The sequence below is a fragment of the Eutrigla gurnardus genome (genome assembly GCF_963514095.1).
Source record: "Eutrigla gurnardus genome assembly, chromosome: 4".
Classification (NCBI taxonomy): domain Eukaryota; kingdom Metazoa; phylum Chordata; class Actinopteri; order Perciformes; family Triglidae; genus Eutrigla; species Eutrigla gurnardus.
The window spans coordinates 10810314-11090384 of record NC_139918.1 but is presented as its reverse complement, the minus strand read 5'-3'; the positions used below and the strand labels follow the sequence as shown (position 1 = coordinate 11090384).

The window sequence follows — 280071 nt, the reverse complement described above, 5'->3', positions numbered from 1 at the left end:
TTTAGTGACAGAGAACAGAACTATATAATATATAATATAAACATATTCTGTTCTGCAGAAACAGCCACCACTGACTATGGACAAGTACCTCGTATAACCCCACATGAAAAAACCCAGCCTATCCCTTTCAGACCCCAACTGTCAGACAATATCAGGCTTTAATGAAAGCAACTGATTGGATGTCTTTGGATGATTCAACTTCATTTGGAAGTTTTATTAAGTCTAAATGCTGATAGATGACAGTATTCCGTCTTCAAAACGACGGCCCATCTTGCCTTCCAGCCAGAAGCATGCACACAAACACCCCGCCACAATAAATCTCACCTCTGGTGGCGCGGCGTACTTTAATCTACACATAAACAGTCTGTGAGGCACGTAATCTTCAAGATTAAAGGGCGCCCTCAGCCCTCCTGATTAACTCCCCGTCCTTTGACAGGCAGATGAAAGCCATAATGGCGTCCATCTGACAACATCGTACTCGCGGCGCCCTTGTTCAGCTCAAGTTTGAGGAGAGTGTGCAGATTGTTAACACGCCTCCGAACTGGTGACGGCACTCGCTGATGTCCCGTTGTCCTTGGAGACGAGAAGCATTAATAAACAAAGTCAAGTCGACGGAGATAAAAGTTTGATTTAAAAGGAAAGTCGTCAAAGACAGTGATGGAGAGGAGAGTGTGGAGGGAAAGGTTCCCGGTTCCATCCGCCTCGGAAAGACTCTGGGTGAAGCAGATTTAAAAGGTTGGAAAACGACGGAGATCCAGTGATCGATGACTCAATTGTAGCATCAGGAGATATTTAAAATGAATACACACCGTTTCAACAGCGGTTTGTGATATATGTGGACGTGACCTTTCTATCTCTTTCATGTCACTCAGCACAAAAACAATGTCAATGGAGAGTCAATGAGGGAGTCGTGGACACAGGGATTAAACACATTCATGGCCTGAGCTGTGACGAAATATTGAGAAAGACCACTGATGGGCGGGTTGGCAGGTGGATTTGTTCAACAACACAGGACTTTCAACCATGAGTTTGGTGCGTTTTTTAAAGGTTGAGTAAGTGATTCTACTCGGAAACATTTTCTGTTATAGTAATGAAATCCTCAACATACCGATAGTAATGAATTCATTAAATGCTCCGACATAAAAACATTTTTAAAAAGTCATCTGTGGCTGTGGAAGGAGTGTAAAAACCCTGTCCAATCAAAACAGTTGGGTTGAAGAAGATAATTGGACAGCCTGCCTGCCTGTCAATGCTTACTTCCTGATTGCACACACTGCTGATGGTCGAGCACTCGTTTAGTGTTCTGGGGGAGCGGCTTTGAACAGAGGTCTGAATGAAGGGGGCGGGACCTTTTTTGGTTGGGCGATGCGTTCAAAGTCGTTTTTTCAAATGACCTACTCTGCCTTTAAGTGACGAGTGATTTCCCCAAAACGTAAAGAAGTGGTTTTGTTGCCTAAACCTAACGTTCATTCTGTAGCATAATTTCGTCATGACAAACTTGGTTGTCAAGAAAAAAAACTTCCAATTATAACACCTTCATTTGAAGTCGTGCTGTGCTGTAAATTAATGTTTCCTTTCACTGATGTGAAATGAATATTAGCAGTTAGGAGATAAACACTCGAAGGCGCTACTTATCTAATTATATCTTCGATTATGTGGTTAACTGTTTGTGGAATATCAGAATACCCAGAACTCGAGGTGTTTATCACATGATTTGTCAAACCAACTGAACAAAACCTAAAGATATTTAGTTTACAGTAATATTTAAAAACGGCAAATTATCACACTTATGAAGCTGGAATACACATATTAAGCAGTTTTGCTTCCGTAACTAAATATTATTATTCTGTCAATCGACTAATTGATTACTCATTATTTCAGCTCAATACTGGGCATCATATGGTGTCGCAGCCGTTTCAAATGTTCTATTAATTAAGATGGTGTCTGACTTTTTTTATGTTATATGAAAATAGACATTTTGAAATGCAGGATAAGTTTGGAATAGTTCATTTAAACATGTTATATAATACTGTTTTAAGTCTGTTTTGCTTTTGCTGCCTGTAGGGGTCTGTGTGCGGGCTCAGGACACCGCCCAGGTAATATAAGGGCAGGTGTGTGTTCGTCAGGCAAAAAGCCAAATTTCAAGTGAAAGAGGCGGTGGTTGATAAAAGTCTTTCAACCACTTTATTAAGATCACTCGTAGCTTAAAATGGTTTATTCGTTTCCCAGTATTATTTCCTTAATTTAGAAGAAAGTTTCGTTCACTTTTAATGTGTGAAATAAACACGATCATTTTGTAAAGTTGCGGGTTTTTCAAAATCTATCGTAAGAGTCGAGCTGACCCCGCCTGCTCTAACTACGGCTCAAACAAAGAGCAGCCGAGACATGTGGCACCATACCACCAATACCACCAATGAGACACTATTTGATGATCTAGTCTATAAATATCAACTTAGTCAGACTAAAGTTCCCAGACTAAAACCACACAGGACACAACAAAGACAAACTTCAGATAAAAAATTATCCCACCATCCACATCTATCTCAAAAATGACCACTAGCTGTCAGAGACACAGAGGAGACATAAATATGAATGATCACGACTCTGGAGTTATAAAAGAAAGTTCACCACTCTCAGAGTGATGACCGACAAACACTAAACCATCTCGTAATGATCCGTAGCTGCGTATGAAACGTTTAGACATGATTATCTGTTAAACTCCCGGCCTGTTGTTAATGCTCTCTGGAAATGGCCAAAGTGTTTGAGAGCTTTGAAAAGCATGGCTCGGAATAGCTGATAGCTCATTGACTTGCATTATCACGTCCTGCTTTTGAACCTTGAAGGGCGCGTATGCACAAAAAAAACAAAAAAAAAAACAGATGATGACCCATAAATTTAGAGCCTCCCTGTCGCTCCGCTTCGGTCCCAGCCAGAAGGATTTCTAAATTTATACTGCTTAAAAATCTGTTTTTCTTCCCTCTCTGTGGCCTGGAGTTCTGGCTGGGTTCACTAGACTGTCAGCAGCACAGAAAAAAACAGCCGCTTTTGTTTCTTGTAGTCATCAACAGAAGGTTGACTTAGTGTGTATGCTCCTTCGCAGTAACGTCAAGCACGTCTTTATGATTCATAACGACCCCTTTAATCAGGAGTCCTGCTTGGTACGATGCGTTTCAAAACACTCCCTTCTTTTCTTTGGATATTGTTTTCAGAGCTTTTTAATTTGGCATCAATGGATGACATTAACTGACAAAATTAAAGTCGAGTTAATGCACATATTTCCTTCTACCTTTGTAACCCATGGTTTTACATTGAAGTCCCAGTCGGCAACATTTTTTTGATCATATTCACTGAAGCCGACACTACGCTCCGGTTTAAGAAAAAAAAGTGCATCTCTACGTGCACGTAGAGCCTGATTGTTTTGCAACAGCGCTCGGATCATCCTGTCCAATCAGCACGCAGGGCTGTGTTTGTGCACACACAGAGCCCCTCTTCCCTCGGGTCGTACCACTATCACAGGGGGGAGGCGGAGGGAAGTAGGAACAAGCTTCCAATTCCTCGGTTAAAAACCGAAACGAGGAGGTCCAAAACAACCAAGGAAAAGAAGGAAAAAAAGAAAGCTGGCGACGGTGCCCGTGATAAAACCAGAGTCAACATCGTACCCGCGTTTCAAAGTCAGCGTGATCGAAGGGATTTCAAAGGGCACAAAGTTGAGGGGAAGGAGCTCAGTGGTCGTGGGGGAGGAGCGTGAGAGTTGTAAACATTCAAAATCTGACAGAGTGCCCTCGATCCGCCGGACTTGCCGACTGGGACTTTAACATCGGCAGGGAAAACAAAAAAGAAGAAACAACAGTGAAACAAACGCAACCTTTCAATCCAGGTTAAAAAAGTTTGTATTTCCTTGTGTTCGTCTCTTTATGTCTAGATGTTTTTTTTCATCATTACCACCCTTTGTTTTAGTTGTATGTTGATGCTCCTTTGTGATGTACCTCCTACTTATTGTTGGTTCATATAAAGCAGATTAAACTGCCTCTGTACCAGACGGATTCATCTTGCCTTTTGTAATTGCTTTTCCCACCCACAGATCCGACTGCACAGCTGCTCTTCCAAGGAGGGGAACGCTCGCTCTTTTCTCTCTGCTTTTATGATGATATACACAACAAATACCTACATCCAAATTGGGGAAACATGCAACACCAAAGCTGATTCTTTCCTCCATACAAAAACGGTTTCCTTACATTCTGTGCCGGTTGACACTTTGAGCCTCAGTCGGAGGTTGTTCACGGACATGTCCCGTTATTCATACAGTAGGGATCTCAGATGCATCGGAGGGCATCAGATAGTACAGTCTTGAGCACATTCACCTTCCCCAAGGGGGGCGCCGCCTTGTACACATTCAACCACTGACCAGAAGACAATCTGCGCCTTGTGATGAATGTGTTACGTTCAAATTGAATTATGATCCAACTGTAGATAGTGGGTTTGTTGTGGAGGCGGTGAAAGCTCAGTTTTTCTCATTTAAATATTCATGGTGGGTAGACAAAGGGTGGAAATGGAAACCGAGTCGGATGAAATCCCAGGGTTCACGTTTCGGAGACGGAGGAGGATGCGGGCGGCCATGGCGGTGGTGGAGGAGGGGGAGGAGGAGGAGGGAGTCCTGAGTAACTCGAGCTCTCTGGAAACACTCAGGTGGGAAGGTAAGACATGCTGACGCACATCCGAAATCTCGCCACGACAAAACAGACTGTTCCTTCTCATCACTGTGTTCATTGACAGACTCATATTTTCATAATGATCATGTGAAATCATGAGAAAGGAAAGTACGCTCACATTTGAGTTGAGGATTGCAAGTTTGAACTGAAGAAAAGGAGGTCAGGGACACTAAAACTTTTAGTGTGTAACTGACAAAGACCATAACTCAGTCAAAACCCACTGGATTTCCTGAGTGATTTTATTCTTTTAACAAAGGATAAGTGGTTTTTCAGGGGTTTTAGCTTTTGGGTAGCCTTGGAAATTCTTCCTGATCCATTGTGATTGATGTAGAAAAAAAATATGTAATGACTCTTTTTTAATCTTTTTAACACTGAATACTGCACTGCAACCCAACACCCTGATGGTAAAACTTAAAAAGTACTGCTCTTAAGTTTAATGTTTAATTAGTGGGAAAGTATGTGTGCATTGGCAAGCGTCAATAACAAATATTAATATATTAATAATATAATATTTATATAATTATGAATTCATTACTATGATAATCATTTTGAATTATGTATACAATGATTAATGATGAGTAGTTATTATAATATACTATTTTGTTTCATTTTATTTTTATTTTTATTATTTCTATTAATAATATTAAGAATAATTCCTTAGACAAAACATTTAATTCCATTAAAAAAAAAAAACTAATAACTTTAGATTAGTCATATTGCAGCAGTGCAACGTTCAGTAAGGTAAATGCTAGTTTCACCAGTCCGGTCCGATGTTTAGCTAAATATCAAACCGGTTTGAAAATGTTTAAACCGGCCCAAGCCTAGGAAAGTCTGCCCACATATATACACATGGGTTTGATGTCATTGTTCACTAAAGAACAATCTTTTTCTCGATCCAGCCTCTTATTTTTGCTCTCAAAATGCACTTGATGGATGCAGTTAATACATACAGGTATACCATACAGTAGAGTTCTCAACGGGCCTGAAAATTACAGCCCGACCCGACCCGGCCCGCGGGTTTTTAAACCCGAACCCGACGCAGCCCGACACACCAGCATGAATTGTCGGCCCGAACCCGACCCCCCGCGCGCCTGCATTGTTTTCCTCATACACTTGTTATCACGATCAGACAGACAGCAGACGTGAATTCAAATGAAACTTAAGGTACGTGTCCACAGGGGCGATTTTAAACGCGAGTGGACGCGCCACTTCCCGGTATTGCACGCTTGGCAGGCTGCCACGAGAGGATGATTGACAGGCGCTCTCCTTTAAACAACACATTTTTGCGAGCGTTCGCGAGGCGGCGAGTCGAGCCCGGCGCCTCTGATTAGCATAAAGTAGATTCGACTTCAACTTTAGGCAAATGAGGAGCGGCCAACTCGCGCGCCGTCTCTCGACATTCGCCGCGACGCTACCAGAATGCATTGCACAGCTTTTCACATAGACAATGAATGGGACGCGGGGAAACACCGCTGCCTGTGGACACGCACCTTGACTCTGCCCCATGAAGCAGGCAGCCAGATTGACCAAACGTGAACAGCGATGATTCACAGCAAACAATATATAATTTACAACCTACAATTTTTTTTATTTTTTATTTTTTAATGAAATGTGTTTTATAAAAAAAGGAAGCCCGAGGCCCGACCCGACCCGGCTCATTTGCGTATTTTTTTCGGCCCGGACCCGGCCCGAAACTTCGGGTCCCGTCGGGTTTGTCGGGCTGGGCCGACCCGTTGAGAACTCTACCATACAGGTATAATTTCATAATAGGATGTCAGTTTTCTCTAATATTGTATTTTAAAAGGCTTTCACAGACAACTGTTAAGTGACGCATACACACTTTGACCTCAGTTTCAATAGACGTTGACACGCAAATCCCCAACCGAGTCCCAACCATTTCTCCAATTTTTTTAAAGAGAGCCCTTAGTGGCACAATAAAGGCCCTTAAATCCATCATCATCTCAACATGAACGACCACCGTGACCTCCAAACCCAACAGAGCAGCACCAGGACAAGGCACAACCCAGTGGTGCATTTCCAAAATCATCTATAGGAACTGCAAAATGAAGAGCCAGCAGGGACCAGAAGTTTTTAGCGACTTGCTGCACTGGAGACTACTGGGGGTCCGACTGAGGAGCAGTGAGGTCTAGCTCATAGTGAGGACCCTGAGAGTGCATCCAGTGACTTCTGGGCCTTTAGAAACGCATTAAAACAGAAGCTGCACTCCGTTTCATCAGCCTGCCACCGAGGGGTAGCCAATGCCGGAGAATGACTCCAGTGGCTCAGCCGGGAGATCCATCAAAAGCAGCGGGGAGGGGGGATGATTGCAGCACCGGCCCATCCATCTCTGAGCGAATTACAGCCACCGCCAGGGAGAAATCAAACGCAGGAGGATGGAGGGAGAGGGGGAGAGCAGGAAAGAAGAAAGGGAGGAGAGGAGGCATGGGAGTAGCGAGGGGGACAGGGTGGGGGGGGGGGGGAGGAGAATGGAATTAAAAGGTTAAAAAAGGGATTGAGGATGTCAAGAGGAGAAGATGAGAGGGGGGATGGGAAAAAAGGAGAAGGGCATTAAAGGAGAGATGGGGACAGATGAAGCCATGGAGGGAGAGAAGAAAATGGTGGAGGAAAGTAAGAAAAAAGAGAGAGAGCAGAAAATGAGAGGAAGGGAAGCAGGGAAGGATGGATGAATGGAGGGGAGGAAGAAGAGGGAGAGAGAGGAGGCCGGTTAGGCTACAACATGACAAATGAGCCCAATATTCAGTCTGTGCTCCACGTCCAGACGATGGATCTCTGAAGATGAGGAAATGGATCATCAATCCCATGTCCTGAACAAACCCCGAGTCTACGCACCACCACTGGAAAAACAACTTTCCCATTAAGGGACACACACGGATTTGTGTACGTAGAGTGAGACGCTTTCCAGAGGAGACACCTCAACACAGGAAGAGGAATCTTCTCCATCATCAAGATGAGATTCCATCTCAGGGGGCGGAGCTTAGAGGCTGGTGAAACTCAAGGTGGTGGGCGTCCAGGGGGGAGGGAGACACAATTACCTGTCTAAGCCTTTTATCGACGGGGGAGACGGAAGGAGAGGATTTAGCTGAAGATCCCTCCTCATAAATCCTCGGGAGCCTTCAGCAGTTTAAGGTTTCCATCTGGGCTCAGTCGTTCACTCTTGGCAAAATGAAGATACAGAAGATGCAGTGCTGCATCTGACACACAGGGAGCCAATTTACAGTCAACACTGGTTAATTAACCCGTGATCACGGACTTTAACCACATTGCCAAATGTCAATCTAACCTTAATCAATTTTTTTTGCCAGGCATACAGACTGTTTTCTACAAACGTGTGAAAGAATGGGTCGCTCTCAGGAGCTCAGTGAATTCCAGCGTGGTACTGTGATAGGATGTGTATATATATATATATATAGATATATATAACCTGGTACTGTGATAGGATGCCACCTGTTCAACAAGTCCAGTCGTGAAATGTCCTCACTCGTAAATATTCCACAGTCAACTGTCAGTGGGATTAGAACAAAGTGGAAGTGATTGGGAACGACAGCAACTCAACCAAGAAGTGGTCGACCACGTAAAATGACGGAGCGGGGTCAGCGGATGCTGAGGCTTTCTGCAGAGTCAATAACTACAGACCTCCAAACTTCATGTGGTCTTCAGATTAGCTCAAGAACAGTGTATAGAGCTTCATGGAATTAGTTTCCATGGCCATCAGCTGCATCCAAGCCATACATCAGCAAGTGCAATGCAAAGCGTGGGATGCAGTGGTGTAAAGCACGCCGCCACTGGACTCTAGAGCAGTGGAGACGTTCTCTGGAGTGACCGATCACACTTCTCCATCGGGCAATCTGATGGATGAGTCTGGGTTTGGTGGTTGCCAGGACAACGGTACTTGTCTGACTGCATTGTGCCACGTGTAAAGTTTGGTGGAGGGGGATCATGGTGTGGGTTGTTTTCAAGGAGCTGGGCTTGGCCCCTTAGTTCCAGTGAAAGGAACTCGAAGGGAGGTTTGTGTGGATGAACTTGACTGGCCTGCACAGAGTCCTGACCTCAACCCGATAGAACACCTTTGGGATGAATTAGAGTGGAGACTGAGAGCCAGGCCTTCCCTCCAACATCAGTGTGACCTCACAAATACACTTCTGGAAGAATGGTCAAAAAGTCCCATAAACACACTCTTAAACCTTGTGGAAAGCCTTCCAGAAGAGTTGGAGCTGTTATAGCTGCAAAGGGTGGACCGATGTCATATTAAACCCTATGGATTAAGAATGGGACGTCACTTAAGTTCATATGCGAGTCAAGGCAGGTGAGCGAATACTTTTGGCAATATATATATATACAAAGCAAATACATAACAGAAATAATTAATTAATTAATTTTTGTTTGTAAGAACATTTTAAAAATGCACCACTGACAGCAGTTTGTGAAATTAATTGAAACCTACTGATTCATGTACATGGACACTCATTTAAAAAAAAAACATTTCGTATTGCTCAGCACAACTATAAAACCAATTAATTTCAAGCTCCTCATTGAAAGTCTCTCTCAATATTTAACACTACATCATACTTGGATGGTTGCATGATCAGGTGGATGTGTGTGATTTGCGTGGAGCCTCATCAACTTCGACATGGGGGAAAGAAACTGACAATTTATTTCCCCCAATTTTCCAAGTACAGGAATCTCACCAACCACTGTGAGACTGAAAAGTAAAAGTTTCTTCTGTAAAATCTGAAGCTACAAATAATGCGTCACTCCAGGCCGTGTGTACGACGTGAAGATGATCCCAAACTGCACAAGGACTGATTAAAAGCTGTTACATCCTCCAGCTGTAAAGCCCTCACTAAGGGAAGCTGGTTGCAATGTAAATGTGCTCCACAAGGGGGCTCCACCCGCTGTGACGGCCTGATGCTACACCCTGCTGTACCACAGAGGGTTGTCAGCGTGTTGTGGAGACCCGGTGACGGCGACAGGATGAGGAAGTTTTCCCAGCTCAGAGGGAGAGATAATTGGAGTGCCACAGCCGAACACGAGGAGCAGCGGAGCTCCACAGATCCAGTCATTAAGTCTGACGGGACCCTGATAACCCAGACTAAATAACCGATTATCAGCCGTTTGATTGTCGCCCTCTCTGCTAATTAAATCTCTGTTGTACAAGCCACGCGTCACTTTCCAGCGCTGCTGCGTCATGTGACGGAGCAGGAAACATACCGTTTCAGATCTTCACTCTGGAAACTCCTCCAAGCAACAACAGTGAATGGTAGCAGCGGAAAGTTTGAAGAGGAAACATTTAAATCCAACGTTAATGCTTTCATGACTTTATATCGTATTATTTAGGATGGTTTACTGCATTTTTCAGGCTTTACATTTCTTTTTTTTTTTTTTACAGTTTCATATCAGGGTTATCAGTGTTTGGATTTTAATATACTACTCTATACATAATATAATATATGTCTTCTTTAGTTGTTTTTCTTTGCACGTCTTGCGAAATATTTGACATATTGATCTTAAACATAAATATTGTTGATCTGAACTGGCTATAACTGATTAAATACAAGGGCCTTCTACTCTGAGGGGTCGGGGCTCTCTTGGGGCTAGTAAAATGCCATGTCACGCTAGTAAATCTAGCCACTCATTCTATAACTCAGAATTTAAAAAAAAAATGTTTCCACTGATAATGGTTGCGGAGGGCACTTACTCAGCACCAATCAGCTCTTCGGGAGGATGGATTAGATAACAGGGGCCAATCTCAAACTACATGGTGTTCAGTTTGCAGCTGGTTTGAGAGCAAGACAGCTAAAACATGACAATCAACTATAACACAATTTGTGCAGGCAGAATTCAGACCCTGCACCGTATACACAGCACCCGCCGATGAACCTATCCATCGACTATCCATCCTGGAGTCCTGCTGGCTAAGTCTGATATATTTGCTGCAATATAATATTTGATGTAAGGCTTTCCACACCCCACCATGTCACCGGGGGCACATGCCCTGTATCGACATTGGAATTAGCCAGATAGCTCTTGGAGACGCCAACCTCACACAGTGCGACATTCAATTTCACTTGTCCTTTACTGCAGTGCAGCCGTCATATGCGTGTGTGTGTGTGTGTGTGTGTGTGTGTGTGCGAAGCCTGAGTCGTCTGCTGGCTGTGATGAGAGGTGCCAGTCTGGTTCTGAAGTGTTGGCGGTGGAAGCCGAGGGCGGATTTTCAGGAACATCTCCGTTACTTAACTCATCTTTCAAAAAGACAACAGGCGGCCTGCAGCTACGACAGGCTTCACCGCCGCGTATCTGAAGGCCTTTTACACTGAATGTCAAGCACCTGATGGAGCCGCCATCACTCACTCGTTTTCATTTTCACGTTTCACAGGTTGCAGGTTCTCCACAATACTGGGATTCATTTCCTCTATGTTTTCATGTTAATTCACAGTCGATTTACCGTCGGTTGGGACATGTTATTTCGTTTGAAATGAGTGTGAATTCACCCAGAAAGCATAAGTCCTGGAGGAACTAATCTGTCTTGTACATCAAAGCCGTAATCTAACCCCCTCCTTATTAAACTAGCTTTGATTCTGCCACACAGCCGAGACTTAGATATCCATAAATACCAGGATGTATGAGAGCAAGTGCCATTGTTAAATGTTACGGTTAATCAGCGTGCCATTTCAACATTAAAAAGGTTAAAATTCAGTTCCATCATGAAACCACATTCAAAATTTAAATCTCCAACAGATCAGTCATTTTGACTCCATCCATATAGACAAAGTGCATAGCAACCATTTTAAAAATAACCTCCCGTAATCAGCTTATTGTAATTATATGAGAGCACCATCATTGACCCTGCCAAACATCCACCATGAGCGACGAACCTTTTGCAAAGAAGGCAAAGAGGACTAGCCAATCAGAGGAAGAGTAGGGACGGTTCACTACCGTAAAGAACTGGCCATGCGTGGCTGTGAATGAGGTCATCCGGCATACCGATGAGAAGTGCTTCAACAGCTCTTAAAAAAAAGGTGCTAGTGTGCAGGAAGTGTCCCCTTTTCACCGCAGCCATTTTGACATTCGTAGTAGGATTAAAGCAGGTAGAAGTTATGGCCCTGTTCCATTTAGGTGGGTTCGGGGCATTGAGTATGCTGGTTCAGTGAAATGGCTGTGACAGTAAATGGAACGGTGCCATAATTAATGCCATCAATCAAACTTGTCCTTACACTGAAATTACAAATCAACACTGCTGCTCTGGAAAGGGCCTAAAAATGGCCTATTAGACCATCATGGGAAATACAGCAGTGATAGTGGTATGGCTTAACTTATTAACATACTTCATCTGGCTTCATATTTATGGCACTTGGGTGTTTTTCCAACAGGGTCTCATTGCAGTTTGGGGAATACATCGGACAGTCATTCAGCACAACTTTCAAACTAATGTGTTTTATTTGAAGTACTGTTCATTACGCAACAAAGCAAAAGGTTAGGTTGTGGAAAAAGGTCATGGCTGGGCTTTAAAAAAAGTACGTACAGTTACAAGACGCATCACTGGGTGTTAAATAGTCACGTGGATGCCTTTAATTCATGTGTCCACCACGAAAAAGGATCCCAATGGACATTCAATTCACATTGATCAGTCATGTCTATGAGCATGAAACCAGTAGCTTGTGTGACTATGTCATGAGCTGCCATGCTGTGACGGCCGGTTGGGTACACACACCAAGTCTTTCTGTGTACAACAACTCTTTTTACCCCTTTCTATTCATCCCAAGACAAGCAGTGTGACCCATTCATCCCCTCATCCTTCCCCACCCAGTTTCTATTCCACCTACGTCGACCTATGCATGAATGAAAGTCATATGTTTTGACACCACCTGGGTTTCAAAACGACACCATTTATTTGCATCTCTGAGAGGGATGACCTTGAAAAAAAGCATCAAAAGACGTCTTCCATTTTTCGATCTCTCAAGCCTTCAATTTCATGTCGGCTCACGATGGGAATTCAGGCTGAGCAGCAGAGGTGCCGCACCACGCTGCCATCATCAAAAGCCCCAGAGAAAGACGCACGTCTCAGCCCCGTCAGAAGAATCACCGTGAAGCAGGTTTTCTGGCTCCTCCGTCTGGACGCTTTCACTCGGCGAAGGTTCATTCCTAAACCTGAGAGCGAAATATGACCATTAACAAATGCTGCTGTTGTTTTTTGTTACAAGCAGCGGCGGGATTTGGTCAGACTTTATGGTAACAGCAGGGAAACTGGAGACGGTGCAGAGTACGGGAAGCACAGCAAAAATTCAATCATAATGCTTTTAGTAGCTGATTCCTCACTCCGATCACATTGCTAAATAACTGAAAGGGGCTATTTTTACTTTTCTTGTATGCTTAGTTCTATTGTGGATTCTGGGAAGTGTGATAACATATACTTTGTTTTGGGATTTATGCCATTTACAATGCACATGACCTCTGAAATGGCTTTTAAACCATCGGGACAAAGTGAAAGTGAAGACTTATTTTAGGGAAACTGGGACGGACAGCTTCATTTGTAAAATATTATCCAAGGAAGCTAAAAATGGACTTCTGCAATGAGAGCTGCCCATTACCACGACAGATGTCTATGATTCAGCCACTGGATGAATCACACCTCAAGTTCCTTTTCTGAAAAGCACTTCAGCAGTTAAATAAAGCTTTGCTCTGCCAGGACAACCAGTTTGGAAATCTCAGAGTGGAGCAATCTTCTACCGCTTCCTCTTATGTCAGATGCCGACGCGCGAAGAGATCCAATGTTCGCTGGCATGTGGTGCTGTTTAAACGCGGCACCACTTGAGTTTATTTGTGCCGAGGAAACACTTCTGCTCAGCACAGCGACGCGACCACGAGAGAGAGCTGCACCCACCCTGACAACCAAACCACAGCTCAGTCTGAGGGAAGAACTTACCAACAAAAGGACAAAGGACAAAAGGTCCAGCTTTTTATGCCTGCAAATCCGTTAAATGAATAGACTTGTATATGATATTATTTATTTAATACTACGTCCATAACTGGTTGTAGCACAGTCACACATGGATGTGGGCAGCTGTGGCTCAGAGGTAGAGCGAGTCGTCCTCCAATCAGAAGATTGGCGGTTCGAATCCCGTCTCCTCCAGCCTGCATGACGAAGTGTCCTTGACGCCGATGCTGCGCGTTCGGCGTATGAATGAGTTCGATCCTGATGTGCAGGCGGCTCCTCTGCCATCAGTGTATGAATGTGTGTGTGAACGGGTAAAAGTGACTGAATGTAGTGTGAAGCGCCTTGAGTAGCTAGTTAGCTAGAAAAGCGCTACATAAATGCAGGTCCATGTGTTCCATTTGTGTGTCTAAAAAATGTAATTTCAATTCATTGTTTTAGAGATGCAAAAAACTTGACAATCTGTGTCTCTGAACATGAAAGCAATAGATTGTAGCCATGCACTGATACCCAGGTATTGGGCCCGATACCATGCTCATGTACTTGTACTATACTACTAAAAATACTCTGTTACAACTGCACTCAATACCACTAAGGCAACATGACGTTAACCTCTCATTATTGAGCCTAATAAGCCTCCCAGCCAGTCACTAGGAAGTCTCTAGGGTTTTGCTCGTCAGCCAGCTGATAATTAAAGTGAAGGAGGATGTTAGCAACTACTCTGGCTGCTCCGGCTCAGGAACACTTAAGGTGGACTGACATTTAAGGTGGACCAGCAATATTCTCCTTCAAACTGCTCCTTTCTTTTTTGACTTTTAATGTATTTCAACTGTGTAAATGACAGCACAGATAAACGGTTCATTATTAATATCCCAACTGCAAACTCCGCTGTTTGGATCAGGAAAACATCAACAATTCAAATGGAATATAATGAATACCATTATTACTATAAAAAAAAAGATGCAGATCTAATTTGAATTTGCTGCACGTACATTAATGTACACAAGCGAGCAGCTTCATCATGTTATTGATAAAATTAATACTGGCTTGGAATTTGGCATCAATATGAAATCCCACAATGTATCTGTGTCAAAGACTGAATGTGATGTTAGAGACACATCAGCAGCTACGGTAACGAGACACACGTGACCCAGGACGAACACGTCTTTCCGAAAGGCCCAGAGGGCAGCGCCGGACATACGACATAACGGTGTATACATCATGACGTCCGTCACATGACTGCAGCTGCAGGGAAGTGATGGTGAGCGTCCAGCAGTGGGCCGAGGCAGTGGACCGTGGAATTACCATATACCATTTATGGAGCTCTGCCATGCAGCTAGTGAGCGCCATGCAATGCCTTCAGGTCTGAGCATCGTGGAGCAGAGAGATGGGCGCTATCGGCCCCGGAGCTCAGACGTCTGCAGTCAACCCCGTCTTCTCCAACATGACACTCCCATGCAACCAAACTGCACTCTCAATTACGTTTCCAGGGAAACCTGCATAGTTAGATACATAAAAAACTTATTTTGTTCTGAATTATGTTTGCTCTTAAACAAAGCAAACAAGTCCACATATTGTAAGTGTGCACAAAATGAATGAAGTCAACTCAGTAAAAACGGTGCGATCGCGGCATATCCAGGGGTTTTCTCTCCGTGATTATGGCGGGATCTCTGTGAAAGTCATCCTTAACCAAAGCATGATGATTTTTACTAAACATAACTCATTTTTGCAGTTTTTGTTTTTTCGTTTGTTAAGAACGTGTTTCGAGCTGCAATCCTTTGATCCAGAAAAAAATGTGTTTCCCTGGAAACGCAATTGAGAGTGCAGTTGGTTGGATGGGAGAGTAATGTAATGTAGGAGACTGGGTTGCCCCCGTGGACTTGGATCTAACTTCTGATGAGTCTTGATAAGTTACCCTTGGAAGGTAATTCCCAATGCAGTGTTGTAAAGTTTGGGAGACCACGCCGCTGCAGGCTTTTCTGTGATATTAATCCGGACGTGTGTCTTGTGAAATGCATCTCAAGGTTAAGACGTTATTTGTCTCTGGGGGGGAACAGGAGGTTTTACTCACATCTCAGTGTTTGTAGTTGATCTAAAGACATTAAGGTCAATCAAAATATGAACATTTTAATCTTTGCCTTTGTGTGTTTTCTGCATCAGTAAAGATGTCAGAACGGTTTGCTAGCACCAGTGATTAACCGGAGGATCAGGAGCTGGCTGAACACATTTCTGTTTCCAGAAATGATTAATCGACAATTAAGGAAGTATTACTTGCCTTACTTACTTCCTCTTGAATAAAACAAAGTTCTCCACTTTGGGACAAGACTATTCAAATGTCTCAATCGGCCAATACTCACCGCAGATATATCAGTGTCGACTCATACTACAGCCGATATATCAAAGCATCCATTTTTAAGAAATGGTGTCATTCCATAGTTTGGCCACCAGAGTACACTACCACTTACGATAGCATACAACCTGGTGTAATACAACATAAAGGACCAGGGCGCTGTTGCTGTGTCAAAGTCCAGCTGGGAGTACAAAGTACAAAGCAAAGTACAAATTATACAAGAAAGGGAAGATTGAAATAAGAAACAAGAAAAAAGAAATTAACTGATAAAATCACGATATGCTTTCCAATAAATGTATGTCTGTAGAAGAGTCTTAAAAGTAGATAGTGACTACATATGTACATGATATTGGTATTGGTAATGGCCCCAGAAACACATATCGGTCAGGCTCTAATTGTAACAGCCATACGTCTTCCTTAAAATGGAAGCTCTACCACAGAGTTTCACTGTATTCAAACCTGCGGGCTTTGCTGTACATTTGCATGGACTGATAGTGTGACACTGGGCTCAGGTACACTCATCTGGGGTTTGCAAACATCAGCGTGAAGTCAGACTAAAGCTAATAGACTAAAGCTGTGGAGCTGCTGATGATGGTGATGATGACCATGTATGGAAACAAGAGGCGGTGGAAACTGTAGCTCTGCTCTGGATGACTGACCAGAGACAGACGCTCATTCTCTGCCTGCAAACTGTTCAGCAGGAATATGAACAAAAGACAGTCTGGGTTCATTCAAATGAACAATAACGCAAGAATCCTGTTTTTGTAAAAGAAGCACATTTACAGGCCATCAAAACAACCGTTAAACTAATTACATGTTGAATATGCAAAAAATAGGATTTATAGAAGGAAATTAGTTTGCCTTTTTTCTTAACTATTACATAACAAAAGGAAGTAAATCTGTACGCAGATTTTTTTTAAGCTTATTTTTTTGCCGTTTATGGGATTCAACAGCTGAAGAGCGATAGGAAAGAGGAAAAGGGGGAGCGAGAGAGGGGAGGATATGCAACACAGTTGCTGGCTGTCGTGTTGAAAACACCGCCCACCGTCAGGGAGCAAACGTTCTTATTTCACAGCGAAACGGTAACTAAAAGATGTTTCTTGATACAGACAGTAACCGACTCTAGATTCCTATTTGATCAGCGCTGCCTAGTTTGACAGTTTGATCAGAGTTCAACCGCTTCAGCAGCAGCTAGGTCAGAGACTCCTCCCGCTCTGATTGGTTGTTTTCCTTCAGGTACGGTGGAATCTTGCACATGCCATCAGCACCACTAAAAGATTGATGTGTCATGGTCTGCTGTCCAACACAGTCACATGGCACTTCTTCAAATTGTATTTATCGAGCACCAAAGCTCAGCCAAATTAAATGTCTTGGTTTTTTTCTGCCTGTCGGGACAGTATTACAAAACCAAAGTTTGGTTAAGGCAACAAAACATCCTAGTTTTGTAAAAACATAGTTGGAATTAAAATATTATGTACAGTATGGTTTGGGCAGTAAAACGTCTCGTGGTTCAAAATCCTGTGTTGTTGGACGCCGACCACTATAAGTATTCTTTCTCACTGTTTGATAGTAGGATTCAGCTCTGGAGGTTACAGGTGTGGATGTGTTTAATTTGTGTTTCCACCATGAAAAAGGATCCTGATCAACTTTCCAATGATAGTGTTTTAGTGCTGAGAGACATGGAAAAAATAACATTTCACATCCCTGAACAGAAAACAAATATATTTTGTGACTAGGGATGTAACGATACACTCAACTCACGATTCGATATGGTTCACGATTTTTTGTTCACGATACGATTTTCTCACGATTTTTGTTTTTTAATCAAAATGAGCTACTGACAAATTATGACCACATAAAATTATCTTTTATTTGTAGGAAAACAATCTTAGAGGTGCTTTCTTTACAGAAACTTACAGAAACTGTAACACAGTTCCTGTTATAAAAAGTGCAACTTAAATGGAACTGGTGTAATTCAACATCTTAAATAAGAAAAGAATATACAATCTTCTTGACCAAAAAAAGAGGTCCTTTCTTTAAAGAAACACTGTTAAACACTGTTTTTGTGTCTTATAAAAATAAAGTGCAACTGAAGTAGTTATTCACTTAAATAACAAAGAATAACTGGATTTTTAAAAACAAATCCCACATCAAAATAATAACATTGAAACATAAAATCTCTGCAAATAAACTAAGACTGGCTTGTGTAGCTTGAAACTTTCAGGTTTCTCTTGAGGAAAATCAACATGTCAACATTCTCAGGCCGAAGCTGAGATCTCTGTGAGGTTACAACATCCCCTGCGGTCGAAAAGACCCTTTCACTAGGGACAGAGGTGGCTGGTGTGGTGAGGTAAGCCTTTGCTAGAGGTGAAAGCAGTGGGTAAAACTTACTGTTCTCCTTCCACCATTTGAGTGGGCAGCTTGTGAGGGAAATGGACATTTCACTTCTGTACCTGACAATTTCTGCCTCAATCCCACACATGTGATTGGTCTGTGCTGCCCCTACACTTTCTGTGAAAGTCCCTTCTAGGAGATCTTCCAAAGCAGTCTTCTTGAGAGGTGGTTGTTGAAGGTCTGCATCCACCATGTCTGCCTGGTCAGCAGGCAGCTCTGCTGCATGTGTAGAGGCACCGGTGTCGGTTACACCCTCATTAGTTTCCTCCACAGGGGAATTGGTCTGTAAACAGCAAGACAAGAACTTAGTAATATATATATTATTCATATGGACAATTATTAAAAGATAATATATGTGTATATATATATGTTTAATAATATAAATGCAAATAATTGTGCAGGAGAGGAAACAATCCCAAAGGGCTTATATAAAATCCTAAAACAGATCAACCAATAGAAAAAGAAGAAGAAAAAAAAGGAAAAGAAGCAGAAAGGGGAAAGAGACAAGGAAATAACACAGGAAAAACAAGACAACAAGGACAAAGATCAGTATGAAAAGAAGTATGAAACACAGACCTGGCCTTAACGCAAAAGCAACACTACTATTAGTAATTGAAAGTAAAATAAGTACCTGGTTGTGCATCTGCACAGCTTTCTCCTTCACCCTCTGGAACACATCCTGGCGCTGATCTTCGGTAAGATGAGGTAGAGAGCGGAATCTGGGGTCTAACGCAGTGCACTCCAGCAGATGATTGTCCCCAGGCCCAGTGTATCTGTCTGATAAATTGTTGAAGATAGCTTTCTTCATCATTCTCACCGTGGTGGAGTCCTCCTCCACAGGCAACATGCTCTGCTCAATCGTGTGCTTTAAGGGCACAATTAGAGACACTGTTGGGTTTTGTTCGTCACTTAGCACGGTGGTGACTGTCTTCAAAGGTTTGAGAAGTTTCATGATGTCCTCGGCATCACGGATGTCCAAGTTGTCCAGTGTCTCGATTTCACGGGCGTTACGACGGACTTCTGGGCTAAGCAGAGCAGCAGCCACAGCCGGTTGCAGGTCGAGATATCGTTCCAACATGTCCAGGCTGCTATTCCAGCGTGTGGTAACGTCCACAATTAGCTTGTGCTTGTCCGCCGGGCCGAGCAGTAGTTTTTGCTTCGCAGCCAACACAGCAGTGGCTGTCGGGCTCCTGTGGAAAAAGTTCACAATCCGCCGGATCCGACCCAGCAAGCGCGCGACGCGCGGCACACTCAAACCAGCCTGAGTGGCTAAATTTAAAGTGTGGGCGAAACACTTGATGTGCGGTGCCAGCCCGGATTCCCTCACTGCCACATCCATGTTTCTCGCATTGTCGGTGACTACAGCGATACTTTGTTGTTGCCTTTCCAGCTGCCATTCCACCACCGCCTCCTTTAGCACGTCAGCTATGTTAGCCCCAGTATGTGACTCCAAAAGAGGCCGCGTCTGAAGCACAACTCCCACTCGGCATTGATCACATGAGCAGTTATAGTGATATAACTTTGCGTGGCTCTGGATGTCCACCCGTCGGTTGTGATAGACACAGTATCAGCCCTCCGGAGAATCTCAACCACATGCGCTCTTACCTCCTGGTAGAGTTTGGGCACCACCACCTTGCTGAAGTGCTGTCGTGGCGGGATGTGGTATCTCGGCTCCAGCGTGTTCATCAACAGCCGAAAGCCTTCATTTTCAACGACTGAAAATGGCCTCAAATCTTTTCCGATAAAATAACCAATTGCCCTGATAATTCCTTGCGCTCTTGCGTTGTTTTGGGGCAGAGGAGATGCAAAGCCTCCCGTCAGCGTGGTTTGCCCCTTCGACAATTTTCCCTTAGGAGCCGGCGTAACGTTACTTTGCTTCTCACTGTGGTGGCGGCTAATATGCTGCTGCATGTTGCTCGTGTTGCCGGTATATGTTAGCAGTCTCTTGCAATATCTACATGCTGTTTTGGTTTTGTCTGTCCGTTTCTCACCGGTTGTATTTGTGTATATGGGGAATCCAAAATGCCGCCACACAGGTGATTTAAAACCACTTGGTGCATCCTCTATTTCAAAGTCGCTGCCTACCGTCGCCATGTCTTCCCTCGTTCTGTGCCGCGTACCTACGTAGTGACGTAAGTTAGGTGACTTGACGTCGAACAAATGAATCACCAACCAGTGACTTTTTTTTAAGATAACGTAACCTATTTTTAAAAATAGCATTCGCGATTCATTTTTTCTGTCAACCGGTGCGAAACGTCACGCATTTGTACCGATTTTTAATCATGTCACGATGCATCGTTACATCCCTATTTGTGACTATTTCACAAACTGCCGTGGACATTTTAAGCAAATATGACAAGACATTTGTTTTTACTAAGCTTACCAACTGCAGCTTTAAGTGCTGTTTAATAATCTGTACATCTCTTTTAAATTAATCAATTGGTAAATTTGTCTTTTAGAAAGAGCAACTTGTATCTCTTCAATCTCTTCTTGTGTGCCGTCAACAGCACAAAAACCTTAAGTCATTCCATTTACAAGGATTTAAAGCTGAAAATCACATTTCAGAAGCTGTTCCCGCTGAATCCTTCCATTCCTCTAAAACGTTATCACCAAAATCATCTTGAATGTAAAAGAAAAAAAACATGCATTTGGAGGACTAAAAACCCCAGCTTATAAAGGAGATTTATATAAATGCGAAGACAACGGACAGCGAGTCAAAATCCCAAAAGCACCCACTGGCATTAAATACTGCAAACTGCACCAGGATCATGAATCATAACATCAGCAGTCGATATTTAATTGGAATAACCCTGATTGTTTATCATGGCTTTGATGGATCTTGGCACGCACAATCAATAGCAGATCAATACCTCATTAGGTTTAATCAGATGTGTTTGTGCTGGGGTTTAACTAATCTAAGCAGCACACGGGAGTGTATTTCTGTCTTTATTTTTTCATTTACTGGAGCATAAACACTCTCTCTTTGATCTTACAATACTAACTGAAGAGGAACACATTTCCTGACAGGACTTTTAAACGGTACATTGTCTGCTGTAAATGTCAGTGACAGACTCAGTAAAAATATCTAACGTTTTAGTGTCTGCAGTCATGTATCAGTGCAGCTTTAAACTTTCAAACGGCCTCTTAAAAGTAGTTGCGTGTCTTTTAAACCGGAGCAAATCCAATTAAGTGGGATTGCCTCTGAATGAATCTCCATCAGCGATCAAATCTTCTGGATCTGCCAGAGACTGAATTAAACTGATCACGTTAGGACTTTAGCCGAGGGCCAATCAATTAATCCTGCAGCAAAGAAAGAGACTCCAGGAACTCGTGTGGTATTCTGGGAAGCACGGCGGGCTCAGTTTACCCCGATTTCATTTGGAAATGTGAGAACGCCATGCTTCTGGCTTTAAATGCCTCCCTGTGAGGCTGAGCAGGTAACAGGAGCACGCGGTAGATAATCAAGCACGCCTCTCAAATTCATCAAGTTTCAATCCCAAATCTCAAAATCTTTAACAAGAGCTTTCATTTGTAGTTTCACTATACATCCCGTTTCATCTGTTAACCGATCGCTTTGTAGAGAGGCAAAGTGCCGTCCCTTCCGGTGGATCACCATGACACCTTATTTCGACACAATCATGTTTTGTCCCGTATGAATTGCGACATAAATTACACGTTTCTTTATTTAAAAGGCAATTTTATACAGTGTACAAACTGCCTACTTTGCGGTTTAAAAAAGTAATAAATCACGATATGTTTCACAATACTCAGCATATCGCAAAAAGTATTGTGATATCGTATAGTGGGACCGATGTTGAGTCCTCATCCCCGAGGTCTGAAACTAACAAATGGTCCTCACAAGGACTGAAACGCAAACGCACGCACACGCGCACACACACACACACACACACACACACACGCCAAAATATCAACATTGACTGCCACATATTGATTTTATTTTTTCGAACTATTTAAAATAGGTAAATGATATTTAATTGGAGAGCCCCTCCCCCCGCTTTCGCTCTGTCTCGCTCTCTCTCTGACCCGTCTGTGAATACCCCCCACCTCTCCGTGCACAGTCAATGCTCATGCACAGGAAGGATTGTTTTCACTGGAAATAAGTTTTCAGTTATTTGACACAAGGTGTTGGCAATGGAGCACTGTATATTTCTCAGTTATTTGAAAAAGTGTAGCAATTGAGCACTCACTGTATATGCTTTTCACTTATGACACAAAGTGAAGCAATGGAGGTGTATATACACTACTCATAAAAAGTTAGGGATATTCGGCATTCAGGTGAAAGTTCAGGATGAACCTAAAATGCACTATAACCTTTACAGGTGAACTTAATTTGACCTTCTCTAAACTTTTGAATGCACATGTCCAACTGTTTAACATTTCTGAACTTTTTGCATTTGCACTTGCTGTTCTTTAACACGGAGCTGAACGGCAAAATTCACAACAGGTGTTTGATCCTTGAATCGACCAATCGATGTCCTGGTTCAATTATAATCAGTATTTAAACAGTCCTCTTCATCATGCTGGTCACATGTTGACATCAGGAGACCAAGACGACACCTAACAAATGATCAACAGCACCTCGCCATTGGGAGGCTTCAAACAGGATGTTGTCAGAGGGAAGTGACCAATGAGCTTAGAGAGTTACAGAGTGTCATCAGCAGGTTGCTACGGAGACACAGAGGGGAAGAGTCCCAGAAAGGCAGAGATGTGGACGTCCTTCGGTCACATGACAAGTTATTGAGACATTGACATGTTTTGTTGTGGTATACGGTACCCTCCACTGCTGCTGGCTTTTGTTTCAATAAATATCACCATTGCATGCTTCTACTTAAATGCCCTTCTTTCATGATATAATATAGTGCGGGGGATGTAACGTTACTCACACTAACAACAGGTTTCTCTGTGTGTTCAATACCAGGATGTAACGTTACTCACACTAACAACAGGTCTCTCTGTGTGTTGGGTACCAGGATGTAACGTTACTATAACAACAGGTCTCTCTGTGCGTTGGGTACCAGGATGTAACGTTACTCACACTAACAACAGGTCTCTCTGTGTGTTCAATACCAGGATGTAACGTTACTCACACTAACAACAGGTCTCTCTGTGTGTTCAATACCAGGATGTAACGTTACTCACACTAACAACAGGTCTCTCTGTGTGTTGGGTACCAGGATGTAACGTTACTATAACAACAGGTCTCTCTGTGCGTTGGGTACCAGGATGTAACGTTACTCACACTAACAACAGGTCTCTCTGTGTGTTGGGTACCAGGATGTAACGTTACTATAACAACAGGTCTCTCTGTGCGTTGGGTACCAGGATGTAACGTTACTATAACAACAGGTCTCTCTGTGTGTTGGGTACCAGGATGTAACGTTACTATAACAACAGGTCTCTCTGTGTGTTGGTACCAGGATGTAATGTTACTATAAAAACAGGTCTCTCTGTGTGTTCGGTACCAGGATGTAACGTTACTATAACAACAGGTCTCTCTGTGTGTTGGGTACCAGGATGTAACGTTACTATAACAACAGGTCTCTCTGTGTGTTGGGTACCAGGATGTAACGTTACTATAACAACAGGTCTCTCTGTGTGTTGGGTACCAGGATGTAACATCACTCACACTAACAACAGGTCTCTGTGTGTGTTGGGTACCAGGATGTAACATTACTATAACAACAGGTCTCTCTGTGTGTTGGGTACCAGGATGTAACGTTACTATAACAACAGGTCTCTCTGTGTGTTGGGTACCAGGGTGTAACGTTACTATAACAACAGGTCTCTCTGTGTGTTGGGTACCAGGATGTAATGTTACTATAAAAACAGGTCTCTCTGTGTGTTGGGTACCAGGATGTAACGTTACTATAACAACAGGTCTCTCTGTGTGTTGGGTACCAGGATGTAACGTTACTATAACAACAGGTCTCTCTGTGTGTTGGTACCAGGATGTAATGTTACTATAAAAACAGGTCTCTCTGTGTGTTGGGTACCAGGATGTAACGTTACTGTAACAACAGGTCTCTCTGTGTGTTGGGTACCAGGATGTAACGTTACTGTAACAACAGGTCTCTCTGTGCGTTGGGTACCAGGATGTAACGCTACTATAACAACAGGTCTCTCTGTGTGTTCGGTACCAGGATGTAACGTTACTATAACAACAGGTCTCTCTGTGTGTTGGGTACCAGGATGTAACGTTACTATAACAACAGGTCTCTCTGTGTGTTGGGTACCAGGATGTAACGTTACTATAACAACAGGTCTCTCTGTGTGTTGGGTACCAGGATGTAATGTTACTATAACAACAGGTCTCTCTGTGTGTTGGGTACCAGGATGTAACGTTACTATAACAACAGGTCTCTCTGCGTGTTGGGTACCAGGATGTAACGTTACTATAACAACAGGTCTCTCTGCGTGTTGGGTACCAGGATGTAACGTTACTATAACAACAGGTCTCTCTGTGTGTTCGGTACCAGGATGTAACGTTACTATAACAACAGGTCTCTCTGTGTGTTAGGTACCAGGATGTAACGTTACTATAACAACAGGTCTCTCTGTGTGTTGGGTACCAGGATGTAACGTTACTATAACAACAGGTCTCTCTGCGTGTTGGGTACCAGGATGTAACGTTACTATAACAACAGGTCTCTTCTTTCTCTTCCTGGCTGATAAAGAGTTGCTATATAAAACTCATCAGATGAGATAATGTTACGATGCTTAGCCGAGGGTCGGTTGAGCTCTCTATCAGCTGCATTAAGTCTTTAAATGTCTTGCTTTGTCTGACCAAAGGACAAAACTCTAAAATATTAAATTCACAGTTTTTTAAATTGAAGAAAAGTGTGAACAGAGAACACCTTTGATTAATACATTATTTAATCAACTGAGTAATCTATTTCCATTTTCCAATGGTTAAAATGAGTATCATCTATTGAAAAAATATATTTTAATTTTCTTCCAAAATATACTAGCACTGAATTAAAAGGTATGGTGCATGAAAACTACTCTTACAAGTACAATTTATACAAAAACTCTGTATCGGTCACCTGAGATAGAAACCTACATATCAAAGCTCATTGTCAGCTTAATGTCTGGAAGTGGAAGTTAAATGTCAGCAAAATGTCTGAAAATGTTAATGTACAATACAGTCGAGAGAGAAAAAACTGTAGCAGACGGCGACTGAGGGATTTCTTCATAAGTCATATTTCGTTTTCTGGCAGAGAGGTTTCCCTCCGGTCAGACTGCATCAGAGAACCTTAAGTGAAAGCAGAGCTGATCTGATGTCTGTTGTTGTTTCACTTCCTGACCGACGTTTGCTATCTGCAGAGACTGACCGAATCACTTCAGTGCACACAACCCACAAATGGATACCCATCACTCAAAATATGTCTTATCCGATTAAGATCTGATCCACCTTCAGCATTATTTGTTTATTGACATACACCCCACATGCCATTGCTCAGATTTGAATGAAACCCTGGCAGTACGGTTCAATCGAATAGGCTTTTAGAACGTCTTCAGTTCTGACCCCCACAGTTTATAAATAAAAAGTAGGTTATTCTCAAGATGATCATGACTCATAGCTTCTTCCATCTGCACTGAACAAACTGGTGATTTTACCCATTGAGCTCGGCCCTAGTTCCACCGCTGATGACATTTCTAGAGTCATCAGGAATGAAACGTCGCACTACTTCACAATTACTCTGGCACAATTGGTCTGTGAAACAGCTCTAAAATCCAATCAATCAATGACGTTTAAGGTGATTAACTGATAGATGGACCCACAAAGAAATGATCTGAGCCATAATCCCTCAAACAAATCCAGTATCAATACACTTAAATGGCTCTTTCTCGGGAAGTACTCGAATAAAGACACAAAGGTAAGATATAAGCTGCTACCAAGGATCATTTTCCTGACGGCTATATTGAGTCCACAGCCCATATTTGCATTAAAAACGCATTCATCACTCAACAGAATCTCCGTTTCAAATCAACACGTCCTCCTCTGTGCTATTGTTGGCTACAAACACAGTTCAACCTTCAGGTACGTACAATGTCAAATAGCAAATAAGACTGCTGGGGGAAAATGGCAGCGGCCCCATTTTCCTAGTATTATTGTCATACGCACAAAGATGTTGACAATGAAAAAGTTGGATCTCAGGCTCCATCAAACAATAATAATACAAATATGTATTTTAAAAAAGGCATGTCAGTAAAAATGGGGTCTGAGTTTATAATATCATCCACAATGTCACCAAGCTGTATTCAGTGTATCTCGCAAGACGCGTTTATCACAGCTGGATGAACCGAAAAAAAATAATTATTCAGCTGTGATTTGATTGCAATAAACAGAAAAAAAGGAAGCTAAACACATAATGATGCCGTCATGCTTCGGTAGGTCTGTCTGAAGACGACAAGCAAACAACTTTAAAATGCTTGTTTTCTGAATGGAGACACACATAACAATGTAGCGGCTCCATCAACACTCCAAATAAGATCTACATAGCAGCAACCTTTTTGTTGAGACCTAACACGGTCTCTGGTTTCACCACATAGTCTGGTCTGGTCTCTGGACTAATGGGCTACCATCGTAGAGCTCTGGGGGACCACAGAAGGATACAATATTTGTATAAATTAAGGTCAGGACATCAGTGAAGCTCATTTCCTTGCGCCACTAACTGAATGAGATTTGCAACTGCATTTGGAAGCGTACAAGAATGTTTTTGTTGGCCTTCCTCAAGTCTGACCGGGTCACAATCGCCAACGTGCCAGCTGATATTCATTCTTAATAGTTTGATGTGTGGTCTCTTTAAAAGGCTGATCAGAAGAGCAGCTGAGATGACGTACGAGTCTAAATTGAAACCATTCCAATATCAGCTGATCTACTCTCACTGCAGTGAGCTCCGTGACTGGTGTGTGCAAAACAGCTGGACAAACATGCATACACTTCCCCCATCTCTCACTCACACACACACACACACACACACACACACACACACACACTCTGCTACAGCATCAGTATGTGCGGACATAAACATGTCCACTCAGCTCATCAGTCAGCATACAGCACTGTTTATTTAACAGTCATCTATTCTGGCATGTGTGTGTGTGTGTGTGTGTGTGTGTTCTTCTCTTCCTTCCATCCAAGTGTGTGTGTTATTCATGTATGTGTGTTCAGTTCTCCTGACTATGTGGGCCTCAATTTAAATGTTATACATAGTGAGGACATTTGTTGTTGGACATTACCTCCCCACCTTGGGTTCAGGTTGAGGTTACACAGGAAGCTGAGAAACATGCATGTCAATGAGGGTCTTCACAAGTATAAAAGTGTGTGTGTGTGTGTGTGTGTGTGTGTGTGTGTGTGTGTGTGTGTGTGTGTGTGTGTGTGTGTGTGTGTGTGTGTGTGTGTGTGTGTGTGTGTAGCAGGGTGGGGGTGGTTGATTTAATTGAGCATGAAAGACAACAGACGACCTCTGGTGCTTCAGCGTTGCCGCCAATCAAACATCTGGCAGCCTGAGGCTCAAGGACGACCGCTAACCACCCAAACAACAGTCCTTCATGCTCAGATTCACCTGTGGACGCAGTCTAAAGCCTGTGTGAACATCACACTATCACACTATGAATCCAATAACTGACAAATGACAAAAAAGACTTCAGGTTATAAAAATACTTTGTATAATGTTTCAGTGTTTGAATTCACCAAAATATTCACTAAGACTGAAATGGGGCTACAGCTACTTTAGATACTGCTCTTTAGATTTACACGACTACAACATTCCTCAGCCAGTAAGACCAACGACGTAGCTATAGAAATAGAAAAGCAGCAGAATGGACACGGAACGTTTTCTGTCGTCATTTGACCCGTACCAAAGAAAATGGCAACTGCTGGTAGTTGTTATGGTGACAACACACATCAGTGGGAATGCAAAGGGCCTAAGAGACGACACAGCTCCAGGGAGATGGATATATGGTTAATTAGCTAGGTAGCTAGTAGGGTTGTAAACAATAAACCGATGCACCGGATATTTGGTTCAACAAGCGAGAGGTACGGCTGCATCGGTAGCAGCCTCCTCAATCGATACGAATTATCAATGAATTCCTAGATGAATCGGTTACAGAGTCATGGATCGGGTATCGTGAGACTTTGAAGCGGTTGGCGGCATCATATCTATGGACGGCATTACACCAGCGTCTCTAAAACGACGCGAGAGCTGAAGCTGCTGGCGAAACGCCGTATGGCTAGCTTGTATGAGTTATAAACAAGGGACAACACGGAACATGGAGGAGGTGGAGAGGCGGGCGCAGCACAGGTAGGCGGCTGTGGCGCTGCCGTGTGACCGCAGGCACTCCACGACCGCACATGAGAGACGGATGGCTTTGAATGTCAATCAATTTTGTCTCAACTTGCGCCACAAGAGGCGGCCGCAGCACGGGTAGCGTTCACGACACTGTCCTGTGACCGCCATCCAACGATTCAGACAGACTTTTTTTTGGTCCATGTCTAAAAATAAATACATTGACATGTGATTTTGTTGTTCTGTTTTTTTTTTGCCAGTGCCATACAGCCACAATGCTTGGGGATATGTGGTATTTCACATATTTGAAAATAAACTATTGTACTGTGACTTTCATAGAATCGGCTTCTTTATTTTATAAAATATCTACAACAAATATTAACCGTAGAATCGAATCGTATCGTTCTTACACTGTATGGAATCGATTGGAATCGGTCTGTAATGAAAGGATATCGTTTTTGAATCGAATCGTAACCTGTGTATCTACATTTACATTTACATTTAGGTCATTTAGCAGACGCTTTTGTCCAAAGCGACTTACAATAAGTACATTTGTCAAAAGAAGGAAACAAGGAAACCACAACGAATCATTGCCGATAAAGTAAGAGCTAAAAGTAGAACAAGTGTTAGGTCCTCATCTGAGTAAACTAGTAGTTCAAGAGCAACAGTGCTACGATCAGAGTGCTATAGGTAAGGTTTTTTTGTTTTTTTGTTTTTTTTGGGGGCGGGGGGGAGGTCATGCTAGTCGAGGTGAAGTCTGAACAGGTGAGTCTTGAGCCTTTTTCGGAAAATGGCAAATGACTCAGCTGTCCTGACATATGTCGGGAGTTTGTTCTACCACTGAGGCGCCAGAACAGAGAAGAGTCTGGACTTTGCTGAGCGACATTTGTTTGATTTCAGCGATGGTGGTACCAGCCGGCCAGCTGAAGTAGAGGAGCGGAGTGCTCGCTTCGGGGCATGAGGTTTGACCAGTGTTTGAAGGAAGACGGGTGCTGTTCCATTGATGGCCCTGAAGGCCAGTGTCATCGTCTTAAATTGGATGCGTGCTGCAACAGGGAGCCAGTGGAGGTCACGGAGGAGGGGGGTCACATGGGAGAATTTGGGTAGATTGAAGATAAGACGTGCTGCAGCGTTCTGGATATGCTGCAATGGTTTAATCGCAGAGGCCGGGAGTCCGGCCAGGAGAGAGTTGCAGTAGTCAAGGCGGGAGATGACCAGTGCTTGGACCAAGAGTTGCGTTGCGTCCTTTGTGAGGAGGGTCCGAATCCTGCGGATGTTGTAGAGGGCAAATCTGCAGGATCGGGCCACAGCAGTGATGTTGGGGGTGCAGGATAGTTGGTCATCGAGGATTACACCCAGGTATCTAGATGCATATTGAACCGTTTATCACAAAGAGAAGTGCAACCCTAGTAGCTAGTTAGCTTGTCCTTCTGCAGTGGTGTGAGGTGGATGGACCGTTAGACTAGGGCTGAAACGATTACTCGAGTTATTCGAGTAACTAGATTCCAAAAAAATGCTTGAGACAAAAACTCTTCCTCGAAGTTTCGTTAATTTCCTATCTTGCACATTTTGTGTCCTGCTGAGCAGGGATCATTGTTCCACAACGACCAGAGTGCAACCATTTAACCAAAAATCAGTGAAATGCAGCTAAATATGTTCCTTGGTTGCACCGGTGCTCTATTCAGCGGGTCTGTTTATGTTTGTAGCGTAATATTTTTCCCCCACAGCATACAGAGATGAATCACCACGGTCTGAGCTAATCAGAGGCCAAGTAGGGGCGGGCCTTCGTCTCTGATTGGCTCTGACCCCAGTCTTCATTGAATGTTTGTGAGGAAAAGTTTTTTTTTCCGTACAGAAAGTTGCTGTGTCCGTAACACTTGTCTCCACTTGCACCATAAGATACCGGTCCTGTCTCACGTCTCCGTCCGAGCTGGTGTCGCGAACCGGGCGGTCCAGTCGGATGTAGTTTTAAGACCCGGTTGTTTGATCCGGTCTCTGGTTCACCGCGGGCGGGCCGCCATTCTGCAGTAGAACCAGAGCCAGGCTGGGAACGCTGCCTCTACTGTTGGAGCGTCGTCGTTCAGAATCATTAAAAGCACCATAAACACAACCGGTACAGGTGCTGGTGGGCCGAGCAGCCCCGCCTCCTCCCCGCAGCATCTCAGCATCAGGCAGCCACAAACCGGAGCAGTGAGGAGTCAGACATGATAATACCATTTAACACAGTTTATAATATCACCAAAGATGAGCAATTTTAAGTTTATTTTTAAACAATTTAGGTTATTTTGATTTCTTGTTTGTGTTGAGATTTAAATGAAGAAAAAAATCCTCATTTATCTTTAGCTTTTTTTCTTCTCTTTATTCCTGTTCCTATTCTATATTCTACTATTCCTGTCATTGACCAAATGTGTTCAGGAATTAACAGTGTACATGGGAACAAACACAAAAAGATTTGATAGCTGCGGCGCTACGTTAACCCATCAGCATGTTGTTGAGCCCATATTCTGTACCCAGCGTAGTATTTAAGCTAGCTAACTAGCCAGCTCTCTGTCAGTTAGCTAGCTAGTTCCACCATGCTTTAATGCTACACTGCTTGCAGAAAATAAACTGAGGTTGTCACTCATCTGGCGATAGCAGATGTGCCAAGAGTGTGTGGATGAAGCATAGTTGTTAAATTTCCCTCTGTGCTTCATAACGTTAGAACTCCACGGCTCGTTTTAGTCGTCCCTGCAAAACCTCAACTCAGTGAGCTCGCAACATTCCATTAGTCAGTTTAGATTATACAGAAGCTAGCCCGGTTGTGGGCAATGGTACGCCAAAAAGAAGTCCACCGCTCTGACAATCCTGCTACATTGATTCTATGAACGTAGCCAAGAGCTTACTGAGCTGAATGTTAATGTTTTTCTAACTGTTAGCTGATATTTGACACTCATCGTTTTCTTGAAAAATGTTCAGATGTTTCAAGGGATGCATACGATTAGGCATTCAGCATTTCTTTTATTTATACATCTTGATTTTTCTAAATCCAATTTATGAGAGCTTCCAGGACTTTATTGACTAATTCCTGGTAGGTGGAGTTTAACACCGCTCTAACGGACCCATACAAAATCTACCTGAACCTGATGTGCATAAACACATGCTCAAAATAAAGAGATTAATCTGTAGCCTGATCTGCATAGACTGATTATGTGGCACCGCAGGATCAGAGCTGGAAGACTTCACCGGGGTATCACACATGTTGGGCCGAGTCCCGCTGCACAGCAACAGGAAGCAAACTGTGAAAAACTCAATTACAAAAGTCAAACAAGGTCTCCCAGGAATAGTTGACATTATAACACCAATTGACAATTGATAAAAGCTATATCTGGTTGAACTCAAGATATCCTGAGTGTGAACAACATGAATTGCACGGCATTTCTAACTTTCAGGAGTCAGACCCACACACACACACGCTGCAGCTGCTGGAGTCAAACAGCTGCAATTCATGAAAACAACAAGAGCTACCAAACATCAGTGGCACATCGTTGCCCAGCCCTCAGTTGTCATGACATCACAAAATGTGTGCCGCCGCACCGATTGGTTTCGAGGTGCGTCAGTCGAGCGAAACTGGGCAGCTGATTGGACGGTCAGGGCGAATGGGCTCGACGGTGCAGACCGTGAGCAGATCAATGGCCGCCGCCACCGGCGTGCAAGCTTGTTCCCCGAGACATATACCTGGACTCTGTTAGTCTCTTACTCTGTCACTGCAACACACACACACACGCACACACACAAACACAGGCGAGTAGAATTAAAAAGCAGTCCCCTACCCGACTCGGTGTTCTCTGAATCCATCTTGTTGGGGTGGAAGCTGAGGACGGCCTGCCAGGTGGACCTTGCTGCCTCCCTCTCCCTCTCCCTCTCCCTCTCTCTCTCTCTCTGTCTCTGTGTTTCCACCCCCCCCCCCTCCCCCTCCCTCAAACACTGACTCTCATCTCTGACCTTGCAGTGTTTGTGTTTCCCCTCGCCACCGGCAGCAGCAGCAGCAGCAGCAGCAGCAGCAGCAGCAGCAGATCTGCTGAAGCTGCAACGATGCACCGTCGAGTCCAAAAGACTAAAACCTCCTCTGTACCGATTCCCCCGAGAGATGACGTTTAAAAAACCCTGCACACGCAAATACAGATAGACAAGTGTGTTTTCTGACATTGTGTGGGTTTATGCGCGTGTTGGGCTGAAAGTGTTTTAATCATCCTGATTGGACTGTAATTATGCAGATTGACTGAGTGTCACTGCTGTTGGAGGAATGCAGCACTTTTTAGATGTGCCTGGTGTCTATTTGCATGCGTGTGGTCCTCTGTGGTGGTGTAAGTGATTTTTTGATGTGTGCTTTTTTTTTCTGTGTTTGTGTGTATGTGCGTGTGTGTGTGTGTGTGTGCTTGAGTTTCAGTCCGTGTTCGTTTTAGACTTCGGGGATGAGGACTCAACATCGGTCCCACTATACGATATCACAATTTGCGATATGCTGAGTATTGTGAAACACATCGTGATTTATTACTTTTTTAAACTGCAAAGTAAGCAGTTTGTCAACATCTGTTTTATCTCATAAGCCTTCACTCATTCATCTCAGTTGAGTCGTTGTTATTGCAGCTTATTGGGTTTCTCAATCAAGCAGACAGACTGAACAATACTCTTTGTTTTGACCAACTTCCTGCCGATCCTGATGACTCCTGACGACCACACCAGGGGAACATCCTCTAGTGGACTATAAAAGCAATTGTCACCAAAAGGATAAGCTTGTATTTGCAATGTGAATAGTAAACTTTGGTTAAAAGTTTGATACTTGCCATCCGTGTATAGAAGTAATATTGCCACGCAAAATATAGCAATACTATGATGCATCGATTTTTTTTCCTCCAACCCTAATGAGGACATTTTTAAAAGTGAGAAAAGTATAATTTGCATAATATGTGAGGAAATTACCAATGTGTTATTGAACTGACGAAAAAGCATAAATGCTTAAAATGTATTAAAAATGTAATAAATAAAAATGTAATAATGTTGGGTGCCCCAAAATGATGTGCTGGCGCAGATCAATGAAAAAAGTTAATTGAAGCAGTGTAAGCAATGTGAAAAGTCTGGAGCCCTGCTAATGAACGCCATTAATAAAGAAAATTAAATCCTAAATCAATAAAAACATTTTGTGGAGATAATTTTGGAAATTGAGGATGATTTTGGAGAGTGGGGCCATTTTAAAAAGGAATTAAACTTAAAGGATGACATTGTTTACAAGCCAGGAAATGTGTTTGAAAGTGATTCTGTATATTGAGGATATATATCAAAAGTGAGCACGGCTGTGTAAAGGGAGGACATCTCTGGGACGAGACATCATTTGGAAAAGTCACATTACTCTGAAAAGTGAGGACATTAGAAAAATAGAGTACATTTATTTTGGAAAGCAACAATATTTAACCAGATATTCATACAAATTAAAATTTGTTCAGAGGGTTTGTAATATTTTAGATTGTGGTTACAGTTAGGGGCCAGGGAAAGCAATATGTCAAACAGGGTCCTCATCAGAGACTGTGTGTGTGTGTGTGTGTGTGTGTGTGTGTGTGTGTGTGTGTGTGTGTGTGTGTGTGTGTGTGTGTGTGTGTGTGTGTGTCTGGATGAACAAGAATCAATGATGCTCATCATTTCCCACAAAACACTTGTCTCTTCATTCTCATCTGAGAACCCATTAAGATAATCTGAGAAGGTTCAACTATGTTTTGGTTGAACTGCTGATAACACATCTCCGAGCTTTCTATTTGAAGGGAGGGTAAGAAAGGCAGGAGAGCGTTGCTTAAGAATGACTTCATCACCAGTTATACTGGTAGATCAGCCCACTAAAATCTATTAAATAAACAATCACATTTAATCTAAAAGACCTTTTGTTCCTTAAATCAAATCCCGAAACAATTCGGTCCAAGTAACGATGGCTGAAATGCTGATCTCGGGGCTTCAAAACCATAGTGGCAAACATCAAGATTGGAATTATCTTTGGTTTGCTGGTCTGGCCACTGAGTTGGGTTCACAAGATTGAATGGACTATGATTGCACTTACAGATTTATGAATATCTGCCCAATAACAACATAAAAAAGCAGTTATTCTCCTGCCATAAATGCATTTAGTCATTTGCTCACTGAGAAACAAACTAGGCATACTATTCTTTCAGAATCAGGTTGTCAATGGGGTGATTCTAGAGCCGACTCCACACCGGACCGAAAATCGGCGTCTTTGAGAGAGTCGGGGTCCGTGACATGAGTCTACTTGGTGTGGTCGCTCGAATCGGCCCACGTCGGCGTTCATTTCAGCCGACTCAAATGTATAATCCGCCATTCGAGTCGGTCATTCTTTTACCATTCTGATTGGTGGAGGCTAGCAGCTTGACTAGCGAATCAGTGAAGCCCGGAAGTGACGATGGTAAACATACCAGATAACCAGTGGAATCAAACAAGAATTCCACTTCCATAAGAATAAGTGCGAGAGCTGACAAGGCCAGTGTCTCCGTATCGACATCATCCTACATTTTAGATTTTTCCGTTCAGAGAGTAATCACAACTACAGTCTACAACCTCACTCTGCTGACAACAGTGACTGGTGAGGACAGCGTGCTCTGTGTTATGGTCTAGAGCGGACCGGCTACTTCCGGTTTTCGTGTTTTTTGGCCCACAATACAGATTAGCGCCGCCTGTTGTTTTGGAGACATTACATCTCGCGCAAGCGTGGAACATATGGCGTCGGCTGTAATTCCGTAGGTGTGAACCGCCCATGTCGTTGTTCGAGTCGGCCATATTAAGTAGCCCGACTTCATTTACCGACGCGAGTCGGGCAATTCTTCCAGTGTGGACTCGCCTTAGGAGTAGACGAGGCCTGGGGCTAAGCCCAGACCATCTGGGGCTCGTGTTGGGGCAAAAACATTTTTGGGTGGACTCACTGGTCCTATATTCAGAGCAATACACAACATACAGCACACTCCGGCGTTCAAATGTCGCCAATGTACAGCACATATCATCCAACCGTTCTGTGAGGTCGTTTGATATTGATGAGACTATTCAATCATATTCAAATTAAGGCATGAAAGCCTCCTGATTCATCAAACAGAATGTCATTGTGTGTTGTCATCAGCAGACATAACCACACAGCATGTACATAGTATTTGTTTAGGCTATCAAAATCTCTGCAAAAAATATTTTCAAGATGCAACCATTCACCTTGTAGAAGAAAAACAATTACATCAGAAGTCCGATGTTGTGGAGGATAAACCACTTGAAAGCTAAATACCCATAAGTGCTGACCTACATCCAACTATATTGCAATTTTTTTTAATCACTTTCAAATGTCCTATTCCCTTTGCTGTCGAAAAGGCCAGCTACAAAAGATAAGCAGGCTCCAATGCCCTATGGTTAATTTACTTGAAACCTTTCCCACATACAGCTGATTAAACATACACACAGCTACAAACTCAACATTTGTCATTTACAGATATACAATAAACCAGTGTTTACCCAAATATGTTATAGGCATGGCGACAAGCCATTCCTATGGTTCCCCCCAGACCAGGAAACACCAACATAAAATGTTTCACCTGCCCAAAATCTCCAAATATTAGGGATGGACCGATACCGGGTTCTCATGTACTCATGTACACCACTGCAGCAACGGGACGTTGACCTCTCACCGTTGAGCCTAATCAGACGCCCAGCTGCCACAATAACCTGATGAACAAACATGTTGAATCATAATTCATCAGCAGCTGCAGTATGAAGCTGAACAGACGTCTAGTGAGTCTCCATCACATCAGTTCATTTAGCAGGAAGTTGTCAGCTGTGTGTCTGCTGATAGAATCTGTCTGGTTTCACTGATGTACTGCAGTAGATGTTACATTAGCAAGGGTCCGGTCAAGAGAGTGTGTGTGACGGAGTACTGTTAGATGTAATGGTATTATTAAGTACTTATATCAGTAAGTACTGAAATTTAAGTATTTGTACTTCGGCTGAAAAAAGTATTGGTGCATCTCTACCAAATATTAGTTCAGGAATCAATAATCATGTTGAGGAGCATCTGTAATGTTTCCCTTATTTTTAAGCAATAAATATAAGCTTAATAAGTCATCCTCTCCTTCTGATCTCCTTTTGTTCCAAGTCTTATATATAGAGCAAACAAAAACTTGCCATATACATTGACTGCCTGCTGTGCCTCTGACCGAAGCCAACTGCAGCAATATGCCATCAAAGTGGGAATCAAATGGCAAAATCATATTTATATTATCCCAATTTTTTTTTTCACAATTAGTACATTCTTGGAGAGGTTTAAAAAAAAAAAAAAAAAAAAAAAAAAAAACTCTTTAGCAATTTTGCTTCATAAATGACTTAATTAAATTAGTTATCAAGTCGATTAATGACCATTGTCAAATGTTGCGAACGATTGATAATATAAAAATATCTGTGGGATTGAAAAGGTTTTTCTTTAACATTGTTTACTCGATAAATGATTAATAAACTATCAAATCTCAGTTGCTGACGGATTCATCACCATGGCTCTGTCACAGCCCCAACAAATACTGTGCCTGAAGAAATGTGCTGCTTTTGTCTCATCATTTTTGATTGATTACTTTGCTAATTAAACAATACATGGGGAAACAAATCTTCCTTCTGCAAGCAGGAAACCCTCAGGTCGAAGTGTTCAGACATTGTTAGCACAGATCGCACAAAGTGCATGGCAATATGCAGAGATTCAAACAGAATTAATATAATCCCTATATGTACAATTCAAAAATGCATGTGCTCTCCTCCAAGCTACCAGACTCTCGACAAACTCGACAGAAACAAAATAAAACTCATGAAAACCTTCTTGGTGAGTCCCGTCTTTCCGCTTCCAACAACTACTCACTCTGGTTCCATCAAAATAAAGCCTCAGTTCACAGAGTTAGATAAAATATGAATATAATATAAACTGCTCTACCCCACTGTCTCGCTCTGCCGTTGTCGGCCTCGGTGCTATTAATAGCTCGCCGAACACGTCTGTTGCTGAGCGACGAAGGTCGTAACAAACTTTTAAATTAGGCCTTATTGATCAAATATGAGTTAAGATTCCGCGACTTGATTGGCAATTTCTTGCCCAAACTTTAATCAGAAACTGATTTGGGCTGACTGAGGAGGTGAAATAACAAAAAAAAAAAGATAATTCTCATGTCCTCGGTAGGATTTGAAGGATCCTGGACATTGGAATGGCCCTTTAGTGGGACTGGAACGTGAGAAACCCCCATCGCCACAAACTGGCAGCACTGTGGAGTTTGTATTCAAATCAAACGATGTATTAACTATCTAGAAATATGAAGTACTGTTCCTGTTCAGGGATTTGTCCTCAGGTGAAGGTTAGCAGGTTCGACTGACACATCAGGAGACGAGTCTGAGAAGTATTGAATATGGATTTCTTTTTTTACGATTTGGACGTGGATTACCAAATAGACCAAATACCTTAAATAACAGAATGCTGTCTGTCACCATTTGTAGGAGCTGACGTGGCTCTAGGGATGGATGGATGGATAGGCAGTCTGGTCCACCATTTTGGTCCAGGCTAAAATAGTTTGTAGATAGATTGTCATGAAACACGTCCTCCTCAGGGTGAAGTCTGGTGATCCAGACATGACCACAAGTGAGAAACCTCAGTGTCTTTTTAGATTCCGACCTTGAGTTTACAACTCATTTACATTTTTTGAGCATTCATTGGATTTAGTGCAACAGAGCGAAGGTGGGACGACACAGCGAGCTGCAGAAAAGCTTGTTGTGGATACGCCGATATCCATTCCGATACCTTGAATTTGATACCAAGACCTGTTCCTCTGCAGTCCCCTAGGGTCCTGCCTTATATGGGCTTTCCTTTTAAATAGCTAAAGCTTATTCCTAATCTTATGTACTTATCCAAATGTTTATATTTTCATTTAGACAACTACGTTTCCAAAAAAGCTAATTTCTCTACTACATCCAAAATAGTTTATTGTTATTTAAAAATGATGTTTTCATCTCACTTCTGTCACTGTGAATAACAGAAGGTATTATTAGTTCAGAACGGAAATTAATTCGACACTCATTCTACCACCCCACCAAATTCTGTTCTCAAATTGAACACTTTCAAAATTGCTTTAAATATCTAACAATAACTTTTTTTAATATTCATCATCGATCCCTTTTCTAAATCCACATCAAGCCCTCTTCACATCGGCATACATTTGATCCACTGCACTGCACTTATTTATAGAAGATACGTCTCTTTTAAAGCTGGTTGCTAACAACAATGAGGGCTGCTCCTCGATGACCTCTCGAGTATAAATATAGGTTGAATGAATGAATGATCTGTTTGACCTGAATAGTCTCTGGTCTAGTTCATTCAATCTGTCGCTACTTTAGTGTGTAAACAGAACCGACATTATATTGACTTCACTTCTCTGTTAAGTGATTTTTCCTCGGGTGAATGTAATGTGTCTTGTTCTCTCAGCGTCTAAGGCGATGACATCGAATGGCACAGTTCTCTATAAACTGGTCAAAAACATGACTCAGAACCCAAAACCTTTATTCTTACAAAGGCAGAGTAGGTCAATCGGAAAAAAACAGTCCTTTTTATGTGAGAGAGCATTTAATGTATTCATTGCCATCAGTATGTTTTACGAGGACTTGAAGTAATATAACAGAACCTGTTCCTGAATAGAATCACCTACTCAATAGGGCTGGGTATCGGTACTCGATACCTTTCAGGTATCGACCGAAACAACCCGGTACCAAGTAGTATCGAAACTGCGCCTGTCAAACGATACCTGCAATCGGTTCTTTTTGTACCCAGATCAAGAAAAAATTACTGTTTCTATGGTTTTGCTCGCAGCCAATCACCGCAAGCGTTCTTCGATTAAATGCGCCGTGTGATTGGTCCACCACCACAACAACAATAATTGTATGGCGGTAAAGCGGGTTGAAGTCGTGCAGAGTTGGCTGGTCATCATTCCGAGATGCCGGCAGCAAAATGTTCAAAAGTATGGTTGTACTACACGCCTGTGACGGCGGGTACAAATAGATGCATAGAATGCGGCAAGATTATTTCGGGGAAAACTGGGAATACTAGTAATATGATGAAACAGCTTATCAAGCACGGAGCAAACTTAAGGATGGAGATCTGAACTGTGTTTAAGAAGCCAGCGTCTACAACACCAGCGTCGTCGTCGTTGTCATCTCAACAGGACATGGCGCAACCGTCGATAACTTCAGGTAATATATAAATGGTTACTAGGTTAACAGTACTCATCCTTCGTGTGTTAAAACAGGTATTGTAAAGTAAATCGTTTTTGGGCACGTTGTAGGCATGTGAGCTAACGCTAGCCTAGCTTGCTCGCTAATTTTACTTAATTAGCAAGTTAGCACCCTACTCAGTCACATCTGTCAATGTTTTGTTCAGTGGTTAGGTTACCGGTAGTTTTAGCTTCTGTAGCAGCTTAATTATTTAAAGAAAAATGTATCTAATTAAGTACTCAAGTGGTATCGGTATCGTTTCAAGGGCACTGGTATCGAAACATTTTAAACGATACCCAGCCCTACTACTCAACCTTTATTATTGCATTTTTTTATGCTGAATTATAAAAGCACCATTCTTCGATGAAAAGGTCTATAAATAAAGTTCATCCATTCGTCCGTTGACAGCAGCGTATAATCCATCGGAACAGCTTGTTGGGTGGTTACGTAGCTTTGGAAGCCCCCCAACCGTTCTCACAGATTTCAGTAATGTTTATGTCCTTTTAAAAAGCACTGAAAACATTCGTTTTGGAGAAACTATTCCTATAAAGTCTTTTTTAATTAGTCGACTTGCTTCGACATCAGTTTCCTCCACATCCATTCAGTACATTATGATTTGCACACAAACACTGTCACTAATCTGCAGTGATTTCTAGTATCCAAGTGAAAACTGCTGCGTATTGACTGAAGTAAACGTGCTATTTCCGGCTCAGCCATTCCTCATGCCGTTGTTGTTCCAGTACACCGCTGCTGCTCGACATCTCTGTACCGACACCTGTCGGATGTTGATAAAGACGCGAGAAAACATCAGACTACAAAACAGGCCAGAGGAAAATGGTAAAATCCTTAATAGAAATAAATAAAACGGTGCAGCAGAGCAGTAAGCCGAGCGTCGCACAACAAGCACGCAGAGATAAAAGCTTCCCTCTCTGCAAAGATGCGACTGGCGGAGGAGGTGCACCTCCTTTGAAGTTATATTTAGGCCAAATCCTCCTTTGCAGAACAAACCATCTTCCACTATGCATACCAATCACAGCCAACAACTGAGGGAGGAACCGTCCTAAGAGCACAGGAACCGACTGCACGCGTGCAATTAGCCGGTGGAGCGTCACAAACCAAAGGTCTGATCCACTTTGATTCCTTCTGCATCCCCAAGACTCCTGTTCCACCTGGGATCCAGATGCATGCTGGGTGACGCATCGGACACCACACAACTTTTAGCATCTGAACACAGTGGCCTCACTCGGGGGGTCCAGCACCATTGAGGCCATGTTTTTACATAGCAGGGTATTTAGAGAAACTAATATTTCCCCCCTCTGTTTTTGAAAGAGTTGTCATTTACATCAACCCGCATAAATACCGCGTCGAGCACCATTATAACTACATCAAACCTATGGGCGGTAGTGTAGGGAGAAGGATAAAGCCATGCAAGCCAATCAGAATCACCAACAACGAATAACACGAGCGACTTCAACATAGGGCGCTCACATGACATTAAGCATTATCTAGTGCATAATGTGAAGCTTGAGAACCTAAAACCCCATTTCTCCCAGTTGACACAACAACACATAACCAGCGTTATCAGAAATCCCCACTTTACCGGAGTTTTTAGAAATAATCGTTTTTCTGTGATAAAAACTGGGTTTTCATGTAAATGAGAGGCCAAACCGCGTGGAAATATCTGCGTTTTCCCTTCGTGTAAACGAGCCCTGAGACTCATTCACGACGAACTGCAAAGGGTATAAAGGCAGGAACACACCAGCCCAACCGTTTGACGTCTGAAGCGTTTGGAGAGGCTCGGACGAGGTCGGGAACACATGTTTGGTGTGTACAGCCGCGCGGACGTTGTCTGATCAGACTGAGCATACGAAGTCTGAGGAGGTGGGCTGTTGGACGTCTGAGCCATTGGATACTCTGATTAACGGTGTGCTAGCGAATCAGAGTATCCAATGGCGGTGTGTGGGCGGGGCGGAAGTGACGATGGTAAACAACAAACCACATAAACAGAGATGGCGCAGAGTACAGATTTTACTTTGTCGTTGCATCGCACTTTTGGTTATTTCTGCACATTTATCGAAGCAATGGCTACGTGGAGCGAAGAGACGGAAGAGGTCTTCTCGAGTCGAACAAATACTGAACCAAGACTGTGTGTGCATTGTTTTTATCTGCACTCAGTTCCGTCATTTCCTGTTTTCCTGTTTTGGAGTACTGGCACGAGACTAGCGCCACCCGCTGTTAAGGAGGCTTATTGCATCTCGCGCAAGCGCAGAACGTACACGCTGCTGTGTTGTCGGAAGCACGTCGAAGCGGTGTGTACAACGGAACTTTTCTGCCGAACGGGTCAGACGAGAGGCAACAGAGTGGGCGGAGAGTGGTCGGATAAGGCAGTTGGACGTCTGGGCGGTGTGTGGGGGCCTTTAAGGACGTCCAACTGTGTGAAAGAAATAAACCTTCAGTGATTGTTTTCTAACAGCAGGAGGAACGAGATGAAGCTCTGCGTCAAATGTGCACTTTCACTTCACTTCCACCTAGGGACAGGACGATGTAGGACAATGTGATTTTTTGTTAAAAATCACAATAAGTTGATCGTGGGGAAATAATATTACAGGGATAATCCGGAATATCACCATGTGTGACTTGAAAAAGGTGCTAGCTCGCTGTCATGGAAGAGAACATACGAGTAATAGAGCCTGGTTTTAACAATCCTGGAATCTCCATGCAGCAAAGAACAGACAGCAGATTCATTTAACATTTATTTATCCCTTATTTATGAAGTGAGACCTTTACGATATAAGATTACCTTATTTACGACATTGTCCCGTGCCTACTTCCACCCACAGTTCTTCCTCTTTTGGACTCATGGGCCAATATGAGCTGATGTGAACACTGTTGACCTTGGACACACCCCGCTTTCTATCCTTTAAAAAATGCTCTAGTTTTAGCTCCAATTGCTGGATGGAGTCGTTTAAAAACAACACTTTTTGATTACGAGTTCGTTGCACATACTTCTGCATTTTCCTCATTCCCTGTGAGGAAAACAAACACTTTAGTGGAGAAGGCTGCTAATGAGAATGCTTCACACTGCTTTTCTTGGGCTCGCTGATCGTATTATGCGTCTACTGCTGCAGTCTGCTGGAGCATTTTGCTGGAACTATAAAAGGCGTTCCATTGAGTGTCACTTTAACTGCCCGTTATAGTCCGATTGTCCCACTGGGAAGCAGACGTAGTTTTAGCATAGGAATGAAGACGACTCCGTCCACCGCCAGCTTCTCTCTCAGAGCAAAGCGAGGCGAACAATAATTGGGAAGGTACAAAATAGAAGTAATTCCCAGCAGGCATCCTTCCATGTCTTTATCTCAGATCTAAACGTGTGCTTATCTGACTGTTCGTTGGGTCTGAAAGAGCAGCAGCATGAGTGACGGCGTAGTTTGTCCTACATAATGACTTAATTGAGGTGGTTAACACTTTGAGGATAATGAGAGCCTCTAGACCACAACAGACCCAGGAGTGAGCTACGAAATGGAGCGCCACACACACACACACACACACACACACACACACACACACACACACACACACACACACACACACACACACACACACACACACACACACACACACACACACACACACACACACACACACACACACACACACACACACACACAGAGATTCTAATGCAAATTTGAAATTCACGTAGGCTTTTAAATGTATTAAAATAATGTATATGATAACGTATCGTGGCTGTTGTCACCGATGCTCGATCCAGCTATTTGTGTTCGGATCGGTATCTGCTCAACTCTAATATCGATGTGTTATAATAACGATTACAACTAGCAAGAAAGTGCAGTTATGGGTCAAACAAACACAGGACGTTCACCAAGGAGGCCGCTGTTCATGTGTGGAAGCAGGAAGAAAATCACCACAAACATGTACAGTGATAGGTGTGCGGTGGGCCCAGCACTCTTAAGGGGCGTTCAGACCGGACGCGATAGATGCGAATTGAGCGGCGACTCTACATTGAAAATCAATGTAAATGGCGCGATGACACGCGATTCAGGTGGAGGCGGCGCGAATGGAGCGTCTGGCGCGACGCAAATAAAGTTGAAAATATCGAACTTTTCAGGCGGCATCGCGCCGCGACAGCCAATCAGCGACGAGTTCAAGCCGACAGACAGATGAGCTGAGATGGACGGGCTGCATTCCCAAACAACCCGACTCGGGAAGACCGGACCCCGGCGCGACGGGGGCCGTTACCGGCCTCACACCGTCCACGGGCTGAGCCTCGATCAGAAGGACTCAGGCCCCTGAGCGACACCGGGCAAGCGGTCTTCCGTACGCCACATTTCCTACGTCCGCCCGCCCGTCGGACGGGGATTCGGCGCTGGGCTCTTCCCTCTTCGCTCGCCGCTACTGAGGGAATCCTGGTTAGTTTCTTTTCCTCCGCTTAGTAATATGCTTAAATTCAGCGGGTTGTCTCGTCTGATCTGAGGTCGAATGTGGCCCCGACTCTCCCTGGGGAGAGGTGCGAGGGACGTGGCTCCCGGAGGAGGCTCACGGACTCTGGCATCGGGTACCCCGAGGCGGAGGAGGAGGGTCCGCCGACGTGACCCGCCGGCTCCCCTCAAAAATGAGCGTCATGCGCGAATGACAAGAATGAAGCAAATGACAAGAATGAAGCGAATAGTCCAAAATGATCAAGCGGCGCGATACACGCGTCTCACGCGATTGTATTCACGTCTTTCGCGTCCGGTGTGAACGCCGCATTACATTCTTATATTTATTACTGTTTATAGTAATTTACATAATGTGTGAAATTACCAGTGTGTATGGGAACTATAAAGAAAAGACATAATAGATTTATTATTGTACCATTAACATTCTGGGTGCACCTAAATGATGTGCTGGTGCAACAAAATGAAAAAGTTAGTCTGGAGCCCTGCTCAAGTTCGGCATCTTGGATTTTGGCCGTCGCCATCTTCAAATGTTTACTCCCAGACATAGCCCTACTTGTAAGTGATTCAAGGATGTCTAGCTAATTTAACAATCTCCATCTCGGGCCTGACGTTCATTAACATTCCTCAGATGGAAAAAAAAAGAAAGAACAAATCAGAAGAGAATTTCAAGCTTTTCCAGTCTAGTTTCTTTGACTTAGACCAGCACTAAGACAAAGCACATCGTCTGCAGCGCATTTAGTCCACATGACTAACATATTCACAGACACTGGCCCATTCTGTCACATTGGCCCATCAGGAATCAATGTTGAAGGTGTCACATTAGCGCTAATGTAATCAGCAGTTTACCAATGGGAGTAATTACAGAGCAGACAAGAGGCCCGCGAGGCTGCGGAGCCTTTGAAGGTGCTGCATGCAGCCAAACACCAACATCCAGACACACCAGCAGTCTGGAACACACCAGCCCCGCCTCCTCCACCCCCTGCACCGCCAGCCACTGCTCCCAAACATAACAAGCCCGTCTGGAGGGGGAATTTTCTGGATTTCTCAGCAGCCGACGGGTTTTCAGGAGAGAATGGTTCTCCGGTAAACAGCAGCTGGTCACCTGCTAGAGCAGCAGCTGTGGGGGGGGGAAAGACGAGGGCACCCAAAGTCCAACTTTCCCAAAATAGAAACGCCGTCAGTCCCGAGTGCGCACACACACAAACAGAGGGTTTTGAAGCCTTGTATATCATTTATTGATGCTGCGCTCCACTAGGCGTGTGCAGGGTTAGAGAGGTGACAGTCAGGACAGAGGAATGACGAGGAGCGACGGAGGGGATCCCAGGACTTAAGACTGTGTTTGATCTTCGTAATGAGCCTTGTGTTGCAGTCAGAGGATCCGTCGTACCGCAGCCTAACAGCCAACTAAACCTTCACACCACGGATTCTTCTCTTCTACAATTCTCAACTTCCAAAAAAAAATTTCTACAAAAGAAGAGCTTTTGCTGCTGATGGACTGTGATCACAAACACCAAGTCAAAGTTGTGTTGTTGTGGAATTTGTTGAAAATAAATAAATAAAACATTCTAACAAAATACCAATTTCAGTGTTATTTTGTGGTCAATTTATTTTTGCGGCAAGTTTCTGAGAAAAAAAAAAAAAAAGGTAGCTAGTGGACATGACAATGTTCATGTAGAAAAAAAAACACATTTCTGGGTTTGATAATAGACCACAAATCGTCTGGAAAGTTTAACCTCATATTAAATAGATAAAGTTGGCAAGGAGCAGTTTGGGGGAAAACAAGACACATTCTGGATCATAAAGCATTGGATATTGGACAGTAAACAATGTGGGAAATCTGGACCACACTAACAATCTGGTTTTAAAGTCACATGATCTGGAGTTCATGGAGTCAAATGTAACAGTGCACAAATAATATATGAAGGTAGAAACAATTAGCCTACAGCCTTAAAATGTAATTTCAAGAAACAGTGTGTACGTATGTTGAAGAGTGTGTGCATGTGGTTCATTTGTGTAAAAGTCCAAATATTCATCAATTAAAGAAGAATTCTTGATATAAAGAGTGGAGCTTGTTTTTGTTGCGTGAACGTAGCATTACATGAAGTCGTCATCTTGAATATCCCATCACTTATTTCCTAAAGCACAAGGTGAATTTATTAAAATGTCATGTTTTGTCTGAACAGTCAATAATATTCGGTTTACTACCATAGAGGACAAAAAGCAACAAATGTTCATATCTGAGAACCTCAAATTAAGGAATTATGTTATTTTGAATACTGTCGATCGACAACAAACTAAAATAATCAAATTACTTTACATTTTAAGAAATATTGTTATTGCGTCCCATCCCTACATATGACCGTGTATTTCAACTCAAAGGATTCAAAGTGATTGACAAACAGCCTTTAAAAACTCAATGATAATAATATGAACGATAAATGGCGCGGGACACATTCACTCTCGGTCTCAGATTGACTGTATCGCACCCAGTGAGTGAACTTTGACCTGAGAAATCACAACAAAGCGGAAATGACTGACCTGCTGTTCAAGATATGTCATTTATATATCCACACACGTGTTCCTGATAATGTACATTTACATTTAGGTCATTTAGCAGACGCTTGTAATGTACCTGCAGTAGTAGAGGGGGAGGAGTGCTGCATGCTGGGTAACGATCAAGAGTGACACAGAAGTTGTATAATTCACAACTCGCTGCTGCTAGTTTGCTAGCCATGCTAGCTCCTACAGGTTTACAGCTCTGCTCTCCAACCTGGGCACATTCAGCCCGTCGAAGCAGCAGAGGAGGGACCTTCTACTTCTCATAGATAGTGGTAGCGATCAAAAGCAGGAAATGCATGTTTGTGCAACACTAGCAGTGTTTTCAGAGTACACATTCAAAATCTCACACACCCTTAAATGCAGCACGCAAGCAAGCTTGATAAGGTTTGACCTGCAACTCAGGGATGGAACCAACAATCATTTTCAGCACTGATTAATCCCTCAGTCGTTGTGTTGAGGAATAAAGACATTGTTCAGTCTATCAAATGTCAGAAAATGGTGAAAAATGTCACATCATGATTTCCCAAAGCCTTAAAGCAACTACCCATGGGATGATGTAAAAATCAGTGTCATGAACATCCTGGACAAAATAACTGCGATCGCTGCCAAAAAGTTTCCTTTTGAGATAAGATTAATTATCTCAGATTATAGAAGATTAAACTACCATGCAGTAAAGTCATCTTCATAATGAAAATGTGTAGATGTATAAATGTCATGTGTATGTTGGACTTTACTTCGATGAAGAAGAAAAAGCAACAAATTCTCATATCTGAGTAGCTCAATTTACAAGTCAATTCTGTTCATAGCGCTCAACATCACAAATCCCAAATTTGCTCCAAAGTACCGTTTTTACAGCAAAGGAACGAAAACTGTGCAAATTTCTCAAGAGGCTTGCCAACAGCAACCTGGCAACCGTTATTGACGATCCCTGTTCAAATAAAACACTTTGAAAGCAGCCAGTCTGTGTACACCCTACATTTACTTTTGATACTTTTAAGTACATTAAGCAGATACTACTTTTGCACTTTTACTTCAGTTTTACTTGTAATTGAGTATTTTTAGACTGGTATTTCTACATTTACTTCAGGAAAATAACAAAGTACGTTCTAACACTGGTTAAGGGCCAAATGATTAATTGATTAATAAGACAACACTTACACAACACATGCACACTGAAGTGTAGAGTTATTTCTTTATCATTTCAACACACACACACGCACACACACACACACACACACACACGCACAAACACACAGCTTACCAGCTGGCATCCTGGTGCTAATGTACCGCAGTTCCTCTGTATGCTGAGCCCCGATTGGTCCCGGGTTAGTTAGCCTCCATGTAGCTTCTCCTGCCGTGTCAGTTCACCTGGTATCGGAATGACGACTCGTTAACATGAAATCACCTGCTTATGAGTTCACGCGACACACGTTGAGTCTGAACGAGACGCGAAGCCTCGTTAACAGGCTCGCGCCGTCCGCCGAGACACTAACCAACAACAGTCATGTAAACACTGATTGTCCGGGAGGAATTAGCATCAGCAGCTAACGTCTCAGCAAAGTCCAAACACTGCGGCGGGTTCAGCGGAAACACACAGGCACACAGAGAGACAGGCGGACATTGACGTGAGACGTGGACGGAGATGAACCGGCGGCGCATACCTGTAGGTAAACAGCAGCAGGGCGGATTAACTCCTACACATTACTACAGTGCTTCCTGCTTTACGGTGACAGACAACACGGAAGTGTGTGCTGCTACCGCGGAGCAGCTCCCAAAACTCCCCCGCTCCTCCTCAGCATTCAGGGACCACGGAGGAGCGCGAGACGGCTAATTATAGCAGCCTGCGGCAAGGTGTGCGGTCCAGCACGAGGAGGCTCACTTTACTATCTGTAATTACCTTTTAATTGGAAATACCACACACACACTTTGTTTGGATTTCCCTGTCAAAGTATGTGATTGTATCACATGTTTAAAACAGAAATTAAATACAGACCAAATGAGCTTTTGATGATTTACAGAGGCCAGGAATAAATACAGATGGATGAAAAGAAAAAGTAAATCATAATATTAATAATAATGACAATAATAACTACTACTACTACACCATAACTACTATGGTGGGTAGCACTGTACCCTCTCGCTGTGAGGGTACAGTGCTACCCACCATTTCAAATATGAATAAACGGACAGAAACTACAGTCTAGAAATGTAGAAAGTATTGTAGAGTTGCTCCTTTCACTGTTTGGATTTTTCAGTTTTTATCTGCATGTAAAAGCATTTTAATGTTATTTGTCAATATGGAGCCAGTTTTAAATACTTTGCATAATTACTAGTTTAATACTGCTTCATATCATAAAAGCATATCACACTTTGTAACTTAATAATAATATATTAAAGAGTCAGTTTGTTTTTGTTTTATTTTTTTAACAGTACATGCATTAACAACAGTGGCCTGTTGTAGTTCAGTGGGTTGATCAAACCAACTGCATGTTTGGGCCTCTCATGCTGAATGTGTACACACTCACTCGTGGTGTATTTAATCCCGTTAGGGCCACTGGATTATATCACACACATGTGCTGATAGTTAATTTAATAAAGAAAACAAATAAGCCTGCGACATCCCCAATGACGGCACAAGAGAATATGTTGTCATTAAGCTCACCAATGAGACCCAGGACCTAAAGATATCTCTCCGAGCTGATGAGTGAATGTGTGTGAAAGTGTGCCGGTTGTGCTTTTTAAGCTGCTAAGGACCTTTGCTGCGCCGTCCAATGGACTTAGAGGTGATTAAAGGCTTTAGCCCCACAGATGGCATGCCAAGCGTCAGCTAAAGTCAAATGACTGACAGCAGCCAGCGGCGCCCTCCGCCTGACAAAAAGTACATAAAAATAAAGATCCTGTTTGTGTAATTACTCTCATGCAGCAATGCCCACATGTCATAACTGCACACAGGCTTTAAATGAGGCTTACTGACCAAACATCAACCGATTTAGCAGTCAGACAGCAGCATGTTATTCAACCAGGGAGGTGTTTCACCAACGGGATGCTGTAACAGGATGAAGGAGCCGGACGGATCGCTCAAGATTCAAACCAAAGGGAGCAAGAATGCTTTAAAATCTCTGACTGGTTGAGTTTCACGTTTATGTTTTTTTTAATAACATCATCAATGTAACACAGACACCCGATGCCCTCGACCAGTTCTTTAAAGTTGCTTAACTGCATTTCCCTGCAACTCAGGAAGTGGTAAACGTGGATTTAAAGTTGTTAGGTCTGGTAGCGGTTACACCCCATCGCCTAGCAACAGAGCTTACAGACACAGCCGCCTAAGCTTTGAGCAATGCCGGAGCTACCACGTACCCTCGCATATGTAACTGTGTGTCTGGCTAATAGACCACAGTGATCATCCATGTGAAAACAATAGAGCAAACATATACAAGAGGCTGGGAAAACTTTATTTCACTTGTTCCTAAATCATAAACACAAGAGGGGAAAAAATTTAGATCAGACTTGGAAAATGGATCAGGTTGGTTTTTTTTCTAAATTGCCTCTCAGAGCTTTCATAATCCTTCCACCATGTCCACCATTTAAAAAAATAAACCTGTGGACCTAAAGTGTCCATTACAGTAAGTTAACATTTGGCTTACCCTTTGAATCATTGTGACTTCAGGCTTGTCTGCCACCACTGAAGGGCTTAGAAATGCCAGATTTGAAAAGCCATGAATCTCTTTTTATTAGTAAGCAGCGATCTTTAATGATGTCTCAGCGGAATATTGACAAGTTTAATCAGCAAACAGGTGAAGTCAATGAGACGTTGATACAGTCACAGTTTTCTCATTAGCTGGAAGACGGCCGCTGATTGTCTGGCTGCTTTGAGATGTTGTGGTGCAGCAAGTCAGAACCAGTTTAGTTGTTGATGAGCGGATGAAGAGACATATTCCATCACAGTTCAGGACTGGAGCCAGCAGGGATTCATTATACTGAACGGGCTTTCCTTTGAATCTTTCCTTCCCTTAAACCAAAAATACGTTCATCCAAAGGGATGAAATTAATGTTTCGACAACTGTTAATTACGTCATCATTGTCCCTCTTTCACGAAGAGTATGTTAACAGACGACCTCCTGCAGGAGTTCTTCTGCCCCACGGCAACTCTGCTCCTGAACTGATTAAAACGCCTCCATTCAAATATTGCCTTTTCTTCCGTAAAGTGATGATGTCACCAAGTAGGCCATTTGCATAATGTCTGCCCAGCCGCTAGTTTGTTACCATGTTAAGAAGACAAACATAAATGTCCTTTGTATGGACTTCTACAAGAAGAGGAGCTGAGGAACAAGTGGCTAAAATCAAGTTTCCTCAGCAGTAAAACTCCTGTCTGGTTCTGGACATTTCCAACAAACACATCAATCACAGCAGAGTGGGCCATCTGACCAATCAGAGCATGCATCCTTGCATTTTCTGGAACTGCTTATGGAGAGGTCGCCAGTCTACCACAAGTCTCCCTTTAAGACAGACGATTCCACCGTAATGGCGGAAAGGCGAGTCAAAATATGCCCTGAACCGGAGCTTTTAGAAAGATCTTTGTTTGCGGCATAACGCCACAACGGCGTCTGTGTTTAGATAGCACCCCGGCGTTGCGGAACTAGTGAGATGTCCCACAGCGCGGCTGCAGTCTCATCTATGGACTCGGAAGCTGTGTGATGTATTCGGAAATCTGATTACCGGTAGCTTGATGCATCAAAACAACTAAGAAAGGTGAAGTTTTGCTCGTCTCGCATATTTACACGACCCTTCAACCGCAAGCGAATTTGCTGTGCATCATAAACATGTGTTTAGCTTGAGCTTTGAGCTTGTTAAATCTGCGGACGGCATGTCGCCCTGTTCACGTCTTTTCCGCCTCAGGTGCTCGGAGCGTTTAGATAGAACGCAGTATCGCCTCGCCTCTGATGCCGCTTCTTGCATACAGTGGCCCTGATACGCCGACGTACAGACGAGCAGAATATCTGCTACGAGCGCGGAGGCCGCCGTTATTGTTGTTGTTACGAGACGTCGCGGGGGAAGAAGTCATGCTCGAGGGTCGAGGAGCGGGGCGATGACGTCAGCGTATTCGTTTTCGCCGTCCACATGAAAACTATAGGCTTGTTCAGGATGGTCTTGGCTTGACTTGACTTATCACGCCGACAAGAGCTGCAGGTGTCTGAGGGGGCGGGCTCTAAAAGAGACCGTAGACAAACGCCGTCAAGTCGGACAATGTGACTATGGTGCTCAAGCAATAGAACACAGCAGCAAACCAAAGAGGATATGTTAAGTGTGTGTATGTATATATATATATACACACACACACACACACACACGCAAGGCAACATGTGGAAGGCATTCTTTTTTTCCAGTATATTTGTATTATCATTCTATGTTTGTATTAACCAGACCTCACATATAAATAGGCCTACTAACAACACAATGCACAGAACTTTAGATCAAGCCATGAGATCAATGCGACCAAAATAAAAAGTATCATTTCACCACAAGGTGGCTGCTGAGTGCGGACCCGAACACACGTCAGTGAACTTTTAACCAATAGAGAACCATTCCGCTGTAGCGGAGTTGTGGACAAGCCGGTTGCAGCCGCCGTAGACCGGCTGCTAAGTCGGACACAATTCTAGCCATCATGCATCGCTTTCAACCCACAATACATGACGTTAGGTAGCGCGCTGCAGGCGGCTACATCAAGTCGAATTCGCCTGATCACGAAACGGAGGGGTGCCGTTTTTTTCTTTTCCACCCTGAGAGCTGGTTTCAAAAAAGTTTTCGTGTGGACAGGCCCCGTACACACGAAAACGTTTTCAGTGCGTAAACGCAGAAGTCTTGTGCGTTTCGCCATGCCGTCCATACTAATCCGGCGTTTTCGCGGCGTGAAAACGCACTTTTTTGAAACCAGCTCTCAGGGTGGAAAAGAATATTCTGCTCGTCTGTACGTCGGCGTATCAGGGCCACTGTATGCAAAAATAAGGGAGCTGAGAGAGGGGGGCGATATTCCGTGGAAAAAACTACTTTATTACGATGCTAACAAACAACCGCAGGTAACTTCCCATGAATGTAGGCATTTATTTGTCTAATTAATCCATCCCAACGTGTGACAACGCCTGTCAAGGTCCTTAGGGTGACGGCTGTTGGTGCTTATTGGTTTTATTTATACGGGCCAAATTGTCATCTTATGGGTGTTTATTGATCAGGTGGTCCGGTGGATATTTAGCCGTAACTCTCACGTGTTGCCACAGCAACGGCAAACATCCGGTCACGCTCCGTCTCTTCTTCTGCATTTTTGTAGCAGAAACAGCGCCACATATAGGCCTGGAATATGTAATACAGCGCGCTGAGTCGTTTTCAGTGGATTCGTCTGGCAGATTTCCTTGAAACGACGCCAAGGCAAAACGGAGAAAAAAAGTTTGTTTTGCTTCGTGTGTACGGGGCCTTAGATTGACCAATCAGCATAACACGCACATCTTTGCAAAGTGGGAGGAAGGAACCCACAGAAGGAACATGCAAACTCCTCACAGGAGGCTTTTTGGGGGGGAGGGGCATGAGCTCCAAAAGTGCGTTTGAGACCAAAGAGTCGCAGATTGACACAACAAAACAACATAGTTAGGTTTAGTTAAAAACATGGTTTGGTTTATATGGCCAATGAAACTGAAATAAAACAGAAATGCAACTTCACACTAGACACTACAACACGTTGTCGCGCCAATGTGTCAAATAATTCAGCCATCGGTGCTCCTGTCAATATACGCTCGTTACATGCATAGCGTCTTTTCAAAATAAACTCCCGCCCTCACAGGAAGTTATGTTTAGGCATCAAAACCACTCCTCACACCAAACTGTAAACTTTACATTTAGTTTCCTGGACCCGAACAGCGGTCTCCTTGATAAAACTCCTGTGTTTGTTTGACCCATCCCCCTCCACTCCCTTCCTCCCTGTGTGGACTTTCTCTATCTTTATACCACATCTGTTGCTCCACCAAAAATATATATTTTACTGCCTTCAATATTGTGCAGTGTTTTACTTAAAATCCTAATATCACTCCACTCAATTTGATTAAAAAATTCGCTGAAAGATCATAAATCAGAAGCAGGTAAGGGGAAGTGAATACCTCCTTCTAACATTGTGACTCTATGAGCGGCTCTTCACTCAGTCAATTTTGACTGCAGCATTCTTTCAAACTGTTTAACAAAACACACACATATACTTGCCTTAAATGTTCACCTACATCCTTCACGTAGCAGGGGATAGATTTTATAGCAAACACACATAAGATGCAATCAATCTGTCTCTCACTTTGAACAGCTCTCCACACACACACACACATACGCACACACTTCTCGCTGCAGGTGAAAAGTGCTGCTGAAAACCCTGGGTTTGCACTTCAAAGGCGTGTGTGGGCGGAGGACAGATGCCTGAAAGGAGTGACTGCTGGAGTTTAACCTCCTCTGAAACATCCTCAGTGGTCCCACAAACAGTGGATCGACTCTGATGGATGTTTAACTGAGCCTGGAGGAGGCGGGGGGTTTGGATGGACAGGTTAATGGTCCCAGAGTTACCGTCGATATGTTTTATAAGCTTCATGTGCCGAGGTGGAAGTGAATTTAACAGCTGACAGCCACCAAACAATTCACTGGTGATGCAGTTTATGTGTGTAAAAGCTGCAACTGGGAAATATGAAGCGAATGTGAGAGTGCCAAAAACTGCACATACTCAAATGTGAGACAAATAATTTTTTGATCCCATTTTCATTGTGTGATGCATTACACATATGTTTGTCAATTTGAAAGATAATATGTCATAATAGTTCTGAAGTTACATACATGATTAGAAAGACACAAAAGTGGCCAAAATGATCAAAGCCTGTGTGTTGGGTACCAGGATGTAACGTTACTATAACAACAGGTCTCTCTGTGTGTTGGGTACCAGGATGTAATGTTACTATAACAACAGGTCTCTCTGTGTGTTGGGTACCAGGATGTAACGTTACTATAACAACAGGTCTCTCTGTGTGTTGGGTACCAGGATGTAACGTTACTATAACAACAGGTCTCTCTGTGTGTTGGGTACCAGGATGTAATGTTACTATAACAACAGGTCTCTCTGTGTGTTGGGTACCAGGATGTAACGTTACTATAACAACAGGTCTCTCTGTGTGTTGGGTACCAGGATGTAACGTTACTATAACGACAGGTCCCTCTGTGTGTTCGGTACCAGGATGTAACGTTACTATAACAACAGATCTCTCTGTGTGTTCGGTACCAGGATGTAACGTTACTATAACAACAGGTCTCTCTGTGTGTTGGGTACCAGGATGTAACGTTACTATAACGACAGGTCCCTCTGTGTGTTCGGTACCAGGATGTAACGTTACTATAACAACAGATCTCTCTGTGTGTTCGGTACCAGGATGTAATGTACTCACACTAACAACAGGGGCCTGTACTACGAAGCAGGATTTGGGCTTAGCGAGGTAACTTAAGAGTTTACTCTGGGTTTTCCGTCCTACTACGCTGGTTCACTTCTTACCAGGGTAGATCGCCATGGTAACTTATGCTGCAGAGCTAATCTGCCACAGAGCAGGGCCCTCATTTATAAAACTGTGCGTAGGATCCTTACTAAAAGTGTACGTACGCCAAAAAGCCAAAGTTTGCGTGCGCCCCAAAAAAAATCTGATTTATAAAACTGTGCGCACGCAAGCTGTACGCAATGTTCCCTTTATAAATCACAGGATCACCTACAAGTGTGCGTACCTGAATCCCGCCCTGTACACGCCCACATTTTACTATGTTAATGAGCCGGCATGCAATCGTTTCTGTGTGGTGAATCACGGCGACAGGTCAGGAAAATAGCGAAGAAACGTAACTTTTCAGAAACGGAGAAGAGACACTTGTTGGGGAGGTGAGGCCCGGACAATAATTTAATTTAGTGGCCACAGCAGCGGGATCACGAAGAAAAAGACGCAGTGCGAGTGTCAACGGCGTCAGTGGGACGGAGCGGACGGTGATCTGAAGGTAAATGACATCTTTCCGCTCCTAACATGGATTTAATGTATTGCTTGAGTATTTGAGACCAGATGGATAAGGGTAAACAGATATTAAACTTTTTTTGTATATAAAACAAAATGTTAAATAGTTTTTGTCCTTCCAGAGTCTGCAGCGTGTGGCGTAGAGGAGGGTGATGGTGAGGAGGGTGACGTGAGGAGGGTGACGGTGACGGGCCCTCGGCACAGCGTCCGGGTCCGGCGCAAAGCAGCAGTGCACCCTGGAGGCATGGCACATCAAGCGGTCGGGTGCTCACTGATGCCGTCCTGCAACTTCAGCGAGACACAATCACCGCCATCAACAACGTTGCAGATGAGCTACGGCAAACGCGCACTGCGATTAATAAAAGAATACGTTTAAAATTAACATTGATTGTTGTCTTCCTTATCTTACAAACGCATAACATCCTCACGGATTCTTGCGCCCTGTTGATACCCCTCCAGTCGGGCAGGGGGCCGTGGCTCGGGGTCATCATGCTGGGGACTCTACCACCTTTGCCGGGTGGAGTCTGCCTCCTGAATTTTGGTAAAGTTGCGCTCTCCACGCTCCACGACTGAGCGCGAACGAGCGTGCCACTCATTATAGCGCATTTCCTCTGCGCTCTGGTGGTTTAAAAACGAGGATAAGTGTAACAATTATACGATGGCTTAATGGCTGTATGTATGTGCGTTGATGATATATGCACATAAATAAGGAGAATATTTAGTTATTCCCACTGTGTTCTACAGTAATCTAATGGAAGGTATTTATTGTATACTGTATTACATGCATTTGGGCCGTCTCCTCCTCCTGCGGTGATTATTATTTTGATTTAAGATACAAGTCAGATTTTAAAAGAAGGTGTTAATATGAAAAAAACTATCACTCGTTAAAAGCGTCAAAAACATTGCTGGAGTTCATCATGATAACGCAGATCTAACGTATGATATGGAGTATAATTAAATGTGTGCGAGTCATCAAAAATATATAGTTCTTCTCACGTTTACTGCTGATTCCCTTCCAGTCTCCAGAATGTGCGTACCGGTACGCATGCCTCAGAGTTTGCTTACGGGTACGCACACTTTCCCGTCAAGTTTGGTTTTTATAGATCACAACATTTGCGTGGAAAGTGCCGTACGCAGGTTTCCAGCCCCGTTTTGTGCGTACGCAAGCTTTATAAATGAGGGCCCAGGTTATGTTCCTGATAAGAGATCAACGTGGAGAAAAACACCGCCTACTGACCAATCAGCTCTCTTGGTGCGCGGATAAAAAAAAAAAAAAAAGAAGCTTGGTGGATCGTGAGAGGGTCTCTTAGGAGAACTATAGAGCAGGCCCGGCCCTAACCAATCTGGAGCCCTAGGCAAGATTTTAGGTGGCGCCCCCCTTGCATCGGCAGTGTAGTGTATATACTCACAAGAAACTAATAATGCAAGTACACCCTTTCAAAGATCAAAACCATGTAACATGGAACAAAACACATGGTTGCCATGGCAACCATAGAAAACATGGAACAAAACACATGGTTGCCATGGCAACCGTAAAAAAAACACGGAACAAAACACATGGTTGCCATGGCAACCATAGAAAACATGGAACAAAACACATGGTTGCCATGGCAACCATAGAAAACATGGAACAAAACACATGGTTGCCAAATGTTGGCTAACCAGAAGGCAATACAAATGTAAACAAATGTAAACACCTGCTTAAAAGATCTAATACAAATGTCCCTGAGGAATGTAAGGTGGGAGTACTGTAATTACCTAACGTTACATTAATACTTTCCATAACAACTTAGCCCCCTCCACAATATTAATTCACGTTAAAACAGTCAACTAACGTTAGCTATTTATTGATTAGCAATTAGCGAATCATGTAACGTTATCCTAATGCTAAAAAGCCAGGTGTCTATCTGTAACAGATAAATAATTTCATGTAACGTTACCTCTGTCTTTTTCTCATTTCTCCTCCTCTTCTTTTCTTTTTTTTCTTCCCTGGGCACCGGACAGTTTTGGCCGTTTTGACATCTTGTGTTGATTTTTTGATGTGGTGACGTCCAAAAAGAATCATGATAGGCTACGGGAAGGGAGGGGGCGCACCGTGCATGGGAGGGGTGGAGGGGTGGAGGGGGGGGGGGGGGGTTGTAATGTTGTTACAAATATTATTTCTATTAAATAGGCTTTGCTTTGCATTTTAATTAACGTGGGATTATTTCTTGTACCAGTGGATGAGTTTGAGGGGAGGGGGTTTAGAGATGCTGTGTGACCCTCCAACAACGTTACTGGGACATTAACATTGTTGGGTTCCTTTGATCGTACAGGACATAGAGCATTGAGGACAAGTGGGATAATTCAATCACATTTTCTGAAATTAGAGGCCATAACAACAACCTTAAAAGTCAAATAATGGAGATATTACATGAAATTGGGCGATATTTTAGGAGCATAAAATTTGACGAGGGACGCATTTGAGGTAGCAATGCCACATTTATTATGGGGGTGTTCGGTTTTGGAATCATGTGTCAGATTTTAGGGACACTGTCATAAAGCTGTAAGATCAGTGGATTCCAAGAGACATTCCTGCAGTTATGTCTGGACTTGAGCTGGAAAACTAGTAGATTCACTTCATGAGATGAATCGTCATGCCGTCACTTAAAGGAACGTAGTTGCACCCAGTTAAAATAAACAGAAGAGGCAGTGGGTGTGAAGAGCACATTGTCTTGGAACCGTCATCCATGAACTTGTTATATGAGTCTGACTACAGTGTCGCATGGCAGGCAAAAAAATTGCACTCAGCAGATTGAATGCGATGCACTGTGTGCAGCCGTTAGCCAAGCATGCCCTCCCAAACAATAAATGTGAGCAAACTGTTGTGCCCGACTGTGTCTCACTAGCGGCCCCTGTTGGTTGGGGGTTGGTTCAGCGTGGCGAGTGATGAGTCAGCAGTCAGTCAATGGCACTTAAACAGGAAAGACATGTGTTTTGAGAAATTGTGGGTCCAACGACGAGAGGTCTTTGAGCATGCAGCCATTAATGAGCAGACATAAGTATATGTGCAGTTATGCACACACACACACACTAACACACACACATGACCAATGTCATTATGGGTAGAGATAATCATATTATTATTATTATTATTTTTATTATTATTATAATAATAATAATAATAATAATAATAATAATAACAATATAATAATAATAATAGTATGCATTTACATTAGGGCTGTGACTAATGATTATTGTCATTATTGATTCATATTTTTATGGATTGTAACCTATGAAATGTACAGAAAGATAGAAGAAGCTATAAACAGAGTACAGAATATTTGAATATTTGGCAAGGTTTTTTTTCCTATTTGCCTTTAAATGATTTTGAAATAACTAACCATTTCTAAAAATTTGAAGCGTATCCACAAAGGCAAAACAGAAGTGAAGTCAGTTATTCAGTCACCACTTTAGCTTGTTCATGGAAAATGTAAATTAACTTAGCGGTTGACGATATAGACATTTTGCAATTTGTTTTTAATCAGTGACTGGTAGTCATTTGAGGTACTGCATCTTAAAGTTGCATTAATCCGTTCTGGCCACTAGAGGGAAATAAAACTATCATAAACATCATCATATCCAGACCACTCTCATGCCCACTTGGACGTCAATAAGTAGTTCAACATTTGGACGCCATGACAGGTAACTTATTTGGACGTCTTAAACAGGTGCAGGAAATTGACACTATGAATGTATTTTTATTAAAAAATATCAACACTGTTATCATAACCCTGATTAAAGTTGTAGTCCGTAACATTTTCATCTATTGAATTGTCTTTTAACCTAGTTCAAGAACCGGGCTGGTGCCCGTGCTGGTTCAGAGTTCAACTTGCGAAACTTCTGAGAACCTGTTTGCATTTCCACAGGCTAGAGAGCCCAGAGAGCCACGTCACTATGTCACTGTACACGTCTGCATGCCTATGAGTGCAAATGGCAATCAGAAAGTAGCATGCTAACGTTATTGTTAGCAATATCATGCTAGCTGGCTAGCTAGCTGGTCAGCTTACATTACCCAAAGAAGCATAGCCACTAATTGCTGCTGTTACGAACGTAATCAGCTTGGGAATACAGTTATGCACAGAGGCGAGAAACTATATAAAAACGATGTCTAAAATGAGTTTAAAGGTCCCATATTATGAAAAACAGGTTTTCTCTGGTCTCTACACCTATAAACTGGTCCTCCTTGAGCCTGTCAACTCCCAGGATGAGGAAAACAAGTGACTCCGGCATGGTTTCTGCAGCCCCCCCACTGGTAAAACGGCACTCCTACGGCCTGTTCGGATTCAGCTCCCGTCTTTAAGTAACGAAGGGAGTCATTTGCATCGGCCGAAATCCTCTGATGATAGTTCGGTGTGTCCTGCGGTGAGATAGCAGCATTTCACTCAGAGCTAGACACGCAGATTGCTCTGTTGTTGGTTGTACAAATCAACATAAGTGCTTATACTGTCCCAGCTACAGAACAGAAGAGACAGTGGTTGCGTTTCATTTGTAATGACAATGTGCCGGCTACGGTCCGTGTTAGCTTGTATGTGTGTGCTAACCACTTCACATTGGACTACTTCAGTAACGAGGGTCAGTACAAAGCTGGCTTTGCCTCGACACTGACCCTAGTAAAAGGATCTTCCCAACCATACGGGACCCAGCAACTTCACCCGAGCCACATAGGCGAGCCATATCGACACATCCACCGTAAACATTGGCGTATGCTACCGCTAGCGTAAGCGGCATCGTCTCCGTGGCTCTCCAAGTAGGCGATGACAGACAGAGCTCATAAGCATTTAAAGGTGCAGACACAGAAACAGCCTGTTATCAGCAGAGCTCATTTGAGCAACTTTTAGACAGCTGAAATTCATGCATATTGAAAACAGTGTTGTTGGACCTCTGACAGCTGTGTGAAATTGATGAAAATCAGTATAATAGGGGACCTTTAAATTTGACATAGAAAAGACATCCACAACCACAACATTTGGACCACAATTAGCTCTTATACAGAGGTCCTGTGGACATCAATGTTGGACGTTCGGTAGACATCGGGAAAAATACATCATCTGAGCGTTCTGCACCTTCAGAGGACCGACATTGGACGTGCAACGATGACGTAGAAAAGACGTCGTTTGGATGTGATGAATGGTAAATCCAATATTCTCTCTCTTTTTTTCCGTCTCTACCAAGCTTCATTTAAATCTTGACCAAATCAAGATTCCTTTTCCATCAAAGCGTGTCCTTTTCAGCTACATCGGCCAACACTCAGCAAGAAGTTCCAGCTTGGAGATCAATTACAGAGAACAAAGCTGCCGTGTTCACATTTCTCTCAGATGTGAAGGGTGTTACAGCACCCTATTCTCCCTGCAGTGTGCCCCGATCTTCATCAGACGGCTAAGAATAGCCGTGTTTAGATGGAGGTGTGACGGGAGGTCGGGAGGAACATGTAAAGGCCCTGAGACACCAATCTGACAGCCGATCATGGAGTGCTTGGCCCACACCTGAACGACTACCGACTTGAGCGTACGTTCTGTGCTTGCGCAAGACGTAATGTCTCCATAACAGCAGGAGGCGCTAATCTGTGTTGTCGCCAAAAAACCCCCCCAAAAAACGGAAATGACGTCTCAAACAGAGCACGCATGTGTTGCCATCGTCTGCGCTTTATGTGGTTTGTTTGTCATCGTCACATCCGGTCATCTTGTTCACTGATTCGCTAGTCAAGGGCGAGCGCTCCACCAATCAGATTGGTTATTTTGAACGACTTGGTCGTGGCCGATTCGACATGTGGAATCTTTGACGACGGCCGATGGCACAGAACACACAGAACAGACTTGTGTCACCGACGTCAGCAGACTGTCCGACGGCCGATAACCGTCTTGGTGTGTCAGGGCCTTCGGTGTACCTGTTACTGTGAGATCAGACTTTCTGTAGGGACGAGAAGTTTCAGAAACGGTGAAATGGCTAACAAAGCTAAATAATAGATTCAGTGGAAGCGGCGTTTTCCGTATTGTTCACGATGAGGATGAAGGGAGGCTGACGAACGCCCGCTCAAACCTTGACTCGCTCAACAGGGAACACTGCAGGACACAGAGACACCGTCAAAACCATTGATCAAGTGCCGCTGCATTAAAAGAACAAAGAGGCCAGCCCTCCTGATTTTCCCAGGAGAATCATGTTTTTCAGTGTTTCTTAAATCAGCATTTAATCTTGATCTAAATGCTGTTACAGTAAACATGTCACCCTCACAAAACCCACATTCTTATTCTATAAATAATAAAACATATTAAACTAAGACGCTGTCTTCAGTCTGAACTCTGCGTATGAGTTGTGGTTAGACTATTAGACTTTGACAGGTCAGCGTGACGAGTCCCAGAGCAGAAATAAACCGACTCCAATCAATGTCTCCGTGAGTCGAGGAAAGTCTGAAAACAATGAGTCACCCTCCACAGAGGGGGGAGACGGAGGCGGCGAGGACGGGGGAGCGTGATGGAAGTTTGCCTCAGACAACCCGGTGGAGGCACGACGAATGTTTGATTACCTGCAGAGAGGCACAGGTATACACCCACACAGAGGAGGGTTTGGTGACCTCCGTCAGTGACATGCTGCAGTGTGTAGCAGCGTGCACCCCACAGGATCCAACTGGTTTCTGAAAAAGCTGACTTCAAAAGGACAGCCAGATAAATGAAGAATACCGAGAAATATTTCAAATCTGCTGCTGTCTGGATGAATAGATGGATGAACAGAGCTACAGTAACCATATTTCTCACCTTAGAGGGCAGAGTTGAGCTACTGTCCTGCTGCACAGATCCGTCTCTGCTGTGTTGGGATTACACTGAAAGTAGGACATGAAGGGCAGCTTTCAGTGGCAGAAACTGAGTGAAGCTGCTAATCTCCGAACTGACTAAACAAGTGGACATAGCCACTGCGACGTCACCCTTTGGTTTGAGGACCGTGGTTTTGGAGTCTCAACTTTGGCATCTTGCTCGCTGCCCTCTTGGTTTTTGGGAGCCAGAAATGACCATATTTGGATGAGAGTAGGGATGTAAACAACATGAACTGACGTTAAGTATTTGAAATGGTTAAAAGACATATTTAAAATTTGGAATAAGGCTGTCACGTCCACCTTAAAGGTCAGCCCACCTTATGTGAGCAAAAGTTGTTGCTAATTTAGGAGCTAGCAGCTTTCACTTTAATCAGCAGGTGACCGACAAGCAAGACATGATTTTAGCTTCGGTCTGAAAAAACTGAACACACTGCAATTTTACCTTCCAAGCTGTAACGTCACTGCTGACTTCATACTCACTAAAAAAAACAAAAAACAACTAAATATTATATTCAAACTTGAATAATGACACCGAATGAGCTCAGCAATCAAATGGATAATAATGGAATAAAAAGCGAAGCCGGATTATTTCTTTTCAAAAGTATGTGCAAAAGGCTGGATGAACCCAAAATAAACAACTAAATGTGACTTAATTGAAATAAACAGATAGAAATGGTTCAGAAATAACTAATAATAATGGTGATTTGCTCACTCGCTGTACATTTGGAAGCGGTGTAGCTTTTGGAACGAGCCACCAAACAAACATTCACTGAGTTTGCAGGCTAGTTAGCTAATTATCTGTAGCACATTAAACACGGGGGTGGAAATTATGAATTACATCTAATGTTACTGTAAGAAATAAGAAATCTAACTCGGGATCCTGGGAGTGCAGCTAATCGCTCACGGTGCTCTGACCCCGCTGCTGCAGAGTTTATTACTTCCTTTCATCTCCATCAAAACCCCTGCCATGTGAGAAGCAGACGGTTCTTAAGTTTGGCGAAGGACAGACAGACAGACAGACAGACAGACAGACTTTGACAAGTATATACTTGCTGTTGTCAAAATGGATCAGAATGTGTTGATTTATTGACGGACTGAAAGCTTCAGCACAAAAGTTGAGTGTAGTCCTTCGATTCGAGTCCAAGCTGAGTCCTTGTTCTGCAAACCTGCAGACGGTCCAACCATCCAGCTGCTCTGCACAAAGGCTGCTAATGCCACGGGCCTGTGTGTGTGTGTGTGTGTGTGTGTGTGTGTGTGTGACTTACAAGTGTGCATACGCAGCGCTCACAGGGGGAGCCCATTTCCAAATGTCAAGTGTGTGTGAAATAAATGTCAACTAGCTCAGGGATGAGAAATCAAAGGGCTCCTTAGCGCCGGCTGCAGCTGATACGACGCAAATCTAAAAAAAACCAGACTGACAAAGAACTCTGAAGAAAGAGGAGGAAGAACCATCTCATTGTTGTTTGTCTCCCCAGCTCCAACATGTCTTTAAAAGGAACAGCCCACACGAGGCGTGTGACGTGAACAGACAGTCCTGAGGAGACGCTCATACAGTCGGCACAATCAGCGGGATGATGGTTGGGGTAACGGCGTTTTACTCTTATTGCTCAGCAATTTTGCACTAGGGTTATTAATTATTTTATACACTTTATGTTTATTATTCTATTGTTTGCATATGATTATATTGATAGGCTTTTGTTTTTTCTTATTCTTCTGTTGTTTGATCAATCTCTGCCACAAGTTTGATTTTATCTCATCTTCCATCCAGAATAACCTTTCCCAAACCATAACCATACGCTTATGGGAGCCTAAACCTAACCTGTAATTTGATCATTGTTTAATGAATTATTATCATGTGCAAATACATTTTCTCCAGTAGATAAACTGAACAATTATACAATGTGGCCAGAAGTATGTGGAGCCTTTGAGATTCCACCACACACACACACACACACACACACACACACACACACACACACACACACACACACACACACACACACACACACACACACACACACACACACACACGAGGATATTAATGAATGCTCTGCTCCAACAGCCTCAACAGGGATCTACTCTCATCCAGACACATTAGTGAGGTCCAACACAGATGATGGGTGATCACTGCAGTTCATCCCTTATAAGGTGTTGGATGGGGGTTTGAGGTCAGGACTCTGCAAACCAAACTCGTTGGAAAGACTATTTCTAAATGGAACTGACTTTGTGTTCGGGGACATTGTGGTGAGTCTTCTGAGGAAAAGCATTACGATGCTTTGAGTGCCTTGTGGTTTTCTCTTGAAAGCTCAGGGAGTTTGATAAATTGCATTTGAAATGATTGCGGCATTAACAAGATCAGATGTTTTGTGAGTCGATAGAGGAGAGGGGCAGAAACACTGACATGAAAACTTGGTGAGAGCTTCAGTCCATGTCAAACACATTGGAACAGTGCTGTACTAATAGTCCAAATATGTAAAAATGTCCAGCAAATATGTAATAAAATGCTGGAAAATAATCAAAAAATATGTGATAAATGTCATAAAGACATCATCCTAAAAATGAATGAAAAATATCCCAAAAATATGTGAAAGCAATCTGAAAAAGATGTGAACATTTTTCAAATAAGATGTGAAAATGTCGGTAAGGTATGTGAAAAATATTTCTATTATCATTAAAAAAACATCCCAAAAAATTACCTATAAATATAATCAGAAGATGTGAAAAATATAAAAAGATGTGAAAAATGTATGAATAAATGTCCAACCCTAACGCTAAAAAATAATGAAAATTGCCCGAAATATCAAATAAAATAGAAGATAAATATGTGAAAGATATCATAGAAAAACATCTACTAATATCATTTTGTTGAAGAATCACTTAGTTGATTTAATGATAAGATCTTTAAAACTGACTTTCTACATAAAGAATCCCATAAAAGCACCTCACAAAAAAAGGGTTTCTTGGAAATACTTCAGTATTAAAAAAAGACCAAATTAAAGTAAGTTTAGTCAAATGAACAACTCAGCTGGTTTGTTAACTAATTGACTGGGTGCCCAGCCCTAGACAATGATGTGAAGTGATAATATCTATGGTGTCTGGGAGGACAGGTCACCTAGCTTCTCATGAGATGTATTGGAACATCTGGATACTTAACATCTGTTTCTGTGTGACTAACAGGACGATGCAGTGACTGAATCATCACAAATGGATTGCAACGCATAAGAAAAATAAGTGTTTCCCTCCTCTCTAACCTTCACATGGAAGAACGTCTATGTTTCTCTTCTTAGCATCAGTGATACGATCAGTTCGCTAGAAGAACGAAAGAGGAAAAGCCCATTAGCCCCAGCGGTACGGCTGCATGATTACATAATCACTTTGATATCGTAAACGCATTACAGCGAAGAAGATTCCCCTCAGGGAAAAACAAACCACATTTCACAGGACACGCGCCGCCTCTCGGGACTCCTCCTGGAGCGCCGTGAAGGTTTCTCTCCTCCCAGAGCTTCAATCAGCCTGTGACAGTATCAGCACAGGCCACCGACTTCCAGCCCGCCAGCTCCAACCCTCAACTGCTTCCTGTTTGCTTTCTTTTCTCACTGCTGAGGCACTCACGCCCGAGGCCACGGAAGCTCTGATCTCTGATTCAAGGAGAAAATGGATCTCCGGCTGGCAGTAAAAAAAAAAACGGGATCTTAAATTATGTCAGAGCAAAGGGATGGGGGTATTCAAGCATATGTTTTTTAATATATATTCATGTTTGCATTGATATGTGGAAGTTGGATATGAGTGCTGCCGCTTGCCGTTCCTCCAAGCAGCAGAGGACTCATTGTCATGAATCACTCAACTTGCATAGCCTGACTGCTTCCACAGCATAAAACCAGGTTTTCTAAAGGTTTTTTTACTCACTGGAGACATTGTTGACAATTGGCTTTGGCTGTTTGTGAATGTTCCAGAAATGAAACACGATGGAAATGCAATGTTTCAGTTCCGTAATCAAAATTAAAAAAAGGCACAAACAGTAAAACACACATTAGCCTCAGTTTGAAATGTATATATTTGTAGTTGGAGACGGTGGGCTGGCGTTTCCCCAATGATTGACTCAAGTCACTCGTCAACTCGGATCAGTTAAGCACAGAGATCTTCAACAGGGGGTCCAGGACCCCTAGGGGTCTGCAGTTACAGCAGGGGGTCCCCGAAATGATTTGATCCCAAACTTCTTTTTCTTCTTTTTTTTAATTTAAAATATGTCCAAAAATACACCTTAACATTAATACATCTAACAAATATACATTTTAATTTGAAATTGTGATGTAGAAATGCCAATATAGAACTACAATATGTTCTATAAATATATGAATCTGTCAACAATTATTATTTTAATGGCTTAGCAATGTATACATACATCATTACAAAGTACTGTTATAAATGGCACTGTAGGCTGCACTACACATTATTTTTGACCCAGTTTAATACAATTTGATATGATATGTAATAGGGGTCCCTCCAAGCCTTTGGGGTCCTTGACCTGAAAACGTTGAAGACCTCTGGTTTAGACGATAGCCTAGTGGGTTCCTAGATTGTATTTCAGCCAATGAATTCTGCCTCTGTTGCTCTCCACACTGACTGTTGTCAACCGAAGCCTGCTGCCAACAACACAGGACTTTACACCAGGAGACCCGTGTTCACCTCCAAATCTAAATCTTTCCATAGAGATTATCATCACGGTGCGTTTTTACTTGGGTTTCTTCAAGATATGTTCTCTAATCGTCTACACGTGTGCAAACACAGCCAGCTGTGATCGGCTCACACACACACACACACACACACACACACACACACACACACACACACACACACACACACACACACACACACACAGTAGTCCGTCACTAATCCCTTTGTAAACAACCAGCCTTCCCACTAACTGCTGTGACACCTGGGTCACCACGGTGGCCTGACGCATGCCCTTCTGCTTCATCACCCTCTCTTCCTGCTCCACTGACGAGGCACACATTCCTCCGTTCAAGGCGCCGCCGTCACGCACTCTTTTCTCTTTTTTTTCTGTCCTCTCTCGTTCTGCTGTGGCTGCACCTGCAGCACAGCTGGTTCTGTGGTGCCAGATCAACACCGAACACAGCCGCACTGATGTTTGCATCAGCCTTCACCCAACCGTCCTTCCTCGCTGGCACGCTGGCACACACACACACACACACACACACACACACACACAGCTTCACGCTGGTTGAGCCGCCACGCGCCATCTGCTCCCATCAGGAGCAGGTGATTGATGCACCGCTCGCATAAAAGCTACGGGGATGACTCATCGACTCCCCACCGCGACGGCTGCTGCAGTGAGAAAGCGTGCGTGATGTTTAAGAAGCACACAGCTTCCTCCTTCTCTGCCATGTCTCGCTGCTCCAACTTCTCTACCTGTTCAGAGCCTAGAAGTTGTTCCCTCCTCTCAACTCTCTGATCAGTGACCAATCACTTATTGATCGCGTGTGCAGCTGGTGGAGCCGACGATGTCAGAATACATCTCAGCTGTGAAACAAGACGAGGCAGGGGCTACTCAAAAGTATCCCACAATTCATCCTGCAAACTGATGGTCAAATACCAAGAATATACCATCATGCATTGCACTGGAAATGACAGATGAGAGCGGAGAGAGCAGCGCAACACTAACATCTGGTACTTTTATTTATTTATTGATTACATTGGGAACATTGACAACAGCAGCCTATGCTACTCCTTCTTACTTTTCACAATAAAAGCCCCAGACATATACTTGGCATCACTGCTTATCAGGGGAACTTAAATCCACTTGAAGAATTCAGATATGAAGCAAGTCAACAATTAGCTTAAATATGTATGTATTACATAAAATTATGTTATTTTTTAATGGAGTGGAGTTTGCATGTTGGGGTGGGTTCTCTCCGGGTTCTCCGGCTTCTTCCAACAGTCCAAAGACATGCAGGATGGGGATAGGTTCATCAATGACTCTAAATGTCCCATAGGTGTGAACGGTTGTCTTTCTCTCCAGGGTGTAACTCGCCCAACGTGCCTTCGCCCAGTGTCAGCTGTGTTACGTCCCCAAATTGCTCTAGGAGTCAAGTGGTCCAGTTGTGTATATTTATTGCCAGTCGTGGAAGCTTTGTTCATCTTCAGGGAAAACTGAGGCCAACAAAACAAACAAAAACCATCCCTACGTTTGAATGAAGAAGAAAGAAGAAGAAACAAAATGGCAGCTTCCTGGCTGAAGGTTAATACAGGTTAAACAGTTCACAGGGGAGCAGAGGGAACAGCCACTGCTGCTCTTCTCAACTTGTACACACAACAGGTTTCAGTCGGTAACAGGGCAGCAAGCAACAGCATTAGCAAGCAAGCAAGCAAAATTTATTTGTATAGCACTTTTCATAGAAGGGGTTCACAAAGTGCTTCACAACAGAGTCAAAGAGTAAAATAAGAATAGACAATTAAAATACAAAGGAGCATAGAAACATAATAGCATGGCAATATAAAACAAAGTTACGACAAAACCCAGAAAACCCACCCCTACGTAAAAGCCAGTCGAAACAGCAGGGATTTCAGATCCTTTTTAAAAGATTCGATGGAGTTTAAAGTGCGTAGGGACAGTGGTAGGGCGTTCCAAAGTCTGGGGGCAACAGCTTGGAAGGCTCTGTCCCCTCTGGATTTAAAATGAGTGAGCGGGATGGTAAGCAGGCATTTACCAGAGGATCTGAGGGAGCGTGAGGGGGTATAAGATTTTAGCAGCTCTAAAATGTAGGAGGGGGCTTGACCATGTAAAGCCCTGAAAGTAAGAACTAAGATTTTAAAATGAATTCTAAAATGGATTGGGAGCCAATGGAGTTCTGCTAAAATCGGCGTGATGTGCGCACTTTTTCTCGTGTGGGTTAAAAGTCTAGCTGCGGAGTTCTGAACAGCCTGGAGGCCATGAAGTGCTTTTTGTTTAAGACATGTGAAAAGGCTGTTGCAGTAATCTAGACGTGAGGAGATAAAGGCATGGATGATCATCTCAAGTTCTGCTTTGGACACCATGGATCTTATCTTAGAGATGTTCCTCAGTTGAAAGAAGCAGTTTCTAATCAGCTTGCTGGTGTGGTGCTCAAGAGACATGGCTGAGTCAAAGATGACCCCGAGGTTCCGGAGACTCGTCTGGACGGAGGAGCCTACTATACCCAAGTGAGCTTTGATAAAGGGGATGCGATTTTCGGGTGCAATAATCAGGGTCTCTGTCTTTTCTGAATTTAATTGCAAGTAATTTGAATTTAACCATTGTTTGATGGTGGACAAACAGCTGGTTAGTGAAGACAGTTTAAAAGACTCAGACTCATTAAAAGAACAATACAGTTGGATGTCATCAGCAAATAGATGATAAGAAACATGTTGGAACTGGCTAATTATCTGACCCAGGGGAAGAATGTATAAAAGGAATAGAATTGGCCCCAGCACCGAGCCTTGTGGAACCCCACAGGGCAGGGAGGCTGTTTCTGAGAAGATCTGGTTTGCACATACATTAAAACTTCTTTCAGAGAGATACGATTCAAACCATTTTAAGACGAGACCAGAGAACCCTAGGTCTTTGAGTCTGTTTGCCATAATTTCGTAATCAACAGTATCAAAGGCTGAGGAGAGGTCTAGTAGAACGAGGACTGAGTCTTTGCCAGAGTCGGCTGCCATCATAATATCACTAGAAACTCGAGTCAAGGCAGTTTCGGTAGAGTGATTTCTACGGAAACCCGACTGGAATTTATCCAGGACATTATTTGTCTCTAAGAACACTGTTAGTTCCTCTGCCACTATTTTCTCCAAAAGCTTGGACAAAAAAGGAAGCTTAGAGATTGGCCTGTAGTTTTTAGGTAGTGATGGATCCAGGGATGGTTTTTTAAGAACAGGTTCAACGACAGCATGTTTGAAGTACCTAGGAACCACACCAGTTGAAAGTGAAAGATTAATTAGGTTCACAACACAAGGACCAATCGAGTTGAGAACAGTTTTAAGCAGCTTAGTGGGGATAACATCAGAAGGAGACGAGGAGGGTTTCATTTTTTGCAACAGCATAGTGATGTCCTGGAGCGTCACCTGACCAAAAGAGGACCAGGTGCAGGACAATTGACCAGTAGAATTAGACAGTGCAACAGAGTCAGTTGAAGACAGTGGTGGGATATTGTCTCTAATGTCACTGATTTTGACCAAAAAGTATTTAAGAAAATCATTGCTGTCAGAATTTGAATACACAGGAATTTGCGGGACAGAGGGTGAGACAAGGGAGCTGATAGTCTCAAATAAGACCTTAAGGTTTTTCTTATTTGAGGATATGATTTGAGCGAAATACATTACAGGGCTCAGAGCAGCAATCAGAGCAGAGAGAGAGATTGATGACGCTCCCCGGCTTTATACCATCTTGCTGGCTGATTAGGGCTCCAGGTGTCCAGAGGCACCGCCCACTGTCTAGAGGCGGGCCGAGGATCTGGAGCTGAGGCCTGAGAGAAGCACACAGACATACAAGCATCAGAAAACACTCCTCTGGAAGCTGGATCGGCTCCAGCCCCCCAACAGGATAAGCGGTGATTGATAAAGGATGGATGGATTATGGATCGTCCAACAGCTGTTGTTAATCTGACACGTTTTAATTGTGCTACAGCAGTGCATTACATACTCTATATGTAGTCCTCTCCCCTACACAATCCTCTACATAGTCCTCTACATAGTCCTCTCATCGTCCCCTATATAGAACTCTTGGGTGAGTAGAAAGGAATGCATTAGTGAATGATTTCGGACACAACCAGTAAGTTATGCTGCACTTTTATAAGTTTGTTTGAGTTATTCATTCGCTGTGTTAATGGGTCCACTTAAGAAAATAAGTTCCACAAACTTTAAAACAGATCTCCTAGGGTGACAAGCCGTCCGCTGGTAGAAACAGATCTAGGACGTATCTCCATATACACGTATATTTATGCGGAAATGTGCAGTTCATCATCTCAACCTAAAAGAAAAAGTGCTTGGTTACGAGGCAAGATTAAAAATGCATGTTTAATGTTGTAGCCCAGTCTACAAACAACATTTTTAGACAAGAATAAATAACTGAACACGAACTGCAATAAATATATGTTGAAATATGAAGTTGTTAGTTAATTGAATGTGCTAAAACAGTTTATATGAAGTTTGTCAGGTTTAAACGGTGAACAGCTGATAGAGATATCTTTGTAACTTTAAAATAAAGTTAATTGCAGTTCAAGTGGTAGAGAGATCATCGGTGTTAAGCCAACAAACTTGGTGGATATGCTCAAAGCTGCCGTAGACTTAGGCTCATTTCCATTTTTAACGCATTCTCAAGGGCCGTTCACACTGAACGCGAAGCAATTCATCGATTCTTGTGACATCCCCAACTGCAGTTCACTTTTGCTGTTGAGCAGTTACAGCACTTCCAATTGGCCTGTTCTCAACGGGCACTCATTCCAAACAGCCAATGCACTAGTAGCAAAAAGAAAAGAGAATCAATATGTGGTGGTCAATATTGGTATAATAGATAAGAAATGTATTAGAAACACTGCTGAAATTTAACTCAATGTACTTCCAACGTAAATAATGTAACAATCAACAATGGGCACAGTTTGATCTGCAAAACAAGCTACTTCAACACTAGCTTCCTGATGTCGTCAATGGGTATAAACATGATGCAGTCCACAGGATCTATTGACCGAGCAGCCAATCACGTCCCTGTTTGTATTTGTAACGTCATCACTAATTGTACCTTTGTCAGTTAGATTGTGAGAGAATTGTGCCCCCTCCTGGGTGACATGGTGGTTAGCACTGTTAGCTCATAGCAAGAGGGGCCATGCAGATAGCGTTTGTGGAGTTAATTGATGACTAGGGTCAAAAAGTGATTTATTTGTCCTTTACCTCGAGGTAAAGGTCATTAGGTAATATATAAACATGAGATGGAGTATAAGGTGGTCGTGGTCTCAGAGAATCCGACTGCACTTTCACTAAGTTAGGTAATTATAATGCGACTGCAGATAATTAACGGTAATTAACGGTAATGATTGCCGTTGGTCTGGCGTGGCGGAACTACAATGTTCAGATGATGGACTACAATATATGCATCTTATACTTCTCCCCATGTTGTTGGTTATATAAAGAGCTCCTGCGGTGATGGTAGCTTCACTGTGTCGAAGGAGAGGTCCAGCAGCTCCTCCTTCCTGCTGCTGTCACACTTTACAACCATCACTGCTGCCAGTAAACAGACCAACACTGTCACTCTATAACACCAATACAACTGTTCAATATCAATATATCGTATATGCAATTCATTTAAACGGTTATTGTTTTTTTTTAACTTTAATTATTTATTCATGAGCCTATCGTGCTTCTTTAACGGGTGCTTTCTTTTTGAACTCATGATGTCACACTGTACATGTCCTGCAATGGGACGAATAAAAGATTATGTTGCCCTTCAACGTGGACGGCCTGGTCCCAAATATTACTTCCTTTCCAAAGCAGCTTCCACACTTCTACATTGATAACAATTGATGGCCGCCAAAAACTTGCTCTTGAACTTCCTCTTCTTTTTCTCACTCAGCAACAGCTCCAATAAGTTTATTTCCAAAGATACCTAATTCACTTAAAGGATGAGTAGGTGATTCTATGCAGAAACACTTTCTGTTATATTACTTGAAATCCTCGTCACATACCAATAGTAATGAATAAATTAAATGCTCTGACATAAAAATAAAATAAGAATGTCATATGTGGCTGAGGCAGGACTGTAAAAACAACTTCAAATCAAAAAAGTCGGGCCGGAGAAAATAATTGTACTGTCTGTCTGTCAATGCTTACTTCCTGATTGTGCACTCTGCCGATCTCGAGCAATCGTTTGGTGTTCTGGGGGAGCGGCTTTGAACAGAGGTCTGAACGAAGGGACTTTTTCGGTTCTGCGATGCATTCAAAGTCAACGTCTCTGTAGTTTTTCCAAATAACATACTCTGCCTTTAAAACAAACTTGATTTCAATGTCTGGCTATGCATGCACACCTTCATAACAGGTGAAAACATGAAAAACAATCGAGCACCGGTCCACACATCATGTTTTCCATGTACAGTATTGTTCCCACATCTCTCATAGAAGACACGACAGTTGTTTCTTAATAGAGATCCACAGGACCAAGGCTTGGAGCGTGTCAAGGATTATGCATATTTACAGTATCCAGGCCTTGAGTAAATTGTTGCCGGGAGACTCAGAATTTTAAGTAGCACTTCCAGACATTTTTTTCTCCAGTTTGAATGTCATCATTATCATCTAGAAACACAAACTAACCTAGAGGGAGAAACACTGCATATTATGAATCAAACACAGCAAACATGCAGATTTTTTTTTCTTTCGAGCTTCACACATCCCTCCGTCTTTCATTTCTTTCCCAGTCTGAATTTTCATATCAGAAAGCGGCTCCCCCCCGGTCGCCTCACATTGTGCCGTCGCCTCTGAACGCTGAGCTGTGATCAAATTCCTCATTGAGATGCAGATGAAGGGCCGACCTGCTTCAGACTCGGCCGCCGGGGTTGTTTGTTCTCCCTTCGGTCATTTCAAGGCATCATCCGGTGCAGACGCTAACGGGGTCTACTCCTCCTCCTCACAAGCAGCTGCACGGCCACTTTACCTCTCAGTGGCCTTATTGTGGAATGGGAACCTGTGTTAACCCACACTCAGAGGGAAGTGCACAATGGTACATCATCTCTGTGACAATGCAACTACTACATTTTGTCTGAAGAAAGGAAGGAAGCTGCTTTGTATCTTGTTGGTAAGTCAGAAACTAACAGCACAATGGGGCTACACCACTCACTCCGGGACTCTTCTATAATGCCTGCTTGTAGCATTTTCTGGACCTCTTCTCTAATGGCCTGTCTCCTGGCCTCGGGGACACGGTAGGGTCTTAGTTTTACCTTCCTGCCGGGGGTTGTGTGGATGGGGTGTTCGATGAGGGTGGTGTAGACCGCCTCGGTGGAAAAAACCCGGTGGTGCCTCTGCACCAGCTCCCGGAGGTCCTGGGTCTGTCGGGGCGTGAGCTGCTCTCCCATGGGCACTGCCTCCAGCACTGTCTTGTGCGGCTTCTGTGGGGGAGAGAGAAACAGACATGCCTCGCGGGCCACCCACTTTTTCAGGAGGTTGATGTGATATATCTTGGTGGGGTGTCGTCTACCTGGCTGTCGTACCCTGTAGTTTACTTCGCCCGTCCTCTCGATCACCTCATATGGCCCCTGCCACCGCGCCAGGAACTTGCACTCCACCGTGGGAATTAACACCAGGACTTTATCCCCCACCTGGAACTCGCGGGGTTGCGCCTCCCGGTTGTAGACCCGTGCCTGTGCCGTTTGGGCCTCGGCCATGTGCTCTCTCACGAGCGGCCACAGCGTGGTCATTCGCTTACGGAGGCCCTCCACATGTTCAATCATCGTTCGGTGGGGAGAGGGTTGCTGTTCCCACGCCTCCTTGGCCAGGTCCAGCAGGCCTCGGGGTCTCCGTCCATAGAGTAGTTCAAACGGGGAGAAACCGGTGGATGCCTGGGGAACTTCACGTATCGAAAACATCAGGAAAGGCAGTAGCTGATCCCAGTTTCTCCCGTCCAGTTCCATTACTTTCTTCAACATTTTCTTCAAGGTCTGATTAAACCTTTCCACTAAGCCGTCAGTCTGTGGGTGGTATACGGATGTGCGTAACTGTTTAATGCTTAGTAGTTTGCACATCTTGCGCATCAGTCCAGACATAAAGGGGGTACCTTGATCGGTCAGGATCTCCTCAGGGATGCCGACCCGGGTGAACATCAGCACCAGCTCCTTGGCGATGCCCTTCGTAGCCATGGTGCGGAGAGGAATGGCCTCTGGGTAGCGGGTGGCGTAGTCCAACACGACGAGGATGTATTGGTACCCATTACTGCTCTTTGGGAGGGGTCCGACCAGGTCCATCCCTATTCGGCTGAAGGGGGTGGTTATAATTGGGAGGGGAATTAAGGGGGCTCTTACATGTGGCCGGGGCGCCACCATCTGGCAGTCGGGACACTGTCGGCAGTGGTCCTCCACCTCCCTCTTCACCCCAATCCAGTAGAACCGGCCGACCACTCGTTCGAGGGTCTTTTCCGCCCCCAGGTGGGCGCCGAGGAGGTGGCTGTGGGCCATCTGTAGGACAGACGGGACAAAAGGGCGGGGCACTAGCAGCTGCTCGACCTGCTCCCCGTCCTTCATTATCACACGATACAAGAGTTTTCCTTTTATGGCGAAGAATGGGTGTGAGAGTGGCCTTACCCCTTGCACTGGGTGGCCATCCACCACGGCGACCTGGCTCAGCGCTTTGGCGAGGTTGCGGCAGCAACCCTCCTCCTTACCTCTGTCCCGCGGGCGCCACAATGTATATTCCTTTCTGGTAAATAAATTGACAACTACAGCTGTCATAATATTTTGAGAAAGCTTTACTAAACTTTCCATTAAATCTGCATTCATCAATGTTCAAACCTGCAATTGTTGTTTCTTCCTCCACTTGTTTTCAACAGGAACCAGAAAAACATCAGTGACATCAATTTTGTACAAGCTGCTACACATTCCAGCTGTCACCTGATAAATGAAAATCCAACATTCTCTCTCTTTTAGCTCTCTGTTTGGTCTCCACCATGTCCTGAGGGAAACATCTGTCTCTGGCTGCTAAACGCTCCACTATGTCCACCGGCTGGTCTCAAACCGAGCCTGTCTTGCTGAGCAGGTACCAGACTCATTGTTCCTAAACACATCAGATATACTGGAGCTGCATGCTCTGTTTCAATCAAGAATGAGCTGTTTTTATTTGCATCGAGGGGTTTAATTACAGGAGATGCCAAGTGAAACGGCCACAATGCCATGATTGACAGTGGACAGTTTTGAAATGTGTGGGCGATATTAAAATGCATAGTTGGTAGAAGTGGACTGAATAAAGCTTTGCCAGGAACAATAGACTGCTCACTGCGGCGTATAATTATCACAAGCGAATGAAAGCAGCAGAAGAATACTAAATCCACCGGGTGAAAAGAAAAGGAAGTTATCGGTGAGTTAAGCTTAAGGAATAAATGAGGAAAGAGCGGGGAGCGCCGTCAGCGAGTTCACCTTCTTTTGGAAGTGGAAATAACCACAGCGCCAGCTCTTTTCATGCATTTGTCCTTTATCTCTTTGTGTTAATGCTTTAAGATACATTTTTGCAAATAAGCGTCTGAGAGTGTGCATTTTTGAAAGCAATCTTATAGGAAAGACGGTGAACTGGTAATCTGAAAGGTGGTGGGTGGTGGGAAGAGAGGGAGGGAGAACTGGAACAGTCGTCTGAGGCTCCTGGTGGTTGGATGGAGGATGACAGGATCTGGAGTGACAGGTGAATTAGTGGCTGTGGCATGGGGAATTTCCAAAATATTTATTATTATTATGGAACTGAAGCAATGATAATAAAATAAAACAATTAGATCACAGTATGTATTTTAGCAAGTGTTGTTAATTGTCCTCCTTTCGAGGCTAAGCCCCGCCCTTTCCAGCGTGCCCCGGGGGACCGTATTTGAATAAGTATAACTGAAATAACTTTTTGTTTGCAATTCTGAAAAAAATGGCACAGTCAAGAAGCTGAGGATGAATAAAATATTCTATAATGTGTATTTAGTTTAGCATTCTGTGTTTATGAGCCTGCAGCGGTGCATGCTGATGAGTCGGCCAGCCTATGAAGCCCCCTTTTGAGCGGATCAGTGGTCCGAGCACACAGGCAGCAGTTATTCCATTGATTGCACTTTGTGACGTTCGTTTGTTGGAAAGGAAGACTGCTCTTAGGGCCTTTGAAATGGGAATATATGCCCTCTTTTGAAGATGGGAAGCTGTTTTGTGGCACATACACACCATTAGCCTGGCACAATGGAGCGTCCTCGAGGCTGAGCACTCGTCCTATACATGGGAAATGAGTCCGAGGAACAGCGCTGCGGAGGCTTGACTTATGTGTCGCGGTCTATTTGTTGAGCCGCGATGTCGTCCTCAAGTGATTTCACAACAGACAGACTCAGGGGGTTGATACAGATACTATACAGCAGCTGTTTAAAGGACCATTCCGCTGGTTTTTAATCATATAAACCATTTCTTGCAAAACAAGTATCTGTACATGTTATATTGCAGTACACTAAAGAAACATAATCTGCATTTTTACAAGTAGAAATCATATATTCTTTATTACACAGTCATACCTAAACTTAACTATATATAATATAATACCATAATGCATAAACCAAGCTTACACAAAAGATTGGGCATAGCCTCTTAAATCACTGAGACCTTGGGGAACAACTTTTGGTTCAGTTGGTTGGAAGAAAAATAACTTTGGGTTAGTTGGTGAAATTTGGGCATCTTTTATCAACATGTAGCAGGGATTTTAATTTATTGTGAAATTATAGCTGCCATTGTTTGGTCAAAAACACAGCTAGAAAAAAGTCACCAAACTTCTTGGTGTCCACCCGCTCACAATTTTCTACTCATATATTGAGAAATACCATCATACGACATGAGTTGTATTCAGTTGTCGTGAGGGAGAACGGAGGACACACTTCCATTGAATTTGATTTGTGTGTTTGGAGGTCTGCACTCTTTGTGGGCTGCCATACAAACATTATATCCTCGGTTATTTCATGCAGATATGTAGCTTCGTAAGTTTATGATGAGCCGGTAAAGATGAATAAAACCAATCAGGAAAATAACACTGAGGTAAATATGAGAGCTGAATATTGTAGCAGTTATTAAACTATTTCACTTTGTGAATATGTAGACAGTAAACTCAGTACACAATATCAATACACATAAGCTTTATTATATTTGCCATATACATATAGAGTAAATTTGCCCTTGGCATTTAACCACACCATCTTCATGTTAAATCACCTTCTCTTGAGCTCCAGCCAACTGATGCATCCACCTCGATCATTTAAAACGTGACCACCACATGGATCGCTCACGTATTTGTTTGACTGCATGTCTCCAACAAGGAGCTTAGCTCCTGAATCATCATTACTTTGACCTATGACCTCTGCACCGTTGGATGTTGATAATGCGGCTGATCTGTCTTCTGGAGCCTCAATAAAAACAGAAAGGGGAGCAGATAGCCTCCTCTGTGTCTCTTCACAAAGAGGAGAGGTAGACAATCACACTGTGATATTCCCTGCTCTCCTACCACACCCACACACACACACACACACACACACACACACACACACACACACACTCGCTCCCCCAGGTCAACCCTCCTGGATCATTATTATCACATCTGGCTCAGCACTGAGCAAATCCCTTTCATATTTTTTTCAAGTTAGAGTGAGAATGAATGAGAAAGACGATTAGTGAGCATAAGCCACCGTTTGTCTGTGTGTGTGTGGTATGCATGCCTGTACTCTGCTGTCTTTGTCATCGTGAAGTTGTGTGTGTGTGTGTGTGTGTGTGTGTGACTGAGATCATGTTAGCTGAACCATGGCAGCTCTCCAGCAGCAGCAGCTCGTCCTGCTCTATTGTAGACAGGAGACAAAAAGAAGAATGAATAACAGAAAACAAAATGAAAGCCAGCAGCTCTCTGTATGTGTGTGTGTGTGTGTGTGTGTGTGTGTGTGTGTGTGTGTGTGTGTGTGCAGCACAGAAAACAACACAGCTGCTCAGTGAAATCATCATTTTCACAGAACAAAGCTGCAGGACGTCATGTCAGAAAGCTTGTCCAGCAGCGCGGCAGCTTTTTGTTTTTTTGTCTGTTGCAGCTCCAACATTCATTCTCAGCTACATTAATAAAAGTTGCTGTATTAAAGATTAACACCTTATTAAACTTTGGGCCTTACATTTTTTATCGTTTTATTCGTTATAAGAACATAACCATATTAAAGTAAAATCTTCTCCCAGGAAAAGCAACATGAGCATAAAGACAATCCGACACAGAACCTGTGGTGTTGAACATCCTGGTTGAAAGTCTTGTGTTGTTGGACCCATCCACCCGCCCATAAGTAGTCTTTCTCAATATTTAACACACTGCATCAATGATCCTAATTAACTTTCCATTGGCATTGTTTTCGTACTGAAAGACATGGAAAAAGGACCGTGTCCCTGTACATAAAACCAATAAATTGTATTTCGTGACTATTTCATGAACTGTCAGAGACTGGGCTGCAGCAATACAGGACACACTCCGTCTTGTTCTCGCTTTGCTTCACTTCGGTTCTTCCACCGTCCATCTTTCGCTACCTGGGAAAATAGAGCAAGAAACAACTGCCTTAACAGACATTTAGGCAGAAATCTGGAGCTGACCAGGCTCTTGGAACTATTTGCATTTGGTGTTGGTAGTAGTATTAACAGTGATGAGCAGCATCACAGCGGGAAGGTGGAACCACAATATGGTGCTTCCATCATCAAGCCAGTTAGCAGTCGAAGGTCAGAACCTCAGATTTGAGCAGATTTTAATTCATTTGCATCAATAGTCAGCCCCCTAAATAATAATAGCAGTAAGAAAACAAGACCACGGAATGCATAGAGAAAGAGAGAGAGAGAGAGAGAGAGAGAGATTCAGTGTGTCATTATAGTTCCCCTAACAGTCCTAGTTAGACAAACCTGAGCCAGCCCTAACTATAAGTCAAAGAGAAAAGTTTTAAGTTTACTCTTGTACTCTTGAATGTGTGAACGGCTTCCAGAACCAGAACCGGAAGACGGTTCCACAGAAGAGGAGCTTGATGGCTGAAAGCTCTGGCCCCTGTTCTAATTTTGGAGACTTTAGGAACTACAAGTAACCCTTTATTCTGAGAGCGTAGTGCTCTAGGAGGACAGTAGGGTTAAATGAGCTCTTTAAGATATGATGGTGCCAGTCCATTAAGAGCCTTGTAAGTGAGGAGAAGGATTTTAAATTCTATTCTGGATTTTACTGGCAGCCAGTGCAGAGAAGCTAATACAGGAGAAATGTGATCTATTCTTCTAGTGAGTGAATGGACAAGTTTTTCTGCATCTTTTTGAGACAGCCTGTTATGCAGGTGAAAGTAGTCTGTAGTCTGTTTAATATGTTAGTTAAAGGACAGATCCTAATCAAAGATAACTCCAAGGCTAGTATTTGAGGCAATGGCAATCCCATCAATAGTAGCTATATCTTAAGACAATGATTTTGGGAGAGTTTGGGCCCAAGCACAAATACTTCTGTCTTATCTGAGTTTTAACATCAGGAAATTGCAGGTCATCCAGGTTTTTATATTGGCAATACATGCCTGGAGTTTAACTAACTGATAGTTTTTCTTTTTCAGGCTTGATCGATAGATACAATTGAGACCAGTCCTTTGTCAGAAGCAATAAGAAGGTCATTTGTAATTTTCACCAGAGCTGTCTCTGTACTATGATGTACTCTAAATCCTGACTGGAAGTCCTCAAGTAGACTGTTATTGTTGAGAAAGTCACACAGCTGATTGGTGACTACTTTCTCAAGGATCTTAGAGAGAAAAGGAAGATTTGATATTGGTCTGTATTTTGCAAAAACCCCTGGATCTAGAGTAGGCTTCTTAAGAAGAGGTTTAATTACAGCTACTTTAAAGGACTGTGGCACATAGCCTGTTAATAAAGAGACATTGATCATATCTAATACGGACATATTAACTAAGGGTAAAACATATTTGAGTGGCCTAGTTGGTATCGGGTCTGATGGTGTAGATGAAGAGATCTTTGACGTCAGTTGGTGAAGGTTGATTGGAGAAAAGCAGTCTAAATTTATGTCAGGTCTTAATGCTATTTCTAAGATTCCTGCTTTATATAGCCATGACAATATAATAAAAAATGATAAATTAAAGTGTCAATTGCCTTTTAAACTGGATACAAATTACTACTAAGGGAAGTTTGGGTTCCCCTCGCTGGAGCTGTTGACAATGATAAGCGGTTGACAATGATGATGATGATGATGATGATGATGAGAAATTTAGGTCAAGACACTTGTTTCCTTGTTCCAATGTGCTACGAAACGTGGCCACCGAGAAAAAACAACAAAGTTAATCCCTGGATCATTATGAGCATCCGACACTAAACAGGTCAGAGGTCACAGTGACGTGATTATCTGCTATCTCAGGCTCCCATCTCTTTCTAACTGAACTGAAATTAAATTGTGAGTTTATTTCTCTGCTGTTCTGCATGTTCCCTTGAGAACAAAGATAATCAGTCCCCAAAGGAGATGTATTCAGGGAAGTGGGTGTTTCAAGATGAGGTCACATTTTTTTTCAATGATCATAATGTCAGAAATGTTTTTCAGCCTTCTGTTTTTGTCCCATAAAATATGAGGAAGTTCTTCTCTGCCTGAGTTGACTCAACATGATTGGCATGAAAGTATTTCACTAACAGCACTTCATGTCTTCGAAGGATAATATTCATAAGTTTAAAATGTCTTTCTTTTAGAATTTTTGAACAATTTAACAATTTTTGCGGTGTTTTGATGCTCAAAAATGTATTCATAATTTTACATTATGTGGTACACAGTGAATGTGAGCGTGAATGGTTGTTTGTCTCTACATGTCAGCCCTGTGATAGACTGGCGACCTATCCAGGGTGTACCCTGCCTTCGCCCAATGACAGCTGGGATCGGCTCCAGCCCCCCCGCGACCCTGAATACAGGATAAGCGGTAGACAATGGATGGATGGATGGATGGATGTGGTACACAACTAAATCATTCATTTGGAAGATGTTTGCATAAAGAAGAAGGCTGCAACAAAAATGGGAGACCAGACAAGTTAAAAGTAATAAAATAGACACTCTCTTACGTATTAACCAAAAAGAACCAAACAAGCAGAAGAAGAGGGAAGTCCATGTTCTTGTTGTGAGTTTCATACCTGGAACCACACCAGGTTCAGGTGTGCCTCATCAGCTGCTACCAGAGTCCTGCAAGAGACAGACCCCTAGCTGATTGGAGGGTTCAATGCCGGGGGGTCAGGGTCTGGTGCATGCATGATATACCATCACAGTCTCACAGCAGTTCGTAAAACATTGGTTTCGTGCTGAGCGACATGAGGAAAAGTTTGTTTGTCCCTCCTGTTGTTTTTAAATGTGCTATATATAACGCTTATAAAACCAGATCCTCGTCTCACCAACTGTCCAATTCTAACCCTCAAAGCAGCTGACAAGTCCCTTTGGTTTAACTCATGTTGTTACTAAATGTGCTATGCACATAAAGTTGACTTATGTATTACAAAGTCATATTCACCGCTTCATTGACTGGATTAAAACCTCGCAATGGTGGACGGGACCGGTTGTTATTACAGTCTGAGTCACCGCAGCCCTCAGTGGGCAAAAGAGGACTGAGTTCATGGGACCGGTTGTTGTTTCGGTCTGATTGGCAGTGGTTCTCATCGGTAGAAGAGTTAGGAGTGGTGGGTCATGGGACCGGTTGTTGTTTTAGTCTGAGATGCAGCGGTTCTGTGTGCGTCAGACTCTCAGTATGTATATCTACCACAGATAGCCAGTAGAGGCGCTAGTGGACCAGGAGACTAATGTTAAACACCAATGAACAAGATGGGCTTCAGCCAAGCCTCGGTAATAGTGTAGAGGTATTTTCTGCTACTGGGACAGGCGACGAAACGAAAACTGACAAACAACCGATTCCAGAGAATCAACTCTTGACTCTGCGGTCAAACCGTCGTCTCTAAAAAGCAACCAGAATTTTTCGAAAAGGTTTTTAGAACCATAAAAGTATTTTTTTACAACTCTGTTGTCAACAGGCTTGTTGAAATTTCTTAATTATAAGTAAATGGGTTCTAATGCTTCATCACTCTACTTACATGAAGATGAAAGATATATAAAAATGACTTTATTGATCCCTGAGAGGAAATCAATGTTACAGCAGTCAGAAAAAAATATAATGAATGAAATACATAGAGAAAGTAAAATGAGAGTTTAAAAAATAGAAATGGTGACATTAAAAAAGCTATGCACAACATCATCACAATTATAAAAGTGAGATGTGTAAATATAAATTCACATGAATGTTAATATTTGACCTAGATGTAAATTGTGTTTATAAAAAGTGTACCGGCTAAAACTGTTGCCCCACGTGTTGCACCGGAATGTGGGAGAGTTGTATTTCCCAGTTGGACTCCAATGCAGAAAAAAAAGTTTTGTAGAACCCGTCCTTGCAGCTTTAAAGAAGAAAATATTTAACATTATCAGAATTTGTGTGTGTGTGTGTCCATAAGAAACCAAGGTTACAGCTCTCTCCTGCTTATAGATCAGCCAATGATCTGCTGTAACATCGATAAACAGCAAGACACATAAGGGCATTGGACTCAATTATTCATCACTATACTCTTTTGTCCACAGATAGCAGATCAATACCAGCTATAATCAGCTTTCAGATGAAGAAAGGTAGTACAGCACGTTACATCTAATGTTTCTGCTCCACATGTTCATGTGAGTGGAGAAGCAAGTAGAGGCTGGAATCTCAGAACACACCAGAAAACTCAATTGTTGGTTCAATGAAAAAATGTAGGGAAACATTATGAGAATTCTACCATTAACATTCATGCTGAGGGTTTAGCTTAATACCACGTTGGGTTTGCATTTGAATGCGCAAGTTATGATTTACAAGTAAGAATATGAAGCCCCTTTTGGACAATAAAATTAATGTAGTATTTGCACCCAGCATAGTTGAATATGCTACTTTATTTAGCAAGAGTTAGCAGAAAGGTGGATGAACGGATTAAATATGGGACCCGTGATTATAATGTTCAAATGCAGTTTGTTGGTTAGGTTAAGGCAACAAAACGACTTGGTCATGTTTTGGCAACAAAACAACTTGGTTAGGTTTATACACAGCCTATAGCCTGCAGAGTATCTAGGTTGGGTGCAAATAGCATTGTTGGCAACCGACACCTGGGTGCTCTGCCTTGCTATATACAGTAGAACCGGGTGTAAATAGCTATATTGACTTTTGCAAAAAGTACTGTTGGCTTTTGACACTTGAGTGCAAGCAGCATCTGCCTCCAATGAATGCCTTCAAATATAAATGTTATGTTTGTCATGGTGGTTATGTCAGCAGGTTAGCATGCATAAAGTATAGCTGGTAGCTGAGGCTGATAGGAATTTTGTGCATCTTTGAGAGATATGTTATTATCAACCAAAGCAAGTTTGACCTGTTGGTGGCGCTGAAATTTCCAGGGGATCACAAAGGTCACGATCACTCACTCAGCCTACTCACTATAGAGTTCACTATATCAGCAGCTTGCCATTTTGTGGTGCTGTATGTACGTTGCTTCAGAAATGTATCCTAAACTGATCAGCAACGTCACTCTTTGAAGTCAATGGGTATTTTTATGTGTTTTTGGTTACATGTGTGAAATAAGGTCTGTGGCTAAAACATGCTTAAGAGATTTGAGAGGTTTGTTCCACAATATAAAAGACATCAGTAGACACCCCTCTCGGGAATTTTGAATCTTTTACATGTCTCTTCAAGTCCAGTGACTGCCCGACTAGTCCGTCTTTAAAGCCGTGTGATCATGTGACAGTGAACTTTGTTTAAAGCTCTTCTGGCAATAGCATTAAGCCATTAAAACCCTTTTTTTTTTTACCTTAAGAGGTGCCTCATTTGTCTCATCTCGCTTGACAAAACATCAAAGTATCGAAAACATTTGTATTGGTTTGCCACTGAGCTTATATTTTGCTAGAATTCAAAATCCAATGGAAAAATTGCATTGGCATTTCATTATGGGAACGTGTGCAATGCTAATTTCTAAGTTAGGCCAAAACAACTGTCATCCCTGCATCACTCTATTCATCTTATTATTTCTTATTATCATCATAATCTTACATCTGTTTAAGAGCCGAAGTGAAATTACTCTGCTGAGCATCACCATCAAATTTGGCAATAGCTATAAAAAGCTAACCAGCTAACTAGCTGCTAGCAGCTAACTAGCTGTCTGACAGACAGACAGACAGGTTGGTGTAATTGCTCTCTAAATTAACTAATATCAGATACAATAAAGTTTACTGTATTTGTGTCACGTGAATTTGCAAAACATATAGGTTCAAATGAAAATAAGGGTTGCAGCGTGTCACAACACAAACTGCCACAAATTGCATGTATTTATTATTTCGGGAAAATACTATTGTTATCACCACATCGGCAATGACAGCACACCACTTTATTCTTCCATTCCATTTCATAATGGAAGCGTTGCAAACTAATGCAGCATAATAATAATAACAATAATATATAATTAGGCTACATTATATATTTATATATATATACACACACATATATACACACACACACACACACACACACACACACACACACACACACACACACACACACACACACACACACACACATAAAGGAGTATATATCTAAATATATACACATATACTGTATGTGTTCATATTGCGTAATGATAATGCCATTGATGTAGCGTGTTTAGGAGAACATTCCCCATCTTGGTCTTGATAAATAGATGTTTTTAATCTTACCAACATTTTGACATTTAACCCGTGATTCTGCCCAAAGCTTCCCAGACATCTTCGGCCCAGACAAGCATGTTAATAATTTTACTTGTCGGCCCAACATTTCCTCAGGCACAGGGAACTTAATCCTATATATACCATCCTGATAGCTCCGCAGCCTTCCCTCCCTCTCTGCACTATTTTCCACTAGATTGGGCAAAGTCTCCTCTCTATAAGCTGATGATCCGTTCGCTTAATAAAACTCCAGAGAATGATACTTGGGTCGTAGTTAAGCTTCTTAACCGAGATCCCTGTTTGCAAGCAAAATGTAGAATATGTCATTGCTGTTCATAGTTTTGAGGGGTAAAACTCCTCAGTGAGGTCTAAATTCCATGGATTGTTTTGTTCTGTACATATTCAGGATTTTAATGTTGATATAATCCGGTTCAAGCGACGAAGATGAGCTGACAACACACTGACCCAACTGTCTCTTCATGTTGTGTAATGTACAGTTTTTACTACTCGTATAGCTGAGGCAAGCACAAATGCCTTAAATAGTAACTTTGGTATCTTTCAATCCTTTTTTCTCATGTGTTTGTGTCTAAATGGCGAATGTGAATGGTTTAAAATTGGTCGAGCATTGAGGGAGAATGCTAAACGGGCTGTATTCCCTCTGGACTACCCCTCACCATCCATGTACGACCACTAAAAGTTTAGTTTCCCAAATCCATTCTGTTTGTTACTGTGTCTAATCACGTATCATTCAAGTGTTAGGTCCTCGTCTGAGTAAAGTAGTAGCTGTTCAGCAAGGATACCTTAAGAACAACAGTGCTATGATCAAAGTGCTAAAGGTAGGAACATAGAAGTGCTTTTTCAGTCATGCTATGTAGAGTCGAGGTGAAGTCTGAACAGGTGAGTCTTGAGCCTTTTTCGGAAGATGGCAAATGACTCTGCTGTCCTGATATTGGTCGGGAGTTCGTTCCACAACTGAGGACCAGAACAGAGAAGAGTCTAGACTTTGCTGAGCGACATTTGTTTGATTTCAGCGATGGTGGTACCAGCCGGCCAGCTGAAATCTGGTAGATAACACTAAGCCACACTTTCTGTGCTCCAAATCTGACAACATCCGCTCTCCTCGCGCCTACTGCCACTTACATTTACCCTGATGTCTACCCGTGACATGTCACATGACACAATAACGTCATTCTGCATGAGTTTCTGTTTATTGCAAGGAGATTTTGTATTTTTGATATTCGTTCTTCAACATGCCTGTTGCTTTCAGTCTGATGAGACCTTTTTGGTACTATTGAGGTTTCGGAGTAATGGGTAGTCCTTGGATCGGTGCAAGGCATCCCACCACAAGGCATTTATGCACAGAATACGAAAACTAATACAAAATACTAGAACTATTGAATATAATATGTAAGTGTTATGGTCAGAATAAAATCACTCCGTTCTCACGCTACTCAAATAAAAACCAAGTCTACAACTTACTGTGTTTGCCAATCACTGGATATCTGCCAACAGAGCTATGCAACTTATCCCAATTAAGCTGGAATATACTGTATGGTTATCATTAAGCAAAATTTACAAAAGTCTCATAATATGAGACACAGCAGCAGCAGGCTTCTCAAGTGATCAGGCCATTGAAGCATTTTGGATGGATGTTGATGCATTTAAAGATGCTGAGGAAACCAATGTTTTCAGGAATTAGCACTTGGTGCCTTTAGATCTTTCTCTCTCTCTCTGCTTTTTTCCAATGCTAGCGTCGAGACAGCATTTTGTGAAGTGACGCTGCTAAAGGATAATACAAGAAATTGCATGGGACTGCCACTCCTTTCTGGCCTTATGGATGTGCACTCTGGCCTGAGCAGGAAAGGAAGGACGTCCGCTCCCTTCAAACCTCGAGTTGTTGAAGAGATTTGATTCCACCATGGATTAGCCAGCGGACCTGGCTTGCAGTGAAGTACATTGTTCTTCAAGTTATGAACATTCTTCAACTTCAAGAGAAGATGTTTCTGCATGAAGGTAAGGGAATTCATGTGAAGCCTTTTTGCACTGTGACTGATTTAATTAATTGTAGCGGACTAATTCCAGGCAATTTACTGATTAATTTAAAAACTAAATTTTCGTGTGTGTGTGTGTGTGTGTGTGTGTGTGTGTGTGAGAGAGAGAGAGAGAGAGAGAGAGAGAGAGAGAGAGAGAGAGAGAGAGAGAGAGAGAGAGAGAGCCTGTCATCCTAAAGTGTCTTAACATTTCATGGCAGCATGTGATCACAGAAGTGCATTATGTGTATTTGGTCGTCCGACTGGCTGCACTCTCTGGGTGTTCAACAACCTTGCTATTGCTTTATCTGACATTTTATTTGGTTATTGGTTATTTGATGTTGTATTTTCTATCGCGTATGTGATGGTTTTACTGTTTACTGATTTGGGCTGCTTTTGATTGAAGTGGGTGGGTTTTAACTTGTGTCTGGGCTGGAAACTGTCAATCTGATCTGGCAACACTGCATGTGGGAGAACAATTGGGGGGGAAGGCAGGGAGAGATGGCAGGAGAGTTTAAAGCCTACATATGTATTATCCTTTATCAGTATGAGATCATTTACATCATACATAATATATAATTGACATTGTAATTTGCACCATGAGCCTTTTATTTAGCAATTAGCAGCTACCTAGCCCTCATAACGCACATGAGATAATGTTAGCAACTAGTGGTCTCCTCAGCACACAGTTATTGGATTTGTTAGGCTATTTTATCAGCTCACCTTGATTGATTGTCATCGGAGAGTGTTAAGAAATGACAGTAATAAGGATCTTCTGTTACGGCTAAACGGGGGTAGGACCCGGAAGCACAGACTGGCAGGCGTAGATGTATGAGCGGAACAAAGTTTATTTCAACAAAAGGTGTCCAACAATAAAACGAGTGGTGGCTGGCGAGGCAGCGGGGAAAATCCAGTAGAACAAAAACACTCAGGCACATAGGCAACAAACTCAGGAACGCAGGCGACGAGGCGGCAAGGAAAGTGAAACTGAAAAAACACGAGAGAGAAAAACACACGTTAAAGTACACGATGGAAGCAACGAGCAGCACACAGAATAAACAAATATTTATGAGGGTCAGCTCTACCGACGAGACGGAATTATCTGGCAGAGGAGTAGAGCGAAGACCCGAGGCTTTATGGAAGTGGTGATGAACTGAGTGACAGCAGGTGTGCCTCGTCAGCCCCACCTGCCCAGCTCTGTAAGGGAGACAGAAGAGGCGGAGAAAAAACAGACAGTGCAGAAACACAACCCTCACATCTTCGTTGTCATCCAAAATTTCGAAGACGCATCAGTGGGCTCCGACTGAACCTATGTTTTGAACTTTTTTTCACAGGCAACTGTGACGTATCAGGTACATGGTTTTCAGCGAACAATGCTCAGATAATACTGCCGTGATGACGTTGTAGGCAGATGTTACAGCTGCTAGACATCAACAGAAAATGAACGGGAGAAATGTTTGATGACATAATTAAAACAAATACCACATTATGGTTAACCAAGTACAAGCTGTTTGCCTCGTTTCCCCAATCAGCAAATATCTGAGATTACTGGCATGAATTTACTTTATATTGGCTGAGGCCAGTTGGTTTGGTGCAAAACACCACCGAGTGCTTTGAGGCATATTACACTAACACACGACATCTAATACATGGCTCCTACACTTGAATTAGGCTTAGAGCTAATCTGTTGAATATACTTTGACCATATTCAATTAAAAACAATATTTATGGCACTGTGCGTCTCTGCTTATATTGAAAATCATGATATGATCCAAGGTCAACTTTACAGCTAAGTGTTAAAGTGTCTAATTACATTGGTAGCGACGGTAGCACCATCTGTCAGAATGACAAAAATACTGGACTTCAAAATGAAAATGATTTCTGTGACTCATGCACATCTGGCCATGAAAACAAAGAACAAATATGAAATGGCTGAATAACAGCTAGATGATGAATGGTGCAGAAATGAATGTGGGGGCGGCATTCATCAGTTGTAAATGACATCTACCACGGTAACACGTTGTGCATGTTGATAGTCCTACGATATCACGCCTTGATGGGGAGTAATAGTGCTCCAGGTGTGCTAACGAGAAGCAAACTTGCATGTGGCTGTATTTCACACAAAGTCATTGCAAAGATGGCGATAGGCAGAAATTCACTTCATTCATGAAAATACCATTATTTTTTCAATGATCAGCTGAGGAAACACATTCAATTAGATCTTAATGTCAAAATCTGTTAAATATAAATTACGTGTCTAAAAATGACAAACTGTCCATTTCAAGCAGAATTTTTTCTTTCTGCGATCAAGATTACAAAGTTTTGTTAGGCAGTTTTTCACCTGTTGAGTTGCTCCTCAAGCAGCGCCTCCATGAGGGCAGTGAAGTCGGTTACATCTGCCAGCCTCAAGTTGGTAAATGGGATCACCATGTCCTGGTCTGAAAACATTTCAGACAAATTAATATAATTTAAGTGAGGAACATTTTCACAGGTTTACTCTACTCTACCTTGCCTGAGACCGTCTATGTCTATCTAAGTTCTTTCCAAAGCCACTAGACTCCAACGCAGACAAAAACTAAAATGTTTCTTCACAGAACACAGGAGTTGCTGGTCTAACAATTCCTCACTCAGCTTTTGTGTGTTATTGCAGCACAATCTCATGGAAGGGTTAGGGTTACGGAGGAGCGACGGGTGGATCTGACAAACACAAGCAGCAGAGCAGCACCCCGAGCGGAAACCTTGGATCTGGATCCATCTGGATTGTGGTGTGAAGCTGTTAACAAAGTTAGCTTCAAGATTTAAGGTGAACTTGACAACTAAGTCATCTTAGTAGCTAACTGCATTGGTAGCTATGGTAGCAAGGCTGTGGTATCAAAGCCATGGTAGCGACCTGTCAATCACAAGGTAGCCCTGCCCAAAAGCACACCCTGCTTGTGAATTTAAATGGACCATAATTGACTAAATTACTTTAATAAAGTAAATAACTTGTTGTAATGAAGAAGACTTGAAACTAGAGACTGAGAACATAAACTCATGTTTATTTCTACTGAGGAGGGTGACTTTCTCATAGACTTCTTTTTGCAACCAGAGAGAGAACCAGAGGTTGCCGCATGGTCATGACTCGTTGGCATAGGTGGTAAGTAAGAAAGTAGAAATACTTTGTTACTGTAATTGGTTTTACTTAATGTTCAGGTATCTGTACTTTACTTGAGTATCTTTTTTTGTGAACAACTGTTTTATTGGCCTTACTTGAGTATCTTATTCCCGCTCAGGTGCGGCATCAAAAGCTCCAATGGACGGATCTTTGGGAGATGGAAGGAAGCCAAATCAGCTTCATCATCAGAGCCACCTATGATGTTCTTCCCACACCCAGAAACCAATGTTTTGGTGAAGATCCTTCTTGTACGCTGTGTCAAACCCCTGCAACACTGAGGCACATCATCACCGGCTGCAAAACCAGTTTGTCCCAAGGCCGCTGTACTTGGAGACACAACCAGGTCCTACGACAACTGGAGATCACCCTGGAAGGAAGGAGAACTACCAACAACACCCTCCCTCCCCCAATGCCTAGGCACACAAACACCACCCATTTGTAACAGCAGGACAACTCCCAGCAAAGCCATCTGCAAGAGTGGAAGCAACCCTCCTAGACACTGCCGGGACTGGAGAATGCAGGTTGACTTAGACCAGAGACTCACTTTTCCGCCTGAGATCATTACAGCTAACCTCAGGCTGGACCTGGTCTTGTGGTCAACATCTCAGAAGTCGCTTTTCATACTGTACCATGGGAAGTTGCATTTGGTGAAGCATAAGAGCGTAAGCGACTGAAGTACTCCGACATAAACTGAGGCTGAATAACGTGGCTGGTGTGCCCAGGTGCTTCCGGTTGAGGTTGGGTGTAGAGGATTTGTTGCCACGTCCACAACCAATCTTCTTAAGGGAATGGGAATGTGAGGACAGGCCTTCCGACAAGCCGTCAAATCACTGTCAGATGCCGCCGAATGAAGCAGCAGCTGGCTATGGATCAAGAGAAAGGACCCCAACCGGGCTGCAAAATGACCATCAAGGGGTAAAAACAGAGGGGGGCACATCTGTGACACCAGGTGTCGCCATTGAGCCTTTTGGAGGTGTCCAGGGCCTTTCAACAAAAAACCAATGAAGGAGGGTGCCCACCTGAAAGCTGTGAAGTGTTTACCCCTTTACCCCTTTACCCCCACTTTTACACCAATTACTGATTATCTAAGGGATTGTACTATCTAGTCCTATAAACTCAACATGCCCAACAACTTTTAATCCATACATTTTAAAACAAATACTTTCTACTCTTTACATTTTCAAAACTAGCTAAAAAGCTAATTTAAACAGGCTTAACCAGGATAAAGGCTGGGATTTCCATTAATCAACCCCATCCTAAAAGATGAAAATATTTGGGTTTCGACTGAAGTAATTTTTGTAAAAATCATCCAAAACCTCAATAAATTAATTTAATGAAACAGTCACCGTCACAGTAAAATAAGTTATTTAAAGCGTTACCTTACAACAAAAACTAAGACAGTCGACCAGGGTTGACCATATCTAGATACAGTGTGAGTAATTAGATTTGCAACCAGCACCAAGTCTGCATTTGTTGATGAAGGTTTTCTTCAGTCTCCACAACTCAACATTACAGATGACAAAAGCATCGCGTAAGAAATAAAATGGAAAAAGAAATGTTTAGAGAGATCCACCCCAGTAGTTTAATTCTCAGATATGGTAAATTAGTTACATGTTATAAAAATAATAATTTTGCCGGGTTTTTGCTTTTTCTTAGTCAGCCACTATATTTAACTTCAAGCATCCAGTGAAACCAAACGTTCTGTACCGTTAACCCTTTTGTTGAATGGCAGTCCGATGTTTCGGTCTCCAGTTCATACTGAACTGAACTGCACCTGAATTCACCTGACAAAAGCGAATAAAGAGCTCCCTCCCCTCGGGTCACTTTATCTTTCTTACTTTTAATTGGGCCACTCGATTAAAGAGAGATGTCTTCCCAATGAAACACTGTGTCATTTTAATTTTCTCTCATTAGCTTTTAAATTACTAAGCAGTCCTCCGATGGGAGACCAGTCATTTTTTGAGATGGAAATGAATGAGCAGCTCGGGGCAAAGGGAGAAAAAAACAGACACAGCAGGGCTCTGCAGCTGCTGCATGCCTACTGATATCCACGCGGGATATGGAAGGACTCTGACCTTTGACCTCTCACATGGGAAACGTTGCGTTTGAGAGATGAGTCTTGACAAAGCTCTGTGGGCTTTTAGCACTTCATGAGCACAATTGGCAGTGAGGGTCTTGTTCAAGAACACTTGACACAAAATACTTGATATATATTTTAGAGATTATGTTCACTGGCACCATTCTCCAATCCATGAAGTGTAACAGCAATGTCACGTAATCATTAAAGGGCAACCTGGAAAATATGACCCAAGTCGTTCAGGTCCTTGTATAAATTCTAACTGCCACAATCAAATATTGTTCGAAACTAGAAAATGTATTTCCTGCGGAAACACGTGGAAATGCTTTAATGCTGAAGCAACACTGAAAACAAAGCTGAATATTTGAAGAAAATATTAAAAAAGCAGAATATTTGAAGAAAATATTTAAAAAGCTGAATATTTCAAGAGAATATTCAAAAAGCTGAATAAGTGCAAAAGTATGAAAAAGCTGAATATTTGAAGAGAATATTAAAAAAAGCTGAATATGCAAAACGTTTGAAAATCTGAATAGCTGAAGAGAATATTCAGAAAGCTGAATATGTGAAAAGTATGAAAAAGCTGAATATGTGCAAAATTATGAAAAAAGCTCAATATTTGAAAATAATATTAACAAAGCTTAATATCTGCAAATGTATGAAATAAGCTAAATAGCTGAACAAATATGAAAAACCTGAATATTTGAAAAGAATATGAAAGGGAAAAAAATGTTGAAGACACGTTGAAATGTCCTTAAAGAGCTGAACATTTTAATATTTGAATGTTCTTTTTGTTTGTAGTATTAGTAGGGTACTAATAGAAGTAGTAGGAGTAGTATCAGTAGTAGTAGTAGTAGTAGTAGCAGTAATACTAGTAGTATTAGTAAAAGTAGTATTAGTAGTAGCAGAAGTATTAGCAGTAGTACTAGTAATATTAGTACAATTATTAATAGTATTAGTAGTAGTAGAAGTAGAAGTACTACTAGTACTAGTAATATTAGTACAATTATTAGTAGTATTAGTAGTAGTAGAAGTAGAAGTACTAGTAGTAGTCCTAGTACTATTACAAGTAGTGGAGGTAGTATTAGTAGTAAACTAGAAGTAGTACTAGTACTAGTACAAGTACAAGTAGTGGACATGGTATCAGTAGTAGGCTAGTAGCAAAAGGAGTAGTAGTACGAGTAAAAGTTCAAGTAGTGGACGTAGTATCAGTAGTAGAAGTAGTAGTAGTAGTAGTAGTACTACTACAAGTAGTGGAGGTAGTATCAGTAGTAGGCTAGTAGTAGTAGTAGTAGTACTGCTTGAAAGCATTTCCACCAATAATAAAGATTAGGATAACATAGGTTGGAAATGCTTTAAAGCATTTCCACCAATCAGGTATTGCTCATGTGGCTCCCCTGTATATTCACACCTAAGTAGAATGCAAAGGGATGAATGACGTGTTGCCCCAGTGAAATGGGATATTTGAGCAGCGTACAGTTACATTATAAATGTGCTTAATATGAGAAAAGTGATGACAGAGCCAGCAGAGTTTACGGGGGGACTGGAGGGGCGGTGCTACACTTCTGCAATGTCACAGTCTCATGCCGAAAAGCGCCCTAAATATTAAAATATGCTTGCTTATTGACCATCATACACCATGTGCGTAATCGCCATGAGGACACGCCCTCCTCCGATATATATAAGAAATTCTGTAGATTCAGGTTCATTCTCAGGAAACTGCACCATTTTCAGGAACTTGTGTAGGATTGCACACCGGAGTGGGGTCAGAAGATTGCCAACCAGGTTACATGAGATATATGTGTATATGGGAACAGCAGTGGGAAGCTACAGAATTATTTAAAAACATGATAATCATAATGGTGGACCCGCCCTTTAAAGACAAGCTGAAATGAAAAACGTGATTTTAACCGCACGTACTTAAATCAGCTAGTACCAACGAGAGAGAGAAGGTGGTGAGCTAATCTTTTGAATCATCAAATTCCTCCCGACCTTATGTCCTGCCTGTGTTTCCTTGTTTCCTGTTTCACTGGGAAATAAGATTGTCTGTATGCCAGTCAATCTGAATGAACAAGGAGACAGGTGAATGATGATTCATGGTTGTGGTTGTACCCAAGAAAAAAGTGGACCGTGTATATACTGTATATACTGCATATACTGTATATATACAGTATATATTAAAAAAATGTGTGAAATGTTAACATAAAACAAATACAATTCTCGTAGACTTACTAAATAGTTGGAAATATTATATTATATCGACACAAGCTGAAGATTCCGTGCCATTCACACCCATTATAACATCTGAAACTTCACCAAACTCAAACTGCGATATCGGGAAAACCGTATGGACCATCGACATGAATGTTTCAACCAATAAAGTCCACATTCTTGTGAACGTTTTAAACATTTAATCACGTTTGGAAGTTAAAGTATGGCGGACTTTTGGGGTGCTGAAGTCGATGAAAAACCAAAAAAACAATGTACACATGTTTAAGGGCAGCGGTTACTATGGCAACCTGAAAGTTCTTTTCTTTTTTTTTCATTTTGGAATGTACAATGTGCTTTGATGTCTTGATGTCTTTGATGACTGGTGACATCACGTGACCCTGGACTGTATAAATACAAGCAGCGACCAGAACTCATCGTGGAGTTTTTGGAGTTTGGAGAGAGAGAGAGCTTTAGAGAGATAGTGATTGAGAGTGAATAGATAGTGATATTTTGAACTTTTTGCAACTTTGTGAGAGGAACGAAATTTCATCTACGTTCAAACAGATAGTGACAGAACTTTTACATCTGGAGCGGGCTGTCTCCACCAGTCTGCTCTTCTCGTCCATCTGTTCATCGGCGAAAGCCAGTTTACATTGTACCGTCTTGTAATCTATCATTCCTGAAGCCAAGATGCAGCAGGGAAACAGCAGGACTCGTGTCCAACTGACCCCTCAGGAGACCATCAACCAGCTGCGTGAGCAACTGCGTGAGCAGAAGCGAATCAACGCTGAAGAGTACGGCATTAGGATGGGGCTCACTGAGGAGCTCAAACGGCAAAAGACCCTGAAGGAAATGCACATCAATCGGGGCAAGGCCATCCGTGGCGAACTGGAGATGCTCAAGAAGGCAAGTGAGCCAGAGACTCTGAATAAAATGGAGATCGCCTCTGCAGTCCATTGCACCGTGAAGATAAAGAAGAAGAAAGATCTTCAGAGGGAGCATGAGGACCTCAAGGTGTCTCATTTAATCCTCCAGGAAAAGTTTGAACAGCAGGAGAAGGCTATCCAGAGCCTCAGGCAGGAGAACTTTGAAAAGGAGGAGGAATTGGAGTACTTGAAAGTACAGGCCTCAATCAACCTGGAGACAACCATTAATCTCCAGGCTGAGGTGAAGGTCGCCCAAGGCCTCAGAGATCAGCTAGTTCATCTGCAAGAAGAGCTTGATCAGAGTACTCTGCGCCATGACCTCGCGAAAGAGGCCCTGATAAAACAAGCCTCCGCCAACCAGCAGTTGGTAAATGACCTCCAGACCGCCACGGAGGACAACAAGGACCTCCAAGCTGATTTATCTGAAAAGACCCTGGACCAGGAGCTGGCGAAGGAGGCCCTGATAAAACAGGTCTCCACCAACCATCAGCTATCAAATGACCTCCAGACTGCTGAGGAGGACAACAAAGACCTCCGAGCTGAATTCGTTCAGCTAAAGGCAGATCTCCAGGAGAGGACCCTGGACCAGGAGCTGGCGAAGGAGGCCCTGATAAAACAGGTCTCAACCAACCAGCAGCTCTCAGATGACCTCCAGACTGCTGAGGAGGACAACAAGGACCTACGAGCTGAATTATCTCAGCTAAAGGCAGAACTCCAGCAGAGGACCCAGGAGCTGGCGAAGGAACCAGAAGACATCGAGGCTGTGAATGGTGCTGATCTTCAGGGAGCTGAGGAGCTGCACCAGACCTCACCCGACCAACTGGTGACTGAGCTCCAGGGCGAAAGCCTCGAGCAGAGTCTTCCTTGTGTGGAGCTGCCAGAGGAGGTGCAGCCCCCCAAGAAGAAGAAATCTCTTTTCAAGAGGTTCCGACACAGCATCGGTCTGCGCAAAAGGCGTTGAACTGGTGCTGTGTCCTAATTTGGCCCTAAATTTATAATTCGGAAAATAATATATGCTGTAAAAAAATACAGCTATATATTATTGTAAAAAAAAGGGCGGCACAGTGAATTGTACTGTGTCGTGTGGGTTTTCTCCGGGAGCGCCGGTTTCCCCCCACTAGAAAAAAAACAATTTGGCCCCAAATTAAATATCTCCTCATCCCCTCCCATATTACCCCCTCCCCTGTGGGTGCTCCGGTTTCCCACAACCAAAAAAAAAAACCTTTGCTGCTTGAGCAGCAGCGAATCAATGCTGAAGAGAACAGCATTAGGGTGAACCTCACTGAGGAGCTCAAACGTGGAGCAGGCGATGGAGGCCCTGAGAAAACAGGTCTCCACCAACCAGCAGCTCTCAGATGACCTCCAGACTGCCGAGGAGGACAACAAGGACCTCCGAGCTGAATTATCTCAGCTAAAGGCAGAACTCGAGCAGAGGACCCTGGACCAGGACCTTGCGAAGGAACCAGAAGACATCGAGGTTGTGAATGGTGGTGCTCTTCAGGGAGCTGAGGAGCTGCACCAGACCTCACCCGACCAACTGGTGACTGAGCTCCAGGTCGAAAGCCTCGAGCAGAGTCTTCCTTGGGTGGAGCTGCCAGAGGAGGTGCAGCCCCCCAAGAAGAAGAAATCTCTCTTCAAGAGGTTCCGACACAGCATCGGTCTGCGCAAAAGACGTTGAACTGGTGCTGTGTCCTAATTTGGCCCTAAATTTATAATTCAGAAAATAATATATGCTGTAAAAAAATACAGCTATATATAATTATAAAAAAAAGGGCGGCCAAATTAAATATCTCCTCAACCCCTCCCATATTATCCCCTCCCCTGTGGGTTTTACTCCGGGTGCTCCGGTTTCCCACAACCAAAAAAAAAAACCTTTCCGGGAACCATCACCTTAACGCGGTGGAGAGGTTTGCGTGTCCCTATGACCCTGAGGCCTGTGTTGTCTGGAGCTTTGTGCTCCTGGTGGGGTTTCCCATGGCAAATTGGTCTCAGGTGAGGGGCCAGACTAAGAATGGTTCAAAAGACTCCCATGAATAACCTAGGAAGAAGAGGAGTGACCCGGCCTGGAGGAAGCCCGGAGCTCCCGTCTGGAGCCAGTCCCAGAGGGAGGGCCCGTCAGCGAGTGCCTGGTGGCCGTCTTGCCACGGAGCGCGGCCGGGCGCAGCATAAGAAGAAGAAGAAGAAGAAGAAGCGACGTGGCAGTTATAAGAACATTCACTTTATATATAAAAATAAATGAAGTTAAAATATTCCCTTTGATAGAAAAGGAAAAAACACTTGAATGCTCTGTCTGAGTTAATAGTCCTTCGGTTCAGGGAGTATTTACCCCATAAATATATAAAATAAAATAAAAATAATCACCAATCAGGTGTTTTATAAAAGAGTCTTTCAATTGTCCTTTCAAAATAAAAATAAATGGCTGGCCAGCAAAAAAAAAATAGAGAGCTCTCTTTTTATTTATGTTGATGTATGAATGTCTAATATGTGTTTGCCTGAAGAATGGTCAAGGGGGTGACGACCGTCGCTAATGGAAACACTACAGTAATAAGAGTCTATATCGGAGAAGCAACGTGTTCGGCTGCAGCTTCACTACATCCCTCTGAGCCCGCGATTCCCACTAGGGGCGGAAACCAGGTGGCTGTCGTAAAAACTGCCGTAACGCGGTGCTTAAAGGGCAACGCACCCAAAAACAGACCTGAAGCGATTACATGCAGCAAGTAACTGTAGTTAGTTACCTCTGGGTTACACTAGCAGCGCCGGCATTCTTGTCCTCCAGAAAGTTTTGCCGATGCCCTTCCCGTGTGAAAGCTGTGTTACTACTACAAGTAGTGGAGGAAGTATCAGTAGTAGGCTAGTAGTAGAAGTATTAGAAGTAGTATCAGTAGTAGGCTAGTAGTAGAAGTAGTAGTAGTAGTAGTACTAGTACTACTACAAGTACTGGAGGTAGTATCAGTAGTAGGCTAGTAGTAGTAGTATTAGTAGTAGTACTATTACAAGTAGTGGACATAGTATCAGTAGTAGGCTAGTAGTAGTAGTATTAGTAGTAGTACTATTACAAGTAGTGGACATAGTATCAGTAGTAGGCTAGTAGTAGCAGTAGTAGTAGTACTAGTACAAGTACGAGCAGTGGACGTAGTATCAGTAGTAGGCTAGTAGTAGAAGTAGTAGTAGTAGTAGTAGTCAGACAGACAGAGAGTGAGACAGAGAGAGATAGACAGACTTGTGTATACATTTTAAAGTTTAAATGGAGTTTCTAGGTGAAAGTATACCTGAGCAGAAGATGTTTGACAAAAAAAACTACAAATCCCACTGACTGCTCCTGTCTGCCGCTCCTGTCCGCCAATCAGAGCACACCTGCTGTCACTTCTAAAGATCAAAGCCACAGAGATCAAAGCCATCTACGCGCCTGTGTAACTGTCTAGAGCCTGTCTCTATTCCTCCATTTCGGCTTTGCGGAGGGTCCGAACAAAAGCTTCTCACGCTCACACCGAAACTCGTATCGCCAAAATTTCCGCACCGTTAGCGCTACAAGACTTTGCTGAAGACACTGATCACTTTTATTTTTTCCTAGTCTCAGAAATGTGGACACTAGGGCGAGTTAGAAATGCTGCTCATTTCAGGTTTCTTTGAAAATCTGTTTCTCAATTAGTATTGTAAGTCAATGGGGAGAAAAACCGACGTGGCCGCGCTTAGAGGTTGCTAGTTCAAATTCTGTAAATCTCACAGAGTTTTTGATCACATTGTGAGAGACAGGACAAGTTTGTCTACAAAATTGGAAAATATCACCTCTGTAGAGTGAAAATTGTGGCCGGGAGGAGTTTGGAAAGAAAAAAAAGCTGAAGTGTGTTGGGCTGCTCTCACACTCTAAGCGATGATGTCACCCACTCTAGCACGCGCAATACACACCCATTATAAACTCTGATGAGGTCTGAAAAAACCATAAAACATAAACTGTGATTATAGAAAAACTGTAAAAGATATCAAAAAACTGAATAAGAATTGAATAGTTCAAAGTCTTGTAGGTTGTTTAAAGTTTAAATGGAGTCTGTAGGTGGAAGTATGTGAAACTAGTCGGAGTTCAAAGATGAGGATGTTAAAGAGGTTTTTAGGCTTATCTCCATAGGAATGCATTGAAAAAAAAATATGGAAAAGGCTGAATATATGAAAAAGTATGAAAGGCAGAAAAAAGGTTGAAAATCAGCACAAAAGAGCTGAAAAAGCTGAACATTTTGATAGTTGAATGGTTTTTGTAGCTGAAAGTATGCAGAAGCTAGAGACGGCCAAAAAACGTACGGAAGAATAATAATAAACAAAATGGCCGAACAGGATAACATAGGTTGGAAATGCTTTAAAGCATTTCCACCAATAATATACTTCTATGAAAGTATGAACATGTCCTTTGATTTAAAAAACATGTAGTAAATTCCCTCATAAACAGTTTCAAATGTTCAATGACTCATCCCAAGATTGTTACCATTAAGGTTTGTGAAGTGAAAACACAGTAAAGTGGTTAAAGTAATAAAACCAAAACACGGATGACTCCTGGACCATGGCCCCGCCCATAACCAACCCTGCTTTCTGGTCTGTTTGACTGTAAATGGACTATAATTTACTAAATGAACATCATGAAGAAGACTTGAAACTAGAGATTGAGACCATAAACTTATGTTTACAATCAGGGCTGTAAACTAGCGGTCGCCACTCGACAAATGCGACTAAAATATTCCCCTGGCGACTTAATTTTGGAGGGGTACATGCCACTGTTTGTCCCGATGGTCGTGCTCTTGCAATAAATTATGCATGATATAACAAAACATTGTAGTAGCTGTAAACTGATCAATTATGACGGTAGCAAACGTCAAGCTAAACCGGTGATTTGTTGTGTGTCACACTGAAGTAGCTCCCCCGTCACCGCTGTAGAAAATAGTTCCCCCGAAGCAACGTAGCGTGCGCGTCACCGCTCTTTAAAAGTTTGTCGCAGTGAGTGACGCCTGGTTCACACCGGCCGCGGAAGCGCCGCGAATAGACGCGTAGCGGAGCCCGCTTCCTTTCGGCACCCCTGTTAAGCGATAGTGTAGTTCACACCAGACGCGAAGCGCCACGAATTAGGCGCGGCCGTCCCGCGCCGTGAAGCGATCGTTCCGGCTTCTGCTCTTTTTTTTTGCGCGTGCCGCGAGCGAACGCGTCAATTCTGGCAGTAAATCACACAAAGAAACACGAGGCTATCCGTCAATTTTCAAAATAAAAGCAATTTTCAAAATAAAATAATGCGATTGACAAATGTGATCATATTTGTGTATCTAAATTTGCACTGGGAAACAGGAAGAGACAATACATTTAATAAATGTGAAGAGTAGATAAACAAATATGCGTATTTCAACGGTATATCTGCACTACCATTCTCTCTCTCTCTCTCTCTCTCTCTCTCTCTCTCTCTCTCTCTCTCTCTCTCTCTCAGAACGGATAAATACAATAAGTGTACAAACTTCTTGGTTACAGAAACATGGCGTATTAATTTTATGGGATTATTTACTCCATAATGAAAAAATAGCTCTGAATGAACAACAGCTGAGCAGAAGCGCTTGTCGACCATCACAGAGAAATACGCGTCTGGTGTGAACAGAGGGGTAGCGGGCCGTGGCGTTTCCGCGGCCGGTGTGAACCAGGCGTGAGACTCGAGCGCAGCAATGTGGCGGCATATTCCCTGTGTGACCGAACCAAAGAGGAAAAATACAGAGGAGATAGGTGGAAAGGAATGTGACAAAGAAGGCGAAACATCGACTAAAAAAGCGAAAGTGAGAAAGTTCAGTGAGAAATGGAAGACTGACAGGGAATGGCTTCAGTACGACGACTCGACGGGTGTCATGTTTTGCTCCGTCTGCCGGACACACGCCAAAGAAAAACTACGTCGTGCTCCTGATCTAAGATGGTCCAGGAGGTTTGAAGCCGACAGTCCTCTGTAGTTCCGTATCCTGCTGAAGTCTCCACACTTTTAAGCAGCGAAATTATTTAGTGGATTTGATTAAAATCTCTCTGGTGACTTTACAATGCTCAAATATTCAATTTCACTGGGGAATATGTCACAGTGCAGAAGCTAATGATACATTAGCCTCCATTTCACTGGGACTTTTTAATCTGTTATCAAACCTAGACGGTGGAAGAGAGCTCGGCTGTAAAGTGAGACTTCCCGTTCTACATTCAGTCACATTAACAAAACTAGAATACATTTAAACATTTACATTTAAACAACCTGTTCTGTCATTTTCCTTCTACCGTGAGCATGCAATGCCAAAATATTCCATGTGGTTCCAGCTTGTATGGCGACCTGGGCAACACCTCCTGAAGCATGATTTCACACAACCCAGGAAAAAAAAACAATATGTCTGTGAAATGATATATTCACAGCATTATGAATGCATAGTGTTTATTTGGTAGTGTGACTGATTTGACTAACTGCATTAGTGCTGTACAAAGGTAGAGGTGTGCTGTTTGATAGATTCCCCCACTCGGCCTACGGTCTTGTTTTAGGTTTCCCTAAAACATTAAGGGTGCTAAATGAAAAAGATCATATATTCCTATATTAACCTGGATTATCAATGAAGGAATTTACAACCATATCAATATAAGCAAATGTACATTTTTAAAAACACGTTGCTGCCAGTAGAAATGTCCCAGTGAATGAGCAGTGAAGTCCATTAACAACTGCGTCGACTGATCTGTACACAGAATACTTTCAAAATACAGAAATACAGTTCTTTTTTTTTTTATAAATCTGCTCATGTGTGTTTCAAGGGGAAACATTAATTAACATTAGATCAATAATTTCCTTCTGTCTTAACGTCAAGGAAATCTTCTTGTTTCCTACAACATATATTTGCTAACGATTAGTTGCATATGAATATCCTGTCATTGCTTATGGATTTGTGCTCCTGCTTTCCTCATGAAATCTTTATTTCTCTTTTTAATGTTTAAATTTCCCTGTTTTTTCGCTGCATTAGTGAGTTTGCTATAACCGTGTGTGTATTCATTGCTGCTGTTAACATTGTCTCTGGTCACATAAGCAGCTGGGAACTCATTTGCAGTTGTACAAATATTTGTCGATCTTTGTTTCTGCCCTGCGGCTGTGTTGACTTTTTATTCCGTCATATTGATACGATCCATATTAATGGATGTTTAAGTCCTTGGGCCCCAGTTTCGTAGACCAGGCGCAGTCAGCTCTCAGCGCACCTGCGCCACGCTGACGGGGTGTGTCCGCCTGGACTTTGCAAGTTTCGTGCACCGCGCAGGCTCGCACAGGCACACCTCCCGTCACTCCCACCCGCGCAAGTGGGAAAGAGGGAGGAGAAGAAGGCGTGAGTGGGAGACGAGGAGGAGACGAGGCGTGGACTGGGATTAATACAGCCGATTCAGATCTCCACCAATCAAATGAGCTCCTCTCCTCTCCTTTAATGCGTTAGGGGAGGTTCAGTGCAAGTTCCGTCACTTGACAACCCGATGACAGAAGCAGCGCCGCTGCTCCCACCACGCGCATCACGCGCTGTGCGCGCGTATCATAATAATAACAATGCCCATAATATAAAAAACAGGAGAGAGAGAGGGAGATGTTTTGGTCCGAGAGGCTGAGTTTCCGTTACGCGTGCCATCCGCCTTTGATCTGACGTCAGATGTGACGGGACAATTTATATAGATATAAATTCACGTGTTGATTCAATTAGTTGCATTAAATAGTGTTTGTTGTGATTATTTATTGCATTTAAATGTGCCTGGAACTGTGGAAACCTGCCTGTGAGGTCTCAGTGACGTGTACGCACTGCGCGTCGGTCAGCCAAACTTCCACTCCGCCAGCTGTGATTCGCCTTGAATGAATGGACTTTATTTACGCCTTGCGCCAAAAGTAGACCAGGTTGGAGCTGGCGAGCTTTCAGCGCAGTCTCGGCGAGGCTTTTTGCCACGAAACTTCCGCTACGCCAAGCTGAATCTGTGACGCCTCCCCCTGCTGCGCCGCCACACCCATCTTGGCGCAGGCGATCCACCAAACTGCCAAACTGACCGTGTGCAAGGCTGCGCGGGTCGAAACTTGCATTACGCCGGCTCCGCCACCCTGCGCCGCCCTGCGCTGCGCCACGAAATTAGGGCCCCTTGTTATAATAGACATCATTACTCATGATTAATTGCCATCAACAATCCAAACTGAATAACAGGTAGACAGGTATGACGATCCTGTTTCGAGGCCCAACTTGCCACCAGGACACATGTTCTTGCTTGTTTTCACATTAGCCAATCCTCTGTCCTCGTCACCTCGCTCTTTTTCATACAGATGTAATCAATCATTTTTCATGATATGTTCTGTTAATTTTTCAGATCAAATTAATAATTCAGGAGCACAATTGAGTAATCCAAGAGAACAATTTATTGATGTATTGTCATAAATTAGTATGACAGTGGTGTTGGGCTTCGTAAGCAAGCAAGCAGAAAAAGCATTGAATTGGTTTTCTTAAGCCTTAGTATAGGGCTTGACATATACATGACACAAAAATGTGAAACATTTGATGAAATTTGATGAAATGTTCAAATGGATTGTCCCAGGTGAAGACTATACCAGGATCCCGTTGACCCAGAGCAGCGCCAGTCTGAAGTCAACTGTTGTGTAGCCTTTAATCTACTGTTAGCGATTTATTGAGTTTCCATTCAAATGCCGACCTCAGCAAGTCAACAAAACTTTTCATAGATCTTAAATATAGCTTTCATTCTTTTCCCTTCATGGAAATTATGGTTTTTACTTTTCACCCAGAATTGGATAAAGTGCACTTTAGAAAGCGAAACAAAGACGTTACAGGACATTAATTTATCATCTCCTTCCTCCTGAAAAGCAGAGAAAGGAGAGCTCTGCAGAGACGAGGCCCTGGGCCCCTCAACTGGAACGCTGCAATGTGTGGGTGTTGATTTTCTTTTTTCTTTTTTAAGAAAGCGTCTCCCAAGACGCCTTCCACTGAGAGAGGCTGAGGATGAGTCAGCGTGTCCTCACAGCGCACAATTGAAGTCAAGCAATAGGACTCTCCACAGGAAAATGGGGAAAGCACGAACCTCTTATTCTATTTCAGTGAAGCGATTGTGAAACCCGGCACTCTCCTCACACTTTGTCAGCCCTTTGCTTGACACCCAACAGCCTTTATTTAGCTCTTAAAGTTCCCAACATGTAAAAACTGTTTTCCTGCATCAACCTACTTTTCCTTTCTTCGCGCCCTGCTGGTTGGATATGAGTTCAGCTGTTCAGGGCGTTGGCAGTCAATTAAACCGAAGGGGAGCAGGTACGTCAGATACTCTCATTAGATTCAGCTGGGAAGCTTTTACCTCTGTGACTTACAAACAACCTTACCTGTCAAATCACAAACTCAAATTTTACACAACTGCCAGCTGCTACACGGACATCTTGATGGAAACGAAAGCACGCATGTCAGTCTGTGTGTCAGACAAAAGGAAAATACTGAAGCCAATTAGTCTTCAGGCAGAAAATAAATGAATGAAATTTGTGATTTTAGCACTTAAGTCAGAGAGGACAGAGGATGCAAGACCTGATATCTTCAACCTATAGTTTCACTTAAGTCTTTGTGATTTCTTAAGAACTCTGTTCAATGGTATACCATTTGTTTCGTGGCAGAGCGCAGGATAAGTGATCCCCAAAATCCCACCGACACCACTAGAGGTTCTGTTCCATTCTGTTGTTCTGTTCCGTTGTTTTCTTACCTTGATGGTTACCTTGTGTTTATGTATTTGTGATATAAAAAATATTCATTAGGAATAACCCCTTGAGATGTGCCTTCTCCTTTTCAAGGGAGTCCCAAAAATATGAAATGGGGCTGATATGAAACATGTTTGTGCATCACAAACATCCTCATTCAACATGTCCCTTGTTTTGTGAAAATAATACCAACATTATTTCTTGTTGACTGGGTTGGAAATTCATTGTGCAAAGGGCATCATCATCATCATCATCATCATCATCATCATCATCCGCTGTAACCGCCTGGTGTACAGGGAACCTGTACCAGCCTACCAGAACACCTAACTATGAGTTTCTGTTTTTTTAAAGAAACAATTTGCAAAACGTCACCAAAGTGTATCAATGTGTAAATAATAAAATAGGACAGTTTCCTGGAGAACACATTGTAGCCTACATAATTGATTAAGTCCGAGCAGAAATGTAGAAACGTTGAGTTGTGGTAAGAGGCCATTCAGATCAGTCCATGGTTTATAAAGATTTTGTCTTCTCAGACTGCATGTATTGATTTCATGATGTTAACACTCTGGGTGAGATGGCTGTGTGATGTGAATATTTTGTGCAAAGAGCTCATTGCAGGTTATTGATTGCGCGATGTGGAAGGTTCATTTGTTGTGTCCTACTGATAGATGGACACACCTGCACACCACAAGGTCACGGGTTCAGTCGTCCACCATGTCCCTTTCTGTCACTGTATGCAACATGGCAACACACCGTAAAAATAAAACCTCCTTCCCCGTTGGCAGTGATTTAAAAGCTGTGATATGAACCCGATGCTTCCCCCATATTCCCGCCCCCGTTTCCAGCCGACTGTGCACTCTCTGCGAATCTGTCCACATACATTTTGCTCTGGTTGGAGTCAAACTGTGTCGGAGCCAGCGAGCAGGTGGCTGATTGTCAAACAGATGAAGGCGACAGGCTGTATGGCGATGAAGTGGGAAGAAGGGCTTCGGCAGAAAATAATTAGGGAATTGTAAAAAAAGAAAAAAAAAGCAAACACTGGTTTTTAAATTCGACCGGGGCATCAATCCTCCACAAATGCTCTCCACACTCCACCAACGGCAGCTTTTCTGTGGATAGAAATCAAAGCAAGAATGGTGGGCGTGAAAATAGTCGATTTAACTTAAGGCAGTGATTATAAATGGAATATTAATGTGGTTGTTTTGACCCTGGATCACTGTCTGCATCTGAAAGTGTCCAATTTTATTTCTTCTCTAACAAGATGCAGATTTGTGTAAACAGCGAAAGCCAACAGATTAATTTCCTCCCGGAGCAGATGGAGATATGAGAGCGACTGTGGGCACAGAGAGGGAAATGACTATTAGAGAATTATCTTTGGTGCATCGGAGGACATCTTAGAATCTGATGAGAGGATAATACCTGCACACAAACAGACAAGAGCCACGAAAACTTAAAGGTTGAGTAGGTGATTCTATTCAGAAACAAGTTCTGTTGTATTACTTGGAATCCTCATCACATACATATAACAATGAATAAATTAAATGCTCTGACATAAAATATTTTTAAAAATATCATCTGTTGCCGTGGCAGGACTGTAAAAATCCTTGCTGCCGATCTCGAGCACTCGTTTGGCGTTCTGAACAGAGGTCTGAACGAAGGGGGCGGGACTTTTCCGGTTGGGCGATGCGTTCAAAGTCTCTGTAATATTTCCAAATAACCTACTCTGCCTTTGAGTGCTGGAGTCACATGCAAAAAAAGCAAGTTTTTACTTTTTAATTGATAAATGTATTTCGTAATAAGAGCTCAAGAATAAAATGTGAACACAACAGACATCAACCTACATGACTGCTTCCAAAAGTTGGTTATTGACATATCCAGCAACATTATCATTCATAAGGAGTGTTCACAAGTGGTTAATGATACAAATTTAACCAAAATAAAAAAAATAAAAAAAAACGAGACAACAAAACGACTTGGTTAAAGTGATGGTTCGGAGTGAAATGCACCCTAGGTAATTTCCACCATGACATCCAGCCAAACACCCCCTCGGAAACATTTTTAGCGATGGTCAGCATTGGTCAAGATCAAGCTTTATTTTTTATTTTTTTTTTATTTAAGATAGGGCGATCAGCCGAATGGCTTAGTAATATCGCGATGGTACATAGTGAATATCTCGTAAATTTCCCCACTAATAATGCATGGAATGTTACCAAACTTCTGCAGTAGTACACATAGGGTCTGTACTCACAAAACGAGGCATTTTAAAGTTTGTAAGTACATCAGGAGTTTATTTAAAAGAATACTTGCATGATAGCTTCTACTGCTAAAGCTACCACTGTTGCATAGACTGCACTTCCGTGTTTACCCAGCTTCTTCTTCTTCTTCGTTGGTGTTTAATGGCAGTTTCGCTTAATTTTTTTTATAAATGCTTCTATTATCAGGTCAACAAGTGTTGACAAGTGTTGACATGATAATACAAGCATTTATAAAAACTCAGCGAAACTTTTTCATACTCTGGCGTGAAACTCGTGTCACGGAAACAGCTGGATAAACGCCGACTGCCATTAAACACCAACGAAGAAGAAGAAGAAGCTGGGTAAACACGGAAGTGCAGTCTACGCAACAGTGGTAGCTTTAGCAGTAGCAGCTAATATGTAAGTGTTCTTTTAAATAAACTCCTGATGTACTTACAAACTTTCAAAGGCCTCGTTTTGTGAGTACAGACCCTATGTGTACTACTGCAGAAGTTTGGTAACATTCCATGCATTATTAGTGGGGAAATTTACGAGATATACACTATGTACCATCGCGCTATTACTAAGCCATTCGGCTGATTGCCCTATCATGACCAATGCTGACCATTGCTAAAAATGCTTCCAAGGGGGTGTTTGGCTGGATGTCATGGTGGAAATTACCTAGGGTGCATTTCACTCCGAACCATCACTTTAAGTTTATGTAAAAGCAATTTACGACTAGAACATTGAAACAACACAAAGCAAAAAAGCAACAAAACTACTCGGTTATGTCTTGGCTTTAACGGTACTTGCATGTTTTTGACCCAGCCATCACTCAAAACTCCTCCCTAAATATTTGAAGCGTATTTTTAGATATGCCAACAGCGTGATGAAATACATTTCCCTCTGTTCTGTGTTTCCTGGGGGAAATATCTGTCTCTTTAACTGCAACAACAACAACAACAGGAAATACAATAGATCAAATCCACAATACATTCTACCAACCGCCTGCTACATTCACACAATGTGAATTTTAAGTGCAGAAGTTTATTCCTGATCAGAGATGTGGTTATAATTACAAAACAGCTAGTGGACCTTTGAGACTTGTGTGTGAATTTTAAAACAGATTCAATATTCTCTTTACTCCCCATGTGCATTTATATAGTGGTTTAACTGGTAGTTTCGTTTCAAATTAAATGTGCTGTTTTAATGGAGGAGTTTATCATTTAACCTTCAGCCTTGCTGACAGTAATTGTATTGTATTGTAAAATATGGCCAATACAGCATTTCTGCAGAAAGGAAATTAAGGGTTACTGTTTTTACTGCCAGACGTGCTGGAATAAAAATTATAGTTTTAACCCTTTAAGATCACATCCCCAATTTAACACCATATTCTGAAAAATTAAAAAAATACAATTCTTCATATTCATATTAAATTCTTAACTGAAAATCCAATATTTTTGGAGAGCAAAATATGACGTGTGCTTACATCAGCTAGTACAAACCAATAATATCATGATTTCCCTTCTGAAATCAATCAGATCCGTCCGTCAACTTTTCAACCATCAAATTGAATTCCTCCCAACGTTATGTCCCGCCTCCAATCCTCTTCACAGTACGAAAGATCTTGAAATGCTGTTGCAGCTGGACAAAAGAAATAAGACAGTCCTCCAGTGTGCATGTGTTTTATCTTCTTGTAAAACAGCTGTTGGGGCGCAAAAATGTCAGGAATCCACAGAAGTCTGCGCTCCAATGCTAACCCATTGGGGCAACTTTTATCTGCTTTCCTGGGCCTCAGAAAATAATTCCTATGCAACACAGGTTGGGTCCGTACGAGACATGACGGCGCTCGTTTAGCTCAAATAGTGTGGCAAAACGACATAAATATGTGTGTTTTTGCATGGAGTTACTCACCTCAAATCACCCTGTAGACATTAGCAGTAGATAGCCGAGCGCCTGTCGTCCCTCCCAGTCACCGCAGAAACAAAAACGTTTTCCTCGTAGTTTTGATTTTGTACCTCACTCTGGAGCTGTTTTCAAGCCAGTACAGTGACAAATCTTGGACAGTCGCGCGAGGGTCACTTTGATCTCACTCTGTTGTTGAGAGACTGCAGTCTGCACACGCGACACGCGACTCCCACTCGTGCTGTCAACACAACTAGCCTACTGAGACTGCGCAAGATTTGTTGTCGCTGTAGGAGGTTCAACTGTCACAAAGGCTAAGCAATCTTACTATGTAGGCTAGCGCTAGTTACACTGTCATATGGACATGACGGCACTGCTCGATGGAAATACGTTTGTCACCGTATTGGCTTGAAAACAGCTCCAGAGTGAGGACGTCAAGAGACGGGAACTTGCACGAGACTTTTGGCTCCCGGCTACTGTTTAGCTGTAAGCAGTCGTTGCTATGTTGTAACATAGTCATACATATGGACATAACGGCTTCATGGATTTATTACGGACCTGACGACTGCACAGCTCGGTCGTTTCTTTATGGATACAAAATCAAAACTACGAGGAAAACGTTTTTGTTTCTGCGGTGACTGGGAGGGACGACAGGCGCTCGGCTATCTACTGCTAATGTCTACAGGGTGATTTGAGGTGAGTAACTCCATGCAAAAACATACATATTTATGTCGTTTGGCTACACTATTTGAGCTAAACGAGCGCTGTCGTGTCTCGTATATGGACCCAACCTGTGTTGCATAGGTCTTGGAATTATTTTCTGAGGCCCAGGAAAGCAGATAAAACTTGCCCCTATGGGTTAGCATTGGAGCGAGTCTGGAAGGCTGCCAGGCAGGTACAGATCTCGGGCTAGGCAACGTCAATTTTTGTCAGTTTTTTTGCTTCAAATAAGTCGGGATGACCCTGGGGACAATGAAAACGGGGTTAAAAAATGACCGTATTTCTCCTTTAAAGATGGAGTAAAGACACGCATGCTATCGGAAAAGTGGCATCAAAATCATGTCTGCTCAGCAAAATGAGATTAATGTTGTGGCTGACAAACTAACCCGTTTCCCTGCAGTAAATCTGCCCGAGTGATACACGTTTGGCGTCATGCGCGCCCCGTAACGTCGGGGCAGCGGGTGTGTGCGGTGGCTGCCGACGCTCTGCCAGAGATTTACGGTGCAGATGTTTTGTTTTTTCGGCCTCTGTGTCACATCCCGGTCTCCCATCTGTCACGCTTACCGACAGCATTTATGGGGCAGCAGGTAGCAGAGCTGCAGCATGGGATGCCAGCCATTTTAATTATGTGGGCCAATAAATCTGCTCTCGAGGAAATGTCAGTGAGCAGAAGATGCGGAGGGGGAAAAACAGGACGGAGGACTGGACAGTCTTCAGATGCAGGGAGGAACAGATCCATTAGGTCTTGTGATGAGCAAATACAGCCAAACCTGTTTTCAATATCACAAAGCTGGTATGGTATGGTATGATCAAGTCCGACCCCTCCCACCCCGGATATAAACTCTAAAGACCAAAACCTCACGCCACAAAAACTCATCAACCCCGTGCCGGGACCCCCACTCAGAGATGGACAGAGTACTCGACCTCAGTACTTGAGTAAGAGTACAAATACTACTGGTCAAAATTTACTCCGTTACAAGTAAAAGTAGCTCAGTCGACATGGTACTCGAGTAAGAGTAAAAAAGTACTTCCTTTTAAAGGTACTTAAGTATCCAAAAGTACATGCTTTTAAATTTACTTTAAGTAAAAGTAAGAGTAAGAGTAAGAGTAGATTTCAAATAAAATGAATGGTTCTAGGCTTAACATAGTTAATAAATATTTGTGTAAAAAAGTCTTTGGTGGTTCATGTCTTCCTGCACCACCAGTAAATACCAACAACTGCTATGCGCTATACAGTCACACAAGATAAGTAAAATATAATACAATACATATACCTTTAACTAGTATAACTAGATTAACATAATGTATCTTATGGTGTAGTAATATTGCAAAGGAAACTGCAATGCTGCATCGAACATAATGCATTAAAAAAAAAAAGAAAGAAAAAAAAGTCCACCACTGCCCCCACTGACATGCACTGTAACCCCCCTTGTAAAGAAAGTCCCACAGTTGGAAAAAATAAGTGGATTCAGCAAAGTAAAACAAAAGACACCAGATAGCTCACTTGGTAGAGTTGGCGCTCAACGTACCGAGGCAAAGTCCTTAACTGCGGCCCCGGCTTCGAGTCCTATTAGTGGTCCTTTGCTGTGCGTCATACCCCTCTCTCGTCCCCTTTCATTCTCAGGTTGTCCTCTCAATAGATAAAGGCAACAAGGTCAACAAGTAATACTTAAAAAAGGGTCTATAAAGTCTGTTCAAGTTCTATTGTCATTTGTTATTTTGGGACAGGTATTTAAATTACAAATACATCAGCACAGGGATGCCATCTGCTGTCCACAGATTTTTTTCCAAAATGATTATATTTTGGGTACTTAGAATTACAATAGAAAAGTAATCAGATTTGCTGAACTCTGGCTCTGTAGAGGGTAGTGACAACACAGAAGTCTTGACACCAACGTCAGGTTGCCAGGCAGACTTACTAATGCTGAGATAAGCTAATAATATACGTATACTTCATTTAAGTATAACTTAGTTTACTGATGATTTGTCAGGAAAATGTGCTATTTTCGATTTACAGACGGTGTACTTGGTATCATTTCTTATACTTAATTTTCTTATACTACTTTGTCTACTTGGGATTAAAATGCCCGATTCACATTTTTTTTGAATGTGATGCATGTTCGGATACTTTAGGTATTGTTTTGTAAACGTCCGGTCAAGCTGAATGAGGAATAATTCAGTAACAGTTGTTATGTAACGTCAGGTAAACAAACCACGATCAGCTGTGAGCTCCTGGAGACGTAGCGACTTAACAGATAGGTGAGTAGTACTTTTTAAAGAGGAATCTTTTTTTTCTTGTGATTAGGGCTGTCAAACTATTAAACATTTTAATCAGATTAACTGCAGGGTAGCTGTGGATTAATCTAGATTAATCGCCATTTGAAAATATACCTGAAAAATTACCATTTTCTCTGTATATTAATGTGGGAACATAAAGTTAGACTGAAGGTGAATAAGGAGCAGAATGTGAAACCTCGACAAATAAGGATGCACCGATGCACTTTTTTTCAAGCTGAGCACAAGTACTTCATTTCAGTACTTGCAGATACCGTGTATCGATATGAGTACTTAATAATACCATTGCAGTTCTAACAATAACCTTGAAAACATTCAACTTTATGTTTTCCTGATACAAACAGAGCACAGTTTACTGTAGAGATATTCATAATTAATTGTTAAACCTGCTGCCAGTTACACAGTTCAAATAAATATTAAAGATAAAAAAAAAATAACTAAGGAGACTCAGAGGAGCAGCTTGTCACTTAAAGGAGAATAATGCTGGTCCACCTTAAAGGTCAGCCCACCTTAAGTGTTCCCGAGCCGGAGCAGCCAGAGTGAACTCCCTTCACTTTAACATGCACACACACTACACTGCTACATTCACGGCTGGAATGTTCTCTCTCTCTCTCTCTCTCTCTCTCTCTCTCTCTCTCTCTCTCTCTCTCTCTCTCTCTCTCTCTCTCTCTCTCTCAATGTAGCTAACTGCAAGAAGGACACTTTCAGGTGCATTAGTCATGGGGGTTGGTTGAATTTGCGTCAACATCGCCACTTTCTGGAGGGGTTGATGAAGGACATTGTTAATACATCCAAAACAGTGCACTGTTACTTATGTCATACTCATTACACAAATCATATGCACATAAAGTATACTCAGTATATTTCAATTAAGTTTTTTATCCTGGGACATAGTTTGGATTACAAATGAGGATTATAAATTAATTAATGTTACTTTGGTAAGCTGGTGAACCTTTCCCTGCAGGGTGGCCTGGCGAAAACGCGTGAACCTGCCTCCAGTGTTAGATTTACCGACCAACATCTATCGATAAGAAGACAGTTACAGTGTTCTGAGTTCTGGCAGCAGTGCTTAAACACTATCAGACAGCAGGGTTTTGGCAACTGACTCCCCGTCGGTTCGTTTTTTGAGCTAAATTCAGAGTGGTGAAGAGCACTGGAGCAAACTGAAGCTCTTCCTGCTCTTCATTACCCGTCAGTGCTGTAATTCTGCTAAAAGCCTCAAAATCCTGCCATCATTAGTAAAGCTAAAGGCTCTCCTCTGATTGTTTTTTGTAGCCAGAAGTGGAGGAGATTCATTTGATAACACAGTATAATCTCTGTTTTGGAGAAATATTCCACACATTTACATGGTAATATCACTAAAAAGTGGAGGAACCAGGCTGTGAGGAATTCATTCTCTTAAGCAATGATGTATCTAAGAGAGCCATGTTATATGACCTTGCCATGGTGAAAAAGGAGTCTTCCCTACCAGCATATATAACATGTAAGCCAAAAAAATAGATTAGTTGTTTATTAAATGATGTTATGTAAGGTGATGACTTGTATTTAGTAAGTCAATGTTTTTACCTGTGTAACATGTTACCTTATGTTTCTCAATTTATAAAACTATGATAATTTGATCTGATAATGAAACCTTCATATTGCCCAACAGCTCATATTTCACTTTTGTATAACTGCAAAGTTGCACTCTTTGACAACCTGATGACCATTTCCAATAAGCAACCCCAGGCAAGAATGATCTACATTGGATTCAGGCGATGAATGTCTTTATTTTTTGTGTAATTTTTCCTTGTTATTAAAAGTGAAGTGCCTCAAACCTGCATTCTCTCTACTTGCCATCAGGGGGCGAAAAAGAAGTCTGATTGCCTGGAAGTCTATGAGAAAATGACACTACTTTTCACTTGATTTATTATTTCATATGACGTATGTAAACGGGCTGCAAGGTGGTGTAGTGGGCAGCACTGTCGCCTCACAGGCTTTGCATGTTCTCCACATGCAAGCGTGGGTTCTCTCTGGGTTCTCCGGCTTCCTCCCACAGTCCAAAGACATGGGGATAGATTCATTGATGACTCTAAATTGCCCGTAGGTGTGAATGTGAGCGTGAATGGTTGTCTGTCTCTACATGTCAGCCCTGTGATAGACTGGCGTCCTGTCCAGGGTGTACCCTGCCTTCACCCAATGACAGCTGGGATCGGCTCCAGCCCCCCCGGATTACAGGATAAGTGGTAGACAATGGATGGACACGGCGTGTTATCCTGCTGGCAGCAGCCATCAGAAGATGGTCCACTGTGGACGTAAAGGGATTGATAACAATACTCAGGTCGTGCGCCAAGAAAATACCTCCCACCACCATCTGAACCATTGACACAAGGCTGGATCTTGACCAGGTCTACTTCCTGATTCCTGGATCTTGATTGTTTCATCCTGGATAGTGGCTCTGACGCTCACCACTCCTCAACCTCCCTCCTTCTGCTTTAGGCAACAAGATATTCAGACGACTTTGATTCCAGAACAACATACGGTATTTATGTTCCAGCAACGTTTTCATGTGTTTTTAAGTGAAGTCGTTCCTCTCTACCATCGTTCTCATTTTGACCTGAAAGCAAGAGTTCACCTCCTAAAAAATGAGCGCTGTTGTTAATAAAGTGTTACACAAACAGTTTCTCTCTCAACCCGCTCCTCTTCCTGGAAGGAGTCTCAGCTTGAGAACTCCTCCCTCCTCTCTCTGCTCTCAAACACAGCCAGCTCCACTCTGTCCACACATTTCCTTGTTCCCTCCCCTTCAGATCTACCGTGTGAGGACGGGTGGAACCAACATGGCGGTGAAGTGCAGCAGCTGACAGGCCACATTCACTGCAGAAACACATGTTGTTGAGATCAGACCTCAGATCCAGTTTCACTTCTCACAGAGTTAAACTTAGACAGTCGTCGTCGCTGAGAGGTGAAATGGCGCAGAAAGGAGTTCAGCTGGACCGGGAGACCTTCTCTTGTTGCATCTGTTTGGATCTACTGAAGGACCCGGTGACTCTTCCCTGTGGACACAGCTACTGCATGATGTGTATTGAAAGCTTCTGGGATGAGAAGGAGATCCACAGCTGCCCTCAGTGTAGGAAGACCTTCATACCGAGGCCTGTCCTGCTGAAAAACACCATGTTGGCAGTTTTGGTGGAGGAGCTGAAGAAGACTGGACTCCAAGCTGCTCCTGCTGGTCTCTGCTATGCTGGACCTGAAGATGTGGCCTGTGATTTCTGCACTGGGAGGAAACTGAAAGCCCTCAAGTCCTGTCTGGTGTGTCTGGCCTCTTACTGTGAGAAACACCTCCAGCCTCATTATGAATCACCAGCATTCAAGAAACATCAGCTGGTGGAGCCCTCCAACAAGCTCCAGGAGAACGTGTGCTCTCGTCATGATGAGGTGATGAAGATGTTCTGCCGCACTGATCAGCAGTCTATGTGTTATCTCTGCGCTGTGGATGAACACAAAGGCCACGACACAGTCTCAGCTGCAGCAGAAAGGACTGAGAGGCAGAGAGAGTTGGATGTGAGTCGACTAAACATCCAGCAGAGAATCCAGGATAGAGACAAAGATGTGAAGCTGCTCCAACAGGAGGTGGAGGCTATCAACCACTCTGCTGATAAAGCAGTGGAGGACAGTGAGGTGATGTTCACTGAGCTGATCCGTCTCATGGAGAAAAGACGCTCTGACGTGAAGCAGCAGGTCAGATCCCGGCAGGAAACTGAAGTGAGTCGAGTCACAGAGCTTCAGGAGAAGCTGGAGCAGGAGATCAGTGAGCTGAAGAGGAAAGACGCTGAGCTGGAGAAGCTCTCACACACAGAGGATCACAACCAGTTTCTACACGACTACCCGTCGCTGTCACCACTCAGTGAGTCCACACACTCATCCAGCATCAACACCCGTCCTCTGCACTACTTTGAGGACGTGACAGCGGCTGTGTCAGCGGTCAGAGATGACCTGCATGATGTTCTGACAAAGAAATGGATGAAGGTCTTAGCTGTAGGGACTGAAGTAGATGTTTCACTGCCGCAACCAGAGCCCAGGACCAGAGCTGAATTCTTAAAATATCCAATTGCATTACCTATGTTACCAACACCACTGTTATTTTATGAATCAGAATCAGAATCAGAATCAGAAATTTTCTGCAGCGAGGACACTTGTTAGACACAGCAGCCAAAGGACAGAATGTTAAAAAAAAAAACAATAATAATAATAACAATAGCAAAAATTAACAGAATAATTTAAAAAGGTAAGAAATAGAATAGACTTGTATATACATATAAACATGCAGTAGTGAATTTGTTTTTATTTACAATAAAGAGTGCAGAATGAGGTCTATTGGGAGCAGTGCTTATTGTAGAGTCTGACAGCAGCAGGAAGGAAGGACCTGCGATACCTCTCTTTCACACACTTGGGGTGTATCAGTCCATCACTGAAGGAGCTGACCAGTGCGGTGATAGTGACCTGCAGGGGGTGGGACTCCTTCACCAGCAGCAATGACAGCTTGTCCATCATCCTGCTCTCTCCCACCACCTGCACTGGATCAAGAGGGCATCCCAGGATGGAGCTGGCCTTCTTGATAAGTTTGTCAAGTCTCTTCCTGTCTCTTCCTGTCGTCTATGGTGTAGTCTGAGACAGGACTACACCATAGAAAATGCAGACTACACCATAGAAAATGGCTGATAGAAAGTTGTCAGGAGTGCCCGCTGCACTCCAAAGGACCTGAGCTTCCTCAGCAGATGGAGTCTGCTCTGATCTTTCTTGTATGTTGCTGCAGTGTGATGAGACCAGTCCAGTTTATTGTTCAGGTGAACTCCCAGGTACTTATAAGATGTCACCATCTCAATGTCCGTTCCTAGGATGTTCACCTGTGTGCAGGGTTGTTTGTGCCTGCGGAAATCCACCACCAGCTCTTTGGTCTTCCCGGCGTTGAGCTGGAGGTGGTTCCGCTGGCACCAGTCCACAAAGTCTTTAATTGAGGGAAACAGAAAAGCAACATTAATGAGTCAACCGCAGTCTTATTCTCGTCACCCAGACAGATTAATTAATAATTATCAGGTCCTGAGTAGAGAGAGTGGGACTGGACGTTGTTACTGGGAGGTGGAGAGGAGAGGAGATGGAGTTGAGGTATCAGTCGCATACAAGAGTATCAGCAGAGCAGGAGGAGGGAATCAATGTGTGTTTGGATTTAATGACAAATCCTGGTTGTTACACTTAATAACATGTAACAACACAATGATGATTATTACTTCTGGTACAACGGTGTCCAAACTCCCGTCTCAGGTCCTCCGTCCTCCAGAGTAGGAGTGTACCTGGATCACGGAGCAGGTATACTGTCCTTCTACAGCGTCTCTAAGACCATGACTCTCCTCCACAGAGTCCAGACCAGGTTCACTGAGACTCTCCATGCTGGACTTTGTCTTTATTTTGATTGAAACAGTGGTGAGTTCTGTAAACTCAACTAGACAGAAGTCATTTAAGAGCTGAATGACTTCACCTCCTTCATCTTCCCAGCCTCCTCCTCTCCTCCCCTCTTCTTCTCCTCCCCTCCTCTTCTCTTCCTCCCCCCTCCTCACCACTTCCTCTCCCATCTCCCCCTCCTCCTCCTTTAGCGCTGACTGAGGGTGTCATTAATGGTGTACAGTCTGTTTCCTCAATTCTTTCTTAGATGTTATTTGTTTATTTGAAAAAGATTTACTACATGTGCTCTGTGTCCACATGCTGTTAGCATAGATGCTATGTGGCTATTATTTTGTGTATTTGCTGATTCTATGCTCAAAACACAGTCCTGTTAGTCTTCTAACACCGGATGGTTGGGAGGGGTCCTGAAGATGACAGTCTGGTCAGAGAAGGGACAGATATTCCTGACGCCACAGAGCTGTTTGCAAAAGACAGACACAACACTCAAGTTGCTTTTTGTCAACGAGGAAACCGTTTTGGAGATGCCCAAAGATGTGCCACCAGTTCCATCCATATGAGGATGCATCAGCGACCCTATAGCCCATGGAGACCTGACATACAGGGATGTCAGCTGCTTGTGCACAGCAACAAAATCTGAGCTGCGACTGCTTCAATGCAAAACCTTTCAAAGTTCAGTCATCAAGAGCACACTACCACGGCTCCTGCAGCCTCCGCTTTTTATTTTTGGAAATTATCTTATTTTATTTTTGACTTAGACTTGTGTTCTTGACGGCAGTACTTGCTTTATTGTTTACTGTTTGTAAATATTGTGCGCACTGAAGACCAATATGGAATTTGACAATAAACCTTTTCTGATTCTGATTCTCTGCATGGTGTCAACAGGTTTTTCTGGCCAGCCCATGAAGACCTCCTTTGGTACCCGTTTCAGGATATTGTATAGTCCCATATTCTATAGTCCCAGCCCGAGGTCAGTCACAGGTCGTCACATGGGGGTTGAGAGAGACATCTGGGCCAAACTAGAACGTGCTTCTTAGAAAAGGTCAGGCAGTTTCCATGAAGTCAGTTGTAGTTTAGCTTTTTGTCCTTGTTGTCTTACATCCATGGTGAAGTCCTCTATCTCTACCACTCTCCATCTCTCTCTCTCGCTGCCTCCTTCACTGAAGCACATGTTAATTTTTGTTCTGTTATAATAACATGAGTTTTGGAAATAGGACTGAGAAAAATGATTTCCCTTAGAAGCCCTAGTATACATTTTGAACAGTTATTATGGAATTATTACAGCAGTTATTGTGTGTGTAGATAAATATATATATATATATTCCCAGTATTGCACGCTTGGTGGGCTGCCACTAGAGGATGATTGACAGGCGCTCTCCTTCAAACAATCACGCATACAGTTCATGGCTGCACCTGATTGGACGATCGCTTTCACAGCTGTCCTGTCTGCTCCGGAATTCACGCAGACCAACATGGCGGCTCGTTTGGAAACTTTCTCTTATTTTACGAAAATCGTTCACCGAAGGACCTAAATGTTGAACTTGAGGCTTTGAGGCTTCAAAACTGTAGTCCATATGTGTGACGGCATGAAGACTAGGTCCACTTCTATACAGTCTATGGATAGGACGCTCACAAAGTGTAACACAAAATTGAAGCTGAAATTATTGGTCACTCTGGGGGGCAGAAGATCAAGTCGAAAATACAACATTGATGTATCATTTTTTAAAGCAATTTGTAAGATAAAGTTGCATATCTAGACACCCAGCAGAGACAATACAACATGATCATCCCAATGGAGACATGTTTGTGTCCATCTGATGATCTGTTTGATGCTGAACAGGCAGTGAACAGTGATGAAAACAGCTGCCTGCTGCAGTTGGAAACACCGAACCACAGCAAACACACTAAAAGCCAAAACTATAAGCTAAATGAGGCTAAAATGCTCCACAAAGCTGTGGAATAGGTGAAAGCACATTCACATAGATCAGGTGTTGAAATGACTAAACAGCATGTTCACATTTGGTGTCCTCTGGGGTTTACTTGTCTGTGGTTAGTCATTGGAAACCTACATCATCAGCGAGGCAGAACACACTTTTATTGTTTTATCACTTGTGGATTAATTTTGAACACCAATACCATTTACATTTAGGGCATTTAGCAGATGCTACCAAAATATTAAAACAATAGCACATGCCCACAGCAAATAAATGTAATATGTAGGGACAAGATACATCTTTGTATGGAAACATGTACTTCAAAGTGCAAAACAAAGCTAATGTGAGGCTTCCACAGGCTGATTTAGACAAATCAAGTGGCTATCTTACAAAGTTACCATTCTTTTAGAATAAAATTCCTTCTTCCTGTTGCTTAGTGTGTAATCAGCCTGCGTAGTAGAAGTGACAGCAGCAGCTTCTGTCATTGTTCTAGGCAGGATGCACTCAGGCTGAGTGTTGAGTAGGTCACCTGCGTTTTGGCCATGCTGAGTGCAATTGCTGGCGGGACATGGCTGAAAATAGACGCGTAATAATATGCTTTGGGTTGTGGTTACACAAGTGAAATGGGAGCCGTCGCCTGTGTGGATAGCTGTATGGATCCGAATTGTAACAGATCCACATAAGCAGGTTTGAAGACCAAACCAAACAGGTACAGATAAAAGGGGGTCAGGCGATGGGAATGTTGGGAACACAGCGGCTACTGCAGCGCAGGAGCAAGTGGCAGCGTCTTCAGAGATAGATAGCGAGATGAACCCATAATAAACCATTTTGCTGTGATTTAATTGCAATAAACCGATTTATGCTGAAATAACTCCATAATGAAGGTGATTAGTAAAACGTCTGGAGTCATGCTTTGTTAGGTCTATCCGTATAATGACAAGCAAACAACATTTTAAAACGCTTGTTTTCTGAATGGAGTCTGGACTGCTCCATAAACACTTAAAATAATGTAATCTACATACAAATACAGCAGCTACCATGTTTTATTTACCATAGAAACTTTATGGTTTATACACATATATGAGGTTATGCCTTAGAACTCAGCAGTCTCAACAGTCACATGAGACAAAAGTTTTTCCTCTATTTCTGATTCAGCAACTTCAGGACAACAGGAGGGAATTATCTGTATCTAATTTTTATAGGGAATAGTCAAACCTGCCACCCCTTGTCCTTGCACTCTTGGCAATCTGGCCTCAGGGATGTTTGAACAAGTGGGGGAAACTGCAGCTTCCTTGCCAGGTTCACCCTCATATCCCACCCTTGCTGGTCTTTCTGGGGGGCGGGGGGTTCCTCTCCTGCCGTGACAAACTAGATGGATGTTTCTGGTGTTCCGTGGGGTTTGCCACCTCTTGAGTCTTCCTTGCCCCAAGATGTTGGTGAGAGCCAGGGGCGGACTGGCCATCTGGCATACCGGGCATGCTGGGGAGGAGGATCCTCTGGCTGTGTGGTGCGAGCACAACAACCTGCTGCTTAACACCAATAAAACAAAAGAGCTAATTTTGGACTTCAGGAGGAACGCTGACACACACCAATCCATCCACATCAACGGTGCAGTGGTGGAGCGTGTGACCAGCTTCAAATTCCTGGGGATCCACATATCACAAGACCTCTCCTGGACCACCAACTGCTCCAACTTGGTCAAGAAAGCTCACCAGCGCCTCTTTTTCCTGAGGACCCTGAAGAAAAACCACCTCTCTTCAGGTATCCTGGTGAGCTTCTACCGCTGTACCATCGAGAGCATCCTCACCAACTGTATCACAGTGGGATTGGTTCGGGAGCTGCTCTGTTGCGGACCGGAAGGCGTTGCAGAAGGTGTTGAAAACTGCCCAGCGCATCGCCTCGCTTCCTGCTAATGGGGACATTTACAGGAAGCGTTGCCTCAGGAGAGCAAGGAAAATCAGGACAGACCCCTGCCACCCAGCACACAGACTGTTTTCCCTCCTGCCCCGTGGGAGGCGCTACAGGAGTCTCCAGAACAGAAGCACCAAGTTCAGGATCAGATTTTAGCCATCCCTGGCTAAAGCCAGGAGCACTTTTTCCTGCCGTCACCTGCATTTCGCTTGGGTGAGTAAGGTGTTGCAACCTGAAAGAATGTGGGCCATTGTGCCTTTCATTCCACACAGCATAGCACAGTGGATCTTCCCTCAAGCCCTATCTGTACAGGTCTGCTGATGATGGTCAATAATAAATCAAACTAAATAAAGTGCATTCTTCACATCATCATTACGTTGTGCCCCCAGACTGATTGAATGTGCACATCAACACTCAGTCCGAACACGAAGTGCCGCCTTCAGGTTTTGTGTTTAGAAATCAAGCTCAATCAATGCAAATTGCTCAATACTGTTAAAATCCTGCAGCTGTGCCCCTCTCTGCTTTATTATAGTCAACTGTCTGACAGCATGATATTTGCATCACTCTTTCCTCAGCATTTTGTACACTTGCAAAGGAAATGTGCAGATTATGGAAGGGCTCCAACGTTGCTGCTTCAGACCATATAGACAAATGCATGAACTCATAATGATGCAGTCTCCTCTGAAGGCCATCTGTTTGCTTTCAATATATATATATATATATATACAGCACAAATCAACTTCCTCTCCCAAACTCCTCGAGATGTCCACATTTGAACTTTCTCAATTTGTTCAACGTGATTCAATTCAGCAGTCAGGGAGAGCAAGAGGCAGGATTTTACAGCCCTCCGACGGTGAACGCCTTTTTCATTTCGCTGATTTAGAGCCACTCGTATCCATGGGAGACGGCGGGCCGCGCCGCAGACACCACCGTCTCATTAAGAGTGCTGGTGGGTCTGATGAAAAGAGGAAATATTTTTAACCAGCAGACTTATTCAGCTGTTCCCTTCAGAGTTAACCTCTGCAGACACACTGCACCTGTGCACAATTACATATGATAAAAAAATCTGGCATTTACCATCTAAATATGACACATGACCAGTTTCTTTTTATCATTTACATCTGCAATGTTTAAAAACAGGAGATAATGACCAGCAAGAGATGAGGTTTATATCTTTAACTTCAACTCTCCAATTATGCATCAGGAATATACCAGGAATATATATATATATATATATATATATATATATATATATATATATATATATATTTTATGCTATTATGATTGCCTTTGGCATACAACAATACACAGTTCATGCTGCTAAATTTGAAAACAACCAGAAAATGTTACCTTGGTACATAAATTGAAGAATTTATAATTGTAAAACGTTGTCAACATATAGAATAATAAGTATAATAGGTATCATATAATTAATGATAATATGGTAGTTGGTCCAGGTTGGTGCTAAATAAAAATGATTTGAATCAGTTCAGATCTGCTGATTAAGTCAATTAATCATTAGTCAACAAAATATATAGTTGGTCGTCAACCAGCACCAGCACTAGCCAGGGTTTTTAAAATACTGTTTATACTAGTAAAAAAATGAAGTGAAGAGATTGTGAAAGTATGAATCTAATGAAATCATTGTCAAGACTTTCAAACTACAGGTATCATATCTCCAACATAGGTACCTAACAAGTCCAAAATAGATGTATTAACATAGCAAAATGTGCGACCTGTGCACTGTTTGTGTCTGTCAGAGAGAGAGGGAGGGAGAATTTAAGAGGTTGACATGCAAGAGAGAAAGGTCATGCTGCTGTATGGCAGGGAAGTATATCATTGGGGATATAAACTGTTACATTGCCATAGTAATTTCAAATGACAGTAAAATTGACCAATCGTATTGTCCCTCTAAAGGGATGGGCTTTGTTTTCGCCAACTTTATGACCAGTTCCACGGCCTTCTGTGGAGGCCCACGAATCAGAACTCAAGCTAGTGAGTGATGACATGTGAGAACCCAGGGGTGTTATATTTAATGCATTACATTACATTCATTCAGCAGATGTTGACTTGCTTTTTTTTCTATTTCTAACACACCTTAGCGGTCAAGATCCTGGCCTGCTTGTAGGGAGCACTGTCGGCTTCAATGTCCTACTCAATGACACGGAGGAGGGATCGAACCACCACATATTCAGTTTTTAACTCTACCACGTCATACTAAATTACAATATGCTATACCCAACCATATAAGTAAACACACCATAGAGAACTGCACCGTTATGCATCACTTGTTGGTTAAATTTCATCAGTTCAGACGCTGGAAAACAATCAGTCACTCTGGAGCTGCTGTGTTGGATAATTAATTCATCACATACATGCCAATCAGGAAGCTTGTTCCTCTCAACATTTTAACTTTGATAACAAGGTCACTGCTAACATGCATGACAGAGCGCTTTGTGCACTCAGAGTGTAGCTGAGTCAGTGTGTCGGGAGTGGCTGAATGAAAAGAATGCAATGTCTTCTTTCTAACTGAATATAGCCTGATTACGAAACGTTACAATCACACACTCAGCATGGAGTACAGGGCGCATATATCAGGGAGATGTTGGGGAACTAGCATGAGCAGATTCTGTTATTAATAGATAATTACTCATTACAATAGAATTATTGATATTAATAGGATTATTAATATAATTAATAACAAACGGGGCACCGCCCTGAAATCAGGGAAAAGATAACCGAGCCTGTACTCAGTCTCATATAAAGGGGTTTTTACTCAAATGCCAATAATTAATAACTATTAGCATATGAGTACAAGCAGTTGAAGGATTTGTAAATTCTTTGCAGATAAGATCGTTCATTCTTATACAACATTGTGTTAGAAGATGGCGGCTGTGGGTGTCAACCAGCAAGCCATGTGGAGTGGGGGTGTTCTTTGTGGGAGGCCTTGTGGCCCCGCCTGGAGAACAGGTTTTCTATATAACATTAACGTCATCACATTCAGTTTCTATCCGAAGCTAAGCCCAGATTGTTACCAGTCCTTGAAGAGTTGGTTGTTCCTCTGAAGAAAGATTGCTGTCTTCAGGTTCCTGTGAGGGAAAGTTGCTGTCCTTGAAGTTGTTGATTGAGGAATTTGTAGTGAGATGCGTCTCGACTAGGAATTCTTGTCTTTGTTGCAGAAGCAGGCTCCAACAGCCAGCTTGTTGGCTGTTTTGAGGGCGCTGCTTGGGGACTTGACCTGTGGTCAAAATCCCAGGAGAAAGAGGAGACCTCTGTTCAGGTCGAGGTCGCAGTAGGATGAGCGGACCTCTGTTCAGGTTAAGGTACCAGTAGAATGAGGGACGGGACCTGTGGTCAGGTTGACATATTGGTAAAAAGAGAGAGATTCCAACTTGGTCTGCTGGGTAAGAAGCCAACTTCCACTGCAGTTGACCAATCAGAATGTTCAGAAACAATTCAATCTGCATCCATGAATTGTTTCATAGACACAAAAATTATATAAAAAAAAATAGAAAAAATAGAACAGCTAGGGAGAAGGACAGCAAAGCTGGACAATTATCCACCTAGCCACCATTAACTGTATCAATCACTGTCCTCAGCCTCCGGTCTTCTCCTGGGTGGAGGCCCGATGGTGAATGTCACACGCTCTGGTAATGAGTTGTTATTGTGCAGCGATTATGTATCATTGATTGCCTAATCGATGGCTCATAGGAGGAGCTGAGGGGATCGTTGAGTCGGATGTTGAGTCGAGCATCGAAAAGCCCGCTGCCATGTAATGTCTCGATGGGCTGTGGGATGCTCCATTATCTTACTGAGAGGGTGAATGGGTGACATTATACATCAGCAATCATGGGGCTTGTTTGTGTCTTTGCTTCAAACCTGCATGAGTTGTATATCAAAATAATTTTACTACTAGTCCCAGTCCCAGAGAGAGAGAATCCCAGTCCCAACTTTGTCCTCTATCATTATCATTATAAACATTGATTACTAAGTAACATTACTTTTGACCAATGTGGGAAGAACGTGAGTGATAATCAGCTTCCAAACGTTAGCCTAAACGTAACATAGTGAAACCAGTAACATCAGCTAAGATAGCACTGCTTCGCTAACATTAGCTGACGTTCTGGTTTCACCATGTTGGACACTGCTTAGCTAATGCTAGCCTAGCATGGGGAAACCAGTGATGTCAGCTCGGTTAACAATGCTTAGCTAACCAGTAATGTCAGTCAAGTTAACACTGTTTTGCAAACATTATCCCAACATGGTGAAACCAATGACGTCAGCTAAATTCACAATACTTAGCTAATGCTATCTTAACATGGTGAAACCAGAAACGTCAGCTGAGTTAACACTGCTAAAAATAAATGTTAGCTAATGCTACTAGTGGGCTAAGACACTGTCTCAGGGCTTATATGGTCCCACAGAATAAATTAACTCCTTCTAGTAACTGTGGCGTTACTGTGAAATATAACCTTTGTAGTTCGAAGAAGGCCAACAAACACTGACCACGATGTCATGAACAAAGTCTTTGCTAAGTGTGTTAATGAATTGCGTAATGCATGACAGAACATGAAGGTGTCATCGTAAAAGTCTTCATTTTATTATAGACGTCCACCACTTATGTAAGTTACGATCATAGAAGCCTTCAACTGAATGTCAGCTCTTAATACGGTTAGCACACAACACGTCCCCACGGCTTGTAGGCAGTAATGGCGGTGCTGTTAGATGCTACACACAAAGCAGTCACCAGATTCATATAGTAGTTATGCTGTAATGGTGCAAAATGAAAGCTGATGTATGAGCCTATACTTCATAGATCTGTTTTTTTGGCAATTCGATTCTCCTCATTGGTTGTATGTTGTAAACAAAATGTTTAACTAAAATGTTTGCTAGCTTTGTTGCCAAAGGAGACCTGAAATTAAAGTTGAAACAATAATCAGATGCTTATTTTCTCGTCTATTTAAAATCCCATTTGTCATGTTTGAATGTCAGGTGTGGTTACGGGCCACACACTAAAACCCACAGTGATTGTTTTTATGTAATCAACACACCAAAGGCATTTTGTTGCACTTCATCACGGGTCAACCCTTCAGAATAATCAGTAATTAAATCACATTTGCATGCCAGCTACTGTACCCTGACTACTACTTCTGTCTGCACGTGGTGCATCCTCTGTCTGCCACAGGCGTCAAATGATGCAATGTCTAATGTGTCTTAAATTCACCATTGCATTGTTAATTTTAGCTTATTTTTCTTGCTCCTGTCTTTAATACTTGCTTTCAAACCCCCAAAAATGCTTCTTTGGCTCTAGCTTGACCTCAAAGTTTCAAGGAACCCTCCGCTACGTCACTCTGCCCTGAATGTATGCAAGCCAACGGTCAGCTGAAAACTACACCGTGTTGAGGAGGCAGATTGAGTGCAGCGGTCTGCTGCAGGAAAACATCACGTTCTGCCAACACGCTTGTTTCCTCTCCAATGTAATTCAAAAGGGAAAGGTCACGGCCATCTTATTTAACCTCCTGTCAGTGACTCACTGGATGGCTCAGTGTGCGTGCAGGGAGCTTGTACATCACACACACAAACACACACACACACACACACACACACACACACACACACACACACACAAACACATACACACACACACGCACTCAATAGGAGCAGTGAAAGAAGTGAACAGAAACAGAAAATAAACCCGATTTCACAGTATGTTTTTATTTACTTTTATATTATTTAATCATTAATAATATACTCAATATATATTAATCTAACTTTACCTCAATGTATTGATTAGTGGTGTACAGGGCCATTGTGCATGTGATTAATTACTAACTTTTAAAGTTTTGCTGCCAATCTTTGAGTAGTTTAATTAGTAAATAAAGGTGATCGGGAAATCAGTGTGAATTGTGTGTTTAGTGACAATGCTTCACGTGAACATCAAATCAAGTTCAAATCATACATTCAAATCAATGTTGCCAGATTGGGCCCGTTTCCATCACACATTTGTGGTTATTTCTGAAGCATTCAGTTCGGCATTTTGGCCGTTGCCCTCTTGGAATTTTCAACCCGTAAAGGAAGTGACCAAATTTGTACTGCAGGGAAGCGACGGGTGGATCTGACAAACATAAGCGGTTGAGCGGCACTTGACAGCTGAAGCATCAGTTCAGCTGACGGTTAATTGCAAATTCCTTTGACATTTGCATTAATCTTTTTCATTGTTTCCAAAAACAGGTAGACAATGTTACAATCAAATATGACATTAGGGGCTTTCCAAACAATCATTTCAGCAACAAACAAAACAAGACCTTAAGGAAGGCGAAGGTAAAGAGGAAAAAGAAGAACTTTGACAAAACGTGAATAAGAAGACATTCTCTGAAAAGAATTCCAGCAGAAACGGCATGAAGCAACTACAACAGGAGAGGCAGTCTTGAAGAGTTCATTTAAGGAGTGAAGGCCAGGTAGACATTTACATTGTATTGGTTCTATCTTTCATGCAGTGCCACTGCCTCTGATGTGGGACATGAATTTCTCTGCTGGATCCAGCTGATCGATGTTGTATCCCTGCAGGAGCTGACACTCGGCTTCACAACAGAGCATCAAGTTGAAAAATCTGTGGTGGGAAATATTAGCGCTCTGATAAACGGCTCAGTGCAGACGACTAAGCTCTGTGTCTCTCCACACAACCTTTTTTCATCAAGCACTAAATTTGTTAATTTCCTGACAAGACATATACTGGATGATGTCATTTGTCGGCATGAAAACATTTATAGGTGCATCAGCAAATGGCCAAACAAGTGACTTTGCTTTAAAATGTTTTTAAAAAATGTGCATATACTTAAAATTACCATAAACAAATGAGACCTTTACTGAAGAGATGTTGGCCCTTTCCACCCTCCTCTCCCCATATTTACTTGTAATAAAACAGGAATTTCTTAGAAGGAATCATTTTAATCAGCAAAATTCAAGTATAAATTTGAGAATACAAATATAGAACTGTGCAGTACAAATGAGAGATGTGTAAAAAGCACGGTTTGGCTTTAAATGACTATGAATTTTTTTTGTCATGTTTAGACACCAAAACTACTTGGTTCAATCAGGACACAAACACCATTTGATGAAAGTCCTGTTTTTACCCGTCCACCACCCACATCTCCTCCCTACGTGGACTCATTTGAAACAACTTGGGATACGTCAAAGCAAGCGTAATCAACAATAAAATACCCTAAATACATTATTACAATGCAGTTTCATTTTGTGTGGGAACATCATTTTTAGGAGACCAAACCACTAGAAGTTTTTTAGTATGTTCAACCCTGCTCTGCTGTATGTTACCCGAGGGTTTGGTCACATAGCGCTCCCAATGTAAACCATAGAGATAATTGCAGATGGCTGAGTGAGAGAGGAGATGAGACGACAACAAAGAAAGAAGAGAAGGCATTCGACACCCTGAAGGACAGAAACAAGGAGCGATGTTTTCCCTGTTCGCTCTGATCGATGATGACAAGTGCTCCTCTTCCATCTTTACCAGACAGATGAATGACTCAGCACTCTTCAGGGTTCCTACTCTCTTCCACAGATCATTTTCCAGCGATGATTTAGCTGGTTAACAGACAGGTATCACTCCATACAATGACATGTTCCTCTCAGTGGAAGTCGGATTTAAAAGACGTGCAATCGATGTCTGTTAGATAACTGTGACATCATCTCTGACATGCTTATGGCAAATGGATCATAGATGAATATAACAATAGAAACTGCCACAGTTACCAGTCATCAGTGACTGATATTTACATTTGCATGATAGTGTGCATGTGTTTCCACAACATAACAGCCTGTCGGTCCATAAACCACCACTTGTTCGTTCATATGATTCTTCTCTCATTTCCCATCTCTTTTCCATGACGGCAAAATTGGTCAATTGTTTTCCACTCCCTCTCTTGATCTGTCTGTCGTCCAGCATCTTTGCGTCAATGTTCTTGAGTAGTAAAAACTGATCTTCAACATCAGTGGCTCAGTCCATCTGGATCAGATTGAAGGCCCCTCGTAGGACCGCATACACGTTTGAACAGTTTTCAAGTGATAAAACAAATTTTGCATAGAGATATCCCACAATCCAAACATGTCAGTGTACAGTGAGATCACATGAAATAGAATTACTACAAAAGTCATTTTTTGCCAGTACTATACTTTTGTTGTTTAACAATACACAATACAAACTTATGTGAACTTGTTTGCGGTTTCCTGTAAACTGATTTACAAACCTGTCTTTCGTCATGATGCTATAGATTGCAACACATCTGCACAACAAAACTACTTCATTAGGTCAACTAAAACATGGTGGTTTGAGTTAAAACTAGTACATTTGAAATACTTGGTTAAGCTTCGGCAAAAACGACTTAGTAAGGTTCAGGAAAAGGCTGCTACTTGGTTACAATACCTACAGAGGTGGCATTAATATGGAGGTTGAGATGGGACACAAACAGCTGTTTCCGGGGTGAAAGTCCTGTATTTGTCACCACGACCTGTTATGGCACACTGGAATAAATACCAATTTTCTTTATTGTTAAAATAGTGTGTGAGAAGAACCTGCAGACAGACCACATGGACATAACTACTTAAAGAGAAGTTAACTACAACTCCCATGGTGCTTTTCTGTAAGAAAAGTTCAATAACAGGCCACGAAATTCAAACATTTCAGTGACAGAAATGTCTCTCTAATTTGTTCTTTTGGCTTTTTTCCCCAAAGCAGTAGTGGCTGAGGCTCATGGGTAGCGTAGTATTTGAACCCATCCACTAACTCCAGATGGCATTTGCTGTTACAAATGTCCACTCTGTTAAAAAGTAATATCTAGGAGGATGAGTCATCAAAGACACTGAAGAAACAAATTAACCTAAAATAAAACAGTTGAATTACGTTAATAACGTTAAATTGGACTGTGAGAAGTGCTCACTTCTCCACCATGTTGAATCTCTGTGATCTTTTTATCCAACCATACATTCCTGTCCATCCAGGAGCCGGGCTGAGTCATCTCTGCCCTCTGCCTTGTTAGCGTGTGAGTGTTTTCTTCATCCTGCAATGCTTTACAACCATGGAGAAGCAGCTGACCTCGCTGCCCATCCACACAACACAGTCATAGATTTCAGCAGTTATTCAGCAAAACCAAACGTGGAATTGAATAATCAATGCAGAAAAAACATGACTGCACAATTGAATGAACGCTGAGCAGCCTGGGATACATTTTCCAGTTTAATGTAATTGAACATGAATTGGTTTTCTTCTGGCTTCTTTTCTTGCTGTCTCTCATGAACTCTGTGAATGTCTGGATGCAAGTTATTTATTAATCAAATATGTTAAATTAATTCTAATACTGTTGTCTCATTGATACAACTGGAGCACTGATGACACGATATAACGACGACCATCATAATGCTTCAGACCTGCAAACTGCACCTACCAGCATTTTTAAACAGCGGTTAACATTGAGTTGAAACAACAACTACAACAAAACTGGGTTTATGAAATTATTTTGGTTTGAGTTCAAATACATGTTTATAAGTTACCTAAAGTTAAGCATGTTACATACATTTCATAAGTGAAAATTGACTTTTGATGTCACGCAAAAAAACGTCCTGCTTTGCTTCCGTTATAATTACATAATTCTACATTTCACACTCATGTGAATGAGCAGTACAGGTAATATTGTTTGTCCAGGAATAGAGGAGCTGGGTCAGTAGACTGTCTAGACACCCGGCTACAGAAATAGACAGTGACCTGATGTATCTCTGTCCAGAAAGCACACCGACCACAGCATCTGGGATTTGGCACACACCCGTCTTATCAACCCAGTCAGGAGAACAGTAGGTTCAACAGTGATGAGCAACATAGAGACTGACTTCCCTGAGTGTCTGCTAGTTTATACTCTTTAAAATTTGGTTTGCTTGGTAACTTTCGTTTGAAGCTTAATACCTTTCTGAGCACCTGGAACAGCGCTATATTAAACTTATGCATTATTATTATACCATCAATTAGGAGCAGGGCTTTTTCTAACCTTGACTGAGCTTTATTTGAGACAGGTTATTAAAAGAGACAGGCTTTTATGTTCCTATGGGTCACAACTGTTTTTTTGATCTGTTCCTGTTTGTCACGAGTCTTGCAGTCGGTGGGGAGCAGCTGCTGCGCCTTGACCTTGTGAGGTCATTGTTCAGGACTAAACATCCACAGCCCGGTCTCACAGCAGTTCAAAGTATATATAAGAAATAGTCACAAAGTCTATTGGTTTGAAGTCCAGAGATTCAAACAGCACCAAAACAATTCTTAAACTAACTTTAGCTTTGTAGCGGATTGTCGTCCTGACTAACTGAATAACAAGTGGTGTAGGCAGGAATAGTATCTCCAATTCAAATACATTAGATTTAGAGTCCTGCTGAGCGAAAAAACAATCGGACAATTTGAACACAAATAAGTATATTTCAATTTCGGGACTATTTTAAAAGTGTCCATGCTGCAAAGCTCATCCCAACGAGCGTATTGTCACAGTTGCTTCATTGCGTCAGAGGAGGACAAAGGCCTTTACTGAAAATTGCTCTGACCAGGTCTCTTAAAAACCACCATTTTCATGTTCCTTCACAAACGACATAAAACCTCCTAATTTCAGAAGGAAAACATTTTATGTAGCATCTGTAAACTAAGTGACAAACACAGCATGCCAGAATCATTTATTCTGATTGATGCATTAGCAGAACTGATCCTGTAATTCTGTTTCACAGCCCAGTTACTTTTCAGGGCCTGACAGGAATAGACCTCCTCTTCCCAACATTCACCGCCGCCATCACCTATTTACCCAGAATACACTCTTCATCCTCATTATCTTCTCCTCAACACCTCCATTATCATACCTGTTAACCCTTTGGAAATGTATTAAAAGTACAATCACAGATATACTTTTGCATACATGTAATATGTGACATATAGTCACATGGCTTACCTTAATCATGGCTGAAATAACTATTTCTGCTTGTACCGGCCGAGCTGTCTGTGTTCATAACATCATCCCGAGTTGTTCGATGAATTTTACCTCAAGCTACTCTGGTTTACCACAGCTGTGATTTTATTGTGTTGGTGTGAACATTAACAAAAAGCATATTCAACATTATTTTGCTTTTTACATTTATTTTCAAATGTATTTCTGGGGGAAATGAATGATGGAGTGCAAATTTTAGAACTCAGTTAAAATCCCGTATCACATTCTACACTATGAAGATTAGCGTGATCAAAAAGTATGTGTATAGGCTAGAGTGTAAACTTTATCAAACAAATCTGCACCTAACATTTTTTTTTCATACAGGAAATGAAAGGAAGGTGATGAACCGGTGCAGCAGACAGGTCACATTTAATTCATTAAACGGATCTTTAAAGCTGTATTAGGACACAGTCGACTGCTCCACTATCATGTGACTTCAGGACATGGACCACATGGTCCACATGGTCCATAGGGTTTGCTCTGGTTTAAGACAGTACATGCTGTACATTTCAGATGTGTCTACATGTATTTTTTCTTCCCGTCTGGTTTAACTGTGATGTGAAGCAGCAATTAACATTCTGCAGTGGCAGCTTGCAGGGAGACCTGTCCTGGCCCAGAGATACTATTTGCAGGTGGGATCTTGGTGTGTGTAGATTTATTCAGCAGACTCTGTGTGCTGGACATAACAAAACACAAGTCATCCCCACCGGAAGAAAAACGGGACGTATGATACATCCAACTTCATTTGTTCAGAAATAAAAGCAATTAGACATATTGTGCCAAATTGTGTCCCACATTCATAGTCCCCAGACGATTAATCTGACCATGGCGAGCTTCTGACTTTACGACCAGTGCCACCAGGAGGTTCCTGGCAAGATAACTTTAAAACCAGCCTTATCCGACACAACCTCTTCATATCGCCTTACGTGGCAGTAGCACGTAACGTGTTCAAATTATGTGTTTGCACCAAGCAATACAAAAAACAATACTAATGGAAAGTCAATGAGGATCCTCATTGACTTTCCAAGAGAAAAGTGTTTTGATAAAGCCCACGTAGGGAGGAAGTGTGGGTGAACAGATGGGTCAAACACAGGACTTTCACCCAGTGTTACGGCCACCAAATCAAAACTCCACAAAGGCCAATAACATAAGGACAAAACCAGGTTCAAATGCCAAAAATGATTTCTCGTTTCCTAACAAAAGAACTAAAACTGGACCAAAACAACAAAAGGGTCAGTTGGGCTGGTGAAAATAAGAATAACGGGTGCTCTGGCCAACCACACAGTGGGCCGTCGGACCAGAGACTCTCAACTACCTAAATGATGAACTAAGCTTAAAACAAAGCCACGAAAACAGTAATGCCAGCCCAACCTTCCCAAACAAAGTATAATGAAAATGAAAACTACGTAAAGAAAATGATGTAATAAACCAAACCAAACCACCAGTCTGAGAGGGCAGTGAGAGAGAGCCAGACTGTGAGGGCACAGCTCTTTTTATAAGCTGAGGCCTCATTAGGCCAACATGGTGCAGCTTGGGCCAGGAGCCTTCAATCAGCCAATCAGCGTTCAGAAACAGACAGGCAACCTGAGGTTTTAGGCTTGTTCGAGATGAGCCCTGCGCAGAATCGATCGCCGGCGATCGCCGCACAATGCATGCTGGGTAGTTTTGTATCCGACTTGATCCCGACTTGCTCTGATGTCATGAACACGTGGGCAACGATAATCTCACGGGCCGCGGTTTTTAGAGCCAGGTGCCACAGTTACTAGGCTTGTTCAGGATGGTCTTGGCTTGACTTGACTTGACTTATCACGCCGACGAGAGCTGCAGGTGTTTATATGGAAAGTGCAGTGATTTGCTTGTTATTACTTTTAATAAAAGAGCATACACTTTTTAACCTGTTTCTGTCCAAAATATATATAAATGACATTTACATTGAGGGCATTTAGCAGACGCTTTTGTCCAAAGCAACTTATAATAAGTACATTTGTCAAAAGAAAGAAACCACAACATATCATTGCCGATAAAGTAAGAGCTAAAAATAGAACAAGTGTAAGGTCCTCATCTGAGTAAAGTAGTAGCTGTTCAGCAAGCATACCTTAAGAACAACAGTGCTATGATCAAAGTGCTACAGGTAAGAACATAGAAGTGCTTTTTTTTCGTGGAAGCGAGTCATGCGATGCAGAGTCGAGGTGAAGTCTAAACAGGTGAATCTTGAGCCTTTTGTGGAAGATGGCCAGTGACTCTGCTGTCCTGACATTTATAATGAGATTAAATGAATCATTCTGCAATCATGAGGAAAGGTAAACTATATAGAAAGCAGGGCAGCAGCAACAACACCGTCTGTGTGGACACCACACATGCCAAGGAAGTGTTGACGGGCGCAAGAGGTCGAGGGGTCATTTCAAGTATTTCTGTGGGATCACCTTGTTAAAAAAATACAATCATGGACATGAATTTCTTTAAATTGTCTACTGTTTGTGCTTCATTCAACATGCACTTTATACGGGATGTCAATTACGAAACTTTAACAAAGAACATTTTAGATTGTTCTGACTGACATGCGTAATTGAACTTAACTCTCTGTGACCTCACGTGACCCATGTGTTCCGCATGCAAACAACAAGCAGCAGCAAAAAGCCAAAAGCAGTGTGTCCTCCCAGTTGACTTCCCATAGACATCAGGCTGCTGGTCTGTTTCTCTCTCAGCTGCTCTGGCACATTGTTCCCGGTGCAGCCCAAGCCGTTAATTATGGCAGCCAGTTCACAGTTTCGATAGCAGTGCTTTGGCGCTCTGCGACATCCCAACTGTCAGTTTAATCACAGAGCGGATCGACGACACCGACCTCATCCCACACTGCAAAAAAAACATTCTGTCACAAAAAGTCACCGCAACCCGTTTCAACCTTGAATGAATAACAGTGGGACAATCCGACCTGGTTCTTGATTTCAAGTTTAATTTAATCGCAAATGTCCTCGTTGTGGGGCTATTAAAGGTTGATCTAATCTTATCTAATCATGTACCTTACATTTATACTTGAAAGAGAGAATTGGACTAAAATGTTCTTACAGCAATCAACCTTTTCACCTGTTGTAGGTAAATAAAACTTTAGGAATCACATTTCAATGTCCTTATCTAAATTATGAGATCAGAAAAAATAGCTGTCTTGCGATCTTTTTCAAACTCTAAAGTGTAAAAACACCTACAATGGCCTGCACATTTTACATGTCTAAGACTTTTATTGTGAAAGGTGAGAACAGAAGGAGTGGTCTGTGCTTGAAAGGAGTATTACTGTTTGCCCCTCATTCAGCATCACGATTGGTCGATGCCTTTATTTGTGTTATGAAAGCTTAGAAAAAAAAACGTGTAAATTGTAACACACTTTAAAGCAGGCTCGGACTGGCAATCTGAAATTTTTATGTGTTCTGCAGCCCATGAATTGTCCTTCGGCTCGTCATGTATAAATGCAGTTGCATCCATTTCGCTTGGGAGGGGGGGGTTGCACAGGCCAATATAGCCAACCTTATGACAAGTTCAATGCGTGTTTACGATCCCCTGCTCATCTCTCAAGTGAATCCGTCCATGCAGCCGCTAGGTGTATGTGGTAATAATGTTGTAATAGCCAGTCTGCTATGTTGCAGGAATAAACAGAGAACGGTCCAAAGTATGGATGACAGAGGCTCCAAAACGAGGAAAGGGGGAGCGGAGAAGATCCAAGAAAAAAAACAAGTGGACAAGTGGTGGGTTGGTCCAGAGGGGAAATGCCAGGGCCAAATTTTGTTCCCAGTCCGGCCCTGCTTCAAAGCCATTTTCAAAGTCATTAAAAACGTTGAACTTCACCAGATAAGTCAGACTCGAAGTGCTAGAATCGATCTCCACAAGGAGACGTAGGTATCTGTAGTATTCACATTTTTAACCTTTCCTTAACTCTGACACAATGCTGCCGAGATCATTCTGGTTATTCAAGACTAAGATCAAAGTATATATAATTATTACCCAAAAGTGTAACTATTACATGTTATTATCACCGGCAGAAATGATGGACAAAACGACCAAAATAATACCCAAGTTTTAATTAACGGAAATAAACGGTACGGTGGTGTTTTACATGTTTCCGTGAATAGCCGACTACAGCGTGTTATTAAGTGTTCTTCTTCTCCTGCAGCTGCCACTCGGGGTCGAGATGTGTGCAAAGATAGGCCTACTAAAATAAGCTCGGAACATTGTGTGAAATCAGGATGCAGCTCTCGCTGTGCACTGAATCCTGTTTAGGTTTGTAAATGACTGTTAGTGTTTAAAGACCCCTCGCTGTTCCTGGAGGGTTTTACACCGAGGCTTTATGAACACACACACACACACACACACACACACACATGCCCAGCGACACATCAGAAGCGCTGTCTGAATTGTGAAGGCTCATTAATGGTCCGTTTCTTCCTGTGTTGATTTGATGTGTGCCTCCCGCCGCCATGTAGTCACAGCAAATCCGCCATCCTGTCCTGGAGAGGGTCGGAAATAGCTGCTCATTACCCGGCCTCACCTCCGCCCACGGAGATCGACTGTCTGCGCACACGCTCACGTGGTCACCTGAAGAATTTGATTCCGTATTAAAACCCCCATGTTCCACACTTCTACACATGTACGTGGATTCATGAACACACCCTGACACTTTGTCTCCACTAGGATGTGACACATCGCTCACTAACAGGGAAGCTTGACTTATCAATAACCTGTTAAAACACACACCCCAGGTCACTTTCACACCTTGTTTCATTACCAGAGGCAGTGTCGCCGAGCGTTCTGGTAGGATTGTTGAGGTGGAAGTTCCCTCAAACACATCCTCACACCTAAATGAGATGTGTGCTCTTGAGTGTGTGTAAACCCGACGACAGACAAATAACAAATAATAAGACATTTCTTCTAAAGAAGGGTTGGTGCATGAGGCCCATTGTCCTTTAATAGTTTAATATTTGCTTGATTTTTAATTCCATGATGAATGAAATTGAAAAATCTCTTAAATCTAGTGTAAATATCTGCACACACACACACACACACACACACACACACACACACACACATGGTGTTTTGTCACAGTAGTTCAGTCTTTTATTTTGGAGTAAATCTCCATGTTTTGGCAGCAGGAAGCTGCAGACCAGCGGCGGAACGCAGCAACAGCGAGGGGGGGGGTATGATGTCGTTTTGGGAGGCGACATGATTTGTCAGCTGCGGCGGTCCGAGGGGAAGAAGCGTCAGTGTTTGGCGGCGCTCCAGACACACGACATGTGACACTGTGTGAACACTCAGTGACTCCATACATCAACCTGACAGCATCCAGCCTGGGACCCCGGCGACCGCTGCCTCTGCTCACACAGGAAGCACTCGGCAGGGATGGAGCAGACTGCACAGAGATGTGTTTCATGGGTGTGAAGCATTCCCAACGCAAGTTCTTCTACGCACGAAGAATCGTTTAAAATTATGCTTCCGCATGTTCTTCCGTCCTCGAACTCGTCCTCATTTTTAAACATAGAAACTTCATTCAAACATCGAAACATTCAGCTCAATTACTCTTTCATTCATACCTTTAATACGTTCATGTTTTCCACATCATTTTCCCCATTCAAGTGACTAGACTAATGTTCAAACAGAAATCCATTCATTTCCCCCTCGCCCTTCACCTTCGTCATTCAATTCTTCTACAGATTGCAGCCAGCGATGTAGCGTAGCTTCAGCTTTTCAACGAACCTTAAAATATTCCACATCTTCTATTATTATTAGTATTAGTCAATTTTCTCAGGGACATTCATACGAATTATAACCATTTCCACCTATTCAAATATTTCCAATTCACTCTCTTATCGCCTTTAAACCAGCAATTCAGCGTAATTCAGCTTTCAGCATCCAGCACTCACAAAGCAATTTGCTTTTGTAGTTTCAAATGTTATGGTGCCTATATAAATATGCTTCTACAAAACCTAGTTTACATCATGGTTTTCATTCAGTATGACAGTCAAGCTTGCGGCATATTTAAACATTGCTTGTTAGTATAATGTGATACTTGAGTGTGCAATCAGGCTGTGTGTGTGGGTAAGTGTTGTATTTTAAACTGTGGAACCAAACCCTCGAGTTGAGGCATGGTTGATCTGTGCTGAACTTGAAGGTCAGTGGACTCGTACACGGGAGGGGATACATAGAGTTCAGGATAAGGATGACAGCAGCCGTGTTTCTATTCACTAATTATGCACTATCAGTATCGCTTTAGAAAATCTGTGAGAACCGCAAAATGTACTGAGAACTCAAAAAAAAATCCATACATGTCCATGTATGGATTCCCATACATGGACATGAATTTAACTTTTTTTTACCCCCGTCCTGCTCAGCAAGGTGCATCGTTAGTGGCTGCACCACTTTTTTTTCTGTCAGTCAGAACGACATTACGCTACAAAACAAAAGTTAGGTTTAAGCAAGCTTCAGTTTAGATAGTCCTGTGTTGTTGGACCAATCCATCTCTGCACCACACATCCACTTTCTCAATATTGAATACAACTTCACTGGCTGTTCGCAGAGTCACACGTTTACTTTGTGTATCCACCATGAAAAAGAATCCCAACTGACTTTCTATTGGTATCGTTTGAATGCTGTGTGCCGCCCCCTAAAACTGACAATCCGTATCCCATTTTGTGACAAATTCATTAACTGTCATGAGGCTGACTTGTAAATTCCCACAAAGTGTGAATGATTGTCTTCATCTCCGGACAGCATGAAACTAGCTGACATGAAACGACAATTAAAACCTGCACAACTGAAACAAATTCCTGAAGACCTCTCTCCATGTCACTCTCAAATGTTAGACGGCCGAGGAAACCAGTTCACAACCTCTACTGCTTCTTCTACTCTGTTTACTCCAACGTCGGACAAAACCACATTGTAGTTGGGTTTATTTGCATCAAACCATCTTTTTTGCAATTAGCTCAACATATAATCAACATTCATTGTGTTAATGTATGATGTGTGTATGTATCGTGATGTGAATCCAGAGAAAAGAAGCCCCGCCCACGCTGACTGATTGATTGGCGACCTGTGGGAAGTAGAAAAAAAATCAGAACCACAAACACTAAAAGCAAGAAGGAATGAGACTTAATAAAAGGGGGATTCTCAGATTTCCACATGATTTCATCTGAACTAAATATATCTGAGCTAAATTAAAGTGTTTGATCAGCTAATGAAACGCCTCCACATGCAGCATGGACACCCCCCCCCCCCCCCCGACAGGTATTAAGGCTGATGAGCTTGGTGTCGGTGTAATTTGTGTTGCCTGTAAAAAGCAGTGACCCTCCGGGGAAATGGAGGTGAAGGTGGTGCTGATAGCCATCATTATACAACAGAGCAGCAGCCTTGTTTCAATAAATCACACAGTCCTCTGTTTGTCTCGTCCATTCATTCGAGAATCAGCGTGAAATCTCAAATTCTCTATTGTCCCAAAAGAAAAACCTACAACACAATCATAAATATAACTAGAAGAGCACTTGGAGAGCACAGACCCCCACCAAGGCCATTTCCATAATTGAAAAATAAAGCATTTATCCTTTAGGTGTGGCAGACTGGCTCTGAGATTGAAAGGACCATACCACTCTAATTCCGACTCCTTTCCATTAGCAGAGATTCCTCCTGTCTTCAACACATCAGTGACTGCAGTGTTTACTTTAGTAGAGCTCCGCCTCCCTGTGTTGACGTCCGTTCACTACCATTCATGTTGTGTGTGTTTATTTTCTGGGTTAAGGCAATTCAATCTTGTGAAAATCCCTGCATTGTTTATTTTTATCTAAAATTACTGTATTATTCTCATAAAAGTTGTTAAAAGGTGCGCTGTGGCGAATGAGGCTCAGAGGTAGGTAGTTAGTGCAGGTAAAAATCAAAAGTCCATTTATTTTCAAAAGGTAAGGGAGAAGGGTGGGGAGCAACTGTAACTTATGTTCCTCCCGGTCCGGAGCATCAGCTCAGTCCCTCCTGCTGACTGGCTTGGCTCTTGTGAAAGCAAACAAAAACAGGTCCTATTATCACCACAGCCAAGTGCACCAGTCTACATAGCAACGCTTCAGGATCACTTGAGACTTGAAACCCACCACACGATGACTTCAGCAGCCTCCCTCCCGCGGAGTGAATCCACTCAGGCTTTCTAGTCAGGCACCTTGATTGGAGATGGTTTTCAGTTGGGCTCCTCCAGGTTTCCAGCCACTGCCGGTGGATGTACTCATGATTGATAATGAGTAGCCCTTTCTGAGTGGGCGCTGCCTCTTCCCACAGCTCACTCCAGCAGTTCGGCAGGCAGGCCTCCCACAGCGCATTGATATGAAATTCCGTCTGCATCCGAAGCTAGAAGCAGGTTCTGGGTTCACTTGTTAATGCTTCCAGTTGATGTAAGTGGCCGGGTGGAGCGAGCCGGTAATATCAAGTTCAAGAGAGTCTCATTTCGGTGTACGCCGACCTCAATAACAAGCACGCTATCAGTACAAGCGACACATGTTCCCTTGGCTGCATCCCATTGGTCAAAGGGACTTCATAACCAGGAAGCAGCAAGATAAAGAAGCTTGGTTTACGATCGGCAATTATGTCTAGTGAAGAAGATACTGGTCAGAGAACAGCTTCACAAACATGCCCCAGTATGAATATGAGGAGGAGGTACTGGGAGAAGCTGAAAGTCATTCATTTATGGCAACTGTTGCATGGTCTGAGGCCTAACTTTAAGCCAATCATCAACCTCCGTTCTACTTTGGTTCTGCCTTCTGAGCTGTCAATCACAACACCTGGAAAAATCGTTTCTTACAAGAGTTAGATTTAGAACTGGAATTTGAGCCAGAGGGTGGATTTTATTGAAAGACAGTAACATGTAGTAGCAACAACGGTGGGAGGGAGTGTGCACTCCCTCTTTTGTTGACCCTGTACACCTCTGACTTCCAGAATAACGCTGAGCTCCTCCACATGCAGAAGTACTCAGACGACACTGAGAATGTTGGTTGGATCAGGAATGGACAGGAGGGGGAGTACAGGAGCCTGGTGGAGGACTTTGTGACATCTGAATCTGAACACCTCACAGACCAGATGGTGGTCTCCATCAACGGGGTTGACGTGGATGTGGTCAGGACTTACACCTACCTGGGGGTTGGGGTCCTTCAACATCTGTAGAAAGTTACTGCAGATGTTCTACCAGTCTGTGGTGGCCACTGTACTTTACACTTACTACACCATACCTTCTACACCACCCTCTACATCACCCTCTACATCACCCTCTACACCACCCTCTACATCACCCTCTACACCACACCCTCTACACCACCCTCTACATCACCCTCTAAACCATCCTCTAAACCAACCTCTACACCACACCCTCTAAACCAAACCCTCTACACCACCCTCTACACCACCCTCTACACCACACCCTCTTCACCACCCTCTACACCACACCCTCTACACCACCCTCTACACCACACCCTCTACACCAAACCCCCTACACCACACCCTCTACACCACCCTCTAAACCACCCTCTAAACCAACCTCTACACCACACCCTCTACACCACCCTCTACTTCACCCTCTACACCATCCTCTACACCACCCTCTACATCACCCTCTACACCAACCTCTACACCACACCCTCTACACAACACCCTCTACACCACCCTCTACGCCACCCTCTACACCACACCCTCTACACCACCCTCTACACCATCCTCTACACCAACCTCTACACCACACCCTCCACACAACACCCTCTACACCACCCTCTACACCACACCCTCTACACCACACCCTCTACACCAAACCCTCTACACCACCCTCTACACCACCCTCTAAACCAACCTCTACACCACACCCTCTACACCAAACCCTCTACACCAAACCTCTACACCACACCCTAAACACCACACCCTCTACACCACCCTCTACACCACACCCTAAACACCACATTAATTAACCTGTAATCCTGCTGATCATCAGCCATAATAAACAACGCTTGCAGAAATGCACAATCACACGTGATTAAAGTTGTAAAAGAATTGGTTAGGTTCAGGTAACAAATCTACTTGGTTATGGTTAGATAGGCATAATGTACATATAACATAATGTGACAATATAACACTCATAACTAGCTTAAATAAATAACAACCACCCTTTGTGGACTTCCATGCTCTTTATACCCGTTATTCTCCATGTGTTTTTCAATTATGTTTGCTCGTTGTGCTACATGGCACCAATTGTGATTCCAATGTTTGAAAAAAGTGAAATGTAGACCACATCTTGTCCAAATCAGTCAGAAATGATCATTTCAGCTTCTCTGTTAAGACACTTTAGCCTAATAACCAGCAGGTATACATTTCTCACCCTTATCTATAAAAACAGCTGCCCTGGAACGCTTTGACTTTTGTGAATGAAGTAAGTTTGTAGTTTTTGAGTGTCTCCTACAAAAACAGTGACTTGACGGGATTTGTTCTCCAGTACAAACTGTAACAATCCGTATTAATAAATATTAATGAAATGTCTAATTAGGAATTAAAAAAACAAATGAGCCATTTAATCAACAACAAACAGAAAAGATCATAAAAAAAATCAAAATGCGATGAGAAACAAATAAGAGAAATGAAACTCTCTAAGTGAAGAGCTGATGCAGATGAGTTTGTCGGACATCATAATAATCATAATAAATTTTGCGCATTAGGATCTCGACTGTCTCCAGCTCGAGTGGACAATCAGAGAAATGTTTCTGTATTGATCATATTCCAGTATTCTCTGATTACCGATGTGATTACGGATGAGTAATGCTGCGGCTCCAAGCCAAACAACGACAACCAGCAGCCAAATGGACGACGAGCTGAGCGCAGCAGATTACAAGCCAGGGACTGGAGGAATGAGGAGGAGGAGGAGGAGAAAAAAAGAAAGTCCCCTGGATGACTCATCCCCTCAGGCTGCCTTTCAGATATGATGCCAGTACAGTCAGTTATTTGCAGCAGGCATAAACTGCGGCGTTACCCTCAAACATGATCATTTCCAGAGGCGGCCTCAGCCTCTGTGACATCATCTGAGCAGAAGAAAATCTCAACGAGTTTTTAATCTTGTACAGAGGATTAAAAAATGTATATGACTTGGACGGCGTGATGGTGATTTCGGAGCGTTTTTACTGCAGATCAGCTTGTTTCAAGAGTTCCTTCGCTTTTCTCCCTCCCTCTTGGTTACATCATTTTGCATGCTGCTACAAGTCAAGGATTACTGAATGCTGCTAAGACTTCCAAGATGCAGATAGAGAAGTGAGGACGTCAAATGAAACGTATTTCAGTGGGAACCGATCCTTCTTCTCATGCCTATTTAAAGGACCGCACAGTGGTTACCGTTGAGGGCACTCAGCCGCTCTCTATTTGTATGGTTCAGTTAAAAACTGATTGGTTTTATTATTTGCAAACTAAAAGGATTTAGCGTTTCTTCACTCGAAATATATTCTTAAAGTGTGGAGAGGGCTCATAATCAGCCCCCTGTTTGTTGTAGTTAGCACGCATCCCTCTGTTTTTTATAGTGTCTATTTGTAGTCATTTGTATCTTCAGTGGTCCTTTAGTAGTAATGTTATCTGTTTGTATTAGTTTTGTGTCTGTTTACTGTTCTTTTGTTCCATTTCATAGTAATTGTGAGTCATTGTGTGTCTCTTTACAGCTGTTTTGCATCTCTTAGTGGTTAGGGGTTACTCTGTTTCTTTGTGGTAGTTATGAGTCTCTTCCTGCTCCGTACGTGTCTCTTTGATTAATATTTCATTGGTGTGAACCGTCAATCAATACGCAGACTTCAACGCAGTCATATGCTACTTATTTGTGATACATCAAACGCATTTTTATTAACTTCACTCTAGATGCAAGCTGACCAAGGAATGGTTTGGAAGAGAGACAGGTTTTTCTTTCACTATATAGCAAAACTTGTTATTTGACATTTTCAATGAAGATGATTTTGAAAAAAGTGAAATCAGACTACTGTGTGTCATCATTCAAAAGATTGTTGAATAGAGTCTCTGTAATGACTGAAGTCAATTTTTCCTTTCTTGTGCATCCATATATGATCCAAGATGATTAAAGGCTTTCCTCACATTTGCGTTGGTCTTTCCACTTTAATTAAATCTGATTGCATTTTGGCTGAGACGGATCTGGAAAACATCGACTCAGCAGGTTTGAATTATAGGAGCTACTACTGTTAATCAGAGCAAAGCGGTGGGAGGACTCATTCAGTATAGACCAGTTTAACAAAACTGCATTTTTCCAGAACCAAAGGTAGTGTTGGATTAACCCACCTGACCCGAGGAAAAAAATGTGTCCGGTGTGGTTAAGGTTACTTTCTTACACCTATTTCCCAACATAGGCTCCAACACAAAACAGCACTATGGCCCCAAACACCTGAAAAAAAAAACATAAGTTGAGCTGCAGTGTTGTCAATCAACAAGAGAAAGCAGTTTGGGTTGACTTCTGCTCAAAACAACCACAGCTGATCAGCTCGATCTGGGAGAAAATGTGTTTCCCTAGAAACGTAATTGAGAGTGCATTTAAGTCCAGCGGGATCACAATTTTGTAGGAGACAGGGCCATGCTAACAGCTCTGAGGTTGTAGCCTGCTAAGGAACAGCAGCACTTTGAGATACATGTACTAATGTGATACAATGCATACGTTTAGCAGGTATAATTAAAAAACATTTTATAATTGTTAGCATACTAACATTTGCTAATTAGCCCTAAACACCAAGTACAGCTAAAGCTGATGTGCATGTCATTAGTTGTGGATGTATTTTAGCAAAAATAATATTGGACAAATAGAAACTTTAGCCAAAAGTCACCAAAAGTATAATTCATCCTGCAGAGAAAATGGAAGTCTGAACCACATATCAAGGTGCACACCCATCCTCAAGAAGCCTGGCCTGGACCATGACAACCCCAACAGTTTCAGACCCATCTCAAACCTCCCATTGCTCTCTAAAATCCTGGAATGTTGCAACTCAACTCACTACATTTCCATTAATAACTGCAAATTCCACATCACCCCACTTACATGTGGTGTCCCCCAAGGCTTGGTGCTTGGTCCCCTCCTGTTATTTCTATACATGCTACCCCTTGGTCACATAATGTGCCGTCATGGACTACAATTTCAGTGCTACACAGACTAAACCCAGCTTTGCATCTCCAGGAAAACCATCACCCCTGCCATTCTTTCCACCCTCACAGACTGCCTCACTGATATAAACACCTGCATAAGCAACAACTTCCTCAAACTGTACTGCAATACATCTGATGGTCACACAGTCACTCCCTCTCCCTTGGTCTGAAACCTCGGCATCATCCTGCATCCCACTCTCTCCTTGAAGTCACATATGAAGAACATCACCAAAATGTCTTTCTTCCATCTCCGTAATATAGCAGGTCTTTATCCCATGCAGAAACACTCATCCCACCTCCATAACCTCCAGACTGGACTATTGCAACAGCATCCTCTATGGCCCCCCCTCCACCGACCTCCACAAACTACAAGATGTTCAGAACTCAGCTGCCCAGTTGCTTACCCATTCCCGCTCCAAAGACCACATCACACACATCCTTCAACACCTTCACTGGCCCCCATACAACATTGCATTCACTTCAAGATCCTGCTCATCACCTACAAACTCCTCAATAACCTGGCCACTCATACCTCACAGACCTCTTTACTCGCCACCTCCGATCGTCAAATGCAAACCTTTTGACCCCATCACCTGGACCAAGCAATGCACATTGGTTGACAGCCTTTGCTGCCCCAAACCTCCAACTCCCTCCTGTTCAATAAAGTATACAATACAAGACTCCCACTGGCCCTCCACACCTGAACTGTCAATCTCTAAAATGTTGTATTTGTTTTTATGTATTTTTGTATTTGTATCTTGTTTTTCCCCACTCATGTGGCTGAGTATTCTTGTATTTGATCATTGTAATTATCCTGTATCTCAAGTGTCTTTCAGTACTGAAGAAATGCTATATATTTCAACGTAGTAGTTTTAAACCAAACCCTGATGGTTTTTACTAAACATAAACAAGAGGACTTGTTGCGTAAACCTGCAAATGCTGTTTTGTACCATGCTTTGTTAAGATTTTTATTAAATTTGTGTGTTTATGTGTTTCCAAACGATTTCAAATGATCTGGGGAAAAATGTGTCCCTGAAACATAATTCAGAATGCAGTTTAGTTCCATGTGAATAGAATTAGCAGGAAACTGGCTTTCATGAGGCATAATGAGTCCAATACTTGTTTCAGTCATAACAGATGTGAACCACCTATAGAGGAAAGTCAGTGGATCATAAACATTCATCCTCTGGGGACCATAAATATCTTTTTACATGATTGGATATTTCAGTCTGGACCAAACCTGATCAACAACATGTTAAACCACACACAAAGACCCAAATACACCATGTTTACTTGTGTATTTCCTTCACAGAATGACCTTCTTGCTTTAGGTGAAGTATTCTTCAATGCTGCTGGCAAGTCATGTGTGACCTCAGTACATCTTCCCAGCCACATTCCCTCAATGAGATTTGTTTAAACACACACAGTGCGAGTCATATGCATGCATACATAAACGGGCGCAGATGCATACTTGTACGTATTGCCATACCCACTCCCAAGCACACTTGTAACACACTGCCGGCATGCTGATGGCGGTTTGGCTCATTGATGGTGGCATGTGCATTGCTGGTGAGTGTGGCAGGCGGAGGAGGAAGAGATGCAGTGTGAGATGATAAGACTCCTGAAGCCTCTCTCATTTCCCAGCCTGCCTCCAATCTGTCAGATAAACCGCGGTTGAGTCAAAAACCTGCTCGGCATCCAGACAATCTGCATCCTGAGTTGAGGTCAGAGGGACGTCCGGATGAGAACATTCGAAACCCAACCATGTGGTTTCCAAAATTGTCACAGATGCTCCTCTCCTACTTGTAGAAAAAAACAATGGATGCACAGTGACGTACATATTTAACTATAAGTTATCAATCTTTTTCAATCAATCGACACATAAAGACAATGAACTGGTTAAATATGCAATAACATACACAAGCAGGTCCTAATCAAATAATGGTGAGAGGAAGATTCTACAAAGCGAAAGTGTTCCCCTCACTGCTATTATTCCTGCTACTATGGCTACTGTTTTTCAAATAACTTTAACCAGAGATACATTTGAAGACAATGGTTGAGATGAAAGCAGGATTATAATTATAAAAGTTAGCACATGAGCATTGCCACTCTGCCTCCAAAGTATAGGCAACTTCCAGTTCTGGAAAGTGAAGCCAATGCTGAAAGGCCTTAAACTTGCCTTCTACACTGTACTAGTCTTCTTCAATACAGCATGAAGTTCATTCAATAAATTATGTTCCATAATAACATATGTTATGTTAGAGTCAAATAGTCCATTAAGCAGTGCATGCTTTAGGGTGGGGCAACCTTGTCATTGACAGGTTGCTATCATGCTAACAATTCAATTGGCTACTAAATTGAATTTAACATTAAGCTGCAAAGTTCACCTTGAATTATTAATCCAGATGGATCCAGATCCAGTAAGGTTGCAGTTTGGAATGCCATCTGCCGCTTCTGTTCATCAGATCCACCCGTCACTCCAGGAACTGTGATATTGAAATCCTGCATGTTTGTTTAGTACGGAGTAACCTGGGGCCCGTTTCACAAAGCAGGTTCAACAAACTCTGAACCTAACCCTGAACTCTGAGTTGACCAACTCTGAGATGGGCAACTCTGAGTTTTCGGTTTCAGAACAGTGGTTTTGAATTAGTTCAGTCAACTCTGAGTATGTTAACTCTGAGTTACGCGCATGCCTGCCGACTCTACAAAGCCATCATCAATGGAGCTCCGATACTACGATTCACCATGGCAACCGGGAGAGCGTTATTAGATATTACCGAGTGTTTATGTAGAAAACAAGCTCATCCTGAGAAAGCGGAGCAACGTAACTGCAGCAAAGTAGGATAGTTGGCGTGGCAGACAATTACTGCCCGATCTGATGTGTATAACTGAATGAAAGAGTCTATTGATCTAAAGGTAATATGTGTTCATTTTCAGCTTTGCAGAGCGACACTGTGGTGTAACGGTTAGCAATGCTACCTATGATACAGGTGACAGCGGTTCAATTCCCGTAGTTCACAAAGTAGCGCAATGAATAAATTATCATTTTCATTGGGTGTAATCCCCCCAGGCACAGAAAGAAAGTGGCTTCAGTTGAAAATTAAGCATAAGAATATTGCGCAAATACGTTGACTAAGGCATATGATTTAAATTTCACATATTAAACAGTAAATATAAGCAGGCATTTCAACACAGGAATGTACTTAAACATTTCATAAATCTCCTGTTCGCAGAAAAGCTACCTCCGCAAAGAATCTGGTTGCGGATTATGTCCGCGATATGAAATGTTGAAAATGTCGGAGAATATTGTTTAGATAATATCTAATGTGATTGAAAGGAAAGGTAATCAAAATCCTCTCCCGACGCAAAGCTGCTAGAATCACTTTTATTTCCGTATCGATTAGGTTGACGAGGAAAGGACGGAACATTTTTTCAGAGTTGGTTCAGATTCCGGAAAAAGGCGGAGACATGTAGGGAGAAACTCACGGTTTGTTGAAGCAAACCTGCTAGCGAGCAGGTTAGGTTCACGGAGTATGTTACCCGGGTAACTGACTCAGATTTATGCTGAACTGGCTTTGTGAAACCGAAAAACCAGAGTTTCCCTCATCTCAGGGTTAACTAACTCAAGGTTTTTACTAAACCTGCTTTGTGAAACGGACCCCTGGACAGCTAGCTGTCTCCTGGATTCACAGCCGTTGAAGGATCAGCACTTTCACAGCACTCCTGACACTTTAGTTTGTAAAGTTAAAAAGTACTGACTGATTGACTTTAACAATCAAGCTTAAAGTATGTAAACCTTTATATATATATATATATATATATATATATATATATATATATATATATATATATATATATATATAAAACTACTTTGGAGCATTAAAGGCTTTATCTCCTAATATTAGTGACATTTATATATTTATTGAGTTTTCACAGCTAATTTCAGATTTTTAATTTGTTTTGAGACCAAATTATTACATTTTATTAAATGAAATCCTACCAAGCAAATTTACACTTGATACATTTTTTTTAAATATATTGACTTATTTTTTTAAGTAACTTTTTTCCAGTATTCTCATTTTAACATTTAACGTCCCAAATGTCCTCAGTGTTCAGTCCAACCCACAAGGTCTCTGATTAGCTCGGCTGCTTCGGAGGTCTGGATCCGGCTAACAACATTACAAACAGGAATTCAATTCAGCATCCTTGCAATGCATCAATCTGTCGATTCACTGTTGGGTCCAAAGAGATGACGTTGTCCTAATAACATCCTCAGTGACTGTCTTCTTAATCTCACATATTTTTTCCCCACTACAAACTACGTTTCCCCATCAGGATCACAGGGAGTCTCATGCTTGATCCAGATTCAAAGTCAGTCAACAAAAGACAGAAACAAGACCTCTATTCTTTCGCTGCTTCTTTTTGTTCCACTGATGAGCAGTAATCTTGCATCGTATAAAGAATCTGCAGTTCCTCTGCCAGACTGAGTTTCCACAAACTTGATTTATTTACCTCAATAAAAGTCTGTTTTCTTGTTTAAGCCTGATGGGTCCAGAGCACCATTTATCTGTGTAATTATTAACCTTTATTTAACTAGAGTCGGGTGGCTGAGCTTGTTCACTCTTTTTCCACCCACTCCCTCCTTCAGTCGAACATTAACACCTGGCAGCAGGCCAGTACACACAGTTTGCTCTTATTGGAGCTGAATTAGAATGAATGAGCTGAATACATTTGGAAAAACTGATTTAGAAATCTCTTTAATCACAGAAAGGCCGTGTTAAAGCAGTCAGAATTAACATGTATGTTGAGGAAAACTTCAAATCAGGCTGGATGTGACCTTTAGAGAACTAAATCACATATATAAGAAACACAGATATCTACAGGAAATATAACATATACAGCATGTGTGTAGACTGAGTGCCTTCTTTCTTTGCAAAAACTTTAAAGTTGTTTGACATTGCTGATAAATCATGAACAATTTATTGATGTTTTTTTTATTTTTGTTGTCAAAGGTACGTTATCGGTGTGTGGTTCTGCTTCACAAGTCCTCAGATGACCAACAAATTGTATGTTTCTCAGATTCCTTAAAAACAACCTCAATGTAACTCACTGTATGAGTGGCTGTCTCTATCCAAGTGGATAATACGAAATTGGTGGACACAGAACAGAAAAAACACATATAGAGCGAGGTGAAATGCCAACGAGGGTGAATCTGCGGTTGGCTTTCACCTGCTGGCGAACACCTTGACCCTGTCAGAGGGCGTGGCTTTTGGTGTTGTTGAGCCAATATTAAAAACTGTTATTGACTGCAACTTACTCATTGCACCTTTAAATGGTCTCTAAATGTGGTTATGGTTAGAAAAAGACCATGGACGTGCATATAACCAAGATTTTATTATATGTATTTATCAGCCGATATAATCAAGTGATGTTTCCACTCTGGAACCCATTAAGACTCAGACACACTACTTGTGCAAGAGAAAGCCCTCTGAGACCTTGTCTTCAGTGGAGGAAATGGACCAGAAACCAGCCTGCCAGAGGAATTAATAAGGTTATTACTCATGCTGTGCAAACAACAACACAGTTTGAACAAAGACACATACGTAACGTGGGATAAATCATTATGCGGAAAGGAAATTGTAAGTGGTGAAGTATGAAATGTAGGTAGCTGCCGCAGTTTGACAAATTAAGTGGTAAATGACCTTCACAGCAGGCGGCTGCAGTCTGAAGAGAGGAAGTGAGTATGTCTCTGCAGATGAAGGGCAGGAAGAGATTCAGAAGCCCGACAGCAGGGTTAGAGGTTCAAATCCCTCCGAGGACACATGTGGAGAAGGATGGACCATAAAGCTTTTTCTAACCATATACTGTATATATCATACATGCAATGTGACCTCTGCATATATGAGCTGTTGCTGCTGCTCAGGGACACTTTGATAATAAAAGGTGAATATCAATGAAGACTTTCAATAACAGCTTGAATTATTTTATGAATGATCAATTCATTTAAGTCTTCAGTTTGTGTGAACTGGGTACCTGTATATTATTTCTGCAAAAAAGACGACTTGAAACTAGAGATTGAGACCATACACTCGTGTTTTAATGTTTACTGAGATAATAAATCACGTGAGAAGTAGGGTAATTTTCTCATAGACTTATATACAATGAGACTTCTTTATCCAACCAGAGGAGTCGCCCCCTGATGGCCAGCAGAGAGAATGCAAGTTCAAGGCACTTCTGTGTTTTCTTCAAATTTCAAAGTGGAGGTGCCCCCTGGGCTAAATTCACATTTACTCAAAAAAAAAGACATAAACAACCAGCTAACTTACAAAATCTGCATATTAGTCTGTTTCTGTATTATCCCAGCGATCCATTAAATTGTTAAGACACATCCAGCCATCAATCATTCACGGCTGAATCATGGGTTCTGATGTTCATTGGAATCTTTGAGTGTCTGCTGGGTTGTTTTGCCAATATGTTTTTATACACGTTTGTAGCTTATCATGTGGTAACAGATGTTTTTTTGGCTATATTCAATATGAAGGGTTTTGTTGTTTCTAGATTTCTCTGTCATTTCTCATCTCAAATGTCAGTATAACCGATGTCACAGCACAGCTGCTGCCATTAAACTGTATATTTCTTTATTTTGTCGGAGTTGTAAAGTACAATGATTTTAGGACTTCTGTTCAGTTCATTACTCTAACTTAAGCAGAAACATGTCTCAATAAGAGCAAGTCATTGTGAATTTGACAGCATTAAAATTAATTAAGCTATGATAGCATGGGGTCAATCACACTCTATGATGACTTAATCTGAAACATTTAAAGAAAACAACAATATCATGTAGTCGGAAAAGATTTGGCTATGTTACGTGACATATGTAAATGTATTAGATTATGTAACAACTTTGCTACATTTTTGTAACCTACTGAACTTTGCTATATTATGCAACCTATGCAACATTATTTTGCTTAATATAAGTCAATGTTGACTTTGGGTTTGACATAGGACAAGAACACCGGCCTCCTGTGTGAATGTCCTGTTTGTGTCTTTATACCTTACTTCCATTCTTCACTCAGCCACCAACAGCATCGTTGCTTTACGTTTTCAAGCTGCCACATTTAAAGAGGTGGTAATGAGAATATTTTATTTGTATAATAATGATGAAATTAATTAGTGATTGACTCGTGTTTTTTCGGGTGTCTTGCATCCTAAGAAGTTTGACTTAAACATTTTGAATGCATTACATTTATTCAACAGCTGGAGTTACTGGTTATTCTAAAGACTCACATTTTGAAATCATGAATCTCCAACAAGTAAAAATATCAAGAACTCTGGAAGACATGCTTGTTTCAGCTCAATATCACGGTGACCTTTAGATACTTTAACCTCATTTGCTTCTTTTGGTTCTTTCTTGAGTCTGTCTTGGATATCACACCAGAATACATCCTTCTGTTGCTTTTACTGAAGTAGAAGTTGGATATCATGACTGTTAGATGTTAGATGGTGTATTATCCTTACATGGGTAAATGTATTTATAGTTTTGCTGAGTACTGAGTTCTCCTTTCAACACTAAAAATCATGACAATTCTTTACCAGAATTATGTTTCTTGGCCGATCGATGTGTCTGCTGTGGGCCTATTTTTTGCCCCACAGCTGATGGATAATATTGCAAACCTTGAACTGAACAAAGACCCAAAAGAAAGAGAGAAAAGTAGAAACAACATCCTGTTCCTGGCAGGTCGTAACCTCCAACGGGGACATTTAATGAGAATAAAAGCTCCTGCCGAGCTAAAAACCTTCCCATGTCTCGCTCCATTATTCAAGGTAAGACTTATTTTAGCTCTGCGGCTAGCTGCGGGGCCCAGCCCGCGCAGGGACCGCAGCCTTGACACACAGTCAAGTGACAGGAAAAAGGACACATTCATCCTTGCTGCGCATACTCGCCGGCTTTAAGCTCTGTAGGCTACATATGAAATGAGGGCGAGCCATTTCCTGTCATTTCGTCATTGAAACCTCAAATCACGACACCGTGGAATTGATGAGCTGTCAACTGTGACCCCGCCGAGCTGTCAGGGGGGCTGACACCCTGAAATGAGAAGGTTCGGGCAAATTGGCAAACAGCTTAATTTCTGAGGGGACAGGCGACATTTTGATGGCAGAGGGGCCCCGCACATGTGATGCACTTCAGATAATGTATGCCGCCTTTAATGTGACTGCTAGAAAGTAAATGAAGGGTTTCAGTCCAAATGGATGAATATTACATTTAAATCAGCACCTGATTTTCATGACTGAGGATATCAAATTAACACTTAATTGTTTTGAAAGGCTCCAGGAGAGAACGAGAATTCCTTTAATACCAAGACATTAAGTCCATGTCCACTGTGAATCCAAAACGTTTGAAATGTAAAAACAGCTGTTGAAGAAAATAACATGCTGCTTGTCTTTGGTCTCTTTTGACGTGATGAACAAGTGTTTAAAAAAGTCCTAGAAATTAGGAAAGAATCATGTGAAAACCACATTTTGCTCAGAACACATGACCAGTCTTCAACCGTTGTTTCCCAGATCAATAGAGGACCTGGAACTTCTCAGCTACTTAAAGAAATGGGGTGCCTAAATTTAGCAAAACCCTAACCATGAGAAAAAAATGTCTGGAAGAAAATTTCTGTAACTGCACTAAAATTGATTTCTGCTGATGAGGAGTCAAAGATCCCCAAATGTCCATACAGTCAATGACATTTGTATCTTTCAGTTGAGACTTTTCGACTTGTTGTTAACATTATTGTGAATAAAGTTTTTCATTCACGATTTTGTGGCTCGACACACCTTATTTTTTTGTGTCAGTCGGGACGACATTACGCTACGAAACAAAAGTTAGGTTGAGGCAACAAAAACATTTAGTTAGGTTTAGGTAAAACCTCATTGTCGGGCTTAAAGATGAGTTTCTATGGTGACGTATTTCCAAGTGGATCATGATAGACAGACGGGACGTTGGGAGGAATTGGAACTCCAGCTCTGTGTAGCGCCGTAGTTGCAGATTGAATGATGTATGGATGTTATGATATTATAGGTCAAAAACTGTTGGTATTGCTGATGTAAGCATGCGTCCTAATTTCTTTTCCAGGAAGAAAAAGATATTGGATTTGATATAAATAATGTTATATCAGATTTTTTTAATCCTTTTTCAGCATATATTGGTTTTCATTTCAGCTTGACTTTAAAATAACTACATACAATCAGGTTTAGGCAACAAACCACCTAGTTGTCCAAAGTCCCCCACTAGAAGTAGTCTTTCTCAATGTTTACTGTCACATTGATGCGTATCATTTGTGTGTCCACCATGAAAGATTATAGTAGTTGACATTTTATTGGCATTAGTTTCTTGCTGAACTTTTTTTTTTTTTTTTACAATTTGTTTACCTGTACATGATACCACTAGATTGCATTTTGTGACCATTTTACGACCTGAGCTGCTACTTCAGATTTTGTACAATTCTGTGAGAACCGTGGATTATATGCTTTGCTTCAGGGTCTCATGTAAACACCTGCCTGCTGGACACAACATGGTTCATTTATAAGGTCACAGTCATTTTATAACAAATGAAGGCGATTGAATTTCATTCAAATATAAATACATTTTCCATAACAACAGCATCGATAATAGATTTAAAGCACATTGATATCATTTTGCCCGAGACATGTTTGCTGAGACCTGTCTAGGGTGAACCCCGCCTTCTCCCAATGTCAGCTGGGATCGGCTCCAGCCCGCAGCGACCCTGAATACAGGATAAGCGGTAGACGATGGATGGATGTTTGCTGAGTTAATCCAACGTACATCTTCATCTTATCATTTTATGCTGCATCTTGTCTTTCTGGAGCAGTTTTCCTTCTGAAGCTCAGACACCAGCGATGTGGGAAACGCAATACTTTGTTGCCATCATTTAGGACGCCCTACTTATGAGGACAAATAAAGGGCATGTTGAATTATACCAGATCTTTTTGGTGCTTTATAGCGTTCGGTTTGGGGAAGGATTTCAGTAATTCTTCTTTCCTGGGAATCAGCAGAAGAAAAAAAAAAGCTACAGTGTAGACGAAAAAGGAGGTAAAAATAGACTGAATAGCAATGAGGCAACTTTCCTCTCGCCGGGAGCCATGCGTGAGTCAAAGTGGGGGTTGCTTCTCCTCCTCATAAGGACCTCATCTTGCAGCTCCTCAAGGTTTAGGAGCGAATCATTTCAGACGATCTAATCCTAGTCCAGCCAGCTCTCACAGGCCTTCGTCCTGCTTCTCTTGGATAAGCAAAAGTGGGACACGCTACTCGCACACAGCAGGGGGAACGTTCCTTCTCCAATATTTTGTAGACAGTGTGAGCATTTTGATGACACACTGAATTAATCTGGCTGTAACCAGTGTGCCCCAGGCAAGACAGTGAGTAGAGATCTGTGCAGGATGATTGTACAAACATCTCTGGGGAGCTCTCCTTTCATGATTAATTTCAAGTTTAGTGTTTGTGATTAACATGAGGGGCCTGCGAAGTCTCAGATTAGATTAAGGATCAAATTATATTGCCAGCATATTATTAAGATTTTGATGAGTAAACGGATGCTCCCAAATCAGGGTGATTTACACCAAGCAGCAAAATAAACTGCACATTATAGATTACCAACACTACGAATCAGAAGTAGTGCAGCGGCCGACGCCTCACTGGCCTGAAGAGAAATGGACAGTAGACCCAGAATGATGAAGTGGTCCGACTGAACGGAAGGTGAATTTTTACAGAAGACGCTTCTTAGAGAAGATGCTTTATTTTGATATTTAATAGCCTACATCTATAATGGCTTTTTTTGCACTAACCTTTTTTAATTTGACTCAAGAAGCCAAGATATATAACTATTAATCATCGTACTGATCTTTTCTTTTTGATATGAATAGCTTCTTAGTGTTCGTTTTGTTGTTACACAGATGAGTTGAATTACTAAGAGTTGATGGACAGAAAAAGGAAATGTTCACTTGTCACATCAACATGTTGCTCGCTAGCTGAAAGATACAGCTAACGCCAATGCAGCTGTGGCTAAATTAGCTTTTTGTGAGAGAGCAAACACATTTACACTGAAATTCAATTAACCTTATTAAACAAATGTGTCTCTGTAGTTCAGTGGAAGTCTATTTCTTCACCTGTTGGATAAACAAGGTATATGATGCCAATCAAAAAAAGCTAGCTAATTAGTCAGCTCTGCAGATGAACAAGCTAGCTAGCTAACTAGCCAGCCGCCCCCGGCTAATGGTCGGCTAATACATTATTTCTATTCATATTTGTAATAACATGATATTATTAACTTTCTCAAGCAACTCGGAGAGTGAATGACTGTCCACATTGAGTTTCTCCATTAGGCTATATAAAAGACAAGCCAACAAAACTTGTTCAGAGAGTAATTCTACCTAATTCTGCACACAATAATAACTCGTCATGTTTACTATCAGCAATTTAAAAAAATATTATAATAATGGCAGAAGATTCAATCAATATCAATGATCAATATTATAAAAGCCTATGGTCAAATGGAAAAAAATAATATTGTATTTGCAGCAGTTTGTTTTGTTTGTTTTGTACGTGGTTTTGAATTAATATCTGTAGCTGCAACATCTTCCTCCTAATGGAAATGTTGGAACCACAATATTTCCATAATCTACAAATGAAACCCATCAGATTTAGCGTTGACCTGCATCAACATTGTCGACTCACAATGGACAGTTTAAAAAAAACAACAACCCAGAGATATCATCTTTTATTTCACAACTTTATTTAAATTCCAGGCATTCTTCTTTCTTGTCAATAGGCTATCTGTTGCCTACATTACCTAGAATGTAACTCAACCACGAACAGTTTGGAGAATCGTTCAATATTGACTGGCAAAAGTGGTCTTCACCAAAGTGTTGCCACACAGGTGGAGGAACACTATTGGCTTCAAATTAAGATGCCCCGTCTTTGGAACTACGGGGCCGAGAGCTAACCTGGGAAAACAGATAAAGTGTGAATGAAGTACATTCAAAAAGAATTAAATGAAAAAAGAGCAACCTGCAATATAAAAGGAGGACAAAATGCAAATAATCTGAAGGAATGGAGACAGCGAGGTGGGGGGAGGGGGAGAGAGAAACAGACAGGGGGGAAGGAGATGGGGATAAAGGGGAAGACACGAGGAGAGGAGAGGGGGAGCACACACATACACAGACATGCAGTGGTGACTGTGACGTCAAACCGGAGTCCAGCTAACTCGCTCGCGCCGCCGCGCCTCTCGCTGACCAGCCTCGCGCTCTCTGCACATCCTCTCCACGCGGCTGCTGCTGCTGCACGCCCTTTTAAACACCGAAGAGGAGGAGAAGGAGACGGAGAAGAAGGTGGGATACCGGGAGGACTCACGCGGAGAGACGGCTCACGGGAGGAGAAGGAGGAGGAGGAACTGGAGGAGGAGGAGGAAGGCACTCTCATCCTCGCGCGCAGCACGGGGACGTTTTCATCTTTTCGGGGACACTTCTGGACGCGAGCTGCTGAGAGAAAACCGAGTGGGATTGTGACGGAGGACCGTTGTGTGTCTTGGCACCGCTCCTCGCGACCCCCCTCCCTCCCCCTCAGCAAGGTGTTGCATTCAAGCGCGAGCCCCTCGACTAGATGGAGAGGCTCAAGAAGGAGGGTTGATCCGCGTTGCGGAGCTCGCGCACTCGACTCTGATCCCGTCTGCGAGCCTCTGGAGCAACAACAAGTTGACAATTTAGAATCTCCTTCGGCTCCAGACCACGTTGATAGAAACCGGGTATGTACACGGATTGTCCATGACTTTCTGACCTTCCCGGATGCGTCTTTTTGTGGCATCTTTTTTTTTATGAACACTAAACGGGAATTTACGTGATTTGTGCTTTTTTTTTTGCTCTACAGAGGCTCGCGCAAAGACAAGAATGGCGAAGTGAAGGGACCCAGTTGTACAAACGACGCGCGAGACATTTTGTGGGTTCATTTTTAAAGATCAGTGTCTCCGGACTCTGCTGCCTGACACCGCGTGCGCCCCCAAAACCTCCGCCTTGTTTTTCACGGATCCCGGCTCTCCGTGGCGCCGCGGCACCCTGATGGTGCGGACGGTCGGCGCACGGCGGCTCGAGCTGCCGCTTGGACACGCCGCCCGGTGATTTCTAGCCTCCAGCACGGAGACGCGGAGACACGATGATGGTACGCGGTTAATCCGAGAGATGCTTTTCCACTCGAGTCGGATTTATGTGCTATTTCTTCAGTGGAATCGTCCGCGTGACGATGACCTCCAACCGCGCTCTACCCCGTGCCGTGCTCGCCGCAACCCGAGAGAGAAGCACGCACCCCCGGTTCGATGCGCACGAGAGGACGTCGTCTTCCCAAAATCGCTGAGATAACTGACAACCGGGAAGGGAGGGATAACGTTCACCGACACACGCGATAGGAGAAGAAGACAACAACAGCAGCAGCAACACGCGGCAGCAGCGATGGAACTGTCCGAGGTCCGGTGCTCCAGCGCGAGCGAGGAGCTGTACACCATCAACAAGACCCCGAGCAGCAGCAACAACAGCAACAGCAGCGGCAGCGGCAGCGGCAGCGCGCGACCCAAGCGGCTGCTGTGGCAGAACGCGGTGCGGCACATCACCGAGCAGCGGTTCATCCACGAGCAGGGCGGCGGCGGAGGAGAGGTGAAGGGGATCGGGCCGGACGAGCTCTACGACCCGAGCCTGGACGCGCGGAAGCAGTCGGCGGGCCGGACGTCGGTGGGAGACCGCCACAACAACGGCGGGACCAAGGTGTTCCCGGAGCGCGCCAGCAGCGACCTGGGCTTCCTGCAGATCGACTGCGCGCCGAGCAACTCCGACTTCTTCCTGAACTGGGGCTACTCGTACCGGGGCGTCATCTTCCCCACGCTGCGGAACGCCTTCAAGTCCCGCGACCTGGAGCGGCTCTACCAGCGCTACTTTCTGGGCCAGAGACGCAAGTCGGTGGTGGTGATGAACATCCTGGACGTGGTGACCAAGCTCACCCTGCTGGTGCTGCACCTCACCCTGGCCTCCTCCCCGATGGACCCCATCAAAGGGACGCTCTTGGGCTTCTTCACGGGCATCGAAGTGGTCATTTGTGCCTTAGTGGTGGTGCGGAAGGACACCACGTCGCACAGCTACCTGCAGTACAGCGGCGTGGTCACCTGGGTGGCCATGGCCACGCAGATCCTGGCGGCCGGGCTGGGCTACGGGCTGCTGGGTGACGGGGTGGGGTACGTGCTCTTCACCCTGTTCGCAACCTACAGCATGCTGCCGCTGCCGCTCACCTGGGCCATCCTGGCCGGCCTCTTCACCTCGGGGCTCCACATCCTGGTCCAGATGTTCATCTCCCAGAATGCACAGCTCTCAACCAACCAGGTAGGTTGTCACCTGTCTGCCTCGTCTTCTCCATTCTACCTCCCCCCTCCTTTCCTACAGCCATTCAATTTATGTTCCCCCTAAATCTTCCCCTAATCCTCCTCTGCGTTTCTTTATCTCATTCCTCACACCCCCATCAACCCTTCATCTTCACCACCCTTCATCTTCTACCACCTCCTCCGTACCCTCCTTTTTTCATCTCCTTCCCCCTCCTCTATCTCCCCTTGCCCCCCCTCTTCCCCTCCTAATTCCCTCTCCCTTCTCTGTCTCTATCTTCCTCCCCTCTCCCCCTTCTTTCTCCGTTATCTCCCCTAATCCTCTGCTCCTGTCCTCACTCTCCCATCCTCCTCCCATTTCTCTAATTCCTCCTCTCTCCACACCTCCTCTCGTCCCTTTTCTTCCCCCCTCATTCCTCTACTCTCCTTTCTTCCCTCTACCCTTTCTCTCCCTTCACTCGCATCACTTCTCCTCTCTCCCATCCTCCCCCTCAACCATTTTCTCCTTTATTGACCCCCTCCTCATCCCCCCCCCCCCCCCCCCCGCCTCTTGACGATTCTGTTTGTTTTGGTCCATGAACTTGCCAAAGTCTGCAGACTTGTGACCGATGTTGGTGTTTACAGCAACCCTCAGCTGAGAGAAAGAAAACACCGCCTGCTCTTCATGCACATTTACCTCAGCCAGTTCTTTCTATTTGTGCTTGGTTGTGAGCATAAACACTCAAACTGGGCAGCTGTTTGCTTGTCAGTGAAACCACACCTGGCTTGTGTTATTGTGAGCGCGGGCAGGTTTTCATTTGTCGGCTTGACTGGGCTGCGTTTGGGATTTCCAGATTTGTGAGGTCTTGAATTTGTCTTGTTATGAGGAAACGAGGCTGTTTCTGGTCTGACTGCTGAGGCTTCAGCACCGGGAGCTGTCCAGCACACACACACACACACACACACACACACACACACACACACACACACACACACACACACACACACACACACACAGGTCCTGAAATGCACTGCAGCTCTGAATAGGTTCAGCACCCCCTACTGGTGAACATTATACTCATAAATGAGCTTACATTTGGGGTCCAGCTCTTTGCTGGATACTTTCCTTCCAAGGCACCAGATAGAACAGCTTGCACGGTGCATTCAGAAGCGTCAGGTCCATGTCGAGCATCATGTCTGCGGTTGATTCAGGGGGTTTGATAGGGTTCACTTTACTTGACTCTGTACACCCAAAACTACTTTTGTTATGTGTTTGTCTAAATGGCGAGAGAAGCCTTCTTCCTCATTCTTCTCTTATTGTTTATCTTCTGAATGGCACTGATCCAGTGATGGGATAGGACTCAACACTGGAGGAAATCATCACATAACAAGGAAACACAAAGCAATGAATCAGAGTATGTAGGAATGGTCTTTAGTTTACTGATCGAGGGAGATTTTAAAACACACCTGACAGAAGCTCACATACTGAAACTGTTGCATTATTTCTACTGAAATACTCGACCAAAGTAAAGCAACAGTGAACACCACATAGAGACTACAGAGGTTCAGCAAAAGCAACAGAATACTGTAAAATACTCACAATTTGACAGTGTTGATGCGTTACGTCTATATATTCTTTATTAAATATGCCAAGTTTGCCTTCAACGACATTATTAATTCATTAATCAATCATAGTTTGGAGTGGAGTCAGTAAACATCAGATCCTAGAATCAGCTAACCCACATTTCCTGGCAGTTTTACAGTATTTATAGGATCTGTGACTGCTTTTTAAAATAAGAGATGATTCACAATTTGAAGCCTCGTGACACTTTGTTGATCTCTGATGTCAGGAGCACATTGCCCCATTTTTCTATCTCTATATTTAACCCAAAGAGACTATTGTGCTCAGGATTTTCACATCCAGGCTCTCGGTCTGCACAGAGCTCATATGAGCAGTTTGCTCTGGTTTTGTGTCTTTTTTAAATGTCATGTTTGATTTTTTTTAGTCAGAAGGAGAAGTAGAGATAGAACGATTCATCAACTTCTTGGCTACAGTTTGCCTTTGCTCTTTGATTTGATTGTAAAGGAACAAGACATTTAAAGATTTCAACGTGTTCTCTTGGACTGTGGTATCTTTAAATGGGCACTTCTCACTATTTCTGTACGTTTTATAGACCAAATTTTATTAATTTAAAAATGATCAGACAGTCTGTCTATTCATCTCCTCCGCTGGTTTTCAGCACCTCGGACAGCGCCGCACCATTCAACACACACACAAGCACACACACACAGACACATTGTATTTTATTGAGTAACATATTCCTAACTTTAGAATTACATTTTCAAAAAATGAACAACCCAGGGACTATTTATGTGATGACCATTATTACTCTGGCCAAAAATGATTGGGTTTCTGTTGCATGCAGTGTGCATTCAATTGATGCGTCTATCGTAGGTCTGCTGCACAGAGGATTGTGGGTCAGAAAAGCATGATGAAAATGTGCCCAGATGCAGTAAGATGTCTTGGCATGCTGCATTTGACATCCTATTCAATTTAAATTCAAATCACTTTTATTTATAGTGTCAGTGACACTTTGCACATCAAGCAGGACGAGAACACGCTCATTATTTTCAGAGTCAATGAATTCCCAACATTACCAGGAGCAAGCGTGGCAGGAAAACAGACTTCAACAGACTTTAGGCAGAAATCTGGAGCAGGCCAGGCTCCTGGGATCCATAGACATTTGGTGTTGATAGCAGTATACATACTATGTATTGGAACATAATATTTTTTTTTCTGGCATAAAAAATAGTATGGAATTATGGTTACTGGAACTCAGAAAGTCCTTCTTCCAGTGTCAAGCTGAATCCCATCATGCTTCACTTCTCAGTCTCAGCTGACCCTCGTCAGTGTGGCCGTACAGATGACTGTAGATGTGATGCAGCTGACTGTACGCTGCCGCACTGCGTGTCTCTTGTTGTGTAGCTCAGGGGGGATTTCCCAGCTTCCCCTTGTGTGGATCAGCTCCGCCGCTCCGCACGCAGCCACCGACCGACCCAGCGAGCCTCTCGGAGGAGCGCTCGCAGCTCCAGGCAGCTGTTAGCTGGAGAGACTACAGTGTTTTATGATTTTTGCAGATCAATAAAACATCTGATATGCCATAGATTCAACACAATGGTGATTCAGTCCGTTTTTCGGTCCATAAAAGCTTTGTCCATGTTGACATCCTCTGTCCCTGAACCCTCCATCAGATAAGGGAAACCTACCTCAGGGAGGAAGCCCTCTCCTCGAATGAACAGAAGTACAATAGATGTCATGTGTAAGGAAGAATAATTACAGCATAGTTCATCCATATGACATAAAATACCAGGGTTGTTGAAAAGCATCCTGGGAATTGTAGGAAAACATGACATTTAGTATAAGAGGCAGGGGGCAGAGGAATAAAATGTAAAGCAATGATATAACCTCCTAAAATGTCCCGAAGCCCATATTATACTACCCACGTTGCAAAGGTTAGTGACAAACGTGTGCTCATGTCCACTTATGACGACACCATTGTAGTTCAATCATTGACTCTGTCTGCATTTGTATATCTGCCCCTACGCACACCGTGTCATGGTGATTTGCAGTCACAAAATGTGTAGATATAAGGTCTGGGCTTATTTTGACAAAAATAATCTTTAAAAAAAAAAGAAATGCTGTAAACGTATTTTGTGAATCTACTATTCCACAAAAGAAAGACACGACAATAACAATCATTGAAATGTGAATGTGTTTAATTGTCATATAGCTGTAGTTTCAGCAGAATTCCTATGGCAATTTCAGTTAGAGCTGCAACCATCAGTCAATTAATCAAATTAGTTTGATAATCAATCAGTTGTTTTAAGTGGTCTTTAGTGGTACAGAGAAACATTGAATGTCAGATATACTCTATATGTTTACATGGCTGAAGCTAATTTCTGGTTCAGAAAAGTGAGGCCAAATCTGAAGTGCCTTAAACTTGCATTCTCTCTACTGGCCATCAGGGGGCGACTCCTCTGGTTATAAATAGAAGTCAGATTGTATAGAAGTCTATGAGAAAATGACCCTACTTGTCACTTGATGTATTATCTCAGTAAACATTATTAACATGAGTTTATGATCTCAATCTGTAGTTTCAAGTCTACTTCAATACAACATGATGTTCATTTAGTACTTTATGGTCCATTTAGAGTCTAATAGACCATAAAGCAGCGGATGCTTTAGGGCGGGGCTACCTTGTGATTGACAGGTTGATACCGTCACTACCAATGCAGTTAACTACTAAAAAGTCTAACACTTAGCTGTCACGTTGAACTTGTATTATGAAGCTAACTTTGTTAGCAGCTTCACACCAGAATACAGATGGATCCAGATCCAGTAAGGTTGCTGCTCGGGTTGCCGCTCTACTGCTTGTGTTTGTCAGATCCAACCAAATCCAACCAACCATCCAAATCATCACATTTATGATGATTATTGACAATAAAAGGATTGATTTTTTTAAACATCTTTGTGAACTAATTATGTCAAAGGAAACATCCATTTAAAAGTCTTGGATAGATGGGTAACATCTTCACTGAGGTGCAGGTTTAGTGATGGGCTTCTACTTGATAAGGCTTAGCTTGCGTCTGCCTTATGAGTATTAACTTGCTGAAGACTGAAGGATTATTTCAGCATCGCGTGTTGGTATGAGTCAACTTGAAGACGCTGTGAGATCAGAGCCTTACACATTCTGTCTTAATTCGGGGACGATGGCATACAGGCCGCGTTGTGGTTGTGTTGCGTGCACTGGATGGACGCGGCAGCGGAGGGAGGATTAGGACGGCTCATGCTGCACTCCTGGGGTTAGGAAGACAAGGCCTGCTGTGAAATTAAACATCCTGGACTCAAGCGGTCCTAATCCTATCCTATTAATTGTGTTTTCTCAAGGATGGGGTGAACATATAATATACATAATAACTACAGATGAGGAGGGGAAGACAATGTCCGTCGGTTGGATTAGAAAGGAAAACTCTGGATTTATAAAATGTCCCAGAATTTCAGGGATGAAAAATGTTGCTGCAGAGCAGCACAAAGACGTATTTATGAAGGAGAAGTCTTTGTAAGGTCGCTACTTCAGGAGACTCAGACACATTACATTAAGTCAAAAATTAATTTGTTTTCAAATCAGACCAGTACTTTTTTACACTTTTTGAGGCCACTTTAAAAGGTGGTTTGTGGATGCAAGAAATCATGGAGTTAACCCTAGTCCATAAATCAGCAGATAAAACGGAACATATATACCTTTCACGTTTTCCCCTCTACCCATGAGCCATATTGGCCGATACACACACATATTTTCACCAACATCCCAAAAAAGTGGGCGTTATCTGCCTGTTCCACCATGGAGACTGACCTCTGGTGTCGCATGCTGCGCACTAAAGTACATCACATCACCACAGCATCATTGAAAGCAACTATATTTCTTAATTCCCTGGTAAAACCACCCGATCCTACTGAATACCTTCACAGAGGCTACTGTGATCCGTCAGAGGACCGCGATCAACCCAGCACCTTCGCTTCCTCTGTCAGGGTAAGGGTCTCCTACGAGTAGATGACATCATGGAAGTGAAGGTGGTTTGGTTTGAATACGATGTCATATAGTTTCCCAAAAGATGGTTATTTTCCCTCCCTCGCTGTAACAGCACAAATAGTCAAAAGTGCTAAGAGTCGTCCACTTCCACCTTCCACGTCTGAGCCTGGTTCTTCCTGATAGACTCAGAATAGCCTCCATCGATCCGGCTCCGTCTCTTTAGAGTCCCTCTGTGCCCCTGCTGGCCCCACATCCTTTGTCTCCGGCACATCCAAGGCTTCAGTATTGGCCGCTGCATTTCCCTTAAAGCCTTTACACCAATACTGTCACATCCCATCTTCTCTAAACAATAAGCTCATATTGACCCGCTGTTCACCTTTTTTCTCCCCCTGAAAACCTGATTCTGCTCTTCCAGTGGCCGCTGCATCGATCGTTGCCTTTGTGCAGAAGTCATTTAGCCTTTTTCCTCGCTGGTAAATGAACAGAGGCGTCAGTAAATAACAGATTAGGTTGTTCTGGGTGGTGTATGATAATGTGTGTGTTCTGGTGTTAGGGGAGTGTTCTGTTGTAACTAAGAGCATTATAAAACTGTCAATAGTAGTGTATCTTCTTCCCACACACACACACACGCACACACACAAACACACACACACACACACACACACACACACACAAACACAGCATGAGCTTCGCACCCGCCGATTAGTCGTTCTTCAAGCTTGCCGCAGTTTCCTCTTTCAAGGTCAAACTCAGCTTACCTGGAGCGCCAGCTGCACCAAGCAGATAGAGGGGAAAAAAGAGGGAAAAAAGGGCAAGTGTGGATTTCACAAAAAGGCTGCATGCATGCATTTTTCCGTCTCTTGCCCTTCGTGAGCTTTGGAAAAAGCCGTTTTCAACTGATGCTCGTTAATCACAATCAAACCCACTTTTATTTCCTTTTAAAGGCGTCCGTGTGCTTTCATTTACATTTGACATTTCGGGTGTATGTAAGAACCCTCCCCTTTTGGACGGTGCTATGGCATTGTTCCCACAGCCCTTCATTCTAAAACCCTGCAGTCCAAAAAATTGTCCCGTTGGACCGAAAGCCTGTTATCTCAAAAAACAAACGGCCCATTGTTCTGAAAATACCAACTCTCCCTGCAACAGAAGGCTAATGATTATGCGGAATAACGTCATCGGACCTTCCACAGCACAATCTTTTTTTCCTGTGATTGCGAAGGCAAGACTCTGCCTCTGATTAAGCTTCCTGTTATTAACACTGTATGTATTTCATCAATCACAATTATCTTGAATACTATGTCAATGAAAGACCTCCAGGTTGACCCTGACACAGTTTGTCATCTGAAGTCCTTTGACCTTTGAAGTGTGTCATTCAGACGACGGCTCGTCATCCTCATCTGCAGCTTTCCTTGGTCTTCTCCCTCCGTCTTCTTCCTCCCCACACCTCTCTTTCACCCTCCTCCCCCTCCTCCGTTATTTCACCGGTGTCATGCGGTTGATCTCGGACAATCTCGCTGTTACCAGACACTGCACTCAGCCACCCTTAATATTTAATGAAGGATCAGGGCCGCCAGCAGCTTTTTGAGCTTTTTATGGCAGTGAGTTTCCCGGTGACATTTCGGCTTTGTGACCTCCAAGGCATTTCCAGAAATTGCCAGAGACGCATTGGCATTACCTCCAAGCATTGGTCATGAATGAACCCCAAAATCAAAGCAGGAAATAAACACTTTCCTTCCATTTATAAATCAGTAGGCATTATCAAAACTTAACCATAGAACATCATTTTTATTAAAACATTTTTTACAGGAGATGCAGTGTCATTTATAAATTCAGCAATAAAAAGCTTCCTTTCAATACAGTTAAGATACTGTTGCCATAGAAACATTTGTTTGATGCAACGCTCCCCAGCGCCCTGCGGCTGCTTTTCTTACAGAAGAACGTCTTATGTGGACACATGACCGTAGAGACTAAATATCACCCGTTTGACCAGCTAACGCACCTTTTACCTGCTAAACATCAGCACTGTTGCCGTGGGGATGTTAGCATGCTGACTACAGCAATTAATTCAAAGTTCAGCCTCACAGCCGCTCTGCCTTTACTGGGGACCGGCCTTTGTTTCGCTTTGTGATCGCAGTTCTAAAAGCATCCATTTAATCCGCGACCAGCGCAAATATGAAAGAAGGTCCACACTGTCTCTTGGTTTTATGTTGTTGCTGAAGACATTAAAGGAGAAAGAATAAAATGGATTAAACAGTAAGACGCAGCCTCTCAGGTCTGTTTGAAGGCAGACAGAATGGAGAGCTTGATTTACTACCCGGCTCATTGCCATCACAAACATCACAGAGGCGATTTTGGCCTTGGCCACAGTTTGTCACCTTGTTTACTCCTCCGGCCTCGTCCTCCGCGAGACCAAATGAAACAGTCTGTCTGGAAGAATTACAGACCCCGAGTCGGAGCTCTAAAACGATAAAACACGCCGCCTTGCAGTGGCTCATTTCCTCCCGTCTCTGCTCTTCTGCTCTGGGCTTTTAAACCTTTTTTGTGGACTTCTAGTGCCAGAAAACTGTCCCGACCTGATGAATGACACATTGTGTAGATTAGCAGTGCGGTCGGCCCTGAAACCCGCCTTCAGGGAATTTGGAGGCTACCTTCTTCTTTATGTCCCAGAAGTTTATTCCTTTGTTGTTTTTTTATTCAAATGTCACGTCCACATTTCCGTAAACTGGAATGTGTCTGTGTGTTCAGCAGCAGTGACCGACCTCCAGAGTTACCTGCAAGTCAGTTTTTCTTGCCAAACGCTGACTCGACACCCCCTCTATTATCGGCCGGGGAGCCAGACATCCATCTCAATGAAAGCATCTCTTTGTGTCCCTTTCACTGAACTTCAGTGTGTCGGTGCTGATTATAGCTTCGCTGCTGGTGAATATAAGAAGGACGTTTGAGCAAATACCACAATCATTGAGCGTTTTGTGGCTGCGTCACACGAGCAAAGCGTCCACAAAATGTGCTCCGTCGGCGTTCTTGCGATGCATTTCTGCTGCGTTATCATGAGCTTGTGACAGCACCAACCAGGTAGTTCAGGTGTAAGAGCTGTTTGTGTGTTTCTGCCTGACAAAGCACTGCTGAATCACATCGCGTCAACAAGTCATGAGAACAAAGACAGAGGAGATGACACGCTAAACGCTCCTTTTCAAAGATGTTTCAAGAAAAAAATGGTTTTCTTCCGCAAAACTGATTCACTGAGAGCTGCAGGAATTAATAATAAGAATTTGATTTAAGATAAAGCAGTAAGAAAATAAACCGAAAAAATACCTAAACAAGTATTCGATGGTAAATCGTCAGAAAAAGAACCAACAACTATTTTAACAAATGTGTTCATCATAGTTTTAGTTGTTTTTCTAGCAAATAGGCCGAATATTCAACCCAGTCTCATGGTCAAGTTGTTTTGTTTCAAGGAACAGGAATTGACACAAACAAAAATTTTGTGCAAACAAAAACTATATTTCCAATTGAAATTGAAAAAAACAAACAGAAAATGTGTGTCCATATACACGAGTAGAAGATTTGTGACTATTTCATGAACTGCCGTGAGACTGTGTTCTTTAACATTTGACAGCCTTAAACAATTACATTCAGCCTTAAAGATTTACAGTTTTTTTGATAATTTTCTGACATCTTATTTGCCAAATGATGAATCGATTAATCAAGAAAATTAAATAGTGAGTTGCAGCTCCAAAATACAAGAAACTAAAGTGAAAAAATCTGCAATTCTTCAGTGAAAAAGACGATGTCGTGACTGCCTAATGAATTGTGCTTTTTAAAAATGTATAATCAGCTCAGCTTAAAATCACTATCGTGCTTTGTTCTGAGCCTGGCCTGTTGTCTGACCTTTAGACCTTTAAAGTCTTCAGACAAAAACAGAACAACCTCTTAGTTGTTCTCTCCTTCTATAAGACCCTCCCATTGTATTACTGCATTGATTTTAGTGTAGCGGAGACCTTGAGGGGGTCATCAGGTTAACACACAGCAGCTCGTTCTCTACGGACACCTCTGGGACACTTTTGACCCCGAGGCCTCCCCTACAATGTGTCCCGAGGTCAAACACGCAACAAACATCGAATGACGAGAAACAGGCCAATATCTGACTGATGGTGACACAAGCTCGGGATCGTGTGTCAGAGGTGGTGCAAAGAGCCATCCATCTTTATTGAGTCATGAGATCGACTCCCCCTGTGGTTTATTTCAGGATATACAAACAGTTGCACACAAACTCGCCTTGTTTCCGGTCTTCTATAGCAGTTTTCCTGCTTTACAACAAAATTCAGCTGACTTACTTATTTGCCTGTCAAGACACATCGAAATGTCCTGGACAAACTGGACGGGATGCATACAGTTATTCACTTTTTCATTGACGTCAACATGGAGAGAATCTTGCCACGCCTTCTGCCCTCACTTCTACACTTCTAAACCTCTACACTTCTAAACCTCTACACCTCTAAACCTTCTACACTTCTAAACCTCTACACCTCTAAACCTTCTACACTTCTAAACCTCTACACCTCTAAACCTCTACACCTCTAAACCTCTACACCTCTACACCTCTACACCTCTAAAGCTCTACACCTCTACACCTCTACACCTCTAAAGCTCTACACCTCTACACCTCTAAACCTCTACACCTCTAAACCTCTACACTTCTAAACCTCTACACTTCTACACTTCTAAACCTCTACACTTCTACACTTCTAAACCTCTACACTTCTAAACCTCTACACCTCTAAACCTCTACACTTCTAAACCTCTACACTTCTAAACCTTCTACACTTCTAAACCTCTACACTTCTAAACCTTTTACACTTCTAAACCTCTACACTTCTAAACCTTTTACACTTCTAAACCTCTACACTTCTAAACCTCTACACTTCTACACTTCTAAACCTCTACACTTCTAAACCTCTACACTTCTAAACCTCTACACTTCTAAACCTCTACACTTCTACACCTCTACACTTCTAAACCTCTACACCTCTAAACCTCTACACCTCTACACTTCTAAACCTCTACACCTCTAAACCTCTACACCTCTAAACCTCTACACTTCTAAACCTCTACACTTCTACACTTCTAAACCTCTACACTTCTAAACCTCTACACCTCTAAACCTCTACACTTCTAAACCTCTACACTTCTAAACCTCTACACTTCTAAACCTCTACACTTCTAAACCTCTACACCTCTAAACCTCTACACTTCTAAACCTCTACACTTCTAAACCTCTACACTTCTAAACCTCTACACTTCTACACAGTCCTCACCTTCTCACTTGAACCAGTAGTCCTTCCAAATGACCTTGGACATGTGCATATAGATTACAGAATTGCTTTTGCTTAATGTGATTTATTACTTGGACTCCCTTGCATTTGTTTATATTGTAGACAAATGTGTAGAAAAAGCAGACAGACTAGTTAACTGTTGTTGTTGGTAACCTTGTTACCACACATTTGCAATATTAATTGTTTATACAAAGATAGATATTTGGTGTCCATGTATTGATACATTATTGCCATGCAAAATACTATGATACTATGATGTAGTGACTTTCACCCTAATTGTGGTAGGGTCTGGGTCTCGGTCTGTTTAAACATTGTACGGTCTTTAAGAAACCTGCCAACATTCCTGGCCCACCTCAGTACAATAGCAATGGAGAGATCAGTTTGGGGTTATCCTAAGTCCTGCACCTCTATGGAAACATCATTAAAACAAACTAGTTTGCGTATAGAAAAAAATGGATGTTGTTGTTTACATTGTTGCAACCCTTATTTTATTAAACAGCATCGCATTCAGTCCCAGTTTCACAGATTTGTTTTGTCACATGTCTGTTGGTCATCATAAATTATGGTTTCCTATTTCAGCTGAAGAATCAGAATTTAATGTTTATTAAAGTTAAACAATAATGTTAGTTTGTGTAGTTTCTGGTTAAGAGAAAAGGTGGCATTTGGGTGATTTTTTAAAAGAAAACATTATGTAAACTCATCAGTGTTTTTTAACAGCATTCAATCGGGTCAATTGGGTTGTAAAATTCACACATCAATGAACACATACTCCAGTATTGTTTATTCAAAATAAATATTTGAAGGATGTAAGGGTCACTGAGGAGAGCAGCTTTCTGGAAACATGAAAGTTTTGCAAGTTTTGCAAATAAAAGCAGGATCACTTTCCAAAACAATTTTTTTGTTCAACTCTTGAGAATATCACGCTCCACTTCCTGTGTATTCACCCCACAGATTAAAGTTTTTTTTTTATATGATATGATATCTGTCCTGTTACGAGTACGAGAACACATTGAGTGAGGTTTTAGGCTTAATAGTGAGGGTGATTTTCGGCTTATTCTTCACATTGAAGATGATTTCAGACAGGATTACCTCCCAGCTGTACCCTAGTCATAGCAGCGGGCGCCAGCCAGCAGCGCTCACCGCTCTCCTCCAGGGTCAGCTTTTAATGAGATTACTTTTGGATTACTGTTATCTGTTTGAAATGTGGAAAAAGCAGCAGGTACTCGGGAAAATGAAGGAAGGAACGGCGCCTGTATTCGACCCTTGTTGTAAACATGTTTGGCCACAGAGAGTTTATTCAAACGCCTTCTTGTTAAAAGTTGTCAAGCGTGTATCAGTGAAAGAGGAGGACGTTTTCATTAAAAAAAAACCCTCATTCACAAAAGATTGTTCTTATTTCAATAACCAGGACTGTTGTGTTGTTATGTGATCAGATGGAAATAGTGAATGTATAGTTTCATTGAGTCTAGATAGCCCGTAGGTGTGAATGTGAATGGTTGTCTCTCTCTACATCAGCCCTGTGATAGTCCTGTGAGCGGTCCAGGGTGGACCCTGCTTTCACCCTGGGTCAGCTGGGATCGGCTCCAAAAAAATAGTATTGGACGAAAGTAAATAACGATATCACGAAAATGTAGCTTTTGGTGAGAAAAGAGTTGTTTTTTTGCAAACATATTCAATATTGGAGAGTGAATTACGACCTGTTAACTTCCTAACAAAAATCATCCAGCAGTGAGGGACATTTTGTGATGTTACTGGTGTTGTGATGTCCTGAGCAGTAACATGACATTAGTCTGGCTTCAGTGGGACATCAGTGGAAGCCCATTGTGTTCAGCAGAAGTCAGAGCTGCTCTCAGGTGGGACTCTGAATCCGAATAGAGCAGTTTGACACGTGCCAATGAAATCGCCAAGCTCACCGTGAACTTGCCTCGGGGCGGTGTGCAGGTTGACACCCGGTATTACACAACAACGACTATCCGTCAAGTGTGACACCATTCTGCCAGCAGGAGAACATTTAGCTTTTAGAAAGTGTTAAGAGTCATTGCAGCCAAATGTTCCCCAACCAGGCAGGGAGACTGAAAAATGGCTCCGTTGGTGGGAATGGACATTTTAAGACTGCAATTTCATGTATGTGTTATTTGGGATTTTGCTATTCATGCCTAAAAATGAACCACAGAACATTTTCTTTGCCTCAGGACTGATTTCTCACAAACGCTGTTTTGTTTTCATGTTTGGAAGCGTTTGTTGGTGAGGCTATTTGTTTCTGTTCATTTCAGCCGCTAAACAGTTAGCACGTCTGTCAAAGACGTATGTTAAGTAAGAGTTCTCATGTCTGCAATTCACTTAAGTTCCATCCACCTGGTCCATTTCTCTATTTCTCCTGCCCTTTTGTCTGGCTCTGGTACAGCAAGAGGACATCCTAAATCTTAATCCAACCTACAAAGCTCTGATTGGTTCAGGGCATTTACTAGGGAAACCGTCAAAAAGCACAACACCAGACCTTTTTAAATCATAGAAAAGATTTGTAAAGAGATTTTTTTAACTTGATATTTTGCATCAATGTCTCTCCCGTGTCCTACAACATTCCCATATAGTTATTAAACAGTTTCATTTGGTAGTTCATGATTAGTTAAACAGCTTTCTTAGAAGAAATGTCTTGACATGGTGCACAATAAAGTTTAGAAAATGCAAAGAGTCTTTGGCAACGGTGACGTGGTTGGAAGTCCTGTGTTGTTGGACCCACCCACCTCCCAACATGATCATAGACTTCGGAACTAGGGGTGCGGGGGGTGCGGCTGCACATCCGCCCCCCATGTCGCCCTGGACATGGTGCGCCCTGGAGGTGGAGCGGCGTTTCTATCAGGAGGGACTCCGCGTAGCTGTAGGGCGAGAGCAGGCAGTTCTTGAGGCGGCCCAAGGGAAACGAGTGGAACTGACCCCCTTTTCACGAGAGCAGCTAAGCCTTGAGCTGGACATACTGTGCGACATGTGTGGGGGGCGAGAAATTACCACCATTCAGGATGTTGTGTCCATCCTGCACACCTTGCAGCCCCAAACCCGCTCCATGCTGTCGGAGGTGGAGAAGCTCATGAAGCTCTGTCTGGCCCTGCCCATATCTGTCGCGGCATCCGAGCGCTCTTTCTCAGCCTTGGGCAGGTTGAAAACCTGGCTGCGCAACACTATGAAGCAGGAGAGACTTACGCATTTGGCCATTATGAATGCGCATAGTGACCTAGTGTTATGTTCCTTAAAGGCTTGATTTATTCATTCATTTCGTTTCATTTTCTTAACAATAAAGATGCTGCATGTGTTTATCCAGTCTAGTTCGTTAATCATTGTGTGCGTCTCTCCCAACAAAAATCCTGCCCCCTCCTCTCAGAAAATAGTTCCGACGTCCATGAACATGATCATCCCTCTTGTAGTTGTTTGTGTGTAGCTGATGAATGAATGTACGTCCAATGTTCTCTCTCGTTTAGCTCGTTTTCCACCGACTCCTGAGGGAAACGTCGGCCTCTTTAGCTTCTAAATGCTCCATTTTGTTCACTGGCTGGTCTCTAGCTTTGTCTGTTTGCTGCCGAGCAGGTAGTGAACAGTGGCTTTAGCAGCTGCTGCTAGAAACACCAGACAGGGAAGAATGAGCTCTCTTCTGAACTGGTTTTAAACTGGTTTTAGCTTATTCCCATCTGTGCTGGAAATCAGCTGTTAGGTGCAAGTCGGGCCAAATTAAAGCCTCCTTTTTCAGATTGCGGGTGGAAAGGCAGTTTTGTGGTATTTGTGTGCATGATGTATCTGTCTAAAAAGTAAGAACACATTTTAAAAGAGAACATCTTGTGATGGGATCACACCAGTAGCAACGCCGAATCGAGCCAGCTGGGCCTACAGAATCAGAATCAGGTTTATTGCCAAAGTAAGTTTTCACTTGCAAGCAATTTGTCTTGGTTGTGTATGGTGCATACAACAAACATGTAATAAAAAAGAGAAAAAGTACTGGAATAGAAATTTACACTAAAAAATATATAAGAGACACTATAACATATAACATAAACAAGTATGTACAATATAACTGTTTTGAGGCAGTGCAGTTTGTTAAGGGAGTGCAAAAAATAACAAAACTGGATGTGCAAGTTCCCAGTATATATACAATATATAAAGAGTGGGGGCCCAATGGCCCCTTCCCCATTTTCTAGCCTCCTACTTCCGGGCCTTGCTCCGACCAGACCTACCTTTGAGCCGGTAATGCTAGCTGTTTTATGGAAAAGTCATGGAGTCTGATTATTCATCCCCATACACTTAAACATGATTTTGTTATTTAAGAAAGTGCACCCTTCCTTTATCATTAATCAGCCTTCTCTTGGGGGGCTGCACTCCCCCTAAATTCATTGTAAAGTCACATGACAGGAATCAAACTTATGTATCCCTCTTTTTTTTTTAAAGACGAGAGATGCCAGAGAAGAGATGAGAGGAGATGAGCTTACATGTAGTATAATGACAACTTGTGCAGACATGTTTGAAGGAGGATTCCATTAGCGATATCAATAAATCAGCCTTTGAAAAATATTGATAATATCTCATACCGTGAAAGGGAACACAAGAAGACAGACTGTAGCGTATACTGTACAGAGCACTCAGGGAAATCTGTGCATTCAGGCAGCAATCCATCACAGTTGTTCAAGCCAGGCGGGGAGCTGCCACAGCTCACCACAATGCCGCTTTCTGCTCCTCGCTCCGAGGAGAAAGACGAGACGCTGCATCCATAAAGTGACATTAAAGAGACGAGCATGCTGCTGAGCTGCAGGCAGAGCTGTGGGGAAATGTCACGATCACATGCTCAGGAGAAGCTTGGCCGAAAAGGCCACAGCGGGGGGAAAGTCCACGCATGTTGGAGGGTTTGTCAGGGGTCAGAGGTCGGCAGTTATGAAACCACTGCAGTGGTCTCGAGACACATACATGTGACTCCTCCGTCTCAGGCCTCGGCATTCAGGAAACCTTTGATGATGCTTAGAAAGTGTTCTTTTTCTCCAAAAATGGGACTTATTGACATTGACAACTGTATATCCAACCCTGTCTGCATATACAGGGAAATATATGTTTTTCTGGAAAAACACATGATTAATGGATAAAACAAAAAGAAAAACAGATTTAGGTCACAAAACGACTTGGTCAGGCTTTTGTGAAAAACAAAAGGCTACGAAAATGAAACAAAACTTCTTGGTTTTGACACGAACATCAGTCTCCACCCAGACCTCCCTACGTGGACTTCCATGGACGAGTTTGAAGCTAATTTGTGATACGTCTCGAGGAAATGTAATCCTTGACAACATGTTACCTCGATATGTAATTCACAATACAGTAGGTAGTGTGGGAAGGTCATTTTTAGGAAAGCAGGCGGGTATGTCATAACTGCTTGGCAGACGTCTTGTGGCAAGATTTGTTTGAAAGATTCAAAAAAGAAACCCATCCAAGTGACATGGCCAGAGGGGGAGCGCTCCGACAACACAGGATTTTCAACTTTCTCTAATGTGTTGCTGTGATGCGTTTGTGAGGATTTCGTTGTCCTAAACCTAACTATTCTAAGGCCAAAGCTGACTGTCGCCGAACCCTAACTTTTGTTTTGTAGCGTAACATCGTCCTGACTGACGGAAAGAAAACCTGATGCAGGCACGATACTAGAGCTGCTACCGATTATTCCATCGATTAATCGAGTAATCGGATAAAAAATAACATTGTATATAGTTCTCATATACACTGTTGATTTCTTAACACATTCGGTCAATGACTATACACAGGAATAAAGATAAGAAAAAAAGAGGGAAAAAATAGCTAAAGATAAATGAGGATTTTTTCAAACAAGAAATCAATAACCTAACCTAAATAGTTTAAAAATAAACTTAAAATGCTCGTCTTTGGTGATATTATAAAGAAAAAAACTTCAGACCCGCTAAATGACCAAGGAACATATTTTGCATTTCACAAATTTTTGGTCGTATGACCAAAATGGTCGCACTCTGGATCCCTGGCTTCCTCAACAACGGTCCGTGTGGAACAGTGATCCCTGTGCAGAGCAGGCTGCAAAATGCCAAGATAGGAATGTAACGAAGCTTCGAGGCAGAGTTTTTGCCTCGCTGACATTAAAGTTGCCTTCAAACGGCACACACCAACAAACCAGCTACTCCAGCGCTCCGTCATGGTGTTTGCTTCTGATCACACGTTCCAAACATATTGCTGAACATCTCAGCTTTCATCGCTGCATGTTTGACATGAGCCGCTGTAACACCCACCTCCCACACACACACAAACGCACACACACACACACACACACACACACACCTCGTCGTGCAGACGTTCACTCGTCATCTCAGTTGTTTGCACATTCAGCCCGAGAACACAGCCGAGCTGTGATGCTGGAGGTGCCAAGAGGAGCTGTTCACAGACTGTCATGGAAAAGTGTTTGTGATTCGACCATCAAATCAGCTCGTTACACCAATAATGTCTTTATGCCGTATAATCCACAAACTGGACTGTCGGCCCATTCAGAAGATCCATTGTGTGCATGGTGCAGACCATCGCACCATCACAGTGGAGGCAGCAGATCTGAAAACATGTTGGAGCCGTTTGCATCGGATTTCTTCATTCTGGCACAAACACAGGAAGATGCTCACTAATCATGATGTTGGAGTATTATTTCACTCCAAGCATTGGATTTGTTCTTACAAATAATCTGACGAACATATGAGACATTGCAAATTGTGAATATTGTATTCACTCTTTTGGAGAGAAAAATCTCCAGAGCTAGTTTGGCTCATAATACGGAGAATAGAAAGGTATCGCAATACTAAAAAAATGTACGATGCCTCGGTACTTAAAAAATGATTTTTCCTTTCACTTCTAACAGAACTTCATCTGAATTTATTATCATTTTGTGGGTTTTTGTTTTGGAAGCCTCTCATAGCCTCCTGTACTGCAGTACCACTCTATTATTCCATCTTTTATTATTATTATACCTAACCTGATGTTTTATATTTTTGCTGTGATATTGTTTTAGTATTGAGATATTTAGGCAGTGTTTCTATAATATCTGTTGAGTGTCCGCATGCTTCTCTCCATGAAAACATTAATCAATCACTCAAATATTTTTGTGGCAGTAGCTCTTCGGAGGTTTTTCCACCTGAGAAACTGCGACAATATGATGTCAGGTTGAATTGTATTAATGGAATGACAATGACTGTTATTGATTTGTGCTGCTCAGTCATTCACTCAAGCACAACAGGGTGTTAAGGAGTGTGTTTTTTGATCATTTAAAAAGGAGCGATTGTCCCTGATGGACAGTCTGTAGTCTGGAACATCCCCGTTTAATACGGCTAATTACTGAAAGCCAATGCTGTGTGACGCTTGTGTTGGCAGGCGCCGCCACATCCCACTCATCCCTCACGTGACAGGAGAGATGCATGATGGTTACGCCCGGTTCACACCAGGTTTAATCAAGATCAAACAGAGACACTGTTGGAATACATGCTGGCACTTTGTCCCCTCGGAGAAAACCCGGCGCTTTAGAGTGTTTTTCTGCAAACATCAGAGTGATATTGCACTTTGCTCTGAATAATTAATGGCGGCGGTCCGTGTCATGTTAGATTTAAGTTGTTGTATCTGCGGACCGCGTCTTCGTCTGGTTGTCGGCCGATAACAGGCCGCGTGAGTTCATCATCCGCTGTCCTCTTCTGTACCTCGGAGCCACGGAACAAATCCCTTCATTTGGCAGATGGGTGTTTTCTGCAGAGATCAGCGCTGGCAGCTTTTTAGCTCCGCTTGCTCGTAGTGTAATGTGTTTTCATACAGCTGTCATCAGATACGGAGAGCAGGTTAAACCGTGGCGGCGTCGCTCTTCTGCAGTACATGTGTATTCTGTAACATAAGTCCCGTCTTTATGCAGGGAGGTAACTGATCGCTCTGAAATATTGATGCTGCGCGGCCGTCTGCTCTTTCCAAATTATTTTGTCACCTCGTCCTATTTATGCATCGTTAAATCTGGAGGACGGATCTGACAGCGAGTGTTTATTTTCCATGTCACGGCGTATATGCCGCCACTCACCCTTGAGTCAAATTGAAAACATTATGATAATTATTACTATTATTAACCTCAGCTCATTATTTTCCATGTAGCTGTTTTGTAAGCAGTGCCTCTTCCTGGCCCGCCGCCTTTAATGAGATCTTGTTAAAAACGTCCACATCGTTGGCATTTCCCTTTTAATGAGGGCACCAGCGGTCTCTCCACGCCGGTGCCCTTTATGGCGAGCTGGCGCTGCGCCTTTTCCAACAACAACATGGACGCCGCCGCAGCCGTAGCGCAGCCGCCGCAGCTTATGGGGTTTTAATTTCCGTATCCGTGGGAGGAGCAGAGGCCTTCAGGGGGCGACTTGGAAATTGAATCAGCGCTGATGGCGTCCTGGGAGATATTCACAATAACACACAGTAACACACCGTAATGCACCGGGAGGCTCGTCGGCTCTGTGAGATACAGTGAAGAGCCTCCAGGGAGAAGAGATGGCTCCGTGTGTGTGTGTGTGTGTGTGTGTGTGTGTGTGTGTGGCTTAAAGGAAGAATACTCCTACGCATATTCAGTTGTGAATGTGAAATACACTCCTAAAGATGTATTTTCTTTCTTTACAGTAACATGTAGGGTTTCATACACTACTTAACCCTAACCCTAACCCTTTAAACCGCCTGAATTAATGACCACCTCCGCCATGCCAAGAAATTAAAACTGTTATTTCTGTGACCCAGTCTCTTTTGTAAACAAATCTTTCAATGGCATCAGACAACATTGAACTCAATTTTACACATGAAAGTGTGTTTCCAGGAGTTTCTAATGCATTTAAAGAGCAAGTTAGCATCAGGCCTTTAGTGTCTCCAGAGGAAGCTATGTGAAGTCTGGTAAATAGAAAAAAATGTTTAAAGTTTAAAAATGAGAGAGTGGAGAGCAGGGCATAAATAATGCTGATATCATGGGTTTTTCTTTTCCTTTTCTCTTTTCTTTTTTTAACATCTATATCCTAAAACATCCTGCTACGTTGATTTGAATGGAAATCTCAGTTATTCATTGTACTAAGGGACCTGTTGATTTTGAGATTCAGAATAGATCAGCAGTGATGTTTTTATATAGCTGCTCACAATAACCACTGATGGTATTTCTTAAATAAATTAAAGAAAAAATGGTAAAAAAATATTCTTTTGAATCAATCCATTAGAACTTTATTAAAGACTCCGGGTTCAGATAAAAGACGTTACATATAAAAACTCCACCAGCAGTGTCTCGGCAATGTCTCCACAGCTGGATTGGTAACATGTTAGATACGCTCGGAGGGTTTCATTATCCGAGTCATTAAGCCGGCAGATACATTTATACATGAGCTTTCTTAAAACAGTTTGACTTGCACTGCAATATTGTTATAGCATCATAACAGCTTATTTTTCTGTTTGACCAGAAAGTGGCGTGGACAATAATATCTTCATCATCATTAGTTCTGTAATAAAATGTCCAAGATAATTCCTGGTTTATTACAGACACCAAGATTATTATCAGACAGTTAAAAAACAGGACATTCAACACATTCTGACAGCAGTTTGTGAAACAGAATTTAATCAATTAACAAAATTTAATCCATTCGTTTCGTACAGACTGACAACACTTTGGGACGCCTCGAACAACGGTCTCCTGTGTTAAAGTCCTTTGTTGTTGGAACAAGTAGTTGTTCTCAATATTAAATATTATTTATATTACTTATCATGTGCTTTATTCGTGTGTCTACAATGATAAAGGATCCTAATTAACTTTCCATTGACAAAAACTTTACAATTGTCACACAAAATCTATAGATTACATTTGGTGGCATTAGACTGTGTTGGGACATTTTTGACATTTGTCTACTTTAGAGATCATGACAGCATGGATTTCATATCATGTTCCACACCATACATAAAACATACAGCTGCTGGAGACCACATGGACCCAGGACCACGAGATCATCGGAGGACATGATATGGGTCCATGGAGCAATACCAGTCGTGAAGTATTACAGAGTTTAAGTTGCTTGGGCCGATCATCAATATACAGATGAAGAAGAACTGTTATGAGGATCATATTCAGGATCCGCCAGATGTCCGTCTCATCCAGCAAATATTTGAGGATTGACGGCGTCCTCGATGAAGCCGGGCCTCTCCTCTCCGTGAACGCCGACACGGACCCAGAGCGCCGGAGAGGCCTACGGGCGGTCGAGGAAAACCCCCCTTCTAAAATGTCAACTCGCTCTCCACACAGCAGCGAGCTGTCGAGAGCACGATGTCAGAAAATCCCCACTTCACGCTCAATTCTTCCCTCTCTAAATGTGCTCGTGGTGCAGCAATTTTACTGCAGGAGGAAAACAGTGGCAGCGTACTTCAGAGCGTTTCTCTCAGCGACAGAGAACACTGAACGGTCTGTTTGAGCTTTTTATCAGCTGTGACACAATTGTGCCTCGAGTGTAGGTGTAATAAAAAAAAAGAAATACAGAAAACCCGAGACGGCAGATGGGGGTGCAATAAAACATTTAATCACCATCACATTTATTTGCTTCATGCTAATGAGGCTTCTACAACTCAGGAGTGAACTATAAAAGAAGCATCTAAACACACACGTATGTGTTTAGATGTCACAGATGCCTGTTCACGGACCCTCTGAGACCGACACACGTCACAGTCGCACATCAAGGTGGCTAACTGAGGCCGGGATCCGAGAGAAACGTGGTGTGAAGGGGAGGAAATGTCACCATACTGAATCCTGGAATAACCAATCTGCCTTCACATTCTTGGAAAGCAGACAGTTCTAGACGCTTTGAAGATGAGCGGCTCAGTCTGCCTGGGAAACAGCGTTTGTACTGCATTACACTGTGTTTTAGGATGAACGCAGGAAGTAGTAGGAGGTTTGTTACAGTAGCTTTTCTGTCAGACACACATGCATGGAAGTGGTTCTTTTCTTTCTTTCCTTTGCCTCAGACCTTGGATCCTAGAAGGACGTATCTTAATGCTATCATGGTTAGCGTCCACACCAGTGGCAGAAATTCCTCTGACAAAGCCGAAGTGTAGCAATCATTTAACATCCATACAAGGCGGTAAAAAGCTGTTCAAATATAATAATTTTGATAAAAAATTTAGTTTTTAATGTGCTTGTATCGGATAACTACTTGGTTACGGCTTACATGCTAGTTTGGGTGCTGGATTTGGTATCTGGAAGTAAAGAATTGACGGTTTGTCCGATCACACAGAAACGGGTCGGGGCATAGACCTGCATACCTGCCGATACCCGATCCAGTACCTTTGGCTGTGTTGGAGTTATTTCTGGTACTTTGGTATCAGAACAACTCTAATCACCATATAAAGGCCTTGAATGCAGCTAATTAGTTCTAGTTCTTATAACCAGAAGATCCAGACCCTGGAGCTCTGGTGCCCTCGGGAAGTTGCCCATCTTGACCCGTTGGTAATCCACCGTTGCCTCCTACATGTCAGAGGACATGTTTTAAAAAAAGAATAAATCCCCTCTCCTGGCAACATAATCATGACTTATTGATCTGCTACCTTATCGGCCAGCTGCAGATACGGTACAGTCGGCTCGTCGTGTTGGGCAATAAAAACTAACACTGTGACCTTTGGTAGAGACAGAGCGACACCAGAGATGGCAGCAGATGTTCAGGACATGTCCAGACCTGTCTGAGACTGTATTTACCATACACACACACACACACACACACACACACACACACACACACACACACACACACACACACACACACACACACACACACACACACACATCAACCTATGAGAATACCAAAGATAAACACACTTTCATTCTTGTAAATTGATCATTTTGAACAAAAAACTGTTCAATTCTCCTGCTCGTTCAAAGGGAACTTGAAGGGACTGTGTGTGTGTGTGTGTGTGTGTGTTTTCATCTGTAAACTTTCAGCCAACCTGTTTGAATACTTGCGTCATGCAAAGCTCCAGCAGCAGGAGGAAGCCGGCGGCGTGGAGGCGGAGCTGCTGGTCGTGGCGGTGAAATCCCCCGTGCCGCTGAGGAGGACGGTCATGTTGCAGGGTGTTACATCAGCTGTGTTTTCTGCCGCTTTAATGGGCCGGAGCGCGCTTCACTTTGCAGCATCACGGCTGATGAAAACCTTCAGTCTTCATCCAGAAATCTTTTAAAGAATTGAAGGGGGCAGCCATGTTTTTATGAGTCACACTGATGTGCGTTGTTAAAATGTGACAGAGCAGCTTCCTCATCCTCTGCTCAGCAAACTAAGTCATAAATCTAGTGAGGATGGTAACGGCAGATATATTAAACCTCAAATGAGTCACTGGTGCATGGTGATTTTTGACAATTTTGTGGACACGCTCATTTTTCTGGTGCGGTGCTATGTAATGCCTGTTAAAGTGAATATTTAACAGGATTCTGACAGTTTGTAGGTCATTCCAGGGTTGGAAGACAATTTAAGCATCAAAACTTTGGTTATGTATTTAAGAAAAACAGGTAATAAGCCATTGTTGATTTGAAAAATGATTCAAAATATTATTGGATTTGTCCATGATTTTGTTTATTGTGCTCTGCTTGGTAATCAGTCTGTATGTTGTGATCTGTGCTGACTTAATAACTTCCCATGCTCAATATTCTAAACTGAATTTAAAGCTCCGGGTTGAGAACTGACTGAGGATCCTGGCATGTCAAAATATCTCCTGAACATAATTCACACCCAGTTGAGTTCATTTTGAGATTAACGTTAACATTTTTAGGCCACCAGGCGTCAATAAAAGAAAACATTCTTCTGTACACATGACATCTGTTGCACTTCTGTCCATCCTGGGAGAGGGATCCCTCCTCAGTTTCTATCTCTGAGAGTTTTCCCTTTTTCCCCAGTTCAAAGGCTTTTTAGGGGGTTGTCCTGACCAGAGGGTCCTGGAACAGAGGATGCCGTATGTTGACACTAAATAAATACAATGTATTAATCCATCCAATCATATATCATATATTCATGTAGTTTATGATAGCACCATAACTCTGTAAGCGGTTAAAGCCCGTCAAGGAGGAGCCTTGTGGTTTTTTCAGCGTTCCTTCCACGATGATTAGTGACCTGCTTCATTCTTTTGTCTCAGTTCTCTTGTCTCCTGAGGTTTCAGATGTCCCCGTCTCTTTTCAGTGGACGTCTTGCCTCGTTATCATGGTACAAAGAAAGCTCATCAGTGGTGCTACTCAACCTCCAACATTAAGTTTTCATCTAATCTTAGCTCACTACATTTTGTTTTTTTGCTTTTGTTTGATTCTTGGATCATTTGAAAATGAACAATACTCCTAATATCGTAGGAGAACATTGGATATCTTTGGAAAATGAGGCTTTTGTTTCTGATGCCGTTTTCATCAACCACAGTAAATGTGCTCATTGTTGATTGGCCGCACCACGCAGCACCCCACCACGCAGCACAATGTGAAGCTTTGAGTGAACTACGGCATCATACACACATGTACGTCATCACATCATAAATGTGTGAAAAAAGGGAGGAGACGCTGTGAACTAAAACCTCTGGCGGGCAACACTCAGTGTGCAGGACTTCAATAATTCCATCTTCATTTCACGTCCACGTCAGACTGATGGGTTTGGTCAAAAGGCTCCGAAGTGAATTGAGACTAACTCATGAGAGGGTCTCCAGCCTAAAAGACACGGCTTGGGCTCGGCGATAATCCAATATATTCATTTATATCATTCTTTCAATGGAATCATATTTCAGGATAACAAGTCATACTCGCGGCCTGTCCAGGGTGAACCCTGCCTTCGCCCAATGACAGCTGGGATCGGCTCCAGCCCCCCCGCGACCCTAAAATACAGGATAAGCGGTAAAAAATGGATGGATGGATGGAAGTCATACTCGGATGCATACTCGGTTGCATTGACTGAATTGATAATACGAAGCACGTACAAATTCAAATTTCTCTTATTGACTTCATAATAACTTTAAAAACCTTAAAAGTTTCATCTCTGTATCAGTGTATATATATATATATATATATATATATATATATATATATATATATATATATATATATATATATATTTATATATTTATAGTATTGCTGGAAATATTGATTTATTTTGTCACTAAATATATATTTATTTGCCCAGTAGTTATTTCACACAGGAGTATACAAAAAAAAAAGAAACAGAAATGTAAAGCAGTCAGCACGTTCCCTCCAAACATGTGACATCTGTGGCATCGTGCTGTGATTCTACTGCACATTCAGAGTGGCCTTTCATTGTGACGAGCCTGAGGCACACCTGTGCAATCATCATGCTGTCTAATCAGCATCTTGATAGGCCACCCCTGTCATGTGGATGGAATGGTTAATTTGAGAGAAATAGGCCTTTTGTGTACTTAGAAAAAAAGTCTTAGATGTTGGATTTCAGCAAAAATACAAAGTGTTAAGTTTTTATTTTTGTCCAACGTATATCTTTATTAACACTTTCAACTATTGGTCTAGTGGTTGAAAGTCCAATGTGTGTCCTTGTGGACAAAATCAGTAGATCAGTATTATCTGTGGATAAATGAACACATTGAACAGAGGACTCTTTAAGCAGCCACTATGATGGATGGCAGACAGCTGTTTAATTATATCACTACAGATGAAGTCTCTGACATCCTGCGAGTCGCCGTGACTCGTCACATAACACAATCCTTCCCTGTCACCACGTCACAGCCTCAGCATGTTTTGTTTCTTTAAATGAGGCCATACATCGGAAAGTCGTGACCCCGAGAGTATCCATGCAGTAGAGCCGGGTTCGTTTGAATATTTTTAAACTTGTAAAGTGTAAACTCGCACACAACCAGACAAATTTGGGAGCAAACTAAAGCAATTTTTGAGGGTTTGTTCGAACATTTTTAGATAAAACAATTTCCCTGCATGTCATTAGTCATTTTGATCTACAAAGAGATGATGAGAAGTTATTTAGTTCTTGTTGTTTGGCTGGTGGGTTGGTCTGTTTAGAGCAGCAGTTTGTGCCACTGATTGCTTCTATCTGAATAATAATGTATACTTCTTCTTCTTCTTCATCATAATTCATTCATTATTACGGGTGTGAATCTTTGGCTTCACAGCGATTCCATTAACGATACAGTAGTTGGCGATTCGATTCAAGGACAATTTTTTTTGTAACGATTCGATTCGATTCTGTAAACCACGATTCGATTCAGTAACTTGCAACCTTAATTCTATATCCATGAAATAAACATGCAATAATGCAAGTGAGACTATCTGTATTCTTCTGAAAGGTGAAAAATAACATATTTATTCTAGAAAAAACCTGCATAGTATTTTATGCTGAATACAAAAATGTAATGAAACATAGCTCAGTTATTTTTTAACATTTTCAGTAGACTACATGCTGGCAGGGGAGAGTCTTAAACGTATTAAAACATTAATCATAAGTAAGAATCACGATTCATACGATTAAATGCATTTATATCCATTATTGGTGAAGCCAAAACGATTCATTCTATTTATTGATTTTAGCAGATCGATTTAGTAGAATCTATAGGACTGACAATCGATTCATCGATTAATCAAATCAAATCAAAATCATTACACCTCTATTCATTATATTCATGTCTGTAGTTTGTTATTATTATTATTATTATTATTATTATTATTATTATTATTATTATTATTATTATTTATGTTCTTTGCATTAGAAGCATTATTACTACTACGAGACTGCAAATCTACAGCACGTTGTCAATAATGACAAGTAGAGCAAGGACTGTACAAAAGCACCCTTGTACAGTAATGACTACTATTATTATTATGATGGATCGCTGTCACACAGATACAGTCACTGCAGTTTTAACAGCTTTCTACCTATTATTCAGGAAAATACCCACGCAAAAGTGCATATGTTGATTTTCATTAATAGGTTATATGCACGGATCCCTTATGAGGTAACTTCTTATACAGGTTTGGCAATCAGCAGATAGATTTATTAGTACTTTTAGCTTAACCAATCCTATCATTATCTCTGATGTCACAAATAATACTAATACTATTTATTTTTTTACAAAGCATCTAATTCAAACAGAGTTACAAAGTGTTTCACATAAAAACAAATAGAAACACAGAAATAAACAAAATGGAATAGTAAAACCTGTAAAAGAAATAAAAACAAGATATAGGTGGAATAAGGGAAGGCGATAAAAGTTAGTTTTGAGCTCAGATTTAAAAGAAGCCACTGACTCAGCCTCTCTTATTTCCTCAGGCAGGTTTCTCCTGAGCCTCAGGGCTCTTAACTCCAAAGCCCTGTCCCCCTTAACCTCAGCCGAGAGACTGGAATAGATGGAAGGCCTCTGCCCGAGGATCTCAAAGTAGGAGCAGGGTCATACGGGGATAACAGATCAGAGATATATTGAGGAGTTTAATTTAATTAATTAAAATAGCTTAAAATCTCTTCTTACAGGGCGCCAGTGTAAAACAGCTAATAACGGGGTGATGATTTCAAACCTGTTCACTCTGCTTGAAGCCTGCAGGCTGAGCTCTGTAGCCGCTCTAGTCTACATGGTTGTCTTTACATTAAAAACCTAAAATTGGTGAAATTCTGGTGATGATCCAATTGATACAAATAGTTTTGTACAAGTTCTGTAGTTCATCTAAATTGAAATAAATGCATGACTCATAGAAATCGGAGAAATAAAGACGCTCCTTGTAATTGCAAAACCTGTAGAATTCATCAGGTTTTTGAGTTTAACATTAATGATCAAAGTGGAAGTTGTCTGTCCCTCCAACAGTTGCACTTTAGTCTGAGGGGGGACCCACATTGTCCCTCCCCAAGAATAAAGTCCCACATTTATAGAGGCAAAGTTTTATCAGTATGTATCTTCAGTTTGCTTTCAGCCGAAAGACAAGAGAATTGTATTGTCTTGCTTGTTGATTAATGGAGTTGGGGTGCCCTGAAAGCACTAACTAACCATGGAGCGCAATGTCTCTGGTGCAAGTCCAGCTGGTGTGAATATTCAGTTTATGAATTGTTTGTAAGTTATGTGCTTTTTGATTATAAAAAAACACTGCTGTTAACTGAAACGATCCAAACAGAAAATCCAGAAGCATATAGGTGTGATCTCAACGTCTGTCCTTCTGTCTGTGTGTTTCAGGTAGCGGCTCAGGCCGTGTTGTTCATGTGTATGAACACTGCTGGGATATTCATCAGCTACCTGTCGGACCGGGCTCAGCGGCAGGCCTTCCTGGAGACGCGGCGCTGCATCGAGGCCCGGCTGCGACTGGAGACAGAGAACCAGAGACAGGTGAGTCCACCACCAGACAACGGACATGAATGCTGCTCACGCAAGGTCAACACTGCTTGTGGTGCCGGTTGTATTTCGTGGACAAAAGCTGCCGTAGTTTTCACACCGGAAACAATGGAGCCCAAAAGAGATTGCGTTCTTTTCAATGGGACAGGTCTGTCACGCTGTGGTTCAGTCGTCCACCACTTTGGTCCAGACCGAAGTATCGCAACGATGGATTGTGTGTGACGGAATTTTGTATAAACTGCTCCAGCATCTCCATATTTCAGCCTTTCCTGTGAAATGTCTCAACATATAATGGATGGATTGCTACGGAATGTTGACGTACTTTTACGCATCATTTCATTTTGTCCAATATTTTGGTTTAAGACCAAATACCTGCCAAACTAATGACTTTCCAAGAACTGTCAGAGATTGATGCACTATGATATTTAGAGGCTGAATGCCAACACATTTGGATTGAAGCAGAATATTGAGATAAAAAAATGTTGTTAATGAAATTATGACATCTATCTATTTCAATCCATTTTGACTTTTGAACTGAGACATTTTCAGATACGACTGATGCACACGGGAGAAGTTTGCCTTCAGGGCTTCATGCCAGAAAGGATTTATTTTAAAAAATCCATCAGTCCATCGTTCCTCTGCTGCATGCAGTACCGAGGACAGTGTGTGTGTGTGTCCAACGATTATAAACTATGGATTGACTTACTAATATTAATTTACTAGGTATGTAACCATTCGTGTGTTGAACCATTTGGAACAGGATGTTCGGTTTGGTATGGAACAGAAATCCTGGCTTTCAAGTTTTACCCGGACGTTTTGGCAGCGCACCAGTTGTTGTCAGCTGTAGCAGCACTGTGGCATGACGGTTGATCTATCTCAGTTAATCACGCTCATGGACCATGATTTGTCTCAAACTGCATGTGGTCAGTCAAACTGAAGTTGCGTACATCTTATATACACTTCAAATATTCCTCCCACTGCCGATTCAGACTGAGCCGGAGTAATACCTAATTCTACAGTGTGTTTATTGATGCGTAAATGTGAACACAGACACAAACCTATGTAGATTTAAAGCCCATTATCAAAATATTATTTTATTATAACTATTATTGTTATTATTTAATACATTAATGGGGAAAAAAAAGCCAAATATTGTCTTGAAATTGGCAAAGGCATAACCTGCGCTCTAGCATGCTGAGATGTTATTTGCCTCCAGCATGGCTGTGAACTTGGGTAACTAATGCTCACTGAGCGCTGTGTGAGCTACCACTGTTTATTTCCTAATATTTCCAGTTTACTGGTTGTAACCCGTAGTTTCATCATGCCGGATAGGCTCCTACCTTCCAACAGGATTGGTAGAGATTAGATGGTTTGGCTTTGGGTTGGGAGTTTCAGTTTGGACTGAAAATATGTTGTCAGGTGTTGGGTTTAATCCTTCAGCAGACGTTTAGTCTGCATGCTTTAAAGTGGCAGATCCGTTGCTTCTAGCGGCCTCTTTGGCGGTAGATGTAACTGCAGGCGAACCTCCTTTGGAAACCACACAGTGTCGACTCGTTGGCGTCACTTTGCTTCTTGATGACTTTCCTTCTTCACTTCCATTAGTTTGTTGTGTCTTTTTCTTGGGACTGGAAGTTGAATGGTCTTCTTTCTCTGGCTGTTGATCCTCCATTGTGGGTCAGCAGTAATGAAATGTACCTGATCAAACAGTTTAGACTAGAGGGAGCCTGACTCAGCAGTTGGAAGTTACCGATTTTGGATTACAAGTAAGGCTTCCATGAGTAGCTCCGCCTGGGCGGACCAACCGCTGCTGACTGACGTGAAAAGCATCACTAATAGAGCGCTGCCATTGAATTTTAAGCAGGAATGTCGCCACAGACACGGAGATCCTATTTCTGGGCAAAACAGCAAGTACAACCACTTTCATTAGTGGTCACATGATCAATCACCATTGTTTTAACTCACTCTTTGATAGATAGGAACTTAAAAGACAATTAAATAGATGAAAATGTTACGGAGTTCAACTTTAAGAGATATTTAACGGTGACCCCTCGATGACCTTCACCAATCACCAAAACGCCACCGCAGCCAAAAATACACAACAGGCTAATGTGTGTTTTACCTCCTGTTGTTTTGCGACGGAGCTCAGTGTGAAGACACCATTTACAATGTTAGCACAGCGGTTGATGGATTTCAATTGACAGGACTGGATGTTAGCAGATCGGCTAATGAGCCTGCTGAGAGGAAAAGAACATGGACGTGCATTGATCTGCTGCTGTCACACAAACTGTGTATCAGGGCAGTGGACACAAACACACACACACACACACACACACACACACACACACACACACACACACACACACACAGTGACACATGGAGAACATTGCTTACACAGTGGAGTGGACATTCAGCCTCTGAGAAGCCACAGAAAGCTTTTGCGGCGTCGTGTTTCCTGGAAGGATTGGGCTCAGATAAGCTCTGGGATGGTTGTAATGGAGCAAGATGGGCCTGAATGTGAACCAATCAGGGCCTGGTGTTTCTGTCAGCATACTGGAAGAAAACAGAGCAACGTTTTTGTTTTCCCAGCACAAGGCAGTGTGTCTTCTCCGTTTTATTTCCTTAAAGTGTTGATATGGGGGCAGGATGTGGATCGAAAGTGCAAGTAGAAAGCAGACAAAGGCTACAGAATTAAAAGCTTCTCGTATCAATGTTTTGATATCAAAATAGATAAGAAAAGGGTCCATTATGGTGACGTGACTCTGCGGTTCCTGACGGCTCCACTGAGTGTTTTAGCATCAGCTGTTTGCTTTCACGGTCCACAGGTTTCCTGTCAGTCTCACTGTCTCAAGCAGCAGCTGGTTGATCAAACAAGCTCTGATGAAGTTCACTACCTGCTCAGCAGCAAACAGCAGACAGACTCGGTTAGAGACTAGCTGGTGAAGAAAGTGGAGCGTTTAGCAGCCGAGAGACAGATATTTCCCTACGGAGTCAGTGGGGACCAAAAACAGAGATAAAAGAGACATATTGGATTTGCTTTCATCAGGGGGACACAAGCCAAACTCCACTAGATGGAAGAGTAATGTAGTGTAGTGGGCAGCTGTTAGCTAACATGGTAGCCATCATGTCAGCGTTGTGTTTACAGCTTGTTGTGCTGACCCAGTGGTGAAACAGATGTGTTGATCACATCACGGTTAGTTTATATAACTCCAAACTGGACAATCAACTGAATTATTCCAATTCCCTACATTTTAATCTGTTATTCATCTTAATCTACTTTTATTATTTTCAGTAAATCATCTGAATATACAGCCCATTTTCAATCCCAAGTGCAGCAGTTTGGTCAGTGGCCCTACCTGTGCTTCAAACTATGTTGCTCTATGTGGCTGTTTTAACGGCCACTGTAAGGTATGAAGTAAGTTGATGTACAGAGTAGGGATGTCCCGATCCAGCTTTTTGCACTTCCGATCCGATACCGATATTGTAGCTTTTAGTACCGGCCGATACCGATACCGGCCGATCCAAGCATGTATTAAAGATTAAAGATGCCGGTTGATGGAAATGATCCAAAATTAGGGGCTGGAAAAATATGGCTGGAAAATGATGAGCATCACATTAATAGCTACAGATACTGTAAAACACTACAACGACATGAGTGCATATATTGTCTTATTTTATCAAGTAAAATATAAGTTATAGGTTTACTCAACAGCCTAATAGTTCATAGAAATTCAGGTAGAAATAGGTTAACTCAGAGTTCCACAGCTTATCAAAAACAATCCTCCCCCCACAGGGGGTCCCTTGCTTTGCATTCACACTGCTCCAGCCCAAACGGGCTTTAGCCCGTACACACGTCATCACGTCCTAATACTACACACACAATATGGCTTGATGCTGTTTTGAAGGAGTGCATATATTTATCGACAACACTCGACCTGCATCAGCGCATGTGCGCACGAGCGGATCTGTGCGAGCAGGCAGCGCGGAAGCCGGTCCGGTTCCGGTACCGGTCCGGTTCCGCTCACACCACGAGTCTGAAGAGTGCAACAGCTTATCAAAATACAGTGTCAACTCCGTAGAAAGTAGAAAGCGACATCGTGGTGGTTTAACGAGGCGGAACGGCATCAGAACAACATCAAGCGCGTAAAGTACACGAAGAAGAACGTAGCGGGAGCGCGCGGCGAGGATTGTTGTGGCTGCGTGTCTTGCGGAGCAAGTCTACACTGTGCTGCGCGGAGGCGCTCCTAATGTAAATGATTATTGATTCATGAATGAATTGATAGGTGGCTTATTTTTGGCATATTGATTTTATGGCCTGTACAATGGTAGGGGAAACACTGGACATGCACACAAGTCCGTCTTGTTGTTGTTTAGTGGATGCTGGACAGGTCGCGAGGTGTGCGCTAGGTGTGCTGGAAAACGCGGACCGAATTTTGGGGAAAAACGAAAAAAAACTGGAATGGATTACCTACATCGGTGCGCTGGAAAACACGGACCGGAGTTTTGAAAAAAAAAAACTGGATCGGGAGACGATCCGATATCGATATGCATTTTTTGCTAATATCGGCGGCCGATCTAATCCAAATATCGGATCGGGACATCCCTAGTACAGAGTATTAAAACACGCATAGTAGGGCTGTTGGAATAAACTTTGGGAATCAAATATAATTTGAATAGTAAAAAAATCAGTACTATTTAAACACTGAAATTAATATTCAATTATTTTTTTCCTTTTTTGCTAGAAAAGTGTTTTCTAACTTTCCTTGCCTTGGCTTTTGACACATGAAGTCTCCTGAACAATGAAGTTTTCTCAATCACAATCTCATATCAGAAACAGCTAACGGCGGCGCACACGGATATAACCGCATGGCAGCACTCGGTGAAATGAAACAAAGATATGGATGGACCTCTAGAAGCGATGACGTCATGACAAATATGCATTCATGCTGCTTACTGCTAGCTAGAGCTAGCTCTTGAGGTGCAGGCTGCTCCTCTGCCATCAGTGAATGAATGTGTGTGAACGGGTAAAAGGGACTGAATGTAGCGTAAAGCGCCTTGAGAAGCAAGTTAGCTAGAAAAGCACTACATAAATGCAGGTCCATTTACGTGAGAAAGTGAAAGTAGAGCTGACGGTGAGACGAGGAGGGCGTAGCCATGGCAATGGGGACACAGCGTCCCCAGGAGAACGGCAATGTGGTTGTTTTACTTTCTTAATTATTACTTACCTTGAAGGTTGTCACTTGTTGGTAATTCAACATATTTATTGGTAATGTTTTTGGAACGCCCTCTAGTGGACAGGAAGTAAATCAACCACATTGCCGATAAAGGCATTGGCAATGTATAAGCCTATGTAGTTGATATTAATAATAGGCTAGATTTGAGTATTAAACATTCAGATATAATTTTAATATTGAAAAAAATATGGAATGAATTTTAAATAGTATTATAGAGGAAAACTGACTGCTCTAACGCATAGGGAGTATAAGGTAGATGGAAGGGGAAAGAAAGACAGGACCTTCAGCCAGGAGACCGCTGTGAAACCAAAATCAGCATTGTTTTCACTTTTTATGGAATGGAAATGGTTGAAATGGTGAAGAGAAAGAAGATTATGAAATCCAACAAAGGTCCCAAGGCCAAAATGCAACCTGATACTTTTATTTGGCATGCAGTCGGCTAACAGGCACCAAAAACTCAATATTGAATTATGAATTATTTAACATACTTAACCTAGTGGTTTCTCTGTATGAGAGGGGTATGATGATGATAGCATGATGGATTAGAGTGAAAATGTGTCATTAAAGTGAGAATATCTACAACAACCATTGGCATCTAATCAGGCGTTCAGGCAATCAGCTCAGCAGCTTCAGTCTAGAATCTTCAGCTGGTAATACTGTCATGTATGAAGACAAACATACTGGTCCATGTATTCCACTGGGGACCAGGAGGACATTTGACTCATTGCTTGAAATCCCTCCGATTAAGTTAAAAAGATGAATTTACTCATTTTGTAAAGTGTATTTCCACATGAGTTGAACACCCAAAATGTGAATACGAAGCAATTCTTGGTAGCAATGATGCATACTCTAAATCTTTTAAGAAACTGATCTTTATTGTTCTGGAATAAACACTTATACTTGAGTGCAGAAGCTCAGATGATGAATGCGGATCAACTTTAGATGCTGATATTTAATTGTACTTTTAAGCTCTTTCACTGCTGAATCGAAACTGAAAATCCACCACAAGCGGCAATAAAAGCAGGATGAATGAGCTAAGTGTTTTCTAGGGAACCTTTCACACAATCTGAATGAAATGTGGAGATAGAAGTTGTCAGTGAGCTGCTGAAGGGCTTCGGCTCTCGGCTAAAATCAAGCTGTGCTAATGACTTTCAAAGCTAATGTGACACTCAGTCCGCTGGCTCTCAGCTGTCCAAACCGGAGACCACGTCCAGTGGAGGAGACACACACTACAGCCCACACTGCAAGAAATGTCCACGTCTGCCAGTCAGTTACTGCCATCGCACAAACAATAAAGCACACGTGAGATGAAACATGGTTTTTCATGTCTTGACAATCATCAACATTGTATTCCAATGAGCTCTGTTTACAGTTATAATATTAATTAAATGCAGAATATTTGTGAGGATGCCAACTAGAAAATGAGAGTTATTGAGTTCATGTTATTTGTTTTATTTTGTATTTGTGCAGACTCGTGATATAGCCAGTTCATGAGAATAGCTGAGTTAAATTATTAATTTCTATAGTTCAAAAGAGCTTTGTTATCATCAAAAGATGATATAATTGTCAAATATAGATAGACCTACCAAATGTCGATTTATCAAACTTAACAAAAATGAAAGATGTACCATAGGACATAGATGTCATTGAAAAAAAACCTTCTCAATAAATATAATACATTGTGAAATGCGTAAATGTGTGCAGTATAAAATTGCAAATCTACTTGCAATTAGTGTCAAATAGTTATCTCTGGAGAAAAAAAATCACATCTGATGAAAAGGGTGAACAACTTTCTTTCTTTTTGAATGAAAAGAAAAAGAGTATTATTTCATTAACACATTGTTTCTTAGTTTTAAGTAAATTAACCTTCACTTAACGTCATTTTGTCAAACAGCTCGGAAAGTTAATGATTGCATGCTGAAGGAAAAAGAGCTGAAGAGCATAAACCATAAGTATTCTGTTTCCCGTTGCATCTGATGTAAAACTGCAAAGATATCTCAGACACAGGGAAACAGAAGATGTCTGGATGCTTTTGGAAACTAATAAACATCATGCAAACAGCGCATAGATGTTCCAACAATGAAATGCAAACAAATGTTCATCTAACTGGATTGTGGAAGGCAGCCTTTTATCCCCAAGGCGTTTCTGTTCAAACAAATATTCTAATATGACTGTGAGAGGAATCGAAGGCTATGCAAACTGTTTGATTGGCAGGTGCAGCACAGAAACATCACAGCTCCGAGACAAAACAAAACCCAACTGAGCTCCTCAGAGCGTCCAACCTTTGGTGTGAATTGAAGAAGCCTCTGTAAAAACCAACATTTTTTGCAGTGACTCTCCGCTGCCGAAGCCCGGGGCGCTTGCTCGCTTGCAACCGAAGGATTAGCAACGCTCCACTGGAATGTTTGTCTGTCTAGACCTTAATTTGGTGGATGCACTGCTCCACTTTCCAGCACAGACACCAGGTCAACACAACGCAGCCGAGCCGGGCTCAAACACCTGCTCTGCTCCAAAACTGTTTACACTCTTCACACGCTCAGCTGATGGTGACGTCCACAGTGGAGCGGTCCAGTCAGCTTCAGGTCCTCCAATCATAGCATTGTTTATGGTGGAGTAAACACCACAGCACAACATGTATCTTTTTTGTCAAAAAGACTTCCATAGAATTATTACAATTTAGGAAAATTGAAAATACCACCGTACAAACATGAAAACGAATGCAGTTAAAACGTCTCAGACATCAATGATGCTGGACATTTAGACTGAAACGAAAAAAAGTATATTTTCAAATGAAATCATATGTACTGTATATCTAACTACAGACTTTTTTACTTAATCATTCACTTTTGTCAATGATTCCTCAAATTGGTTTCTAAAATATTTGTGATTAAGACATACTGAGCATAAACTTTGGAAATCTCTTATATCACTGGTGTTTTGACGCCATATGTGTGTGACATGCTACTTAGGTGATATGTTTTTCATTTTTATTTATTTTTTTGTCATGCCATGTCCTTGCCCCATGTTAGATTGATGTTTTGTTTGGTCGATTTGGCATTTGGACATGAGTGTTACATGAATGTTCTTTTCTATTAGAACAAATCAGCAGAGACTCCCCAGACATCACACTGGAATCAGACTGGATAATACGGTCATGTCTATCAGAGATATTCCATCAAATTAGTAGTGTTTTTCTAACTTTTAAACTTTCGGTTATGGTCATTTTCCAGGAAATTAAGTGTCCCCAAAAGTCATGCAAACATAAATGTGTGTGTGGCTGCATGTAGACCCACTAAACAGGACGGACCCCACAATTGGCAGAACTATGTGGACCACTCAAGGGAGGAAAACGTGTGTATGAGTGTGTGTTGGAAGTGAGACCAAAGGCAGCGTTGAAACAGAATCACAGGATCTCCTTTCAGTCAGTGACCATAATGAATGAAAGCTGTGTATTTGTTTTAGTGGAGTGAATGGAGCAGATGATGCTGCCTCTCTGTCGAGCTCTGAAGAGGCTCTTCAGAGCTCTCAGACAGCATCGTGCAGCTTCACTGAGTTCACATGAGGTTGGGCCACACATTTGTGTTGGAAGGTAGTGCTGATTGTGTGGTGACACAGTTATAAAGTCATATTTGTATGGATGTTTTACTGTGTTTTCCATTCTAGTTTCCTGACAAAAGACATAATTGGATCATTGAAGAGCCTAAGAACAATAAATGAAAACACAACCCAGACAGAAAGACATTGTGTGTATATATATAAATATATCTCAAATCAAAAGGCAGATGCCAATATCCCCAAATTTTCTTTAAAATACTATATATTTCGGATTTTGCAACAATATAATTTAATGATGAAGAAATGAAAACTAAAACATGGACTTCAAGTTAGGAGGCGGGTGGAAATGGAACATTTCTTATAGCTTCTACCAGTGTGAACATTTGATCATTTGATCAAGGAGGAGAGAGATTATTATATTACACAATTATAGGGTTCTATCTTTGGGTAGAGAAACTCTAAAACTAAATTCATTATCTCTAAAAACAGATAGAAATGCACAATCTGCAGGCAAAGGGACAATATTTAGGTATCGGAAGCAGTGTGGTTTCTGGGTAGAGTCTGAGTAACAGACAAGGACACAGCGATGTACAAATATTTACAGAGTTGAGGCTTGAATTCAGGGTGAAACTAATTCTCCTGTTGGAGTTCTGGCTAATCCCTATAACAAAACAACCAAACACAAACACATGGACTAAGCCTAACATCCTAAAACTAAACAGAAAAAGAAAGGAACAGGGTCAAACCAAATTGGCAGTTCGTGCTGCACATTGAAGTACACGTTGTAAATGTGGAGGTATTTTGCCGGCGGTGACGTTATAAGTACAACAAACTTATCCTTGATATTTTATACAGACAGAAAGACAGATTACTTGCTTTATAGTTTAATGTATCCACATTGATACAATCTGGTCTGGTCATCCCTCAACTCCAACTCATAGACTGGTGTTGAAGAAGTGGACGTAGTCATGGTGACATCACCCGTTGGTTTGACGACTACGGATTTGAAGCCTTGAGTTTAGCATTTAGGCAGTCGCCATCTTGGAATTTTTGTAACCAGTGAAGTAGAAGTGACCATATTTGGACTGTGGAGGAGGGACCGGTTTATCGGATGAACATAAGTGGCAGAGTGACACCCAGAGCTGCAACCTTACTGGATCTGGATCTATGTGGATTCTAGTGTGAAGCTGCTAACAAACTTAGCTTCATAATTCAAGGTCAACTTTACAGCTAAGTGTTTCAGTATCATAGGAGCAAATTGCATTGGTCGCAATGAAAGCAAGTCCTTGGTAGCGACCTGTCAATCACAAGGTACCCCCGCCCTAAAGCATCCGCTGCTTTATGTTCTATTTGACTCTAAATGGACCATAATTTACCAAATGAACATCATGCTGGATTGAAGAGTTGAAATTAGAGATTTAGACCATAAACTCATGTTTACAATGTTTGAGATAATAAATCAAGTGAGAAGTAGAATCGTTTTCTCATAGACTTCTATACAATCAGACCCCCTGGTGGCCAGTAGAGAGAATGCAAGTTTAAGGCACTTCAGCTTTGGCTTCACTTTTCAGAACTGGAGGTTGCCATTCTCAAGTTCATAATTGGAATGTCAACACAGAGCAGCACACATGAGAGGAAGTCTTGGCCCAGATACTGGTCATTGCCTCCAGAGGCAAAGACTGAATAACTTGAGTCTTGGTTTGAATGCATCCAGTATCCGGAGGTGGCTCGTGAAGATCCCTGAGGCTGAAAACTGCTGCGGGATGCTGCATGGCTCCCACTCCAAATGTGTTGCTGCTCTTGCCAAGTGAAACCGTGTCAACACAAAAAGCACAAAAGAAATGTGTTTGTGTGTGTTGTTTCTGTGGGCCTGGAGGCTTTGAGGGATCCTGCTCCAGGAGCTGAGGCTGGCAGAGTCATCGTTTAAATTGTTTCTCACCGACAGATGTAATTTGATTTTTCACTTAAACTCAAATTATTTCACTCAGTTTTTGTGTCTCCATGTAATTCTTCTTTGCTCTTAATCAGTTATTCCCTGTAACTCTAAGGAAATGTACTATATACATACTAACTCAATGTCACATTCATATTGGAAAACATCCCTATATGTGATTATCATCTGTAATTTTTGTTGCCTCAGACTATGAATGATATTGATTTTTCTCCCCCACAGGAGAGGCTGGTGTTGTCAGTCCTGCCACGTTTTGTAGTTTTGGAAATGATCAACGACATGACAAATGTAGAGGACGAACACCTCCAGCATCAGTTTCACAGAATCTACATCCACCGCTATGAGAATGTCAGGTAAGGCCACCGGTTTGGTTGTGATTATGTGATTCCTAACAGTGTTTAATGTAGTCGTTGACCTTCTGACTGAAGCAGCAACTTAATTTATCAGGTGTGTCAGTATGTTCGGGAAAGCTTCCAGAGCCTTACAGTTGTTCGAAAAGTGGACTCAAGACATTAATGTTTCTCCACCAGAAAATAAAATACAAAATATATACAGGTAAAGGAAATAGAAAATCAATATGAAGCTACAGTCAGTAGGCTCCTGATTCTTGGAGCTGTGTTATAAACGAACCTCAGTCTGGCCACGATCAGTCACACACTTCCAGTTCCTGCAGTTGGTTGGAGATTAAACACAGCATATCTGCAAGACGCACTGAAGCACCTAGAATACTTTAAGATAGGTGTTTTTCAGTGTCAAGGAATCCTTCAATAGCTGAATTTCAAGGATGCTGTGTCCTTTGTCCAGAGGAGTTTGAAGGATGCATGTTTGTATCATCCACAGTCATAAAACACCCACAATCCAAGTTACATGATGCATTTCCTGTCCCCTGATTTGGAAACAGGAAATTTCTTAACTAACTGTTTCTGAACACATTTGAGGAAAATAAATTGCCATCCAGCTGCTGCATCTTCATTCATTTCCAGAGTATCTATCATCCGTATGGTGATGGGTTCCGGAGTGAGACAGGATAGACAGGCGGGACATATCGTTGGGAGGGATTTGATTTGGTCGTTAACTCACAATCTTCTCCCACTCTTTGCAGAGACAAAGTTCCTGATGGATGTCATCATATTATTGGGTGAAATGTGTTGGTACTTACTGATGTTAACATGCGCATATTTTGTTTTAAAGGCAGACATTTAAATTGTAATTGTAATTTTTTCAGCATGTGTTGGGTGCACAATATGATCGGGTTGTGATCTCAAAGTGTTAAAAAAGGGTGTTTTTCATTTCAGCTCAACTTAAAAATGTGTTGCAATTTAGGTTGCTCAGAGACAGACTCCTTCAACGAGATATTAATAGCACTGAGACCGACAACGGTAGAGAGAGACAGCATATTTTCATTATTAGTTTATTTGGACCAATCCAGAGTGAGTGTTTGTTAGAAGTCTAGTGGAAAAGCTAGACGAACCGAGGCGGTTATGGCGAGTTTTATTTTGCTTCTGTCGAGTTTGAATGGAGTTACACCCATCGGGGTAAAATGTCTGTGTCTTTTATTGGCGTCTGGTAAGTTTGTGGAGAGCATAAAGGCTGCTTCTTTTCACATCTAACTTGAATAAATGAAGGCTTATTTCAACCAAACCAGGGTAGATGACTGTTGAAAGAGAACTAAACAGTTTTATTCTGTTTCCAGTTTGATTGAAGTGCGTTTTCCAATGGGCTGGATGAAACCAAAACACAGTTATTTTGTAGACTCTCAAGGCTGTTTCAACTGTAGGATGAGACTTAGAAGTACACATCCTGCCAAGGAAGGATCCTTGACTTTGAGAAACAACCAGGATCAGCAGCAGACTCTGAACTAACCACAGGGGAGGAAAATGAACTAACCCTATGTTATGTTTAGGTTCAGAATATATTCTGGTCTTACAGATCACGTGCATACTCTTTGGTAAAATGGAGTATATCAAGAGCACATTCACCAGATTGTTTTTTATTTAACATGCAGTTTGAGGCCGTCTGATTGGACACTGATCTGGCTCTTGGATGATCAGGTACAGGTCTGAACCTTTGTGTGGTTTCCCAATGTGGCTGCTGTCAAAAGATCTGTTGAAACCTGCAGGGAGCTTGTTTTGATATTATTGAAATAGCAAATTACATTTTGTTGCTGACTTCTGTTAAACTGAACTTCACTGCAGAACAGACCGATGTTATCCATATTTGTATTGTTTTCTACTAACTTTCTATTCATTGTAGCATTGCACACGGTTACTCTGTGGTCACTTTTGATGTGCACAGAATAAAATCTGCAGTTTGTGATTGTGCAAAAAAGATAAATTAACTTAATACTACATTAACAATGTACACGATCAAAAACAACACAAAGGTTGGGACTGAAATCACGTACTTGTCGCTCAATTCATTTTGAAAAGTAATGTAAGGTAATGTCCTGCCCCGTCCAGTATCTGGACCTTCATTTGGAAAATATATGACCAGTAGTCATGGTGGTAGAAAAATACTTTATTGTTCCTGTTTGAATTGTAGCAGGACTTATATATGATGATGTTGGGGAGACATTTACCACACTTTTGAGTGTGTCCTCTTTCTAATTTTGCATTTTCACAGTCTTATACTTCAACAGCTACTTTCTTGACTACAATTATCTTTTCAATTGACAAACATCAGGTGTAATTGCTGTCATAATGTATATGGGATCAAAAAAGTATTTGTCTCTTGCTGCTGTACACATTTTTTCCTAAATATGACGTGGCATAGACGTGGCATCACTGCTCACCAGCAGAACTTAAATTACAACAAACCCAACTGAGTCCTCCCGCTGCCTGACATCTATCTGTAATCTCTGCTTCCTTTTCACCAACACTAATCTTCACATGTTTTGTGGCAACACATTACCAGCGTTTACAAACTGTTATGAAACCGGATTTAAACCGCAGAACATCCAGCCTCATCTTTAACATCCCAGCCTGGTTTCTAGGAAGTTGATTTACCCATGAACACAAGGCCCATGAAAGGGGAGATCAGATCCTGACTATTGTTCCAGGCATACTTGAGCTGTAGCACAGAAGAACTTGACAGACACCAAAGTGTCAAACAAGAGGCAACCAAGAACCACGGCAATTTGGGAAACAGTCACGGAATGCAATCTATTGGGTTTGTGTTTAAGGACACTAAAACAATGCCGATGGAAAGTCAATTGTGATCCTTTTTTTGTGGTGGACACACAAATCAAATGCACCATGTGACGATGCAACAGCCAGATCCAGTGACGTAGCATTATGGTGGGCAGTTAGGGAGCTGGATGCGTCCAACACCAAGACCGGACCAAGACACTTTTTAAACCTAACTCTATGTAGCTATTTTAGGCCCAAACCATGATTTTTTTTCTTAAACCTAACTTTTGTTTTGTAGCATAATGTCATCCTCCTGACTGACAGGCAAATACGATACTTCAATTTGAAATACAGTCGTTTGAAATTTGTGCTGAGCAGCAAATTGTGGACTAATCAGTAGATGGAAATTCGGTGACTATTTCATAAACTGCTGTGACATTATGTTGAACTGTAACTCTGGTAATTATTCAGGGAATCTGCCTGCACCCTGCAAATCAGTTTCTCATCAGCGCTGGTGACCTGAGGTTACAGTTGCTTGTGTTTATCGTCAGCCACTCAGTGTACTGGAATCTGTTTGTGACATACTGGTATCGTTTTAGAAAGGATGTTTCAAATATGTTCATGTCACGCTGTAAAGCAAAACTGTAAACATGAAGACTATATGTTTCAATTGCAATGAAAGGAATCCTCCACCCACAAAATGATCATTTCTAGATCAATTATTCACCTTGGGGTGCCTTGCATTCTTGAAGAAAACACTATTTTCTCATGCCTCCACATTGAACGAACAATCAAAAATGGATAAAAGTCTTGATGAATTGAGGTACATCTTTTAGAGACAGTTGTGGCCGTATGTGGAAGTGTTAAAGAAAAAATAATTAAACATTCCCTCAGTCCTGTGTTCCCTCAGTCCTGTGTTCCCTCAGTCCTGTGTTCCATCAGTCCTGTGTTCCCTCAGTCCTGTGTTCCCTCACTCCTGTGTTCCCTCAGTCCTGTGTTCCATCAGTCCTGTGTTCCCTCAGTCCTGTGTTCCCTCAGTCCTGTGTTCCATCAGTCCTGTGTTCCCTCACTCCTGTGTTCCCTCAGTCCTGTGTTCCATCAGTCCTGTGTTCCATCAGTCCTGTGTTCCATCAGTCCTGTGTTCCCTCAGTCCTGTGTTCCCTCAGTCCTGTGTTCCATCAGTCCTGTGTTCCATCAGTCCTGTGTTCCCTCACTCCTGTGTTCCCTCAGTCCTGTGTTCCATCAGTCCTGTGTTCCATCAGTCCTGTGTACCCTCAGTCCTGTGTTCCCTCAGTCCTGTGTTCCCTCAGACCTGTGTTCCATCAGTCCTGTGTTCCATCAGTCCTGTGTTCCCTCAGTCCTGTGTTCCCTCTGACTTGTGTTCCATCAGTCCTGTGTTCCCTCAGTCCTGTGTTCCCTCAGTCCTGTGTTCCCTCAGACCTGTGTTCCATCAGTCCTGTGTTCCATCAGTCCTGTGTTCCCTCAGTCCTGTGTTCCCTCTGACCTGTGTTCCATCAGTCCTGTGTTCCATCAGTCCTGTGTTCCCTCAGTCCTGTGTTCCCTCAGACCTGTGTTCCCTCTGACTTGTGTTCCATCAGTCCTGTGTTCCCTCAGTCCTGTGTTCCCTCAGACCTGTGTTCCCTCTGACCTGTGTTCCATCAGTCCTGTGTTCCATCAGTCCTGTGTTCCATCAGTCCTGTGTTCCCTCAGACCTGTGTTCCCTCTGACCTGTGTTCCCTCAGTCCTGTGTTCCATCAGACCTCGGGCTGGGGGTTCACAGGGTTGAGGGAACATAGGGCTGACCCCATGCTCAGTACTGACCAGGCAGTAAATGGCGGCAGGTAAAGACAACGTTTGTGAGCTGAAGCAAAAGAAAGCATTTGAGGATGAGGGCAAAATTCAAGATTAATTTACGTAAATCAATTTTAAACACATTTTTTTGTTATTTGATAACCATTCATAAATAAACCAGTTGACGTAAACCAAATGCCTAACCTGGCAAGTGAATTATTTTAGAATATTGAACCCTGAAACTGATGTTTTAATATAGTTTTGCTTTTATTAACGACATTCCCCATTTGCATCAATTCATCAAGAGAACAACATGTTTGGTTGTCCGTTCACTGTGGAGGCTCTCAAGGATTCAATGTAACACAGTTTGAGTAATTGCAATATTATGGTCATTGTCTGGGTAAAGTATTCCTTTCAATATAATTTTTGGATGGTTTAAAAGAAGTGACCTGGATATAAAAGTGACATTTCCGTATTTTATTCAGCATTCTTTTCGCAGATGTTAAAGGCTTCACAAACCTCTCCACGACGCTGTCAGCGCAGGAGCTGGTGCGAATGTTGAACGAACTGTTTGCACGCTTCGACCGCCTTGCACATGTAAGTCATTCAGCTTTTGACCACATATGCATGTTTCAGTGTGATTTCTTTCTTCTCCGTTTTGTTCCGTGACTTTTCAGCCTTGTTTTTTCAACAAATAACGGCTTTGGTCAGTTTGGATTATTGTCCAGTTTTCTTTGGAACATTCTGAGCTTATGAGTGGACCAACACGTCCTCATACTGAATAGTCCAGTCACAATAATTACATTACTTATCTTATGATATGTGGATATTACCTTGATACTTTGAACAGTTATGACTTGTCGTACAACATATGGACGTGACCTCGATACATTTTTATCATTTTTGATCATTTTTACGTTTTGGACTTATTGTATGATGTCAATGGACACAATCTCAATCATTTTATCCAGACTTGGGCCTTGCACAGACAGTGGACATTGTTTTCTTAATAGAGCCTGAGAGGCCATTATATTATTATTTTGGTTGTGTGCTTTTTATTTTATGGATGGATGGGTATAATTTAGTTTACATTTACATTTACATTTAGGTCATTTAGCAGACACTTTTGTCCAAAGCGACTTACAATAAGTACATTTGTCAAAAGAAGGAAACAAAGAAACCACAACGTATCATTGCCGATAAAGTAAGTATTTAGTTAATTGTCCTTTTGAAAGAATGTACTTGCATTTTTATTCTATTTTATCATTATGTCAGTGGCACAAAAATCACATAATTTAGAGCATTTTTATGTCTTCCAAAAGGACCATGGCCATTCCAGAGATGACTCGCATTTTCGAATCTGACAGCTCTTTGGTCATCGTTTGGGTAAAATTAGGCAACTAAATCTACTCAGTTATGTGAAGACATTTTTTCTGAGGTTTTTGGAAGACCGTCTCTGTGGTTAAACGAAACTGAACAGGAGTCTGGTGGGCTACCGCTTATAGAGAAATAGGCAAGTTTGACCGAATCACCAAAGAAATACAGGATTGTTCAAAGGGGCATTTCTGAGTTGTCCATTTTCCAGAACATTTGTTTTTCAGGACATTCAGGTGCCCAAGAACAACTTTAAAACTACAACAAATTCAAATAGTGTTTCATATTAAGAAGTATGGGATCGACCTCATCAGTTATTAACAAAAAGTTGTCTTTCTACACTCTCACATCTCATAGAAAGATACGTCTTTAAAAGACTTTACCCAGATGTGTCGTCTGTCTTTTCTGTAACAGACTCGCAGGGCTGATGAAAGCAAAGTAAAGAAACACCAGCAAGCATTATAAATATTTAATTCAAAACAACAGAGCGAATAATTGATTCATCATTCACTCTGTAGGCCTGTATGTTGCTCTGATATTTAAGTGTTTCAGACTGTCATGCTTGGCCACTCAGGATTTCACAGTTAATGCAGAACCAATCTGATTGGACATTTCCACCATCTTTTTTTAAATTTGCCACTTCTATGTCTATTTCCATTACTATTTTCAATCGCATATGGTAATTCTGATATCTGGTTTATTAAATGAATTTATTGTAAGTTGCATTTTTTAATAATTGCTGCTAGTGTCACTTGTTTGCTGATGAAGCGATGTGATTGGTCTGTTGCAGGAGAACCACTGTCTACGAATAAAGATCCTGGGAGACTGTTACTACTGTGTGTCTGGTCTACCAGAGCCCAGACAGGACCACGCCCACTGCTGTGTAGAGATGGGCCTCAGCATGATCAAAACCATCAGGTACTGTCTGCCTCCATAATGCTGCTATGGGTGTCCAGATGTTTAACTGTAAGGATGGAGCCTGGGGGGTCCAATTCACTGCTGACACTTGTTGGACAGATTTCCATCACGTTTGGTCCTCACTGAATGACTTTTAACTTCAGCAATCCTCTGACTTGCTCATAGTGTGAGGATGAAGTTATAATGTGTTTCTGCCCCATGATCGGATAAAACAGGTAAAGAAATTGGATTATTTTCATGCTGAAGAAAAGGTAAAAAGGCAGTGCTTCTCAGGCAAGTCCTGGAGTTATAAGCAGCATTTTTCTTTCTCTATTTGAGTCTAAAAACATGTCTATTATGTTTGTGTTCAGTTATGATCGGGAGAATTGCCGTTTTTGGAAATCTTGCACTAAATATTTTAAATTACATGAATTTCCTTCATAGGTCTAAAAAGAAATGTCATTCCCATACAGCTAAAACAACATGATCATTGTTTTACAGTTCTGACATATAGAGACAGACAGGTAACCGGTCTATCACAGGGCCGACATGTAGAGACAGACAGGTAACCAGTCTATCACAGGGTTGACGTGTAGAGACAGACAGGTAACCAGTCTATCACAGGGCTGACATGTAGAGACAGACAGGGAACCAGTCTATCACAGGGCTGACATGTAGAGACAGACAGGTAACCAGTCTATTACAGGGCTGACATGTAGAGACAGACAGGTAACCAGTCTATCACAGGGCTGACATGTAGAGACAGACAGGTAACCAGTCTTATCACAGGGTTGACATGTAGAGACAGACAGGTAACCAGTCTATCACAGGGCTGACATGTAGAGACAGACAGGGAACCAGTCTATCACAGGGCTGACATGTAGAGACAGACAGGTAACCAGTCTATCACAGGGCTGACATGTAGAGACAGACAGGTAACCAGTCTATCACAGGGCTGACATGTAGAGACAGACAGGTAACCAGTCTATCACAGGGTTGACATGTAGAGACAGACAGGTAACCAGTCTATCACAGGGCCGACATGTAGAGACAGACAGGTAACCAGTCTATCACAGGGAGACATGTAGAGACAGACAGGTAACCAGTCTATCACAGGGCTGACATGTAGAGACAGACCGGTAACCAGTCTATCACAGGGAGACATGTAGAGACAGACAGGTCCATCCTGCATGTCTTTGGACTGTGGGAGGAAGACGAGAACCTGGAGAGAACCCGTGCTGACACGGGGAGAACATGCAAACTCCACACAAAAGGAATCGAACCCTCTCGCTGTGGGGCGACAGTGCTACCCACCACACCACTGTGCAGCCCACATGCATAAATGTATTAATCTTGAAGAAACAAGATTCCACATTATTATAGATACAGCATTCTTGAACTTTTGCTTCCTGCAAATACGTTAAAGAGGAGAAGCAGGACGCTGCGACTCTGAAAGAATCAGCTTGAAAAACAAATGGCTTTCCCCCCCTGAGGTATTGGACGGCAGTGCTTTCATCTGTACATTTCTTTTATCTCATTCCCTCACAGCACTCTGTACGCCAGGTCTGTAATCTGAAAGCAGCTTCCCTGCAATATTTTGCATTTGCAAGAATTTGCCCCCCGGCTGTGTTTCTACAGAATATCAGTCACAAATAACAGACACAATCACAAGGTTCAACCCGATCACATAACGCCAATGCATCGCTGAGACCGGAGGAATAACATGTTTTCAGCGATGGTATCGTATTTTAGAAATTACACAACAGGGATAAGCTCATTAATCATCATACATAACTGACTTTAGTTCATGTAAGAAAGGAGGAAAGCAGGAACACAGTCACAGTCACTCTTCAGTTGGTTCTGAAAAGGCTCACTGACCCTCTTTGTGCTCTTAAAGCCTGAGGCGTTTTCATTCCGACTACCTTCTTTGTCGCTGACGCATTTTGGCCTATTGCATCACTTCCAGCGTGACAGTGAGGGAGGAGAGGAGGACTGATGTTTGGAGGGAAAAGAGGGATTAGCGATGGATAAGCTGTGAGATTTGTACTGTATACTATTAAGTCAATATGGTGAGCTGCTTACAGGCGAACACTTTGTGCTGCAAAAGTGCAGCTTAGCACATATTGCCCTCTTCGATATGTGTGCCGAAACTAAAACTAAAAAGGTTAATATGGAGGTCTGCAGGTGATTGGATTGATGATAGCATTTTGTCACAACAAGGGGCTGCGTTGGTGTTAGCGTAGCGGTGGGACAATGAATACACGCCAGTTTGAAGTGTGGATCAATGAACCTGAAGGCTCATCAAGTTCTCACTGCAGAAATCAATGACTACATTAACATGCACGCAATATTATGTTTTTTGCCAGTATTTCGAACATGACAATATTCCTCCGAAGCTGTTTTCAGGCTGATGAAAATTAATATTCCACTAAAATTCTTGTTTAAATTGTCGATTATATTCCTTTTAACGTAATGTTAGTCCTACTTGACCTGGGGGCGTGTCTATGATCCCTCAGATTAATACTCAGGATGACTCAATGATGAACTGATTCGATTTTGGTGGTCAAAGGTCACGGTCACTGTGACGTTATGTATGATGTCTGTGGGCATCATGGTTAAAAATCAACACAATTCAAATGCTGAGTGACGAAGTTTCAACAGGCAATTTTCATATTGCATAAAATGATTTCATAATTCATATTCCCCGTCACACACTTATTCCTGTTGTGTGACACTTGTTTGTGTTCATACATGCAGGTTAATAGCTGCCTTTGTACTAATTTAATAACCAGAATTCACTGGATGTCCTCTTTACACTTATTTTCCTCATTTTATATTCTTTTGATGATATTCATGTTTACAAGGAGTGAGCTAATTACAAAGTCTAGTGCATCATTCATCCGCACCACTAATGCATATCAAGTTGCAATGTTCCTATTAAAATCCTTGAGGTCAAACATGGGTACAGAGCAGTTGAAACATGCTGAACGGTTGTTTGTTGAGTTTCAGGAATAAATCACATGTACACCCCAGTTCATTGTGTGACTCGGTGAAAGCTGGCCGAGGTTCAGACTGATGGCTTTGGGGAGAACATGTATCACCCAGCTATGCTAGTGGAGGACTAGGCAATGGTGGATCGGTCCAGCACTTCGGTTCAGACTCAAATAGTTCCATTTCTAAACTATTGGATGGTTTGTGATGCAATCCATGGACCCCAGATTGAATAGTCCGTTGATACCTGAGAAGATGTACCATCTTCATGTCAAATTCAGATTCCACCAGCCTCAGTTGTACTTTGTGTTTACTGCTTATTAGCTAATATTAGCATGCTAATGCGCTAAACTAAGTTGAACATGGAACCTACAGCTTGGCCCTACCTCTCCACTTGTATCCCCCTGTAGGACATGCTGTCCTGTTTCGATTGTGAGGTGAAGTGGTCACCCAACCCTACAAACAGAGTGTTTTCAGACTCCATTGGCGTGATAGAAGAAAATGGCCAGAATGATTTTCTAACTGATGCATGTGCGACGTGGCTAACAGTGCAATGAGAGAAGCCCCACTGTGTATAGCTTCAGAGTTAATCGTGCACAAATAGTTTTAATCCTTTAGACTATCTTAGTTTATTGTAGCTGCAAAAAATCTGTAATTGGATCGTTACAACAAGCATCTCAAAAAATTGCTGCTCACAATGTCAATGGCGCTTTGTGTAAGCAACGATTTGTGTTTGTCAGCAATGTTACAATTATTGATCCATGTCTCATGTATGAAGCTGGAAAAATAAATAACATTTTCTACATCTCTGCGCTCATCTGATATCAGAGCAAGGCAGAAATGTCTATGGGCAGCTACTGATGATGCAACAAGTTGTGTCCCGTTTCATAGGTAAAGATTTCAACTTTAAGACTCCACATTAAGGATCTATTCTGATTGGCCACTACACAGTCGAGGAGATAACAAAACTAGGGGTAGGGCCAAGGTAAGTGGTAAGGTAACTTTTTGGGCTCCCTCAGAACGTGCAGCAGCACTGGGAAGCACTCAGGATGAGAGGCGGGACCTCCAAATCTGAGTCCATCTTCTGATGTCGGTAAACGGTCCTTTGTGCCCTCCGGGTCGCGAGTGAGTCACTAAGTGAGGGAGTTCAGTCCATTCTGGTGAAGAAGGAGCTGAGAAGGGTTAATCGATCGACCTATAGTCACAAGCTTTTTCACATACAGATGACTGAAATGAGCTTCCTCCGTAGGGTGTTTGGGCTCAGCCTGAGAGAAAGAGTGAGGAGGTCAGACATCCGGAGGCAGCTCGGAGTAGAGCTGCAGCTTCTTCACAAAGAAAGGGGCCTTTTGAGGTGATTAAGGCATCTGATGCCTCCTGGACATCTCCCTTTAGAGGTATTTCAGACTCGTCCAACTGGTAAAAGGCCCTGGGGTGGACACAAAATAGTCTGGAGGGAAATTACTGTATACCTCATCCTGGGAACAGGTCTTTGACCCCCATCTGGATGCCCTCCTAAGCCTGCAGCCCCAGCGACCCAGCCCTGGATAAGCAAAGGAAAATGGATGGATAGCTAATATTTCTTCAGGGAGTGCAGTGCAGTGCTCTGACAGCTTGACAGAGTAACAGTGTTTCTAGTGAACTTTGGTATGCGGTATAACGCTGCACCGGTGTCCCAAGCACCAATGCATGATGCATTGGAAATATCATAACCCTGAGCATACCAAAACAACAATGGCAGATGAACTAAGCTTTGAGTTTTTGAGGTTTAGACAACTCTCCAAGCGCAAGCGAAGCTATCATATACAACATGTTGATAGATACAATGGCGGCATCATGAACGTCGGCATCATCAACAGCACCTTCTGTTCCGGCTTCCCAGCTTTCCCCATTCACACCGACGTTGTCTCGCCTCATTTTGACGTTATAGCTCTGACAAGACAAGATGACAACCCATTCCATCTCTGTGTAATAAGGATAATTACGCAACAGAAAGGCAGTATAAAATGGGCTATAGCTAGGGCTTTTAACGTGAGTGTGGCTGGGATGACTCTGGTGGACACGGTTTGACCTCTGACCCCCCCACAGGGAGGTGACCAACTTCCTCACAGAGTCAATAAAGTATCATCATCATCAGTTTGTCTGAGTTCATTTTCAGCCCAGGGTGTCGTTGAGCAGTCGACTGACATTAAGTACCCGTCACAAACTCCCAGGATTCCTTTCACCTCAAATCCATCCCTTCTTTTATGAAGCATGAAATGAGGCTGAGAGGCAGGGATAGGCGTGACAGCCCCATTTTTGATCTACACAGACTTCTTTATCAGTTCCAGTTGGTCCTGCTGTTATTGTGTTCGGGGATAATAAAGTATGAAATGAGAAACAAATCTATTAAAGTCTGCTGAAAATGTTTTCCACCTCTTTGTTTCGGGCTTGCTGATATGCGTGAAATGTACTCATTTCTTGGTGAATTTGCGAACAATGTTTGTCAGTCAGCGTTATCTGTGTTTTGTTCGGCCAAAGGTCAGTTTCATGTATATTAATTTGCTGAGTAAATGCACACAGACGCTGTTTTGTGCAGAGTGACCCAAAGTTGCCTCTGGAATCGTTTAGACAACAACAAAAAATACAGAAAAATGTAGAAAAAACACAATATGTGCATGCTTCGTGCATCATTACTTTATCAATTTTAAGATTGATTTTAATTACAAGATAAACCCGTATTCTTAGTAGTATTCAATTTAAAAGGACCAGAGTGATTGTATGCTTTATGACTAATTTATTATGAATAATCAGTCATAATGAAACTGTAGCTCAGGTAGAGCCTCAGCCTGTTGGCTATCAATCAAAGGGTTGGTGGTGCAGACTTCCTGTCCACTTGTCTTGCAAAGCACTTAACCTCAAAGTGTGTCGGAAAACCTACAAACGTATGCTATCCCATGTACTTAACTGTAAAAAAACACACGTAAAAATGCATTGTTTGCTGGATCCTGCAATTTATCTATTTTTATTTTTATGTTTTTCCAGATATGTGCGATCGCGTACGAAACACGACATTGACATGCGTATAGGGATCCACTCAGGCTCCGTGCTGTGCGGTGTGTTGGGCCTGAGGAAGTGGCAGTTTGACGTCTGGTCCTGGGACGTGGACATCGCCAACAAGCTGGAGTCTGGAGGGATCCCAGGGTGAGTAAAGTCGAATGATTTTTAGGGGGGAGTATTGAACCTTTAATTTGATTGTTGATTGCAGAGACAGACACACAATATGGCTGGAAGGCATTAGTGATATTTAGATTTACATTGAGGGCATTTAGCAGACGCTTTTGTCCAAAGCAACTTACAATAAGTACATTTGTGGAAAGAAAGAAACCACAACATATCATTGCCGATACAGTAAGAGCTAACAAATAGAAACAAGTGTTAGGTCCTCATCTGAGTAAAGTAGTAGCTGTTCAGAAAGGATACCTTAAGAACAACAGTGCAATGATCAAAGTGCTACAGGTAAGAACATAGTTGGTTTTTTTGTGTGGAAGTGAGTCATGCTATGCAGAGTCCAGGTGAAGTCTGAACAGGTGAGTCTTGAGTCTTTTGGGGAAGATGGCTGACCTTAACCATTACAGGTCAATGCTAAAGCTTTACCAGAAGAGGTCCATGACTAACCTTAACCAATATGTAAATGGCTGACCTTCACCATTAGAGGTCAGTGTCTAATCTTAACCATAAGAGGTAATTGCCTAACCTTCACCAATAGAGGTAAATCACTACCAATATAGGTCAATGCTTAGATTTAACCAATAGAGATCAATATCTAATGTTTAACCTTAACCAATAGAGGTCAATGGCTGACCTTTACCAATCGATTTGAATGGCTGACATTAACCAATAGAGGTCAATGACTAACATTAACCAATAGAGTTTAATGGCTGACCTTGACCATTACAGGTCATTGCCTAATCTTAACCTTAGACAAAGCATATTGTCCATGCTTGAAGTTTGAACTTTTGAGCTGTTTTATTATACATTATTATTTATGTTTCATCTGGTATGTTTTTATGTTGGTTTAAATGCTCTTTTCAATACATGATTTCTCTCTTTTACAAAGACACATGTTTTCTCTGAAAACAATAAGCAATATTTACTGTCCATCTGTGAGGACCATTTAGTAGGATACTTTCTTCACAATGGCAGTTTTTGATTTTGATGGAAGAGACATTTCATTTGGAAATCCATGAACGTTTTATTGGAGGCAACTGGACTTGATAAAGGTTTTCATAGACGTTTCCTCTCATCCAAGAGGCTTCTTCAAGTCTCAAAAGTTCTTCATTTGGAAATGTGAAAGTAAAGATGTGGAGTTTAATACACAGTGATGGGACTTTTGCTCTCAGCTTAAAGTGTCTTTCTGAAAAAAATCATATCTGCGTTTTCTCTCTGATGTTCCCGTTTGGCCTTGAGACACAGGGTGGGATTAGTTCTCTCACTGCTGGTTTTTAACATCCAGCCAGCATCTGTTGTCCAGCCACGCTGTAACCCTGACCTCTGACCTCTACTGAGCTCAGTTGCGTAACATGGATAGAAGCCACCGTGTCTCTGCCACAGACAGAAGATCTCTGAATGTCTGTATGACTCCACCTCATTCAACGCATCACACACCTGCTGATAAGTGCTGGAACATACTGACCTTCTAGGTCGGCTGACACTGCGCAGGCTTCCATTCACACCTGCACATCTCATGGATGAGCTGCTGCTCTCTGGCTGGAGGTTCTCAGGGCTGGAGTTCCTCCAGTGGAGATCCACAGACTCCCAAACAATCGATGACAAGAAGCACTGAAGCAGGTCTAGGCTGGTGGAGGAAACGCATTTAATGTCGGGTTTTACTTTCCGTTACCATCCAGCTGTACTTTGGCAGGTGCCCACAGAGAAATCTTTCACTGCAGTTCCTATTTGTTTGTACTCGGTCTGAACTTTGAGAGTTATGTCACCATTCAAGTGTTTGAAATGACTAAAACTTGGAAATCACATAATTCCGTCTAAGGAGAGTAAACACCTCGTATTATTCTCTACAAAAAAGTTCCCCCAAGAATATGTTTTGGTTGGGAAGAGTTTCACTATCTGTCATAAAAGGTGCTTGAATAAAATGATACAAAAGCTAAGATGATTGGCTTCCCGTCACCTTTCCAGGAGGATTCACATCTCCAAAGCAGCTCTGGACTGTTTGAACGGAGACTACGAGGTGGAGGAGGGCCACGGGAAGGACCGCAACGACTTCCTCCGCCGCCACAACATCGAGACGTACCTCATCAAGCAACCGGAGGAGAGTACGCTCAGCCTGCCGGAAGACATCATGAAGGAGGCGGCCAGTTCTGCGGACCGGCGGGCCAGCAGCACCACCTTTAACGAAGCGTCCTGGAGCCCAGAGATTCCCTTCGACAACATCGTGGGGAAGCAGAACGTAAGTCCCGCCGCTGCTTGTAATTCAAGTTCAGCACTTTATCACACTGTGAGGGAAAATGTCTATCTTAACAGCAAAATAGTTCTGCAGTTGAAGATTAAACTGCTATTTTGATTCTCACGTGGGGTGAAAAAAACATTATTAGGAGGAAATATGGTGTTATAATCCCACTTCAACAGGACGTGTTAGCTGTTTCTCAAAGCAAATGATCCTTACTTGTAGACTTTATCCCTCTCTGCAGGATGAAGTGGTTTCTTAAGATGGATGTTTTTTTTGCAGTGCATGTAATCTTCTCAGTTGTCTCGCTTGTTTGTTGGATGATTTGCCTTTTTGTTTTTTGTTTTTTTCTGGGAATGAGTGGATGGTTCTCTGTGGAGATGTTGTGTTACCGTGGTAACACGCCGCTGTGTGCCAGCCTGCCTGTTTGTGAGGATGACGTGCTTCTGGTTGTGTGGCCCATTTAAACACCCTCCTCATCCCTTCTTCATTTGTCTGCATCAACGAATCAACACCCGGAGGCGTCACGTTGACATTTTGTTGTTGCTTTTTTCATTTGTGATGTAAGAAAGTTGATTTTATAGTTGGTTTATAGTTAGTTAGAACAAACAGTGCATACTGTTGTTTTCTTTTTATTTTCTTTATGGAGGAAGAGAGTTCACATTACCTGCCATAAAGTGAGAAGCAGATTCTGAATCCTTTCCTTGAACTATTTGGTGATTTCTTAAAGTCTAGCCTGCTGACTTGGTTTACATTTAGTGTGCTTATACAACAGCATCACTGGTGAAGAAAAATAAACTGTAAAGAGGAGACTCAAACACCCCAAGCTGTATTTAATAAGCTATTTTCACATAGAGGCAAAAATCGTGATGGTTCATTTTGAAGAAACTAAACATTCCACAATGTTTTTGTGATGCTTTTGGCCTTGCATTTAGTCACAGTATGTGTCCTCCTCCACCTTTGACTTGTAGTGACCCGACGGTTGCTTTCTGGGTTCTGGGTTTGTTTCCCATTTACAGAACCAGGGCTGTGCATGAACACAGGGTTTTATTCCATCACACACAGAGGAGACGAGATGAGAAGATATTCACTGAATTTAAAAAATGGTTTGGATTAGACTCACTGCACCTGTAATGTGAGCAGCAACAGGGACCAGATGTGTTGCAGCATTCTGGACCACTTCCAGAGGTTTTACCTACACGCTGACAGCCCTGAGGTGTGTTACCTTAAGAAGTAAGACCTGATTTCTCTGATGTGATATAGTGCAAATACTGTCTTTAATTGTGATCTAGAATAGGGTTGGCCCGGTGTAAAACAGTTAAAACTGAGTTAAAACCCACTCCACCAATACGTGGAGCTTAACGCTAAAATGAGACTAGCTGGTACACCTTAAAGGTCAACCTGGGCCCTTGGTGTCACTTATTTCGAGGCCAATCCCTTCACTTCAATCAGCTAACATGGAACTTGGCTCGGGTCTTGAGCTGCAGGGATAATGTATTTTTGTAGGCCAAACCAGGAAAGAACAATCCTATTTAGAAACAAATATAATATTACGTTAATCACATGTCATTGTGCTTAATTCTAAAAAATACAAGTTGGATTTAGGTTGCTGATGTAAGCTACTTTTAAATGTGCCAGAACGTGCCGGTTTACATTCCATCAAACCTGTGTAAGTTTGGATGGATCCAACTCTAATCTACAATTGCGTAGAAATACATTAATTCCTCCCAGTATAGAGAAATAACCGAATATGAACCAACAAGCTGAGAAGCAAAGCTGGCAAAGTTCAGGGCAGTTCTCAGATCTGGCTCAGGGTTTATTCACTTTCCTGGGATTCATTCCAGACTAATGCTGGTCCCGAGCCCGCACAGCCACAAGTCATTCACATGTCAACATGGCCGTTCCTGCTGTCCTCCACACTTCCTCTCAGATACGTCATCATACATAAAAGTCCAGGGTCCTGTCGTGTCAGACACCAAGCGCCGAAAAAACACGCCGCCTGGCCGGGACTAAATGTTCCTCCTCCAGAAGCAACCGTCGACTTTCTACAACAGGCTGCTTCTCCTCCAGGCTGGTCAACTTCTCCAAGTCTCATCAGGGACATTTCTAATCCGTCGCTGCAGGGGGCGAGATCAATTAGCTTCGTGGTTCCTGTTAGGTTGGCAGGTCCTTTCAAAGCCCTGAGGTGGAGGTGTTCATTTGGACGCCTCCGAGCAGGAGTGAGCAAATCCTTAAAAGGCAAAGATATGGAGGGATGGCAATTATATTTGATATTACAGTGCATGTCTAAATGTCTTATAGACACTGAGGTTAAAAAAAAACACTCTTTACCTCCAGCCAGTTCATCAACTCCGTTCTCACTGCCAAGGAATCTAATAACACAGCTTAGAAAACACGGCGTCTGACACCGACACTCATGTATGCGCCGACACGCTGCATCATGGGCAGAGCAAAAGCTGGCGTCCAAACACGGAGGCAGACGGGTCAGACAAACACAGGACTTTCATCCAGGAGACTGGTGCTCATGTCCCATGTGAAACTTAAAGTTAACGTCAAGGGCCCTAGTTTCGTGGCACAGCGCAGGGCGGCGCAGGGTGGCGGAGTCGGCGTAATGCAAGTTTCAGTTTGGCAGTCTGGTGGATCGCCTGCGCCAAGAGGGGTGTGGCGGCGCAGCAGGGGGAGGCGTCACAGATTCAGCTTGGCGTAGCAGAAGTTTCGTGGCAAAAAGCCTCGCCAGCTCCAACCTGGTCTACTCTTGGCGTAAGGCGAATTACAGCTGGCGGAGTGGCAGTTTGGCTTACAGGCGCGAAGTGCGCACACGTCACCAAGACCTCACAGGCAGGTTTCCACAGTTCCAGGCACATTTAAATGCAATAAATAATCACAACAAACACTATTTAATGCAACTAATTGAATCAATTTCTATAGTGATATAATATCGGCATTATTATTATGATATGCGCACACAGCGCGTGATGCGCGTGGTGGGAGCGGCGGCGCTGCTTCTGTCATCGGGTTGTCAAGTGGCGGAACTTGCACTGAACCTCCCCTAACGCATTAAAGGAGAGGAGAGGAGCTCATTTGATTGGTGAAGATCTGAATCGGCTGTATTAATCCCAGTCCACGCCTCGTCTCCTCCTCGTCTCCCACTCACCCCTTCTTCTCCTCCCTCTTTCCCACTTGCGCGGGTGGGCGAGACAGGAGGTGTGCCTGCGCGAGCCTGCGCGGTGCACGAAACTTGCAAAGTCCAGGCGGACACACCCCGTCGGCGTGGCGCAGGTGCGCTGCGTGCTGACTGCGCCTGGTCTAGGAAACTAGTGCCCCAAATGTGCTCTGAACCTAAGTGGTTGTGTTGCCTCAACTTAACTTGGTTTACGTGGTTTATTTTGAAAAGACACTACGCATTTACCGAGTATTGGATGGCAGAGGGGAACGTAGAGTCCGAAGAATTGTCGCTCTGACCAGCTACATTATTTGATGCATTGGAATAAGACGGCTTTGACGTGTTACTTCTGCATTGGAAACTATGCTTTTGGGGGAACTAATGCTTGAAATTGTACAAAGATGTAACTTTCTTACCTGGTGCACTTGGTTTACATTAAAAACTGACACGAGCAGTTACATTAATGCATTTTTATTCAACACGACCCACACAACACAGAAATGCAACATTCGACTCTACAGTACAGTCGTAGGTGAATATCCCAGTACTGCAATGAGAACATTTCAGCAGAAAGAGAGAGAGACCCTCAAGTGAACAAATCCACTATGAACCAGGTCACATGATGAGAGCTGGTAGACAGGTACCAGACTGTTGTTCTGGATGTCCAGCTGTCACTAGATAAGACAACCCTCTCTGCCGACCTCAGTCAAGTTGCAACAAGTTGTATTTCACTCAAGTGTTAGCAAGTAGCTAACAGGTAGCGTGGTTCCCGTATATAAGTCTTCTGAAGCCATAAGTTTATGGTATATTAGTATATAGTATACCCTTTCATATCAATACAGTTGTTTTTTGGACATTTGGTGATGCTTACTTGCCTGTTAATGTGGTTTCCAGTGCGGTTTGATTTGGCCCGGACGTCTTTGCCGACAGCGTTTCTCGCTGATGTCTGGTGAAATGTTTCCGGCCACGTTTGACCTCTAGTTTGGCATCTTGCATATGGCGTCGCTTTTGTCCAGCTGTCCTCTGTCCTCACATGTTTTAAATCCAAACTGCTGCCAGACATCTGCCTTCAGGCCTGACGCCGCTTTCAGTGGAGCTTGTTCACCCTCTCTCACATGGACGAACCTCATTGCACGATCACACGAGGAAACCGGAAATGGTATGTATCAAACGTGATGTAAAGATCTTTCAAATGAAGATCGATATGAATCGGAAAAGCGAGTTTCTAAACCAGTACCTGTAACCCTTGGATGTATGCCAGAGATGTCGCTTCATCATCGTAATTACAGCGTGAGATGCTTTCTCTCTCGTGTGGCAGAGAGACATTTTTCGTTTCATCTCCTGTTGGTAGCCATGAGTCAACAGTGAACTCTGGGTTACCTCCTGTGTGTAGATACGAGGGTATTTGCAGCTCTCTCTCTGCTGCGGGTTTGTCAAGAGCTCATAGCATTTGATGCAACCATGCGTTTGGATTCAGAGGAATTTTTCTTTTTTTTTCCTGACAAGTGCCACTTCTTTGTTTCTGGCACAATGAAAGCCTGTCAGGACAGTCATTTCAAATATTGTCTCTTTGCATATCAAAGGCTTCTCGGAGGGGTTTTGAAGTGTCTTTTATGTCGTCTGCTTGGCTTTGCTCGGAGCTGAAGTTCTCCCTCTCCGTTGGTTTTCTGTCCTCCAGGTCCCCGTCCTCCCGTCTTGTTTGTCTGATTCAGTTTTCAGCATCGCTGGATCGAGGACAAGGTAGAATATTAGGGTGTGTCAGTCACTTCTTGTTGCCGACAAGAGAGGAGGAGCACGGGGAGGAGGGGGTGATATGGAGAATGGGGAAAGAGAGAGAGAGAGAGAGAGAGAGAGAGCAGGCATTTTGTTCTTGTTCTATTATGCTAAAAGGCACTGTGTGGTCTGTAAGTGTGAATGACATCCATGCTTACAGCAGTAAGTAGGACCTGATGGGTCCAGGACCAGATCGACACATTGAGCACATTGACATCAGCCAATTTTAACTAGCGTTGACTCTCACGCCCTGACCATCCCAGCCCCAGGACACATCAACCGTCAAGGCTGTATGCTCCCACATCACATTGCTCGCATTGGGATCCAATAAGTCAACACAATCTCACTATAATCGACTGACTCATAACCAGAGAAACTAATTGCCCGCGTTGTTCGTGTCCTTCACAACGAGGCATTGTTCATGCCTGCGCCACATTCATTTCAGCTTAGTTAGGTTTTGGAAAAACGACGTGGTTAGGCTTAAATTACATAGCGTTAGGTCTAACACACTTTGGGACACATGGTCTTGTTTTGTGGTTTAAAGTTCTGTCTTTTGGCGATAAATGGTTCCCGGCCCTGTACATAAAACCAATAGATTGCATTTTTGTGACTATTTCACAAAATGCAGTGAGACCAGGTTGAATCAGCCAAATTTGGATCTCTGAGATATGTGGATAATCAGGACAATTTAATAAAAAGCATGTCTCCATCATCTTCCTCCGAAGCAGGAGTTCCTCTCCTGAGGAAGAGAGGAGGAAAACTGTGTCTGGAGCCCCGCTAACTCACAAGCAAACAACTCTACTAACACTTAGAGGGGTGGAGGGGCCTAACAAACACAGGACTTTAAACTAAAGCAGCATTGTTTGACATTGCGTGTCCCAAAGTGTTGCTGTTATGTGATGCTGTCATGACATTTTACCTGAATCTTACTAAGTGGTTTAGTTGCCGAAACCTAACTTTCATTTTGTAGCTTAATGTCGTGACTAACAGGGGGAAAATGGTGCAGGCATAAACAACAACTTCTAAAACATTGAAATACATTGGTTTGAAAGTTAATGTGAGTGCATGAATCAGTAGATTTCTATTTAGTGACTATTTCCCAAATGAATTACTAGTAACCAGGTAACAGCTCTCTGGTTGAAACCTGCCATGCCAAACCAGTATTTGGTATCTTTGGCAAACCATTACCTTCCATTCATACAGTTTTGTATAAAATCCCCTGATGTATCCTGTCCATCAATGCGTTTCTAACTGTCAGCCATCCAGGACTGATTGCTGTTATAAAACCCAGATCCAGGAGGCGCTGTGTTTGAAGGACCTGTGAGTCCTGGAAGACGAGCCCTGAAATAAGACTCTCAGCTCTGTGTACCGGCTGAGTGGCTCTGTCTTTACCTCTTTCATGCTTCACTGTGTGCCTGCTGGCTCCCATGATGCACAGCACTGTCACAGTGCTTTCATCTCAAAGGAGGTTGTGCGTTTCCTCAGAAGACCCAGTTACGCAGTGTCTCCGTAAAATCCAGGCCAGAAATGAAATGGGTTCATTTTCACATTCGGTTTTTTGTCGGTCGGTCCGCGCCGCTGCTGGTTTTGGAGACGTCTCCTTTCATGTCTGCTGGAGAGGATCTGTTAAAAGTTTAAAAAGACGGAAGGTGGCACACGGCTCCACCCTATTTGACTCTGTATCCATTTGCCTATTCACATTAAAGGCACACCACAACCAAAGCTGCAGTACAAGTAAAAAAATATTCAAAGATTTTATTATTTTGCTGATACAAGCTAAATGTTGTGCTACAGTGGCCAGTAGCAGTCTTACCAGTCTATCAGTATATCAGACACCAGTATGACACAACAGACTCATGTTAATCTGTCAACCTATTTGATCTGTATGCTCACACATGTCAAACTAGCTACACAGAAAGTTTGGCTGCTCCACATTTTTTTCATGGCTATGGGAAAGTATCTCACTGGGGAGAGGCTCCTCCCACACATATGCTGCAGTGAATTACACTTCGTGGCTCCAAAGTAGAAGTTAATCTGTCACATTTCCACACATGTGAGACACTCAGACAATTCTCTGACATGACTGTATGTGCTCACACTGTCCGATTCTACCAGCACCCCCAACCCACCACCTCCACTTGCCCTTTTCCTTGCATCATATGTTGGCATTTCCAAGAGACAAATATGTTCTGTTATTAATACGTATCATGCACGTAACCCCGTACAGCCAGCTTCATACAGCCAACCACTGCTCAGAGCAACATCACACCGAAAACACAGAGAAATGTCAGAGATGGAAGCATGTGCCCTTTAGGCTGTGTGCTTCCCCGGGGACGTGCACGCCAAAAACAATCATGGCAGCACGGCTCATAACTGTCCCCTTTGAGCCCTTGTGTCTGGAGTGGACGTCTGAGGGCCGGGATCTTGTTGTGGTTATTAAGTGGCCTGTGAACTATTAGATCCACCTTTCTGATATCGAGTTTCTGTGATCCGTTTCGTGCGATGCTGGTCCCAAAAGCACGTTCCACAGCGTTATTTTGAGTTAGAGTGGAGATCCCAGATAGCAGACCTGTCTATGAATTACAGGGGGAAGACTGTAGTACACAAAATATCTGTAAGGAATGTTGGGAATATTTTTGGTAAGTTTCATCGTATCTCTGAAAAATCTATTTTTTAAACTTTCAAATAACTTGTGGTTCAAATCTATGGAGGATATAAAATGTTCTAAAAGTTTCAAGCTTTTCTTTCAAAGCTTTGTCAAGAAATATTTTCATGTTTGAATCCAGTTGCTTTACTATGACGACGTATAAGGGCCACTGTAGGGAAAAAACACAAAGAAACAGAGCAGAGAGAGGTGGGAAATATTCAGAGAAAAAAAGGTGCAGATTTGCTCATTTATTTCCATGCTAACAACCAGCATTTATGCTATCTAAAATCCCATGATCCTACGAGTAACGAAGACCATGCGCAGCAGTTCAAGTGATACTTCTTAGTTATCTAACTTTCTAAATTCTGGAATTAGCAAGCTAGCTAGCTAACTACCAGCCACTTCATCCACATACTCTTGTTATTGCCAGAAAATCAGTCATTGATACTGATTCACCAGATTCCCAGCTCGTGCTGTGATTGTAATGCTACACTGGTTACAGAAAATGAGCCGATGATAAACGCGGCTGGGCATTGTAAATTACGGTTATATTTTAGTCGTAAACCTGAACCAAACCGTCACCATGGACATTAAAATGTCCACAAACCTGAACTGAATTTGAAAGCCTTTCAAGCTCAGTTCAGGTTTCACACCTCTAATTAAACAGCTACATATAGCATGTTACAGGCACACATAATGACGTAGTATTCTCCACTGAAGTGAGCCGAGTCCATCCTTAAATAAACCGATAATAGGGTCTGCGTGTCATCACCACGATCTGGCCCTCAACCCATACATAATGGGTCTCATCTGATTCCACTAAATACCGTCCAATTGTCTTCATTATGAGAAAGCCTGTGTGTTTCCCGTGGCTGCTCCAGATATGTTAATGATTTGACACACAGGCCGCGCATTTCCATTCATATGCAACAGAGTTTTCGTCGAGTTCAACTTCAGCTCTGCTCCTTCTCACTTATCTTCTCTGCGTTTGGAACAAAAAATGCCAATTTGCATTCAGTTAATACTCTGTGGGGGAGTATCCACCGTCGTCATTGTAAAAGGTACCAAGACAGAAAGGGGTGACAGAATGTTATGCCTCTGAGATGGCAACCGAGGTCATCACAGAGCCGCAACAGAGGCGAAACGAGGCGAGGTGGCCTTTTTGTGAACGGAGCGAGCCGGCAAGCTGGAAAAGACGGTGACATTTTGAAAACGTGCTACGTGGGCGACGCGCCACCGGAGCATTTAATAAACTCAGAACCGAAGAAGATAGAAAGCCGGTAGTTGCTGGCTCGTTGTATGCAACAACATGTAATTGATGCACAGAAACTTTGCTTGTGGTTGAAGAGTAAATATACAAGAGCACCAAAAGTTCACCTTTCATTGTTGCTTTGATGCAATCGCGCTACTCAGATTTCCAACGCTCATTTAACTCTTCACATGGCCAGCGGTGCTATTGTGTTGTACGTCACGTCCCTCTGGTTCCACAAAGCTGGGATGCTTCTGTAAAAAGAAACACCGTTGCAGCGCTACCCCGCAAAGCAAGAAAGAAACGGTTCGATCGTGGCATATTTTTTGACTCTCCTTTCCATGATTACGGCGGAATCTTCTGTGTAAAAACGCCTTACGACGGCAAAGTATTTAGTAGCCAGGCAGAACTTTCTGTTTGCATCCAATTTGACTAATATCTTCTAGAGGTGTAACGATTCATTCGATTAATCGATGAATCGATTGTCAGTCCTACCGATTCAACTAAATCCATCCATCCATCCATCCATCCATTTTCTACCGCTAATCCTGTATTTAGGGTCGCGGGGGGGCTGGAGCTGATCCCAGCTGTCATTGGGCGAAGGCAGGGTACACCCTGGACAGGACGCCAGTCTATCACAGGATTCAACTAAATCGATCTGCTAAAATAAATAAATAGAATGAATTGTTTTGGCTTCACCAATAATCGATATAAATGCGTATCAATCGTGATTCTTACTTATGATTAATGTTTTAATACGTTTAAGACTCTCCCCTGCCAGCATGTCGTCTATTGAATAATGTTAAAAATAACTGAGCAATGTTTAATTACATTTTGTATTCAGCATAAAATATTATGCAAGACTACTTTTTTATAGAATAAATATGTTAAGTAATTCTGTGGTCTGTTTATTTTTTCATCTTTCAGAAGAATACAGATAGTCTCACTCGCATTATTGCATGTTTATTTAATGGATATAGAATTTTGGTTACAAGTTACTGAATCGAATTGTGGTTTACAGAATCAAATCGTTAAAAAAAAAATGTCCTTGAATCGAATCGCCAACTACTGTATCGTTAATGGAATCGAAGTGAAGCCAAAGATTCACACCCCTTATATCTTCTAAATTAAAAGTCTTTTGTGTTTATTTCCTCACATTATGAACTTTTCTTTAAGTCGTGATCCCCAGATATGGTCGTTCCGTTTTCTCCAGGCAGGAAATGGTGTCAGCAACCCCGTCTCCTCCGAAATGAGGTTTCCCCACAAATAAAATGCTACAAAACAACTAAAAACTACATTATTAGGGTTAGGCAACAAAACAACTCGGTTAACGGGGCGTACCCACCAAACGCGATGAACGCGATTCAATCGCGCGACAAATGAAATTGCGTCGCGCTAGACGCTCCAGTTTTGACGCCGGTCCAATATGCCAAAAAACGCCTCATCGCGGCATCGCGTCATCGCGTCGCGCGACGAGCCCGCCCAAACAACAACATTTCTTCCGCCATTTCATTCTCTCGTCGATCATGGCTGAGATAACCACCATCGCTGCACTGTATCTACTCTGGAGAAGTTCCCAGCTTCGTCTGCGGGCTAGGCGCCGACGTCGGTTCTGGGTGCATGCTACCCTACGGAGGCTGCGTGAGCTCGGCGAGTTCCACCGTCTCCTGCTCCATCTTCTTCACTGGAGCGGCAAGCCGGCAAAAAGCGAGGGAACACCAGGACGTCCGTACGTCAGCACGTCGGTGACGATCTCAACGCTGATAGGCTGTCGCGGCGCGTCTTCACGCGAATTCGCCGCAAAAGTTCAATTATTTCAACTCGAGCGATGGTGCGATGGTGCGATGGTGCGATGGCGCGATGAAGCGATGGCACGATGAAGCGATGAAGCGATTTTTCGCGTCCATCGCGCCGCGCTATCGCGTCCATCGCGTCGCCCGGCGCGATGAAGCGTCTAATCGCGTCTTTGCATTGACTTTACATGTAATCTTGTCGCGCGATGAAGTTTCATCGCGTTTGGTGGGTACGCCCTGTTAGATTAGTGACAAACATGGTTTGGCTTAAAATGACTATGAAATGAAACAAAACAGGAATTCAACTAAATACTTGGTTCACAGAGGACACTAGCTGCAGTCTCTTGGTGGAAGCCCTGTGTTTTTTAACCCATCCTCCCTATGAGGACTTCCAGGGACTCGTTTGAAACCAATTCCGATACGTCAAGAGTAAATGTAATTCAGGACTCGAAACGTAATTCAAAACGTGTCTTAAATATATGAGAATATTTCCATTGACGTTGATAAATGATGCACTTTCTTCAGGTTTTATGAGGCATTAATTGATAAACCTACGAATTGAAACCATTAATAATCTAAAGGTATCTCTGAGTGGACTTAAATCTGTCTGTGATGATGGCCAGTGATAGGAACGCCCCTAATAGGTGAAAAACAACGTGTGACAACCTCAATTCTGTGTGGAGATGAACTTTTAATGATCTCAGTATGATGGATTTCATTTGTTAAAGTGTTGGATTAAGCGAGACAAGGTGACACATTTCATTGGCTGGGAGTCGTTGATTGAATTTCTCACACGCATCTCCATAGTGACACATTTCTCTCTTTAATGACTTTAATGGCTGCCGGCTCTATGGGGCTCTGACACTCCAAAGGGTAATTTGTCCGAAGTAGCCATGCAACTGCTTTAACTCACAACTAATGGTGGAGAGCAGATATCAGCGACTTGCAGAAAATGAGTCTGATCCTCACACAGATCTCTACCCCTTTTACCTCAAGTGCTTCTATGAATGACGCACACAAGCTTACCTCGACTCATTTCATTATGCAATCTCACTTTTATACATTCGAAGATCAGGAAACATGTCATTCAACCCAGTGCCAACATCTGGTTCTGAAACGTGAAGCCAAAGCTAAAGTGCCTGTATTCTCTCTACCCGCCACCAGGGGGCAACTCCTCTGGTTGCAGAAATAAGTCTAAGGTCATGGACTCAGTCTCTAGTTTCAAGTTCAATAAGTTCAACTTCAATACAGCATAATGATCATGTTTGCAGTCCTTAAAAGATCCCAAAAAAGCAAGCTATGGAAAGTTATGACCTTCGCCATATGTTTATCACAGAGAGAGAAGGTAGGCTAACTGAGAAATCCTGAGGAGACTCTTGTAAACCAAAGAACCTTGTGTCATACAATTACATTTTAAGATATATCATATAAATGTTGGGCAAGGTTGGACAGAATTCATTTTAACTTTGTTTTAAAACCGTATGGAAACGTTTGAGGATCCAGTATATAAATATGTGATTGTTTTTCTCATCCTTGACTTGATGTATTAATGATATAATATTCTTTATTTGGTGTTTTTCCTGATATTTGGCATCTCTCTCCTTTTTTTTTTAATCCTACATTTCATGCTACATACTTTTAATTTGACATCTGTTTTTCCAGTCCTTCCCCTTGCCAGTCCCAGCCGTGGACCTAAATTACAGCTTTGTTATTACATGTGCACAATTGCAAGCTTTGCCACCACTTAACATCAACGCAACGTGAACATGCTGCGAGTGAATGAGAGATGCATGACTTGCTCTTGTCTTGATAGCGATCGTTGCATTTTGGTCTTCCCTTTTTTTTCCTTATTTTCTTTGGTGTATGTAATGAACGTAACCGTGTGTCTGTTCTTCTTTCATTTGTAACTTGGATGAAACAAAAAGGGGGACAAGCAGGTTCATTCTATGTGCATGTGCTTTCCCCCTAGACTCTGGCTGCCCTAACGAGAAATTCGATAAATCTGCTTCCAAACCATCTCGCACAAGCTTTGCATGTCCACTCTGGTCCTGAGGAAATTAACAAGCGAATAGAGAGCGCCATCGACTTACGGAGTGGCGATAAGTTGAGAAGAGAGCATATCAAGCCTTTCTCACTGATGTTTAAAGACTCCAGCCTGGAAGAGAAGGTAGCTGGGGTTTTAGACAGAAAACTGTTTTTTTTTTTCCTTTCTCTCTCCCTCCTCATAATATTCATCATATTCTTAGATGAAGTTTTCAGAAGCAAAACAAGAACCAATTATTCACTTTTCTTTGTTTCGTTTCATGAGTAATCTAAAGGCACTTGACATCCTATAGAGAAATTTTACTTATTTTTCTTTACTTAGATAAAGCGCTGTAGCCCCCTTCATGGTGTAACTGAGGAAAATAATGGAATCAAATGGACACATAGTAGTCCAGGATACATTTCTTCATTTGGTCTTCCCACGTATGGAGTCTGAAGCATGCCACAAGATTAATTATAAACTCACAGTTTCGATTTCAAGAAAGTAAAATTGAAATCTTAATTTTTTTTTCAATATTTTATTTTGGGATTCCAATTTAATTTAAGTTAAAGGCCAAATCAATAGATTGAATGATTAAGTTGCAAACGTAATACTGTTTGTTAAATTGCCATACATTCAACGTCATTGAGTTAAATCAAACTGCTCTTCTCAAGGTTATAACATTTTATTATCCAGTTTATCATATATTTTTTTTAAATGTATGAATTGATTTAATGGCTACAATTAAAGCTAGAATTATAATTATTTAGTTGGCACCCTTCATACCTTGTACTCGTGTACATGAATTAACACAATACACACTTTTTGTTGAGTTACATTAAAAAACAAAACTACGACTCATGTTTGATTCTGAAAATTTAAAAAGCCGTCTTTGATTTTTGCTTCGGCGACGGTTGATGTTTGCTATGCTTAGACTGCAGAAGCCCCTTCAGTTTACTCATGACCAAAAGTCCATGGACCTGTTACCCTTTTACAGTCTTACAGGAAAATGTTGACTTGTTCAACTCGTTTTTTCTTTTTTACAGGAGCACATTGCATTCACTGAAGAAACATTTCTGCAACATTTTCTCAAATTTGCTACTATCATATCCCATGAATGTCTTTACATCTCATAATTATGACACATTGAAATTATATATTTTTGATGGTTTCTAGTTAACTACAAGATGAAATACTACTAGTTTATTTGAAAGTGGTTAACATAATCTCAAGCACACTATTAATGTAAATTTAAATAATAAAATAAGACATTATACGCTAAGGACAGTCAAGGGGGAAGGTAAGAAAAATAAACAATAAAAGGCTGTAATAAATAATTTGATAAAACAGGACGATGATGAAATTCGCCTCAATTAAACTCTCAACATTCAGATGTTGGGTTAGGTCACTTTATTGAACATTTATTTGGAGATCCAAAAGTTTCAAGAAAGACCAAATCTGTCAGGTTTACTGTTGGAAATGATGGAACCATATTATTACATGAACTTAGGGTTCCACAATATTTAAAGCTGCATTTTAAACTTTAAAATAATGTGAGATGTGATATATTCAGAAAGGAGAATAATATAATTAAAGGGAAATAAACCACATAACCGTACATAAATACCAAACATATTTTAATTTACAGCTATGATTTGTTCATTCCACAGCCACACATGAAGCAGCCTTTAGCAACACTTAATGTTGATAATAAACAATTATGGGATGTAAAGTCATAAACAAGACATGTCATTATTGCAAGAAAATGTGTCTGAATGTGTTTCTTCTTCGGTGAATGCAATGCACTTCTGGAGCTTTTTGTCCCTCTTTCTCCCCATTTTTTTCTTGTTCCATGAAATAAACTCCCCTTTAACCTTTGAGTTGACTTTCATATGCCCATCCCCCTCCACTCCACATCTATGTTTTCCCTTTGAATCCCACCGCCATCTTCAAAACTTTTCCAAGAAACTTTTTTTTGTTTTTTGGTTAACCCCTTCGGTAAGTGTGCAGTGATTTGCTGTTGGCCTCCCTCCTCATTTTTTAGTTTTTGGTTTTTGCCAAAGTTGTGACGAAACGTGGAGCATCCTCTTGCTAATTTCCCAGCACCCTCTGAGAAAGAGACAGAGCGAGGACGGGGCAGCGGAGGTTGTGGGGGTGGAAAGCTTAAGATTGAGATGAGTCAGGCTGTCGGTCCAGACAAGTGACTCATCTAGTCTATTCAACTGGCGGCCTGCGGGCCAAATCCAGCCCGCCAACCAGTCCTCTTTCTAATGATGTATTACAGTCTTATACTTCAACAGTCGTACAACAAAATGAGACTTTGTTGATGTGCAAAATTATCTTTTGTTTCAACAAATATATGTGTAATTCATGGCACAATTCAAACAGGATCCAAGAGTAATTTGTCCCTCACATATTTTCTCTGATACAAAGTCCCATGTTAGGACTTAGCCTCTATTCCCTGGCAAATAAAAACGAATAAATTCATGCTAGCATTGCTGCAAGACTACTGTTACCAAGTCAGAGCCAAAATTCTGAAAACGTGACGGTACTAGTTTTTCTGCAGTATCACGGTGTAGTTATCAGTGCTCAAGACAATGTGCTAAATTATCCAAAGCGCAAAGGACAGATGATGTAAAGGATTTTTACCTGTCAGGTGAATAATATCTCTATTTTCAATCGTGAGATTAAAAATCATCATGCAACATTCCTCCAGATAATTAACATTTCAGTAAAAAGGCTCTGCCACCTGTGAGGTTAGCTTATTTTGCTGCAGCGCTCTCCGTTTGTGTCTCTGACTCTGCTAATGGCTAATAGCTTACGGCTAACAGCTAAGAGCTAGCATTGTGCTTGTGAGCTTTGCACCTTCCCCAGGACCCCACAGCTAACCCACCGGCTCCTGTCTCTCTCTAATGCTTGTGGTTGAACCGTTGAATGCATCTGTGCCGTGCGTTGGTGTGCTTGAGGTGCATTGAAGTGTGTTCAGTCTTCTGTGTTTGTCTGAAAATGTGTTTCTCCATCTTCCCCTCACCTCCTCTTCCTCCTCCCTCTTTCTCTTTGTCTTCTGTCTTTCACGCCGCAGTACTCCCAGATGAGGGACGAAGTGTTCAAGTCCAACTTGGTGTGCGCCTTCATCGTCCTTATCTTCATCACCACCATCCAAGGCCTGCTTCCCTCAGCCAGGTAAAAGAGGGACACACTGCCAACATGGTGGAAAGCTCTGACTGCCCCCCATATACATATAAGTCGCACCACGCCTCCCATTAGCATCTGTTAGACTAGCTTTCAGAGTTTAAAGGACAGAACAAATTTAGCACTTCTGATCAAACAATGCATATTTTGTTCGCTTTTCTTAACTACAGCTTCTGTTAGTCTTAGACTTGAATTGGCTAGTGTTGAACAGTGTTTTTTTTTTTTTTTGCCCATAACCATTTACAGACTTTAGCTGTGGCTAGCTAGCTAGCAACATACACCCTGACTTTGGCTGCACGTTAACGTTGATGCTAACAACCCCGTAGTATATATTTAATTGCATATATTTCAGGTGAAATATTACAGCAGACAATGGTGGATAATTTCTGATAGAATAACATGGTGTGCAAATGTTATTGTAGTAGAAGTCCATTTATATTTGAGTATGGACAAAAAACTCTGGGAACATATTTTATTATAGAAAGACTGATGAAAGAAACCGTGAAAAAATAGATCATCTGACCACAACTATTAAATTATTTTTAATTCATACCTACTTCATAATTCTCATACTTTTTATTTACATGTGTCAAAATGTATTCTGTGATGCATCGGTACAATGGGATTGTCCATTGCTTAAATGTCATAGCCCACAGCTGACGCCATTATTGTTATTTTGCCAATTTTTGTGGTCCTGCAGATTGGTAACCATGGTGATCCAGTTCTCAGTCCTCATCATCCTCCATTCCTGCCTGGTCCTAGTCACGACGGCGGAAGACTACAAGTGTCTGCCTCTTGTCCTGCGCAAAGCCTGCTGCTGGATCAATGAGACCTACGCAGCGCGAAACGTCATCATCTTTGTCTCCATCCTCATCAACTTCCTGGCAGCCATGATCAATATAGTGAGTACAATTTACACACAAGATTGTTGGGTGTAACAATCTTATAGGATGTGTCACTATCAATCAGGGGGTCATTGGCCTGAAAAACTTTGACCTTTGGTTTAGAGGAAGAAGATATCACATACAATACTCACTGTTAGATTTGGATGAACTCTTAATATTGATTAATATTGGGAATATCGTATCATCGGGCCTCTGGTAATTCCCACCCCAACCTGATGAGCCGGCGTTGCAGGACGGCCTCTGAAACACACTGAGCGGAAAGTTATTAATTAACCAAAGCACACGTAACAAGCTGATAATTAGCTTTTGGTGCTGCAAGGTCTTTGATCGCATAAAGCAGATTATACAACCCTGACGTCTAAAATTGGGAGAAACGGATCAGTTGGTCTGATGGGCTGACTAATCCTGAAGAAACTAACAGAACCTTTGTTCAGGTTTGAATTGTGTTGATGAACTCAAACTAGAAAAACACATTGAATACATTTCCATTCAGAGTTACTGATGTTCACCTTTAGTTGCCTTAACAGAGCCATAAAGACCTTAATAATGCTCAAGTTGCCGCACGGGCATACTGCAAGGGAGAAAATGAAATATTTGGTCAGAGATCATGTTGAAGGTGCATTGAGTCTTTTTTCAACTTTGCAGGTCTGCTTTTGCAAATACATTTTGCTGTTGCGGATAAAACAATCATAGATTATTGTTTTTTATGAGGTGAGAACAGTTGAGGAGAGAGCGGAGGGAGTGAGGGATTTCAGGTTGCGGCGGCTGGTGACAGTTCGAGGCGTAGAGGCGTATCACCCAATAACCTAGAAAAATGCTGTCAACAGCCATAAAAGAATCCATGTTTGTTTTTTATATAAAATATTGTATCATTCTATGAATGACATAGGAAAAAACCCCTCTGTACAAACCTTCAGAATAGGAACAAAATTGTATAGTTTTGTGAATGTGGGCGCTACTGAAGTGGACGTTTCTGGCTCAGAGTATGAGAAGAATTTAGGGATAACGGCCTTTTAAAGATATGGAGTACAGGATTAGTGAGACTACTGCTGAATAGAGTAAAACAATTAACTAATGAATATCATGATGAAACTTTCCCAGTTGGTTACTTATACCAATACTATTATTTTTTTGTATTGTTATGTTTAAATTATGTTAATGGAGAATTATCATATAAAATCTGGTTTTGTATGAAAAGAAAAAAAATGTTTTATCTGGGGTGTCTCATCTTTAAAAAGCCTTTTCACTGTAGAAAGAGAAAAGACAAAACATGTAAACTGAACTTCAAGAAAATAAATAATCTAAGATCACCTATTTATTTGTCCTGGTCCAGAGGGCTTCTCTCATAAACTAGATACCAACAGAAATATCATGTGGAAATATTGAAGCTTCTTGCAGAAAGCTGGACTTTCAATCCGTACTCTCAATGAGCTGCGAATTTCTAAAGAGATAAAAGGCTTGATGAAAGGATCATGTTTGATGAGGGGTTTCTGGGTATATATACATTGCTCCTACATTGGTTTAATACTGTAAAACAACAGTAATCCCCCTGTTGGTCTCTCACAGCTGTGGTGCGACTTCGACAAGTCCAGCACCTTCAGGAACCAGACGTACAACGAGTCGGCCTCCATCCCAGACATCTGCTTCTACCCAGAGGTACCGCATCAAAACGACGTGTCGGAATTTTGCAGTCACGTCCATCTGTTGTGGGTTTTTTCTGCGACAGTGGCAAAGTGAAGAATTAAACACCATCGACATCTGCTCGCGCCCAGGGGGAGGTCTCGCTTGAAACAACAGCGACTGATGGAGCCATCAGAACGTCGCAGAGAAAAGATCCATTACGTTATTTTGCTCACACAATATGCAGCTGATTGATGGACTCAATAAGCGTTTTTCTAGCTCCAAGCTGGGGTCACGTAACGTCGTCACATGTACACACCTTACTTCCTCTTTGCAGAGCTGGTGTGTGTATGAATATATGAATCACTGTGAAACACGTAAAGAAAGTATTATTGACAAATTCAGACTGAATATCTGAAGATTTAACACACAAACCTTTGGTGCATTGGAGTTCAGAATTTTTTTAAATGTTTTATATAATTTAAAATATAGTGGCACACAACTAACCTGACACGATTACTAGTCATGGATAACTTAATCAATATCTTTGAAATCTTCTGTGGCTGATGTCATCATATATCTTATTTGACGACGAAAGACGACTAAGATAAAAAAGTGGGTTTTACAATCTGGAGGAATGGATTTTAAAGACGTTGACATGGATGGCTTTTAAAAAACACATGCTAGTGCGATAAACGATAGTATTGTAATTTAAGGCACTGTTATAATGATAATGTCATCACATAATATTAAAAGTACCAAATAAATTAAACATGAATAAAATAAAACCACACAGGTCTGTGCAACATAACACACAGTCGGGACAATTCTGCCGTCATTCTTATGTCAACAATGCATGGAAACACAATGGGTACTATCAATAATGTAAAAATTATCAAGATAATACCCATATGATAAGTCAACGTCATGTCCATATTATACAATGATTCGATAGCATAAATATCGGGACAGTTGCCGGTTGAAAAGCCCATTGTTTTTTTCACTTTTCAATTTTTCTCATATTCTTCTAAACCTCATATTCTTCTAGCATCAGAGAACTTCATGCATTGAAAAACTTGAGTTTCATATACTTGACAATACTAATATGCTGCTGTTGAGGATATAGCATATATTAGCATTTTATATAGCTAATTAGATTAGTACAGATGAGGCTGATGAACAGATTAATCGTATTGCTTCTGCAGACATTTGGTCATAAACCAACATATTAAACAAAATACAATGTTTAAAAAAGTTATTTCAACATGAATGTCTGAACCTAATTTCACTTCGATCTTACATCAATCATGTATGTTCTTTAAAGTGGAGTTTCAGTATAAATGTCTTTGCCTCCCCAGTATTTTGTGTTCACGGGGGTCCTGGCAATGGTGACCTGTGCCGTTTTCCTGCGGCTGAACTCGGTGTTGAAGTTGGCGGTGCTGCTGGTGATGATCGCCATCTACTCGCTGCTGACCGAAGCTTTCTACACCTCGCTGTTTGTCCGCTACGACACCGTCCACCACAACACAGAGTGAGTGCTGTTCGTGTTCAGCAGTCACGTGTGAGTGTCATGTTCGGGGTTCTGGTTTGTTTGAACGTGCTTTTGGCCATGTAGTGCCTGGTTACATTGTTGCCCTGGTTCACACTCAGAAAACTAAGGTTCCCTACACCTACACGTATGGAATGGTCACAAAATAGAAATCCATTGATTGGTTTAAATGGACAATGTGGTTTTCCAATGTGTCTCAGTTGGAAGTATCGTGTGTACCTGCACCACCTTTTTTAGTCAGTCGGGATCGATTTACGCTGCAAAATCACTTAGTTAGGTTTAGGAAAAACATGGTTGGGCTTTAAATCACTATGTTCAATAAGGTTCAGGCAACAAATCAGGATCCCATTTGACTTTAATCGGTTTTGGTGCTGAGCAACACTAAAGAAATGGACAATTTGTGTCCCTATACACGAAAAAAACAAACAATAGAACGTTTCGTAACTAGTTCACAAACAGCTGTGAGACTGGGTTGGGGATATGTTTCTAGCGGAGAGATGGTCTCACTTCTATAAAGTAAGGTTATTATTTGTCTTATATGAACCACCCGATCAACAAACACCGATAAGATGACAATTTGGCCCATGTAAAATTAAACAACACTAACCATCAACAGCCATCACCCTAAGGACCTTAGCAAAGTGTTGTCACACATTGGGATGGATTCATTACAAAGATAAAAGCGACATTCATGGGAAGTTAGCTAGCATAAACGCTGTTTGTTAGCATCTTAATAAACTAGCAAATTTGCTCATTTTAAAGTCGCAAATTTGCCACCTTAAAACTAGCAAATGTGCCACTTTAACTAGCAAATTTGCGACTTTTAATCTCCGAATATTGCCCACCTCTCTCGGCTCCGTTTTTTCCCCCGACAGTGGCCCTAATACGCCGTCGCAAATAAAAGATCTAATAAAAAGGCAGAGAAATAAAAGTAGTAAAAATGGTAAAAGATAAAACACATTAAGACATGCCTGCCTGAATATAATTAGTATTACCAAACTCCAAATGAAGGCAAATAGAAACTATTTAATGCTTGCAGAGTACATATATTCATCGTCTAGTATATAGTATAGGTATTAAAGTCCAAAAAAGGTTTGCAAAATGTGAGAAACCCATCTGTCATGTGTCTGAGTGACAGCACAGAGACCTTAACAGAGACAATGTATGGCTTACTGAGCACATGAGAGACGTGTTCAGCTCCATAGGGAACCGATGGGAGACTGGTTCATTTATTTAAGGCCCACTTAGACACAAGCGTCAAGGTCAAGATGACAAGATCTCCACTGCAAAAAGTAATTTATATGTTTCCATGATTAGGTTCATGAGCACAGTTTCGTCCACACAGATATTTTCTTTGTTTAGGTAAAAAACATATTTCTGTCCAAACATTAATGTTGTATATCAGCAGTTTCTTTGGAGTTTTCTCCATTCGGTTCACTCCAAAGATCCGTGTCTTCTTACCACACCAATCGTGACACATTTTGCAACATGATGAGACATACAAGTCAGATGAGAGTCAGTTTAAATTAACCTCCTCCTTTTTAAAATCCTGAGTGCCACAAGAAAGCAACTTTGAACAAACATGTGCACCTCGGATGAGCTCACCCCGGCTTCTGTACTTTATGAAGAGTCTGGTGTGTGCTGTGGTCATTAGTGTGATTAGTGGGCTTTGCGTAACCCTAGACCTTTGAAATATCCCACTTTATGCTTCGTCATATTTTCTTTTCACAAAGAAAGCATAAAAACCCTTCGGAAGCGATGAGGTGTTTGTTTTTCTCTGGATGCCAAAGACATCAAACGATATTTCACTTTATAACATTATTCTCTGTGCTGAAAACAAATCATCTAATTTCCCTCCTGTTTAGGGACTCTTAGAGTCATGGAGGTGTTGTTCCTCTATCGGCCCCCTGCTGTGTGGAACAAACTGAACAGGCACATTAGGCGAGAATCATCAAATCAATGTCTTCTTTTAAAACCCTTCTGGTGGTGAATGGTTCTGTTTTCCAACCTTGCTCCCGTTGGATTTTATTTTTGAGAAGCATTGTTTAACTGGTATGTTATAAATACATGCTTTACTGTAACAGAACTGTGGTTAACGTGTAAAATTAGATCATCGTTTATATGTCATAAAGGAAAGTAAAAAGATTCAGTTTAACTTGATCATCACATGTAACAAAAAACACTCATTTTTATATATTTGTTGCTCAACAAGCTACACTTCAATCAATGAAATGACAGAAGAGCGTACAATTCTTGGCTTTAATGAAAAATCCAGTGAAATAAATGTTAGTATTGGTTGCATTAGTGATGTTTAAATATGACTGTTACAGTCATAACTGGAAACAGACAGCGCTGCATGTGTTTTTGAGACACAATAGTGAAGCAAAAGTTGTTTGACTGTGGCCTGAAAAGTCCGACTAACCGTCAACATCACAAACGAATGTACGAATTGTTTCAACCGACAAAGAACCAGATGAACCGGAATGAAAAACAAACAAAAGAAACTTCTGTTTTTTTTCTACAAAGCATGTACAACATATGCATGTTGATGACATTTTCATTATTACATTGACGTGCGACTGCATAGTATCTTAATTGCTCAAAATATAAGGTGCCCAAAACCATATTTTGAGCTTTGGCCTCGTTGTTCTGGCAACCTTAACTGTTAATGTTGAGTCCTTGTCAACAGTCTTCTCTCTCCTCTTCCAACAGAAACTTCCTGGGGACCAAAGAGACGTCTTTGCTCCTGATGGCCATGTTCCTCCTCGCTGTGTTTTACCACGGTCAGCAGGTAAGATCACACCAGCCTCACCGCATTCACAGTGAACATCACCTGAACATAACCAGGCCTGAACCATAGAGGTGTCGCATCAGAAAACCCTTGTGAGTCTTTTCAGGAAGTTGTTACGTTTAAGGACTTGAACTAAGGAGTTCTATGTCCTGTAATTCTCCCTACGAGAAGATGTGAGCCATGGAATTTTTTCGGTCACGACACGAATGAGCCAAAATTTGTGTATTCCTGCAATTTAAAATATTTCAACTCGAGTGACAAATTTGCTTGAGGCTGTGACACGACAGCTGATGAGCATTTAGATTCTCCTGCTGTACCAGAGACTATGATGGAAACAGCAATGTGGCTGCTGTATTTACGTCTAGATGATCTTATTTGGAGTCAATCAATGAAGATTCCATTCAGGAAACAAGCATTTTAAAAGTTGTTTGCTTGATCTAACAAAGCATGACTTCAGATTTTAGTTATTTCAGCATCCTTTTTATCTGTTTATTGCAATTAAATCACAGCTAAATTGTTTATTTTGGGTGTACTATACCACTGTGGTAAACCAGCTGACGTCTGTCTTGCTATACACAGTAAATACAGCGTGGTGAAATGCAGTGAGACTCTCTGGATGATGCTATGAATCATGTGGTCAAAATTGCGAGAGTATTGAAAGGCAAAAAAATAAATCGCTTTGCGTTTGGCGTGAACACGAAAAATGTAGTGGTGAAATCCAGTTATCAGCTAACTTAATAGACAAAAAGCCAAAGCGAGGGACCCTCTGATCCCCAGTAGAAGCACTATATCCATCACACCGGAGCAAACCATGCTGTCAGGTGTTCCTCCTGTGTAATATTTGACCTGAGGGCCACTTCTTCAGATACACAGACAAACAGAAACCAACCAGTTCATTTAAACATCTGACACATTATACAAGGCCATTTTTATAAAGATGCAGTCAGAGTCAGCGGCCTGATGGGAACTCGTATCACCGCGCCGCTTTCATGCTCTCTCTATGGCAACCTTTGATCGTGCGGCTCGGTGGCGGTCAGAGATGCAAGGGAGGCGGCTGTAATTGAGGGTCCTTTGTAACCCCATGAAAGTAGAGAGCCGCCGCATTTGAAGTCATCCAGTGGCATATTGATTTTCCCAGGGTCAATTCTACCAGTTGTTTGGCAAAGCCGAGACAATGACAGCTCACAGCATGAGGCGTGTAACACCCACAGCTCTGAAAGGCTGTGTGTGTGAGATGCATCAGGTGGAGAGAGAAGACTGCATCTAAAAGAGACTGTTTACTCTTAACAGCGAGGACTGGTGTGCAAAAATCAAATGCAGCTTTTAGTGCCGTGTTAATGGATTGATGTGGCAGGTTTAAACACAATGAGATGTCATTTTCTGCTAAAGATTCTAAGACTGGTAATGGGGAGAAAAACACTTTTGGTTTGTATTCCTCAGCAATATTTTACTTAGGAATATTGTATCGATACACAGACACCAAGTATCATTATTTTATTAAAGAACCTAAATTTGCAAATACCAGTTAAATAGCATTTTCAGTCTTTGAGTGTCAGTCAGTTACGTTAATATGCTGCAAAACATTGTGAATAAAAAAAGAATACATTGCAATATATTTCATCACGATACTCAGCTTATTGCAAAATTACAATGCTGTCCTATCATGAGTTAAGTATCGTGATAATATAATTTTGTGGGGCCGCTGGTGATTTCCACCCCTCGTGTGAAAATTACGTAATGTTTATGTCACACTTCTATGTTTATCTTCATAATAAAATACATTTGGAACAATCAAATACTTTAAAAGTCAAGATGAGTGTTGAAAGTGACACTGGTGAAAACCATTCACCCATAGTTGTTGACAGAGGTGCTGTTGCCAAAACAATTCTTTTAGTTGACTTAATTAAGCCAGTTGTTGTAAGGATGGCTGAAATAATATCATATAAATCATAATGCAGAATTAGATCTGACGATCAGTGACGATAATATTAGTATATAATCGCAATATTCTCCTACATGTGAAAACACAGTAAGGCTTTGATTGTTTTTATTTTTCATGAAGCCACCTGGATCCAGAATATACAGATGTCCTCCTTGATGGAGCTGATTCATCTGGTATTGATCCGTGCAAAATGTAGTGAAACAACCTCCCCGTTATGTCTCCAACAGTAATCCCAAATCTGATATTTTCAGAGAATTTGCAGCTAAAAGGAGGCAAAATCGATCAGAACATGTTGTGCTAGATTAAAAGTAGAGGTAATGTATCACCATACTGTCACTGGAATAATGAAGCAGCCTCATCATTTGGATTCGGGAACAAGAACAAGGCTTTTCAACCCTTTGTCACTGAAAACTAAAAGGGCTGTTGTCTATTGTTGAGAACATGAACAGGAGCTATAAAAACATTAGTAAGTGCTTCTTTCAAAAGAGACATTTAGTGAATTTATTCTGTTGGGAAGAAGAGCTGAGAGCAGAAAGACTCGTCTTCTCTGTCTTTTTCATAACAAGAATCTCATTGAAGGTCTCATTCAGTGCTTGTTAAGGATGAGTGGTTTGGTGTCTTACAATAACCACTGAACAACAAAGATGATGACGGTACAATCTCAAGCTCACAGAGGGAAGACTCTTAATGACTCATAAAAGACTGCATTAATGTGCATTATTTAACTGTATTACAACATATCGTGTTTTGACTCTTTGGTACGTATGACGTTGCTTTTCCTTCTAGAAGCCCGGCCACAGAGCTTTTACATCATACACCAGAGCACTGAAGCCAGATGAGGTTGTTCTTCATGAACGTTGCTTCCTGTCAGAGCAGTAATTACATTATCAAGCACAGAAGCATTACAGCGTACACATTTTGAATGGATTAGGTGATCTTTTTTTTTTTTTTTTACATCCTCCTTTCTTCGGAATCATTTTAAGATCAGTAGATTAGTCAAGGTTACGTAATGGTACCAGCGATGATGAAGAAGGGATGATGTAATAAAAAGTCTTCATACCAAAACAACGAAATGAACACATTCACACCTCAATGAGTCAAATACGGCAGCTTGGTCAGCGGCCCTACGCTTCGAAGTACGATGCTCGAGGTCCATCTCTCACGTGAGTCTTAGGCGTTCCAGGGATGACTGTCAATTTCTATTCATGACGCACATACTGGCACTCTCTATCCAGGGAGATCTATACAGAGGACTATATACACAGGACTATGTAGAGGACTATATAGAGGACTACAATATATATATATATATATATATATATATAGAGAGAGAGAGAGAGAGAGAGAGAGAGAGAGAGAGAGAAAGAGGGGGGGGGAACCATGTGGAGGGTAGAGGACTATCTAGATAATTATATAAAAAGGACCATGTAGAGAGTTATGTAGAAGTCTATATAGAGGTCTATGTAGAGGACTACTTAAAGCAACACTTTTCCTCTTCGGTCCCCCTACAGGTTGGAAGGGAATTGTCCTTTACTGCCGTCGTAAATAATTTAGCCTACCGTCGCACGCACATTATTTGTTTGTATGCAGAACCGGCTCTGGAAACGATGAACGAGTTGAATGATGTCCAGTGACAAGGAAGAGTAGCTAACGCCTTAGCTAAGATAAGCTAACATGAGCCATAGCGATAGCTATATTAGCACAATAGCCTTAGCTAACATAAGCCAATAAAATAATCAACAATATACTGTACACAGATGCACACTGTTGGAAAAAAATGATTACCGGTATTATTTACAAGTCCAGCAGCAACAAAGCCAAGTCACCATCCGTCTTGCATTTTGTAGCCTCCTTCAGCTCTCGCCAACGAGTGTGAGCCGGTCCGATATTCACTCTCGTTCAAGCTCTTTCTTTATCATGCTGCCGTTTTCTTTTCTTCACCTCATCGGACATTATACTTCTTTTCTTTGCAGGCTCTGCCATGACGCCAATTTAAAAACTACCTAGCTGCAAGGTATCTTCCACACACCTGCCGGGTGTTCTCCCACTGATCTCCACGCAGAGCCTCCACCTACCGGCTTTTGTAACGCTTGCCGTAAAGCAGGTCAAATTTGTAGTCTCATTAGAACTACAAAACCGCTACCCGACGAGGCAAAGTTACATAGTGCGGTTACAGCCGATAGACGGCTGCAGAGCGAATGCTGAAGTGCCGTTCACCCGGTTTTGAGGTGATGAACCACTGAAACTATTTTGGAAACATTATTTTAAGGCACTAAATACTCTTTAGTGTTGCTTTAAAGGATTACAGTGATAAGTGTAACATGTACTGTTCATGTCGTAATGTATAGTTCCAGACGGGAGACAACTATTAGTCTGCAGCACACTTTATTGACTGTGTTCCAAACTCCACCTGCCTACTACCGGTATGTCCGTCACCTTATATGTGACTCGACCAAACGCCATAGATGACATGACTGCACTCTCCGTTGAGGAGGTCAGCAGGTGCACGGACTCACAGGGGCAAAAACAGTTTGTGGGACAAACAGGATACGGGCAGTGATGACTGAGGAGCCCGTAAGTTTTAGCCTGCACAGAAACCATCAATAAACTCTATGTGTTCGGGTGACAAAGAAAGGGGACGAACCAGCAGACTAGGAAACACACAGGCAGGAATGTTGGTCAGGGACAGAAGGCTGTAGCGTTTACCAGGACAGAGACAAGGAGGGATAGTCATGAAACAGGGTCGAAACCAGGAGATCAAGCTGAAGATGATTGCTGGAAGGTCAGGCATTCATGTGATGACCATCTAGAAGGAATGAGTGAGGGGCAGCTTATATACTGTGTTGATTAGATGAGCTGCAGCTGTTAGAACAGGTGGGATGAGTTGGGCTGATGAGGCGGGGGAGTGGCTGGCTGAGCAGAGGTGAGTGAGTGGAAAGGTAATGTGGTGAGGAGGAGAACAGACTGTGAACACAACATGCTCTGGGTTCACTTCACTGCCAGTGTATTTTAGCCCTCTACGCTTTCCATGAGGAATGCCCTAATCTGATCGTTATTGGCAGATATTTGGTCAAAATATGTGATCCGGAGATCGGCTTCAACACTTTCTAGTCACTAATCCACATTGTGAATAGCAAATCCATCAGGAGCTGCCGGTGGGGAGCTCAGTCCTGAATGGCTAACGGTAACGGAGTTTGCATTGAGTTTCATTATGTTGCATTCATGCAATCCAGTAAAATTAGGGGCAAAAACGTTGTTTTAAGTGAGCTGTAGGAGATGTTTTCATGTGAATATAAAATAGATATTTTAGCAGGAATTACTGAGAAAACGCTGTTCTGTTCTGTGTTCTGTTTAAAGGCAACTAGGGTTGGGCCGTCATCCAGTTTCACCGGTTCAGTTCGGTACGGGGCTAAACCGGTTTAATTTATGCAAACCGGTTGAACCAGCATTTATCCCTATATTACATGTTCTGGAAAGTTAAAAACATCAGCGAGCTGTGCCGATGGCGTCACGGCACTAAATCCAACTTGTCTTTCATTAGTAATAAGCAGCAGTAATGACAAGTGATTCAAATAATATTTGTGTGTTTATTTATTTCAGTCGAGGTGGGAAGAGGAGATGCGCGCGCAGTATCTTGTGTTTCTTTACATCGAAGCCTTGAAGACACGTTACTAGGCGACGGGCCACCAGAGCATTTAACGAGCTGAGAACGTCGATCCGAAGAAGATAAAAAGCCGGTAGTTGCTCTTACGAGCCCGCCGTTGTATGCAGCAACACGTATATGTTGCACAGCAACTTAGCTTGTGGTTGAAGAGTCGTGTAAATATGCAAGATGAGCAAAAGTTCACCTTTCATAGTTGTTTTGACGTTTTGTCACGCGGCCTGCGGCACTGTATCCGCCTTTCTGGTTTCACGAAGCCGGGATGTTTTGTAAAAAGAGCCACCGTTGAAGCACCGCAAAGCAAAGTTATTTATTAACTGTACAAACTCGGCATATCAATCTTCTGTGTAAAAAATGTATCACTAGAAGTGGGATTTTTCTGTACTTTTCTATCAGGTGAACGGAAGCAGCTTTGGATGAAAGTGTTGCTGCAGAGGTCATGCAGATAAAGCGCCTGAGCGACCTGCAACTATGTCATTATCACACAGCCAAACCAGGCCCGCAGGCTTTGCAGTCCTAATTATAAAAACAGAAAAAGAGATTGAATGTCCCACTCACTCATATGATTAAGGGACTAATTGATACTAAGATTAATCACAAAACAGCTTCCGCCAATCGCCAGAGAGAGACTCTTAAATCCTCACAGGCTTATCTGGCTGCCCCTGAAATTAATTTTCAATATCTCTCTCTCTCTCTCTCTCTCTCTCTCTCTCTCTCTCTCTCTCTCTCTCTCTCTCTCTCCTGCCAGTGTGAACTAAATGGTACCGACTTTTGTTTCGCTCTAATGTATTCAAATGACTTTGTATTAATTGTGCATTCACTAAAGCAATTTGTGTTGCATATTAGAATCCGTTTGCTGCCCTTCAGATTGATCACACTCTCTTGTGTTCCATAATTGATCCAGTCTTTAACAGATTTCTTTAAATTTAGCTGTTAATTACAAAACAGCAGCTTAGCTTTTCCATCTTCCAACAGATTCCCGGGTCGGGTTCCTTCTGTGTGGAGTTTGCATGGAACAAGCGTGAGTTCTCTCCAAAGACATGCAGGATGGGGATAGGTATGAATGAGAGAGTGAATGGTTGTCTGTCTCTACATGTCGGCCCTGTGATGGACTGGCGACCTGTTCAGGGCGCGACCCTGAATACAGGATAAATTGGTCAAGATGGATGGTAGATGGGACTTTGATTTGATCTTTCTTACATTTTAAAGCAGTTAACAATGTGTTTGTTTGGGAAGTCCAAAAAGGGGTATGAATATGAAGGAAAAAAGGTGATCGATTTTCAGGCGGGCCGGGTTCGGGCAGATAATCCATGTTGATGTGTTGGGTTGCCACGGGTCGGGTTGGGTCGTCATTTTCAGGTTGAGAACTCTAGTCTGGGTATGATTCATACAATCATAGACCATACTTACTTGGTTTTAAAAGTGAAGTATTCGTAAAATAGTCATGACTAGATAAGCATCAATCAAAGTTCTTGAATATGCATGAAGAGTTCAAACCTCTGAGACCTGCAGCATCGCTGGCCGACATAATGTCTTTAAGAGGCTTTAGCAGGCTCAGGCTACAAGCTTGAGTGAAGGGGTTGAATATTGCTTCAGATTTAAGCTAAATTTGAGTGAGTGAAAACTGGCATGGCGATTTTCAAAGGGCTCCCTTGACATCTTACCTCAAGATATGTGGATGAAAATGGGTTCTATGGGGACACAGCAGTCTTTAGCAAAAAGTGGGCATGTCTATAAAACGGAGAGTGGGGACGTATGTAAAGAATACACTCTTGGGTGCCCATAACAGGTGATAATAATATGCCCCAATACCAGTATAAGTATTGCATCTGATACTGTGCTCATGTACTTGTCCTCGAACCCGTAAAACTACAACCCTACCCGATACCACTAAGGCAATGGGAATCATAACCCTCTCATCAATTGAAGCCGTCCAGCTCCAACAATAAAATCAATAACATTTAATCCATAATTTATCAGCAGCTGCAGTATGAAGCTGCACAGACGTCTAGTGAGTCTCCACCACATCAGTTCATTTAGAAGGAAGTTGTCAGCTGTGTGTCTGCTGATAGAATCTGTCTGGTTTCACTGATGTACTGCAGCCTGATCTAACATTAGTATGAAGACAGTATGATGTAGCATTACAGAGTGAATGGAGCACTGCATTGTGGGTACCGTTTATTGAATAAATGCTACAACTCCTTAAGATCCATGAGGAGACACAATCTAAGTTCCTGTCTTGTTTTTAGCCAGCTGATCATTAAAGTTAAGGAGGTTTATCAATCAATCAATCAATCAATCATTTATTTGTCATTGCCATAAATAACAATGAAATTCCGTTAGAGCATACAACCTTACATAGTGAAAAGTGCATAGTGCAAAAAGTGCAAAATGTGCAATGGTGCAGAATCCCACGGGCATATCATGTACACGAAAGAAGGACAAAAACACAAGGGGCGCCAGAGTACATTGTCAGAGGTAGTATAGTGTGTGCTGCAGCAATGCAGAGACCAGTTCACAGTTATTGTAAGATGGAGTATGGTTACTGTCCATGTGCCCTGAAGTTAACTGTGAAACACTTAAGGTGGACTGACCTTTAAAGTGGACCAGAGCTATTCTCCTTTAAGTGACAAGCTGCTCCTCTGAGTCTTGCTCAGCTTTTTCATTTTTATTATTTCTTTTAACTGTTTGATTGATAGCCAGTTAAACCAGGAATGTGCACATACAGATAAAATCAGGGCTTGAGACCATGACCTCTGGTCTTGTAGAGACCTAGTGATCCTTATTGTTAGTTATTGTTTTAATAAACAGATACACTCCTGTTTGGGGACAGCCTGCCCTGTCCCCAGAAATATCAATTGAATCAAAATAGCAGGTGTTCCTAACCGATGCCGATAACCTCCCTCCCTACCTCCCGGAGCACTGTGTGAGCCTTTCAAAGGAGCATGCAAACACACACACACACACACACACACACACACACACAGTCATCCAGTGCGTTTAACAAACATCAGTCAGCAGTTATGTTGTCGAAGAGAGTAGCCAATAAATACAGCTGATTCTTGTTTAAAATGAATGAACTGTGCTTTACTGCGGAATTGTTTGACATTGACTCTAATTGGCAAGTAGCCTAGAGAGTCTCTGAGTCTCTCAACTATCTAGGCTGGATTTTATGATTGTAGTTTATCGACTGATGTTGTTCTTTTAGGACAAACTATGCCAAGCTTTTGTGTAAAAGTCACCAACTACGACGGAGTCACGGTTCGTTAGGTCTGCTGGCAAGACGACGCTTGTTCTCTTGACTTACGAGTACCATGAAGAGTGAACAATGGGTGATAAGTTGTCTTCCACTGACACTTTTTTTATTTGATTCTTTCTATTTCTTCTAACTTAAGCTGGAGTACACGGCCCGGCTGGACTTCCTGTGGCGCGTCCAGGCCAAAGAGGAGATCAACGAGATGAAGGAGCTGCGAGAACACAACGAGAACATGCTGAGGAACATCCTGCCCAGCCATGTGGCCCGACACTTCCTGGAGAAGGACCGGGACAATGAGGTCTGCACAAAACCCAGTCTTCCTCACAGTGGCAATCTGCTCACAGACAGTCATGAAACACCTGAACAGAACTATTAACTTTGTGAGCAAAATATGAGAAATGATGGTAGGATGATAAGTCCAGGACCTCCGAGATGAAGCATCCAGTAAATGACAGATAGTGACTCTGAGGGCCCTAGTTTCGTGGCGCAGCGCAGGGCGGCGCAGGGTGGCGGAGCCGACATAATGCAAGTTTCGACCTGCGCAGCCTTGCGCATGGTCAGTTTGGCAGTTTGGTGGATCCCCTGCGCCGAGATGGGCGTGGCGGTGCAGTAGGGGGAGGCGTCACAGATTCAGCTTGGTGCAGCGGAAGTTTCGTGGGAAAAAAGCCTCGCCGAGACTTCGCCGAAAGCCCGCCAGCTCCAACCTGGTCTACTCTTGGCGTAAGGCGAATCACAGCTGGCGGAGTGGCAGTTTGGCTGACGGCGCGCAGTGCGTACACGTCACCAAGACCTCACAGGCAGGTTTCCACAGTTCCAGGCACATTTAAATGCAATACATAATCACAACAAACACTATTTAATGCAACTAACTGAATCAACACGTGAATTTATATCTATATAGATTGTCCCGTCACATCTGACGTCAGATCAAAGGCGGATGGCACGCGTAACGGAAACTCAGCCTCTCGGACCAAAACATCTCCCTCTCTCTCTCCTGTTTTTTATAATATGGGCATTGTTATTATTACAGACTGTCCTCCTCGAGAAAACGACCACATAGGTCGTGTGTCAAGCACCGAATTACGACCATATGTTACGTTTCAAAATAGCGCGCCCTCTAGCGGTCAAGTAAATATCGACACTCCGGTGTCTCAGACGATCGCCCCCCGTCAATCATCGGCAGAGACCCCCCCCACACGTCGACCTAAACCTTGCAAAGTCCAGGCGGACACACCCCGTCGGCGTGGCGCAGGTGCGCTGAGAGCTGACTACGCCTAGTCTATGAAACTAGGGCCCTCAAGCTCAGTATGTCAGTTCTAAGCTCAGAGTTCTTACAAAGCAGCATCTGCAGGTTTCCCCCACATGTTCAGTGCTGACCTGCTCCAACATGAGTCCCTACGATCATTAAAAGTGGCGCCCATGAGCCTCAGTGTTCCAGCCCGCCAAGAGAAGAAAGGCCTCCATAATTGCTTTCCAAACAGCTGTAGAGAGAGAGGGAGGGGATTGTTGGGGCGGCTCATTCAGCCGTGAAGCCTTTTTTGGTCGCGTGCATTTGATTTGAGTTTAATAACATGTTGTCAGTCGGCAGCAGAGAAAACACTGATTTGTCCCTCCGTCGCAGGAGTGACTCATCTTCCCAGAGTCAAACTTTACAAAGTTGTTATCTTTATCTCTGCTGCCCTTTTCCCTTTGGACTTTTCATTTCCATTGAATGGGGCTGTTCTGCACTTGTTAATAGTATCCAGTGGGAACACATACATTAACACACGAATCAGATGGCTCTCCTGTAAAGCTGGTGACGTGTTTTAACTCATTTACTGCTTAATAACATGCACTTTTTTCAAATCCTACCAGTGTTTTAAATACTAGATGGATGGTGAAACATGACAACAAGATTTGCTCCCATTGAGACACAAGAGCATTTGTGATCTTCATCCAGAAGAAAAGTGACTCCAATCCTGAAGTGCCTTAAAATAGCATTCTCTCTACTGACCATCAGGGGGCGACTCCTCTAGGATGTCTGCCTTCAGACAGGTTGCAGTGAGCTTTACATCCGTCCTGCCCACGCTCTTTAACATGCTGATGTGAAGCTTGATTCTTGCTGCTTTCATGGAAGCCCATGACGTGAAACTCCTGAAGCACAGTTCTATTGCAGGCGTAGCTTCCTGAGGTGGTTTAGAACTCAGGAGGAAGTGTTGCCGCTGACGTCGATAGATTTCTTTCCCATCCTAGGAACTTGCGTGACTTTTTGTTTCCGCTTCACAGTAACAGCATGTAGGGTCCGCCCTGGCAAATCTAGCACAGCAGACAGTGTTACATCCATGTTGGATGATTCTGCACACCAGACCAAAGTTGCAGACCAACCGACAAAAAAAAAAAACATTGTTTATCATGAGATCTATGAGGTCAATTACACCTTAAAAGAGAAATCTTCATCATCAAACTGCGGCTGATAACTTCAGTGTTCCTCTGTAATGAGCTGCCAGCAATTAAGATGAAAGATGAGATGAGATGTAGATGAATCCATTCAAACATCCATCACCAGGGTCTGATATTAGTTCACACAAAGTAAAATGTGTGAGCTTTTTTTTTTTCTTTTCAATTAATATGAGACAAAAAAAAAGTGACAGGAAAATGGTTTTCTTTCTGACTTTCCATTACGTTCATTCTGCCGAAATTCTGTTGACCAACTGGACTGTGACTGATCGTTGTGGTCGGCAGAGAGGACGGTTATCACACGCCAGAGTCAGATTGCCATATTATCCTTGTCGGGCTCCTTCATTATCAATTCGTCCAATCTTCCGTTGCCTTCTGGACAAAAGGCGAGCGGCCGATGAATTATGAATGTCAGGAGACGAGAGCTGATATCATTCTACTCCTAATTAAAAGAGGACATGATTAAAATGCTTCCAGGAGGATAGGTTGGGTCCTCATCACTTGTTACATTATTAATTAGGCTGATTATTGTTCCGTGATTTAGAAACAGAAGCGGGGCGCCATTAATGGGCTCCTCCGACCCTGAAAAGGTGTTGATGATCATTGAAATTAATCAGGTGTCGTTGATTTCAACATTTAATTTTAATATATTTACTGTTGTTTATTCAGAGCATCCATATGTTTGCCTTAATTGGAAATATTTAAACCTTGAGATGATTCTTTAAAATGAAAGGCGAAATATTCTGAAGCATTTGGATTTGATTATTATTATTATAAAAACAAGAATATTATTATGTTCAGTTACTTTTAAAGGCCTTACAGTAATGTTGCCACAACAAAAAGTCACCTGTTTGTTTAATTGAAGCTGTGAATCTACACGTAAACGTCTCCCAACAATGCGTTGCCAGGGCAGCGCGTCATGCAAGCTGATTGGCCGATCCAACTCCTGTCATGAAGCTGGTTTGAAACAGACAAGAAAATAGGGCTGGGGAATATGGAGAAAACCAAATATCACAATATTCCTCATTCATCAAATACATCGATAACAATATTTGCAACCGTATTGTTAACTGGAAAGTTTCCAGTGGAAACGTAACTGAGAAGGATTTAGTTGTATGGGAATGTCATTCTGTTAGAGGAAGGGTGGAATTGCAACGATATCGGGCTGATTATTGATGCTTTCATAACCTTTAAGCACAATGAGATTTTTGAGTCCCCATCAGTAATGTGGATATAAAGACTAATGACTGAAGACTAACTAAAAGAATAATTAAAAGTATGTAAGTATGTTCAGAAAATGACATCCCTTTAGTGTAATGCAGCCTTTAAAACCAGGTAAAGACAACACTTATGCCATAATGCAATATCCAAAATCAAAGATGAAATCTAGTTTCATATCAGGATATCGGTATATGGATATATTGCCCAACCCTAGAATAAAAAAAGTGATTTAAGTTGTACAGGTGTTATTCCACCCTGAAATCGAGCCCTAAAATGTGTTCTAACATTCACAGTTGGTACGTTTAAAGCAGTCCCCAGATCTCAAGTCCAGAATCTATGACGAGGAGCACTGAAGGTGATCTGCAGGCTCATGCTGGTGCAACAGCACACTAGTAACATACTAACAAGTCTTCTGCCTGGTTTTACTCCCATGTAGAAAACCAATCTAAAGTGCGTTCCCTTGCAGGATGAAACCTCTGAACCACCCTGACCGACGGGACCCCAAAGAGATGCAGCGGAGAAATTCAATTAGCTGGACCGAAGCTTTGACATTTGACCGAGCTCATTATGTGTGTTTAATGTCAGCGACGATGTCACAATGAAGTCAGAGGCTTATTTCCATGAGTGTAATTAAATTGAAAAAGTCAAGCAGAATACAGAGAGAGACGCCTGATTACTCCATTATTCATGTGACACGTTTAACTATGGATGGGCATCATGTTTACCAGCTTATTATTGGAATGTTCCCATAATGACGTGATGAATTGAATCTGTGTGACATTAGTATGTGAGGACTTTGCTTCATGTCAGCCTGCAGCTCTGCTCCTCTCTCCTGTGTCAACATTGCCCTCCGGTGGTGGAGACAGTGTGGTGCAGCTGCAGCCTCACCTGCTGCGGCATCGTTCACTCTGCTGCTGGGTTTATTCAAATAAAACTACATGTCAGCCCTGTGATAGACTGGTTACCTGTCTGTCTCTACATGTCGGCCCTGTGATAGACTGGTTACCTGTCTGTCTCTACATGTCAGCCCTGTGATAGACTGGTACCTGTCTGTCTCTACATGTCAGCCCTGTGATAGACTGGTTACCTGTCTGTCTCTACATGTCAGCCCTGTGATAGACTGGTTACCTGTCTGTCTCTACATGTCAGCCCTGTGATAGGCTGGTACCTGTCTGTCTCTACATGTCAGCCCTGTGATAGACTGGTTACCTGTCTGTCTCTACATGTCAGCCCTGTGATAGACTGGTACCTGTCTGTCTCTACATGTCAGCCCTGTGATAGACTGGTTACCTGTCTGTCTCTCCCCTGAATACAGGATAAGCGGTAGACGATGCATGGATGGATGGATGGATGTTAAAATCAAACAAGTTACATAAATACAGCAAATTAGAAATTGTGAATACTCATCCAAATAATTGCATTCATCAATTCTTCATGGAGGCTTTAAAATCATTGTTGTGAACAATTGAGACCTTGAATCGTGTATTTTCATCCAGAACGACGTGACAGTAAGCGTTCCTCGTCTGTCCCCACAGGAGCTGTACTCCCAGTCGTACGACGCCGTGGGCGTGATGTTCGCCTCCATCCCAGGCTTCGCAGACTTCTACTCCCAGACCGAGATGAACAACCAGGGAGTGGAGTGCCTCAGGCTCCTCAACGAAATCATTGCCGACTTTGACGAGGTGAGACTGTGGCCTTTTTGAAGTGCACCCACTTAAAACATGCAGGGTACCGTCTCCGACGTCAGTGTCGTTTTTGATTAAAACGTCCAGCTTTTTCCCCGGAACACTTCAGAAGTGATTAATGCAAAGGCAGAAACAACAGGAGAGCCATCAGACGGTGTTTATCTCAGATAGAACTCCAGAAGAGACTAAACACTCAACGTGCAAAATATCACAGACAACTTTTTTCAGCCAGAGAAGAATCCAGATATGAGCTTCCTTCTGGGAATGACTCCAATTATAAGTTATAGGAAGAACAAATACACAAAAATGGGTTTATTTTCAGATTTCTCACAGATTTCGAAGAAGAAATAGAAAATCCTCCAGACTGAGCCACGGCAGTCGAACTGCAGTGAGTATACTTGTTAAAGAAATAAAGTACTAAATCAACAAAAACAATTATTGAACAATATTGGAAAATAGATTATTTATAAAGATTACGCTTATATTATCAATGATTTTTGTAGGAAACGCATGTTATACGTGGTAGAACAAGACAAGTGAAACAGTCTCAAACTCTGTTCTTTAAAATATGATAGTTACGATAAATAATAAAAAAAAAACAGTAATTTCAGGCGAACAAAAAATATCCCATATATAAAAATAGAACAAGAATCAGCATTTTAAAACAAATACCACCCTTCCAGGAACAAATACTAATTTGGTGACTGACATTATTAATGATCCCTCCAGCCAATAGAAGAGAAAGATTATTTCAGTTTTCATATCCAATCAGTTCAAAAAGACAAACACAACAAAAGAGCAGTAAAGTCACACTCGTGTTTAGTTTAGATTTCACACTCAGAGGAATAACGCTGGTTTGATTGTCCTTGGCTTGGTAATGTTGAGAAACGTGCAAAAGAACACCAGATTTTAGAGGAGTATCCAACTAAAATCACAACCCAGTGTTGCCAACTCTTTTACAAAACTCCCAAGTCCCTACATCCAACGAGAAAGTCGCCAAGTCGGCAATACTGGCAGCCTGTCCCGTCAGGTCTCTCTCATCCCATCCAATCTGTTCATCCAGGCCGAATGAAATGATTGGACGGGCTTCTTAAAGTCCTCAAACGGAGCTCGTCAAAGTGTCCTAATGAGAGCAGAGACGAGCAGCTGAGCTCGGTGCCGCCTCTGGCTTTTCAGACACAAACACACTCCTCTGTTCACCTTGACGGAGGCCCATAGTGTCAGCAGCAGATAATAACACGGCCGGTCACGACTTATCACATGCAACCACGTGAAAGTGAGTGTTTAGCATAGTGATTACAAGCGGTGGTGCTGAAACACATGTGGGTTCTTTGTTGTTCTGCTGCTGCAGCTCAGAATTCTGATCAAACCGTTATTAGTTCACAGTTCCTCTGTTGATGCTGCATTCACACACGGCGGGATGAGAGGAAATATTTACATACGTATTTACATACATATTTACTTACACAAATATCATAAGTGACATAGGGGGTTTTTATTAGTTTGTACAAACTCTATTTTATTTAATCCAGAGGGAGAAACACAAAACTGGAGTTTATACTGACTGAATACATAGACGTGTTGTGTTCATCGCAGCCAAAGGTATTTATTATTTATTTTATTATCACCGATAGTTTGATGTCTTTTCTGGTAATAATCAGTCGGTTATTAAACAGACTGGCAGAAGGCAGGTTGGACTTTTCCTTTTAGATGTGAGATCAGAAAATAACGCTTCTCGTCATTGTGTCTAATGTGACAGTTGCTCGGTGAGGACCGTTTCCAGGATATCGAGAAGATCAAGACGATCGGCAGCACCTACATGGCCGTCTCCGGTCTGTCGCCTGAAAAACAGGTGAGATCCTCCGGCCTTCATTTTGTCTTCAACCGACATGCTGAAGGTCATTTTCACATTTGCCTCACAAACAGTGAAATGGGTGGAATCCATCTGCTGGTTGACAACAACTCACTGTAGCTGTGTCGTTTACCATGAACTCAGAGTAATCATGTTTACGTGATTTAATTTGTGATATGGAGCGAATATGGAGAGGCTGAGTCACAAAATCTGACAACAAAAGTATTATTTCCTGGTCCACACCACAGTAAAACATAAGGAATACACAGGACAGTCACTCGAGGACTGTGAGGTTTGAACAAAATAAACTTAACTAAACATTTGTTTGGTTTATTTTGATCACAAAGCAGCTGCACAAAGACTTTTCTTAAAGTTTAGTCTTTAGTCTTAGTCTTTTTAAAAATTACAAAAATAACAATTTCTCTCTTTCAATTTTTATATCAAAATCCAGTGTTTCAGTCAAAAATATCATGACATCCATCTATCTATGGGTGCAGATCCCGGGGGCATTTCTGAAAAATATGAATTGTTTGGGGAAAAAAAAAATCACTTTTGTGTCCCCCCCAACCCTGACATCGGATCTGCACCTTTCCAACCACCAATCAAATTCCTCCCATAGTTCAGTCCCGCCCTCCTGTTCTTTGGAAATGCAACCAGATAATTGGATGATGCTAATAGTTTTTATTTGTTGTGAGAAGCTTACTGAGGTAAAACATTAAACGGGCCTATTTAAGTCAGTCGGATCGTGGTGTCAGCCGGGTCCCGGGGTCAGCTGGGTCCCGGTGTCAGCCGGGTCCCGGGGTCAGCTGGGTCCCGGTGTCAGCCGGGTCCCGGGGTCAGCCGGGTCCCGGTGTCAGCCGGGTCCCGGTGTCAGCCGGGTCCTGGTGTCAGCCGGGTCCTGGCCTTCCGTTCATTCCGACTCTTCTTCTCTTGACCCGCAGCAATGTGAAGATAAATGGGGTCACCTGTGTGCGTTGGCTGATTTCGCCATCGCCCTCAACGAGAGCATCCAGGAGATCAACAAGCATTCATTCAACAACTTCGAGCTGAGGATCGGTAAGAGCTCCGTGTCATTCAAGCATGTTCATTCTCTCGTTCCCTTTTTGATTCTTTCATTTAGTTTTTTTCAAATTTTTTGTACCTCAACATAATATGTTGCTGAATGAGTTAGTGTCATTATTGTTTTGATATTAAGTCATTAATTAGTGATACTAAGTCATTATCAGAGAAAAGCAGTGACAGTAAACCATGTTAGCGTGACTGTGACCGTCATGCACAATTCCGGAACGCACTGAACCTGAAGCAGCTAAATGGAATCCAGCCGTCATTCCTTTCATTATTTAGACATGCTTTTTCTTAATTTCACGTGTCAAAATGTCTGTTGTGAAAAAAGAGCGTCCTAAAGAGCTTCTGAAGGAAACAAGTCCCATCTATAATACTTTTACTTGGGATATTAAAATACAGCTTGAATTGTAAACTTAAAATTGTAAAATGTGTGAAATAAATATAGATATTAAATCAATAATTAAGTTCATCACGTTGTGTCAAACAGAGTTTTAGACACATGTTGTAGCAGTAAACAGTCTTTAAAGTGTTTAACATGTATAAACAGCTGATCTCCTGTGTGTCTTTGGCAGGCATGGCCCACGGCTCGGTGGTGGCCGGTGTGATCGGCGCCAAGAAGCCTCAGTACGACATCTGGGGGAAGACGGTGAACCTGTCCAGCCGGATGGACAGCACGGGCGTCAGCGGCAAGATCCAGGTGCCCGAGGACACCTACCTGATCCTCAAAGAGCGCGGCTTCGCCTTCGAGTACCGCGGGGAGATCTACGTGAAGGGCATCAGTGAGCAGGAGGGCAAGATCCGAACGCACTTCCTGCTGGGCCGAGTGCAGCCCAACCCGCTCATCCTGCAGCCGCGTAAAATCACCGGCCAGTACTCGCTGGCAGCCGTGGTGCTCGGCCTGGTGCAGTCGCTCAACAGGCAGAAGCAGAAGCAGATCCTCAACGAGAACAACAACTCGGGCATCATGAAGGGCCACCACCACTACAACCGGAGGACGTTGTTAGCGCCCGGTAGCTCCGAGGTGGGAGGGGGGCATCACACCGAGCCAGCCGATAAGACTGAGCTGTCCTGAAGGGCAGACCGGAGTTTCGGGTCCACACAGATTCCTGAGAGGCAGTGCTGCTCTCACGGCGAGAACGCTCCAGGTGGTTGAGTTAAACTTCAGTGGTGCAGTAGCAGTAGGACCCAGAAAAGCAGGTGGAAGCTCTCCAGGGCTCATAGCAATGTTAGTATCCGAGCACTTAAAGCTTCGCCTGGTTCCAGACCTCTGAATGGACACACATACCGGCTGTTTGGCCCGGTGTGTGGATGAGACTGCTTCCACTGACAGTTACTCATTAGGGTAAAATGGAATCTCTTAATAGGTTTCAGCAAAAAGGCTCTAATTCTGGTTCTCTAAAGGAGATCATGGACCGTGGGCCGATTTCTCACAACGGTGTCACGGTATCACACTGATCTACAGGTTGCAGTAATAGTAATTTGTTGTAGAGAGGCAAAGTCCCGCCACTTCCTGTGGACCACCATGGGACCCTATTCCAGAACATGTACGGTAGTCAACGGCTAGAGACAAATCATTTTGTGATCCCATTTGAATAGTGCCATGAATTACTCGTATGAAATTCAAAAGATCATTTCACGTCAAGAAAGTCTCAATTTGTCATGTAACTGTCAACGTTTCAGACAAAATATGTAAATAGAAAGACGACAAACACAAAAGTCTCATAAGCGGCGTCTCTCTCTAAAGCTACGATGGGTGTTTGTTCAGTACCAGGATGTAACGTTACTATAACAATAGGTCTCTCTGTGTGTTGGGTACCAGGATGTAACGTTACTATAACAACAGGTCTCTCTGTGCGTTGGGTACCAGGATGTAACGTTACTATAACAATAGGTCTCTCTGTGTGTTGGGTACCAGGATGTAACGTTACTATAACAACAGGTCTCTCTGTGTGTTTGGTACCAGGATGTTACGTTACTATAACAATAGGTCTCTCTGTGTGTTGGGTACCAGGATGTAACGTTACTATAACAACAGGTCTCTCTGTGTGTTTGGTACCAGGATGTTACGTTACTATAACAATAGGTCTCTCTGTGTGTTGGGTACCGGGATGTAACGTTACTATAACAACAGGTCTCTCTGTGTGTTGGGTACCAGGATGTAACGTTACTATAACAACAGGTCTCTGTGTGTGTTGGGTACCAGAATGTAACGTTACTATAACAACAGGTCTCTCTGTGTGTTGGGTACCAGGATGTAACGTTACTATAACAACAGCTCTCTCTGTGTGTTGGGTACCAGGATGTACCGTTACTATAACAACAGGTCTCTGTGTGTGTTGGGTACCAGAATGTAACGTTACTATAACAACAGGTCTCTGTGTGTGTTGGGTACCAGAATGTAACGTTACTATAACAACAGCTCTCTCTGTGTGTTTGGTACCAGGATGTAACGTTACTATAACAACAGCTCTCTCTGTGTGTTGGGTACCAGGATGTAACATCACTCACACTAACAACAGGTTTCGCTTCTCTTCCTGACTGATAAAAAGAGACGCTGGATCAAACACATCAGGTAAAGTAACATATAACATTAGTGATAGCTAGCTAGCTAGCAGGCCACGCTAACAGCCGTGTTGGTGATGATACGAGAAATGTTGTTCACTGAACGGTTAAACACTAAACGAAATGATACAACGACAAACTGAGACTTTCTGGACTCGCAAAATTATCTTTTAAATTGACCATTATCATAAGTGTAATTCATGGTATGATTCAAACGGGATGAAATAATGATTTGTCTCCTTTGTAATTTTTCCGAAATGAAGACTTCACCTCTCTATAGCCTACAGAAATGCAACAATAAAAGGCAGAAGAAGAAGACTGCCAGCTGCTATCCATTGATGCAAACAGTGCAGTTCCATTTTAAGGAAAATCATATTTCCAAATGTGTTATGATGGAAGGAGTGTGTTCGACCTCAAGGATACGTGTGTGTTTTGGTGAGAAACACTGAATGTAAATAGAAAGAAAACACCATTAAAGAGGACCTATTCTGCTCCTTTTCTGGTTCATATTTGTATTCCAGGTTACTACTAGAAGATGTTTACATGCTTTAATGGTAAAAAAAAAAAGCTTTATTTTTCCGTCTTTTCTGTGCTGCAGCATTGTCCTCTCCCGCCCCTCCCTCCCAAAAAACCTTGTCTGCTCTGATTGATCACCCTGTTGTGATTGTCTTTATCGTAGGCAAGTGGACTTGCTTTAGGTTCTTGAAGGCATTCGGCCTCTCATCCCAGAGGCTTCTAACCGTCTGAACTGATGAAGCCTCTTGGATGACGTCTAAACCTCTTCAAACACCTAAAGCAAGTCCAGTTGCTTACGCTAAAGCTTTCAAAGATATCCATGACCTGGACGACTGTTGTGATTGGTCAACCACTCAGTGCGTTTGTCAGAAATGTCCCACCCATCACCATAACAAGATAACACGTTGTGCATCTGAGGAATAGCGATTTAACACATTTTAGTCACTTGTTCTTCAGCTCCTCTTTCTTTAGAAGCAAACCGGAAAACAGCGTCTTAACAGATCCACGCTCAGCTCAGTTTGAGGGCGTGGCAAAGATATAATGCAGAATTGGTACTTGATGACATCACTCCATACATCATAAACACACTGAAGGAAAGGAAAGAAGCAGAAAAGCTGAATAGGTCCTCTTTAAATGAACAACCAGGTGAAGGCAGGATATCAGGAGATGCTCCACACTCATTTCAGATGAGTTGGTTGTGGAGATTAGCTGCACCCTGAACACAAACCAGTCTGACACTATGAGGTTAATTAGCATGTTAGCCTAGCTGAGCTAACACATGCTAACACAGTTATTCCAATATCATGAATGTCATACAAGAACCAATGAAGGTTTACCAGTGAGCCCAAATATGTTTCTCTGACTCCTCCCACTCTGGTTTAACTCAACCAATGAGATTGTTTCTGCCTCCGGAAACCGCTCTGCTGTTTATGAATGTTTGTAGAACTGAAACTCCACTTTATTCCTGAAGGAGGAAGAGGAGGAGGATGAAGAGCTGGTGGTGGTGTAGAGATGGAGGGACCGCTCGTCTGTTCCAATGATCCCGTCGGACAGTATGGCGTCCCTCCTGTCGTTTCCACTCCCTTTTTATGTCACCCCGCCCCGAACCCAGACACCCTGTCCCGCTCTGACCCTCGCCCGGTGTGGATGTTTCTTTTTTGTATTTCTTTTATATATGAGAACACAATAAAAAGGGGTCTAATTTTTTATAAAAGCCGTGTCTGCTTGCCTTTATTTTGTCACAGATGCAGAAGTTTAAATTCATTCCTAAACATTATTTATGCTATATAAACAGGTTTTCTGTAACATGCAATCTGACAACTTAATAATGATCATTTTAGACACACTTTATTTATACAGCATCTTTCAAACTTGGCTACGTGCTTCATAAATCTGCACCACAATTCAACAAAATACAGTGGATAAAATAAAATACAATAAAGTCAGAGCAAAAACAATAAATAAAACACTATGTGGATGTTACTAATTGTGTAAGCCTCATATTTGCAGTCAGGCCATGTATTTATGTAAATAGGGGTGATGAGCTGAGCTTGAATATCAGCTGCTGCACTAATGTGAGACAAAATGCCATACATCATAATCAGAACAACTCATTCAGAAAGCTAACGAGGCTGCCAGACGAACAGCAATCAGGATAAATGTAGAGACAAGATATGCAAAAGCACACGTACAACTTAGGACCTTAAGTCTAAGTTAACTTAAGCCCCTAAGTTAGGGCGACTGTGGCTCAGTTGGTAGAGCGGGTTGGCCAATTTTCGGAGGGTTGGCAGTTCAATCCGCCCTTGTCACTGTGTCATGGTCAATGTGTCCTTGGGCAAGACACTTCACCCAGCTTGCCTTGTGTGAATGTGTATGACTGCTGTATGTTTGAGGTGGGGGTCGGAGGGGCCGTAGGCGCTGAATGGCAGCCATGCTTCCGTCAGTCTGCCCCAAGGCAGCTGTGGCTACTATCGTAGTTTACTACCACCGGTATGACTGTGCGTGAATGAATGGAACCCGGAACCCTGTCAGAGCGCTTTGAGTGTCTTGAAAAGCGCCATATAAATCCAATCCATTATAATTATTATATGCAGTGGTTTGCATTAAGAGTCGATGCAGAACTGGGTTCAAATCCTGGCACTATCTAACTGGGAACGTTTCTAGTCTCCATACATGCGTTAGTGGAGAAAGGGGACACGGTAGACGAGGACAGACGTGATGTAATGTGTGCAAATGTCCACTAGATGGGAGGAGACACTGGGGTTTTTTTTTGCTTCAGCAGCACATGCATAGTTTTTATTCCTACTGCTGCTGGCTGCAGGACGATGTCACCCCATCTGTTGCCATGGTGCTGTGACCTCTGACCTCTGAACGACTGTACCGGAGAACACTGGTAGAAATAATTGTCCGATTAAAGGGACACTATTGAGTCAACAGACGGTGTGAAGCATGCTTTATGAGGACACAAGAAAATATGATATTTACAGTATGAATTTATATTCAAGCATTTAAAAAGAGGTGGTTGTGTCCGAAATCACTCAGCTCCCAAATCACCCGTCCCCGGGGCGACTAGGGGTTGTAAGGAGTAACATATTGGAAAAAAAAATAAAACCCACTCAAGCCAGAAGTACTCATGACACAGGTCTCAAGTGCAATTAACCATTTCTGTTGTTTATTCACAACAAACTAAACAATTCTGCATCCAGTTAACAAAGCACAGCGCTCGTCTTCAGAGCAGAACACACAGCAGGGACGCTGCTGGACGACACACTCTGGCATCTCCAGCTCTGATATCCTCCACCTGGTGATTGGCGACTGAAAACAGCCACGCTCAATCAGCTGCTCCAGCGGGGGAGGGAGGCACCTGCAGGACACAGAAGCACAGGAGGAAACCAACACACGTACATTTAGGGAATTTAGCAGACGCTTTTGTCCAAAGTGACTTACAACAAGTAAACTTGTGGAAAGAGAGAAACCACAACATATCATTGCCGATGAAGTATGACCGAAAAAACAGAAACAAGTGTTTCTCATCGGTCCTCATCTGAGTAAAGTAGTAAATACACTTCGGACACTGCTGTCGCGCAATTAAACGGCTGGTGGACCATCCATGATAAATACACGTGTATTTTTTTGTAATAAATACATATTGTATTCGTTGTAATTTAAGTTCCCCTGGTAAGCAGTGGTGCAGCCTATATGTCTAGGGCTTTTATTGTGAAAGGTAAGAACAAAAGGAGCAGTTAACTCTGCTGTTGGAGAGAAATAAGAGTGTTTTACCAAATTAATAAAGAACACTTTGCTCTGCTCACATTAAATATATTATTATGAAATATAGGTTTTGTCTCAATAACTCTGCTCTCTCTACTCTTGTCTGTCAAGACGAGTTTTGACAACAACTAGTAAATAGATTATTTGAGGATTAACTCAGCCTGGAAGGCAGTAAAAGTAAAACAAATAAAACCCCACATTATGTTTTGTTGTCATCAAGGTAACTTGATAAAGTGCTGTCTCGTTCTTATTTTTGCCATTACGCTCTCACTTTAATCAGGTTAGGTCAGTTCAGGTTTAAAGGCCTTGGGGGGACACTGGGATCAGTCCTGACTGTGTTGTGAACGAGCCGGACATAAGAGACACTTACTAGTCCTGAGAGAAAACCTCAGGAACATGAGAGAAACCTCAATTAGAGCTCGAAGGTCCAGATTCCAGACTAGGACTGGGCCCTGCTGGACGCCTCTGTATTGTATCAGTCAAATGTGCACATCTACATGAGAAGACTTTTGTAAATATATTTTTCTTTACATATATCTTCTTCTTTTTTTTTTTTTTTACATATTTCAAAAATATGATATGGTTTCATGTTTCTATATGATGCAAGTAATGTAATATCATACATATATTCACGTTCAAATAGTTCAAATAAAATATGCCGTGACGCGAATTTCACGCGAGAGTATGACAAAGTTTCGCTGAGTTTTTATAAATGCTTGTATTATCAGGTCAACACATTTTTTATAAATGCTTGCATTATCAGGTCGACAAGTGTTGACAAGTGTTGACCTGATAATACAAGCATTTATAAAAACTCAGCGAAACTTTGTCATACTCTCGCGTGAAACTCGCGTCACGGCATCGGCTGGGTGAACACGGAAGTGGCGTCTACGCTGCGGTAGCATAGCAGCTGAGGATAGAAGCTATCAGGCAAGTGTTCTTTTAAATAAACTCCTGATGTACTTACAAACTTTTAAATGCCTCGTTTTGTGAGTACAGACCCTATGTGTACTACTGCAGAAGTTTGGTAACATTCCATGCATTATTAGTGGGGTAATTAACGAGATATACCCTCTGTACCATAGCGCTAGTACTAAGCCATTCGGCTGATCGCCCTATCTTGACCAATGCTGACCATCGCTAAAAATGCTTCCGAGGGGGTGTTTGGCTGGATGTCTTGGTGGAAATTACCTAGGATGCATTTCACTCCGAACCATCACTTTAAGCAAAGATGTGGAGGGGGATTCGTAAACATACAGAAGTGTACGTGATTATGATGCGAAGGGGCGGAAAGCGGACTACCCGCCAATAAAAATGTTTCATTACCAACAGAAATTAAATTAAAACCAGACCACTCAGTGGTTGTCATGGTGACACTGGTTACTCCCCCTCCTGTCCACTCATATTTATCCATATGAACCCCACTTAGTATGATTGTGAGAAAATACCCGATGACCTGCTCCTTCCAGTTCCGTGAACGGGTGAATGGTGTAATGGTGTAATTGTGTGGAGCATGACGTCAGGCGTTCCGGAGCTCCTTTCCTTAGGAGAATTCTACCAGCTCTTATCCTCACTGACACTTTCATCCATCCGGGTCTTTTCACAGCTGGGAACCTTCTGAAAATCACTGCAGGTGATTTTAAAACACTAGGGGGCAGTAATGGTGTGTTCATACCAAACATGAAGCGAATGATTACATGATTACAGCCCAGTAGCTCACATTAGTCCAGAGACCAGACCAGACTATGTGGAGAAAACCAGAGCTGTCTATGGTCCAGACAACAAGGTTACTGCGGTATTTATGTATTTTTATGTCTATCCATGACGTTATTTTAAGTGTTGATGGAGCAGCTAAAATGCTAGCATATCCTAGCACCCATCAATCCATTCAGAAATTTTAAAAGTCGAAAATCAAAAGTACTTTTGATTTTCGTCTTTCAAACAGACGTAACAAAGTAGGACTTCACACATTTTACAATTCACCATCATGTGTGTTTATTTCAGCATCCTTTTTTATATGTTTATTGCAATAAAATCACAGTAAAATTGTTTATTTTGTGTTCATACAGCTGTGGTGAACCAGCCATGTATGTCTTGCTACACAGAGAACACAGCTCAGTGAAAATCACCTCCGGATGATGTTACGATTGCAGACATGCCGGCTTTTTGGTTTGTTGTTATTTACATAACGGGAACGTGAGATAAAAAAACTCACTTCGCATTTAACCTGACATAACAGGTGTTGCGGGTGTGTGTCAAAGTCAAACCACATCAACCTCAACATATTCGCCTTCCACCACATTTGATTGAACGTGTCAAAAGCTGCATATTGCAGCTTTAAAATGTCCTCCCACTCTCTCCATCTGCCTCGAACAGGCGTCCCCTAAACAGAGACATCACCGGTGAATGAATCAGTAAATCCATCCGAACGACTCGGATGAGCCAGCCACCGCGATGGGGACGAACGCAAACGCCGTGTGTGCAGGAGGAATTGATTGTGTTCCTCTCGTTTCCCTCCCTCGAATGGATTTTCTGTTAGACGTGAAGGTGGAAGGAGAAGAAGAGGGGGATGTGGAGAATGGAGTTGCCATGGCGACCACTGGCATGTTGTGGGTGCAGTGTTTGTGTGTGTGTGTGTGTGTGTGTGTGTGTGTGTGTGTGTGTGTGTGTGTGTGTAAAATCGTGACTATGAATGCTTTTCTGTGAGAGTCACATGAGGTTTTTCTGGAGCAACAGGAGCTGTCAAAGCTCACGTGAAAGTCTCGTCCTGAAAACACAAAGCTGCACCCACATCCAGGTGAGTTAACCACTGGTATTTGCACTCATTCTGGCTGATTGGCTCTTTGTTTCAGGTGGAGCTATGCTGCAACATGTCGTCAAACTCCACGAGCCAATAGGATGATAGAATGAAGAAGGTGGGACTGTTCCAGTCAAACAGGTTCAACAAAGGTGCTCTGTGCTGAGTCACAGTTGCAGATTGATGGATCGATGGTCATGATATTACTGGTTGAAATTGGTAGCAGATGTAAACATGCATCATATTTAGTTCTCCAGAAAGAAGAAAGCGTTGGATTTTGATATAATAATAAATAGAAGAAGAATAGAAGAAATAGATTTTTCAATTTTCCATCATTGAATACACTGTACAGTGTTTTTCTGTGCTCTTTTGCGATAAAGACATGCTCTCCAGTTCTGATATAATCTATTGCTATGCTATTGCAGCATCTACGTTAAATTTTGAGTAGGTGATTGTATTCAGAAACACTTTCTGTTATATTACTTGAAATCCTCGTAATGTACCGATAGCATTGAATAAATGAAATGCTCTGACATAAAAAATAAAAAGTCAGCCGTGGCCGTGGCAGGATTGTAAAAACCCAGTCCAATCAAAAAAGTTGGGCCGGAGAAAATAATTGGACGGCCTGTCTGCCTGTCAATGCTTCCTTCCTTCCTTCCTTCCTTCCTTCCTTCCTTCCTTCCTTCCTTCCTTCCTTCCTTCCTTCCTTACTTCCTTACTTCCATCATCCACCTCTCCTCCTAAATTACCTTCAGATATGAAGACCATAGACATGGTTTCAAAAATAAGGTAAAATCCTGGCTTATGGCACATTTAAATCCCTAGTGACACTCCTATGTCCTTCCCCATGTGAGTTGTTGTATGTGATGTTTGTCTTTGTATGCATATTGCACTTCAATACAGATAGTAGGGTTAGGGAATATTCTTTTATTCTTTTATACGTTTAGCCTTTTAGTGTCTAATTTATATACCTTGTTTTTTGTTTTATGTTTGATGTTTTGTTTTACGTGGATATGTCTTGTCTTTTAACATCAGGGACCATGATGGAAACAAGTGTCTGCACTTTATCGTGTTTTATCCTTTGGATATGTCTGTATTCCAAATCAATCAATCAATCAATCAATCAATCAATCAATCAATCAATCAATCAATCAATCAATCAATCAATCCTCTCTTCAGACCCGGTCCTGGTCACCACTCGTCCCTTTAGTCTAAGAACACATTAAGTGAATGATCAGAACAACTAAAACTGTACAATTCACCCAAAATGGTAAACGTTGTAACGGTCGGTAAAACAAGTGATTTGGATACATTTTGAGCGGATTGAATATTGCAATATTGTTAGGACATTTCTGTCTGTATTATGTATTCTATTTTTTATTTTATTTTTTTTAAATCACACACACTATAGAGTCTTATTTTGACAAATAAGAGGTCGTAGTATCTGACCAGACCGACCACAAACAAAATGCTGCCACGTCCAGTTTTCTATTGGCGTTTTGCTGTTGGCTGGTTGAAATACCCACCAGATAGTCAGTAGATATCCACAAGCTGCACAGGAGAGATACTCACACAAGGCTTCATATGTAAACTATTCATGGATCTTTGTTTTAAAACTCATAATCTGGAGATTATTGTCACACCTGTGAAGGATAAAGTTGACTACGGCCAACCCACTTAGATAAGATAATATTAAGTTATATATTATTATATTATATTTACTAGATCAGGTAGTATTTAGTTATATTATTTACTAGATATGGAAATATTTAGTCATATTATTTACTAGATAAGGTACTATTTAGTTATTATATTTATTAAGGTAGTATTTAGTATATTATGTACTAGATATGGAAATATTTAGTCATATTATTTACTAGATAAGGTACTATTTAGTTAATATATTTATTAAGGTAGTATTTAGTATATTATTTACTAGATATGGAAATATTTAGTCATATTATTTACTAGATAAGGTAATATTTAGTTGTTATATTTACTAGATATTCTAATATATAGTATTTACTAGATATTAAACTAGGGCATCAACAAGTCACTTGAAAAGGCTGTCTAGCCCGCTGTCTTGGTAGAGAAGTGAAATGAGCCTGATTTTAAAAAGAACAGAATTCAAACACATTTGTTTTTAATTTATGTATCTGTAATGTGATACCAGCATGTTTTGTTTTTTGTTTTTTTCGTTAAAGGGACATTTTAACAGTTTTAATCACATTTCCATGATAATCGGGATAATATTGTGAATCGGAATTATGTTGAAGATAATCCAGACATGACATTTTCATATTGCCCCATCCTTATGCTATACTAGACTATTTGTGTGGTTTTACTTGCAGCCAATCACTGCAACAGTCTTCGATTCTAAACGTTATGCTTTGAATCACTTGACAAACACGCATCCAATCATTTCGCTGCCTGGTAACTGCAGCCTCAGAGCTGAGCTGCTACTGTTGCTTGAATTGTCCTGATGTAATGTTAAACACGGTTTCACCGACACACTCCCCTAATTCTCTCCAGTCTGTCACACAAAGCAGCCGAGAGACCGTGGCAACGCAGCTGAGCTCAGATTTATTACCTCAGAGCTCGAGAGCCTGTTGTCTGGATCAAATGAAGCAGCCAAGTCGAGTCCAGAGACGGGCATCTATTCACAGCTCGACGTTCATGCCAACTGCTGCATTTTCACTTGAACACCAACAAGAAAGATTAACGAGCAGGAGCTTCCTTGTTGCTTTCAGTGCAGAGATGAAACAGATCAGGAAGCAGAAGCTACTGTATATGGCAGGATGACATATACGCTTTCATGCTTAAACAACGTGACACTTTAGATCAGAGCTGCTGTCTGCATGCGTTGGTGAAAACTGTTAAAATACTGTTTGAGCTGTTTGAGTACGACTCAGACGTCACTTTCACCATGGCAACCGCCTCCTTCCTGTCGGTGATGCTCCGCTGTTGACCACAAAGAGTCGAACGCCATCTGGGAGGAGGGAGAAGCGCACACAGACACACACATGCACAGCCAGAATCACACTTACACATACACTCACACACTTACACATACACTCACACACACACAGAGCCAGACACAAGCACAAAAGCATGTTAACATGCAACACAAACCAGCATCGAGAAGCAAGTGCACAACTCGTTACTGTGTTATAACAACACTGAAGTTTCAGGCAACTTAAACTTGAAAATCCATACAATGGAACACCAAATAGGCTCGAGTAGCCTGCCTCCTTCATTTACTTCAAAAATGACCAAAATGAATAATCCCCTCAAGGTGCATCTCGTCATTTTCAAAAGGGTCCTGAGGCACAAAACATGAAGGTTAAACTTTAAAGCACATCAATAATAATAATGATTACAAATTAATACATTTGAGGACAAAAAACATTGAACACACTAACACCAAAAATGACACACATTAGGGCTATCATCCAGCCGCACCAACAAGAACATGATAATAATGATGTTAATGATGACAATACGATTATGTCAAAGTACTCAAAGAGTTTACTTAAACTGAAAGCGAGGGTAAATACAATCAAAAACAAGAACAAGGAGTTTAAGACAAACAAGCAAAGAACGATCTGAGTAAATGAGAAAATGTATGAGCTCCCTTAAAAAGTTTAGGCACGATAAAAAAATAAACTATTGTCTAAGTGGGAATAATGATCTAAATGGAACTAAAAACAGCAAGGTAAGGCGTGTTTGCCTGACTCTAATTCAAATAATACATAATATAGTAACCGCTGTTCTGCATGGGGGCTGATGTTATTTTTCCTCCTCGGTTTTATTTATTGATGCTCGAAGGCTACACTGCTGAGAGTTCAACACTTTCCACAGAAACCTCTGTTTGTCTGCCATTCTGTTTACCTTTTCGGCGTTGAGCGCTCCAGGCCTGAAGCCTGGGCTACGAAGCAGGATTTGGGGGTTTGAACGCAGTTTCCAGTCCCACGATGATGGGTAGATCACCATGGTAACCAGAGTATTCACGCCTACCAACTAATTAAAGCTCAATGCGCCAATCGTGAGATCATATTACACAAATACGAAGAAGTTAAAGTCATAATCAGACTAAAAGAAACACACTTTACTGTTTGTATATTCCAACATAAAATATCACTGTCCTATACCGGAACACCTATTTATGCTGTGGGTTATTATAAGATAAGCCTTTTTACCATCTTAGATAATGCTTTTATATCCATACTTTTTTTTAAATTTGCTCCATGTCTGTTTCACACCGCCGGGGTTGCAGATGAAATAATGAGTCTAAAATTGTCCTACATTTAATAGCTTTCCACAATAATTTAATGGAATACACTAAATATAATTATAAATGTAATTATAGTGAGATCTACTCGTGCTCTTTTAATATCCATTCACACCCGGCGCTACCTTGTGACTGACAGGCTGCTACTGCGGCCTCATCTTCTGTCGTACCACGTACCAATGCAATTATCTCCGAAGATGACTTCAACACTTAGCTGTAAAGTTGACCTTGAATTATGAAGCTAACTTTGTTAACAGCTTCACACCAGAATCCAGATGGATCCAGATCCAGTAAGGTTGTTGCTCTGGGTGCCGCTCTACTGCTTGTGTTCATCAGATCCACCCGTTGCTCCTCCACAGTCCAAATATGGTCACTTCTGTTGACTGCTTACAAAAATCCAAGATGGTGATGTCCAAAATCGTGAACCCGCTCATAGTCAGACTGAGAAACCCTGAGTTGATTTACCGAGTTGATAACCGCTGTCATGGGCTAGTAAAGCCAGATCACCCAAAGGTGCCCTGGATATGTTGAACTCGCTTCTTAGTACAAGCTTCTGTTGGAGTTGGAGGTCAGAATGTCCCCATCATGTGACCTCCAACTTCAACACAACTCTATTAACTTGAACAAAGCACGTCAACACATACAGCTAAAGCATGTAAACTTGGTGAGAAACACAGGAAACTCATCTGACTATAATACAGAAGCTTCTTCAGTTCTAACTGACTTGTGGGGAGTTTAGGTATTAAACTTCTTGTGGGTGTTAAAGGTAGATGTAAACTTATGGTGTGAGAGAGATGGAAACAGCACTCGGAGGAAAAAGAATGCCAAACGGCAATTCATTTTTAGGCAAATAAGCCAAAAGAACAAAAACAGCCTAACCAACATTTACATCATACCAGGTTAACCCCCTGCTAAACCGGAAGTAGTAGCATTAATAAAAGGCGTTAAAAGGTCATTAGGTGTAGCGTTGCCCTGGAGGTAACAGCTCTTTTTTTAATGAATCTGTTGTCAGGTGTTCATGCTGGGGGCCTTTCTGTCTACTGTCCATCCACTCCATGCGTGGAGATGTGGGGCCGCGGTCGCAGACACAACCGTCCCTACACCATCCACCCCACCTCCCTTGGCGACTGAGCGCCCTACATTCAACCATCAAGCCCAACGTTACATAAAACCACACAAGCCGGCTTGCTGCCTGTTGCTAGGCAACAAGCCCCAGAGCCCCATCGTCGTGTCTCGCTGGTCCCCGGCTGTACCTGAAAGTACTCAAATGGGTCAGTGAGGACAAAGAAAAAAAGAGACGGACTGGCCGAGCGTGTGGGAAAAAAGCAAGCAAGGAAAACGGAGCCCATTAAAGCATGTCGCTGGGAGTGTGCAGGTCTGCACTCAGCATAATGTGTATAATGAGGTTTGTTAGCCAGGGAGGAATGATGAGGATCTGCGGAGAGCAACAACAGACAGTGGCCAGTTTCTGTCTGAAGAGCTGGAGCAGCAGTTTGAACAGACTTGAGATAGAAAATCATGTTTACAATGTTTACTGAGGCTCATTTTCTCATACACTTCCATGCAACCACACTTCTTGCCGCAACCAGAGGATCTTTCATCCTACAAAAGAGTACTTATTTTACTTTGTTTTTTGCATATACTATATTCAGAATAAGTAAATGTCAATACACTCATTTTAACAAAATATTGACTTTTTCAGTCTCATCTTAAGAATTGGAAAGTGTGTATTTTCCTTCACTGCTTACTAGGGGTGAGTATTGGCAAGAACCTCACAATACGATACGTATCATGATACTTTGGTCACGATACGATACGTACGATATCACATTATTGCGATATAAATTAAGATGAAACCACAAGTACTTGTACATCAGATGATATTGATCAGAGGAAACATTGAGTCAAAACTATTTCATTCAAAACAGCCTCTCCATTTTATTAATTCCCATGAAATTCAACGGAATAAATATTGAAAATAAAATGAAATAGGATAAAGTACTTTACAACGCGTCTAAACATGAGTCTTGTATCGATCTTTGGAGTTGAAAAATCAATAATGTATTGTATTGATATTTTTACCCACCCCTACTGCTTACTGATTACTTTGATTTGAGGGCAGATCTTTCCATAAAATGGTTGAGAACTAACTGCCGGTGATGATGATGTGAAGTCGGTGAAGACCGATGATGAAGTTGGAGCATCCATGAGAGAGTTCATGGCCTGCCCCTCAGACTTGGGTCATCTGGAGTTCACATTAATATTCACTATGAGTCCACAAAGTCAATTATCCTGTACGGGGTGGTAATCGACAAATCCTGCATTAAATCCTCAAAACACTGAAGGGATGATGGTGATGGGACGTGAAGCTGCATAGCAGAGGCTCTGAGGTACATACTCACCATGATGATGTCTGATGCGCTTTCTTGCTGTTTTAATCATGTTTCTACATATATTTAGACAGATATCTGTGATTATGTATTTTTGTAATATATATATTATCAATATATATATATATATATATATATATATATATATATATATATATATATATATATATATATATGCAGGATATATAAAGCATTATATTTATTATATTGATGGTCTTTATCCTTCGGACAGATCTTAAATAAATATTTAATTGTTGTTCAATCAAATATATGATCAAGCATTTTTTTTCTGTTCAGCTTCCTATCTAAAAAAACCCTTTGTGTTGCTGTCTTAACTCGTGCTCACCAACATATCTCTACACTGCCTCTGAATTATTAACGACTCCCTCATCAATGTTTGATTCCACATTTTACGATTCACTATCCATGCACATGATATACTCCCATCAAACGTATGGAGCCCCGGTCTGGGACTAGCAGGGGGTGGAGGTGTGCTGCAGGGAAATAACAAAACCTGTGGTGTGCTCTGTTGATTGGTTTGATTGGATTCAGCTGCATTTTACTTTATAGTGACATTAGCCACTTTTTCATTCATTATTCTACCAACTAAATTACGTTGCATGGATGGGTGATCGTCCAAATGAAATAAAAACACAGATATATTGGAGTGTAAAGTATTCCATACAGAATTGCAAAATTAGGGTATCAAATCAGTTAACCTTGTATTATATTGTTCCATTAGGGTTATAATATTGAGGCAATCATTTTAAGATTTAGTGACTCAGATCCATGCATTCATCAGATTGTACGTATATCGGTCGAAAGTCTTATTTCACATGTCTGTTTTCTGATGCAGCAGTATGTCTCTCTCTCCTGAGACATATGTGTGTACTGATGTCGCTGCTTGTCCTCGCTCTGCATTCTCAGTGAAATACATGGCAGCCAGGTGCAGCCTGAAAGAAGTGGACAAGACAGTGTCATTAATGAACACACATTATATTTCAAAGACAACGAAAAGTAGGACTTTATTCTTCAGAAATGAGTTTGGAGTTTGCTTTGGTCCACATAAAACAACAGTGTTTATGGGTAAAATAAGGCTCTAAAACATCATCTTACTGCTCTGCATCACTACTTGCACTACCATCCCCCTGTACTTCACAAGGCAACATGTCGGTGTTTTCAGACGTTTGAACTAAGGCTCCGTTAAAAACAAGGAAACAAAGTCAAAGTGCAGCTCCTCTTCCTGGAAGGAGTCTCAGCTTGAGAACTCCTCCCTCCTCTCTCTGCTCTCAAACACAGCCAGCTCCACTCTGTCCACAGATTTCCTTGTTCCCTCCCCTTCAGATCTACAGTGTGAGGACGGGTGGAACCAACATGGCGGTGAAGTGCAGCAGCTGACAGGCCACATTCACTGCAGAAACACATGTTGTTGAGATCAGACCTCAGACCAGTTTCACTTCTAACAAAGTGAAACTCAGACAGTCGTCGTCGCTGAGAGGTGAAATGGCGCAGAAAGGAGTTCAGCTGGACCGGGAAACCTTCTCTTGTTGCATCTGTTTGGATCTACTGAAGGACCCGGTGACTATTCCCTGTGGACACAGCTACTGCATGAAGTGTATTGAAAGCTACTGGGATGAGAAGGAGATCCACAGCTGCCCTCAGTGTAGGCAGACCTTCATACCGAGGCCTGTCCTGCTGAAAAACACCATGTTGGCAGTTTTGGTGGAGGAGCTGAAGAAGACTGGACTCCAAGCTGCTCCTGCTGGTCTCTGCTATGCTGGACCTGAAGATGTGGCCTGTGATTTCTGCACTGGGAGGAAACTGAAAGCCCTCAAGTCCTGTCTGGTGTGTCTGGCCTCTTACTGTGAGAAACACCTCCAGCCTCATTATGAATCACCAGCATTCAAGAAACATCAGCTGGTGGAGCCCTCCAACAAGCTCCAGGAGAACGTGTGCTCTCGTCATGATGAGGTGATGAAGATGTTCTGCCGTACTGATCAGCAGTCTATCTGTTATCTCTGCGCTGTGGAGGAACACAAAGGCCACGACACAGTCTCAGCTGCAGCAGAAAGGACTGAGAGGCAGAGAGAGTTGGATGTGAGTCGACTAAACATCCAGCAGAGAATCCAGGACAGAGACAAAGATGTGAAGCTGCTCCAACAGGAGGTGGATGCTATCAACCACTCTGCTGATAAAGCAGTGGAGGACAGTGAGGTGACGTTCAGTGAGCTGATCCGTCTCATGGAGAAAAGACGCTCTGACGTGAAGCAGCAGGTCAGATCCCGGCAGGAAACTGAAGTGAGTCGAGTCACAGAGCTTCAGGAGAAGCTGGAGCAGGAGATCAGTGAGCTGAAGAGGAAAGACGCTGAGCTGGAGAAGCTCTCACACACAGAGGATCACAACCAGTTTCTACACGACTACCCGTTGCTGTCACCACTCAGTGAGTCCACACACTCATCCAGCATCAACACCCGTCCTCTGCACTACTTTGAGGACGTGACAGCGGCTGTGTCAGCGGTCAGAGATGACCTGCATGATGTTCTGACAGAGAAATGGATGAAGGTCTTAGCTAAAGGGACTGATGTGGTTGTTTTACTGCCACAACCAGAGCCCAGGACCAGAGCTGAATTCTTAAAATATTCACGTGAAATCACACTGGATCCAAACACGGCACACACACGGCTGTTATTATCTGAGGGGAACCGAAAAGCAAAATTAATGAGTCAACAGCAGTCTTATTCTCCTCACCCAGACAAATTCACTAATAATCATCAGGTCCTGAGTAGAGAAAGTCTGACTGGACGTTGTTACTGGGAGGTGGAGAGGAGAGGAGGTGGAGTTGTTGTATCAGTCGCATACAAGAGTATCAGCAGAGCAGGAGGATGGAATCAATGTGTGTTTGGATGTAATGACAAATCCTGGTCGTTACAATGTAACAATAACAGTTATAACTTCTTATACAACGGTGTCCAAACTCCCGTCTCAGGTCCTCCGTCCTCCAGAGTAGGAGTGTACCTGGATCACGGAGCAGGTATTCTGTCCTTCTACAGCGTCTCTAAGACCATGACTCTCCTCCACAGAGTCCAGACCAGGTTCTCTGAGCCTCTCCATGCTGGACTTCGTATTTATAATATTGAGAACAGTGGTGAGTTCTGTAAACTCAACTAGACAGAAGTCATTTAAGAGCTGAATGACTTCACCTCCTTCATCTTCCCAGCCTCCTCCTCTCCTCCCCTACCTCTCCTCTACTTCTTCTTCTCCCCTCCCTCTCACATCCTCTTCCCCTCTCCTCCTCCCCTCCTGATTCCACCTCTCATCCTCGCTTCCTCCGCTCCCTCCCTCTCCCCCCTCCCCCTTCTCCTCCTCCTCTTAGTCCTCCTCCTCCTCTCCTCCTCTTCCTCCTCCTTGTCTCCCATCTGAATGTTTGATGAATATTTCTAGAGATGTATTTCTACGTTCTTGTTTCTCTTTGGAGAGAAACCAGCAGACCTCCTTTATCCCAGATGCTTTGTTTTCTTCCTCTACATTAGTAAAGAAATCTATCATCACATGTATGAAGTGATTGTGTGGATGATCTGAACATAAACTCATTGATCATGTAACAGACTTCACCGATGAGATCTGTGGACACCCTGGTCTTCATTCCAGGGTGTCATGCAGAGCTGATGGAGAAGATGTGACACTAATATGAGAGAGGAAGTGAGGCAGATTTCCTCCTCAAACACCACTAAGTGCCACGTTCATGTTAAGACTTTCTATCCTTTCAACTGTCTTTCTTGTGACTCTGACGTTAAAACCTGCAGAAACAGTCAAGTCTGGGTGAGAAGACGTGGAGGTGAATCCTGACACACATGAGACCACAGATGTTGTGTCGTTGTGGACTTGAGCTCATTCCGGCTCCGGTTCTGTTGGTTTTCATGCAGAGGAAAGTTCAGAATGAGGCTGTCATGTTGGTTCAGTGTTTGGCTCCGTCAGCTCCCAGCCAGGCCGTCCTGGATATTATTATTCACCATCACAGGAAGTGACTCCACCTTCTGATCCTCCCGCCATGGGTGGATCAGAAGCAGCAGACAGGTGTCCTTGAATGTCTCATTGGTCCCTGAAGGCAACAGTCTGGTATCAACTTCTAGATCAGCTGTGATTCTAAAAAAAATGCTGAACTTCTTTCATACATTTGTCCTGCTGTTAAGCGCAGCTGATTGTAGCGTTGCAATGTGGACACTAGGGGGTGCATGCGCGAAGAGAAGGCACTCTACTGAGCAGGACGAGGAGCAACAGCTTTTCTGATAGTTTCAGTTCATTGTTAACACAGAAAAAGCGAAAATTCTGCACAATTTGGCACAACTTCACACTCTTATCTGCTCTGCATTAGACTCTGACTTTCCTTCTTTTCACTCTGATGTCAATTACTCATCACCTTGTTGTCAAAACACTACACACAATGTTCAGTTGTTGCACACACTTCTCAAGTAAAATCTCAAAGCATCAAACTACAACACACAAATATTCAAATCTCTAAACATTCAGGTCTGTTTGCCGTTTGTAATCAGGACTGCAGCATAAAAGTGTCTTGAACCTCTGTTTCATTTAGTGAACAATGGAGAACTTTGAAGAGAGAGATGATGATGATGATGATGATGCCTAATTCATTTTTGTGAAGGGGGGGATAGATACTGTTCTCTGCGTGTACTGAAATAAAACTTTTTGTTGCTGAATATTTGTGTGCTTTTTTATGTTAGTTTTTTTACGATTGTTTACACACTAAAATAAAAATGTCCACACAATTTTTGAAATTCTACTCCAAGGAGCAAAACACCTCCACAGATTTGCACAACATTACACACAATGTCTGCTTCACCCTTTTTGCAAAACATTACACAGGGATTTGTAAAACGCTACACACATTTTCACACCTTAGACACAGAGAAGGATTGTGAGGTTACTTCCTTGTCAAAGCCCCGGATTGCCAATGACCACACTAATGAACAAATTGGATAATCACATCCACCAAGTGTGGAAGCACACATGTGCTTATATGAAAACGCAGCACTCAGGTGTGCTATAAAAGGCAGCAGGTGAGTTCACCTGTCTTCAACAAAAATGGAAGGAGCTAGAAGAAGAAGAAGAGTGAGAATGAGAGGGGGAGCTCAAAGAGGAGATGAAGGCGGTAGAGGAAGAGGAGAAGGAGGTAGAGGAGGAGGCCCAGGTAGAGGAAGAGGAGAAGAAGGAGATAGAGGAAGAGGTAGATAAAATAAATACTTGAAATATTCAGTCTGCAGCATCAGTGTTGTGCAGTGCTTGGTAAGTTTATAGTAGGCCTATTTGTGTACATTCTCCCTATATCTCAAACTAATCATGAGGAATGTTGTGGGCTTGTCACTATTTTTTTGACATCTAAATTATCCCTTACATAACAATATCTGGCCAAAAATCTAGCACATGCTATTTCCTAAAATTAGTTTTTTTACAAATGTGTTTTTTATTTATCACAGCAGTGTGAAACTGGCTGCAATAGTGTCTGATCATTGAGGACTGTGTTGGTTAAATGAAAACTAATAGCATTTTCACAAATATGTATGTTTTGACTGAAGTGTATATGTTTTGACTGAAGTGTGTCATTTAGCAAACAATCTAGGAATTATGCAAATTGAGTGTAGTGTTTGGATAATTGTGATTATATTTTGAAAAAAAGAACCCGGTTTTCAAAATTGCATGTAAACAATTGAAAAAAACGGTAATGTCATTCATATGGTGTGTTCCATTTCTGTGATTGTTTTTAATTTTGCACTTCAGTGTGCAGCAAATGCTTAGTTGTGTGAACTCAATGAATGGTATGTGTCATTTGAAAATATGGTGTGTGCACCACATGAAAACACGAGTTCCATTTTGTGAACAGTTAAGAGATTTGATGGCAAAGAGTCATCTTGCAAAGGGAGTGTCAGGCTGAGCATTTTGTGTGTGAGGTTTTCAGTTTTGTGTGTGCAGTTTTTCGAAAGCTGTTATTGTTTTGAGAAACGTGAAATTGAATTGAAAAACTGTAAACACACATTTTAGTTGTTTTATTTTGTCAACAAGTCGATTAGGACAGAAACAGTTTGTTTTATTTAGTAACTGCTCATATTCTGGAGAATAACTCATGTGATGTTTTATTTGATATCCGTCTCGTTCCCTCATTGGATCACATGGAAGTAAATATCACGTGTATGTGTGTGTGGTTTTCAGTATAGTATGTGCATGATTGTGATTACATGTGTATGTGAGAGGAAAGGTGTGTGTCAATGCATGGTCATTCTGAATAATGTCCCTAACAGCCCCTCATAGATATCACAAACAGAACTTGAGGAGAAAAGTTGAGAAGGAAATAAAGAATGTCGAAACAGAAATATAAAGACGGTGAACAACCGGGCTCAGAACGTAAGAAAACGTCAGCAGTTCTGAAGTGGAGGAAGCTGACTGCTGCAGGAAGTGAACAGCAAATGGGCTTTTATATCCTGTATGGTCAGTGGATATAAAATGACACTGAAATAAGATGCATGGAATGCTATCACTCGTTCAGTGAATGCTGTATCCGGAGTAGGACAACCGATGAAGTAAAATCAAAAATGGTTTGAGGTCCAATCTGAGGCAAAAAAAGAAATTGCACAGAAGAGAGATGTAGACCACTGGAAGTGGAAAGGCTGCTCAGAGTTATCAGTTTAAAACTCTGAGACACATAAAGAAATTAATACAAATCTTAAAAAATTACTGAAACCTGTTTGTTGAAGTGATTCATTTCTTTGATTTGATCTTTATTTTCCTTGATTACAAAGTACAACAATTACAAGACATGAAATACTACAATTTACAAATAAATAAATTAAAATACAAAAATATAAATCATTAAAATATTTCAACTTTGAGGAGGGACAGGAGGAAGCTATGCTTATCATGTCCTGCCCTTCATATAATTTACATATATTTACATTATGTAAATTGAAATTATATGTAAATGTACATATATTTTCAATTTACATAATATGTAAATAGCTCCTATATCTGTGTGAAATAGTTATTATCCAAATTTCAAATATTAGCTATATGTAAAATAATATCAAAAACAAAACATAATACCACCAGATCACTTTCAATCTCCAATTCTATTCCTTTATATTTGTCCATAAATAACTGTTTATAACTGTGATTTAATGAGATTGATTAACTATAAATATTCACACTGTAAAACTTAAAACACTGTAAAAACAAAATTTTAAAGCTTTTATTTTCAAACAGCCAATTAATTGCTCTCTCACTCAGTCCCTGGAGTGGGTCAGAACGAACATCCTCTTGTTGCGGTGGGGATTGTAGACCTGATTATAGAGGTTCTCCAGTTTGTAAAGCAGAGCGCCACCTGCTGTGCGTTCTGGAGCGAGTACATGTGTACCACCGATTGAACTTGGCAGCAGATGATACACCAATATATAATGTCCAATAGGTGCACAACTGGATTTAGGTCAGGGAAACAAGGGGGGCAGTCAATGGCATCAATGCCTTCGTCATCCAGGAACTGTATATACTCTGGCCACATGAAGCCGAACTAGTCCTGCACCAGGAGGAACCCAGGGCCCACTGCATGAGCATAAGGTCTCACATTCACTCTCAGGATTTCATCCAGGCACCTAACAGCATTGAGGGTACCGTTGGTCTGTGCAGACCTCCAAGGATATGCCTCCCCAGACCATCACTGACCCACCACAAAACCAGTCATGCTGGATGATGTTACAGGCAGCTTAACATTCACCACAGCGTCTCCAGACTCTTTCACACCTGTCACATGTGCTCAGTGTGAACCTGCTTTCATCTGTTAAGAGAACAGGGCACCAATGGTGGACCTGCCAGTTCTGGTGTTCTCTCGCAAATGCCAACGGAGCTGCACGGTGCTGGGCTGTGAGACCAGGTCCCATTAGAGGACGTCGGATCCTCATTCCAATCCCATGGAGTCTGTTTCTGACAGTTCAGATCAGAAGTATGCACACCAGTATCCTGCTGGAGGTCATGTTGTAGGACTCTGGCAGTGCTCCTTCAGTTCCTTCTCTACAAAGGAGCAGATACCGGTCCTGCTGCTGGATTGATGTCCTTCTACAGCCCTGGTTCTCCTGGTATCTCCTCTATGCTCTTGAGACTGTACTGGGAGACACAGGAAACCTGGCAACTGTGC

The 280071-nt window shown here is 42.3% G+C and overlaps 4 protein-coding genes across 7 annotated transcripts in view; 3 read left to right on the top strand and 1 right to left on the bottom strand.

Annotated features, from left to right (window-relative positions):
* Positions 1-48766, bottom strand: part of efr3a (EFR3 homolog A) — a 143394-nt gene extending 94628 nt beyond the window's left edge. The window contains exons 1-2 of one of the 3 annotated variants that reach the window (XM_084008810.1): positions 48692-48766; positions 48292-48398 (exon numbers count right to left, since the gene is read on the bottom strand). In XM_084008810.1, the coding sequence (XP_083864936.1) occupies positions 48292-48301 (10 nt within the window). In that variant the 5' untranslated portion in view covers positions 48302-48398; positions 48692-48766. The other 2 variants (XM_084008811.1, XM_084008809.1) reach the window with 2 other exon arrangements.
* Positions 48767-116407: 67641 nt separating this feature from the next.
* Positions 116408-276554, top strand: LOC311012987 (tripartite motif-containing protein 29-like). Of its 2 annotated transcripts, XM_084008844.1 has the most exons (3): positions 116408-117600; positions 119016-119174; positions 275526-276554. In XM_084008844.1, the coding sequence occupies exons 1-2, from the start codon at positions 116583-116585 to the stop codon at positions 119165-119167; spliced, it is 1170 nt and encodes a 389-aa protein (XP_083864970.1). In that variant the 5' UTR covers positions 116408-116582; the 3' UTR covers positions 119168-119174; positions 275526-276554. The 2 variants fall into 2 exon arrangements, with proteins under 2 accessions (XP_083864970.1, XP_083864969.1); XM_084008843.1 differs by lacking the exon at positions 275526-276554 and having other exon boundaries at positions 119016-120032.
* Positions 159096-257890, top strand: adcy8 (adenylate cyclase 8 (brain)). Its single transcript, XM_084008803.1, has 17 exons — positions 159096-161611; positions 189719-189864; positions 200830-200960; positions 206012-206123; positions 207691-207818; positions 213810-213968; positions 215961-216231; positions 231959-232059; positions 232769-232970; positions 234540-234629; positions 235952-236124; positions 238855-238933; positions 247932-248090; positions 252985-253131; positions 254894-254986; positions 255928-256042; positions 256624-257890. Exons 1-17 carry the CDS (start codon positions 160690-160692, stop codon positions 257121-257123), a joined length of 3528 nt encoding a protein of 1175 aa, XP_083864929.1. The 5' UTR covers positions 159096-160689; the 3' UTR covers positions 257124-257890.
* On the top strand, positions 273250-275533 carry LOC311012979 (tripartite motif-containing protein 16-like). Its single transcript, XM_084008835.1, has one exon. It carries the CDS (start codon positions 273381-273383, stop codon positions 275043-275045), a length of 1665 nt encoding a protein of 554 aa, XP_083864961.1. The 5' UTR covers positions 273250-273380; the 3' UTR covers positions 275046-275533.
* Positions 276555-280071: the final 3517 nt, after the last annotated feature.

Bases quoted from the DNA above. Each gene is read 5' to 3' on its own strand.
- LOC311012987 (XM_084008844.1), top strand. From the start codon at position 116,583: ATGTTGTTGAGATCAGACCTCAGATCCAGTTTCACTTCTCACAGAGTT. The intron at 117,601-119,015 runs GTGAGTCCACAC...CTCCCGTCTCAG, and splicing joins CCCGTCGCTGTCACCACTCA to GTCCTCCGTCCTCCAGAGTA.
- adcy8 (XM_084008803.1), top strand. From the start codon at position 160,690: ATGGAACTGTCCGAGGTCCGGTGCTCCAGCGCGAGCGAGGAGCTGTAC. The intron at 216,232-231,958 runs GTAAGTCCCGCC...TTCACGCCGCAG, and splicing joins ACATCGTGGGGAAGCAGAAC to TACTCCCAGATGAGGGACGA. The intron at 253,132-254,893 runs GTGAGACTGTGG...CTAATGTGACAG, and splicing joins TCATTGCCGACTTTGACGAG to TTGCTCGGTGAGGACCGTTT.
- LOC311012979 (XM_084008835.1), top strand. From the start codon at position 273,381: ATGGCGCAGAAAGGAGTTCAGCTGGACCGGGAAACCTTCTCTTGTTGC.